Source organism: Aythya fuligula, chromosome 26 (genome assembly GCF_009819795.1).
Source record: "Aythya fuligula isolate bAytFul2 chromosome 26, bAytFul2.pri, whole genome shotgun sequence".
Taxonomy (NCBI): Eukaryota; Metazoa; Chordata; class Aves; order Anseriformes; family Anatidae; genus Aythya; species Aythya fuligula.
This window is the reverse complement of record NC_045584.1, coordinates 2559167-2803049: the sequence shown is the minus strand read 5'-3', so window position 1 is coordinate 2803049 and position 243883 is coordinate 2559167. Positions and strand designations below refer to the sequence as shown.

At 51.7% G+C, this 243883-nt stretch overlaps 2 protein-coding genes across 18 annotated transcripts; both read right to left on the bottom strand.

Moving 5' to 3' along the window:
* Positions 1–3832: 3832 nt before the first annotated feature.
* On the bottom strand, positions 3833–154905 carry PTPRS (protein tyrosine phosphatase receptor type S). Of its 17 annotated transcripts, none has more exons than XM_032203550.1 (38): positions 154814–154905; positions 103021–103188; positions 84619–84764; positions 83526–83667; positions 75468–75656; positions 71966–71974; positions 68267–68284; positions 65538–65648; positions 63144–63155; positions 51991–52260; positions 49271–49852; positions 48214–48347; positions 47892–48036; positions 41513–41818; positions 39877–40070; positions 39405–39431; positions 37473–37590; positions 33337–33927; positions 32550–32647; positions 31825–32078; positions 31345–31438; positions 30901–31116; positions 28931–29088; positions 27923–27934; positions 26033–26145; positions 23569–23616; positions 19329–19426; positions 16494–16617; positions 13553–13728; positions 12858–12977; positions 12577–12731; positions 10311–10596; positions 9684–9862; positions 9031–9157; positions 8826–8951; positions 7596–7750; positions 6748–6883; positions 3833–6191 (listed from the first exon to the last, which is right to left on the bottom strand). In XM_032203550.1, exons 2-38 carry the CDS (start codon positions 103106–103108, stop codon positions 6123–6125), a joined length of 5826 nt encoding a protein of 1941 aa, XP_032059441.1. In that variant the 5' UTR covers positions 103109–103188; positions 154814–154905; the 3' UTR covers positions 3833–6122. The 17 variants fall into 17 exon arrangements, with proteins under 17 accessions (XP_032059441.1, XP_032059442.1, XP_032059448.1 ...); XM_032203551.1 differs by lacking the exon at positions 154814–154905 and adding an exon at positions 134278–134296; XM_032203557.1 differs by lacking the exon at positions 23569–23616.
* Positions 154906–213083: 58178 nt separating this feature from the next.
* ZNRF4 (zinc and ring finger 4) lies at positions 213084–214088 on the bottom strand. Its single transcript, XM_032203931.1, has one exon. The coding sequence runs from the start codon at positions 214086–214088 to the stop codon at positions 213084–213086; it is 1005 nt and encodes a 334-aa protein (XP_032059822.1).
* Positions 214089–243883: the final 29795 nt, after the last annotated feature.

The following is a 243883-nucleotide window of genomic DNA, read 5'->3' as shown; positions in this document are numbered from 1 at the left end:
ATGTAAATTACGGTTACATCTACTTTCAAGTCTTTGTTCTGCTGCAGGGGACTAAAGGGGCTCTTGGTTTAGGCTCGTGCAGAGACGTGGGGGCTTTTGCAAATCAGTCCCGTGGAGATTTGGCATCCAGGCCGATGCAAATTAAGATGGATTCATGTGACGGTTTTGCATGGTGTGGGGCAAATGCTCACTGGGACGAGGCTGCTCCCCACAAACCCCTGCTGCTGAGCTCCAGCCGTGCTGCCCTGAGCTGAGCCCTGGCCCCTGTGAGGGGGTTTGGGGCCCGGCAGCCTTCCAGCAGCTGTGCTCGAGCAGGGGAAGAGTAATTTGGGGAAGAGGGAGGGCTCAAGGAGACGTTTATTAAACCGTGAAAAGAATCGGATCAGGATTTGCATGTAAATGATGTCAGAAGATGCCTTGAGACCCACCTGCTTCTGGAGAGGGCCGTACAGGGCCTGGGGTCAGAGGCTGGGATTGGGGTCAGCTCCAAGTCCTGGGGGGCAGTGGGGAACAAGGCTGCTGCTGGCTGAAGTCTCCGTGGTGCAGAATTGCCCCGCAGGGCAAAAACCCAAATATGTGCTGGGCGCCCTCCCCAAGAGGACAGCGCGTGGTGCAGCCACCCCTGCAGGGCTGGGTTAGGCTCTGCGGTGCCTCTTGGCCTCAATAAAGGGCTGTGCAGTGGGGATTCCCTTGTAAAACCACGATCTGCACTCTAGCCCTGATCCTCTGTGAGGGATTGTGTCCGTGGAGATCTGGAGCCTTGCTGCCAGGCCTTTTCTGGAAAAATCCTGCATGTGATGCTTTACTCCTTCCACCCTGCACGAGCATAGCTAATAAAGTGCTGTCAAAGCTATCAGTCAGCTCACGTTAAAGAAAAAAAGAGGGAGACAGGTTAGAAAGCGATCTTTGAATCAATAAGAAACAAGATCCTTCCCTGCTGCCCTGCTGAAAACGGGCATTAATGGAGCAGCGCTCAGGGTTTAATTAAAAAAAAGCCAGCTAACAGTGGGCTGGGTTTCAGGCTGCTGCTGGCTGGCACAGCAAGCCCAGGAAGATGGAGCCTGGACCAGAAATGGGATTTCATCCGCTCGACACAGCGAGGCTGGGCGCTGCGGTGCAGCCCGTGTGCTGCGCGCATCCTGCAGCCCGGAATCATTTCTGCTTAATCACACCACCAGCACGACGCTCTGTTGCGTTCAGAAACCACAAATTAGGGTGTAATTTCGGAAGCTCACGAGCACCAGTAAAAGGCTGCATCAGTGGGACTACTTAGTGCATGCAGGTTTGTGCTCCTGGGGCCTCGGCTTCCCTGAGGCTCAGATCCTGGCCGAACGCAGAGGCAGAAGCCATAAAAGCTGCTGCTATCCCGTGTGATGGGGTGAATTTGTGCACAGCTTGGTGGCGTATATCAGTACTGAGCATACTGAGCTGAGTCAGAGTAGCAACAGTTCCAGACTGTTTTTTTTTTTTTGTGGAGCCTGGGCTCTGCAGGGCCCCTCTTGTCCAACCGAGCCCGTAGGAGTGTGTACGTGGTGCTGTCTGCTTTGTGCTCACTGGTGGTTTTGGCTTTTATGCTGGGAGCTGTGGGTACCTAAATGCACCAGGGCTGGGGCTGCTTGGCTCTGTTGGTGTTTCTCAAGCAGTGTTTTCATGCAGCTCACCCTGGGTCCTGTTTTGTTTTCCTGCAGGACATCCAAAGCCTTGGCAGGGGGTCCTGGAGGGGCGCCTGGCCATGTTGCAGCTCCTGGTCTGGGCGCTGGCAGTTCCTCTGGGTGTCCAGAGGAAAATCAGAAGGCAGAGGTGTCAACAGGATTTTTTTTCATGGTTATAATGCTCGTCTTTCTTGATATTCCAGAGAAGGAGCTGTTGTCCGATTGCCGCCTGTTGTAGGCCTATTGCTGCTGCGTCAAGGTGGAATCAGTGTCATTAGGCATCTTTGCAGTTGTCAGCCTTACTCTTGCTTTGAGATTCTATTTTGTATTTGCTTCTGTATCTGGCTCCCTACTGTATTGTGTTTTCTTTTCTTTTTTTTTGAAAGACTTACCTTGTCCCTAGCTGCTGTTCCAGTTCTTTGTCACTCATTTCCCCGTGCTCCACGTGGTATTTATTGCTGTTCAGTGAGAGTTTTGCATCTCTACATGGGGGGTGGTCACAGCAGCTCAAAAAAAGGATGGAACCAAACAAAGAGACTGGGGAGAGGCGGTGGAAATGATTAGCAGCACAGAGAGACAAGAATAGTACCGCTGAGATCGCAGGAGACCAGGTAGGCACATGCTAGAGCTACAGAGGCTGATGAAGGAAAATCAGAAAAAAAACTTCCAGCGCTTAGAAGGAAAATTGTTTTTTCCTTTTTATTCTTCAATGATGGAATAAGGGGATATTAAAAATCAACGCATTGACTGAGGCAAGGTTGATGAAAAGTATCTTTGCTGTGTTGTATTGCTAGCTTGTAGGGTTTGGTGCCACGAATTATCGTCGAGTCCAAGAGATGATTAGGAGTAAAAGAAAAAATATTTACTATTCATATAATTGCCTGCATGAGATGTTTACAAACAAGGATACTCGTTTTCTCCTCCTTTTTTCCTGTGCCATCAGGGTTTGATGTGGTTTGACTCCCTGCTTGCTCTGTCACGTGGAGCAACAAAATTTTGGAGGTGATGTAATTCCCTGAGTTCACAGCTCGATGTTTGATCGCAGTTCTATGTTAACTTGCTAAGCCTTCTTTTTTCCTTTAAGTGGGAGCCAAAATGCTGCTGGTGGTGTTCTAGGAGGGCGGGAGGGTTTGTGCTGGCACAGCACAGCTGTAAAGGCAAGGAGGGGGGGAAACTGATATAGGAATACTCTCATCATCCTGCTGCTTCCAAAAACCTGCATCTCCTGTGTTTCCCTGCGTAATGTCTTTCTGACTTGATGGGGAAGAAAAAATGTGAAGCTCAGGCTAGATTGAGTGGCATGGCACCCGCAGTCCTAGTACAAGACTGGTTTAGCTTATATGCCATAAATCTGGCTTGTATGGACAGTTTGTGAGCACCTCATGCTGAAATTGAGACAGGATCTGAGTTCTGGGCTTTCAGTGTTGTCACCCTGTTGTGTTGCAGGGAATGGAAACACGAGGCTCTGCCTTTTCCGGATGGTGGAGCTGTGACCTGTGCGCTCCTCCTGGGCTCTTCCCCCCAGCACAGACTTCGTCAGCAGCGTCCCAAGGGAGTCCTCCATCTGCCCTCGCCACATGCTGCAAATGTGACCATCGGCTTTAACCTCCTCCTGCTCTGAGTAAGTGTTTATTGACTGAAAAATGCTTGCCTGCAGGCTTGGTGCCATGGTCCATAGCCAGGATGGTGCCTGGGCCAGCTGAGGGGTGCTGGTGGCTCCTTCCCCCATAGACTGAGCAGGTGAGGGGACAGGAGCTGCTCCTCTTGATGCTGCTGCCCCATGTAAGGGCTACGTGAGGCAGCAGAAATGGAGGCCACCGAAGGGTTTAACCCTCAAGGCAGGCATAGCCCATGCAGCTGTGGCTTCTCGGGTGAGCAGTGGTCCTGGTACGCTCGTGCCAACGGCCACACTGCTAGACCTAACCCAGGGGGATGCGTGTACCAGTGGCACTGCAGCTACTTGGCTAAAAGCTCTCCAAATGAGGTTGTTTCTTTGCAACTGCATGTTTGGCTTGTACAGGTGGCCTATTTTTAGAAAGAGCATAAGCACAGCAGAGGGAGAGCAACCTGCCACCTGGCTGCGTGTGCCAGGGAAAAGGGTTTTGCAGTCGCTGCGTTACACGGAGCAACTGCTTTGTTCATTGCCCGCTCCCAACAACAAACAGGTTTGCAGTCAGGCCTTTCAGACAATCTTCCTTTAATACAAAGTCAATATATCTACATACACAGTGGTATGAAAACCACTTACTGTTTCAGTTTGAAATAACAGTGTGAAAGCAACAGCACTTTGCTCTCATACAAAGGAAAAAAACCTCCCTCCCTCCCCCCAACTCTTCCAGTAAGGTTTTGCTGCAACATACTTAGAAATTTGGGCAACTTTCACACAGATAAGAAGTTAAATCTCGAAGAAGCCTTTCGTTCTTTTTTTTTTTTCTTTTTCAGTTAAAGACAGGAAATGGATTGTTGTGGGGTTTTCTGGGTAGCACTTGATGGCAATGATAAACCCTTCTAGAAAAATAAAAAAAGTCCCAGGCAAGCAGTGTTCAGGGCAGTGCATCTTTTCCGAGACGTGCTCTCTCCTCTGCCACTTCTGCAAGAAAACTCCTTGTCACGTACACCTGCAAGCACTTCATATCTACCTCCCAGGGCCCAGACAGAGTTGGGCTGTTACCTGCATTACATCACTGATGTTTATAATCTGTGTCCGTGCCGATGTGTGCCACGGCTCTGAAACTGCCCTCTTTTTGTCTTCAGTCGTAAGACACTGGTGTGTTTTATTCTCCCAGTTCAGCCCTGGCCCTGTTAGGACGGAGCATCAGGGCCACAGCTGAAGGGGAGAGGTTGGCACTGCCACCGCATCTCGGCCTGCCTGCTGATCTCCCACCCTTCCAAAGACACGTGATATGCCTGCGATTTTAAAACAAAAGAACCCCAAAAAAATCCAGAAAGGACATTTTGTTTTTACATGAGCAAGTTAAACCTTTTAAATGGTAGAAAAGCAATATGTAGAAGTAGCAATTTGCACTGCATTTTTATATATCACAGCCATTACACGTAACATTTCTACAGTGAAAAAATAGACTGTCTTTGAACATAATATGAACAAATAAGCAAATTTTTCTTTTAAATTCATTGACTGATATTCTTTGTCTTTTTTTTTTTAAAAAAAAAAAAAGGAAAAAATACACTATTTAAAAAAAAGGTAATGTCACTTGTTACAGTTACATCGATACTTTAAAGAAAGCCACTCACAGTATATGCCATTGATCTCACTTGATCTTTCCCAGTTATTTATACAGCTAGGGCATGTTCGTAGCTGTGCCAATGAGCTTGGTCTGATGTGGTACCGGGACAGTCCTGAGGAGTATCGCTGCATCGCACCCGGAGAGCTGCTGTGTCCGGAGGTGAGGGGTTGGCAGCAAGAAGCAGTTGGCTAGTGGAAATAAAATTTCTTAAGGATGCTTCTCAGGCTCCTTCCAGAGAGATGCTCCTGGCCTTCTGTGGCAGGAACTGGTGGGGCGGCACAGCTCCTTGCAGCAGAAGTGGGGTTGTGTGAATGTGCAAAGAGAATGGGAAAGGGGCTGCCTTTCTGTACTGGGGTGTCCCACTGCTGCCCAATTAATGCCTCTGTGTAGCTGGATGTGCTGAAAAGGGGGAGCAGAACCAGCAGCCAGCGAACCCAGCCCAGGGGAGCTGCCACCTCTACCTGTCCCACCTATGTGCAAGGGGAGGGGGCCACACCACACAGCCAGGTCTGGGTTCTCTCTCTCTGTCTCTCTCTAATTTTAAATATCCTAAAAAATAAATTTTGGAATTAGAAGAAATGAGGAATGTTCCAAGTATTCAAAGTGTGAGCTATAAAACCTCTCGCGTGGCAGGGGCATTCAGTGAATGCTGCTTGCAAGGTGCCTGTAAGCCCAGAATCATCCCAATGTTGATACTGAGGTTATTAAGACTCCAGCTAGAAGAACTCCTGACCCTACGTTTGTCTAAATGTTGAGATTTAGTTCCTTTTCTTATCTTTTACAGAACACCTTCAATTCTGCAAGTGACTTCCTTTAAAGACTGCCAACTATATTAGTAAATAAACTGAACTCTAATGATGTAACCAAAGTCGGTTTCCTTCCCTTCTCCAGCGGTAACGTTTCGCAAGGTGTGTTTTAGCTTTTGGATCTGTTTCATGATGTCCATACATCTTCCACAGCGAACACCACTTGAGGTAACAAGAGCAGTTCACCACTTAAAGCAGTCCTTCAGCAATCTCCTGAGCTGCCTCTTCACGGTCCAGGTTACAACATGGAGTTCCTGAAGGGGTGTTCCTTTCAATCCTTCCCCCTGCTCCCCAATGCATTGTCCAGATGAAAAGGTACTTCTTCTGATTCAGTTTTGTAAGTTCAAGCGCTCCTCCTGGGTCAAAAGAGGCCTTCCAGGACTTAAGTGGTTGGTAAAGTCTGCACAACGGATGGCTTTTTATGTTGCATAGTGATCAAAACTTCCCAGATATTCCAAAGCTGCCTGGTAACAGAACTGGTATTCATCCTGCAAACAGGAAAGAAAAACAGTGCTTCAGCTTCAGAGGTTGAAACAGCCGCTCTACAGTTCCCTGCCCCACTTCCAGCTAGTGCACACCTGGGCAGGAACCCTGCACAGACCCTTTTATTCTCAAAGAGCTGTGAGCTACTGGGAAAGGAAATCCCTTTTCCTTATTGTCATGCATCTCATAGATAGCAGGCATCCTGCCAATAGTTTTCCACTCTCTGCAGCAAAAAAAAAAAAAAGTGGGCTGTGTTTAGAAGCAGGTGAGTTCCCCTTATCTCAGAGACAGGATGAGATAAGAATCAAGGCTGGCAGACTGGGATGAAATCTTTAAGAAATTTGAAGGCCCACGTTTGTTGTTATTATTACTTAGTAAAGTGAACCAATAGTGCAGCCTGGGCTTGCTTACCCTTCAGGTAAGGTTTTGCTAATGGTTAGAAGGGCAAAAAGTCTGCTGCACTCAGCCAGGGCATTTGGGGAATTGGTCTGCAAAGGTCTGGGACTTGCTACTCAGGTCCTGTAAACAGTGACAAAGAAAGGGCTTGCTGCTCCACCTTACCTCTGTTTGCACCATAGCAGGTCGTTGCGTTCGCAGCATCTTTACTGTCTGGAAAATATCTACAACACCCTCATAGCGCATTCTTTCCAGGACGATACTCAGTGTGATAAACACTCCAGTCCTGCCCACACCAGCACTGCAGCAATGGGAGATGGAAAAACACCAAAAAATGGTACGTTACAATGGTCCAATGCTTTCTTAAACACTGAGGTTATGGTATGGTTGAACTAACAGCCTTGTCTTATGAACATAAACATGTTAGAGCTGGAAAGTCTCACTGCCAAAGTGTGTGACCCAAACATTTGAGAGACTAACATTAAAAAAAAAAAGTTTTGGGGAGCAGTGAACAGCATTCAGTGTGAGAATTATTACTAATATTCAACACTAGTGTGTTTTTTTTTTTTTTTTTTTTTTTGAAGTAAATAGGTGAAATAGCACTTTCTTCCTCCCACTGGGCAGAAGGTATCTTGCTATCAGCAAACACAGGCTAGCAGTATTAGGGCTGCAGAACTGGGCTGAGACTGGTAATAAAACAGGTAAAATGCTGCAGGTCAAATATTGATTAACACTGTGATTCCTGTGTCCTGCAGGGCATCCATCAGCATTTCATACCTCTCATCTGGATAGAAGGGGGGCAAAAGCCTTGGGGGCACTGCCCAGGTCTGAAGGGAGATGAGTTTGGTTGGCAAAATCAACAGTCTTTAGCCATCCATTCCAGCCCCACCCCATGAAATCTACCTGCAATGATGGGGTGGGAAAGGAGAGACATGCCTGCGGGATTTTAATTCCTTTGGCTCTTTTGCATCCTCAGATAAATTAATTCAGTGTTTCCATTCGTACATGCTTACCTGCAGTGGACAGAGATGGGGCCATCCTGGCCAAACTGCTCCTTGGTCTTATGTACCTGTCCAATGAAATCGATAAAACCTTCTCCTGATTTTGGCACGCCTTGTTCTGGCCAGTCAGTGAACTGGAACTGACGAACAGTTCGTGACTGACCATCCTGGGGAAGAAAATATTAATAGCTAAAACATCCTGTGTTTCTGTTACCAAGTACAAATGGCAAAAAAACAAAAACCAAAAAACAAACAAACAACCAAAAAAACCACCACCACATTTTATTGCTAGTTCGTTAAGGGGCACAAAAAGTCAAACCAACTTTGTGTTGGATTTAATATATATCATGATGAAGCTGCTCATCTTGCACTTGACATTTCTGGAGTTGGTTTGTCAGTGCAGATCTATGCTCCTGGCAGGTGTCCTGAAAGGTCCAACCACTGCAAAGACTGCGCAGATGGAGTCTTCAGCAAAGGAACATCCAAGGGGAGGTTATGGCCTCTCTATCAATCTTGAGGAAGAGTTGCCATAGTGTCAGAATTACAGCTGACAGGAAGATAAATCTTGTTCTACCAGGACTGACGAAGCATCCTCCTCCTCAACCTTGCAAATAGGATTATCAGGTTCTACAATACTGACAACCTCAAAAGCAGGGAAAACTGCTTTGAGAGTGAGAGTTACATTTGCTAACCAAATCTCAGAACAAACTGAAATGTTCCCTGGGAGGAGAGATCTGACATTGAATCTAGGATTGAGTCAGTGCCCCTTTGAATCTTAGTGATAGCGTCTCTCCTTAAAACCAGAAGAGAAGTGTACGTTTTCTGTAGGGCAAAGAGTATCCTTTGCAAGTCTTTGTTTTTATTAGGTGTTTGGGGACATTCTGCTTTCCTTTCAAATAAGCTGTAAGTAAAGCCCAAAGCTTGGTGAACTTCTAACAGTGACTCACTACTGTGATTAGTGAACAGAGCTTAGAAAACTCAGTTTATAAGAAAACATATTTAAGTACAATTTATCTGTGGCTGTGCATTCCATTCCTCATCATAACTAATCTCTCATCCGCTGAGGATAATCCCAGATTTTCTCATAGGAAGAGTTTACACCTCAGTTTTTCTTATAGGAGCCAAACTCCACTGCTTTCTGTAAGCCATGTTCTTGATCGCATGTGTTTGAGCCACTCCAGTCCCCCCACCCCCAAAACTGTTACCCTTGCAAACACAGACTGCACCTCGTACGTTGCTTACCCTGGCATCGGTGACCTTGAATTCTCGCAGGATGTACTGAGGCATGTTGTATTCAGCCATGGGATCTACTACAAAGTACTGGTACCGGGCAGAACGCTCTGCGGGCCAGTACTGATGGCACTTTTCCTGCCAAGGGGAAAGAAATGTCTCTGTTAGCCCTTGGGTTGAAGGCTTCTCCCCCCCCTGCTTCTTAGTGCACACTTACCCGACCCATCTCGCGAAGCTTAGTCAACATCACGACAATGGTGGAGTTGTTTTCCCATAGCATCCGCCAGAAATCTTCTGTGGTCTCTGCCAGGGGCCCTTGTGTAGCGATGTATGCCTTCTGTTGTCTGAAATAGAACACAAACCTGAGGCATGGGTCAAGAGGAGGCTACATCATGGCTTGTACCATGAGAGTACACCATGGCTTGTGCACATGACTGTGGGAAGCACACGCAAAGACTGAAATACAGGAAAACAAATAGGAGTGCTGGGACAGAGCTAGAAGGGTGCAGTGTCTAAAGGGGGTCTGAGGTGGTGTCTTTGGTGCTAGTGGCCAAAAAAAAAAAAAAACAACACCACAAACTAAAACCCAAACCAACCCAAAACAACAAAAGCTTGAGTGGTGAAGCTTTTTCTAATTACTGTTTCCACAGGTGAAGGTGAATCCAGATCACACTGTTATGAGCTGTAAGCAAGAAGGAATTTCCCTCTAAACGTGTACTGTGTGCAGTACAGGTAGGGGATGGGCCAGAACAGACGGTTGTTATCACCTAGTCCTAATCACCTAATCCCTTAGTGCTGCATCCTCAGAAAGCAGTCTGCTGGGTTAAGTTCACCCCCTGATGGTGGTGGGGGCAGCCAGGTGCTGGTTACCTGTAGCCATCAATAAAGCTGGCGTTGATGTAGTCTGACCCTTCCACTCCCCTGATGGGCTGAAGGCAGACCCGCGTCGTCTCGTATGGCATGATGTTGACAAGGCGATTCTTGAATTTGTTGCATGGGAGATTGGCACTGATGAACCTGGAGGTGTGGGCTTTGGAGTTGGCGAGTCGCTGAAGATAAAAGCAGAGTCACAACCACTTGCTCAGCTCCTGGCTGCCCTCATCTGCCTGGCCCCCACGGCAGCCTACATAACTTGCCCTCTGTGCTCCACCATTTTGTTCCACCTCATGTGCTCCCCATTTCTGGAGGACAGAGAGTGTGACACGTCCCCCCAGCAAAACTTTCACAGCAAACATTTAAAAACCCAATCTAAGGAAGGAGCAAATTCAGTGTGGATTTGAAACAACCAGCCAAGCCTCCTGCAGCAACAGCGCAGTTTCCCCTGGGAACTGCAGCAGCAGAAGCCAGAATAATTACTTCTCTAACGTGGCACCAAGAAGTTCCAGCAGCCTTGTAAAGGCTCCCTGTCTGCTATGAGTGCCAGCAGAAGACAGCTCCCACGAGGCACACAGAGCCTTCCCCAGTCACTACTAGCCCAGTTCAAGCGCCTGCCTTTACCTTGAACTCCAGTTCCATGCCTGTCACGTGCTCTCCAACTTCGATCTGTGCCAGTTTCTGGATGTATGTGTAGAGATTCCTAGCTGGGACTTCTGTGTTGCCACAGGCAACAGCCTCAAGCAAGGCATCGTGTATAAAGCTGTACTGGTCTTCTGTCTGCACCATGTAGTTGCGCTGTGACCTCATGAGGGTAACGTGCCCGTAAATGTCCACTGTCTTCTCGTGTTTTATCCTCTCTAGCATGGCGTCGATCACAATGAAGCAGCCGGTCCTTCCAACTCCCGCGCTGAAAAGTAGAGGAAGAAAGCTGAGCGACGGACAACTCACCCACCAAAGAAAGAGGTTCTTTGCCACCCAAGCGAGGAGCTTTCCACTGGTGCAAACAACAGTAATTGTGGGGTAGGAATGGACACAAGGCAGACAGCGAACGACCTGCACTCACTGGATGGGACAGAACTGAAGCCTTGTGAACACAGCTATTGAAGAGCTGAGACCAAGGAATTCTTAGCAAACCAGAACATACCCAAATGGTTTTGGTTCATCTGTTTTATGGATTTTCTTGTATTAAAGGAACTTGCTTAATCAAACTGGTTGTGTTAATTCCCACTCACCTCAATGTGTTGCTCTTAGCAAATTTAAAAAACAAAACAAAAAACAAACTGTTGGAAGATTTGGGACAGTGGAGGACAGCGATGACACCAGAGTTACTGCTGCTCTGAAGTCACTGGTGCTACAGTGGCACCTGTAAAGCCTGTGCTGGCACCTAAAGGGCTGCTTATCTGAGCCCAGCCTGGGCCACAGTGGCACAGGGAGGCTCCTGGAGTTCAGAGCCAGTGGATGGTAAAGTTCCCTCATTGTCTGTGCTACTCTGGGTGCAGATGTGCTCAGCCCTAGTACCAAAGACAGTTTGCAATGTGCAGAGATTCACTTTGAGTCTCTGCTCAGGTTAACAAAAAATTCCAAAACAGAGTTTGGCCTTCTGTCACCTGAGGACCCAAGATGAAAGGTGGCCTCTGGTAGCTTGACTGTTGCCCCTCCACACTGATCTGCCCCGCTTCTCACACCTCTTTGTGTCACATCCCCATGAGGGGAGCTCTCCTGGCAGACACACAATTACAACAATGCTAGGTAGGGAGCTTGTGCAAAAGGTTAGCACGACCTAAGGGCTTAAAAAGCATGTCTAACACTCAGATCTTTCAGCATCTGAGAAACGACTGATGTTGTAATGAGTTACATGCGTCACCCCTTTTCCTGAATGTTTTTGTGCATTGAGGTAACATCAGACTTGCATGTAATGGCATTTGTGAATCAGCAGGGCTCTGTGGGTCTGTGCATTTGCCACTGCTAATAAAGGGTTTCCTTTCACTATTCTGGTGCAGTGCCCTTTTTTCATAAAGCCCCCTTGATCTCTGTTAATTAGATTGCCTAACACCTGAACCAAGCAGGTGACTGGAGCTTTGGCAAGAATTTAGCAGCTGATCTGGGAGCCGGTTCCTGCACATTGTGAGCTGACAGCTCTCTTTATTCATTTTCTGAGAGGTGCACGATAATTGCCATCTGCAAGGTTAGTGATAAGTTGCCCACTTACAAAGCCTGTTTAAATGGCATCCTCCAGGAGAGGCAGGATTAACTTCCCCCAGCAGCCTGTAAAATTCAGATGTCTTTCCTCAGTGCTGAGTAACCTGCAGGCTTCTCCACAACCTCCTGAGGAACACAGGGATTTATCTAAGTTGAGGCTGCAAGTGTTCCTCTTTGGGTTGGAAATTGAATTAGGGAATGCTACCTGCCTGCGGGGGCCTTCAGTTTGTCATATCAGAATGGCTGCAGCACTCAAAAACCCCCTCTTTCAATCAATGTCAGCTATCCCTTTGACAGCTCAAGCATCTCTCCCTCCCAAACACCCAATGCAGCACTGCCAAGCAGCTTCCTAGGTCACACTTGAGCTTCCTCCTTTCCCACTGTGACAAGAAACTACCCCTGCACAGAGAAACAGAGGCCAGAACAGCACAAGGTGCTTCCTGCTGCTAGTAAAGTCAGAGTAATTTGGAGCCAACTAAACCACTCATTGCTGGAAATTCTGCACTGAATGAAAACCCCAAGTATCCTTGTCAGACGTTGGCTGGGAATCCACTTTACAGGATGGCTCTTACTGGCTGGGTACTCGCTAGGAGATTAAATGTCTCTGAGGTACAGATAAATGGCCTACTGACATTTTGCCTCCCTTGCAGAGAGCCCCGTGTAAGAGTGCAGTGTGGGATATCAGTACCTGCAGTGCACCACGATTGGACCAGCATCAGGGGGGTTGCAGGTTTTCACCCGTCTCAGGAAAGCCAGGAACGGGGTGGGGTACTCGGGTACACCGTGGTCAGGCCACGCTGTGAACTGGAACTGGCGGACCTCCCGCTTCTCACTGGAGCCGTTCTGCAAAGAGAGGAACACGCCGAGGGTAACGTGCAGTACCAGCACAGCGCCGTGCCCTGACCGTGCTGGGTGAGGACGAGAGCGTGCCCGTCTCTGGGAAGGAAACGGGGGCAGGAGAAAGCTCACCTTATGAAGGGAGAACGTTCGAACACAGAATGTGGCCAACTCGATGGTGTCGAGTAACGTCACTTGAATCATCCCGTAGGTGTCCGTACCTCGGCCTGGCCAGTACTGGTCACACTTGATCTGGAAGACAGAAGGCAATGCTGAATGCTGGAACAAACCCCGGACTGCTGGAACTCATCCCCAAAGCATCCTGATGTTACAAGTGAAGCTCGCAAGGTTGCAAAGGGGAGGGAAGGTGCAAGGAATGTTTCTTTCCAGAGCACCGCAACAGGGAGACACCTGGCATGGAAAGCTCCTACGAAGGCTTTGGTGCACCACATCAATCACATCAACAGACTGGAGTCATCTTGAAAATGAGAGTGAAAGTACTGGGGCTTGTTAAACGAGAACTGAACATAAAATCTGAGGTCTGCCAAACGATTAACTCCAGGACAGACCTACAGAGCACGTGGTGGCATTGAGTGTCCTCTTCTCTTGGAGCTGCAATGGAGGCTGCAGCTTTCTGGGATGAATTTTTTTTTTTTTTTTTTTTTGAAGGAATGAATCACTGAACTTTCAGGGTGCTGGCAAAACAGGTAGAAATCCCCCACTGACATAAACGTGGGCTGCAGATCAAAGGAATTCACTGTTCCCCAACCCTACCCTCCAGTCCCCCAGGATTATGACTAACTTGTCATCCCTCTCATGCTTCTTACCCGTGATTTCTCCTCCAGCTTAGTCATCATAACAATAGTAGCTGAGCGCTGCTCCCACACCATCCTCCAGAAGTCCCCAAAGGTCTCTGGCAGAGGTCCTTGCGTGGCAATGTAGGCATTCTGCTTCCGGTAGCCATCAATGTAGTTGGCATTAATGTAATCACTGCCCACAATTCCTGCATTAAATCAGCAAAACCAAGTCAGTGGGTTGTGCAGGACAGGACTTGATGCAGCTGGAAGCATAAGATTTGCACAAGAACGTTAGAGAGAATTTCCCTGCAAAACATGAGAGCCTTCATGGCTTGCTGGGTTGGAGTCACTGCAGGAAGACTCTTTGCAAATTCTTCCCAGCTGAAGTTCCCGTCTTGACGGTCTGAGCTACAGGAAGACAAATAATTTCCTGCAGGATATGTTAGAGAGACCAACTATTAAACCTTGAGACCACACTCTTATTGGTGTTACTTATAGGAGCGAAAGTGCAGGCTTAGGGCTCTTGCTTTGCTGCTCTCAAATAGAACAAAAGAAGTCCTTGTCCCAAAATGCCCAGGAGCTGGGTACCAAACGCATCTGGGTGATGCTCAGCGTGGTCCACAGCCTAATTCCAGGCAGCGAGCTACAGCTGGACAAAGCACGGAATAAAACCAGGCTGGATTCAGCCAGTAAAGGCTTTGAAATTACAGGCTTTGACTTGCTTTAAATTACCCGCTGTCATTTTTATTTTTATTTTTTTCTATTTGCATAAGTTACAGGCTATTGAGTTACAGCTGCCTGCTCGTGTCCTTGCCTGACGGGTTTGATACGAGTGGCAGAAGGTACTGCCAGAGCGAAGAGGGTGATTGGGACATGGCAGGAGAAAGCTGCTCTGAAGTTAAAATGGACACTGGCATGCGCTGGTGTTCAGGTTCAGCTTTAGAGAGCCTCCAGGACTGGCACGGACAGTTTGCACTGTTTGGAGAGTTGGCCCCTTCCTAATTACAGCAGAGCGGTTGGCCGGGCTGGCAGGTTTCTGCTAACCTAAGATTAACTCGGTACAGAACGCTTAACTCGTGTCTCGAGGGGCAGCTAAGGGTGGGGAGCTGTACCAATATGAAATTGGGTTGCTGGTCCTCGTCCTGCTGGAGCAAAAGGCATCGCTGCTTCTATTGGCTAGGTATGATCCAGGCTGAATTGCCTGCCAGTCCTCAAGGGTACTCGGTAATTTCAGCTGCTGGTGGAAATGGCTTTTGATTAAATTTCTGGAGGGTTCCCTTCCCCCAGCCCTTCCCAAGCTGAAATTTCAGAAGGGAAGGTGGCTGTGCGGCGGCAGCAGGAACGTGATCAAGGCTGAGCTTCCGGAATTAATCTCCTCTCCGGCCCCCTCGGGTCCGCTCTGTAATTTAAAATGGTGGCCATGAGCTCCGGCAATGTTTTGTGCTGTGACAGGCCCAGTTACAGAGAAGTCACTGAATTAAAGCCACTACTTCTTCCTGACCAAGCAGACGGTGACAATCTGCAGCCTTGACAAGTCCAGATTTAAAACAAAAAGAAAGCAACAACTAATTCCTCCAACGCCTTTCATCTTCCAGCTCTCAGCATAAGCTACAGCCTGGTAGGAAGGAACAGAGCAGCCAAGACAAGTCAGAACCTCTCAGAGGCTTGGAAATTAAACCTCGCTCCCTTGTACTTATGCTGCCGTCAGCAGCTCACGATGCCACCGGGGCAGCGAGTGCTGCCTGCATCCACCCTGCCTCCTGCTTTCCCGAGAGCAGAGACCAGCCTGGTGTCCTTCATTTCTGCACTTGGGCTCTTCTCTTGAATGACAAGGCAACTTTTTAAAGACTTGGCTTTCCTTGGCTCATGCAATATTAATCTCAGAAGAAAAACAAGCTAGAACACAGGCGTCTTCACAATGAGAAATGCTTAAAATCCTCTAATGGCAGACAAGACCAATCCAGATTTGTGCAGCTTTTTGGCAGATCACCATGATCTTTTGTTACCTCAGGAGCAGCTCTTCTGCCTCCTTCGATCCCTCAGAATTACCTTGGCAGAGGGAGATTATTCTAGCAATTCCCTTGTCACGAAGGCTTCTGAATTAACCTTTGAAATCACCAGGGGGCTATTTGCATGTCCCATATCCTCTCTGCTCAGATGATCAGCTCTGGCAATGCAAGACTGGCCACAAACGCTTTATCCATACAGCACAGCCACACAAAATATTCCAGTCTCATCATCTCAGGTTATCTCAGAGGCAGCAACCAAAGCAGATCCCCCGTTAAACTCCATCTCCTCTCCACCAAAAGCCCCTCTTATCGTAGCATGCACCATAGCAACTCTGTCAAGAGCCACGGGTTGTGAAATGTAATGTAAATTTTCTAACTGCACCATCACTCACGTAAGAAGCTCAGAAAACAATTTATGACCTCTCAGGCTAACACTAAACCTTCCTTATTCTTAGCCTTTTAGGGGCCAGCACTGCAGTGGGAGCTGCATGCCGCGCAAGCTTCACGTCTGCACGACTCAGCAGCCTCATCTTTGCTGTGCTGCTGACACTCACATTTGTACAATTAGCCCTGTGCCTGCTTCTTATTCATCTGCTGTACAGATAACGTTCCACATCCACCGCCACCCGCTGCCCTGCTCCGCTCTCTCTGAAGCACTATGTGGTCTGAATTCTTCCTGTTCGTCAGAAACGTATCGCGGGGATCTCTAAGTAAAGCAAAGACAGCTTCTTGATAAAGCAGCCTTTGAAATGAGAGATTGCAGCTCCAGGGAATATGTCAGTCACCAGAATTTAACAAATGTGTGGTTTACACAGGTACCTCTCGCTTGCTACCCCCCAGGGAGATGCTAAGGGAAGAATATAAATAGAAGGGAACAGGGAAGGGAAGAGAGCACGTATAAGATGTTCCTGGGCAGGAACTTCAGCCTAGCTACCAGGGAGGAGCAGACGCTGCTACGGTACCTTCGATGGGCAGCAGGATGACGCGCGAGTGGTCGTAGGCGATCACGTTTGCGTAACGGTTTTTGGGCTTGTTCACTTCCAGGTTGGAGTGCTCCCAGGTGAACTGCTGACCAGGGTCAATGGACTGGAGGAATCGGGAGAGAAAACAGAAGAGTCAGAGGGGGGGAAAAAAAGCAGCAAATGAAGCTCCGAGTACCTTGCTCCAAGTGGGACAGGTCATGGCTCTGAAGGTCTAGCTGAGGATGCAGCATTCACCGTTTTCTTCCCTCAAGAGCAGATCTTTGCTGTGGAAAAGCCTCAGCCCAGTGGCATAGCGTGCTCAGGTCCCATTTCCCTTGGCCCCAAGCACTCAGAGCAGTACCCGAGGCAATTCCCTCTCTGGCATGATGCAGTGGTGGCAAAAGCATCAGTGCAGTTTCAGGCTGCAATACAGAGGCCTCGAATCATACTCGTGCCGTGGCTGTACCGGAGTAGTTGCAGCCCTGAGCTACTGACACTGACAAACGGCAGGCAGTCGGGAGAGAACAACGGGGACAATCACATCAGGAGCTATTTGTGAAATGATGAAGAGGCTAAATCTGTGCATGGTTAAACTCAACAACAATTAAGAGGGCATAAATACACCAGCGAGTACCTGGGAAGGGAGATATTGAAGCGACGATGAGGTTTATAACCACAGACACGAGCAGGATGGGAACTGCCAGGGAAAAAGGCAGCAGGAGAGGTGCAGGCTGCTCCATGAAAAGAGGAGACAGCGCTGCTCGGGACAGCAAGGGCTCGGTGCCCAGGGGCTCCCAGGTGCAAAGGGGGCTGAAAACACCACGGGAGTGTGGCAGGGGCAGGCACCCGCGGGCAGCAGGGAGGGAGATGTGCATCTCCCCGGCCAGACAGGGGGTAAGGAACCTGGCCCTGAGGGCCTGAATCCACACGGCTGTTTCCTAGAAGGGATAAGAGTAAACAATGAAACGTGCTGGAGAGAAAAACCTTCTCTGCCTGTCCTGGTGATTTATGCCAGGTTTGGTGATTTTTTTTTTTTTTTAAGGTCCAGCTGTCCCAGATATGGAAATTAGGTTAATTACGTTTACCTCTAAATCCTCAGCCGGAGAATTAAATAAAACAAGGGCTTAATTCCTTCATCATTTTGCAGAGCCCTAGGGGTTTGCCTCAATTGGAGGCTTGGCAGGAGCGCGTCGAGTTCTGCTTCCCGCTGTTCGCTCTCCCTCTCCCTGCCTGCCCGGTGGGGACAGGGCCCCCCCTGCACCCACCTGGGCCCGTCCCTTTGAGCCTGCAGAGTTTGGCCCTCGCCAGGTGCCTGCTGCCTCTGCACCCCGTTGCTGTGCTGACCCCAGAGCTCCCCAGCAGAGCTCAGCTCCGGTGGTGGGGGCAACGCGGGTACAAAAGCGCCCGACACCAGCGTCCTCCCTTGCACTCCTGCTGCCGAGCATTTCTAACTAATGGGTATTTATACTGTTGTAATGTGTCTGTTTGCTCTCTATCCCTCTAATCTCGCCTCACATTCATTTCATTAGCGATGTTTGTTTAGCTCTGGCTCTCCCACTAGAGGAGGTTGTGCTGGAACGAAGCCAGGGCACTTGGGATATTGCATTATGCAAATCAGGCTTTGAAATCAGGATGGAGCATATTACCAGGCTGCTGCTCCCCTTGCGCCCCAATGTGGGGTGAAAGACCCCAGCAGAGCAAACACGCCTTCTCCACCATGCAGCCCCCCTTTGTGGGGAGCTGGGACCGCAGAGCTGCCTCGCACATGTTGGTGTTTGCAAGCCAGACCGGGGAGAAAGCATCCCAGAACCAGCCTTTTGTTCAGAAAATAGCCCCTCGCTCTCTGCCTGTATGCAGAACTAGGCAGTCTAGACTAGTTATTAGTCTAAAAATATCAGGGCGTTTTGTCTTTGAGCACCACCGCCGAAAAATTCAGTTGTTATGTTCAGTCTGCAGCGAAAGCAACTTGCAGAGACCACCCCAGCAGCACCGGGCAGTTGCACTGGGATTTAAGATTTCAGCAGTGCTGACACAGCCGTGGCCAAGAGCAGGTTTGCACGTGAGCACAGCCCTTCCACTCTGGCGACAAGGAAGCCATGTGAAGTAGCAGCAGTGGTGATGTGGGGCCATGATTCTCTTCTTTCCCCCCTCAGTTTGCCTTGGGATTGGCCCCACCTGTCAGAGCACCTGCAAGGTGGCAGTTTGACCGACTGGAGAACCACTGGAAACGCACATCCAGCAGCCACAGCTCTGCCTGGCTGCTCATCTGCAGAGCTCATTTCAGTACCCAAACATTAGCAGGAAGGAGAAACGAGAGCACAGAAATCCCAGACAAGACAAGGAAGGCACAAATCACCCCGTTTCCTCAGTTTTGGTTCAGTGACTGCTGATTGTGTCAGCTGGGGACGTGACTTACCGGTCATCCCTCCTAACTGAAGCTATCTAGAACCACGGATCTCATTCCCTAGCTTGATCCTCTGCACGTTCAGCAGTGACACAGCCATTCTCAAGGAGAAGTCCCCATCCCAGCTGTCTAAAACGTCACCTTCCAGAAACACATTCCCTCCTTCACGAAGGGAGCTCAGAACCCTGCCCAAGACGCCCCCTCTATGGCCAGGAAAGTCTCACGGCTCAAGTGTCTTCCTCTTTTGCTATCTGGACCTGAACCTAGGAAAACACTGAGCAAGTATTTGATTTTAAATTTGCAAATGACTTTTCTATTTCAACTGACCATACCCTTAAAATGAAACTCTGTTTATCTGGATGAGGGCCTGTCTGAATTTCCTAATTTCCTGGCTCTGCAAACCCATGCACAGCACTCACTCTTGCTCATACCTCATACTCTTGGGATAATTTCAGGTTATCATTAGCTTTGAGATGCTCTGTGTGTTCAGCCAGCTCGGAAACAGGGATTGGTGGGTGGCTGAGCATACCTAAAAGACAAGACAGCAGGAAAAGAATCTCATTTAATAATAACTAAAATTCACAACGGTTGCACATTTTATAAGAAAGAAGAAACAAGAAAAGAAAATAAATTACAATGTAAGATCTGCAATGAAAGTAGGGAGGTTAGAAGAGAAGAATTCAGGGCTCGAAATTGTGTCCTTGGAAGTAAAAAAAAATTAAAAATCAAGGAAATAAAAAAACCAGTAACATGAGTGTTTCCATGATGGCCCCATTTTCAATGTGTAAATCAGAGCAAAACAAAAAGGAAAATCCAAAGAGCAGATGCATGTTAGCAATTCCAATAGTGGACTTAAAATGAGCAAACGCTGCCAGAGGAACCTACGCAGCAAATGTTACAGCACCCGCAATGATCATAAACAAACTCCAACACAAAAGAAGGGAAGGGGCAGGGATCCAGCCACCCATGGCGATGTGGGGCAGGGGGAGGGAATGCAGATGGGAGGAAGCAGGGGAGGCTTTTCAGGAATTGTCCTTTGCACAACGCTGGCTCTGTAAGCTTCTCGGTGAGCTCATGGGCACAGTGGGGTTAGCATTCAGGGCTGCAGGAGCACAGCCAGGTAGGGAAAAGTCAGGTACTGGCTCCTCTTGCTGCTCCTGGGCTGCAGAGGATGCTGTAGAGCACAGCCTGCAGCCCACCGGTGCTGCTCTGTCCTCACCCTCCCTTTTCCAGCTGCAGGTAGGATGTACCGACCTGGCCGGCCACCTCTGCTGGGGATTTGTTCATTACCTTTGTGACAGGGGGACAAAGACCCTCCTGCCCCTTTCTCAGTCTGTGGAATGGGAAACAATTCGCTGGGGAGCCCGATGCCTCATGGCCCCAGTTCCCCTGCAGTTTTAACCAACACTAGTTGTGCTCTTACTGAGGCTGAGCTGCCAAAGAGCAGACTCGGTCGTTTCTGAGAAAATCCTGGCAGCGAGGGCCACGCTACACCAGCCTCAGGGCACATCTCAGCCACAAATGGGACTGAGCACCTATGGCAGAGCTGTCTGTGTGCCTAAAGGCAGAGCTGTCCGTGTGCCTGCAGTACGATTTGCACAACCCGCTCCAAGAGGAGCGGCTGGAGCTCTGCAAAGAGCAGGGATCCTTCCCGTCCTACCCTCTGCACTAGCTACGCTACCAATCAAGGTGGAAAAGCTCTCCATGCTTTGCTCATCTGCATTGGATCGTGTTTTTCCAGAGGCTTCCCATGCTGTCTGCCAGCCGATGCCGCTACGGATGGCAGCGGCCAGGCAAGGAGAGCAGCATGCCGAAAAGCCCTGGGCAGTGCCCCCAATGAGAAGGATTCGGGGTGGAGAAGAGATGGAAGCCAGGGAGAATTTCGAGCCCCGTGGGTGTTGGTGTGTGACAAAGCAGCGGCGGTGGCAGCAGCATGGTCAGATACTCTGAAATATCAGCACAGAGATGGCAAAGCAAGCGTGACGTCCTCAGTTTTACAGTGAGTCCTCGAGAGACGCTGCCTCCCCCAGGCCTGGGGACGGGATGAGTCTGCCAGAGCGGGGACCTGAGGCACCACTCCAACGTTTTGTTCTAAGCTAACTAGGCGTCTATTTTCAGCACAAGGAAGCGTGGCTGAAAATAGAAGGGCTGGGGGGAAATAAACCAAAAAAAGCCCACAAAAAGAACCCTGAGGTGTTCTGGAGGCTGCACTGGCTGCGCTCTGTTCTGCTGGTGATCAGGGCAGAAACTCTCCCAGCTCACGAAGGAGAAGTTCCCACTCTTGCTGTCCTGCAGCCTGTTCCACCTAGAGAAGGATTTCTCCTTGGGTTCCCACTGGAAGGTGGCAGCCATCCACCCTGCACCCGGCACTGGGTGCAGGCTGGGGGCTTGTGGAGGAACTGGTCATCTCTCTGCCCTCACTGGGAAGGGAGGACAGTACTGGGATACCAGAGGTCAAAGCACCTTAATATTAGGAACAGTTTGCCCAGTTCCCATCCTTCTGCCTCTGAACGTAAGGGCAGCAAACGTACCTTGAGCTGTACCACTACAGCAGAGCCCAGCCCTACTCAGAACAACTTCTGGCACCTCAAGAAGTCTCCATCTCTCTGCGGGTCGCCCCCTCACTGACTCCTTCCCAGCTGCCACACCTGACTGCTGCAAAAACCTCCATTATTTTGCTGGTATGTGATTAGAAACACAACGGTGTAGATAAAATCCCAAACAGTGGACATGAATGTTGTAAGAAAAAAAAAAAAAAAAAAGCTAACATCAACCAGGAAACCCCATAAAAACAAGCAAGGAAAAAAAAAAAAAAACATCAGGTGAGATGCTCTTTGGCTCTGAAGTCGCAGAGCAGTGAGTGTCCTTCCCTTCGAGCATGCAGGCTGTACGGGCAAGGCCTGCTGTGCCAGTCTGGAAAGAGAAGTCACGTCCCCTTGGAAGGCATTTCACAACTTGCCTTCATAAAAACTTGATGAAAAATCATCAGTGGGACCAGCTTCTGAAAACCATCTCTGCCTCCGTGCTGGGGAACATCCTGCCCCCGCCTCCCACCTGCTGCGAGCAGACGCTGGCTGAGAACTTGGCTGATGGGAACTTGCCTTGTTTTGCTGCTGCTAAGGACAAAAATCCCCTTGTCGGATTGATTTCTAGGATTCTTTGTAATAGTAATAATAATAAAAAAAAAAACGGAAACTTCTGCAGTGATAAACACTTTCCTGGTCAAAATGCCAAGCGTATCGGGGTTCCCATTAGGTCCACAAGGCTGCTATGTCCGGCTCTGCTTTGCCAGCTGCAGCAGCTTCTCTTTTGTCTGCTTTGATTCCCTAACTCTTTTTAGCCACGAAGGGAAATGGCTCACGGATTCCTCTGCTCAGCTCCTGGCTACCTGTGGGGCTGCCACCCCGCCACCTCCCGCAGCAGCCAGGGTGGCAGAGGGAGCGCTGCCATGGGCGGAAGGATCAGTGTGGCTTAAAAAACACACAGACCCCTCTGTGTTACCATAAAGGGGGTGACGGAGGTGGCAGGTGGACTGGGACAGTACTGGCAGGAGCATTCAGCACCAAAGAGACTAGTGCTGGGATTCAAGTATTCAGAAAACTGCCCCAGCCCTCGCGTCTCTGAACACAAGCAGCACCCGTGGTTCTTCACATTTGTCAGCTGAAATCTCGTATCTGTTTCCCTGCCCAGCATAAAAAAAAAAAAAAAAAAAAACACAAAAAAAATCAAACCAGCACCACCCAGCAAAGCTGGGATCTTGGCTTCTAATGGGGATGAAGTCTTTCAGAGCCGGTCTCATCTACCATTTCAATCACTTGAATCTCTCTAATCTTCTCACAAAAGACTTGATTCTCTGTGCACCAGCCAACTCACCAGAAACGTCACCCTAACAGCTGTTCCACGGGCCGGAGCCCATTTATCCTTGCAAAATAACCGCGGCTGGATGGCACTCCGTGCAAAACCCACGGGTGTGGAGGACCGTGGAGAGGCCTCTGGTCTTTGTGCGCCTGGAACAAGTCGGTGCCAAGGAACAGACACCTGCCACAGATGGGAAATGGCTCTTGTCCTCGGCAGACATGGAAAGGTGCCTGCGTGGCTCTCTCCAGAGAGAGGAGGTCGTCAGCTGCAGCCACGGTTTCCTCCTTCCCCGCGTTACAGAGCGACGAACACAACACCACGGGCACGCACGCACACAACGCTCACACACTGCTGCACAAAAGATTGCTTTCTGCCCGTGGATAAGGACGAGGGACATTTAGGCAAGCTTCTGAAATGAAACATCATCGACAATGGGGAGAAAAAGCAGCCTTGAAACCCCCGTTTTTCTCCTGACAAAGCAAAAGAGCCACAGGAGGAGGGAGTCTCACACCGCTACCGGGGGCTCTGCTCTTGTGCTCCTGCTCCTATCCCCGTCTTGCAAGAGGCCTGTTTGGTACTGTAAAACTGGAAGCACAGTTCAGACAAACAGATGGCACAGAAAAGGGATGAGATGGGCAAACACTGCTGGGATACAGAGAGTTCAGCAAAAAAAAAAAAAAAAAAAAAAGAAAAAGAAAGCAAAAAAACAAAACAGGAACAAAACGGAATCGGAAAGGAAAGCGACAGAAGAGGGAAAAATAATTATGGGGGAAAAAATGAAACCAACAGGAACAAAAACACACAGGAACTAACTTTCAAAGTCAAACTCAGGGTCACTGAGAGGGCTGCTCAGACCAGAATCTGCAGAAAACAGTAAAAAAAAAAATAAATAAAATATACACTTTTTAAAAAATTTCATGCTAATAAAAAAACGAAAAACAAAACAAAAAAATCAACATAAATCTAAAGAGGAAAAGAAAGTTATTCTTTGTGCTGATTAGGCAAGGACAGGATCACTAAGATGTGCTGTTCCCTCGAGATGCTCATGCACTCTCCTGTTCCTGTGTCCCCCCCCCTTTTGTTTTGCTGCTGGGGACGGGACAGAGACCCTCTGCGTGCTGCCCCCGGGACACCTGCCTGGAGAAGAGCCCAGGGGCCATTCCTAAGGCACTGCAGACTCAAGTCAAATATTCTGCATTTCTCTCACCTGCAGACTGCACCACAACCTCCCCATAATCACCGACACACCTCCAGTTCTGCATTCCCATCCGTTTCCTATTTCCATTTCCACCCAGCTGCTATCGAAGCCATGCGGGAGGCGGGCGACCAGCTCTCCCAAATCCCTTCAAACCTCATCCTGCTTTACAAACCCGGGAGCATGGTAAACCAGCCAGCTTTGGCTCAATAACGTTACAAAGAAAAGTTGGCAGCGTCTTTTTAAAGCTACACGGGACAAAAACTGGCAGTCTTTTGAGATCTGCAGACCTTTGCCTAGCGGAGTCTGAACGGCAGGCTTGCAGGTCTTAGCTACCTTCTGCGAGCCTCTTAGGTCAAGAATTTAGAGGTAAAGCGTGACCAGAACAGCACGGGCAACACAAGACAGGCTCAGTCACCTCCTGATCTCATTAACTGAGGCCAGGGAGCGCCTCGTTGTGAGCTGGCTCCGCAATCCTGTGAGGATGGGGAGAAGCACTCAGGGAACACCCAAAGCAGCACTCCCAGCTGCTTCTGAGCATCCGGGCTAACCCAGATGGCCACAATCCTGTATCTCTGCTTTTATCCCAGCATCGGGTTCACATGGCAGAGCGCAGCTCCTTCTCCTGGGTCTCAGACCCAGCGGCCAACCCGAACACTCCCACGGGGAATTCTTCTTTGTACCCAGGACGTATCAGGGAACCCAGCCACCTGCGAACTGCTGCTGAGCTGCAATGGGGATCAAAATAAGTTGCTCACACAAAGGGCAGAACAGCTGGGACAGCAGGATCCTCTCGAGCTTTCCAGGCAGTGCCCTGCTCAGTCCCTTGCATGCTCAGGGAGACAGAAGCCTGCCCTCCTGCTGCAGATCTCAAACACCTTCGGACTCTCCTGCAAGAGCACCTCTGGTTAAGAGCTGATTTTGGGACCCAGCTGCAGTTCAGCTGCTCTGCATTCAGTCCCTGCACGCTGGATTAAACCCGCTTCCATCCCTTAGCTGAGACTTAATCTTCCTAAGCCCGGACTCATACCAATGGGTTGTTCCTAGCTTTCTGATATGAAACGCTCAGTTCAGTGCTGCCCCAAAGATCCCTGTGCTCTGGGCACCTATCAACTCGCCAGTCTCACCCTAAGAAAAGTCAGACAACGCTAAGGACAGGACTGGGATGGGAAGGGGAAACAGGAGCTGCAGAAACATTACTAACAAGCACAAAACAGCAAAAATAAAAAAAAAACAACAAACAAACCGAAAACAACAGCCAGCCCCCAAAAGCACAACAAATTCCCTTCCAAATCCTCCAGCACCAGGAATTGGGAAGCAGAGGTGCGTACCAGTGCGCAGGCACCGCTCAGCATCACCACCTGTGTGTCCGAGGATGTGCCCGGGCTGGGCCGTGTCACTGGTGGCTTGCAGAGGTGCCATGCAGGCAGCTTGGGCATGCAGGTACGTGGGGACACCCGTGTGCAGAAGGGAGGGTGCAGCGGGCCTCTCTAGCCAGGAGTTAGGTGCAGTGCCACGCTAGCTCGGCAGCTACGCTACCCAAGGAGATGCTGCCTCGTCTGCATGAAGCACCCAGCTGCCTTTCTCTGTCCTCACAACCCGCAGGGCAGGCCTGGAGCCTGAGGGGAGCGTTTTGGGGTGTGTGCAGAAAGCACCCGTTACAGGTGTGGGTGAAGCGGTGTGTGCTGGGCAGCCTGCCATGCTTCACCTTCACACCCCAGGGCTCTCCCAGCACGAGGCACGGCGCCGTGATGGTCAGGCAAGCACGGCACGGCCACGGCACTCGCAGCTGTGTACTTAGCCCAGAACGCAGCAATTTAGCTGGATTTGCAGAAAAGCCCTTCTTCCTGCCCCACAATTGCTGGGTGGAGTCTGCAAGGCCCTTGCGGTTTCCCAGCAAAGGTTTCTTGCAGCAGTCGTGCTTGGCACAGACAAGGCTGGAGGTTCCTCGGCTGCATCCCAGGTTAGTTCTGGGTCTCAAAGGCAGCAGCTCGGCAGCAGCCTGGCAGGAAGGGGCTGAGGAAAGGGCAGTTGCTCCACTCCTGCCTTCCCAGGGAGGGAGGCTGGTTTGCAGCTGGTTACCTGGAGTCTGGAAGTTGATGCGCCTCATTTCCACAGGGTCCTTCGGGTGGTGCGGGGTGATCTCAGCGTTGTTCAGGAGGCATTTTGTCCGTGGCTCTGAATCTTTCCGTTTGCTTAAAAAAAAAATAAATAAAAAAACAAAAACAAAGCCTCTTAGCTTACGGACCAATTAGTCTTCTCAGCTACACAGACCACACTGAGGCCCAAGTATAGCTCCCACATAAATCAGGGCCAGGTACAGCCACGTCCTGAACAAGGATGTAAGTTACATAAAACGCATCAGAAAAGGGATGAGGTTTGGAATGTTTTGTTGGTGCAGTATTTGATGGGATTTTACAAGTGCCCAGCAGCTTTCAGCCAAGTCTGGAAGTTTCCCCTTCACACAGCAGGCGTACAGATAAGCAACAAGGAGCAGCTGAGGTACTGTGAACTCACACCTCAGCCTCCCTGAACAGCCTCCCCTGAACTCTGCAGAGCTCTGCAAGTAGAAGTGTTCCAATTCTGGCCAAGCCACTTGCAGCCTGAAAGAACTAGAGCCAACATAATCATTTGGAAAAGTACAGAATCTCCTGGTCGTGACCTTGGACATGAAGTACTGCTATTTCTCTGTTGGCTTGTTGGGAGTTCTCAGTGCCTTGCTGCAGACAGAGAAGTCAGAGCAGTGGTTTTCAATCTTCGCTGATCTACAGAACCCTAAAAATCTGGTTTCAAAACCAGCACAGACACATCTTCTCTGATCACAGCTGTGCCTGCTGTGATCTCTCTCACCTCCTTGCCAGAAGCTGAAGCCTGCTCCAACGTGCCAGCTGAGCTGCACATATGAGTGCTTCATAATATATTTCCCTCAAAATGGGCTAGGTTAGCTGAGGCACTTTAAAAGTCTTTGCTGACCTGGCTCATTCTCTTTGAAAAGAATTTGGAAGCAAAGCCCAGTGCTGATCTGAGGAGGTGATAACCTCTGGCAAGGGAATAGTGACAAGCTGCTGGAAGCAGAACTTCTCCAGTGGGCAGAGAACGGGTACCCACACCCCAAGGCTTGCAAATATTGTCCTGGCCCTTCCAGCAAGATGGCTGTAGTGCTCCTCACCTCTCCTGCTTGGGTTGTGCAGATGCCTCCTGAAATACGCCTGCAGCAATAACGGTAATTGCTTAGGCAGAGAGGAGGTTATTCAGCACATTGTTAGCTGCCTCTTAATGTCATTAATAGCCAGAAGAAGTAGCGTGAGCCCTGCCAGCACTGCATGGGGCAGCGTTTTGGAATTACACCACTCTGCAGTTTGGGAGCAGTTTATTTTTGCCGCAGTTCTGAAACTGCCGTTAATAGTTCATTGGCTCAACCCATCAGTTACTTTCAGTGAAAGCTCTCCCAGCCTTGTAAATGGTTCGAAATAAGTCTCACTCTGCAGTTAGAAGCGAACTCTGTTAGAAGTCCCTGGCTGATGGGGCAGGAATGGCTTTTGCAATGGGGCGAGGACAGCTCAGCTGGTGAGATTCTGTTTCCAGCGTGCCAGCGGCTCAGGGACAGCCTGCATGGAGCAGTCAGACATGGAGAAAACCCGCTTTCACCTCTGACTGCAACACAAATGGGTGTTTCTCTGCTCCATTAACTCAACGTTTTATGAGCCGCTTACTGTCACTGCTGCTCAGCTCGAGAAAGGGCCATTATATTTAGGAACGGACAAGCAGGAGGAAGCTGGGATTTCTTTGCTTTTTCTGTCCCAGTTCAAATATGGCCCTGCGCTACTCTAACACAGGGTGTCCTTTAGGACAGATCTAACAGTAGAAACCGTACAGACACAGCCCCATCACCAGAGATGATAAATACTGTCGAACACACAGCCAGCCCATTAAAGAAAGAACCTTAGTAAATGGCAAATCTGGAGCTCTTACCTGTCTGGCTTGCTGTCCAGGAAAGCAGTAAGTGGAGAGAAGACAAGACAAATGTTCAGATTAGAAAGGAATTGTAGGAGAAGGGAGAAACATTTGCTCAGCTCTAACCCTGGCAATGCAGTTGGAAGGTAGGACTAGTAATGATTCCCCAGTTAGATCAGTGCTAATGAGCACCAACAAGGAACACCTGAGTCCCTGGTCCCCCGAGCACTTGTGTGTGTCCAGCAACTTCAAACATGCTGGGGTGCATAAGCAAACACACCTGTGCAGATGAAAGATGATGTGGGGTTAACTGAATTCCATACTGGGTAGGTGTCCCAGCTAAGGACACCCTTGCACTGGCCAGAGCTGCCATCCTGCCCCTTTTCTTGATCCATTTTACTCAGTATCTGCTTCCCTTCCTGTCCTCTTTTGCTGCACAGTGTGACCTGTGTGTGCCCTGTCCCCAAGCACGCACAACGAGCTGCTCAGAAATCCAAGGAAAAAGGAGACATTTCCAGGGGCTGTTCACTCTTCTCTCCTGCAGACTCACACTACACCCCCAGCTGCTGCTCATCTCTCAGTTCCAGCTGAAAAGCAGCCTGACAACACAGGAGGTCTCTGCCAATCCCCAGCACAAAGGTGCTTCTCTGCATCACCCCCGCTGCACACACAGCACCCAAAGGGGAGCCCAGGGCTGCAACTCTGACCCTGTCTTTTGGGGGTGACAGGCAAGTGACCTGACAAACTCATTGCACGTATGCCACAACACTCAGGCAAGCTCAGCTTTACTGAGAGTGCTGTGGGGTAGACGCTGAAGCAGCAGGTCCTGGCAACCCACTACTCATCTTTCCTGTTTCAGCCAGAACCTTCAATTTCAGCATTTCTGCCTCAGGACTCCTCTCTGGTGCTGGTGGGAGGATTTGACCCCCAGCTGACAACTTCAGGACCGAGGAGAAAACTCCCTTTAGATGTTATTCCTGGAGACATTGAGTATGATCACAGCTCTGGGCAAGAAGCATCTCTTACTTTTTGTAGAGCAGAATGGCAATGACGATACAGATGATGAACACCACGGCCAGGACGGGCCCGATGACCCAGATGAGCCCTTCCTCTCCATCGATGATTGGCTGCGGATCGGGGTTGTCCAGCTGGATGGGGTCGGAGAAAGGACTGGCAGCAAAAGTCTGGAAGACAGGGATGATTGTGGAACAGCTTTCAGAGAGGGAATGGGGGCCGAAAGGAATGGCTAAACATTATGGAAGAGAAATTGCTGTAGAGGGTGTGGGCTCTCTGACGCACAGCCTAAGTGATAACAGAGAAAATAACCTCTTCAACCTGCAGAAAAAACATGTCTGTGAGTGTCCCTGTGACAGGTATTTTCCTCCTCCAACAATTCAGGCAAGACAGACCATTAAAAGACAATATTCACATGAAGTTTTAGGCTGGCTCATGCCTGTGGCTCACCTACTCTTATAGCCAGGAAGGGGATTTTAAAAAAGTTGATTGTGCCTCTGTTCCAGCACATCCCAAAGACCTCTCCATTTCCACAATCCCACAAACACTTCTGTCAAGTTCTCATGTCACCATCTGGATTTTATCAGTCAGATGGGATTACAGGGAAAGAGGGAAGGGATTGAACCAAAAAATAGTGCTTAGAAACAGTCTGGTCTGGTGACTTACAAAATCCCTTACAATTAAACATTAAAAACTAAACTGTAATGTCACCTCTGCTCTCTGCAATGAGCTGTGCTCTTGAGAAAATCACATTCAAACCCACCAGAGTCCTAACTAACAAGCATTGCTCACTCGTTCTCATGAATGCTACAATTTTCTATCATTCCTAGGAATGATGCATCCCCATTTTATAGAGACTGCTGAAAATGAAGTGCACCAAGGAGAACTGTTAAGCCCTGGTACAAGTGTAAAGTCTGGGACAGGAAAAGAACATGAGCTTTAGCTTGGGGTATTTGAAACTCTACCAGCTCTCAGTAAGACTGAAATTCTGCTACACAGGAGGGAGCTGCAGTGATTCCAGACTGTCCTGAGTGAGCGTGCAGTACCTTGTTCTAAAGAAGAAATTACCGCAAGCTGCAGTAATCCGATTGAGAAACCCATTCACAGGCGTGTCAGCCTAATCCTTTAATATCAAATACGCAACTAAATATTTATTTGGAAAAAAAAAAACAACACTGAAAACCCTTAATTTCAAATAGCTCCCTGCTATTGAAATCCCCCTATTCCACAGGGGGATTTAAAAGCAACAAAGAATTAGAATGCTTCCTATTGTTCACGAGGAAGGACAGGTAAGTATTAAAATAGTTGTTTTCATAAAGCCAGGTACAACATCACTGAAATCAGCTGTACTGAAGTGGTAAAATGAGCAGAGAGCACATCTGCTTTTCCATAAAAAAGCACCTCTCCCCTTTCTGCTTGGTGGGGAACTTTTTAATAACCGGTACATGTGACAGGCTGCTCTCAAAGCAGGATGTCTGGGGTCACTGCCCGAAGGAATACAGGGACAGGGACAGCCTTTACAAGAAATTGCTCTCTGTAAAGGGCTTTGACCCAGGGATCTCCACACTTGAGTGTACTCCTGAGCTAACAGATCGGGATCCCCCAGTCTGATCTCAAGGCTGGAGCCATAAATGTAGCAAGTCCTGCCTAAGCAGACAGGCAAAACGCAGAAGCGGTGCACAAGATGCTTGTGTTGTTGTCTGCACAGAAGAGCACATTTGCTGTATGCAGACACAAGCACAAACAGCTCTGATAGCCGCACGCAAAAGCTCTGCAGCTGGACTGGAAGGCCTCTGCAGAGAAAAAAAAACCCTCAAGCCCTGGCATCTGGTGGAAGAGAGTCACGGAGGATGCCAGGAGGGCACAAGACCTGCTGGCAGCTCACAAGAGAGATGCCCCTGCAGCTGCTGTCTCTGGTCGATAAGGGGGACAGCAGGGTCGTGAGCATCTGAGGAGGGTGAGGGAAAGCAGGCGGCACTTACTGCCTCGGGTTCCTGGAGCACTGCCAGGATGAAGATCACGTATTTCTGCCCTGGTTCCAGGGCTCTGTTCTCAAAGTTGTCGTAGTGCTTCATGTCCCCCAGGATGAAGTGGGAAGGGAGGGAGCGAAAACGGGCAGCGATGTAGGGCTTGGGGAAGTCCAGCTGACGAGAGTGACGCAGGCTGCGGCGTCGGAGCCTGGCAATGTCCTGAACGAGCTGGAGGAAGCAAGGGAACGGTGTGAGAGCCCTGATGCCTTCAGCACCTTCAGGGAACACAAAGGAGGGACAGCCAAACTGCACCACTCAAACTAACCTCACGTTAGCTGTTCAGAACGTGGATTGCATGCCCCAAACCCACCCTTCCCAGGATCTCAGGTCACCAACACATCCACTACAGCTGTTTGATCTCTCTCTACACCTGGTTTCAGTCTCACCCACACTCACCTCCTCCAGGTCCATCTCCTCAGGGCTGCCCAAGGGGTTCAGGAACTGCCCTCCACGGGACTTCCTCAGAGGCACCACCACAATGTAGTAAGCCCTAAAAGTTGGGAATAATCAGAAGAAATGGGAGGACTGAATCTCCTTCCATCAGCCACAGAAGGAGAGAGTGCACACACTGATGGTGGGAGGCTAGGTTTGCCCACACAGCCCCACTGACCAAGCCAGCAAGCCCCTTATTTGTAATTTTGCACAGTTGTTGTTGCTGCTTTTGGACTCAGTGACAGCCCCATGTAAAATGCCTCCCTTTGGATTCCTGTGGCAACCCGTTAACCCTGGGAAGTGGCATCAAAAGACAGAATCCAGCAAGGCTGAAAATGCAGGGAACAGACTCTCTGCCACTATCCTTGCTGGTTTGTGCTACGAACTCTGGCACCCTGCACCATGAAGTGAGCAGACCAAGTCTGTACTTTATCAGAAACCTACTGGACAGGCACGGAGCTCTTCACATCTGGGAGAATCACCACCACGTTGCCATCAGCATCAGGCTTGTGGGTCACCTCTGGCTTCCTGGATAACATGTCAGCAGCAGTCCAGGCAGCCACGTTCTGCTGCAGGCCGCCCATGCTATTGCCCCGGTTCATGAGAACGAAATTGTAGAACGTCCGGGGCTTCAGGTTGGTGATGAGTTTCTTGGTGGTGCGGCCATCCACATCGACATTCAGCCCGTTATACTGGATCTGTGGGAGGTGAAGAGGCACCAGAGATGTACCATGAGCAAGACAGATACTGCTTAATCAACCAGGCTCCCTCCTCCTCTTTGCTTTGGTTTGCAGGGAACATAAGGCACTTGGCTGGGCCGTGCTCCACCCAGCTCTGCCAGAGCTGGTGCAAACAGAGGAATAGGAGCTAGGTGAGTTTCTTTCTCACACAGGACAAGGCCTTAGAACTTCTCTGAGAAGATCTGGAGATGGGAAAATGGTGGTAACTTGCCTAAGGAGGTAGTGATTTGGTAACAGAGGCAGGAGTGCAAGCCAAGAGGCCTGATTTCAAGGAGCACACCTCCTTGATCTAATGATTAACCATTATCTGCCCATAGCTAAGACCTAGCTTCAGAATTTCTGGCTCTTATAATCTATCATTCAAACCAACAGACAAGACTCCCAGGAAACCGAGAAGGAACACAGCTCTGACTTCTCCCTTCCACTTGCCTTGTATGGGGTGGGAGAGTTGTAATTCTCAGGAAACTCCCAGCTCAGAAGGACAGATGTCTTTGTCACCATCTTCACCTTGAAGTTCTTGGGCAAAACTGCTGAGAGAAAAGTGAGGAGGAAGGGGAGAGAGGAGAAGAAAAGGCAGCAGAGGGAAGGAATAGTAAGAAAGAGAAGGAAGACAACATCAGACACTGGCAAAAGGGTCTGCCAGTTTGGGTCTGGCTGCTGCTGCAGGAATGGAAGGGCTTGCTCCCTCCTCCACACTTTGCTTGAGTTTTGTCAAAGTCCATCTTGGTGCTCCCTGTCCCCATGTCTAACCCTGGGGAAGGGTGAGGGAGGGTGCTTAGCCTTGCCCTCACCCTGCCCGTGCTCAGTGCACACTACGGGTCTGGGTGGCTGCTGCAGGAACGAGGTGCTGGCTTTCTGAGCATGCTCAGGTGAGGAAACCCATCCCAGGTCACATTTGAGGCTTTCTGATTTTTCTTGTTTTCTTTTGGCTGTTTGCAAAAGCTGAAGAAAATGCTCTTCCCACCTGTACAGCGACTGGCACCCCACTTCAGGTGCCAGTGAAAGAAGGGTGTCCGGACTTAACTTAGAAGAAAGCGGTAAAAGGGACTTACCTGGCACAAGGCAGAGAGGAGCTGAGGGACTGAGTGTGAAACCAGAGTGCTCTGCATTTACTCACGAGCCTGGCTGAGCCTGGCTTGACCTCTCCAGCTCTCTGCCTCCTGGCACCAGCCCCGGTTACAAGGAGAGAGAGGGAGGAGAAACCGGTAAGTCCTACCTTGATCCAGCTGGAACGTCCGATACTGGACAGTCGGGCTGTACGGCCCGGGGCCTTTACTGGTGTGAGCACGGATTTTAACATCATAGGCGGTGTTGGGTTTGAGGCCGTTGAGGGTGTACGAGTTCTCTGGGGAGGGGGGCAGGTCTTTTTCCAGGGGGTTGCCGGGAGAACCGGCTTCCCGGTAGGCCACGGTGTATTTGACGATGGCTCCGTTCCTCTCGGCCAGCACGGGGGGGAGCCAGCCAAACTGGACCGACATGGAAGTGATGTTGCTCGCCTCGAGGATTTGGGGGTAACCCTTGGGGATGTCTTCAGGGGTGGTGAGTTCCTGCACAGCTTCCTCCCCGAAGCCAGCCCGGCTTTTGACGGCCAGCTTGAAAACGTACGTGGCGCCCTTGTGGATGCTGGGAGCAGTGTACTTATCCTCCAGGGCTGTGAACTCCAAGGTAGCCAGGGGGTCGACATCCTTGCGGCCAAACTGGAGCCGGTAGCCCATCACCTGGCCTTCAGCATCCAACGGAGGCTCCCATTTCACCAGCAGAGTGTTCTCCTCTGTCTGGTGCACAGACAGGATGGGTTTCCCTGGGACTGGGAGAGAAAAGAGACACTTTCAGTCAAATGTGGGACAGGGTGGCTGCTGTGGAGATGCAGAGACCCTTGGGCTGCAGCACAGGTTCCTCAAATCAGTGGCAAGGCTTCACCTTGACTCTGCTTCAGTGTCTCACCCTGAAACCAGGCTGCTGCTACCCACCCACTACACATAGATGGTCTCTGTCAAGTTTTGGAGATGAGATGCACTGCCAGGGTGTCAGCTGTGATGTTCTTACTTATTCCTGGATTTATTTTTGCTCCCTTTCCTCAGGAAGGCAAGGTGAGCACTGCTTCTCTCTTATCACTTGACCAAATACTTCACCGCAGCTGGGAAGAACAAACTCAGGGGTCCTGAATCCCAGCCTCCTGTCCTAAACACCCGAGCAGATTGCTTTGCAGGGCAGGGAAGAATTAATGTAGGAGTTCCCCAGACTCCTGTCCTCCCGCTCCCTCTCTCTCTCCCTCACACAGCACAACTCATGCAGAAAGAGACTGGAACAGATTGGCTCAGGCTGGGAAGGCCAGAGCAGCTGCGGGTGAAGTAATGAAGGATGGGAAAGGAAGTCTGGGCAGCCTCGGGTCCTGAGCAGCAGGCACAAGGCCAGATGAAGCAAGTCTGGCAGGCATCTGATCACCCAGTTGGGTACAGAAAGAAGGAAACACACAAAGAGTCGGAACAAGAGCCCAAAATCTGTGCAAGGCAGAGGGCAGGAAGAGTTGCTGCTTGCACTACGCGCTTTCTCTCCTCTGAGGGAAGGGAAAGGACATGCGAGTGTCGGTGTTTTCAGCTAGCTCCCTCCTCATCCTGTCAGTTAGTTGCTCCATGTTTGGGGAATATTGCAGGAACTCAGCAGTGCCTCTGTCTAATGAGCCTTGGTACAGCCTGACTGCAGAGCAAGCCCACAGCCACAGTTAAATGACACGCGTAGGCCCAGAGGTTTCTGAAGCTGGAGAAAGCAGAGCATTAATTCCAGCAGCTCACGCGTCATTTACATTCACTCCACTATTAGGGATCTAATTTCCTTCTCTGAGCCTTGGTGTTTCTTCTGGTTGAACGGGAAAAGGAAAGAGAATGGAGTTTAGGAGCGAGCACGAGTCTGACTGCAGGCTGGGAGGCTGAAAGCTGAGTGCAGCTACCAAAGGGAGCGGGAGGGAGCCGGCAGGGAAGGATGCTGTGTGTGTCAGGGATCCTGGCAAAGGCAGACTGGGGAAAGCACTCCGCCCCGCAGCGACTGACATCTGAACACAGGGACGAGGACTTGTCTCTGAAACAAATGCTTTATTCATTGCAAACTGCCAAAGAATGCCTAGGGAACAGTTCTGGGAGAGCCTCCATCGGAAACGCCGAAGAAACACATTACAGAGAAAAACAATGTCATTACCTTTATGTTTTGGGTTTTATCACAAATGTTACTATAATCAGCTGAGCTTGAAAATATTACATTTGCACAACAAATATTGTTTGGAGAAAGGTGAGAAGAAAGCAGAGGGAAGTGCTTTATTTCGCAATTGGTTTGGACAGTAAAGGAGAAAATTGGATGTATTACTGTATTTAAATTCAGCCCCTAGCCCTGAATGATAAAGAAAGAAATCTCTCTTCTCAGAAGGTATATTGACTCAATGCTGCAAAGAAGATAAGAATGTTACAGAGCCATTTGAAAGTTTTTTTTTTCTTTCTTTCTTTTTTTTTTTTTTTAAATAGCTATTTCAAGTTGGGGGAAATTGGGTTTTGGGTAATAGCTGCTGTGCTGGAGAAAACATCCCTCTATGACTGATCACCTGCACTGCAAATCCTAATGGGGAGAGATGAGGGAGGTTGACAAGAGAGTGACAAGGGAAGGAGGGAGGGCAGAGTGAGAAAGGCTCGAGGAGAGAAAAATGAAGAAGGCAGAGAGCCTCAGGAAAACAAGGAAGCGAGAGGAGAGAACCAGACAGAGTGAGAAGAAACATGGGCAAAGCCAGAGGGGAAGGAGAAGAGAGTGAGTGAAGGAAAAGGCTTCTGACAGCACACTGACACTACAAGGTGTGAAGGCAGGAGTTTGGATGCTGTCACCTAAATGTATCCTGCTGTAACATTCGTGTCCTGGAAAACAACCTTGTTCTCTTATGTGCTGTCTCTTAACTAAGCAAGAAACACAAGAGGGGAGAGGAAGGCTGAATTCTCATTCCCTTCTCTGAAGACAAGAACATATAATGGGATGAAGATGTGAGTTGGGACAGAGAAAAAGACAAGGGCATGGAGGGCAGCTGCTGCTCCAGCGCTCTGTGTTTCGGGCCAGTGCTCCTGAGCCCTCTCTGTCCTGTGCACTGAGCTGAGTGTCTGTGCTACCTCCAGAGCCTGAACAGAGCTTTCCAGGTTAATTGCGTTGCTCTGACTGAAGGCAGAGGCAGAGAACAACCTTCTCTTAGGAAGAAGAGATGATGGCAGTTGTGCAGCTGCTACAGGAAGGGTGAAGATGACTGCCCCAAAACTAAGAAAACGAATAGACAGCCAGGGGTGGGAAGGGACCAGACAACAGAAGGAAATGACAATGGGAGAAAGCCATCATCTGGCAGCAGGACCAACAATGTGATGGGGTGAGAGAAGATAACCACAGGCCAACAACAACTGGGCTGAAGGAGGGTCAAATCTGGGTGTGGGCACAGCAGTCTCACTCTGTGGCACAAAACCTTTCCCCTTCTGCACAGCAAAGGTCCAGCTATGAGAGCACTAACCACAGGAGCGCAGATGCTGAGAGGACAGGTGGAACACAACTTCTGTTTTCTGCCTGCAGCACAACTGTGTGGAGGAACAAGGAATGCCTTGTTGCCCTTTGTCATTTCTTTCTTCAGGCCCAGACATCTTTGCCTGACATCGTGTCCTCTGCACTGAGGCTGACAGACACTTTGCCATGAAGAATAGGGCAAAGGGAGGAACGAGTCTAGATGGCATGTGCAGAGTGAGCCCAGGTTGCAGAAATTCTTGCAAGAAAAGGTCAATACTGTCAGTACTTTTCTTCTCTACTGAGCACTACTCCTAGGCAAAGAGGGGACTGATGTTCAGACATGATACTAAAAGAAAAGCAGACTGGGCAGTATAAGTCTTCACTGCCTCCCTGCTGCTTTTCAGCTCTTTGCAAGTCAACACCATGACAGCAGGCCTCTGGGTCTTCTGTTCCCCAAGGTACCTCTGTGTGCCAGCCATCAAAGCTGGAGTCTCTCCAGTGTCACCATACAGGTCAGACTGGGCAAGGATTCCCTTACTTCTGGTACTTCTGGAATTTGCAGTACATAAGATTACAAGCACTGAATTTGTCCTCTGTTGCATTTCTGTATCTATGGGGCTTTCTGCAGCACTGGAGAGAAAATTACTTCATTTAGGGAGGGCTACCTGCCAGGAATGAAGGGTTTTCTGCCTTCCTAGAAATAATTTTTCTTCAGGGGCTGCGTGTTGTTTGTTGCAAGTCTGTCCTCTTTGTGAGGAGAGTGGGATGAAAGGAGCATCTTGGCTTCAGGGTGTTAGGAAACTGGTGAATCCCAACAGGTCAAGAAAATATTCTTACCTGCACCCTTAGTGGTGACCACTTTGGGTTTGCTGCGAGCACCATCTCCCTTCATGGTGTAGGCGGCTACGGTAATGGAATACGCAGTCTCAGGCTGGAGCCCAGCAATGACCATTTCCTGTTTGCGAGATTCCAAAGGAAAACGGTGTAAATAATTACGTACACACACACACACAGGTAGATCTCTCCTTGCAGAAGTCTCAGGTCTTTTCTAGCATGCAGGAACATTCACTGAATCTGAAACCATGAGACGCTCTGCGGCAACGAGGCAGATGTGGCAACTGGCAGGAGGGTGAGAGCCACATTCCTTTGGCGAGCAGCACGCACGCTCCAGCTGCAAGCAGCCCCTCTGTAAACACAGCGTGTCTCTGCAGGCCCTGGCTCAACGTATTCTCTTCCAGATCTACCTCTCACACATTCCCTATCTCACCACAAACTGCTTCAGCCATCAAAACGCTGCTGCACTCTTCAAAGTGTTCCCCTTCACTGTGCCGTCTCAGTGGAGGTCTCAGCGGTTTCAAGGAGATTACATTTTTTTCTCCCCCACCCCCCTCCCTTCTCTCCTCAGGGATATTTTTTAATGCCTTCAATAATATTAAAGGGATTGCTTTAACGCAAAGTGCAAGACGACATTTTTTGCTTGCACGTTAAAGCTCTCTGCTAAATCCCCAGCACCCTCCTTCCTCTATCAGCTTCACCACACCTGGCTCCCACGAGCTTTTGTTGCAAGACTGGCCTCCAGAATAGCCCTTCCCCATGAAGTACTCGGCCCTTCAAAGGGCTGGGTTGTAACAGGAACACCCGTGCTAAATCAAACAGGATGCGGGCATATGCAGCAGGGTTTTCGCCAAGGCTCTGAAAGGGGGGAGATGTAAATTTTGTGCATGTTTTATGGCCTTCCCCTCCACTATCCCTCAGTGCTTTAAATATTAAATTGCAGGGCAGCACTTGGGAAAAAAAAATTTGCTGGTCCTGAAAATATTTGTATTGCCCCCAGAGCTGAGCAACGGTGGAAGTATTTCAAACCAGCAGGACTTTGATCAATACGTTTGGAAGCCATTAGCTAGAGAGACGGGTCTGCTTTCTGGAAGTCAAAAATCTGTCCTGCTTTCACACATGCCACTGACTTTTATTAAGATTTTAGGCACGCGACTTTGCCTTTCATGTGACTCAGTTTATCTTTCTGTAAAACACAGGCCCCTCACTTTTGTAGGGCACTTGGCAATCTCCAGGAGACGTGCATATATTCATTTTAATGATGTATTACCTTGGGACCCTGCTATTCCAAGAAGGAAATGCTTTCTCCTACTGCTTTGTAGCTGTAAGATCACTGAAAGCATTTAGCATTTTAACAGAAGTATCAAATGCCAAACAGCCAAGCTGATTTTTAAGTCTACTTGAAAGGTAAAAGGGCCATCAGTGATTCAGGGCTTTGAACAGAACAAATATCGAAGAATCTTGGCCCTTTCAGGGCACAAAGCATTTGTTTGTACCCTGATACCTCGGAATTTACGAGGCTTTAAATACCCAACGCTTTAAAACCTAACTGTTTTTCAGACAAAAGGCAAGGTAGTTGCAGACCAGCCCATCTTTAGGCAGGTGTTCAAGGTAGTCCCAATTTCAGTGTCCTGCCTGCTCCCCTGTGGAGGAGCAGCAGACTCGTCTTTCCTTCAGAGCTGAGGGGAAAACCCTGCAGGACTGCCACGTGCTGACAAACTACACAGTCACACCGGGCTGCAGAGCAAAGCAAACAGGGTGGGGACAATGAATGGGAACACCAACATCAGGCTTTAAAACAGGCACACTGGCACTGAAAATAAAACTAAAAAAAAAAAATAAAAAGGAAAAGGAAAATATCACACCACAACAGCAAGTGGGAGAAGGGAAGGGACAGAACCAGGATGGAAGGATTTTTTCTTTTTTTTTACTTACGTATTCAGCAGTGTCATCTGTTTCCCACTGGGCAGAGAACAAGAGAGGTTTTGCACATGAGAATACAAGAGGGGAAAGAAGGGAAAGACAGAGACACAGCATGAGGAAGAAGTCCCTGAGCAAGCAGCCACACAAGGTCAGAAGTTACCAGGCCAGCATGAAGAAAGAAGTAGAGTGGGAGAAATTAGTAGATTCCACTGTGGCCTTTGTCTGTCTTAAAAGATTTCCCAGACAGAGGAGGATGGATGGCATTTAGTTCAGAGCTGGGAGAGCAGTTCATACTCTTCCACAATAGCTATTGTCTGGGACTGCAAATGAACAGCAGGAAGATAACATATATCTTTATCACAAAGATGCTCATCTGCTTTCTCCAGCGATACGTTACTTGGGATGAGACAAAGCAGCTGGAGCACCCACCCCCTCAAAGCTTCCCTGAGAGAGAAACAAACTGCAGCAGGACGTGAATCCTTACCTGGGCGTCAGCCAGCATGATGTCCTTGATCTGGGGGAGCCCCCTGGCCTCTCCGTTCTCCATGCGCACGTAGTGGACCTGGTAGCCGCGGATCTGGCCATGCTGGCGGTTCTGGACTGGAGAGCGCCAGAACACTTGGATTGCAGTTGAGTTCAGGACCTCCACCTCCACTTTCCGAGGTGGTGCGCTGGGCACTGCCAGGAAGGAAATAAAAGGACCAGAGTCACTTGGAGGTTTCTGTCTGGAGCCTGTCGCTTCAGTTCTGGGGCATATGCGCACTGAATCTACAGCTCTGAAAGCAGGGGGAGACTTAACTGGCAAACTGGACACCCCACCATCTGCCATTGGCCTTTATTCAATGAAACAGGGGAACAGTTTAGGGGAGATCTAATCTGCATGGCTCAGAAATCTGGATAAATGTGAACAGGTCCATCTCTCAGTCTAGTTATTCTCTGACAGACTCCTTTTTCTCCAGTTTACTTGGATGGAAGGACCCATATAATTCCAGATCAAATTCTGAGGGCAAAGCCAATTTCTAATGAGTCAGAAAAACTCTGGCCATGCCTGTGGGACGTTAGGGTGGAGAGGATGGGGAAGGGGACTTGCCCTTGGAGCTCCTTGTTCTCTCAGACTGGGCAGGTTGAGGTTAGAGCAGCTGCCTAATCTCAGGACAAAAACCGAAAGGTGTTTTGGATGGAATATGGGGTGAATTTTTGGAAATGATAATAATAGGAAAGGACAGCTTCATCTGCAGGAAAACCTTAATTTCTCTGAGTAAGGTGATTATCTATTTGGATTTGGGCAGATGGTAAGGGAAACAAGACCCACACTGGGGATAAACCTGTTTGATTTATTTTTTTCAGTCTTTTTTCTTTGGGATGGAAGAAGAAAGCTGGAGTTTGGATTTGACTTCTGTTATTTATTTGACATATTATTTGAGGGTCCCACGTCACCCTCACAGTATTCTGTTCTCCTTCCCTGCGTACGTTCAGTTTTCCTGGTTTTATTTTACTGTAGAAATACCAGGAAAGTTCAAGGCCCATCACCATTCGTGTCTGTGCACCAAGCACAAGTCTCCAAGCTGGATCACTGAACTGGGGTGTATGCTGTCATTAAATGGTTTTTGAAATAAATGATCAGATTCTTCCTTTCTACCACTAACTGAAACTTTTAGAGGAGCAAGTAACAAGGAATGTGTGGGAAGAAGTCTTTTAATACTTTAAAATAATTTCTGGCAAGCAATCTCCTCCTCTTCTCTGATTTCAGTTCCTTGCTGCCTCAGCTGTGTCTTTGGTCAGTACGAGAATCTTTTCAGGAAAAGCGTGCAGACAGGGCTCACGGCCTTGAAACGAAATCCCCGAGAAATAAGAAAAACCATCCCTAAAGTGGGGAAGGACAACCCTACAGACCCCAATTCTCAGAGGGGCTTAGAGAGATGGCAGCAAATGGTGCTCCACATCTCGGACCCCTCCTGGTGGGGGGAGGCTGTGCTGAGGCCTCGTTCGGGACTTGCCCTCACACCCTAGATCAGCCATGAGCAGGGACTCAACGCGTCCCCCCCAGCGTGGGAGAAGCCCACCGCAGGGACACGTATTCACCACTGGCCCCAGGACAAAACCAGAAAAAGCGCAATTACCATCTTCATCCGTCCGGACGATAACCGGCGAGCTCTCCGGGCCCGGCCCCACCTCCGTATGAGCCACGACAGTGATGCGATACTCTGTCCACTTCTCCAGGGACTCCAGTAGGATCTGACTGGTGGTTGGGGGGATATCATTCACCTCCTTAAGCTCCGTGTCCTCAGAGTCCAGCGCTCGATAGTAGACGCTGTAGCCAGCCAGGACGCCATTTTGGCTTTCGGCCGGAGGCGGCCGCCAACTTACCAGAATGGCGGTGGATCTGGTGCTGACGCATTTTACGTCTTGAGGGGGGGCAGACGGTTCTACGAGGGGGGAAGATTCAAGGAGGGAAAGGGAAGAAGGTGGGGAAGGGGGGGAGGGGAGGGGAGAAAACAAAAGATGGGAAAGATAAAAGAAAAAACAAAAGAAAATGATAACAAAAAAATCTAAAATAAAACGTACGAAAATTTGGTTCAGGAAGATAAAATTAAAAAAGAGGAGAGCTTTTTGTTGTTGTCTTTTTTTTTTTTTTTAAATGAAAAGAAAAAAAAAAAGCCAACGGAAATGAAGTGGGGCATCAAAACTGAAATGTAATAAAGCAAAGGACTAAAGCAGTAAGCGGGCTAGCCAAGAGGGGTCCTGCTGCTGCTAAGTGTGTGTGCCACAAAGCTTAGCCCCCGATTTCACCCTATAAAACACCCTTCCCTTCAGCTCCCTGTTTTACAGCGGCCTGGCAAATCCTGTCCTGGCTGGTAAAGCACTTGTTTCCAAAGTGCAGTCTCTGGGATCTCAAATTTCCTTGCAGGGTTCTGTGAAAAGTAAGTAAGAAAAGCAAATCTTTTGCCAGGAGGCTTAAAGTTAAGAGTCTGTATACCCAGCTGTAAGTTATTAGTTGTCCACAGACTGAAGGAGGTGAAAAAACATAGTGGTGACGTCCAGGATATCGCCAAGCAAAGAGCCCACAATGCTGGATGAGGGAAAGGATTTAGACAGGAATAGTTTTAGTAAAAAGTCTTGCAAAGGAGTGAGGCAGGAGGTTTGTCAAGGTATTTGGGTACCCCGTGGGATTTTCAGAAGTGGTAGTGTGCCTGACTCCTGTTTCACTCTGTCCAAACAACTTCAGGGTGTTTATGAAAATCCCAGGACACTTTTGGAAATCTGGCCCTACACAGCTGCGTGTTCTCAGGGTAGCAGCAAACAACTGCCTGAGGGCTGGTTTTCAGGAGATGGGGAAGGTGCAAGCCCCCACTTCTGCTCACTTCAGTGTTTACTGGGCTGCACAAGGCAATTTTAGGGAGATCAGCTCAGTAGGAAGCCGGACTGTCACACACCAGGTACTGGCACACACCATGGCTGTGCCCGCAGACACCAGAACTGCAAGGGTCAGGTCCTTGGGAAGGCTGGAGATGCCACGGGTCTGGGACCTCGGTGAAGCCTGGACAGAAAGACTGCCACTTCTGTACCTCAGCTGTAACCTGGTCATTTTGGGAAATCTTATACCTGACTTCTCTCAAAAACTAAGTAATATCAATCAGCCCAGGTAAGCACACAGAGGGATACATTTTCAAGTCAAATCTGCAACCCTAATCGCACCCAATAACAGTAAAACTGCAAAAAAACTGCTTTTAACTCTCTGCAGATGCTGCCAGAGACTGGGGTGTCCTTATAAGCCCCCAAAGCATCATCTGAAAGAAGCAAGGGAGTAGATAAATGCTGCACCACTTCTATTTTTTTCTGGTGCTTTTTAATCAACACAAAGCTCTTTTACTGAGAAATGATTTTTTTTTTTTTTTTCAAATGTCCTACTCCTACCCCTGAGTCACAAACAGATGTTTAGGCCAAACTTGCCTTGAGGACTCAGCTAAATCAAGTCACACTTTTCTCAATTTGCAGTGCAGTGAAAGCTGCATGCTTCGCATATACCTCCACTAAATAGAAACAAGAGGGTTTGCAGAACGAGGAGACAGTTCCTTCCACTGCAGTGCTGAGCACTCTGTCCAGTAGGACAATTTGAGTGTTGTTCTCCTACTTTCATGCTTAATTATTATTATTGGGCTGTATTTCAATTGAGAGAACAAAACCCTTACACGTATCACTACAGAGGGTGACAATCAGCTGCTGATGGCTAGCCCCGCAAAATAATACAAAATATGTCAAACAAACCAAATCAAAAGCAACAAAACTTGAAAAGAAAACATAAATCAAACCAATAATATAAAACAACAACAACAAAATCAGAAAGGAAATCATAATAATAAAATAATACTGATATAAAAAGTGACTCCTTTCAGAACATTCCCAGTCTGTTTACCTACCTTCCACGCTTCAACTGCTAACTTATAAGACTTTCTTACGAGAGAACAAGAGAAACTGAGCTACGAGGCCAGACCAAGCTCCTGGTGGGTTTCTGCACATGGCTGGCTTTTAAGGTGCTGCCCTGCCCTGCTGCTGCCCCCCCGGCTGAGTTACTCTCCCCCTGCCAGCAGAACCCTAGGTATCACAGGAATGGTAATTCAGGTCTCTAATCCATTCTCTTTCGCTCAGCTACCTGTGCAGAGGGCAGAGAGCAGGGTGGCAGATTCCCACTGATGTTTTTTGCCTTACGCCTGCAGCTCTCTCCCTCTGCTGATTGATGCAGTACCGACATCTCCAGAACGGAGGCACACTGCTCCTTCTCACACCCCTGAAGCAACTCAAGTCTCTTTTAGGGCATGGAGGAAAAAGCCTCAACCCTCTTCCAGTGCCTGCCATGACACTCCTTTATTTTTTTCGGAGTATTTTGCAATCAGGTTTGCTCCTTTTTTTTTCTCCCCCGCCAGGGGCTGCTGTATTAAAAGCTACCTTTCCTGCTTAGCAGTCCAGCCAACGCCACATGGCTGAGAAACCCACTGCAGAGAGGGTCTGACCCGACCTACCCTTTCCATCCTGAAACTCATTATGAAAGCCCCAGTAAGCAGAGCCGGAGCTCCAGCTGGCACTTGGGTTCACTGTTTGCACTGGCAGCTGCTGCGCGTGGTCACGCTCGCTTGCTCACTCACCCTCTACGCTCCAGCACAGGGACCTACAGAGAGGCCCTGGAGTGAGGCCTCCATTTGGGGTCGTTTGCACTTTCTCTGGTCAAAAAGGCAGGGTGGGTGGGTGATGGGGGAGAAGGCCCAGATCCCACCTGGGCCCCCTCCCCATCACACTCATCGACTACAGCACCTGGATGAAAACAGCCACCAAGTGCTGGCTGGCCATACTGGAGACGCATCGGGGGAGTTCATGGCACTGTGAGGTTCCTTCACAATCCAGCCCAACCTGCGTCACCCTGGCCACGTGCGTGCGTGCGTGCGTGGGGACGGAATCGAGAAGGTGGGAGCTGAATGCAGGACGGAAAGCGCCGCAGCCCAAAGCGGAGGCTGTGAGTTCACCTCCGCACCAAACTCCTTTGCTGGAAAGGGAGCCACAGCACAGGCGGGAGCCCCCGGAGGCAGCTCGTCATCTTTGTCTGCTGGTTTCTGGTTTTATCATGCAGGCGGCTCTTTGGGAACCCTTCCCCACCCTCCCACGGGCTCCGGGATGTACACGAGTGTGTGCAGATCCACGCCCGTGTGCGTGAGCCTGCAGCGACAGGGTGGACTGTATTTGTGAATCTGCTTGAGACCAGCCAGTACTCACCTGAACTGCATCTTTTACATGCTTTAAAGTTGACTGTCCAAGCCACAAGAATGACCCTTACTGACCTTGTACAATACAATGTTTTTTAACCCTTTAGGTACCATAGACTTTGTATAAGATTTTTTTTTTTTTCACTCCATACACTGTGAGGAAGGGGGAAGGGGAGCAGAGCTAATGGGTAGGGGAAACATCCTTTCTTAGGAAGGAACAGAGGGCTAAGAAATCCTCGTGGTTCCTTTACACCTGCACATGCAGCCTCACAGCACCCACCCTGCCACCCCTGTCCCTTGAGACGTACTTTGCACTCCAAAATTTTTAGTAGGAGAGTCGCCAAGGAGCCCTGGGAAGGTCGTGGCTAGTTAGAAAGGGCAAAACATCTTCCTCCAACCATCTGTTACCTTTACAATCTACGTCTCTGGTACTTGAAGAGTTAAAACCCAGCTACTTCAAGAAGAAAAATATACTTTACCTTTAGTTTAATGGATTTTACTTTGGTTATGATGCTCGGGAGGAGCCACCCTGACAGGGAGGTGGTGGGTGTTGTGCAGAAAGGTGGGCAGTGCAGGGAGGGCTGCGGCATGCAGGCACATGCTTGCCAGCTGAGCGAGGAGGGGAAGAGCACCGAATGCACCAGCAGGCTGCCGGAGGATGAGGGAGGCTTTGCTGTTGCAGAGACAAGATGCCATCGTGGTGTGAAACCGCCCAGCGAGAGACAGACAGACAGAGAGCAGGGAGCGGGTTTCATCGGGCTGTGAGGGCATGCAGGCGGGCAGGCAGACAGAAGAGAGAAGAGAAAGAAGAGCCATGGAGCGGGCCAAGGAAGAGCTGAACGGAAAAGGAGCTGCAGAGGGAAGACACAAAAGCCTGTCTCGAGCCAGAAGGTCTGTGAGCCGAAGGATGTCGCCTGGACCAGGGAGAATTGACTCGTTCCTCCAACAGCCAGCCAGGAAAAAATGTTTCACCATGTTACAGGACACTGACAGCTCCCAGCTGATGTTCTTAAGAGCATTAAATTAATGAAACTATCCCTATGAAAGCTGAGCTACAGAGAAATAAAGCAGGCCTCATTCTGGGCAGGTGCCAAGTTAGAAAAAGACCCAAAGCTTTCCCCTTTCCCGGACCCCCTTCTCTTCATCCTTGAGGGAAAAATATTCGATGTCACTAAGCCCTGCTGTCATCAGCGCCCACAGCCATCCTTCCAGCCTGTTTTTATCAAACCAGAAAGCACAAATCCGAGCCCCTCTGTTCCCCCCTTCCCCACAGATCGCAAGGAGGGAAACCCCTCGCAGAACAGAAGCAGAGTGTGGGTAAGGTTGACAATTGTTGTTCAGGTCCTTTCAGTCCATTTTCCCCCACCCCACAGTGATGGTCCGTGTGACAGCACCAGACTGGGATCAGAACCAGTGGATTTGCAGCAAAGTCAGGAAAGGATTTTCTTTCGATACATATAGAGAGCATGAGAAAAAGGAAAAAAAAAAAAAAAGGAAAAAAAGGGGAAAAACATTTGAAAGAAAGAAGAAAACAAAATATCTTTGAATGGACTGGAGGCCCGAGAAAGCCCCTGTAAGGAATTCTGCCTATGCAGGAGGAGATTCCCCTTTCCTCCCACTCCCAGGGGGGAGGGAGAAAGAGAAGGAGAGAGATGGGGAAAAGAAGAGAGAGAGAGAGAGAGAGAGAGAGACAGCAGAAGTGAGAACTGAACGGCAAGATGGGGCAGGTGCCCAGCTGGGAGCCCGCTGCTCCCCCTTGGTAAGGGCTCTGAGAGCTGGGAGCAGGCACTCTCTCTCCTCACACTGGTGACCAGAGCCATTTCTGAGTTAGTTCTGCTCCCGGCTACTCCAAACTGCAGCGGAGTGATTTAGTAGAGATGAGAGGAGACAGAAAACACAAAGAACAGCTGCCACAGCCACTCATGCAGTGAAAAAACACCTCATTTAAAAGCAAAGATCTGTGAAAAGCCCAGGTTGAAATATTGCCATCCAGGGTTATTGTCCCCAGGGCAACAGCGAAGGGAGACAATCCATTAAACTAAAACCAGCACATTTTGGTTGCATACGCTCCATCCTGGTGTCATTAGTATCCCCCCACAGCCTCCGCATGACTCCTCTCTCCCACTCTGCTGCAGCCCAAGCGGGCCCGTTCCCAGCACTTGCTGGGACAGCAGGCCCTCTTCCCAGTGGCTACCAAGTCACTCATGGAAAACCAGCACGAGGACTGCTTTCCCCAAGGCTGGCGAAAGAACTGAACGTTCGATTCATCCCCTCCCCTTCTCCTCTTCCTCCCAAGTCCCCCACCGTCTCCCTGCTCCATTGCTTGTGCCCCCCTTCCAGGCAGCTGCTGCTCAGGGTCTGCTGGTGGACGGCCACGCTGCCGCACGCCGCTGGGCTGCTGTCCTCCCTGAGCATGCTCAGCACCAAGGGCCAGCTCAGCCCACCCGTAACACCTTTGTTGCCCGCCACCCCACACCAAGTGGTCACTGCTAACCTACGTAACCCCACAAAGCATGCAGCGGCCCCACTCTTCCACCACATCTCAACTATCTGGGTGTAAAGGGGGAAGGCGCCAGGTCCCAGAGACGCCCCGCACTGCCCACCTCCCCGCAGAGCAACCCCAGATGTGTGAACCCCCGTGGCACCGCGACCATCTGCCCCACAGCTCCGTACCCCTGTGCCCACCATCTCTGGCTCCCTGACTGTCTTCCCCTCAGAGAAGGGTGCGAAAAGGAGAGACACCTACTAGACTGCAAGGTGCGCTCTCTGACCTCCGGGGTGAAGGCCCCCAGGCCCAGAGCCGAGCGGGCGGCCAGGCGGAAGACATACTCAGTGTTGGGCTTCAGGCCTTCCACAGTGAAGGAGGTCGTTGGCTCGAAGTTCCTCAGCACCTGAGATGGGCGAGGGGGAAGAAAAAAAATAAAAACAAACAAAAAGGAGCAGAGGCGAGCCCTGCCCTGAGACACCTGCCCTACACTCCCCTCTCTCAGCCAGCTCAAGAAACAGAGGGCTGGGATGGGATGGTCCTCAGGGCCCCAACCCTTTGCGCTGCTCCTCTCCAGACTCACCTCCCTACTGTGGTCTCCTTCCTTATAGAGGAGCTCATACTTCACTATGATCTCCTGGCGGGGAGGGCTCCACGACAACACGATGCTCGTCTCCGTCTTGGCTTCAGCTCGGAAGTTCATCGGCTGCCCAGGAACTGATGCAGAGAAGGAGCCCACAGGGCAGGACAGGGCAGAGGAGGTGAGGCGAGAGACAGGAGGAACCACGTTAACTTGGCTTATTAGAAGAACCCTACCCAGTTTTCCTCAAAGCCTGTGTGTGAAGAGCATGTCATCAGCAAAATGCCACACTGCAGAGTGGGGAAGCCCTTCCTTTAAGGCAGTGCTGGGTTAGATACCACTGCAGGGCTAGGGAAGGTCCAGTGCTGCTGAAGGGAGAAGAATCCTACTAGACCATTTGCCTCTTTCTCGGCAGTGTAGGACATGTCCCTTCCCCAGCGTTAGGGGGATTCAGGAAGCAAAAGGCTCCCGAGGAAGGCAGGGCTTCCTCACCAGCACCCCGCTCCTGTGAGCAGAGCACCCAAAAGCAATGCTGGGAGACAACATGATATAACACCTTTTGTTCTCAGCTAGACATATCAGCTGTGACAACAGTAGCTTTGTTTTATTCTGCTTTTAGAAAAAGACAAAATTAAGCCCATTGCCATTCAGCTCTGAGAAGGCAGCTCCTGGGTGCTTTAAGAGTTCAGCTTCACCATTCCCTGGTCAGTGAGCGTTTTCAGGTCTATTTCAAAGACATTTAGAAACTGGAAACATGAAGATATCTCGCTCTGAAGCATGGAACAGCAAAAAAGGGTTCTCCTTGCACAATTTCTTGCCCTACCCATTTAAGCAACAACCTTTGTGAGCAAAGACAGAATGAAAATCATGTGCCAAGCCTTTGGGCTCCAGCTGCTGGACCAAACTTCCTCCTAGAAAGTTACTTCTATTTTAACCGAATTGAACCAATAAAGAAAAAATTGTTCTGGTGACACAGAGGCCCCAGCTGGATAACGGACTAAGCCACCACCTCTCCCTCCTGCAGCCCAGTGCCTCCAAGGTTAGCGACACAGCTGCTCACCTCCTTGTTGCGTCTTAACCTGGATGGGGTCCGAAAGAGGCCCATCTCCCACCGAGGTGAAGGCCAGGACCCGAACCGTGTAGGTTTCGTCCTCCAGGAGGCTGCCCACCGTGGTCAGGAGGCTGTCATCCACGTTATGCTTCTGCCAGTTGCTGACAGGCTGATCAGGCTCCATGGTGTAATACACACGATAGCCACGGATCTGCCCGTTGGGCTCCACTGGTTCCTCCCACTGGATGATCATGGTGGTGCTGCTCAGCATTCGTCCCTGCACGTTACGGGGGGCACTGGCAGGAGCTTGTTCCCCTGTGCGAGTGACCACGGACTCGCTGGGAGGCCCCTGCCCAATGCTGTTGACTGCAGAGACCCAGATCTCGTACTCAGAGTTGGGGCTGAGCCCCCCAATGCTGTAGCGCGTGGTGGTGATGTCCTCTTTGATCTGATAGGGTCCATCCTGGCTTTTAGACTTGTATTCAATGACATAGTAGGACACGGGGTCTGGATTTCCAGAGTCCCAGGTGATGGTGATACTTGTTGCCGTCGTCTCTGTCACCACTGGTGTCCCAGGAGCCTTGGGGAGTGCTGAGAATTAGGAAGAACAGACGTTAAAAAAGAAAAAAAAAGGAAAAAATAAAAAAAAAAAGGTATGTTGAAGTGGTGCCTAATTGAGCTAGTTAGGGCTGCAGGAGCCAGAGGCACAGTACCAATCACAGAGCGGCAGTTCAGTAAAGTGCCGCTGAAATATTATGAACCTAGTTATACACTCTATTATCCTCCTTAAACTGCTCCATCAAAAGGGAAGTGCTCAGCTAAACATCTGGAATCATTAGCACAGACTTCAGCTGAACATCCGCTGGCTCACAGGGCAGCAAGGAAAGGCGGTTTTGCAAGAGCTCTTTCAGAGCACATCATCAGATCTTCTGAAGCAGCGGCTGCCCGGCTCTGGCACTGCTGAATTTCTCCACGTCTAGCGTGCAGGTAGCAGTACAGCATGGACTGTACTCTCCAGAACTAGAAAGCCATAAATACATGCAGTACTTCACCTCAATCCACAAATGTGTTAACGTCCATCTCCTGTCACTCATCCAAAAGACAAACTTGCTGGAGACTGCATGCTGAATGCTGGAAACCTTTAACCTTTTCCTCACTACGTGTTTTAGACCCTTTCCAATCTCATCTTCTCCAGGCTTGAGCAGCCTTAGAGCTCTAACTTCTCATTTCATCTTCTGACTGGGGAATATTGCAGATGCTTACAGACAGGAACAAAAGGGGAAATAGCAGTGAAATAAAATGACAAAAGGCAGAAGGTACCGGCAGGGCAAGGTTCCACACCTGAGGACAATTGGAAGCAGAAGCAATGTATCTATCAGCCTTTTAAATGAATAGTGTAAGATGGAAAAAAGGGAAGGAAGAAAACAGGAGAATAAACAGCACTTCAGCCCAGCCGTGGGCATCCTTTCACTAGCATGTAAGCCCAATTCCTGTGAAAAGCACAGGCTCGGTGTCACGTCAAGATCCACCAGTGCCTACCTACTCACTTCTACGGTGAAATCTCCCTTAGTCAGATGCACTGACACAGATCGGATGGTTTCTCTTCATCACTCCCCTTCTCCAAGGTGTTTCTCCTCCTCTCCCCCTCCCCTCCGAGTCCTCTCCCACCCCAGCTCCCCCAGATCCCTCGTGGGCAATGCCATCACTCAGAGCAGACACCAGCTCATACACCGAGCTCTACACTCACCCAACCACAGGGGCATCCCGCTTGGGTTTTAATACTCCCCTGCTGAGGACAGAATAGATTGAAGATTGCACCCGTGCTCCTCCTGGAAATTGCTAGCTGGAAGCTGGGGATATTCCCCCTCTTGCTGAGGCAACAACGGCCACTAAGATGCTGGATCTAGGTTCTACTGCAAGGGCACACACGTCAGAGATCCTCAGGGCCTTGGCTGAATCTCTAACCTCGGAACAGGATGGCATGCAGGCTTCAAGCCATCCAAGGCTCCTTGCAAACTGCCCAGCCAGCCCCATATCCCAGGACAGAAACAAGCATGCAGGGCTTTAAACCAGTTTTCTTCATGACAGCCAGCCCAGTTGTCCTGAAGCAAAGGAAAGACCTCAAGCCACCAGCATCCCATTCTCTGGGGATTCCTTTGGGCACAGGATCCCCACAGACGCATGCACAGATCCCAGCACGTGGCACGCACGGTGCACAGGTTTGTCTTCCTGCTCATGCTCACATACGCATATACATACGGGCTTGTACCACCACGGACGTACGTACATGCAGTCAGGCACCCTCATGCCCATACAGCCACGTTGCCGACTCACGTGCACCCACACCCATGCACGACAAGCGTGCTTCATGCCTAACCACGTCCCCACATTCACCACGTGCAGCTCAGTCACGGGCTCGCCCCATGCAGGCACACAAAGCCACGAGCAGGACACAGCTCAGACACACGCAGCCACGCACTCATGCACTGGCGAAGGCTTACAGGCACCACCACGGATCCACAAATGCTCACATGCACGAACACGACACGTGCCCACAGCTCTTTGCACACGTGCTCAGACGCTCCGTGAAGACCATGCGCCCAACACGTGCCTTGCACGTCTGTGCACCCGTGCAGCAGCTCACGCACTTGTGCATGCACGCTCCTACAAGCATGCATCGTCGGGGAACCCACGCACTCGCTCACGCAGCTGTGCTCACACTCCCTTACATTTCACCGTGATCTGAGCAACGGCTTCTATGACTCCCAGACTGGACATGGCCACACACGTGTAGTTGGCTGAGTCCTTGACATCCGTGAGCTCCAAGACATTACGGCCCACGGGCATGTCATCTTCGGGCGTCAGGTCCTCCGCTCCCTGCATCCACTTGACGTATGGCATGGGCGAACCCACGGCCACGCAGGTGATGTTGACGTTGCCGCCGGGCATGATTTCGTGGCTGACGGGCAAGATGGAGAAGCGAGGGGCCACGCGGCGAACTGTGGACGAGACGCACAGAGGTAACAAAAAAACAAAACAGAACAAAAAAACGAAACAAAGAAATAAAACAAAACAAAACAAAAAAAAGAAAGAAAGAAAAGAAAAGAAAAAGAAGAAAAGGGAGAAAAAGAAAAAAGAGTAAAAGATAATTTAAATACAGATGGGGTTTGTCATCATTTATTTTCTTCCTTCATTAAAAACAAAACAAAAAATCAAAGAAACTAAAAAATCAAAAACCAAAAACCAAAAAAATTAAACTTCAAATAAATTTGTACTTCACAAACAATATATAGAATATAGACATAAAAGCGATATTTCATAGCAACAGGGTTCCATTGATCAAGATTAGACCCATCACAGCACAGATAAAGACACAAAAATTTATTAGCAATTTCTCATCTTTACTGGCAAGAGCTGGCCTGGCGAGCGTCGAAAATCTCCTCCACAGCCGCTGGGGCCCCCAGCTCCCCGCTCCGCGCCCCGGGAAGCCCGCTCCTCCCCTTTTCCAGTGGGGTCCAGCTCATCCTCCCCTGTCACCTTCTCCCACAGCCGAATAAATCGGCTCCTCCACCACCACGGCTCGGAGACACCCCAGGGGCTGCCCCTGTCCCCAGAGAGGGGCCGGCTCCGTGCCCGACGGGGGGCGAGGGATGCCGCAGCCGCGGGGTGGTGGTGAGGAGAAGGCGGGCACGGAGGTGGAAACTTCTCAAGATTTTGCCTTGTTAGGAAGGCCCAAATCTTGTTGCGACCCAGAGAATCCAACCAAGAGAGAAGTATCACATCCCCAGATGCCGGAGAGACACCACTTGAAAAGCAGCGAGGCAAAAAATAAAAAAAAAGGGGGGAGAGGGAGTCCCCGGAGCGGGACAGAATTTAGTTGGTGTCTGCGTGTGAGAACCGTCCAGGGGGATGCAGTCCCCCTGGAGCGAGACAGAGTGTGGAAAAGATGAGAAACTCTAATGAAATTTTTGTGGTTTTCGGGTATAGAAACCCTAACGAAGCCTCTTTAAGATCTGACACGGTTCCATTGATAGATGCAGCTCTCAGAGTCACAAACATCATGCAAAATAGGTAAAAAAGAGACAGAGAAAAAGATAGAAAGAGAAAGAGAGAGAGAGGAGAATGCAGAGAAATATAATTTATGGGCGGCTAGCAAATGCCCACATGGAAACTGAATAGAGAGAGAGCAACAGAGAAAGAAAGGAAGACGAGGAGAAGGAGAACAAGGAGGGGAAGGGAGAAAGAAGAGAGAGAAAGAGAGGGAGGGGAGGGGGAAACCCACTTTAATGCTGCATACTTTTTCTAGCTGATGTGACCCAATGTGGTGGCTCACATTGTCACATCTCAGCCCTGGCGGAATAATAAATAGAATAGAATTAATAAGAAAAACAAGGTAATGAAACTTTAACGTTGAGAAAACAGTGACATGTTCTGTGCATCTCCTTAGCAGAGAGGTGGATGCAGCTTCCAGACCTTACACGATAAGAACATGGACGCAAAGGGAAGGGGGTGGTTTCCTTGGCTCCATTTTCTGAACTAACTGGGCTGCTTGGATAGTTGAGGTGGGTGCTCTTCCTCAGGGGTGAAAGTAGGAGAATGGATAAAGGAGAAAAGAAGGTGCCTGGGAGAGGCCCTAGGGAGGGAGCTGAAGGCAAGGTCCCATCCTGTAAGCAAGGACAAAAGGACTCAGACCCCAGCAAGCTGCAGGCACAGCAGCAGCCCCAGGAAAAAGGAGGGTGGGAATCCCCCCAGCTTCTGAGGGCCGTGCAACAAACACCCCTCGGGAAGGGTGAACAAGGGGACGGGAGAGTTTGGGGTGATGGGGGCCTGAGAAATATCCTTCCCTGATGTCCTCTTCCAGGTAACCCTCTGAATGACCTCTCTAAACCAGCAGTGGTCACATCTATGCAATAGCAAAGCAAAGGACACCAGAGCTAAGCCTGCAATCTCTTTTCCCAAGTTCTCGTGCCTTCAGATGTCCCTTGGAATTGATGTCCTCGTTTTTTTTGTTTTTTTTTTTCTTTCTGGTATTTATCTTCCAGCCCATTCCCCTGGCTGCCGCTCAACATTATGGATCTTTTCAGATGGGAAGGGCGCTGCCAGGAGAGATAGTGGCTGTTTTCCATTTTGTGGCGTTTTGTTAAACAAAGAGCCAAATATGGCCTCTGCTTCCTCCCACACACTGACAGGGAGATATCTTCACGGAAAGGTGTCCTATTACCAGCATGCTGCAGGATCCTTCTACGCACTGTTACAGGGAAGGAGGAGAGGATTTGGGGCCGTAGGAGCTCAGAGGGGTCAGAGGAGACATCCCACAGGCACAACTTTGTGAGGAGAACGGACAGCACGTCCTCACCTGTGGTGTACTGGGGAAAGGTCTTGGGGTGTGGAGGGCCTGCATACAAACTCATCCTGCACCAATCACTAAAAAATGACTTTCTGCTTAGAGAAAGGTGTGAGGGGAGCACTGTGGTGTCTGCACAACCTCCGGCACCAGCACCGGCTCACGAGGGCAGGCAACGTGCTCCTTGCTCCCTGCTGTCATCCCCCGATGGAGATCGGTAGCCCTGGGCCCGAGGGCATGGCCCTGTGGCCTGCCCCATTCCTTTCACTGTCTGCTACGGGAGGTTTCAGAAAATGGAGCCAGGCGAAGACCACCCCGGTCACAGTCTGAGACAAGATGGAGAGAACTCGAAAAGAAACGAGTGGGGTCACCATGCAGACAGATCGGGGGGGGATGGCTCCTTCTGAGTGTAACCTTCTGGAGAGGAGAGGCAGGGTGGGAAGAGGTGAGGAGGAATGGGGAGACGTAGGCCGGACAAGGTCCGGTCAGCAAACAGCATCGACAGCAACAAACAACGGCAGGTGGGATGCAAACACCGAGTTGTCATGGAAACAGAACAAGACAATTAATTCAAACCGAGGCTAATCGCAAAGAAATGAAACCGAACTGAAAGAGAACGGGGAAAAGAAAAAAAAAAAAAAAAAAAAGAAGAACAAACCAGAATTTAATAACTGAAAAGCATCATTCGATGGATGGCGGAGTGCTGAGAATCGGAGCCTGAAGGGAACAGCCTGCTGCCGTCTGCGTGGCTGGGGCAGGGATGGGGAAGAGCCACTCACAAAACACAAGCTCAGGACCACGAATTCTGGCCAGGAGCCGGCCTCCTCTGCATGCCCATGTCCAGAGGGAAGCAGGGAAGAAGTTCTCCCCCCCCCGACCTCGCTGCACCCAGGGCTTAGGGTTTTAGGTCAGCTCTGTGGGATTTTAGGGCAGCGTAACCGCTCTGCTGGTTTAATGGTGGTTTTCACACTCAACTAAAAGGAAGCAGCCGGCACATCTGGGTGCCAGCTGAAGACACGGCGTGTTTCTGGGAAAAAGGGGAGGATTTAAGGATTTGGGGCAGGGGTAGTGGCGGGCTGATGCGAGGACAAAAGGGGCAGCAGCTTTTCTGTCGTGCATCCTGGTTCAAAAAAAGCTACACACTGCTGTGTGCACAGATACACAGACATCCACACGCTGGTCTAAGGAGGTGAAAATAACTCCAGCGCTAGCTGGGGTTGGAGATCTCAGCGAGTCCCTCGATACATCCCTGCCAGGGCTCAGGGCTGCGACAACAGCAGTTTCTGTACCAGGAAATAGTTGTAGGGCTCGTCTCTGGATACCAGGAACCATGTCGCTGTTTATTTTAATTGCCATACCACTCTGATTTGACTGTTGACATGAGATTGCTCAAGCTGAGAATCTCTGGGTCAGCATTTAGGTCAGAGCCTAGGAAGAGAGCAGTGGTGGGAAGCAAGCTCGAAGAGCAGCTAGAGATTGAATCAAGAACGATTTCAGCTCTGGCTCCAGCTGTGTTTCGAGCACAGCAGCTGAAAAAGTGATTTTTTCCATCGAAAAATGCAGAGAAGTGAATCCTTTTATTTTGCCATCCAGCAAATTGAAGAGCCTGGGGAGGTACGAGGAAGACCTGCCCTCTCTGGAAAGGAGAAGGTGTGGTGGGGCAGCCAGGGCTCCACTTTACAGACCACTTCTCTGATGCTCTTAGCAATTTCTTACATGTCTGATCTCTTTCCCAGCACTGAGCTCTCTCTCAGGCAGGAATATCCCATTTCCAGAGCAGGGCAGATCTTTCCTCTTCCAGAGATTTGGCCTTTTTTTTTTTTTTTTAACTAATATTCCTTTACCACCCTGCAGGAACTGCAAGGCAGATTCCTCGTGTTTCTCAAGGCAGTCTGCCATGGTGCAGAATTCAGGCTGAAAACACCTCCAGTGACAACACAATGCAAAGGCTGCAAGTCACCGACACCTCCATCTGCTTCTCTCCTGTCCCTTCAGGTGCTGAGGGTGCAGCCAGGAAAGGCCTCCAGCTGCCACTGGTTGCAAGGAGCAGCTTAGCCCTGAGCTTCAGGGATGTTTGGTTTCCATGACAGCTTTGTCCCAACTGTTTTCCAAAGCCAACCTTGCATGCATACAGACGTGCATGCTCCATGTGCATGTGCAACATCTCCTGATATACACACACAAGCAGGCACACACAAAGACACATTTTCACTGGCCAAAAAACTCTCAGGAGCTTTTTTCAAACAAGGATACAGCTCATTACTGACAGAAGCAGGCTTTAGGACTGGAGCAGGACATTTGTGATGCAGGTCAAATTACTGCAGCGCAGAGAAGCCATTTCAAAGGCACGGAAAGATTTCTTAAGCCCAGTTAGTTTCTTGTTTTATACTGTTGGGTAAGGATTATTTATATTTATGTCGTTGGGTAAATATTTCACAGAGGCAAAGCTGCACCCCAAATTCTGCTTAACTTACATGAGAAACTGAACAGATCCAGAACTTTTCACTCGCAAAGCCAATTGGTTTTGTTGCTGCTCATGGCTGCAGAGGGTAACCCAGCTTGTGTTCTGTGAGTGGCATTTTTGGTGCATTATTCTTTCCAACGAAAAGGAACAAATGAACATCACTAAGGTTCCCCCCCCACACCACTCGGTTGTAAAGACAGCTGGGGTCCACAAGGTGAGACACATTTGGCAAGGGACAGATTTACAGACCTGATCGGAAGAGACACTGGGAGATCCAGGGTTGACTTTTGCAACACCAGAATCCATCCTTAAAATGTGTTCCCAGGATGCTGCTAGCGAAAGAAATCTGAGGACCAAGCGACCAGCTTGTGCTGGGGAAACCCACCGGTTCCACTTTTTAAGCCCTTTCCAGATTAGCTCAGGGAGAAAAACGTTGTAGGAGAAGTGGGGAAAGGAGAATGTCCTGGACAAGAACCCATCACTTCAAACCCCGATTCACATCGAAAACCAACCAAAAGAGAAACATACTTCATATCTTAAGGAATAAATCAATTGGAAAAGGAACAAAAAAAAAAAAAAAAAGAAAAAGAAAGTGAAGTGACTGGTTGAAAGCACCAAACAAAACCAAATGGTATTAAACATTTTGACACTCAGCAAGCTGCTGCTCCAAATGAGGTGAGAAGGCGGACATTATTGGCCATTTTGGTGAGACAGGAGTCATTCCGTCTTGCTCCAAAATGAGGAGGGGTAGGGGAAAGGGTGCCAAAATAATGTGCAGCCTCTACGTTATTAGTGAAGCTTAGATTACACCTGTCCTCCCCTCCCAAAAGGTGGTCCGTCCCTGCCCCTGCGCTGTCCGTGCAGCCGCCTCTGCCTTCTCCCTCTCCCATTCCAATTCCAAGTTGATTCCACTGGGGCGAGACGCTGCTCGGCTCTGGATTTCCGACCTCCGTCCCTCCAGAGGACGAGATACTTCCCTCCTCATGCCCATCTCCTTCCTCATTTCCTTCATGGTAAATAAAAATAAGTAAGTAAATAGTTGGATAAATAAAGAATGAGACCAAGGCTTGGTTTTGGTCTAAGGAAATCCATTACCTTCCCAATCATTGTCACTTTTCCTCTTAAAAAAACACATTAGTTGGGTGATAGGCTGGCTGAACATCTCTGGTCTTTTGTAATTCTTTTTTTTGTTTGTTTGTTTGTTTTTTGTTTTCTGTTGCTTTTTACAGGATTGAATATAAAATAATTGGAACCCAATTGTTTCTCAAGAAGATCTGTAAAATTAAACACAGGCTTTGCTCTTTTATTTTTTGTTATTTTAATTTGACAAGGTGTAATCTAATTTTTTCCCCTAAAACAAAGAGAACAGCGATGCAAAAGGTGTAAGAGACACAGGCAGGCAGAGATTTCGAGATCAGTACAGCACAGTGTTCCTGCAAAGTGCCCTCTATAGAGATATACATAGATATACATAGATATAGTTTTGATTTTTTTTTTTTTTGGGGGGTGGCTTTTTGTATCCATTTCCATTTCCTGATACCCTTGAGAAATCCTTCTGCAGAAACACAGCAAATTGCTTTGTTTGCTTTGGTTTTTGAACTAGAATTTCAGAGCTGAGGACACCCCAAACACAGACAGGGCGCTCCCCCACCCATGGAAGTGCTGATGCAACGAGGACTGTCCCAGAGCTCGCCCTCCCCAAACTCCAGCGCCTGGAAGATGGCATCACAGGGGCAGCTGTACGAACTAGCGGCGGCTCTGCCTCCCTCCTCTTCCATTAAAGACTTTATCAACGCAGGTCTAAAAAGGTATTAAAACTCCTACGGTTTAAAATAGCAAGGATTGTTCTGACCTCGTGGCCATTTGTTAAATCTGTAGCGCAATTGGAATTATTTCCTCCTAACCTGTAAAAGGCACTGGAAGTTAAAAGAGCTTATAGCAACCGTTCCCCTCGCCTACAGAGGGACCGGCTGGGGAACCAGCGGCTCTCATTTAATGGTCAAATTACGCAGGAGCCAAACTTAACCCAGCAGCAGGCTAAGGGCTAAATTACTCGTTAAATTAGTCACATTTTAATATATTTTGAAGCTGTATTTCCTGAGGTCCTAGGCATGCTATTTCTGCATTTTCTATGGTTTTTATTTTAATTGATTGGAGCTAGTTTTGCTATTATGTGTTTATCCCTGGCCTGTTTTCATCTTCAGGCTCTCGATGAGTTGAGGTTTTCCAGACAGCCTTGAAAAAATATTTGCAATGTTCTCAGCAGGAAGGGGGCTGCGGAACCTGATTTGGGGTGAATAAGCACTGTACTTGACTCCAGCAGCAGAAGAGGCAAGGCCTAAGCAGGCACAGGGAGTGCACTGTGCTGTTTTAAATGCCTGTCGAACCATTTAAAACCCTCTGTGCTTGAAAAGAGCACGGCAACAAGAATCTTGAGCAGAGGGAAGAAGGATTATCCCTACAGCACCGCAACTGCTGCCTTTTGTAACTCCTGACAGGGCACCGCTGCGTGAAATAGGGTAAAAATTTTAATTCTGGTAAATTCAACCAAGACAATTTGTCCTGTACCAACAGCAGCGGCTCTGCATAGGTTGCTAAAGCACAGCCCACACAGCCCTACAGTGCATTGTTCCTTCTTCCTTTCCATTTGTAATCTGGAAGAGCGTGCGGAGACACTCAGTCTTTGCACAGCGCTCTATCTTGAGCCAAGCAGCTGGCTATTTGGATCGAAATAGAGCAACAGAGGTAAGAGTTTAAGGCTTTCAAAATTAAGAGGAGAGCTACAAATTGCTCCATTTCAAGGGAGCAAAACAGCTGCGGCCACAGATTTTGGCCAGGCAGCCACCCACCCTCTCTGGGGCACAGCCTGGACGCTGCACGTGTTGTCTCACTGATGCCTGTAAAAAAAACAGGCAGGCTATGAATGATCGTACCTGGTTTTATGTGTCAAAGCAGAGGGAGCATCTCAGCCCTTCTGGGCAAGACTCAAAGCCTGTTAAAAGGCCGGGAAGCTTTCCCTTGTGCCCTAGCTGAAGGAAGGCCATGTAGCTCTCTGCATGGATGCTGTACCCAGCCGTTTGCTTTCTGATTAGCCGTGAGAACTGCCAGGCTCTGAAACCAGCCTCCCCTGTATGAAGCTGCTGCCTAGCAGTGTGCACGCAGAGGCATGAAGCTCTCAAACACCATCAGTGAGGAAGATATTGCTTGCTACCCTGGACTTCAAAGCAGCCCTTTCCTGCAATCACTAAAGGGCAAGAACTTTGGCAGTGTTTGTGTCCCTACGGATAGAGAGAAGCATCTATTTTTGCAAGCCAGGTACAGCTCCCACAAAATCAGCATCTCCGTCTTAAGATGTGCTGGTTTGCCCGATTCATCCTTACGCTGACTACAAGTCAAACTCGGACGATTGGCTTAGGTCAGAAACTTTCATACAGCCCGGGCTGGTGGCAGGATTCCTCTCACCTCCTGATCTGTTTTTCGGGTCTCCACGAAGATGCTTTCTGCATTTTGACCTTGGAAATTCCCTGATGGTGGACTCTCTGTTATTTTGGACTGTGGCATGATCTGATCCGTAATAACACGCAATGCAAACCCTGCGCCAATTATTTCAAGGCCATGCCTGTAACTTCCAGCAAACCAGATCACCTCTCCTAGACAGGTTTCAAGTCTGTGTTTCCTTTCCCGGTGCCATTCCAGCCTACGGTGCCTACATCCAATTTAGCTTTAGTTTATTGTTGTTGATATTATTATAGCTTTTATTGGCTCTTAAGGAAGAATTTAATCTTAAGACCTTCTCAGACCACAAGTGATTCTAGCAGCAGCAGCGCAGTTTAGGCATGTTAGAGATATTTTATAAACGATAAAATAAACAAATACAAAAATAAATGGTGTGTAAATCCCTTTTTAATTGCACCTGAATCCTGAAACTCAAACTCCTATTCATGAAGGAAAATCCTGTGATTAGTGGTGATTATCACCTTTTAGTCCTAGGCAGGAGGGAGGTGGGATGGGAACACCTCATTTCAAACACTATTCCTTCTCTCTTGCTCTTTTTAAATAGAACAAGTCTTTATTCTTTTTTCTTTAAATAGCACACTGGGATTGGGGGATGTCTTTTGGCTATTGTTGGCGTTAGTCAAAGTTAGTAGAGCCACAGCTGGCCGCTTTAGAAAGACATTATCAACAGTGCAGCATTTCGGAGTGGTACCCTTGTATCTAAGGGGAGAGGGGGAGAGACTTGAAGGAGGGGGGGGGAATACCAGTACTGAGGGTCCGAGCACTGAAATCTCAGTATTTTAAGAAAAAGAGAAAGACAGACAGAAAGAAAGAGAGAGACAGAGAAAGAGAGAGACAGATACTGTGTCAATACTGCACTGGATTTCTCAAAAATCACACAGCTTTAATACCTGTACACTAGGAAAGCCACTCCTTTGGTAGATTATTGAGTAGTGAGGACTGATGGGCAGGGGGAAATGCATAAACAGGGAAAGGAAGGGCATTCAATTCTGCAAAGGGCAAAAGCACCAAGCACCAATGGTAGAACTAACACACTGCAAAAAACCCACCTGTTTACTATCCCATGTGGCTCGCCCACTCAGGATGCACACATGGGAGGCAACAGAAGCTTAATAGGGATAAACAGGGAGATGAGAAGAGGGAAAAGAGGCATTTTCAGCTAGAATGTAACTTGTCAGATTTCTTATTGCTGTTTACAATAAGGATGCAGCTGCCAGATGTGTCCCAGCAGCCTCTTTCGTGTCTACCACTGCTGCATTTCTTTTTTCAAATTCCTTTCAAAAGGAGGGCTCTACCTTATCTGGAGCTGGTATTTCTGCGATAATCACGCAGGCTGGTTTTCAAGGTGCCTGTAGGCAGGCAATAATGGTGAAATGACAGGGAACAAAGAGGGTAAATGGGGAGAGGCAGAGCCAGGAAATCCAGCTACCCTTCTGCAGGAGGCAGCTGGCCGGCTGCCCTTCGGTTCTGACGCCGCAAGGACGAGGCATCACCTCCTGCAAGGGGCTGTGCCGGGGTCTTGTCGATGAGACAGGGCACAGCCCGACGGCCGGGCTCGTTTCTCTAAAGGAAAGACAACTGCGTGTGCTTCAGGAGCACGGGAGGAAGCTTTCTGTCCTTTCACATCCTGGTCTGAAAGCAGATTAGCTCCCATACACAGTGTCTTGGGGATTAGCGTTGGGAAAGGGGCAGTTACCAGTTCTGGATGGCTTGGGCAGCTCTTCGAAGCAGGGCTCAGGGTTTTTCTCTGTGTGCAGGATGTGGAACAGCAGCCACACCTCCAAGAAATTGGCAAGTAATGAGGTGACCCAGGGTCTGCTCTGATTCTTGAACTGAAACCCTGGCTTCTTACCATCTTTTCCACTTCCCAGATCCCTCCCTCCCCTCAAAACAAAGGCTGGTCCCAAATAGCAGGGCTTCCATGGACAGGCGTTAGAGCTGTGTGACTCCTTTCCTCCTGGAGGGATTGAGGAGTTCAGTTACCACCGGGTGGGCAGGAACACTGGCTTCTCACAATGCGTTTGGAATAAACTACAGCACAGCATAACCAATCGAAACTGAAACAGGAAATCAAGAGAAAGCAAAAAACCCAACGGAACAAAAAAAAATTCAGAAAGTAAGAGTAAATCCACTTCAACTAAACCAGAATTTTCAAAAAAAAAGAAGAAAACCAAACCAAAAAAAACTATACATATTTATATACAGAAAAAATAAGTCGTAATTAATTTAAAAAAGTGGCATGCAAAGAAGATTGTTACATTCTCCTATCATGCATCAGGCCCAATGTCCAAACGGCAAGGTAACCATGACGACAAAAAAGTGCAAGAACTCAGCAACATTACCAAAGGATGCATAGAGAGGCCCACAATGCAACTCAACTCATCTCTGCGAGACCCGGGAACGGGCGGGTCTCGCTCATCTTAAAGATTTCTTGCTTTTTCTCTTTTTTTTTTTTTTTTTTTTTTATTTTTTATTTTTTTATAAATATATATATTTTTTTCTCTTAAGAATGTAAAAATGTGGGTAAAGAAAGTAAAAAAGAAAAAAACCACACCAACCTTCTCGTAGCTCTGAGGGATGTTAAGGGGGTTTGATGCGGAACACAATGACATGAGGAGAAGAGAAAAATAGGGGAAACACAGAGAGAGTAAAAAAAGGCCTTCTCAAGGCTGTCAGCTGCAAATTGATTGTTTTTTTTTTTTTTTTCTCTTAACCAAAATAAAAAGAAAGGAAAAAAAATGAAGATAGTAACGACCCTCCTTCCTGCCTTCCTAGCTTTCCCCCTCCCATCCAGCTAGGTACCTTTTAAGAACAACCAAGCTCTGTAAAGAGGTCAGATCGTGAGCAATCCTAAATCGGAATTAGCACCCGACGGGGATGCCAAGTCCAGCAAGGAGTTCTCACTTCATTACGTGCATCTGCTCTTTAAAGAAGGGGGAGTGGAGGCCATGCCAGGCAGGGACCTGGCACCGAGGTGAGCCCCACGTGGAAATGCGCTCCCCCAGCCCGGCTCCCCCCAGCCCCGCGCCCGGCTCTGCTTGCACTAGCTCCACAACGGGACTGAATAAGGAAAAAGAAATAATTAGAAGAAGAAAAGAAAAAAACAAAAACCAAAAAACAAAACCAAAACATTTCCTTGCAATGTTAAAACTTACAACTCCTATCCCAGGTGCTCTATAGAGACAAGCATGTTATGGGAGAAACAAGTCAATTGGAAACACGGGAGTGTTCACGACTCTTTTAAAACAAAAAACGGGAAGAAAAATGTGCATGAACTTCCCCTCCCACCAAAGCAAATCCATTTCAGACCTTTGTTACCTTTCCACGATATTAACACACAAGAAACAAGGAATTAAACAGCATGAAAAACACCCAAACCACAGGCCGAGCTTGCTTACACGGCGTTTTCTGCACTCTCTGGGCTGGCTACTGCTGGCTTTGCTTGGTAGCCCGGCCTCGGGCACGCAGGGCTAGCTCCGACAGGAGGGCTGGCTATCTATCCACCTGGAGCCGGCCCTTAGCCAGGTGGGGAGACTCGAGGGCTACAACCTTTGTCTCCAGGGTAGTTTCCGAGTGGCCAGAAAGGTAGAGGATTTATAAATCAAAGAATAATGAAAAAATCCCCACGTTTTTTCCTGTTTCTTTTTTTTTTTTTTCTTTTTTTTTTTTTTTTTAAATCTCAAAACGTTCCAGCTAAACTGTCTGCGAAGGATTTAGCCCTGAATTAGCATCAGATCCAGATTTACTTTCCCAGAAGAAGAATTTCAGGGTCCAAGCGACAGGGCAAATTTCAAACGCAATTTTCCAGCTGGCCACAAAAGGCTATTTAAAAATTTAGCTTGGAAACATTAAATTATTAAAAAGCCTTCTCTCCATGTGCATGTGATTTAGTGAGCGTGAGACACGAGAGAGAGAGAAAGAGAGAGAGAGAGGAGTGCACACAGGAGCATGGCTCTGCATCTGACTGCAGAGTTAACGTGAGTGTAGGTGGGAGGCGCTTCCTCTGTCGATGGGATGGAAATGGGAACAGTTCACTGGGATGTGACTTTTCTTTTTTTCCTCCCAATGGTATTTTTCTTTTTTTTTTAACAAAAAAAAAAGCGAGAAGGACCAGCCCTGCTCTCTCATTACCAAAAGGGTTTTGCTGTGGAAAGATATTAAACCAAAGCTACACACAAAATGTTACAGGTCAGAGAGATTAAAATAAGAGAACAAAGAAAGCAGAAAGGCAATTGCCCGCTGGGTGGGAGAACATCAAGGGGGCATTAAGCAGAAGCCAATCCCCCTGTCATCTGTTCCCGGTGCTAAAAGGGCAAAGGAATCTGTCACTGATGGCAGAGATGTCTGCTGGCCATCCCCAGCTTTCTGCGAGTCTCTGCCCATGGCCAGTGTTCATGCCCAAGGAACCAGCGACAAATTACTGCTGGCAAAGGGAAAATCAGCTGGGACACAAGCAAGAAGTGAGAACGCACCCTCCTGTTGTGATCTGGGAAGATCCAGGGGAGAAAGAGTTCCGTGGAGGGGGCTGAGAGGATCCTCCCCTCCTCTCACACCCACACCAGCAGAACTGGGACCTTCCCACTTCCAGAGAGCGGGGATCCTTTGTGAGGAAGGGGACTACGGCCTCTCGGCAGCCAAAGCTGTTCATTCTTCTCTGGGCCCTGCAGACTGATGGTGGCAGATACTCAGGCACACTGTTTTGGGCCACACTTGACTTTCCTGAGGGTGGCACAGCCTCGTGCTGCTGCCCTGCAGCTCTGGCGTGCAATGGTGAGAGGTCAGGGTGCGCCAGGATCCCCCTGCAAGCTCCGTAGTGCACCGTAAGGATCCAACCAAGAACCACCAGTGCTTCCCCTGCGCTCAGGGACGGGCTCGAATCAAACAGCTGGGGACAAAGGAAGGCCACGGGGAGGGAGATATTTGCCAGCGTTGTGAGCCGATGAGCTCCCTACCTCTCACGTAAAGATTAGCGGGTGAGGAGTAGCGCACTCCGGCGCTGTTGCTGGCGACGCATTCGTACTTCCCCTGGTCCGTCTCCTCGCTGCTCTCAATCTGCAGGCCACCTGCGAGGAGAGAAGACCGCAGCAAACACAGTCATCACCACTCTGTTTTGTTTTAGGAGGGAGCAGTAGTGTCAACATCTTGCCTTCTCCTTTCCCTCGGGTGAATACCTACTGGAAGGCTGCCTGGGGGTCTTGTGGATCTGGAATTAAGGAGCCCTCCCAACATCATCTAATGCCTGTGCTCAGTGTTATGGCTGGACACGGAGCCACTAGGAAGAGAAAATCCAGTCCCCGCCTCTATACTAAGTGCCTCTCTCTGTACTGAAATAATCAGCAGAATTAACCAACTTTTGTGACGTCTGCAATGCAGATATCCTGCACCAGAACTCATGAAATCAACTTCAGTAATCCATATCACTGTGATCCCCAGAAATCTATCACAGGGCAGTCAAATTCCCATTACTCCAGCTGAAGCAGTGACCATAAAGGTGAAAGGATTTGTCACCCGCTGCCCAGGAACCCTGAAGAATTCTTATCAGTGCTGGCTTTGTTTTGTACCTAAATACCTGATTCTGAGCAATCCCACAGGAGATAATAGTGTGAAAATCACGTTACTGCTAGTGAATATTTCCAAGAGAAAAAAACTGTAAACACTGCGCTGGATTTCCTGAATTGCATGTGTGGTTTTACACCAACTGGGCCAAAAGGATGAAGTTTTTTCTTAAACCCGTAGGTTACTGGAGTTCACAAGAATGTATTCAGAGCCATACTAAACACCCCTGTACGCAGACATGCAGATATGCTGCATGTAACTACATGGAAGAAAATTGTCTCATTTACCTCAAAAGGCTTCGCTCCTGCAAAACTTCAGTTAAGATACATACTACATAAATAATTCAACAGGCTATCAAATGCTTTATGCATTATGAGTATTATGAGTACATGATTATACTACAGATATGGACAGACCTCACATGTGCTAAGACTTTTAACTGCTATCCGTGGAAAAAAAAAACAACCCTAAATATAAAAACCAAACAATTCCAGCTCAGTGTAATATTATTGATAAAATCTTAAGCGAGAAAAGTGCAAATGATATCATTGTTGGTTACAGATACAGCCTCTTCAGGAAGGAAAACCAACGTGTTCGCATGAGGAGGACAAGGAGCTCGTGTTCCTCTTTGTGTGCATGGGTGAAAAAGGATGTTGCGTGGGAAGACGTGAGGCTGTGAAAGTATTTATGACAGGGATGGGGTGTGAAAGTGCAACTCCCACCAGGATCCACTGTGTCTGGTAGCTCCCAAAGGCAGGACAGATAGAATTAAAACAAAAAACAACCCCCCAAAAAACAAACCACTGAAGCAAACTAAACTATTTTCTAAAGAATCTGCGGGTGTTTCAGTATAACAAAAGGAGTTGGAAACCAAATGGTGTGAGGCTTCACATTGAGACATCAGCTGAGCATATTTCATACTGAATTAAAGCTAAAGTATGCTCTGTCATCTCAAAGCTCCACTTGGGTGGACAGCTGGACAGGGACTTCTATAAATTTCTTTTATTTGGACAAATCTGTGACTTGCTTTGACTGGTTCCAGACAAATCTTCCGCATCACTCATGAGTGTTGCTTGTCTGGGTGTACACAGGGGTAGACTGAGCCACACTCCAGAGCAGGACCAGGACATGAAGTGCAGGCAAGCAGCTACACCAGGGGAATGAGGACTCACCCCTTTCGCCTTGACTACTGCAGCTTTGCTGGTGAATGCAATGGTGGAAATTATACTGTAGAGAGTCCTTAGGGATATGGTTTAGTGGGGACTGCTAGCGTTAGGTCAGAGGTTGGACTCAATGATCTTGAGGTCTCTTCCAACCTAGAAATTCTGTGATTCTGTGATTCTGTGTGAGTTTTCAGCACTTGCCAGGAGCCAATAGAGATGATGAGTGAAAACATAAATACCTCACCTACTGCACCTCCTACTGCTTTTACCAACAGAGAATTAAGGACTTTAAAATTTGACAGTGTAGGTAAAGCCTAAGCAGGGTTCCCCAAGGTGCACGCACCCAATTCTTGCTGAATTTCAATGACACCTTGAGGTCTAACATCTTTTTGGCTCTGTTAAAGAAACAGTGCAGAAGCTACTTACCATGGGTATCCTTCCCAGAAAAACCTACAAGTAAGAGAGCGGAAAGGGGAAGGTGGCTCTGAAGCCAGACACATGAGTACACACAGATAGGGAGTGCTGAAGATCTGCCTGAGCAAAGGACTGGAAAACTTTCACCACAATCAATGGCTCAGGAGCACTTTGCACCAATCAAGAGAAGGCCCTAAGTATTTACCAAGCTTCGATAGCATTTAATGCCCAAGATAAACTTCAGTCCTTTGCAGTCCTGGAGAGATTAGCTCTTAAAACTGCCATAAATCTGAGGCAGCACAGCCTGAGATGTCATTAGAATAACAGTATCAATATTACCAAGTGCACCCAGCAAACAGAAACAGACATTATAACCATATATAAAATAAAGACAGGTATAAAAAAAGAAATAAATATCCAGAGGTGAAGCAGGACAAGAGAACATAACAACAACAAGAATCTGGATTGAGCACAGGTCAATGAAACAGGAACTGAGTGGAGAGAAGTGTTTGGAGAGTGGGTGAGTGAGCGAGCTGGGGGTGTCTTACCTCGGATCGGTGTACCTTCTGCAAAGAAAACAAAGAAAAGAAGTGAAAAGACTGTAAAACCCCAAACACCTGGATTGCCTGTGGGAAAAGGACCTGAGTCAAGGAAGACAGTTCCCAGTAGGAAACTTCCTGTACTGTCTCATCGTGAATTGCAGGGACAGACTGAAGAGGGTTCGGGGTACTTAAGGTGGGGATGCCCTTTAAAAAGCAGTCCAATTCTGCTGGCTCTTTACAGAACCTTCATGGCACTTGGCTTGAAAACTCTTCCGACTGGCTCCATTTTGTTGTTAAGAATGGAAAGAACACCTTCAAGCTCTCAGCTAACATTACTGTTTGCTTTAGGATGAACCTGCACTTGTCTTCATCACCCTGGGGGGCAAGGGTCTGCATTATGATGATGATAGCCAAGACAGGGAAAGGACATCCAGGTACCTTGCATCACATTTAGAGTTGCAGGTCTGATCCCAGCTCTGCCAGTGAATTCCCAGTTCCAAACTTAAGCTTTTGGCACAGATGTGGGAGGAATTCAATGCATGTCCTTAGCAGGACCTTCAGTTATCCTTTAATGGCTCTGCACGGCACAGAGATTGAAGCCAGATGCTCTGCATTAAATAAGGTTGTGGAAGGGGTACCTCGTGCTACTGCTCTAGAAGCCTCCCTAATGCCAGTGCAGGAGAGGGGTGCTTTTTTGAGAGAGAAGAGTCCTGCTATGCTTGCCTGTTGACTGCATCCCTTGGGTTATTTTAATTCAAACCCCCTCCAGTTGTCTTTAGTGCCTGACATGAGTTTTCTGCCCTGGCAGGTCTCACAGATGAGAGGAGGTGACATTGTGGCTGCTGACCCCAGTCAGTGGTAATATCAGTCCCCCCGTTTGACCTCTCGAGGTTGAAACCATCTTCCTTTGAAAACCCGGCAGGTCCTTTTGCTCACAGCGGCATTCACACTTGTCACACAGCTAATTAAAAAAGGGGGGTTGATTGGTTGGTAGATTTTTTTTTTTTTTTTTTTTTTTTTTTTTACCCCAATCCTGAGAACAGGGCAGATTCCGCAATTCCAAACATCGCCTCTGACTAGGGAGAAGTGCAAGGGCTTCTCTGTGACGGCAACAGCGCCGTCATTCTGCAGCACCTCCCAGCCAAGGCTTGTAAGTGCGTTACATGACAAATATCAGCCCACACACTCTCCTCTCCCCTAGTGAGGTACAGCAGTATTATTTCCCTCACTTTGCACATGGGAAAACTGAGGCAGAGGTGAAGCAACTTGCCCACGGTCACAGAGGGAAGCCTGTGGCAGAGGCAGGGACAGGAGCCAAAGCCTCCTGTGTCCACCTTCTGCCTTCACCACAGCCCTTCCCTTCTCCTTCAGCCCTGCTCATCCTTCTTGTGCTGCGGTTCAATCCTCCATTTTCAGGATAGAAGGTAAAAATATATAGGTATTGATTACAGTACACCTCTATTTTTCACAGGAGATGAGGGAAGAGAGGCGTTACAGTGTTAGGATATTAGATTCTAGTTATACTCAGCTTCTAGTTAAGAGGTTAGGTTATTTGATAGAAAAAGTTAGCATCTAGTTAGGGTTAGGAACTAGCTAAGGTTAATAAAGCAGGCTGGTTAGCTATCAGGACAAAGGTTGGAGAGACAGCGTTTGAAAGAGAAAGAGGTGGGGGAGCGTGTACTTGGGCAGATCTCCACACGGGAGACGGCAGGAAGGTTGTGAAAAGCGAGAGAGAGACAAAGCAGCAAAGGGTTATAGATCAACTCAGTGGAAATAAAAACAGCCTCCAATACATCCTTCTGTCTCAAAACTGGAGCGAAAATCTGCCATCTGTGGCACAAATCTCGAACAAAGCTAATGAGGAGAGGGCAGAGGAGGGGAAGGGCCCCAACATCACCCACTGCTAGAAGGCTTCACAGGCCGTGCTAGGCCTGGCAGTTCCTGCAAGGGCTCGCTATAATAGACAGGAGAAACACACCGGAGCTACAGGAGATACAATGGCAGCTGTTGCCTCCTTGTGTTAACGTGATTGTAGGTTACTTAGTCCCTGCTCCCTCTAAGCATCGGCGTTGCCCCTGGAAATTGGCTGTCAGCAGCTCTTGGAGAGCAAGGCAAGCCAAGCAATGCCTCCTCGATGCTTCCAGTACTAACTCTGGCGTACGGGACACAGAGGTGAGGAGCAAAATGTGCTTTACGAGGTGGCCCACACCTGGGACAGAGGGGACAATTTGAACCAAAACGAGATCCAGTGACTCGCAAGGCGAGAACAGCAGTCTGCATGGCGGCAGGGACACAGATGGTAGATTTTCACTGCTGGAGTTTCACATCTAACCAGCTTCATATTCAATTTAGGGGGAGCAGGCTGGTGCTAGAGGAGGATCAGAAACACATTAATATATTCTGAATAATTCTGAGAGCTCCCGGAGGTTTGATTAGGGCTGAGGGAGGCATCTGTGCTCAGGAGCTGGCTTGCCTGCTGTTCTAACGGCTCATGAGCAAATTCAGGAGGCTGACCACTGCTCATGGCACAGAAAACTAAAGGAGGAAGAGTTCATGTGAATGCTGGACCTTCCAAGTGGAAAGCTGGTTTTGCAAACTATTTGTATTGCCTTCCACAACTGCCCACAAACAGGATATCTGCTTGTTTAGGGCAAATGTTCGGGCTGCAGGAGCCCAGATGGCCAGCCCAGTGATAAACAGCAGGGGCAAAAGGCACCCGACCCCATACAGCACTTGCCTCTGGATTATTAAGGGCCAGGATGGTGCCAGGCAGAGTGCCCCATGCAGGTGTCCCCCAGTGCAAGAGAGGACGGGATCTGCTCTTCCACCATCCCTTCCTCTGACTCTTCCCACCCAGCAAGCTGCCTACGGATTCTCCAAGCCTCGAAAACAGGGAGAGGAGGAAAGTCACCATTGCCATGGCAATGACAGAAAACACATCCCCACCTTCTGTCAGGCCACGTGTGCGAACATGTGTGTGCTATGCTCCTCTCCTGAGGGCTGGAGAGAGCTTTCTATTCTAAACAAGCAAGCAATCATCAAGGGTCTTCTGCAATTTTAAAATGCCGGATCCTGGCTGACAGCTGCAATTGCTACAGCTCTAATAACAAAAGGGGACTTGGCACAAGGAGGAAATGTGACGTGAGCTCTGCAGACAGGCTCCTGGCTTCTCGAGGGACAGGGATGATGTGGAGGGGGGGCTTTTCCTTTGCTCAACTCTTTCCAATAGCCAATGACCTGTGATTAACAGCTTCAATTTGACGATGCTGCACCCCCACCTCTCCCTTCTGAAAACGCCAATAACCCCGTTAGATGTGAAACTCCAGGACCTCCTGCAGGTGTGAACACAATTATCACAGTTCCAGGGTACAAGCTATTGTGTATTTGGGGAATTCCAGGACAACTGTTGCTAAGTTACAAAAAAAAATCTATCCAATGTTAGGAGGTTCATATTTAGCTGTTATCTCTTTATACAGATATATTAATTAGGATGATTATTATTCTTTTTGTAGCCTGCAATACCCCTGCAGAAATTCATTAAGAGGGCAGAAGATCCCTACTGAAAGAGTTAGTAGAAGAAATGCACAGCATGCCTCTCAGAAAGCTGTTACAAAGGAATTAGTTTAAAGGTAAGGGTTACAAATCTGGACATTAGCAGGTTTGGGGTTTTTTGTTTAGCTTTTTTTTTTAATTGAACAAACTTACCAAAGGTCTCTGAGTGTAAAAAATAGTGAAAAAAGACAAAAAAGAAAAAATTAAGTTTGTTATAGCCAGTTATTTAGAAAGCAGAAGACAACACACAAGACACAAAAGGTTTTAGTGTTTCTATGATGTAAGAAGTCGGCTTCAGGCTGTCTCCCATTTCCCCCCTAGGTGGCACGGCTGAGCAAAGGACATTGGCTTCTACTCAAAATACCCTGAGATTGCTCGTGTTGGCGTTAAGCAGAAATATCCATTTGTTGTCCACCACCAAGACCACTTCAGCTCTTAGATAACCTGGGTTTCTAAGGTTGAGATGTTCATGTAAGTCTAAGGAAAATGGGAGGCAAGACAGAGGTTTTTTTTTTTTTTTCTCATTCTTCTTTGATTGACAATTAAACTTTTCGTGCAGCCAAAAGCCTCAAATATTAAAAGGCTTCCAGCTGCTTGGAAAGAGTATCTGGAGATAGAGAGAAAAAGGAATGTGGATAGAGAAAAAAGGCGCTATGGTTAATGACATCACCAGTTTCTCAGTTATACTGAAGACCCTTAACACAAATGGGTCCACAGCATGATGTAAATATAATGACCATGCTCTCAGAGGTCCATTTATATTGCCAGCGAAACATTTAGTTGTTTTAATATAAATGAGAACTAAACCTGGACATGGACACCCAATTTTGCAGAGCTCCGTGTATGACATTTCACTTGTACATTTAATGAGCTAATGTGCATGTTTGCCACTAACTCACACATCAATATAAGTTCAGTTATTAACACCCTCCCTGGTTCTTAACAGCTTTTGTAATAAAGCAGCATGGATGCTGTCCTGATGGCTTCCTCTCCAGGGCAGAACCTGGGTGACTCTCCTGTCCTGCTGCTCCGTCGCCTGCCCCTGAAGCGCTCCCCATCTGGGAGCAAGGAGCAGCCAAGCCTTCAGAGCCAACACCGTTGCTGGTTTCTACACTAAATCTGCTAGTGCAAAGTGTCGAGGTTGTGATTTAGTACCAGGGGCACTCCTCCTCCCTGCACTCCTATTCATACAGGGCTCATCAACCACCCGTTAGTTGGCTCTAATTGTTAATCCCCAAGAAGCCGGGCTGGAGTCATCCTGGTGACCTGTGTGTGAAAGACACTGAAGCTCATTAGCAGTGTCCTGAAACATCCAATACCCTAACGTGTGCTAGCGCTACGCTTCTGGAAGCAAAGTTTGCTTTCTGGAAAGGTAAATGCATTCAATTAGGTTCTGACATTAGCAGCATCAGCAGCACTCAAACAGGCACCGCCTTGCACGTCACACCCACGTTACAAACACACACTTCCATCTCCTTTCCCTAAGTCTTAAAAAACTGCTTTCCACTGACAAAAATGCTAATGAAGTATGGATGACCTCAATGTTAATGTTTTCCACTTTCATAGGCCTCTGCATCATAGAACACACAGGTTTTGAAAGGCCATAAAAGTACATGAAATAGGAGGAGAAATCAGAAGTCCTGAATTTCAGCCCTCTGCCGTGATCAGGAGTCTGTGCACTCCCTTTCACAGAAGCCACAGGTATCTGCCCCAAAGGACAACAGGGATGCTTCAGGCTTCCACCAGTTTACTAATTCAGAGATACTGTAAATGAGATTAATTCTCAGCAGGTATATTCAGATTTATCAGAAAGGTCAAGGGTTCACTCTGAGGCTAACCAATTCACTGGAATAAAAATGCAGCACTCAGGTGGCTTTAAGGAAAACATCAGATCAAATCCAGTTAAGGAATATAAAGGCATTCTAGCAAGATGATAAATGTATTAAAAATAATCTGCCTGTGCATTACTCACACTTCAGATCATGGTCATAGAGCATGATATAATTCTAGTTTACCTCTCATTATTTATGCTGAGTGATTTTTTTATTTGCATTTGACTCAGCTGTTACAATAAAACAGGGAGGTCAATCTCATCTGTGTTTGTGGGACTCAACAATCCATTCTAATTCTAACAAAGCAGCTTAAGTATCTGCTTGTAAGTTTGCTTCACTGAATAAAGAAGCAGGTGTATAAAAGCTACACTGAACTGGAAATAAACGGAGCCTTTACCACTGGTGGCCCACAGAACTAAAAATCTTTATATAGATTCTTTGCTAAACAGGTCTAGAGACAGACCGGGTGGTTAAGTCCTCTGATGTTCAGACCCAGCACTACAGTACTCAGAACTCCTGAATTTCTTTGGAGCCAGCAGAGGTCTGGGCAGAACTATTTGGCTACCACTCGACTGGCTGACTTGCAAAATGTCTAACTCGAGCAGAGCAGTACCAGCTGCTTCTCTGAAGCCTCTGTTCTCCCTTTGCCTACAACAGTGACATTCCTTTGCCCCCAAAGAACAACAAAGCAATCAAAAAAACCCTTGCAAGTGCTCTATCTCTCTCGGCCAAAGGAGCGTTCTGAGTAGTTGAAGAGATGCTAGGACTTGCTAGGTCCAACCACACAGGCACGTTTTCTTTAGGCTGGGTTAAAGCAGTCAGTCCAAGAAGTACTTGAAAAGGATTATGTCTTGGGTTCGTTTTTGTCAAAAAGCAAAACTGCCACAGCTTGTTTCATATTTGCATATTTTCAGAGAGATACTCTTTTTTTTTAAGTTGAGAAATGAAAGCGTTTTATCAGTAGCATTCAAAAATAAATACACCTGTGCCCTCCTCGCATGCATACACACATTCACACTGTGAACTAGGATATTTAACAAGTACACAAACAGCTCCTGGAAGATGAATATTAAGAGATGTCACGTTGACACACACAAAAAGCAACAAACATAAAACAAACAAAAGAGACAGATGGACAAGCAGATGGGGAAAGACAGAGAACTGACAAGAGCCACGGAGCTGGGGTACATCTGTTCATGGAGATCCACTCCATGGGCACTGCCACTGAGCACCGAGGGGTCACTCGAGAATGCTCACAACTGCTCTCCAGCAATGGCTGCAGGGACTCGATGCCAGAGAGATCCTGCAAGAGCTGCTCTTCAACACCAGCTTGACAGGCTCAATTTTCACCAACAGGATCCTGCTTCGACAGTAAGAGGCTGCCTTAGCTGTGGACCTTGTACCAGGTACGTGTGGCCTACGGTGCTGTCTGCTGTAGATGTTCTTTTTCTTCCTTACCCAGGTCTTGGGCTGAGGAGGAAACACTCAGCTCCTGCCCAATCCCCAATTCCCCCTGAGCTCGAACAGCATCATTAGGAGGCAAGTGGACTGGTTACAGTGTCTCCTGCCCAGAAACCAGCTTCCCTGCTGTGATTTATGCCAACTACACAGCAGGGAAGGGCAGGAGGATGGGATGGAGGGAAAAAAATGCTCCAACCACTCCCTGGGTAAGAACAGTCCTAAAACTGAAGAAAAACTAATGCCTCAATGCACAGCAGTGGGGCCCACGTCTACAGGTCCCCCCTCTGTTTCAGGACCCTCTGAGCATTCTCTTCACAGCTGTATCTGGGTCTTGATCTTCAAGCCTCGCACGGAGACCTTACCTGATCGCAGCTGTTTTATTCTCCCATTGCTTGCGCTGGGGTCGACGGGCAGGAAATCTTTGAACCAAGTGATCTCGGGGTCTGGGTTCCCGCTGGCCGCACAGAGCATTGTGGCTGTTCGCGTCCGCTCCACCACTTTCAGCTGGGGCCCCATGTCGATGTTGGGGAACCCGGGAGGTAACTGGTCCTCTGGTGGGAGAGAGCAAATGAAGAGTGGTTACACACACAGCAGGGACAAGGCAGCTGAAATTCAATGGAAAACCCTGAGAAAACCACCAGGCAGATGCGCTGCCCAGTACCCTGAGCAACACAACTTAAAAGAAGGCTCCTGCAAATGGTCCATGGACGACTCGTGGAAACACATCATGCAGCAAAACTTCCTCACTTGTCCATTACGTTTGACTATCCGAACGTCCCACAGGAAAATTTTACAGTTAACTATGATGAATTATTCAAAAAAGCTTTGGGGCATGGCTACAGCCACCTCAAAGCTTCTCCAGGTCTCGCACCGAGTCCCTCTGTCAGGCAGGTGAGTGCGTTTATTGGTTTTACAGCAGGAGCTGTGCACACACGTGGCAAAGATCCCCGTACTGCAGGGGACGGCACACGCAGTCACATCAGAAAGGAGCGATTCCTCTTCCCCCTCCAAACCCCATAGTACAAAACAATCTGCACCAGAGGAACAACAAAAGTGACTGCGTGAAAAGGAATGTCAAAGGCGCAGTGGAAACTGGGAGGGAGAGGAGAGGAAAATACCATCCAGCTGCAGGCACCAGGGGGGCACACGACGACAATCAGCCAGGCGCAGGCAGACAGGGTGTGATCTTCAGATTTATTAGCAGCGTGCTGCTGCTCTAGAAGAAGAGGGATGTGGCACCAGCACCTAGAAGACAGGCTCAGGAGAGCTTCCTGCTTCCTCTGCCTTGCCTTTGCCTTCACTAATGAGGGCGAGGAGGGCAACCCGAACTGATGTTGACTAATTTGTGATAACTAATACAAAACCCCAGCGCGTCCCCCATAATCTTTGGCGTGACCTCCTCCATCACGTGGAAGAGCCCTGGCCTACGCTGGCTGCTACGGCTCAGGAACATGACATTTCTTCCTACAGCAAATCTGCCTTTGAGGGAGGATGTGGGCACCAGGCAGAGAGTTTACGGGGATTCTCTGTCATTACAAATGAGGCGCGTTAAGGAATCACAGCCTGGGGATGCCACAGCATCAAATCCAGCCCAAAAGCAGCTGAGACAACAGAAGGGAAATAACACAGAAAGCATTTGGGCTTTAAAAAGGTGGGATTTTATAAAAAGCAGAGGGCACCACCAGCCCCGCACTGAAACCAACAGGAGCTCTCGTGATGGCGGCAGGGATGGGATGGAAACTCCGTCCCGATGCTCAGGCTGGGAATCCTCCCTGCCACCTGCGAACACGAGAGCTCATTTCCTGCTACTGGCACACTGCACATCAGGAGCGATGGAGCCAAACTACCTACGGCTGAGCCCAGAGATGGTGGAACAAAAGAGAAACCCGGTGGCCTCGCTGTGGTGGGTGTCTTTTGCTGTAGCAGCAAAGCAGAATTGCCAGATCCCAGTACTGCTGTACATGAGCTCTGAACACACGTGGTATGGGGTCAGTGTTACACCACTGCTGTGCCTCTCACTCAGCTTCTGGAAAGCTACGAAGAGCATGAAGGCACAGCCAGAGGTTTGTGTGGTGCCCTGATACCCCAGGCCACGAAATTCTTGTCTAATACCATTATTAGCACTGCACAGCTACTGCGGAGGAGAAAAGGCTTCTAAATGCCTCAATTGTGTGTTTAAAATTGGGCATTGTTTCCTTCTTCGGACCATTGTTGGAGAGTTATAAAGCATCTATTATGAGTCACTGGAGAGTGAAATGTACTAACCACACCTCTCCTCATATATCAAAGGAATCTGACCACAAACAGCAACACGTACGGTCTTAGAACTGCTGAAGAAACGCAGATTTCCTAGTATGGCCAAACTTACAGCTGTATAAAGGGGCAGTCATTTCAGTGCATCTGTAAACGCCTCTAAACCCGGGTATTGCATTTGAAATAAAAACACAAACATCTTTAACAAGGGACTGAAGCAAAGCTTTGAGATCTTGGTTCACCAGGCTGTGCTCGGGCATCGCAGGAGTCTCCAGCTCCTGCTCTTGCAGATCCTGCGTGCTGCAAAACCCCAGCCCCCACCAGAGTGAGCTCAGGACAGAAGGGCCCTGGGAATTGCTTTGCCTTTGCACAGCTTTCAGCCAGGCTTTTAACGTCTTCTCTTCCCTTCTCCTATTTAACCAGGCGGTGGTGTGTTGTTAAGGAGCCGGGGAGCTGCTGCCGCATTGGCTGCAGATGACATCATTATTGATTACCGCTTTTATCCTGCTCCCTGGTGATGCTCCTCCACCTGGCTCAGACCCGCGCCCGTTAATTTCACGAGCCAATTAATCCACCGAGAGGACAGCCCTCCCGACTGCCAGGGCGCGTGTGTTCGTGTGTGCGCACGTGTGTGCGTGTATGTGCATGCGTGTTGGGGGGAGGCTCGCTGCAACCGTTATTACCGAGTGTTTCTAATTAAACAAAAATGTTAATCTTGCAGCACATTGTGCAGAATTCCTCTGAGTTTAATTAAAACAACTGCGACTAGAGGCGTGATCAGATTTGAGGATCAGATCAGCAGAGGAAGCATCTCCGAACACCGCATATTGCACTGATTCAAGGGCTCAGATTTCCTTCCTGCCAGGAAAGTGAAGCTGGCTTCATCCCCTAACAATTGGATTCCCTATAATAATGCAATTACAGTCTCAACTCAATCCCCACAAGACATGCACACACATGCCCTGCCACCCTCCCCCTCAATCCCTAAAAGCTAGCCCAAACCTGTTACCAAATAAATAAATAAGGAACGGTTCGGGTTGTGAATTCTCTTTCTGAAAGCAGCCCAGGCAACTGGCTAGAACAAAAGAAGCAAGATGCGAGCTGAAGATGCTTTGAGGGCACATCTGGCCTGCTGCTGCAAATCACGCTGGCTTACGCAGGCAAATGTTTTCACGTGCTGCACTTACCGTATTGCCAGAGCCTCCAAAACACCTCGCTCGTACCTGCTCTTAGCCTGAGAAGCGTGAGGGCCTCCCTTAAGGAAAAGCAGAGAAATTACCTCAAGGCCACTGAACAAAGAGTGAGAAAGAATAGGGGAGGAGAGATGGAGGGAGGCAGGGAGAGAAGAGGAGAGCACTTCAGCTCTCATTTATAATAAATCCTGCTGGAGGACGCATGTGCTGACAAACACACATGTTCGTACGGATAAAGCAAAGGTCGCCAGCTACAGCAGAAGGAGACACCGGTACCTGGCACCTCTTTGTCACTCTGGAAGGTGGCACCTCTGTGTTTAGATAATTAGCTGTGCTGGCAATGAGGATGATGAGGAACGATAAGGCGGGTGTTGCTGCTGCTCTTTTTCCCGCAGGGTGTGCAGAGTTGTTTAATAATTTAGAAGAGAATGAGGGCGTGAGCATGTACAGACGCGCTACGTGCTGAATGCAGAAAGGTACAGTGAGGATGTTGCTGAAGAGAAGAGGAGGAGGAATTTTGTGCTCTTTGGAGATACAAAGTGCAGCTCACGGACACTGGCTGGTCTCTGATCACTCGACTGCTCTCGCTTCAAGCTGGAAGAGCCAAGAACGCAGAGACGAAGCAGCTGGAGCGACATTAATTTTAAGCAGCATTGGGATCAAAATCCAGCACTCCTAAACCTTATTCCTGTTTTCCCCTTAAGTTAATGAGCTCCTTACAGCTACCCCCTCCCCAACAGGTATCCCTGCATTATGCATTTTGTAAAATTATATCAACAAGTTCTAGCCATCAATATGTATGTCCCCGTGTCTTAGATAACTGCTATTATACAGCTAAAGACGAATTTAATACATGCCAGGATATGTAATGCGTGCTTAGTTTGTTGATTCCATGTATTATGATTGAGAGTTCTGCTATGAAAATAGCTAAATAGCCTAACAATGTTATTAAATATTTGCTGGTCTATAGAGACTTCGATATGCATGTTGGCTCCTGTAGCAGTGCAGGTAATTCACTGCCTTCCCTACAGCGTGCCCCCCGTACACTCCTTATAAAGGCATCTGAGTTAAAATTGGTCTGACATTATTCATAAAGTACAGGACTAATCTGCTCGCTACTTGGCCTTATCTTCAGGTCATTACAAGAACAGAAAAACAAGTCAAATTTGAAGCAAGCCTGCCAAGAGCTTTTCAAGTGGCAAGGTAACATTTCAGAGAGGCCAGCTTAGCCTTAAGATGTGCTCCCGTGGGACTCGCTGCTTTCTGCTGAGCCTCTCCAACTGATTTTTGTTTATTTTTGCTGATAAAAAGCCAGCAATTACAAAAAGCAACAAAACAGCAGAGTCTTGCTAGAACGTTACACAAGCCCACACCAGATGTCTTCTCTGAGTAGGAAACGTGTGAGGAACATTTCAGGCCAGGACTGGTAGAGAAATGAACACTTCATAAAAAAGCTACAGGGAATCACTCGAAAAAGTTCTGAATATCCGTCCCCAGCAGCCTGCATCACACACTGGTAATAACCACCACAGCCCTTACATGTCTAATAGCCAGTTTTCCTCAATTTTCCAGAGTGCAGTAATCCTCAGGAACAGATAGGATCGGCCAGTGTGCAGCAAGCTATCAGGGCACAGCGAATTTTCTTTCATTACGTTTATCTGGACCAAGCACTGTTTTTTATGGGATCAGTGTACAATTCATGTCGCATTTACTAACAGCTCACAAAGGGTAACCCCCGTGGAACTCTATCAGCTTCGATAAAGCAAAGAGCCAAGCCCTGCCTGGCCCCTGCTCCAAATCCAGCAGCAGAGGCAGCGCAGGCAGAGGGTTGCAGCAAGGCTCCCCTGTGCTCGCAGCACAGGACAGTCCTCTGCAGCACGAGAATCTCTCTCTCAGGCCACCAGAAAGGAGGGAAACTCTCATGTCTACATAGGAAGCAATAATAATAATAATAAAAAAAGTAAATTACGTAAATCTTTCCTGGGAGTGTGGAGCTTAAGAGAAACAATCCCAAGTGGGAGCTGGGGTGCCTGTGCCAACCAGCTTCCTTTCTGCTAAGTTATTACGAAAAACGACAGCAGCTGGGGTCAACAATAACTGGAAAATGCTTCCCCAAACCACGTTCTTTCCTCTTCTTTGGGCTCTGCAGGAACCAGGTCTGCAGGCGCTGTGTCCAGCTGTGGGAAGCGCAGCAAGGCTCCGCAGCCCTATCAAAACTCAGATCCCTTGAGAACCAGAACAGGATGGACAACGAAGCCAGCAGAGCTGCTGCTAAGAGCCTGCGAGTTGAATGGTGTCCATCACAAGCTCAGCTTCCCAGAAGCTCCCAAAGGTTTTCCTCTCCTGCAGCTTCCTGTTTTTAAGTGAATGCACGTGGACTTCTACCAGGGTCCGATCCAGGAGCAGCCCTGTGGATAACCGGAGAGGGGTTTACTCCCAGTCCCTTCAGCAGCTGCATCTAGGAGGGAAGAATGCATTTTTTTCTCTTCTGTTCATCAGACTGCTTGCACTGGCATTGAGGAAATCCCGTAACTGTTCATACAGGCGTACTACATAAAGGTCCACACACTAACTGAGTACAACAGCACAGCCACAGGCTGTAGAATTAGACCAAACCCCAATCTGCAGAGTTTGTAACAGCTGGAGCCCAGGTTTCCACACTCCAAAACATGTCAAGGTGGCAACTTCTGCAAATGACAGCTCACATTCATCTCCAAGCTGTGCAGCAGCCCCCATCTTTATGCTAAGCATTAGCTCTGAAAGTGAGAGAAGACAGAAAAGAGGAGGAGGCATTGCATGGAAAGATGGAGAAAAGACAAACAGGAGAGTGGGTGAATGCAGGAGCAGGGAGGGAAAAGAGAGGAAGAGATGCCAGCGGACTAAATTGTTATTGTGGGGATTAGTGGACTTGTGCTTGACCCTTTTAACTTTCCCAGCACTTAAAAAGGAGCATAAAGAGGAGAAAATATGTGCTACGTGAAAGCCAAGGAAAGATTAAGGATGGAATAATTCCAGCGGAGGAGGGAAGGGGAGGGGATCCTACAAAATCTGCCTCCTTGATGCTCTCCAACAAACTTGCTGGCCCAGCCTGCGGGTACTTACTGCTCCCCCAGGTATCCTGAGCCGTGTGCCCCAGATGCTCGGGCACGGCCAGCTAACAAAGCTGCCCAACGCGGCCCTGTTAGGCAAACGGAGCAGCAGTGCTCCTGAAAGCACCGCAGCCCAGGAGCAAAGCACGCAGTGATCATGTTCTGGTGGGATCAGCAACGAGAGTAATTAGGCAGGCAGCGGGGAGACGCAGCTCCTGTTCTGTCATCTGTCTCTCTCGCTGACACGTGTGTGATGCTGGTAGCGGAAGGAAGAGCTGCAAAAAGACATGTACAGAGGAGCGCTGTCCCCAAGGACAGCCACTGAGCTCAGCTCGGCATTTCCCAGGCGCTGCATCTTTCTTGTGGCAGAGCATGCCTGAAAAACGACGTGAGAATCCAGAGGGGTTGCGAGAGCAGGAGCTGGAGGAGCACTTTCTCTCTTGCCACTGCTCGCAACGGAATTGTAGGGGTAGGGATTTTGCGTGTGATCACGGGGGCACCTCTCCCAACCCATCGCAGCTCCAGAGAACACAGGGGACTAAGTGTGAAGAACAAGGCTCCCAGCTCGGCACGCTCCTGTCGCAGAGCGCTGCTGCAGCCTCCTGACAGCGACAGCCCACCACAGGCAGCGAACAGAAGGTTAAATGCCACGCCAGGCAGAGGAGCAGCACAACGACTGAAGTGCACCTACACAAATCTGGCAGGCGTGACTGGACCACGGGCCCGCGTGCGCAAAGGCAGGCAGCATCCCGACAGCACGGAGCCTGCAGGTGGGCAGCAGAAGGGATATTCCTGCTCCCAAGGGACATGAAGGGTTTTGCCACGTGCCCTTTACGCCTGATCTTTAGTTATTGCTGTGTGCTGGGGATTTGCACACAAATTGAGCTCTGCACTATTCGGGATGTGCTCGCTCTCTTTTCAAACAAAAGGACTCCAGATGCTCTCGAGAACACTGAAACTGCCGAAGAAAAGGCAATTGGCATTCAGCCCCAGCCACCACTTGGTCTTAGGAGGACCACACAATGCCTGGAGCACCTCAAACTGCTATGAGCAGTGCTCACTGCAGAAATGCCTGTTCTTACCACAAGTGTCCCCATCCAAAAGCCTGCAGCTTTTCTACAGCACCTCCTGCTGATGGCTGCATCCACAGCCAACGCTCCCAAGCTAAGGCCCCGTCAGGAGCTCATGGGCACCCCACTGGCCCCCGCCAGGCTTTTCTGCCAGGATCACTCGCATTGCCCTGTGGTTTGAATGGAGATCACCACCCATCTTTCCTCCTAAAGTGGGTCAGTTTGAGCAAGCAGCCTCGTTTGGTGTTTCACAAGGCAATTTTACAGATCTCCAGGGTAATAACGGAAAACATCCAGAGGCATCCACAGCAACAGCATATTGTTCCCTCCCCCACGTCAAGTTCAGAGAGCATATTTCCAACAGATGACACGAAGGAGGCATCCATGTAAACATCCTCTAGAGTGGGGACAAGTGGAAAAAAAAAAGAACAAAATGGAGAGGGGAACTGTGCTCTCAGAGAGTGCACAGAGCAAAGGATCTCTGGTGCTGCTTGTAAACCCAGGGAGGAAATTTTTATTGGAGGCAAGGGAAAATCATAGCACCATGGGGTAATTCAGGTTGGAAGGAACCTCAGCTCATCTTCCAGTCAAACCTCCCGAGTGGTCTGGTTTTAGCAAGCAGTCCAGCTTTGTTTCTTACATGGCAATTTTATAAAGAGCAAACGGATCTGACAAGTCCGACAAACCAAAAATGAAGGACTTTGTCCTTGGGCCATGTGTTTTGTGACATTTCCCACTCATCTGAAGAAAGGGAGAAGCTCAAGGGGCCCTTTCCCCCACGATGCTGACACATGGCAGACAGGCACGATCCTTACCTCGGAGGACGGTGAGCTTGGCATGGACGGTAACCTCCCCATGAGGGTTCTGAGCAACACACTCGTAAATGTTCTCATCCCGGGGAGTCCGGAGTGGCTGGATCCTCAAAACAGCACCTGCGCTTTCATCAAATTCGATTGTCTGGAGGATAAAGGGAAAGAGAGACAGTAAGCATCCTTGGGTTGGAAGCAGGAGGCTCATTCCCGCTTCTAAAGGATGTACCAGCCCTTGTCCAAACACAGACACTCGAAACCACACTTCAGCTGTCCCGCAATTCCCTGCACATGGCCAGCATAGGCAGTTTCTCTCTCCACTGACCTCAAGTTGGCAGAGAACTGCTCCACACCAAGCCCCATCCCTGACCACTGACCCAAAAAACCTGATATACACACCCCAAATACTCCGAAATAATGAGCCATGGTGAGTGTGTGCTTGGGGTGGGTGTTCAGAGCCCAACTGTGATTAAGCACAGGGAAACTGACCAAGGGAAAACAAAATAAAAACGAATCCCCACCTCCTTCCTCCATCTGCATGGGCAACTGACACCACAGAGCAATTCTCAGCTCACAGCTGCCTGGCAGGACAGAGTCCCACAGCAAATTCCACAGGCTGACCTCCTAGTTCTTGTTCCTCCACTCTCATTTCTATCTAAACAATACCAATTGCTTGGGTCTGGCTGCCAGCAACTGTAATGTTTACTCCAGGCTGTCCCAGGGTTAAAATAATGAGCCGTGGATGGGTACGAAAGGTACATGTACAGAGATGCAGTACCACCAGCTTAGCCGGAGTTTCTTACAGAGGGAAGGAGGCAGCTTTATATTGTATCTGAGGACGGGGAAGGAAAAAAACAACAAACAAAACAACAGAAAAAACTTCAATAACGTAAGTAACCCAAGCTCTCTCTTGCTCTGGAACAATCCCAGCTGTTGACATGGCCAAAAACTTGCATTTCACTCTTTCTGTTGTTAAAACTCCTCCCATTCCAAACCTCCCTCTATTACTGGCTCTTAGAATGGCCACGAGAGCACGAGCTGCTTTGTGCTGGTCTCTCTTTACACATGCACAGACAGTGATTTGATGGACGTCTCTTACCTCAAACCTCTGAGAGTTCACTTTCTTCCCTTTCTTGTTCCAGGTGACCCGTGGCTTTGGGTCTCCAGTTGCTTGGCATACAAAGGAGGCCACCCCTCCTGACACACCAATTTGGTCCACGGGTTTTTTAATGAACACAGGGGGACCTTTAAGGAAAAAACAAAACAAAAAGGAAACATAATCATTGTCACGAGGCCAGACAAACTCAATAAACACTGTTTGCAATTAATAGTAGCATTATCACTGCTGTTCTCTAATGGTCACGGATGAAATTAAACCTCTTCACCTTTTGGGAACAAGTAGTCTTTGCCTCTATTTGACATCACAAAATGATTAAGGGCCTGATCCTAGAGAGAGATTCCAGTGGGATGATTTTGCAAAGCCTCTTATTTCTGAAGAGTGGACTTTTAAACTGTTTTGCACAGGGAAAACTGACGGTGTAAAGGCTAAGATTCATCACCAAAAGCTGGTAGAGCTGAACACAGTACCTAGAAACACTGAACTGCACTCCCCAGCTCCCAGCAGATGAACAAGTCATCACAGAGTGGGGCAGACTTACAGGAACATACGCAAGGCAGGGGTAAAGCGTGAGAAAAGGACCATAAAATAAATGGAACGGGAAATGTGGTGCAACGAGATCTCGAGGATGATGGTGTGAAAGAGTCTGATGGCAGTGGTTCTGGGATGTGAAACACCCTTGGCTTGTAGCACCTCTGTTTTCATCTCTGAATGTTCTCCCTCACCAGTACATTTACACGGTAACAGGCACAGCAGCCTCTCGAACAGGCAAGCTGATAGGATACAGCACAAGAAATGAAAGTTAAAATCACTTCCAAATAATCCAATTGTCAAGACAAGAGCATGGCAGCCAAATCCGCAGTCTGCTCCTGCAGTTCCCCCTTCCCCTCTTCTCCCCTTACTCATCACGAGACATCTGAGAAAAGATGAAGAATTCACAATGCTAAAGGAGGAATCCAAAAGCTCCGCAAAGCCTCTTTACACCCAGCTGCTCCAAGGTGCAGGCCTGAACAAACACACACAGCCTGGGGCTGCATTTCAGCTAGCCTGGACCCAAGGGAACAGCACTTGAGCTTGCAGCACCCCTCCCATTCATTTCCAACAGTCAAGAGCATCTCTGCAGGGAGGGGAAGGATGCTGGGAGAGGCTTTCTGACCAGGAAAGGTGTCACAGGCCTTCTGATGGGACGACAATGGGGCCAGGAGCGTCCATGCAGAGCCCACATTGCCTCCGTCCTTGGAGAACCTTCCTTCCACGCTCCAACCCGTTTCCCTGCACAGTTTCCTCTCGTCTAGTTAGTTTAAAATTTATTGAAATATTTAAATCACAAGGCCACAGCTGTGTTCAAATAAAATCACTCAGATCATAAAGTTGCCGTCTGTTATTCTTGAGAAAAGGAGACCACATGACTGCGAAATCTGTATGTTTATACGTACACACTCCGAGACTATAAAGCAAGATGTAAACAGTCTACCGAAGAGCAGAAGAGGGCAAATGGTAGCTAAAGAGAAGTCTCCAGGGTCTTCTAGGGGTCAAAAAACAAAAGGCAGCATTCCCCCCTTCCCTGCCTGGTGTGGCCAGGAGTATATAAATAAAAGGCACCGAGCACGCTCATGTGATGCAATCAAGCCTTTGTTTCCATGCTGGAGGTAAATACAATTTGCTGGAGCTGTTTATGTCCCACCGAACGCTGTGTGTACAAAGCATCAGATATATAAATATCCAAATCTATATTTAGAGGTCAGAATCTTCTTCGCAATGTTACTGCTAAAGGTTATCAAGCAAGTCCCGCTGGAGGCACTGGCACCTGGGAATTTGTCTTCCAGCCAAGAAAGGCAAACCCAAAACTTTGCTTCGGGCGAAAATATAAATGCTCCTTCTGCCTGCAACCCGACTTCCTTCCTCTGTTCTCCTATATTCAAAATCCGAAGAGTTTGCAGAGGTCAATTCTGAAGGGACAGCCAAAATCAGCCAGGGCTTTTAAGAGCACTTTATTGATGCGAGTTCATTTCCCAAAACGCAAGCCCCTAACAATCCTTAATGTCACATATAGATTTAAACGGGTGCAAGCAGTACAATTAGAGCACAAATAAGGACAAATAAGGTTCTATTTTGGGCTTGCCGAAAAGTGAAGGTGCTCCAAATAGGGAAAGAACCGGAGCCATAGCTCAGCGTTCCTTTTTAGGCACTCTGTGGACTCACTGTGTGCTAACAGGTAAGCCAACCTGCTCTGTGAACACGGCTTTTCCGAGGTCACTGCAATGCTGAGCTGCCTGGGATAAACTAGCTCGTAGAGAACGAGAGACAAAAGGGAAGAAACCAAGCAAAAATCCCAAACAAGTAGTCCCTTAGATTTCGCTACTCACTCGGAAAATCAGTGAAAATCAAAGCTAAATTATTGTTTTTGAAATCCAGGCTTTGATTCTCCCCCTCCCCCTGCCAAAGCACCCATTACGCTCTCCACCTATGCACCCCTCGTCACTCCAGCCCACACCAACTGCAGAGCAGCCCTCTCTCCTCTGGAAAAGAGAAAGCCAGCACTGTCGCAGGCAAGGTGGTGATGATACAAAGCTGAAACAAATTCCTACGTGCTGCGTAGGATTGCTCCAGCTCTGCCGTGCCAAGTCCAGCTTGCAGTGAAACATGCAGTTAGAATTCCTGCTCCAGCTCTGCAAATCACTTCGGAAGGCTCCAAAAGCAGCAACAAGGTGCCGTGTGAAAGTGAAACACTATCAGCACACTCAGAATGGCTGATGTGTCTCACCTCATTTGCCAAGATTGCAGGGCCTCAGTTTTAAATAAATAAATGAAAATCGGAGACGGGCGTTTTCCAGACAACATACTTGCAATCCAGGAGCTTTTTTTATCACTGCCCTTAGGGAGAGCTGAGAAAAGTCAGTCTTGGAAAACCCTGCGTGAATTCTACCTAGGTCTGGGGGTCACAAGACATTTTTATTTTCCCCCTTTCTCAGCTTGCAAAGCACAACTTGGATTTTAGAGTATCAAAACAGGAGTGGAAAAGCCTTGAACTTAAAAGAATTTTCCTACTTATGAGAGGTTTCCTGGGGTCTGGGTCTCAGGAGAGGAGGCTGCAAAGACTAGCTGGCTGCTGTGTACCTGTGATTCTTCTCTACAGCTTAATGGAAAGCCATCAAGTTAAACCGAACCTTTTATTCCTGCTGACTGCCCACGCACTTCCCAAAAGCAACAGCCAGGGCAAGAGACACGCTGGCTAGTTGCCATGGATTGTAAGGAAGAGACATATAGCCACCTTCCATCCCATGCTATGTGACTGCATCCCCGAAGACGATCAGCACCCACATTTACTATCCCTGACCCACCTCTGTCACACCTTGCAGAGAGCTCTGCTCCTGCCCCTCTGTTCCTAAATCCTGCCAAGGCCAACACCACAAGGGCAGACACCGTGAGGGTGAGCTCATGGCCTCATCAGCTGCCATGAGCATCACCCCATGCAGACAACCTCCAGTCGGCTTCACTTGCTGAAGCACAGGCTTAGAGAAACACGGGCGGTCCCGGCATCTGTTCAGAAGGGACATGACGCACATTTACTGCTGGGATTTTGTGAAGCCTTACGCAGTCTTTGAGGAGAAGCTGTGAGGTGCTAAGGGTGGGGTCTCCGACTCATCCCTGCGGCACAAACACTAGGGGAACACGGTAAGGCATCAGCCCACGTACCCTGCACACCAAGGCAGCTTTCCTCACAGAAGAGGAATCTGTTGCTGCTTCGACTCTCCTTCCTTCATACTTTCATGTGACACCACAGCAGAAAAAGTTCTTCAAATGCAGTCATGTAAAAAGAAACCACCTCCTGTTAATAATACACAGACACCAAACCAGTCGGAGGAACTTTCCAGTAAGGAAGTTTGTAAGATGTAGGAGTGGGGAAAATGAGGGGACATCTCACCCTTTAAACCTAAATGTCCCTCAGGAGCTGCTGCCATGGTGAGGAGCGGGCGGTGGGTGAGGAGTGAGGGAGACAGGCCAGCCACCATATGCTTGCTTGAAACATCAGATGCCAAAATCAGAGAAAGGGATGAAAAACCCAGAGGTGGTTTGAGTGCTGGTAGAGAGGCACAAATGGGCCTAACGTAACTGAGCCAACAGCTGAAGGGGAGGAAAAAAAAGGCAGTTGTGAACTTGCACCATTGATCCTTCTTCCTTGCCTCCCATAAGACTGGTCTCCAGACAGACCTGTCTGCCTCTCCTGCAGGTGGGCTCATGTGGGCAAGGTGGACAGAGAAGGGGACAAGGAGCTTGGGAATGTGTTTAGCCCCAAAGACCATGAAATAGGGTAGGAGCAGCTTTCTCTACACTATCCCAGTTTGTGGCTGAAGACACAGTCTGAAGGGGAAAGTCACACCAGCTTGGCTAAAGGAATGAAGCAGTGGTAGCAGAGAGGGCTGTGTAAAAGCAGCATGGCAAGCACTAGCCCGCTTCCCAGCAATCTGGGAAGGTCAACCAGAGTCAGCTCAAATGGGGGGACAGAGAGAGGCAGGTCACACTGGGGAAATATTGACTTCCCTGGGCTTTTCTGAGACAAAAATTGATTCTCAAAGCATTTTTGCCAGCCTTCCAGATCGATGCACCAACATCCTCCCAGCCTCCTGAGCTGAAGTGCTCCTGGTGCTGGCTCAGGAATACACAGCAATTTGGGAAATTATGGGGTGGACCAACAAGACCTGAGTGAAAACAGCCCCCTGCTCCTCCAGCCTGAGCTGTGCAAGCACACACACACATCCCTGCCCTACACCATGAAGATCCTGGGGCAAAATCCTCAGTCCTGTTATGCACAGCACCAGTTGGTGGCATGCAGGCCCCCACCTCTCTGCCTCAGAGGAAGAGGAGACCCCCTACACTTCACTGACAAAATGGATGGGGAACCCAGCTGAGACCTAAATTGTTCCTCTCCTGAGCTACTCCCACCAGCTGTGGGGCAAGCCTGAGGCAGAAAGCTGCTCCCGCAGGGAGAAGGACAACGCGTCTAACATGTCTGCCACCTCCTTCCACCACAGCTCCCGCAGGGGAGGCCTGGAGGCGCCACACCATGGCAGCGGGCCTGCCTCTGTGCCTTGGTGCACGCCTAACTCCCTTCCCTCAGCCCCGTGGCGGATAAGAACAAGGCAAAGAAGGGCCTGAAGATGGTCCCTGACCACTTCATTGTGTCACTGGCCCCAGCGCTGGGAGGGGAACGGGCAGTGTGTGTAAACCTACACCCTGCAGCCCTCCCTGAGGAGGGGGCTGCACACAGGCACCTCCACACCTCAGCTTCCTTCTGACCCCCCGGCTCTCCCCTCTTCTCCAGCCCCCCAGCAGGGGCCTGGGGCTGGTTTGAGATGGCAAAATTCACCTCAGTGATCATCAGGCCTCCTTTCACAACCCCCCCACGCTGCCCCCAGGAAAGCACCTCGACAATGGACCGCAAATAAAGACAAACCACTTATTCTTTCCTCTGGCCCCAGCACAGAGCAGCATGAGTCTGGCTGAAAGGGCCCCTCGCCCACAGCAGCAGCAATCCATGGAAACAAAAGAAAGCCAGTTACAAAACACACACTTTAAAAGGTTTTGCTTCCATTTTTGGTGACCCCGATCCCCGCCACCAGCATTCTGGTAGAGGCCCACGCACCGGTCCCGCTGACCCATGGTGCCAGCAGACGAGGCCCCAGGTTTCAGCTTTTTCTTCTCTGGTGAATAAACAGCCATTATCCCTGCTGCAGGGAACGGAGGGGGCCCTCAGCTATACCTGAGACTGCTAAAGAGACTAAGGCAAAAGGAAGAAGGCCATTTTATTGCAGCCTTTCTGAACCACAGGGCAGTGTCTTTTTGCCCACCCTTCCTGGTCAACCTTCAACAAATAGCCCCACGGTTCTGAGACTGCCTTTTCCCTGTGGAGGTGCTTCCCACTGTGAGAGCTTGCCCACAGGACGGATTCAGGGCATGTTAGGCAGTGTCAGCCTTTACCGTAGCTCAAAAATACAGAACTGATCAAAATGCATCCCTTTTTCGTGCATATACAATATAATCTATACACACAAACATCCGCACCTTTGCCTTTCGAGAACAAAGGCAAAAGAGGAGGCCATTAAGCCATTTACAGTCAATGTCATTTTGCTGTTAGCGTTAACAAACCCCAATCTGCTCTTCAAGGCTCCAGATGATTCCCACAATCGGGATTCAGATCTCTTGCTCTGACGCAAATTCGGCTGACCTTGGGCGCTCACCCTTCCCGGCACCTCAGTCTGCCACCCGTAGTGTGGAGGTGACAATCCTCATTCCTCACACCTGCCTGCCTGCCTGCTTTTGTCTAGACACTACGAGCAATTTGGAGTAAAGGAGGGTCTCAGCACGGATCTGCTCAGCACTCAACACCATAGGTGGTCTTGCACACAACTACAGCCTCTAAACACTGCAACACAAACAAAACAAAAGAACGGGGAAAAATCAGCAGAGACAGAGCTCAGAGACCTTCTCCCACATGCATTTATGGTTGGGAGAAGAAGATAAAATGTAAAAGCCAGACAAAAGCTTTGCAATCTCCAAACAACCGGGTCGTGTTAGCTTGAATGAGGACATCTCTCTTGACAGGCTATTTCTCACCCTTCTAGCTTCACAAGCAGCCAACCCATTCTGTGAGTCTATGCAAGAATCCCATGGTGTTCTCTCTGACACGCAATGGGTTAAGCTCCCTCTCTCCTCCTGCCCCCCTCTTTGGTTTTTGGGCTGAAACTTTCTGCTGATCTAGTGAAACTCCATCTTCATTTTCCACAGCTGCTGACAGGCTCACAATTGGAGAAGGAGGACAAGGTACTCCCCCAACTCCAGCGCTGAGCGGTAGTGCTTTCATCTCCCCTTTTAAAAACCTCTCAGGCAATGTACAACCTGGGTAGGGCTCAGCACTGGATGGCTGTTTGCTGGTTTAGATAAGGGTTTGACACACGTACGCTGCTGCGGTCTGCTTGCAGGCAGCAGATGTGCCCCCTGTGCTTGAGGGATCAAGGTGGGAGTGGTGAGAAGCTGGGGGTGGCCTGGGGGACATGGCTGGAGGGGCAGAAAACAGCTTTGGGACACCACTGAACTGGGGAGCTAAGGAGGGAGAGGAAGGGAGAAATGATGGCGAAGTCACAGATGCATTAGCGGGGGAAAAGAGAGGAGAGATCGACGGGGAGAATGCAAGAGGAATGGAGCAAGATGGAGAGGAGGGAGCTGCTCAGAGCCAGAGCAAGGAAGTGAAGATTAGATAGAGGAGGCAAGCCACAGAGCAGATGAAAACAGGAGAGAGCAGCCAAATTTAAGACAGATGGAGAGTGGGGAGCAAGAATGCGATGTTTGGAACAGGAACGCATTGCAAAGCAGCGGCATTAGAGAGCGGGGGAGCTTGCAAGAGGGGTAAAAGAAGGATGGCTTCATAATTTACATTTTTCTTCATGAGAGGAGTGAGAGCTGCAAACTGGGAGCAGGACTGATGCAGGCAGTGGCGAGGGTCTCTATGGAGACACACAAGGAGATTGAAAACACCCCTTGGAGAGGTCCTGCAGAGACTCTGGTCCCCTTGAAATCCAAGGTTTTACTGACAGATTCTGCATTTTTTTTCTTGGGGCTGTTTCTCAGTGCCTCACAAATAAAATTAAAATGAGGGTTTTCTGACAGAACAAACAAACAGGGAGTGAATTATATTCCATTTCCCCATCAATAACTTCTTCCCAACCCAGTCGTCTTATCATCATAAAAAGTCCATTAAGCAGTAATTGGGGAGGCAGCAGAACGCAGGGCTGGTCCATGAAACAGAAGCACACTCGCTCCCCAACTGGCCTTTTCTGGGAAGGCAGACAGGATAATTATAGGCTTCAGACAGAGACTTCCTCTTACTGTCACAGCTCTTGGCTCCCTTCAGGGAGATGGGACTGGCAAGGTTGGGGAAAGGAGGGTAAAAAAAGACTGAGGATGTTTTTTCAGAAGTGAAATACTTCCACCTTGCTATTCCCCTGGTGCTGATCTATCAAAGCCCTCACCTGACTCGGAACGGCTGGGCTGCACACAAGTGTACACAGGCTTTTCCCCTGTCAGAAATACGGGAATGTCATTTGAAAGATTTCCCCCTCCCCTTTCTTGCAAGCCCACAGAGAAGGAAGGACACGGCGAAGGATGTGACTCGGCATGGGATTTAAGACAAGCTGAAAATGGGTGAGAAAGATCAAGGACTCGTTTCCACACCATGACTCTGCTGCCTGTCCAACAAGCCCAGCGCCTGCTCCTCTGCGAGGCCTGCCCGTGCTGCCAGCTCTCACCTTTCCCCTCAGCCAGGACGAGGCAGCAGCTAGCACCTTCGTAGCTAGCACCACGCCAAGCTGTTCTTGCCTTGAGACTTGCCGTTTTGGGGACCTGGCACATCCGTACAGCCTGCAGGCACCTATCTGCAATGCGTTCAGATACAGACCCTTTGGAAGAGGAGGTACAAGCCTGCAGCAGAGGAGGCAGGATGAGACTGAGGCTACCCAAATCTATTCCTAGTTCTGACACCCAAGGTGAGAAAAAAACACGTTATCCTGCCTGCTGGAGGAAAAGCATAATCCTTCCTTCTGGTCTATTTAAACTGCTGGTTTTAAGGGATGGGACCGTGCCTTATCGCTGGGGAACAGCAGCTAGCATGAAGTCACCCAGTTCCAGCAGGACTTCTTCAGGCTACTCTCACGCATCCGTATGTAGGGAAAAGATCCACCTTCGTCCCGAGCACAAAGGGAATCTGCCGCAGCCACAGATCAGTCCCAGCCCTAGTGACTGGCACCCAGACACAGCCAAGGAAAACAGTCTTCCAACTGTGGTTTATGCAAACGCACAGGGCACAGTGTAATGATACCTAACACATACGCAGGGTGCAAACTGCTCGACAGGACAGCACAGAAGGCTGTCCCTGTTCCACAAGGAGTGGGCTGCTATTCTGGGCCATGCAGCCTCTGCTTTTTCCCTCTGTCCCTAACTCAGAAAAACTGATGCCTCACAACACGTGGTGTGTGCGCACCAGAAACTACCCATCCTGTCAGAGCTGTGACATGGTGGAAGCCACAAATACTACACATGCTTCAGTTTAATGAAGGAGAAATAGGGTGGAGAGTGCTTCAGGTGCAAACTGCTTCTCTGCCTGCTTACTGCCTGCACCCAGCACGGGGTGGTTCCAGGGCAAAGCAGCAGGTAGGTGGCGTTGCGGATGGATCTCTGTAGCATCTCTACCCAGACTCTTATTCACCTTCTGGCACTACGCTGCAATGCCAGGAAGAAAGAAAGAAGCTCCTTGAGACCAGCAAAAGCTGAAGCAGACGAGCAATGCTGTCATGTAAGATGGCAGCCCTGGGATCAGCTGCTGCAGGGCCGGGAAGCACAGGAGCACGTGCAGCCTCAGCAACGCGGCAGGCCAGGACCCTGGGGACATGCGAGTGCTTTCCATCAACTGTAACAACATCACATCCCATATTTGTCCACAAGCCCTATAACAAGGCATAACAACCGCGAGCAGAGCACGAAACCCAAGGAGCTATCCTGGCAACATAATGAGTGCCCCTTGTCCATCAACATCATGACAGCCATCCCAGGCTGTTTGCAATCTGAAGCTTGAGGCAGGGAGCTCTCCCTTCCCCTGCCATGTTGCTAAGACAGCTTCTTCTCCAGCCGTGTCATTGGCATCGGCATCTCGGAGAAGCTCGACTCGTCCCCTTCCTAGAGAAGACGCAGCTAGAAAGGGCCTGGCCTTTACTCAGCTTCTGCTGCTCTGCTTGAGTCACTAACAGAACCAGAGTCTATGGGGGATGCCAGAACATGAAAAACCACCACCTGTGGGACAAGCCTGAACGAAAAGAAAGCCTAACGAGCAAGGATCCCAACTCCCGGGGGGCATGCCATCTTAATATAGCCCAGCAGAGGTCCTGAGCTGCTGGGAAGTGACAGCAGAATTGGCGGCGAGGGGAAAAACAAACTGCTACAAGCTTCAGCCTCTCACGGTCTTTCGGAGAAAGTGCAGTGCAAGAAGCCCCAGGGCTGTGATCAGAGAGGTCAGTTCTGATCCTGGGTTTAGAGATATGACAAAGACTTCTGCAAAATGTAAACACGCGGCTCAGTCCCCAGCCTTGCATCGCCTGCTTAGAAGGGGCTGCAGTGCTGCAGCAGATGAACGATCCCAATCAGGATTTGCTAGCTAATACAATCATTTGGGGATGAAAGGCACACCAGATAAACACCCTATTGTCTGATAAACCTCTTTTGCTCCTGTAAATTAAAGCTATCTTACTTCCATTTCCTTCCCACAAACACTTCTACTGTTCCAAAGTATCAGCCTGATATTTTGATATATTTTCAAGCACACGCTGCCCAAAAAATTAAGAAATATTTCTTTCTTTTATGCAAGAGAAGAAGACTCCTTGCCTACAGGAAAAGGGCAAGATACAATTCCTAGAGCACAAAATTTGGGGTACTTTCAAAAGCTTGTTACATCATTCTTATCCGATCACTGGTAGGAGACTTTAGCCCACAATTTTGTCCATTGAACAAAAGGAAATTCTGGGTATACAAGCTTGAAACATCTTATCCAGAGTCTTAACAGCGTATTTTGAGCTTGTATTGCTCATCAGTATTGAGACTGGGATGTCAAGGGAGCTCACGAACGGGAGATCTTGAAAACAAGAAATAAAAATCTAATAAAGCCTGACTAATGGGTGAACACAACCTTTAACAATCACGAACTTTGACTCCTACCACATGAGTCATTACAATTTCTGCCGCTGAACCACAACATTCATCAGTCAGATTTGTAGTGAGCACATCAACACAAGAGAAGAAAAAAGGGCAAATGCAGCAACAGCACCGAGATCTGACAAATTCAGGTTTGGGACAACTAGAGAGTCACCGAGCCAGAAAAAAATGTCCAACGCATGAGAGAGAGATGGAAACATGGAAAAGCTGCAGCAAGAAATCTCTTAAATCTTCCATCAAAGACAATGAGCAAGAAAGGGGACCTCATTTTGAGTTGGACACTTTTCTCTTCATGCTTGACACTTGCCAAGAGATGCAATGGATGGCTTCCTATGAGAAGACCGTTCGTAATGCAGCCCCTCCAGGCACCATAGCAGAAAATGCCTCTTCCGTTCAGGTGAAGGCAGTCCCTCAAGTGGCAGCTACTGGAATTAACCATGATCAGCAGATATGTAAGGAAAGGGGGGTATCGAAGCCCTCATAAAGAAAAACACACATAGAAAGCCCTGGAAACCAAACGGCTCCTACCCATGCAGAAAGACAACAGAAAAACGAGAGCTGAGGGAATCTTCCTGGCTCGCTGGCTGATGACACGAGACGTGCTCTTTAATAGCTGAACTGAAAAAAAAACACAACGCCTTTTAGCAACTCATTCAAACAAATCAAAGTCAAGGCTGAAGATTAGTAAGTGTTGCTACTCTTAACAGCACGCTCAGACTAATTTATGAATAAATCCACAAATTCTAACGGAGGTGAGGGAGGAAGAGGACACAGCCAAATTAATTTGACTTTATTAATTAAAAAAACCACCAAGTTTCATCACCCCAACACTCTTTAAAGGTTGCGCGAGTGTGGAGGGGAGTTATGCTCATTAATTATGCAGAAAATGCAAAACTATCATCCTCTGAATGAGTTTAAAATAAGGAGAAACCCTTTCAGAATGGGGAGAAATTACTCCCCAAGGCAGCTGAAATTTCTCTTGCAACTTCAAAGGACAATAAATTATTCAAATTGCTCGCGCCACTCCGCACGCTCTCTCACTCTCTCCCCTTCTCAATTTTATGCTCCTGAGTCAATTAAGGGTTTGGAGGACTTGGGAGAAACTTTGTAGAATGCTAAACCAGTCGCAGCTCCCTCTATTTATTTTGTTTCTCTCCTAAAGCTTTACTTTTCCTCTCAGCCTCAAAAGGAAACAGAAATGATTGTGCATTACAGATGAAACGAACGGGGCATTGGTTTTAACCAAGCTCACGTGAAACTGCAATGTTTCATGCCTGCAACAAGCACGAAAACATGCTAAAAACGCCCTGCACGATGATACAAAGAAAACAAGGGGGTCAGTCCGCACTCCTTCGTGTCAACTGCTCGAATCATTCACTGCGATATCCCCTTTCAAAGTCTTAGCAGTCTGCGTTCCAAAATGTATTTATAATGCTCTTTCCTGGCAACCTTCAGGTCTAGGTTAGCTGCGATCGCTTCCACAGTCCTGCTGCTATCTGCTGTGCCCTTGGACGGCACCGGCGGCTCCTCTGCCAAACCGTAACGCGCCTGTTTAGCGTCAGCAGCACGAGAACCCCAAACCAAGACTGAGACGAATGACACCAGACAACAACACGGCACGAGAAGCCCTGCCTTATAAAAGAGAACCTAGACACGCACGAAGAGGGAAGGGGGTGGAGAAGGAGCAGTCACAGACCGAGGATGCTCCTGACTCCTCGTCCAGCACCCTGCTGCAGCCCATGCAATGGTTATCTCCACCATGAGCAGCAGATGGCACAGAACGTGACTGTCCTCATGAACTTTAACAATTCCCCCAAATTGAAGGCAGCTGCACTGCAGGAACGTGATTGATGCCTAAAATGGGCACTGGGACCAATTATGCTGCAAGAGGACACCCTTGGCCGGAGGAGAGGAGAGGCACAGAGTGAATAAAACCGTTCTTGGGAGACTCTGGCTCTCCCAGGCCAATTCGAGCCCAGATTCCATCCCACGCACACCAAATAACGACATTCCTCTGGTTGGGTGTCCTTGAAAAACACTCTGTTTTGCCTTCTAAGAATAATATCGGGCTTGCCAGGCCACAAAAAAAGCTGGGAATACCCTCTCAGGCTCCCTTCAGTGACCCAGGAGATTCATCTCTGGTTGGTTTTGAAACGACGTGACCACGCAGACCTTTCCAGAGAGATGAAAAGCTGCCGCGACCCAGGGTCCTGGTGAGCTAACACAAAGTTCCCATCCTTCCTGGCAGCACGTGCGAGAGCTATCTGGGTGAAAAGCACACCCAAAGGGGGAAAAGTCACAAAGAAATAAATACTAGCTCCCTGGTAAAGGCTGCAATGGATTAAATATCCTACTCTTGGCACACAGGTATGGTGAAGACATACATTTTCTCTTCCACAAGCCCCACATAGATGGCATTTTTACACGAGCTGCTTGTTTACACAACACACAGCTGCTCGTTTCTCCTAACTTAGCCATCTAATGAAGCTGAGCGGCAAGAACCTCTGGGTGGGAAAGGATCCTTTACCAGGAGACACCCATGGCTGGGTCCCAAACACCCGTAGCTGCTGCTGTCCCCAGGTGCACCTCAGCAGAGCTTAATCGAATAAACGCCTGCGGTGTGGGGCACAGCTGAGACCTGCGAGGTGACAGCCCCCTAGCCCCTTAGGAAGCTCATGCAAAGCATGATTTATTTCCTCTCCTGCTCCTCCAGAAACAAAACCTTTCCAATTTATCTAAAAATAAATAATAAAAAGATGACATCACTCAATCCAGGCAGGCAAGGTTTAATTTAATCAGGCACTTAAACAAGGTGACACAGAAGCTTAATTCAGCGTCCTTGAGCGGGACAACAACTAGTCCAGAGCCCTCAGCGACTGCCGGCTGGATCCCAGCTGGCAGACGGAGGAGGCAGCAAAGGAAAGGGCGATTCGGGAGCAAGGCCAGCAAGGGGTCCCCTTGCCTGCAAAGGCAATGGGTGCACGGGGAGCACGAGCAGCAGGTGGGGAGGGAAGCAGGGGGCTCTGCCTTCTGGGAGGACATTTGGCTTCACCACGTTTTGACATCTTCCTTCTCTTTGGACAGCGCTGCTGCTTTGTCATGAACTGGGTTGAAGCGCTTACAGATGGAGCAGATTTCTCACGAAGCAGAGGAAGATTCCCTTCCCTCTGCTGTCATCTTAACGCGTCTATCAAGTCCTAAGATGGAGCCTCCTTGATTTTCACGACCGCCTTATCTGACAACTGCTGTCTTGGCCAGCAACTGATCAAAGCTGGGACCTCCAGAGCTACAAGCTCTACTGTAGAGACGAATCCTGTGGCTAGGAGCATGCGAGGGACCGTGCAGAGGCAAGGGGTCCCATCTACCTGTGAGAATTGGGCTCTCAGCAGGAGGAACCAGCTCCCAGCTCCCCCATTTCACAGCACGGAGCACACACCTCTCCTTGTTGTGCCAGCTCCCAAAATGTGGCGTTGCTTTGTCAGCCCAACCACGGACCTGCACAGGCTCCTCTCCCAACCCTCCGCACGTGGTCGCCATCCTCACTGCAAGCCCCACGTGCGTGGAGCAACCTCGCTGCCATCTGCTGCTGGCCTCCCCCGAGGCATTGCAGCTCGTGGAGCATGAGAGATCCCCCCGCACATGCGCCTGGCACGAACCTGTGTGTTCTCCAAATTAACGATGGAGCAAGGGCAATTAAAAGGGAAGAAAGTCAGGGTAATGCATCATAAAAGGGGCTTTATTCTTTTATTTTGTCAATTGCAATTTGGCTTTAATTATTTATGGTAATACTTTGGAGTGTGCTAGTAAGTGTTCTATGAAGTAATTTATAAAAGGAAGGAAACCTAAGTAATAAGTAATGTTCACTACTGCATCTGCTATTAAATCTTTGCTGGGGCGGAGAGCGCCACACACCAGCCCTGTGTGTATGCAAAGTACCAATTAGCAAAGCACTATTGTAAAACGCAAAGGTTTAATCAATGGGAAAAATCCACTCGAAAACAGCGAGCGTGCTGATTTCAGTTATAAAAATTACCACATTTCTATACAGCAAGTGGCTTTTTATCTGCAACTGAGGAGCACTTGAAGGGAGCACGTCGCTCCTGCAGGTAGCATGGGAGGTCAGGGGACCCGAGCACCGCGCTCCAGCCAAATGCAGCTGAGCCCTGGGCAGAGCGGGCAGGGGAAGGACCCAGCCAGGCACAGCAAAGCGAGGCTGCCTTCACAGGAGGCGTTTTAAGGTGCTCACTGCAGAGATTTTATGACTTGGGCTGGGTGCATAACCACGAGGCAGCAGCTCTTGGTTCTACGCCCCAGCGTGTGACAAATTTGGGAACTGGATCTGTGTCCAGACCTCACCTGTCCGTGCTGCCTGGTTTTCCCTGAGCTCGAAGGCAAGCAAGAGCTGCCTCTGGGGCCGTGCAGCACTTGAGGGAGCAGATCTTGGGAAGGCCTTCCCTTCCGAGCTCACTGCAGGGCTGCCCATTAATGCACAGCCAGCTGAAGCCTTAACAAAATGATAATACCTTCCAGCTAATGAGAGGCCACTGCAAATAACCACGGAGCCAGCAATTTCCAGTTCCATGGCTACCCTCGACTGGATAGAAGAAACAATGGAAGTGACCATATGCAATCGAAGAAAAAGAGGAGAAACGGGTCTGCTTTATACTTTTCAATTATTATCCCCTTCAGCTTCTCAAGGAAGAACAGCAGGCAAAGAGCAGTGTGGTGCTTTGGTTTTTTAATTTAAATAGCAGTTTCCTTTAAATAGAATGTTCCAGCCATAGAAAGATTTAAATCACTGACTGAGATCAATTAGCCTAGGAAACAAGGGAAGTATTTTAATGGGCCTTTGATTGCAGAGGCCGCAGCTCCTCCAGCACTGCGCTGGAAGAGGAGGCGAGCTCAAGCTTCCAGCTTTGCTGCAAGGTGAGCCAGTCCCTGTCACAAACCGGTGTCCTGGGGGTTTCCTTCCCTCCATGGGGGCTTCCCACTGCAATGGGGCCACCACCCCGGCCCCATCTGGCATCGCCCGGGGGGCTGTGTGGCCGTGGCAGCCCCTCTGGATGAATTAGGGCAGGAAATGGGGTCAGCGTTGTGGCGAGCGCCGGCCAAATGGATGCCGGCCAAGGGATTACGCGAGAGGCAGCGTGACAGAGCCCAGGGCCATCTGATGGGAGAGGACATTGTCAGAACAGAGTGACAGCTCCTCACGCAGTCTCTGCAGTTGTGACAGACAAAGCTGTTTGCTGTTTCTATGCCTCAGTGGGGAGCATCGCAGACGAGCTGGGATGCTACTGACGCGCCTGGCATAGGCAGAATTCAGCAGTCCCTCCAAAATCAGGGGGTCTCAGCTCACCATCACCAGGCAGCCACTAACAGCTGCAGCCTCAGAGCGGTTCAAGGAGCTGGCACAGATGGGAGAGCATCCCCAAGGCTACCCAGGTGAAGGAGATGCTGCCCTGTTCTACAGGTTAGGAGAAAAACTCCTGGGCCAACTCCATCTGCAGCTCAAGCAGGTAACAGCAGCTCTGCCGTGGACGCCGAGTCCTGCAGCCTGTAAAGCTCCCCTCCGTGAATCTGTGAGCAGTAGGAGGAAAAAAAAAGCACAAAGCTTCCCTGTTCAGAACCCAAGGACACTGCAGAACTAGAGGAGAGAGAAGGCGAGCTGCTGGCAGCAAGGTGCCTGCCGAGCACTGACAGATTTCAGCAGGGCTGGGGCCATGCAACTGGTGCTGGCTGTGCCCGACCAGCACCAGCCCTTCCCGAGGGCACACTGCCACCGGAGACCCTTCCCAGCGCTCAGGTGTGGGATCTCCAGCTCTGCTGAGCAAATCTCACCCCACAGAAGACAGGGTTGGACGAGACACTCGTTCCTTCCTGGGAAAACTGAGACCACAGAGAAACTGGAGTCACCCAGAAGTTGGGAGAAGCCCTGAGCCTGCAGAGTGCCCGCTCGCTCCCAGCAGCTCGGTGAGCTCGGTGCACGTTTACAAAGGAAAAGGACTCCGGTTTTCACAGGCACTCAGACATCACAACAGATGAATCAGGGCTGTACGCACACAAAGATGCACTTGCAGGCACACAAACTCTCCATCTGTGCCTGCGAAGCTGCACTGCTTGCTTTGAAAACCCAGGACAAAGTGATTGCCCAGCAGTGCCACAGCACAGCAGCAGCACGAATGCGACTCTGCAGCCCTACCATGGGGTTTTCTACTGTCAGTGCCCTCTTCCCTCCTGCACAAAGAGCCAGGGGTGGACATTTCTGCCTTCAGTCTCCTGTTTTGGCAGGAGCCAGTGCAGGTAGAAGCCTGCTTAGCCCCAACACCCACTTTCAGATGCCAACAAGGCCGCTCTGAGCACGGCTGGAGCTCACCAGGCAGTTCAACCATCCACCCGAGGTGCTTGTAAGAACCTACAAGAGCAGTGGCTGCAATATCCAAATAGGACCCTGGATAAATACTTGGGCAAATCGTTCACAATGGATTCTCAAACTGAAGCTTGGGGACAAATTTATGAAAAGTGGCAGCACCATTTGAGTTACAGGCTGGCCCAAAGCTACACACCAGAAAAGCGGCCCTATAACAAACTTACCTGGACCCAGCTCACTTCCCAAGCTTATTAAATGAAGAAAACAAAAGCAAACATTATTGTTCTGCATACGGACATTTCTCCCTGCAAAGAGGGGCTAACTGAACAAAACTGAGGAGCAAGGCAAGGCAAACACATCCCCATTTGCCTACTACAGGGAAGAGAGAAAGCGCTGTGCAAAAAAATTTCTCAGCAACAAAAGGTCGAGCATCCCATTCAATCCCCAATGACTGCGTCATCTTAATAAACCCCGATAACGAAGCGATTATGTTAAAAGCTGTCAAGGGCTACACTGACCAGAGCAGCCCTCTCACCAGCTTCAAGCAGCTTTGCTGGGGAGGAAAAAAAAAATTTATAATTCAATCAGCTTGGAAGAGTCTATTCCCCACTGATCCCAAGCGCTCAGCCTTCATGTCGAAGGAACATTACATTTGAGTCGCCAAAGATTTTCACTTTTTTTTTTTTTCCCTTCCCCTTTTCATTTTTTAAAGCAAGAATTGAAAGGCAGCAAAGATAAAAAGTGTGTTAAACTGGACCCGGTTCATTCAGGGGAAGGAGAAATGTAATACTCTTTCTTTGGATGCTGTTGTGAATCCAGCCCCAGCGAGTAACGTGACAGCGGTCACTGGTGTCTGACAGGCGCCTGGAAGGACGGAGCAGGAGGGGACAATAGGGGCCAGCTGGGTGGAGATGGGGCCAGGAGCAGGGGTGGAGGTCCCAGCAGAGCTGCCAGGCACCTCCCTCCCCTTCTACCCAGCTCTTTGGCAGCCTGAGGGGCAACCCCAAATTCAAAGCAGGCTGGGACCTAGCTGCCCTACAACATCCCTGCAAGGCAGGACTGGGAACAACAGCAAGGCGCTAGCAGAGAGCTAAAGATGCTGAAAAATTAAGAAACATCATCAAGTCCTGAGCACTTCCCTAACGTGAAAAATTTGGGCATCCATTTGCTGGCTCTCTGCACTGAAGCCTGCCCTGCTGTTGTTCTCCAGGGAAACTGAGGCACGGGTGAAAGAAGAGGGCAGGGGCCCGGCCCAGACTTACTTTCAGCTATGCAACCGATCAGCAGCACGGAGAGGAGGTTCACGAGGGAGACCAGCGCAGACATCCCAGGGCTGGGAAGGATCCTCATCCTCTGCAGCGGCCTTCAGCGCCAGCCGGGAAGGCTCCAGCTCAGCAGGCCTCACAGCGCGTCCCCAGCGTCGTCAGCACCTGCAGAGGGAAAGGGGAGAGCACTCAGAGAGGGGAACGAGGGTAATGGATGGTGTCGAGGTACGGGGCGGCCGGACAGAGCCCAAAAAAGCAGCAGGAGCTCAGGAAAGCTGTGGCCACACACGGTCTCTGCGAGGAGAGAGGGCCTTGATGCCACCAAGGGATCAGGGCCATAGCAGCTAACAGTGAATTCCTGCCCAGCACCCACACAGAGGGAGAAAAAGGAAGGGTAATCAGGAGGCAGCCACTGCACAGGGCCCGTGTTTAAAGTTTGGTACCCGTCGGCTTCCCCCAGCCCCACGCCCTGTCCCTAACATGGGAGAGGAGCAGCGCTGGCGAGCAGCGAGGTGTGAAGGGATCCGAGCTGACAGGGCCCGGAGCCCCTCTCAAAGGGGGATTTTTCCACAACACGCTGGGCTGGGAGGGGAAAAAGGGAAACCCCACACGCAAAAAAGACAGAAAGGAAGAAAAATATTGCCCACAAAAGGGAAGCTGAAGCAGGAGATGCCTCCCCTGTGTCCCCTTTTGGTTGCTGAGGCTGATCCCTTCGCAAAGCTGCAGTGGCATTAAGGGAGCTGTGTTCACAGCAAGTCCCCCCACCCCATATGTCAGCGACAGAGTTGTGCCCCCAAAGGGCTGAAAATAGAGGCGAGAGACGGCGAAAACTGCAACAAAACCTCCTGGTAGGGCCACGGCCGCACGGCTCCTCCGTCAGGCAGGCTGAGTGCCGCCGTGACGGGCCGGCGTTGTGGGAAGGATGCTCTCAGATCTGTGCAGATTCCTTCCTGCCATCACTTACCCCAATTAAAAATCAAACCCAGGGTTTGTCACCTCTTGGAGAAGAGCCAGGTAGGAGATGTTGTACAGCGATCAAAGGCTTTAGGACTAAGGGGATAGCGCGGCTGCTGAAGCTTTCTGATACACATCAGGGCATGAAACCATCGGGACAGGCAGTGTGAAGGGGCATTTTCATCTTTTTCGGTCCCATTAACTCTCCAAGGCTGAACCGTACAGAATTAAAAGAAAATCTAGGATAAACAAGAAGTCCCCACATGTACTCGGCCCTGAGGAGCAACTTTTCAGAGAGAAGCTTTGGACTCGCACTTTGAGGATTACAAAGCCTCTGCTGTGCGCTCTGTGCTACTCTAGATCCTGCCTGCTTCAGCGCTGGCTTGTGAAAATGCAGCAGAAATACTGATACTCGTACAAGAGAAAAAAAAATCTGGATTATACCACCGGGAATCTCTTCAAATGTTTGTTCCAGACGCGATTAGAGCAGCACGCAGAGGCTCCAGCCAGACTTAACGGGGGGCTCGCGGGGTTGCAGGGCGCTGGGCTTTCTTTTGGTGTTGTCAGAGGTGAGCAGAGACCAGGACCATTAAGACTAGCTGCGACAGTAACTGTTAATTAAATTGGGGATGTGGCACCGCTGCCAGCACAACAAACAGAACTAGTTGCTGTTTGCTGGCTCTCCCTTCTCCCTGCTTCGGAGTCACCCAGCTCCTAGGTCCCATCAGGGGGGCTGGAGGGGCAGGAATCAGAGTGCAGGCGTCCTCCCAACCCTTTAAGGTCTCTGTATTTCAAAACCTGATAAAACTTTCACAAACTGTTTGTTCTTATCACAGACAAGTCCGTCCCTCCCTGCCCAGTCCCAGTAAATGCCACCCAACATCTCCATGCTCCTCATCCACTCTTGACACGTGCCATCAGAGCAGACAAGGCTGCCCCACACAACCTGACCCCCCAAAAATGGAGCTGAACGCAGGCATGTAGGGGAAACGTTCCCCCTTCTCTCCTGCATCTAGCGTGGCTTTTCATGCCATGTAATGGGCTCCGATGGAGAAGGTCTGGTTAAGGGGACACGGCAACAGCTCCAAGATTAGAGAAGGAGATGCCAGAGGGTGACACTTCTGCTCCACTGCTAATGTGCTTCCCGAGCCCTTGATGGAGACAGAAAGTGCTGGCAGAGATATTAGGACACGTCAACTTCAATCCAGCAGCTCATCCTTCAGAGCAGGTACGGCACCGGCTGTCTCCCCCCAGACACGGGATTTCAGGACACCAAGACGTGCACCCAGCCGGCACCCCGTGGGTGTCAAGGGGGGACTGGGGCAGGAGTCAGCTCTGGGAACAGAGAGACTGGGAACAAACTCTCATTCACTGCACGATTCCTGCCCACAACGCCGAACACGCAACATTTGGAAACCCAGGCACCGTGGAACAAGCCTCTCCCGCCCTCCAGGCGGTGCTGAATTCGAGTGGGAATCGCTTTGGTGAACGCTCAGATCGCAAGGGTTTCATCAGCCATCCTCTCCCTTCCTCTGCGTGTGCGCGGCTTACCTTGTCTGTGTTCTCTGCAGCAGGCTCACATCACTCCCCCCGCCTGGCTCTGCTCCTGCACTGCTCCACGGACCCCCAAACTCTCACTAAATTCCCTGGCACAGAATCTCCTGCAACAGGAGCAAGCCACCCAATAGACCTCAATCCTGGCTAAAGAATGCAATTAAGTGAAGCCGCGGCCCCCCAGTGGGGTCAGATTTGTGCTAGATACGGTCACATTTCAGGAATAAGATTAATTCTTACAGTAAAAGAACTCCTGTAAGACATTTTTTCTTGCACGCTGCCTGATCTCCAGCTTTAAGCATGCAAATGCGCATCTTGTAGGCGCTGTGCACAAGATCTTTCAGAATATTACTAAAACTAATGAAATGGAGAGGTGTTTGCAGGAAGCAGCTTCCAGCTGGGGCTCCTCCAGCCCCTACAGAGCAAGGGGCTTGCGGGGACCCACGGGTGCTGGGAACAAAGGGTGAAACGCCCCAAAGCACCAACATTTCTTAAGAGCTTAAGTTCCATTGAGAGTCAAAGGGACTTAAGCTAAGCCGCTAAGATGCTTTTGAAGATTTTCCTCCCAGCAACTCCCATTTCAGAGGGTGCTGGACACCTAGCTCCTGTAAGCTCCTTTGGGTATCCAAGGGGATAGAGGAGGGCTTTGCCTGCAGACCACTTTGGCCAGCTTGGTTCCTGCTGCTTAAGGAGGGAGCTTGTGGGAAGCAGTGCTTGAAATAAAAGTGTCTGCACAGCTACGGGCATCGGAGGGGGCAGAGCCACGCAGGCATTTTGCCATTTATTAGCTTCGCTTAGCCCGCATCAAACCTGCGGCTGAAATGTTTGCTCTGCAGTTAAAAGAAATCCAGCAGGGAGCACGGCTTCGTTTCGGACTCCCTAGAATGAAACAACTGGAAAACAGCTCCCCAAAACGCGTTCGGGGCTTCTCTTGCTTCTGTTTCACCCGCACGCAAAAGGGAGAAGGGCCATTTTAAATAAATTCCCTGCTGAAACTTCCACACAGATCTAGCAGATGATTAAACATCTTCATTTCCAGTAGCTGCGGCGGGAGAACGACTCCCATTAGACGCAGCAATCGAAGCAAACACCTTAGAGGCACGGGGCTGCGCCGAGGTCTCTCCTCCTTCCAGCAGCACCGGCTTCGTTTGCGCTCTGAATTAACAAAGGTCAGTGGGGCGCTTCATTTCCTCCCAGCAACCTCTTTAAAGGAAGAAAGAAGAGCTTTTAGCCCAGCCAATATCTCATTTGGCACCTCCCTTGGGGAGGGGAGAGCCGAGATTTTAATCTCCCCCCCCAGCAATCCCAACCCTGCTGGGGCTGGGACGGTGACGCCAGTGCTGGTGGCACCGGTGGCAACTGGGACGTGGCCTGGGACCATCGTGGGCCCGGTGCTGGGACAAGGGGATGCCAACGTGCAGCTTCCTCCTGGCAGCCGGGCTGCTCTGCTGGCCACAATTTGCCTGGTTTCCTGGGGAAATAGAGCATGAAGACGTGATTCCAAGTACATGCTGCTGCCGCTCACTTCCCCTCCCCACCCGGTATCGTGCTGACCAGCTAAACCCTATTAAATGGGGGGGGGGAGATGGCAGCCACCCTAATTCCCTCGCTGTCACGTGCAAGGTAGTGCTGGTGGGGAGGGAGGTGGCCGTGGTGCCCCTGCTCCAGAAGCGAGCGCTCAGCCTCGCGAGCTCCCAGGGAGGCTGCCCCAGAGGCTGAGCTGCCCAACAGCCCCCTGCTGCTACTGACACGGAGGAAAAAACACCCCCCAGGCATGAAAGCCAAACGCACGGGTCTTGCTGGGACCTGCACCACGCACCCCCTTCATTTGCATCCTTCCCCTCGCAACAAGGAAGGTCCCGATGCTCTGCAGCCCCCCCGTGCCTGCTCCATCACACTCCTCGGGCCAACCAAGCCCCCCCCAAACCACCTTTCCCTCTGGGTTTTCGGCTCAGCAGCTGCCCCACAGACCCTGGTGCTGCTCAGAGCCTTGGTTTCTGCTGGTGCATATGGGACCGCCGTGCTCCCGTCACCTTCCCCACGGCAGCAAAAAACAAGCCCCGTCCGCCAGCGAAGCTCCCTGCAAGGCCAGCTGGTGGCTGGAGGTGCCCAGCTCCAGGGGCTGAGCTCCACACGCACCTCCCTGCCTGAAAAACGAGGTCTTGGGGCATTTCCAAGTCAGCCCCCAAAATCTCTGGACGCAGCCCCTCCTTGACACTCCCCAGCCCACCTCAAGACGCAGGCCCTGGTCTGGCAGCCGCAGCTCCAGCAGCCAGCAGAGCCCCTCCAGAGCCAAGCACGCCTGTTTATCCATCGCGGAGCGACTCAGATCTTAACGAAAATATTTACAAGAAAGAGGCAGAGTATTATCTTCCATGGGGAAACAAACACAGATGGAGGAAAAAGAGCTTTGATCAGGACTGCCGCGCTCCTATCCGCTGCTTTTCATCCGCAGATCTCCAAGTGCTTTAATATGACAGCGTTATCCCTCTTCACGGAGCGGGAACCCAGACGAAACTGCACACTCAGAGAGCTCTGAGCATGAAGTCGTGCTGCCTCTCGCTGTGTTTGCACACAGCCACACTCCTCCTTGCTTCTCACAGCGTCTCTGGTCCTTTCGTGCACGCCACGTGCCCAGCACCGTCCCCGAGGAGCTCTGGGGGCAGCAATGCGGGTGCTGCTGCCCGTGGGCACGATGGCACGGCGAGGGTTAAGCCGTGGTCAGGGCAGGAGGAGCGAGAGGAGCTCTGAGCTGGGCTCCAGCATCGGGAGAAATTAATTTCGGCCCAGCGTGTCCCCGCAGTGACAGCTCTGACAGGCGGAGATGTGTCTGAGGCGGCCGGGATGCGGCCGGCAGGTGCAGCGCAGCACGAACGGGTCCATGGGGATGATGATGATGAGGAGGAGGAGGAAGCAGAGCACCTCGGCTAAGCCCAAGCCCACCACGCCACGTGCTGCTGCAGCCCTGGGAGGGCTCTGAGGGCCCGGTCGTGTGAAGGCAGAGCAAAAAGCAGCGAGGGAGGTGGTGCTGGGGCGAGCAGTGTGCCTGGGCTGCATCCAGCCAGCCCAGTGCAGAGCCCTGAGGCTGTGCCTTCCCCTTGGGGCTTCGGGAACACACGAAGGGGCAAGGTGGGGAAAAATCAGACCCAGGGCCACGTTCTCCCTGCTCTTCTCCTCCTCCCTTTGCTGGCACGTGCCAGCCTCCAGCCTTCACCGATGAACCCCGCAGATCTCCACTGAGCACCTCCCAGCATCAGTGACCACTGGCAGCCCTGTTCCCTCATGGTTCAGGGTATCAGTTTGCTTTTCTTTCTTTCTGCCAGGCCTCCGAGCTTTCTTCCTCTCTTTAGGAAGCCGCTCATCATGAGCCCCGGCTCAGCTGCCTGACAGGCTGGGAGCTCCTGGGGGCGCAGCCAGCACCGCTGGGTAAATCATCACCTCATGGCCTCACCTCAGCACAGCGCGCCCAACAGACTCCGTGAGGGGAATAAACACCATCCTCTGCGAGAAAACAATGCTACGGAGAAAATCATCATGAGGGAAGTACTGAGCCATGGAACCAGTGCTTTTCTGACATCCAGACAGCATCAGTGTCTCCCAACAGGCGAACCCCTCCAGCCTTGGCTTCCTGCTCCCTCCACGCAGCAGCCTGGCACCGCATCTCACCACCTCGCCGCCCTCCGAGCCGCTCTCCCTGCCTGCCAGCTCAGAGCACCGTAAGATGCCCTTAGGGTGCTCTTTGAGAGCACCCTAAGGTGCTTTCTCAGCAATATTAGCAAAGGGTCTCGTGCAAACCTCCCCGGAGGGCTGTCGGTGGGTTCCTGGCTGCAGCACCTTGGCCAGGCGCGCGGAGTGGTTGCTCCCCGGCAAAGCACCGGTGTTTTGGGGGGACGCACCCTGCCCTCCTCCTGCTGGCACAAGTTTGCACCCAAGCAGTGCGTCTTCTACCAGCCCTCAGCCCAAGCAGGAGACAGAAAAAAGCGATGAAAAAGCAAAAGGGAAGAGAAAAGGAGACTTAATTAGGAACGCGGGGTGCTTTATCAGTTCCAGCTCAGGGCGCTGGACCGGTGCAGGATGTCAGCAGCCCTCTCGCAAGAGCGACCTTCTCATTACAGGCGATTGCTGATCGATTGCCTCCGTTTGTCATCTTCATCTGCTCTCCAGCTCCTCGTGGATCTTCTCTGCTGAAGCAGGTGCCCAGGCAGCTTGCGGGGCCCCGTGGGATGGTGGTGACCAGTCCCTCCCTGTGCTGCTGTGGGGCCTCGTGCCCCGGCGCTGGCACCCCCTGGCTGCAGGCATCACAGTCATCATCTCCAGGAGCGCTGCAGAGCCCAGCCCTTGCTTTGCTCCTTTATTTTTCTGCCTAGACACAGCCCCCGATACCATGAGCTACGACAGAAATAGAGCAAAAAATCCCCAAACTACACCAGGCCAAAACCAAACACCAAAACTCACTGAAAACTCAGCGCCCTGGAGAAGCCCATTGAAACCCCACAGACCCAGGCAGGAGCCCCCCTCCCTCACACCCCACTGACCCCAGAGAGGCTCCTACTGACTACCACGGAGTTGGGCTGGATTTAACCTCATGCTCACCATTTTCTGGGTCTCCCATGGCCAGGAGATGCCGAGGGACTGCCCTCGCTTTTCAAATCAGGAAAAAGCAACTCCTGAGGCTGGAACAGCTCAAGCCCACGTACTGGAAAGCCAAAAGTCTCAGGAAACAAAAAAAAAAAAAGGGGGAAGAAATACATTTCCTTCTATGGCTCGTGCACAACACAGCTGCTCTGGCCTGCAAGCCTCTGGGTAGGCAGCCTGGGAGGAGACCCGGGAGCGCTGTGGTCCCTGCACGAGGCCGGTGCCCCCTGCGCACCCGTGGCAGAGACCAAAGGAGAGGAAATCAAAGTAACGAAGCAAGCAAGCCAAGTTTAGCCTCAGTGCTGTTTGGTGGTACAGGAAAACCACTGTGGCAGCAGAGCAGCTGACGATCTGGTTTGTTTCTTACCCCAAGAAAAAGGTACGGCTGGGACAGGTCAAGGAGCATCGGTGGGAGTGGGGCGCGTGCGGCTGCTTGGCAGCAAATCCCCCAGCACGGCGAGGACGGGGCCTGAGCTGCAGCACGAAGGACGGCGAGCTGATCTGGTCCTTACCATGGGAACAGCTTTGCCACGACAGCTCTCATCTTGCTGATTAGCTATCGGCAAGTAAAGCTCCTCAGGGCTATCAGCAGGGGCTGGCTGTCTCCCCGGGCTCTGCAGCAGCCAGCTCGGGAGCCAGGCACTGGAGCACTTTCACCCACCCGCCAGCACCGGGGCTGCTTCACCCACCCCGGGGACCTGCTGCAGGTCAGCTCCTAGAGCAATGCCACTACCCCTCCACGGCCCCACGGATGCCTCTGGATGGGCCCTTCCCAGCCCAGGAACCAGGGAGCTGCAGGCAAGACCACCACGAGGCTACGCTGCACCCCTGGGCCACCGAGGGCTCGGGATGCCGCTCCCCATCCTCCCCTCTGGTGTTTAAGGCCAGCCCTTTTCCTGCAGAGTCTCTCCCCCACCATCTCCTTGCCAAGCGTCCCAGCCCTGCCAGCATGCACAGGGGGGTTAAAGTCCGTAAAGAGGATTTGCTTTTCAGCTTGCAAGACAGAAGATGAGCAAATCCCTTCCCGTGCGCTAGCAGGAATCCTGTGTCTCAGACCCACCAGCCAGGGGAGATTAAGGGAGAAGGAGAGAAAGAAAAAAATCCCATCCATCACTCACTGCCATGATCTCATCTGAGTTTAGGAGCTGAGCTGGGATGATGCTGGGTCCCAGCCTGGGCTGGTGGAGGACCAGCAGCCACCGAGCACACCGGGCAGAGTCAGCGGCTGCGCTGCTCAAGGTCAGCAGAGCCGGGGAGCCGCTTCCACGCTCCGTGCTCGCTGATTTTATTCTGCCTCGTCTGCCTAGGGAAGCCTCTGGCTCTTGTCACATCCTCGCAGAGGGCCCCGGCTCCAGCGGGTGCCTGCAGGAGTCACCTTAACCCCACAGAGCCCCACAAAGCACCCGCACGGTGCCAGGCAGGAGCAGCGCTGAGCCGAGCGGCTCGGCCAGGCAGGGCTCGCCTGCAATTTCCATCCTCCGCGTGAGATGAGGAATTAAGAGGCTGCTAAACAAGCAGAAATCGGGAGTAACGTCCTCCTCGCCATCCTCCAGCTCTCGCCCTGCTGGGGTCTTTCTATTAAAGCTGATTTTCCCCCCTCTCTGCTCCGAGCGGCTGTAGGAGCGCGGTCCTGCAGGCTAGCGGCTGTCCCACCCGGAGGTGGCTGCGATAACGCAACCCAAACGCAGCCAGCCCACACCGGGGAGGCATCAGAGGCTGCTTAAAACATTAATAAGCACTCAGAGGCTGCTAACAGCCCTCCTGCAGCAGGAAAGGAGCTTGTGAGAGGGCCCTGGCAGATCCTACCCATCACCCCAAATTCCAGCAGACCCCACCTGGCACGTTAAGACCATCAACACGCGATGGAGTGAGCCTGGCGAGGCAGCAGGATGCTTTTTGTCCTCTGTTTGCTGCAGGGCAGGATGAGAGCTGCCCCCAAGAAGCAGCCGAGGGCGGCGCAGGGAGCTCGCCAGCACCCAGACCCCCTCTGCCTGGCCGGGCAGCGCCTCGGCCATCCTCGGCGGCGCCGAGCCAAATGGGAATGGGGCCAGCAGCAAATCTCCCCTTCGGACGCGTGGAAGCCACCATATTGCAGAAAACGCTTGGATTCTCGCCGTGCCATCTGGAGCCGCTGGGAAACGCGGCCCTGCCGTCCCCGCCAGTTACCAAAGGGAGAGAGCTGCGGGCCCCGAAAGGCAGAGCCTCCCTGTGAGGGCTCAGCCCCCTCTGCAACACTCCTGGCTTTTCCTGACCCTCCTGACTCCACAGCTCTCTGCCTTTGGGAGCTGCCCCACAGCCTCCCCCATCCCAGCTCCGGGCGCTGCCACGTCCCAAAGCAGGAGGCGCTGGGGACCCCCCTCCTGTTCCCCTCCCCAGCTCAGGGCCAGAGGCAGGGGACAGCACGGCGGGGCCCAGCAAAGCGTCTCCAGCATCTCCAGTTCCACGGGGCTGAGCGGGCAGCCGGGAGCACGGCCAGGTGCTGCCCATGGCCCCGGAAGGCCAGGAACATCGACACGCCAGGACCAACATCCCTCCTACCAAAACGGCCTTGTTCCAGGACCACCACCACTGCTCCTTCCAGAATATCAGCATGCCAGGACCACCACTGCTCCTTCCAGGACACCATCTCACCAGGACCACCACCATTCCTCCCTCAACACCATCACTCCAGGACCACCACCTTCCTTCCAGACCCCCGTTGTTCCAAATTTCCCAAATGGTTCCTTTATGCTGAGCACATCCCCTGGTGCCACATCCGTCCATCAGACAGCGGTGGCACACAGACGGCCCCAGCACAGGGACAAAACCGAGGGGTGGAGGGGCCCCAAACTCGCTGTAAAAGCCCCAAGAATCGTCTCAAATCTCAGCCTGAGGCCCGCTCCCCGCTGAATTAAAGCCCAGAGCCCGCAGCGAGGCGATCCCAGGGCGGTTCTCGTCTCAGAGGGGTCAGCATGTGCAGCGCCGGGGCCACTAATTAAAGCTTTTAACGAGGCAGCCCCAGCACCTCGCCAAGCCCCCAGCAGCCTTCACCCGACGCTCTCTCCGCTAATAGCTGGGTGCCACGGCTGAGTGCTGGGTCCGGGCTGCCTGAAATATTTATGGCAAGCCAGGACCAGCTCCTTCCCCTCCACGATCCCAGCGCATCCACACATCCCCAAGCAGCAAGGCAGGGTGCCGGGGGGGCTTTATTTTGTTTTTAAAGTTTCCTCCCCACCCCTTTCCCACCACAGCCTCAGTTCAGGCTCTCTCGTTAATCTAATTGTTCTCCTAATGAAGATCTGCAATTCCTCAAACATTAATTACCAACGGCAGCAGCGGCAGCAGCTGTGGAACAAGAGCTCCCTGTTCCTAATAATACGCTTCACACTTTTGCCTGCCACAGCTCAATTTAGCTTTGCGTGATTTGGCTGGGGGGAGATAAATAAAATTCCAGCTCCGGGGCTCTGCAGACAGCCCCGGAGGAGGCGACGCTCTCCCCAAGCCCGTGGGGCTCGGGAACACTTTAGGACCTGCTAAAAAGTCCCTTTTTTTTTTTATGGCACCCCCAGTTCTGGCTCCGTGGACGTCGGGTGCAGCTCTGGGCAGGTGTCAGGAGCTCTGCGAGCAGCTGGAGCCGCGCCAGCTGGAAGCAGCAGCGAGGTGCCGCAGCCGCGCAGAGCCTCGGTCCCTGTCCGCAGGCGAAGAACGATGGTGGCAGGGGGGAAGGAAAGGCAGAAAAGGAGAGGAATGGACGGAAAACGAGAGCCCGGGCAGGGAGGGAGATGAGCAGCGCCCTGACGGGCTCCGGGAAGGAGCCGGTGGGAGCAGGGGAGGGAGGAGCACAGCCGGAGGGAGGGCGATGCTCCAGCTGCTCCTTGTTTTGCTCCTGGTGAAACGGAACGAGGAATAACGGGAAGGTTCAGGGCGATGGGAATAAAAGCTGAGGGCAACAACAGGGCTGGGATCGTGCAGAATGCTGGGGGGCACCATGGGGCTGGAGGGCGGCGCCTGCAGGAGGGGCTGGTGTGGACACACCGGGGTCCTGCAGCCCCCAGGGGGGAACAGGGGTTGTGCACATCCCTCCCCTGCCTACAAACCAGCAATAGGGGCCGAAGGGAACCCAGAGGCTCAGGGGAGAAAGCTGTGGGCAGCCGAAGGGCTGCTGCCAGCCCAGCCCCTCCGTACAAAAGAGGCTCCCAAGCACGGGCTGGAGGAAGCAGCTGGAAGGGCTGGAGCCAGCAGAGCTGGAGCTGCCCCTCTCGCCAGTGCCGCGCAGCCAAAAATACACAAGGGGAACAAAACAAAACAAAAAAAACCGCCACGAGAGTTTTCGGCGACAAAAGCAAACAAATAGATTTGTGAATAAATATTGATTTGACAGGAAGTCAGAGAAAACCTTCCAAAAACACACGCTGGCACCAGGCTTCCTCTCCATACACGACGAGCAGCCGCCGGCATTTCAAGCTCCGGGTGCCTTTGCTCAGCTGAAAATCCGAGCTGCTCCGTGGGGTTTGTGCTGCCGGGGGGCAGCGGGCATCGCACGGCAGCGTCGTCTCACGGGGTTTCAAGAAATAAACTCTAGGGTCAGCCGAGGAGCCTGCGCTGGGCAAAGCAAAACCCCGTTATTTGCCCTGAGCTCCCCCCCAGAGGAGCGGTGCCAGCTGCTGGTGTTGGACCCGGTGCGGTTTGGTCCAAAGGAGTAAAATCTTTCCTCCTGCCAAAGTGTGGGGCTGAGTCACAGACCCGGAGTCCCGGGGGCCGAGGGATGCTGCTTCGTGCTTTTTGCTGACCGCAAGCACAGCTGCACGTTCCCTGCTCCGTCCCGGCCTTTCATCCTGGGAACGCCCCGCAGCACTCGGGCTGTGCAAAAAATTGATTGTTATGCCCCACAGGGGGATTTGGAGACTTGTTTTCCATCTCATGGGGTGAGATGGGCCCTGCTGGGGGGACGGCGGGGCTGGGACTGCTGGCAGAGGGCAGGGCCTGGCACACAGACAGTCCTGTCCCTTCCCTGCCTTCGTGTCGGGGCAGCAAACCGCGGGCTGAGCCCCCAAAACCACAGCAAAAAGCAGCCAGCACCAGCAGCGCTCCTCTTTGGAGGTTCCCCGCTCACATCTCAGCCTTGCCCAGACCCACGAGGGATCCACGCGGCAGATTTCGCCTCCTTCACCCCCAGAACCATCACGCTTGGGGGAAAAACAGACAAATGCTTGAGCTCTTGAGGACTTTAAGGTCATTGTGAACTGGAAGGCTGGAGGTCAGCAGAAATATCCTGGATGAGGTCTTGGTGCTCCATCACCATCACCGCAGCCGGTGCTTGAAGACCCGTGAGTTCAGGGCGAGTGGCTGCACCTCGCTGCGCACCCCACGCTCCTCCAAAAAAAAGGTTTCCTTTGTTCGCCTTCCTCCCTGCACGGCGAAGAAATCCCGGCCCCGTGAGCGCCATGAGGGGCCGGTGACGCCGATCACAGCTTTCCTGCTCATTTCTTTTTCAATGAGTGAATTAGCAGGCAGCCAGCCGACTTGAACATCCCCTTATCTCTGCACCAAGCTCGCTGCCGAGGATTTGCATAATTTTAATCTTTCCCACCAATGAGCATGAAAAAATTAGTTTTCCACTATTTTATCTTCTATTTGTGTTCAATAAACAGAGCTGGCGGCTTTGCTCCATGGATTTATACTGGGAAACGGGAGAGAGGAGGAGGGAAAAAAAATCCCCCACGTCCAGCGTTCGGCCAGAGGAGAGTTAAAGCCGAGGAGGGCGGCAGGGTGAAGGCTCTGCAAAACCCCGTCCGGATGGCAGCTGCGGGCAGGTTTGAGGTTGGAGCCTGGATTTCCTCGTCCAGCCCCAGCTGTTTGCCCTGGAGTCCCTTTCCTATCTCCCAGAGCAATTACCCCGGCTTCCTCCCCGATTAAGACCGGCGCTTTTCATCTCGGGCAGAACATGCTGGGCTCCCCACGTCGGGGCTCCGGGGCCCGAGAACATCCCGAGAACATCCCAACTTCTGGGACAGGCTTGGAGGTGCCTGGAGAGCAAAGTCCCACCTGGAGAAAACTCATCTTGTGCACAGAGCCGAGCATCTGCAGGGACCGGGTCACCCCAGGTCCCTTCTCGTGCTCCTGCACCTACCCAAGGTTTTGGCTCCTCGTCGCTGCAGGTCCTGAGCCCTGCAAGGTCCTGAGCCCTGCACACAGCACCCGCTGGATTCGGAGCGCACGGCGGCAGCCCAAGCGTGGTGCCCTTGCCTTTGTTTGCAGCGTCCTCGAGCCGCTTCGCTTCGTGGAAGGCGGGGAAGGAGAAGGGCAACACGCAGCGAATCGCAGAGCTTGGGGGGGGCTGAATTTAATGCGTTCTTTAGAAGGGGATGCACCAAAAATTACACTTGTCTGGATTAAAAAATCAAAAGAAAAGGTACTTAGAAGAAAAAGCTTCTGCGCTTGCCCCCTCTCCTGCAGAACAGGAACGTCTTTTTGGGCAGCACGCAGCAAAGGATGCCAGCGGCTCAGCCAGGGATGCTCAGGAGCTGCTGCAGCGAGTCCCCCAACCCCACACCCCTGCCAGCTCCGGGTTTCACACCCAAAATCGGGGCAGCTCCGAAGAAAAAGAAATTGTGGAGAACATCTGAGGCTCTCTCCTCCCATGTGCCCCACTCTTGAGCAGGGTGGAAGACACAACCACAAACCCAAGCCCTAGATTTCCTTCCTCCCTGCGGAGCAACCTCAGCTCTCCGTCTGGGGCTGTACGAGGCTGGGGGAGGATTTCCACCATCCCCAGACACCCTGGCTCGTCCTCTGTGCCCTGGTGGTGACCCAGGGGGCAGCTTTGTAAGGAACTGCTCCAAAATACTGGCACCGATGGCAGCGGGATGGTTCAAGGGCCAAGTCTCCATGGGACCACTGTGCCTTTGCTCTGAGGTCCCCGTCCGTGCCCCCAAGGGACGGGATGGGCACAGGGAGGTGCCCCGGCTTCTCCCTCGCCTCCCATCCCGGTCTCTGCACGGCCGTGGCCTCTCCCTGCTCCAGCTGCTCTGCACCCGGAGGTGCAATTACCTTCCATACGTTCTCTATTTACGCTCCGGGAACCGTATCATTTTCTAGACCAAAAACATAATTAAAGAGTCGGAGCTGCCTGGAACGCAGCCCTCTCTCCTGCCGTCCTCTCTTATCTTCTCTAAAAATACCCTGGTGTGGCAGCCCCGTGCCAAGGGGCAGCTTGCGGCGGGGCCGAGCCACACAGAGGAGCAGCCCCAATGGGACGGGTGTCCCGCGAGGGGAACGGACCCAAACTCGCCCGTTTTAGCCCCAAGAAGGGGCTGCCCCGCTGGGAGCCCCGTGCCCTGCATCCAGCCCCGTTCTGCTGCAGCTGGGGCTGCGAGGGGTCATTTATGCGAGGAAAGGTTAATTCCGATTTAACTTTTAATGCAGTTTATCTAAGCAATTCTCAAAGCCTCGGGCAGAGGGACTAATTGCGAATTAAAGGGGCTTTGATGATCTTTGCTCTCCCAGCAGAACCGTGCTGGGGTTGGCTCCACTTTATTCCAGAGCAAAATCCACCCAGCCAGAAGATGCAAAGACGTTATCTGCCCAGAGGAAAACAACACCCCTAAACCTCCAGCTTTGCCCCAGGGAACAAAAAACGTCGTCAGGGTGCAAACCTCAGCTCCTGGGGCAAAAGCAACCAGGGAAGAGAGAGGCGGCTGGGGAGCAGGAGCCACAGCTCCACGCACACACCTCCTACCCCCACGTGCACCTGGCTGGCAACGAAACCCAAACCGCTTTGCTGTTTGGCTGGAGAGGCCTCGGTGAGGCTGGGAATTAAATCAAGTGGGCAAAAGGCAGCGAGCACAGCAGGGCTCTCAGCCACCCGTTTCAGGCCGCTCCCGGGAGCAGAGCTCTCCCCAGCTCTCTGGGATTTTTTTCCGCTCGCAGCCACGGCGCTGCTCCTGCCAGGGCTGGACGCCCTCGGCCATCTCGCGCTCATCCTCACCTCTTTGAACGTGCTGATAATTTCCTGCTCCTTCCGCGAGCATCACGAGCTCAGTCCGCGTTTAGAAAGCCCAGGACAGGCTTCAGAAGCACTGCCAGCCCTGACGTGCTCCTGCTCACACACCCGTTTGGGTTGGAGACATGCTCACGTGTGCTAATGGCAGTCAAACCCAAGAAAATCCCAAAGAAACCCCTTTGGAGAGAGGATGTGCACCCACACGGTGCTTGCATGCCCCTAGGAAGCGCCGTACAGAGGCAGCCCCAGGGCAGGAGCCAAACCCAGGGGGTGGTGGGTGCCGGGGGGCTGCAGGCAGCACAGCGCACACCAGGATCCCCCTGCCCCAGGTTGTGGTCGTGGTTTCAGGTTGTGGTTGCCTTCTCGGCACCCCACAGCCCGGTGAGCACGACCGAGGCCATGCAGGGGGCAGCAGCAGAGCCCTGCACACGCTGCCCGACCTCCTCGGCCCCCTTGGAGCCCGTGGGCAGGAGCAGCAAAGGAGCTGACGGCTCTCACCCATGTCTCTCGCCCACGGGAACACTCGGTGCTTCTTCCCATCCCAGAAAAGCGAGCAGCGGGGCGCCCAGTGTGGATCTGGGGACACGAAAACACCTCCCCAGGCCTCCCCCTGCACCCACGCTGGAGGGGAGAGCCCGAGGCACGCGGGGCCTCGCGGGCCGAAAGACGCCGGGGCAGCAGCACCCGCGTAGGGGTCAGGCATTTTCCAGGAGGTGAGAGGCAGCCCAAAAATAAAACCCTGCCCGGCTCACGAAGCACAGAGCCCACGAGCAAAACACGAGTTTGTGGTGCTCCCCCTCTCCTGCGTGGACCTGTGGGCCCAACGCTGTCCCCATGTCCCCAGCGCGGCCGCTCCCTGCAGCGGGGGGTCCCGCGGCCGCACCGCACGCGCGTGGGGAGCGGAGGAGCGAGAGCAATCAGTGGGGTGGGGGAAGGAGAAAAAAAAAATAAAAAGGAGAGTGAAAACCAGCTATGAAACAGCCCCCGGGGACATCCACTCGCCTGGACTTGCTGTAATTGCGCTGCCTCCCAACACAAAGCTGTTGGCGTGGCCCTCTCGTAAAACTGGGAGAAGGAAGGTTAAAAAAAAAATAAATGATTTTTAAATATCCCGAAGGGTCAAAACAACCTTTTAACTCGTCAGCTTGCAGGTTCGAACAGGACTGCGAGTGCTGCTTTCCATAGCTCCCAGGGCCAGACACAGAGCAGCCATCTGAACTGGGCTCCTGCAGGCGTTGCGGGTTTTCCACAGCCAGAAAAAAAAAAAAAACAAGGTAAAGGGACTGGCACCGCACCCCAAAGCCACTTCCCAGCCCTGGCCCGGACACAGCTCTGCAGAACCCATGGGCTGACCCTGAAATAATCCTCGGCAGACAAGGGATGGATCCACCCTGAGAGCCCCTGAGCTCCGAGCCCAGCTCCATCGCCCCGTGTCCGCGGGGAAATCCCTTCTCCCCGCAGCTGTAACTGGCCGGGGGGAAGGAGCTCTGCTGTCTCCTCTCCCCCTTCACCAGCACCTCTGCAAACGGTTCAGCCAAGTGCAACCCCCCTAAAATCACCGACTCTCAAAGCTGCTCCTCGTGAGCCGGGGGCTGGCACGGTTTTAGCACGAGCTTGTCAGAGCCGTGCCCAGGAGCCGGTGGGGAGTGCAGCCAAGGGACCCCCCAGGTTTTGCCTTCGCTTGTTAATTCACACAGAAGTTTAAGGCTGCTTGGGTGTAACCTCCTCTTAGCCCTTACCCGTCCTCCAGGTAACCAGCAGGCCCCGTGAAGGTGCAAAACGCAGCACCCGCGGAGCCTTTGGTGGTAATTTTTGGTAAAAACACCGTTTTTTCAGTAAATTTCAGCAAATACACCGCTCCCTTGGTTACGCGAGCTGGGTCTGTACATCACTCAGCGCCCTGGCGCTGTTGCTGCTGAAAGCAGCAGCAGGAAAAACTTCTCAAAACTGACTTCCATGGCTTGAGGTGCTGCAGCCCTCTCCCTGCAGGAGAGATCCTCGTTGACGATTTTTTCGGGTGCCCTGATGGAGTCGGACACGGGGAGGGGAGATCCAAAAGCTGCTCCAGCGCAGGAAAGGCTGAAGGGTGCTCCTCCTCCTTCACCCTGGGGATTGTTTCAGATGGCCCCGAATACTCCGAAATAATCCTTCCTACTCAGAGACCGGACGGACCCACCTCGAGAGCCCCTGTGGAGCTGAGCATCCTTGTCCTGGAGGCCCAGACCCTTAGAGGAGCCCCTGATGGGGCCGAATATAGGGCTGCCCACGGGTTTTTACTGCTCTGTCCTTGGTGCAGCTGTGAAGCTGAGCAGCTACCTTGAGGCCACATCCAGCAGCAAGCTGACTCTCAGGTTGTGAAGCGAGCAGAGGAGGGGTCTGCTGAGGACTTTTCCGTGTTTGTATTTTCCAGCTGGGCCTCAAACGGTGTTTACAAGGGAAAAAAGGTGTCTGAAGAAGCAGCTTAAAAAACGCACGCATTTCTGTAAATCCTCCCACTTCCAAGATTGTATCAACAAATGAAAGAGGGAGGAGGACTAAAAAACATAAATAGGAGCCTCACATTGACAAGGTCCCTTTGAACAATTTTCAAAGAGCTCCACTGCCAGCTCTCCTATTTGATTTTGTTTTTTTAGACTGTGTTCCTCCACGTACCCGGTGACTCCACCAGTTCAGGTCCCTTCTCTGACTGTTCCTAGAAGAACACAGCCTTGGGTCGGCAGCTACCGAGCGTTTCAGACATCTGCCCAGGACCTGGGCTGTGCTGGGATCTATTTCAGGGTTTGCTCGAGGGGGATGGCACGGCTGAAGGGCTGCACATCGATGCTGAGGATCCCGGAGCTGCTCCCAGCTCGGGCACAGATGCGCAGCGGCCGTTTCCCCCAGCTGTCTTCCACCAAGGGCATCCATTGGGAAGAAGAGTCAAGCCTTTATTTTAGGTGGGATCATTAGAAGCGAAGGCAAACAGAAATCTTGAGCAAACACCGAATGCTGGCAGCCAGGAGAAATTTCAGACGTGGGAGGCCTTTGCTGGATGCCCTGACCTTGTTTGTAAGCGAGCGCCTTCAGGTAGCGACCTGCTACCCCCGGTGCTAAGCAGAGGTAAAACAAAAGCCCCAGACCCCACGGCCAACAGACTGCCCACAGACCAGGCAGAAAACGCTCCTTCAAATCAGAACCAAACAATTTGTGCGTCCTCGAAGCCAGGAAATTCTTCCTTTATTATCCCAAATCCAACGCCAGGAATTTAGCACCTCATCTGCTCCCTCCCTCCCAGCCTGGCTGCACCAGAAGCTGCAGCCTCTCCTCCATCCCGAAGCAAACTGCAAGCCCCGAGCTCGATGCACTGACTACAGATCCTCTCCATCTTCAGAAAAAAAAAAAGTAAAAATAAAAATAATAAAAAAAAAAGCTGTATGAGGCAGCCCTGGGACCCGCACAGCTGATGCTGCGAGTGGTGACAGCAAAGTCCAAGGGACAATTGAGTTTGAGATTATGAGGGGAAAGAAGAAGCGCTTATACATGCGCATAAACCGTAAATAAATGAAAAATAAATCCCATGGAAATGGTGACAGCAGCCCCCAGACAGATCTTTACAAATTGCCTTTTACAAGTAAATAACATTACGGCAGGGTTTATGGGCTGCCCTGGGAGGGGTACGGGCAGCGCTGCAAACGCTGCGGCGGCCGTCAGGAGAAGCCGGGAGGACGTTGGTGGTGCCCACAGCCCAGATCTGCTCCCCAGCAGCACGATGAGCTGGGGGAGAGGAAAAAAATGCAATCCGGCACCCCCAGGCAGCGGGGACGCTGCTGGACGTGGGGATTTTCTAGCATTCATCACGCCAAAGGTTGGTGGAAACCCCACGGGAAGCACACCCCGCTCACCCTTCCCGCGGTGGCCGCAGTGCCCAAACGGCTCTGCCTCAGTTTCCCCAAGATGAAACGGAAAGAAAATGCTCCAGAGCCGTCTCCCAGCACCCAGGGTCTCTCTCACTGAGGATGTTTAAGTGCTCTGAGGTTTCTGAAGGAGCTGCTATAGGGAAAGTATTCATTTAAATGTCTCGTGGCACCGCACATAATGCCAGGCAGATTTCCTTCCATTCTTCTCTAATAGCTTAATAATCCTCAAAATAGTTTCATTGTTAATGCTCCTGGTGTGTATTTTATTAGGGCTTTTTAGGTTGCAAAGGCAGGTAAACACTCCACAGCCCTCTAGCACCTACCAAAGCGCCTCTCACAAATCATTCCAGCTCCTCAAGCACCCGCTCGGGGCGGGGGGACCCTTCCTATTCACACCCCTCCCTTCAGCCAAAGCCACCCAAGACATTTTGAGGTTAAAAACCTCCAAAAACGCAAACTCCTCCTTCCTCCCCCCCGACTTTCAGGGGCGCACAGCGAGAGGAAGGAGGCAGCACCTTTTCTCTTTTTTTACCTGTGAAAATCCAGTGGCTGTTGCCCAGCCCCCAAGAGGGTTTTTTATGCATCCCCTTTTCTGTCTGCTCCCCACCACTGATCCTCCCGTTGCCTTCCACCGACACGCCCCAGGCACCCGCCTGCTGCTGCATTTTCTGCTTTGGGATCTCTCGGTCCCACCCGTGATCCCCATCCCAAAGAGGCAGAAGGGAGGCACCAGAAGAGGCAGAGGCTTATCCAACCCCAGAGGATGCCCGTGGTGTAAGGGGAGATGGAGGCTCAGGCACAAACCTCACTTTAACAGACTTTATCCCGCCTGGGAGGGGTTTTAGCTGTTTGTACGTGTCATTTAGGAGGCCCCGTGTACCACATGCCACGGCTGAGAAGGTGAGAGCTGCCAGGGCTGAGCTAGGAGAGATAAAGGACACGCTGGGAGGAAGGGAGGAACGCGCACACGCCGGCTGCTAGCACGGCAACACCACTGCTGTAGCTGGAGAGGAGTCGGGGGTTGTATCTGTAGGTAAATCCCAGCCTGAGATAGGAGGAAAAGAAAGAAAAAAAAAAAAAAAGAAAAAAGAAAAAAGAAGCAGTTTTGTTTGGCACTCCTGGGGAAAAAGAAAAAAAAAAAAAGAAAATGGAAGAAAGAAAAGAGCCTCCCCCTCCAGAAAATATACAGAAATAAAAATGCAAAATCAGCCCGAGTTCCTGATGGAGAGGCTCCAGGGTACAGCCAGTTATTGAAGTTTTGCAACATAAAGCTTAAATTATTTATTATTATTTTTATTTTTCGAGAAGAAGAGAGGAACAACACGTCTCCTTCCTCAAAAGTTAACAACTGCGCGACACCAGCCCGGCATTGTCTCCCCGTTTTATCGCCGCGGTGCAGCGCTGAGCAGATTCCACCCCAGGGCAGACACAAAACCACAGGGCCACGGTTTCTAATTATACCCTCTATTCGCAGGGAAATGCTTTATTTATTAGCTCTTTGAGCTTCCCTTTCATTCATTCTCAGTCCCGGTCCCGGCAGCGAGGGGCTCTCGACAACAGGGGATTTATTAGGTTTGCTCTGCTCCCCACCTTCCCTGCCTCTCCCTCCTCTCCCCGCTCGGCATTCCAGGCAGCCTCATCACTTTTAATTCAATAACTTGCGGTATAATTACTCCGTAATAACACCATTATCTTAACGTTTACTCAGCAGCTGTGATCCCCTCGCAGCCAGGCGAGGAGGGAGAAGGGGAAGGGATTTCTCCGGGGAGCAGCCGTGGGGACAGCAGCCTTTGTGCGGGATGAAGGTCCCCAAAGGACCCCCAAAAAAAAGCCCAGCTGGAGGTGGGGATGCTCTGAGGGAGGCGCTGAGCCTGCTGCCCTGCTGGAGCCTTTCCTTTTTATCTGCCTTTCCTCGCAAGCTGGCAGGTTTTGTACGCGGAGGAGGGAGACCAAAGGGACAGCCCCGCGCCTGTGATGCTGCAGAAGCCATTTAAGCACACCCAGCGCCTCGTAACCGCCCCAAAAAAGCCCTGCCACTGAGCAAACAGACTGAAAATGAGGGTAGGCAATAGGAAAAGAGCCACCGAAATGCATGGCTGTGCTCTGGGCTGTAGGAAAGGGGCTCACCTGCTGCAGAAATCGTCTCTTCAGACAGAAACGCTGAGCGGGTGCTGTAAGGCGTTTACACATCACCTCAGCTAGCACCTACTACAAAGACTTGCTTTAATTTTTAATCCAGAAACCCATCGGAAAAAGGCTTTCCCCCTTTCACGACGGCACAGTTGGTCAACAGGGTAAGAAATTCTTCTAAACCCGGGCTAAAACTGAAATCCCCCGTGCAGCGAGCGAGGCGGGGAGCAGTGCAGTACGCAGCAGCCACCAGCACCTCCGAGCTTGCCTCGAAAGGCAGAAGATCACCCTACAAGTCCTACCCAGCCTTTACACACAGCCGGGGAGTTGGCACCTTTGGCCTCCTCGCTGCGGTTTGATTTGCTCTGATATCGAACCAAACAAGCCCACTGCTTATTTAGGCAGAAATGTTCCTACACGCACGACGGAAAGAGCAAGTTTCTGCAGCCCCTGCCTGAGCCAGCCGGGTTTCGAAGCCTCCCAGGGGAGGTCAGGTTCACGCAGGTATCGGGTCCTGAAATCACACCCGAAACCCAGCCCGAGCAGCAGCGTGAGGGACGAATTCACGCCGTGCCGCCTCTGTTTCGCACACACACGCCGCAGCGGAGGGGTAAACACAGTTTATTTTGATTGATTATCCATCGTGTAATGCGGAGCTGTAATTCCATCAAGCCATCAAAGCGGCTCAGCAATTATATAAATCACGGGAGGAACGTGAGGAAGGTTTGTCGTTGGAAGCTCCAAATGGAATTTCCTCGCGTTGCGCTGCTGCACCTTGCTTTGTTTTTTAATAACCCGCAGTCAGATTATTTCACTTCCAGCTCTGTTTACACGCCTCTCTCGTGCACCAATTCACGGGATACTGCCGCTGACAGATCGCAGCGGCGTTAATAAGACATTTTATGCTGCCTTCCACTCCCCGGGAAATTTCCTAAGCAAACTGGGGCTGAAACGCAGGCAGGGCGATGAAAAATCACCTGCACCGGGCAGCCCCTTCCACGCAGCTGCAGCTCAGCGGCCCCAGCCCGGCGTAGCTCAGGCAGAACAGGAATCTTCCTGCTTTCAGCTGGGATATAATGAAGGATGCTACAGGGAGCCCTCGGTGCAGCTCAGGTTCCCTTATTTATAAGGTCATATAAAGCCTTTACTACTGAATAGATCTTGCGTGCGGACGTCATTATACGCACACGGATGTACATTATCATAATTAAACCGACAATAAAGCGAATAGGACACTTCGTGATGCATCACCCAGGCTTCGTCATCGCCTTTTTACACCTCTTTAGTTTAAATTTAGTGGAAGGGACAAAGCCAAGCTCGAAGAGCTGCTTCAGGAGCTGGTAACTCCCTGCACCCCCTCCCTGTGCTCTCCCAGCCGGCCGCGACCCCGAGCCCCGGGGCAGGGCAGCGCAGTGCACGCAGAGCCCCGGAGCTCAGCCTCCTGCTGTCCAGAGGGGGAGCAAACCCCCAAATCCTGGCAAAAGGCCCCAAACCAGCAGCCTCGGTGCTGCTGCCAGCGGGCTCTGGTCTGACCACACCTGCTCATCTCAGCCGAAACCAGCTCGGGTTCACACAGCTCCTGCTTCACGGATTTGTAGGGTTCGTGGCCACCTCTCCTCGCCTTCCACCAGGAGCAGGTTCCCCCTCTCCCAGCACAGCAACACTGAAGTGGCTGCGATTCTTTGTTTTGTATTTTTCTCCTTTAAAGATAAAAATAAATCCAACCACTTTGCTTCAATCGCGCGCCCTAAATCAGCATTTGAAATCTTTTAGAGGAGTTTTTTTTGGAGAAGAAAGGGAAGCAGAAGGCACGCGGAGCCGTGCACTGAAAAGCCACCCAAGAGAAAGCACTAAACACGATGCCATTAAGTGGGAAGAGCCCACAACTTTGATGTGACACTTGGCTGTTTGCTGCCACCATAAACTACAGCACACTAAAAAAGTTTGTTAAATGCTCCATAAACTTTAACGCATTACAGAAACACCGCAAAGCGAGGATTTTATTTGGCTCTCCACGAAACCGCGCTTCGTAACAGGCAAAGAACACCAAATGCGTATTTGTCTCCGGAAAAAAACCTGGAGATGTTTTCATCTCTCTAGTCCAGACCGGTGAGTTTGGTTAAGTTGGGTTTTCAGGTGAGAATTACCCAAAAAGAAAGCCCCCGTGCCATGATCCGCATTAGGAAGACAGCCAAAGAGCCAACGGTGATCAAGTTTTGGGGCTCATCCCTGCCCCGGCACCTTTAGATTTTGAGAAACAGCTGAATCCCGGGCATCTGGCAGCACCAGGAGAGCAGTGAAGGGCTAAAAGAGCTCCTCTGGAAAGCAAATTGCAAGGAAAACAGCAGAGCTGGGTCCATGCTTCATCTTTCCAACATATCCGCCTCAGCTCGCATTTCCAAACCTATTCCATGAGGTCTAAACCAGGGCACCAGCCAAGAAGCAAAACTAATCTTTAGGAAAAAAATCCCCCAAAGATTTTAATATTAATGTTCAATCCTCACCGCAGTGGAAACAGGAACCATCCCGTGAGTTTGCCTTTTTGCCCCCAAAGCAGGAGGGGCACGACCCAGCTCCCCGAGGTGCCACCCCGCTGCTCCCAGCGCTTTCACCTGCCCTCCACCGGCATTTCACGCCGGACCCGTGACACTTTCCATCTTTTTGTCCAACGAAACTTGCTGAGAAACCTAAAAATCCACCAGCTGGCTTAAGCATCATTGGCTTTGCATAAAACCTAAAGCCACTTGCAACACGTCACTCATCTGCCCTACGAAGCCTCATGGGAGCTCCGACAGCTGCAGGGCTCCGTGCTTAGGGGTGGGCACAGATTGGGATGAATTTAGGGGTGGGCGAGATGCCCAGCACACCTGGGGATGTAGGAAGAGGAAAAGGACGAGGGCACAGCCCCACAGCCCCGTGTAACCCACCCAGCACGCTGCTGCCATCAGCTCCTGGTTTATAGCAGTTCCTCCAGTGCTGGCACGAGGGAGAAACAAGGGAGAGAACTTCATTTCGAATCCCATCCGCACCAGGGGCTAAATCATTCGGACGGCACGATTTACACATCCCCACCTCTCCGGGCAGTGCATAAAGCACCTCGTGGGCCCATCGCTCAGCTCGGGGTGCTGTCAGGAGGCTGTTTCACAGCGCACGGGCGAGGTTGGCTGCAAGAAACCAGCAAGGCTCCGGCTCCGGGAAGAGGAATGGACTCCCGGTAATGGACTGCGATCCCTTCCCTTCCAGGAAGGCAGCAGCGCAGCCATCAACCACGTCAGGCTGGAGGCAACGCTGATTCATCTCTGTCGCTGGCAGCACCCAGAAGCAGATGCTCCGGAGGAATTACCTGGCTGGGGGAAGCTTCTTCCTAGCCCCGAGCCCCCGCCGTGTGGCGTGGGGCATGGAGCAGGACTGGGTCTGGCAGGGCAGGGAGCGCTTGTACCCTGCAGCATCCGAGGCACCAAATCCATAAATGCTGGAGAAGCAGCAGCCCACAGCCCAGGTCGCTCCTCGACACCTACACAAGGCTCCTGCTGCAACCAGGGATGGCTCAGGAGTGCTCCAAGGAGGCCAGGACCCGCAGGAGCTGGGCAGTCGGAGCCTTCCCGGCCACCAGAGCCCCCCTGCAGCGGGGGCTGACCCCAAGGCCGCTGCTGCCCCTCTGCTGGCTCCCCTCCAGCCCCCTCGAAAAGCCCAGCCCCGGGTTGCTGAGCTCCCATTGAGCCGAGCAGCTCCCAATTCACACACCATGGCTGTGCAGTGCCCTGCGCGCATTTTTACAGCGAGTTCTTCCCTCCTCTCCCCCAAATTTTGCTTCCCTTTCTTCCTTAAGGTTCACATAAAGGCACTGGCAGGACGGCGGGTGTAATTTGTTCCCTCTTTTTTTCCTTTTTCAGGGCAGTGTTTCGAGGCTTTCAGACACCTTGGGGACATTGCCATGTCCCCACAAGCAACGCTTTGTCACCACAGAGAAGAAATCAGAAGTCAGAAGGCTGCTCAGTCCCCTTGACATCAGCAACCCGATGTTCCAGCACTCCCACGTGTGTGTGTGCAGCCCCAAAACATGAACCAAGGACCCCAATGTGCCTCCTGCGAGCTCGCAGCAGCCCTTCCAGCAGGCCAGGCCAGCAGACATTTAATCACCCGGGCCGTTTTTACACACGGATCCGATCCTCAGCCTGGCCAGGGATTGGGTTTCAGCGTGGCTGTTCCTCGAGGTCCCCATTCTGGCCAGGTCCCGGTGCCCTCCCCGCTAACACCAACCCTTGCAGCAGACAAGGGACGGGGTTTTTCTACCCAGGGCTGGGCACTGGCGGGCACAGAGCGCTGGCAAAAGGCACCCCGGCGACAGCACCACGAGGCTGGGCCCTGCCCCAAGAAAACCACCAATTTTCCCCTTTTGGGGTCGTAGTGTGCTGAAATCACCACCGCCGGGAGAGGCTCTGAGAAATGAGGATTTTCCCTCCTTCCCCTCGAGGACACAGGGGCAGGAGGGGTCCCAAACCCCTCTCCAGCAGCTCCAAAGCTGCCGATTCGCAGCTCAGCCCATCTGGTGGCCACGGGGGAAAGACAGACAGCCGGATCTGTAATGCACAAGGAGAGGCTGCCGCTCGCGCCCTTAAGCAAAGGATCAAGTTTGAATTTAAGCCGATCTCTGGGGAGAGGAGGTCACCGAATGCAGAGGAAGCAGCAGGGAATGAACCGACCCACCCCGAGGCCACGCAACCCGGATTCCCCAGGGCTCCGAGGCCGGGGGACAGCCCGGAGCAATTTGCTGTGGGTTTTTTTTTTTTTCATCTCTTGCTCCGAGCGCGCACGCGTGGCCCCGGTGCTCCCTCGCAGAGCACACGAGTGACATTTCTTCGGGGAAACTGGACAGGCTGTTTTCTTCCCAACCCCTCCCCCTCTGCGAATCCTCCCCTCTCTGCAGCTTCCAGCAAAACGCCCCTAATCCCCAAATTCTCTCCCTACCTGCAGCAAGCGCTGAAACCCTACCCGTCCCTTCCCCCAGCCCTCGGAGCGCGCTAATCCATCAAATTCCCTGGCCTCGCAGCCCACCCCCAGCCCCGACGGCAGCAATCCTGGCACCAGATGTCCGCTCACAAAGGCCGGCCATCAAAAAGCGACCGTCCCACGGCTGCGTCCCGAGCACCCTTCCTTCTTCCACCGCCGTGCCGCACAGGGCTCACCCAAACCTCATCCGAGCCCACCGAGGGGCTACGACCCCCCTCCGGGAGCATTTAATCCGGGGGAGCACTGAAAAATAAAAGGGGTTTTATTGAAATAAATAAATAAAGCAGAGCCCCCCCCCCCCCCCCGCAAGACATCTGTGCTGTGTCCACGCGGTGGCTGGAGCAGCGTTAGCGGCGACTTTGGTGGAGCGTGCCCGTGACAAAGCAGTGCCCGGCCTCCTCCTCGCCGCCTGCCAGCGGGATTTAGGGAGCCCGAGCGGGCTGCAGATTAGCCAGCTGGATTATCTGCGTTTGTTAAACCTGACCGCAGGCCCGGCCTCTAACACAACGCACCCAGCTCCAGGGATTTATAGGAAGGGAAGTGGAGGGGGGGGCAATCCCCACCCCGAATCCTCGGTGGCTTCTCCGGCACGCTGATTTTCGTCCCCCTTCCTCCTTCCCCTTTTTCTTCTGTTTGCGGGTGTTTGGTGCTACTCCTTCCACGTCACAAATCCTCGGTAACTTCTCCAAAATGCTGATTTTCTTCCCCTTTTTTTCCCTTTTTCTTCTATTTGTGGGAGTTTGCTACTATTCCTTCCACACTACTCGCATCAGCCTCCTCCTGCAGGTCCCGCTGGGCACTTCACAGCCTCACCCCTCACCCTAATCTCCCCAAAACGATTTTGAGCTTTCCCATATTTCCTGCGGGGAGCTGCGTGAGGCAACGTGCAGCCGGGACCACGCAGCAGGGATGGGTTGAGCCTGCAGAAGCCCCGCCTGAAACCCATCCCAAAAACCAGCCACGTTGAGAGCCAGCCCGAGGAGCAAAACCCTAGAGGACGAGAACAAAACCCCACAGGATGAGAGCAAAACCCCACAGGACGAGAGCAAAACCCCGTTTCTACACCTAGGGCTTTGCAACCATCTCCACAGGGCTTCACCTGGCGGTGCTGAGGCTTGGGGGGGAAATGTTACCTGTCATTTTCTCTGCTACGCCCCGGTTTAGTGCTGCCGTTACAGCATCTCTTTATTTATGGCGTTACTTCTGTCATTATAACGATCCGACAGGAATTCCGCGTGCCAATTCCGTAACGACGCTTGCTGCTATTACCATAATGATCCCGCCTGAATGGCGCAGGTGCCATTATCAGAAAATCTGTTTGTAATAGAGAATCAGCTGCAAGAAGAGGCATTACGCCCAAATGAACTATTTAAGAATTACCACAAACAGGGGGCTGGCCTCAATTCCCCGAGCTGCACCGGGCTGCTGCCTCCCCAGCGTAAATCCATCAGGTGAAAGCAGAAGGCAGCCTGCGAGGAGTGAGCTCAACGCGTGGCGGCCTCGCGTGAACGAAGTGATCTCTGCACAGCCTTTAGGATGGAGGTTTTGTAGGGCACTTTCTAACCCACAACAAGAGCATTGAGTAGCACACAGGGAAAGAAACACCCGTACAAAACCCTAAAGAACTTTTCTGGAAACAGAGAGGCAGGGCAGCTCCTTTGCAACCCCCAACGTGGCCGAGTGCACAAAAGTTTGGGCAAAATTCAGGCAGCAGCCACTTCAGAAGGGATTTAAGGTGCACGGGAAAAATAAAGGTGTTGCACAGTGCAGCCAAGAGATCTCTGTCCCTGCATCATCCCCTGCACGCTCACAGCTGTAATTCCTGCCCGGTGCCTCCTGATCCAGAGGGCTGCACGTGGCACAGGGTATTTATTGCTCCTGCCACGTAGCTCTGGAAGGGCAGCGACTCCTTCAAAACGAGCTCTGCACTGACGCTGCCCCACTGCCAGCATCTGCACGAGCACCACGTCTCACACCTTCCACAGTCCCTAATTTTACCAGTTCCTTCCTCACACCCGCGAGCGCAGCGTGAGATGAAGTCAAACATAACCAGATGACACTCCCCCAGCGCCACGGGATGCGCTGAGATCTCTGCTGGACCAACCAACAAAGCCTTGCATGGGAATAAAAACCCCTGGGGGTCAAAACCTCTTCCAACACGGTGGAGGTGACTGGGTAAAATTCAGGTGAGCGGCACTACGAGGCGCTTACTACACCAGGGCTGTGCAGAAGCCAGCACGAAATGGGCGAGTGGCTTCCCTCCAGCTCGTTGGGGGCCAGTGGCAGACCCCTTGTGGCTCCTCCACCTGGTTCCACGGGGCAGCCTCCCGAAAGGCACCGAGGACGGACTCACACAACCTCGTTTTCCTCCTCGATGCACAGCCAGGTGAACCCAGAGCTGTTTTTTTTTTCTTTTTTCGCCGCCCGCAGCCACACGCGGCAGATGGGGACGCTCGAGCAGGAGTCAGAGGCACTGGCTCTGCTCCTGGCCTCGCCGCCGACCTGCCATGGGAGCCTGGGCTTCTTCTGCCTCGTCTCCTTTTGGCCGGGAGCTTCAAACCTGTGCCACTTGAGTGCTTTCTGCTGGTAGGCCCCGAAACACTTCACAGGAAGGAGTTCTGCATCGCTATCCCCATTTTACAGACAAGGAAGCTACCAGATTGCCATTTCCCCAAGGCTGTTTTTCTGGCACGCTCCTTAGAGATTAAATCTCGTGCAAATAGCTGCACTGGAGAAGAATCTGTACCTACAGGCCAGATTCAACAGCGAGGGTAAAGAGGGTGGTTGAAAGCTCTGTGATCAAGGCTAAGAAGCACAATAAAACGCCGTACCCTGCTTTTCCAGCTCTGCAGGGTAAGGAGGGATTTCCTCAGATGCCTGCTGCAGCTGTCACCTTCGCAGGAACTCAGCACCTAACGCTCAACTCGCTGTCTTCACGCCGAGCCCTCAGCGTTTATTTTGGTCCCTCCAGCTCCCGAGGAGCGATAGCGTCTCCACCGTAACTTCTCTGGTTTCCACGCCTTCAGAAATCACCAATTTGTGTTTCGGCAAGAGGGGGAAGTCGCAGAGCAGCCAGAGCACGGGGCTGCAGCCCCAGAGCTCCCCCGCTCCCCCTCCCAGTGGCAGGAAGGTTTGGGACAAGCGCCCGCACTTCTCCTTGAGGTGCTGCACCTCTCTGCACAAGGGGGGATCGCTGGCACGCTCCCAGGATGATAAAGACACCTTCCCTCCATCCTGGCAGGTTCTTGGAGCAATAACACGAGGGGATTGTGACCCTTAGGGTTTTCACTCCAGGGATGGAAAGCAGGAGAGGGGAAGGGACGTCCTCTGCACAGACCCCTCCCAGGTGCAGAACCAACCCCGGGAACACCGTCGGAGCGAGCCTTGCTCCCACGTCCAACACATTCCTCCCCAACGAGCCAGAGGGTGGCTGGAAAGGCACAAATCATCTCCAGACGCTCGTTACGGTGGAGAAAACCCAAGTTGTGAAGAAACTGTTCAAAGAGCCGGATCAACGCAAACACAGATTTTTCACCTCCTCCTTTTTGTGGAAGAAAAACCCACAGCAGCCAAACCCAACGGCACAAGCCTGTAAATAAATGTTAGCCTCCCAAAGCACCGGAGCCGCCGAGCACCTTTGCAGCCAACACACAGACCAGCGGCGGATCACGGACCAAACCCTGCTGAATGCTGAACTGGTTACGAGAGAAGAAACATTTCTCAGTGCAGGTGGCTTGCTATTCTCAGAAAGTCTCCTTTCAGCAGATGTTCCTCTGTGTGTGGCGAGCCCAGTGTGCCTGAACTTATGATTTCTCTTCCTCTAAGTGATGCTTTCAGGGAAAGGGTAATGAAAGAACACGGAGATGTAGCTATACAAAGCACAGGCCAGAGAATTCTTTTCTATTCTTTCTTTTCTTTCTTTTTTTTTTTTTTTTAAGAGAGGAACCATAATATTAATGTTTGAAACTGCTTTTCATATATAGCAATGATCAGCTTCATCTCTACATTTTTTGCCTTAACTGCAGGAGATCTTTCCGCCAACGAATGATATGAATTTAAATTTAATTTTGAGCGTCCCTTTAAGCGCCTCGAGTCAAAGCAGCTGCTGCGAGCTCAGAGTTAGAGCCTCGATGTAAAAGTTACCTGCGACATAAAAGGAGTTTTTGCTACAGCAAGGAAGCATAAAGGGATAAAATATGGCCATGGCTTGGGAAAGCTCCAGCTGCACGGCTCCTGGAACAAAATGGAGCAGTTTCCCCCCATCTCACATTTCTAAGATTACACATCCCCGACTAGCCCGCACCTCGAGCTTCACTTCTCCACAGCAGAACGCTGCTGTAGTGGCCAGCGAGCTGTATAAAGCAGGGAAAGCGAGTTATATTTTAATCCCGGGGCCAAAGCACCGTTGTGCAATGTTTGCAGTGAGTGAATTTGGGGGATTGCTCAAAGCCAAACCTGTGGCCTGACCCGAGCTGCAGGAGCATCGCGCACGCAACTGCTGAGGACCTGGGCTGCCTATTAAGCATGAACAACTAATGAGCAGTCCCGGCGTAGGAAAAATACACAAAGGGGGGATGAGAAAGGGGTTATTTGGGCCAGTTGGGGCCCTTTGTAAGGCAGGCGCGTGAGGGGGGAGCAGGACGCGGTTATCTTTTGCCTCCCGCTTTGTGGAGGCGCTGGATGGGGAAGCAAGGGGACAAACCCCCCTGCCCATCGCTCGGCTGTTCATGGCCACAAGAAAGGCCAAGGGCAGCCGCTCAGAATTAGTCTGGTCTTTGGGTTTTGCCCCGTAACCCCAAGGCAGCCCCGTCGCCCTCCGGCCCCCCGCATCCCCGCTCTCCCCTCAGCTCCAGGCCCCAGCCCTTGGGATGCTGCCCGGAGACCCGCGCTAGCGGGGCTGGGAGGGCGGCTTTGCCCTTTTTTTCAGATTATTTTTTTAAAAAACCGAGAAAACAAATAAAGACTTTTGCAAATCAAACCGCCTCTCCTGAGTCTCGCTTCGATGCTGGAGGGGTCCCGGGGCTCTCCGAGGAGGGTTTGGGGCGGAGGGCAGCGGGGATAACGAAGGGGCCGGGGTCCGGGCTCGGTGCTTACCGGCAGGGCCCCGCCGTCCCTCGGCACCACCGGGGCCATGGGCGCCGCGACCCCGCTGAGGAGCCCGGAGCGGCGGAGGGAGGAGGAGGAGGAGGAGGAGGAGAAGGAGGAGGAGGAGGAGGAGGAGGAGCCGGGGAGGGGCCGGGCCGAGCCGGGCGGGAGGCCCGGGGAAGGGGGAGAGCGGCCGGGGCTCGCCCGGATCCCCCCTTCCTCGCCTCAGGGCGCCCGGCTCCAGGCTTTGGGGTCGACCCCCCCCTTAATCCCGGGCCTGGTTCTGGTGGGTCCCTGCCCTCACACAGCGGCTCTGGCATCCCCCCCCCGTCTGGTTGTGTCGGGGACCCCCGGGCAGACCCTGTGAGGGACCCCCAGAGCCTGCCCCTGGGGTCCCTCACCCCACAGCCTGGCCGTGTAGGGTCCCCACACAGCGACCCACACACGCAGCCCCTTCCCCACAGCTAGCACCGTCCTCCCCGAAATAAAAAGCAACGGATCCCCCCCCAACACACACACACACACCATCTCCCACATACCAGGGGTGCCCCAGCTCCCCGAGTACACCCTGGACACGCCACCACCATAAATTTGTCCCCATGGGGCTGCTGCTCACAGGGAGCAATGGGGAAACCGAGGCACCGCGGCTGGGGCTTGTGGCACCCGAGCTCTTCCCGGGGTCAAAATCCCTTCTGAGGTGAAGCCCCCGAGCCCTCAGGGTCCCAACCAACGCACAAAACCCTGCCCCGAGCAGTCCCACTGCCAGCACATCCCCGAGAGCCGAGAGGGAAGGGGTTGCGGCAGGGATAACTCCCCCCCGCCTTGAGATTTTTGGCACCACAAAAGCAAACAGCACTCATCAGTCCTTGCTACCTTGGGTTTATGCTACGATCAGATAAACTCTCACCTCCCAACACTTAAAAAAAAAAATAATAAAATAAAACCCAGCAACAAAAGCCACAACCTTCTTCATTTATTTTTCATAGAGCTCAGCAGACGTGCAAAGCTCTTGCAGCCATCTGTAAAGAGAGAAGGTAATTCCTAGCCTGAGGACTTTATGGTTTAAATAAGACATTAGACAGCAAGAGAGGACAGCAAAGAGAAAGGAGAGGATTGGTGTGCAACAAAAGGGTTTCTTCAGAAAGAGATTAGGGTATCACGACTGCTACATATACGTCTTTGCATTGACTCCATACAGGATTTCAGAGCAGCTCTGTTATCTCTGCGCAGGAACAAAACACTCTGTACTTGCTCTTTTCCAAATCATACCAAGAAGCTGGAACCAAACAAAACCCCCAAACACAAAATCACAACAACAAAATTCCTTCCCTTCCCTCCTCTCCCTCTCAATTTTTTTTTACACAGAGAGATACTTTGCAGTTTTTTGAATGCTTGGAGTTGAAAAACCCTCGGTCATTTGGGAATTCTCCGAGCCAGCGACCGTAGCAGGGCTGAGCACAGAGAGGCTCTTGGCAGGCCCCAGCGCGGAGAGGGCCGCACTGGAGCATGTGCCTGGGAGAAGGGGGGGCAAAGGAGGCCACATACATTTTTAGAAGAAAAAAAAAAAAGGGGAAAAAAAAAAAAGCAAAAAAAAAAAAAAGCGTCACCGAGGCCTGCCTGGCGTGCACGCCAGCACTGGGGGCTGGGAGCGGGGGAGCGCGGGGAGAAGGAACGCTCGGTGGATGGAAGTGAGGATCCAGATTGAAAACAGATGGGATTTTTCTTGCCAACCTGACATCCGAGACTGCGGGAGGCGGGGTAAAACTTCCCGTTCGGAGAGGCTGGCAGCCAAGCGATATGGCGGGGGGGGGGGGGGGGGGGAGGACGGCGAAAAATCCCAGTTTGGTTGAAAATCCCTTCTCGTTCCCTCTCGCTGGGGCTCCCTTGGACGGCAGAGAGGAGCCCGGCGGAGCTGGGTTGTTTTTAACGCTTTGCGAGGTTTGATTTTACCATTAAGTATCTGATTCATCCGTTCCTGCGTGTTGGAGCCAAGCCCAGCCTGGCAGTTAGTACTTGCCCTAGAAGACATTTTAGGGGCATTTCGCACCCACACAGATCCCTCTGCACATGCAGACGAGGGAAACCTGCGTACGTGCACATGCCTGGAATAACCCCATGTGCCTTCGCCCTCCCGTGCGGCACCAACCTGCGGCTCAGCACCAGCACCAGCCTCCGCCCCGGGATGGGACGAGCTGGGATGGGACGAGCCCTCGCTCAAGGGCAGCTGCAGAGGTCCAGGTGTCTGCACCCAGAAGGGAAAAGAGGCAACGAAACCCTCTGCGAAGCCCAGCACCCCTTGGCAAAGCTCGGGCACCTGAGCTGGTTCGCCTCCAGCAGCCCGAGCCGCCCAGCTTTTGAGCTGCAAACAAATGATGCAAGAGCCCCGCGGTGCCTCGGCGATGATAATTCACCCAGGAGCAAATTTGTGCGGGTTTGGGGCAGGGCTCAGGCAGCTGCGGCTCCAACACCCCCGAGCCTCTCCAGGCTGCACCTCCACCTTGGCTCCTCCAGCTTCAGCACAGATCCCACCCGGGCTGCACAAGCCACAGAGGTGCCAGAGGTGTCCCCAGGGACTTGGGGACGTAGGGCCACGAGTGCCCGGGCTGATGAGTGCCACGTTTTGGGGCCAAGATTGCAGCGGGACAGCAAAAGACTCGGCGAAGCTGAGCGCAGGCATCCCCCCCCCAAGCCTGGCAGGGACAGGGGCTGCGCGCCCCCCCTGCGGACTTCACAGCTACTTTACAAACCAGAAACAAAAAGTTAATGGTGCAGCCTTGACCACATATTTTCCAGGGGCTCTGGGAGACCAGCTCTCCGCAAGCCGGCTAACACACACTCTTTTCATTCAGAGCTTTAAATACCCAATTGTGTCTGTTTTCAGCACACTCATTTTTAGCATTTTAATGATACGGTCTCCAGCTCTCGCCCTCTTTGGATTGGCCTCGGTGAGGGGTTTTTTTTTTTTCCTTTTTTTTTTTTCTCCCCTCCTTTTTAACGTCTCGCAGGGCGAGAGGAGAAGGGGAAGGGGGTTAGCAAGAGGTCACACATTTCTCCTAACCCAAGTGTTTTTCCAGCAGGCAGGGGGTCCTGCTGGGGACAAAGCTGAAGCAGCCCCTCCGGCTGCCTGCGAGCACTGCACCTTCCACTGCTGGTCCTCAGCGCAGGCGCGGGCTGGGCTCACTGCCCTCGCCCGAGGCTTTCGGGAAGGTGCAGGGGCCGGGCACGATGCCCACGGGACGCAGCGGGCAGCAGCGCCCGTCCCCATGCCCCATCATAGCCAAAATCCCGCTCACCACCATCGGAGCAGAGGGAGTCGGGGTTTCCCAGTGCCATCGCTTCTCCTTCCCCTGTAATCGGAGCTTTCTGCTCCATGGAGGACACCATCTGCGAGCAGGGTCTGGCACGGAGCAGGGATTAGAGCAGGGCTGCCGGCTCCACGCGTGCCCTTGTCCCAGCCCGGCTCCCTGGGTCGCCTTCGGGCACCCCGCGTGTCTATGCCCCTGCCGGCGTCACCTCCTCCTGTTTGTGCCCTTGGCAGCTCAGCTTTCCCACTGGAAAGCTCCCAAGAGGTTGCGGCCATGTCAGAGCACAGCTCAAGGACTCCTTTGGGAACCACGGGGAGCCCCCAGACACAAAGGTTTGGGACCCCGAACCCTTGTACCCAGATTTTACCCTGGGCACAGATTTCCAATAGCTGCACAAGTGCCTGCGCAGGGGGCTGGCTCGGTGCTGGGTGCATGAGGGAGGGCACGGCTCTGCAGCCACCATTGTGCCAGCACAGCAAAGCTTCCCTTGGACCAGGAACAGCCTCGGCATCACCCAGCCCTGCTCCTGCACCCGCTGGAGCTCCCTGGGCACCCAGTCATGCAAAGGGGGCAGCAGGAGACTCACGGCTGTGCCAGAGAGGAACCGAAGGTGCCCATCCTACAGCGTTACCTCCATCCCTTAACAAACATCCTCATTTCCCCTTTCCCCAAGCACTCCCAGCCCTGCACACGCTGCTGTGACCCCACTCTGATGACCCCCAGGGAGGTCCTTTCCTCCTGTCCCCCTCCCCATGCCAATACTGAACATTTCCCACATACCAGCTCCCCACCCACGACACGTTCCCATTAACCATCCCTCGCGGGGTGCTCCAGCATCAGCTGCTCGGCGGATTTTTTTTTTTTCCCCTTCCACTGAGTAATATCGAAATGATATTTATTAAATTTGCTCTCTAAGTCTCTCAATCTGCTCCATAATGCAGTGAATCTGCGAGGTGGTTTCCACTGATCCCGCCTCAGTGAGACCAGATTAACGCAGATGATCCCAGCTTTGCGGCTCCCTCGTCGCGGGGCGGGTCAGGGGTTGTGCACAAAGGCAAAACCCGCTGGCAGCCGCGGCCTGGCCGAGCTGGAGGAAATCACGTGGCTGCTGCAAATGATTTCCGAGGTTATTTCCAGGTGGGAAGCAGGGAGCACTCAGTGCAACTTTCAAGTCCTCGGAAACCCCGTTTGGCTGTTTTCACTGCAGCTTCTCGTGCTCTTATCTCCCTCCTTAAGCACATTGATTGCACCTGCCCCCACCCCGCTCCCCAGCAAGAAGCCCATTAAATCTAAAGTTAGCTCCATAAAGGTTCATCAGATCCATTATCTCTGCATTCAGCTAAATTATGAAAATCATTAAGATAAGGAGGCATGGAGCCTATTAGCTTCCTGGAGAGGATGCTTTACAATTTTTTTTTTTCTTTCTGCTTCCACATTTAATTACCTTAAGTTCCACAGTATTTAATTCCATTTATTAAACCTTTAATATGTAAAAAAACAAAAAAACAAAAAACAAAAAAACAAAAAACAAACAACAAAACAACAACAGAACTGCTGCCGGTTGCCTTTAGGAAAGGCACGGAGCCGGGGTCCCCAAGCCCTGTGGTTGTGCACGGGAGCTCGTGGCCGTGCTGGAGCTGTGCAGGATGCACCAGGACGCATCCAGCCACGGGGTCAGCACCCTTCTGCAAGCGAAGCATCTTAAAAATCTGGCTTTATGAAACTTGAGGGTGTGGGCTGGGGTTTGTGGACTGCTCTAAAGTGCCTGCAAAGGGAAAGGGAGGAGAGGGGAGTGTCCTGGAGACCCCCGTGGCTCCCTTGAGCCAGGCTGGGCCCTGGGCTGGCTGCTGGGAGCTTTGCTGCAAGCCAGGGGCACAACACGGAGCTCCTGGGGTTTGGGGTCTCTTTTTGCTTTTTTTCTACCATGGGATGATGCTGGTTTATTCCGCAGTGCCTCCCCGCCCAGCAGGGATGGGACTCGCCCAGGTACGTGCAGAGGGCTCCTCGTTCCCAAGGCGGTGCTTTTGGGATGGATGTTATTTTAGGAAACCGATCGCAAGCCGACGGAAACAGCAAAACCCCCACACGCTCCGAGCAAGGTCAATCCGAAGCATTAGCGTCTCTCTGGCTGCATTTCGCCTTCCCAGAGATGCTATTTAGCAATCTTGGTGACTATTAGAGCAGCATCTAAAACCTCCTTATCCTATAATGCCGACCAAGCTGTAATGCTCACGCCAGGCTGTCTGTTGCCATCCACAGAGGACAGAGACCGAAGAGGCGAAACAGGAGCAGAGACACGGAGTGGGAAGGGCTCGGCGTGGGCGCCGCCAGCATGCCGCCCGCGGAGGGGACGGTCCCCAAAACCTCCTGGCTGAGGCTCCGTGTCCCTGTGAGCACCCTGAGCCCTGCGTTATTCCCTTACCCTGCATTTCCAAACGCCTCCTTGGATGTTTTTGCAATCTGCCGACCACCCTGGGCATCTGCAGATGCGTTACGAGTGCTTTGCAGGCACGGTTTGCAAATGCCGCTGCCTTCAAGGCCCCATCACGCATCCAAACAGGGCCCCACGGCTCTGAGCAGTGCAATTTTTTCCCCTTGACATCTTCTACGGGATCAAACCTAAAACTTGGCCCGCGCTTTGCATTTGGTTTTTAAATCAGGATCCGCTCTGGAAAAGTAGCACCGGGAAGAAAAAAAAAAAAATACAACTTGCTAAAGTGTTCCCCAGCAGCATAGCCACATACTGTAATATAAAAAAGCTGCCGCTAATTTAAAAAACAAATGTTTAAGCAATCGAGCATGTTTATTTAATTTGTCCTTTTGGTGCCAGAGAAGGCCTCGTGGTGGCTGCCACACAGTGCCATTGAGCGCGGCCACGGCGAGGTCCCTGCGTGCTGGGGGGGAGCAGCTGGGAGCCCCAACAACCCCCCCAGCAGGGAGGTCGGCTCCCTTCTGGCCCCTGAAGACCATAGAGGGTCTCTTGGGACTGGCCGGCCATAAACCTGGCACCCTGGAGATGAAAACGGACATCTGGAGCCTGAGGACAGGACTCAGGATTGAGCCCAAGCTGCATCCGGCAGGAAGGAGCTCTCTCTGCTCCTCCAAGAGCTTTCAGTTCATCTGTCATCACCACACACTTGTGGTTTTTTTTTTTCCCCCCACTAAAAACACCGTGCATTGCTCTGTTTGCAAAGCGGGTGCACGATGAGTGGAGACGTGGCTACAGGGAACCTGGACCCCAAAAAACCCAGCCGGGAAGGGGCTGCCGCTGCCTCGCCGCGGTGCCACCTTTGGCCGCCCTTCCCATCAGAGGGATCTCAAGAGCTGAACGCCAGTGGCTTAAAAATACAGCTCCCATTATTTAATTCGAGTGCTCTGAACGCAGATCAATTCCTGTTTCAGTGTTTATTGGCACCACAATGGACCTGTGAATCCGCTGGTAGCAGCAGGGAGCTTCTGCCACCGCCGTGGAGTTCGCTCCCCCTTCGGCCCCAAGGCAGCTTGCACCCTGCCGGCCGTGTTCCCCACTTAGCACGGGCTGCAGAGCTTGTGTCTCTTCTGGAAATGGTGAACTAAAAAGGGACTTTCCCCCTGGTTCTCCCAAAGCCTCACCAGAGCGAGCTCAATGCAGATCTGCTCTTCGCAGCCACCCACGAGCCGGGCACGCAGCGGAGGTGCGTTAGCAGGAGGAGCCCCGCTTTGAACATGAAAGCAGCCCCGAGAGAGGTATTTTGGTGGGGAGGAGAATATTCCTCACCAAAAAAAAAACACAAAACAAAACAAAACACAGAGCGGCCAACACCACCTTCAGCCTCCCTGGTGCTGAACAGGCTCCTGCAGATGGGGTGAAGGATGGGGCATCACCCAAACCGGGGGGCTGGGGAGGGGACACACAACACCGGGTGCTCTGCAGCAACAAAACCCAGAGCTGAGGATGCTCCCCAAGCCTTGCAGCCCCAGGAACACCGCGATCAAGAGATGTGGCACGCTCCTGCGCCACGGCATTTTACTCCAAAATTTCTGGGTTGGCTTTTGGAGGGCACACGTGGAGGAGCCGATAGCCCTGAGGCTCCAGGTAGGGCTGGCTGCTTCGCTGAGCGGGGTCAGAGCAGCCGAGCTTTGGTCCCTGCAGGCTGGCTGCAGTCCTGGAAAAACCTCAGGGGCTCAAAACGAGTTTAGTCCCAAGCTCCTCACGAGGAGAGGCTCTGCACATGCCCGTTTTACAGATGAGAAAGTTCAAGAACGTGCTGGAAATCCAGTGCTGACGTGGTCTGCAGGGACAGAGTGTGCTCCCCAGCGTCCTTCCTCCAGCAGCATCACCACACGAGGCAGCTTCAACGTGCCCACACCAGGAACATACCTGCAAGGCCTTGGAAAGCCTCGAAAGTCCCAAACACGACAAAAAATGAGCTCTAACCAAAGGACAGCGACTCCAAAAAATCCAGATTTTTTTTGGTGGATCCCAAACCATTCAAAAGGACGCAATTCCTGGAGCACAAGGGGGATGCAGAGAGGCTGGAGAGCCCCGTGCAGCCTTTCCCAGCGCTGGAGAGGCTCAGACCCAGAGCTCAGACCCAAACCTTGCCCACCAGGGGACTGTCGGGAAGGGCGATGCCTCGGAGAGGGAGCGCAGGAGCGTGAGCAAAGCCATCATAAACCAGCGCTCAGTTCTACCCATCATTATCGTTGGCTTTAACAAACAGCTTCTGAGGATGGCAGGTACTTTATTAATTTTTCCCCTGTGCGGCGTGCAGGATGATTGAGGAAATCACTGGGCTGTTGATTTGTTTGCCTCCCCGGCCCAAAAGAAGCAGCTATTTATTTTGGAGCAGCGAGATGCGTCGGAGCCTTACATCAGGGGGATGGAGCCAGGAGGAGGTGCAGCATGCCCGGGGCCTGGGCACATCAGGCAGGTTTCAGCCCTTTCTCCATGCTGGTGAAGAGCCATCTCCGAGGATCCTGCTCATGTTTCAGACCCAGAAAACCTGAAAAAAGGGTTTTTTCTTCCTTTCATGTTGGATTTCTTCTGGCAGCCGAGCTTTGCCCTGCTTCACGCCCAGGGAGGGATGGGGCATTGGCCCCAAATCCAGCCCTGGCCTCTGACTTTGCAGCATGTCCCCGGTGATCGTGGTGGTGAGGATCTTCTGGGGGATGTTAGGACAGAAAAACTGCGCTGTGCACATCGGGAACCGAGGGGGCTTGGAAGACCTTTCTCCAACAGAGGTCTCCTGAAGAAGCACGGCCATGGGAGACACCGGGCACCTCTCTGAGCCCTCTAAACCCCTGGAGATCAGAGCCAGAGGTTTGTCACGTCCCCAAGCCCTCTGAGATGAGCAGCAAGGAAGATTTGGGACTTTCAGGTTCTGCCCTCCCATGGGGTCACCGCTCCAGGAGTTCAGGCAAAGCCCAGAGCAGCGGCTGGTGCACGAGGAGGCACACGGCCAACAACCAGGGTTCATCAGCCCTCAGGAGAAACGCTGTGGGGCTTTCAGCTGGGTGCCCACGTTGGGACAATGGTGGTGATGTCCCATGGAGCTGGGCGAGGACATCAGGCCTAGGACCTAAGGGACATCTCCGTCACAGCTCGGTTGCCAAAAGCCATGCTGGGGGCTCAGGGGAAGGAGCTTCTCAAGTCAGATGAGCCCAGCAGAAATCACCCAAGGAAGCTTTGGCGTCCCCATCCTGTACGCCCTACAGGTGACTTTTATTTATTTATTTACTTTAGAGACCACCTCCATTTGTTGCGATTGCTTCAAATGTTTCCCACAGGAGCAGCACCGTGGCCATGGGAGCTCCCCGAGCTCGACCTGCACGGCCCTCACGGAGCCCTCAGGAAGCCAGGGACGGGCTCTCCCCACGCACGCTCAGCTGCCTGCTTCCCAGAGAGCCTTTTTTTCCTTGCTTTCTACCTTTTTTTCCTTAATTTAGGGAAAGAAAAGGGGGTGGAAGCAACTTGATAATTCCCCGGAGACCCTTCGTGCCAATGCCCAGACCAGGGTTAAGCAGCATTAAGCCCGAACAGAGCCCTCCAGCAGCACGCCAGCGGAGGAAATCGCCTCCCCCTGCACACACGCTTCCTCCCGCTCCCTGGGGAGGAGAGGAAGGAGCTGGGGGCGTCTCCTACCTGCCATACACACACTATAAAGAACGCTATCCGTGCCCTATAGCAGCAGGCACAGCGGGCAGCAGCACGCGATGCTGCTCGCATCCCCTCCAGCAAACGGGGCCACTGTACCCCGTGCAAATGCTTGGGCAAATCCTCACATCCCAAAAGAATAACCGGTCAACGGGCACGCTGGCAAACCCACCCCAACAGCCAAGAAGGAGCTGTGCCAGCAGCTGCCTCACACCAAGGTGGAAAACGTGCTGCAAATCCTTCACCAGAGAAGGGGAAGCCTGCATCCCAAAGGGTTCGGCTGTGGGACAAAGCTTGCTCAGGGCCTGCCAGCAAGGACCTGAACCCCGAGCCCCCCCCAGGCTCGCTGCAGACACCGCCCCGACAGCGCCAGGAGCTGAATTGCAGGAGGCCGGGGAGGAGACGCGCTGCCGCCGGCCTCCCTGCGTCAGCCCCAGCCTTATCGCAGCTCCGGAGCCTCCCCGAACGTCGCAAGGCTGACGCCGGCCTTAAAAGCATCTCCGCTCACACGCCACCGAGGGGTTTAATGGCTGAGATCGGCTGCAGCACCTCCCAGGATGGGAGGATGCTGATCCAGGATGCTGAGCTCTCGGTCCGTGTCTTTGGTTTAGCAGCAGCCACGGTCGAGCCCTCGCTCCTGTTTTGGCACGGGGCTGCTCGCAGCAAGCAGGGAGCTGCAGGTGCCCCTGAAACCTTCCTACACTGAGATCTGAACAAGGCAGACCCTCCCCATCACCACTGGGGTCACATTATAGGACTCTCATCCCAGTTCCTCTGCCCCCAAGTACCTCTATGCAATGCCCAAAGCACAGCAACGAATGAGCCCATCCTAGGATTTCGAAGTCCTGTCCCAAAATACTCATCCTCCCCTGCCCCAGAGCCTTCCCAAGAGCAGACAGGGACAGACAGACAGACAGGACTCCTGAGAGCAGACAAAGGGACAGACAGACAGACAGACAGACTGGACTCCATCTGATGCCACCACTTCCAGCACTGCCTCTAGGGATGAGCGCTGAGAAGCACAACAGCCATCCTGCAACTTAAAGCCAAAGCCTATCTAAATATAAAGCCAAAAACTATCTAAATATACAGAATTTCAGGATATTATATATATATTTTTTTTCCAAAAGACTAAGAAGTTTTTTTTTTTTTTTCCAAATAAAGCAACTCCCAAGGAAAAGCCCAAGCTGAGAGCATAGCTTTGTTTTTATTCTGAAGACTGAAGAGCACTGCTAAGCATCCTGGGGGCCTGACGTGAAACTCGGGGTCTGGTGTCCCAAACTCGGCTGCTATTTCCTAGAGAAACTCCTAGAGAAACCTGCCACTGCATCACCTCGAGGTGCTCACCACGATAAGGTTTGGAGGGTTCAGAGGAGAGCAGGGCTCTCCAGGACAAGCACCAGGCACCCTCGGGGCTGTTTGGCATGAATCAGGATGGGGGGGATGAGAAACTGAGGATGGGGACGGGAGGCAACGCGCTCAGAGACAACGGAAAAAGTCAAGGGTAAACCAAGAAGAAAGGGTAAGCCAGCCACAAACACACCTCGGGGGCTGAGAAGTGCCTCCTGCCTCACCTTGCTCCTCCTCTCCCCGTCCCAAACCCACCACGGCAGCTGCCTGAGCCCCCACATCCCACAGGGTGGCCAGGAAGAGAAGCCCAAATTGCCAGGGCTGTTTAATATTTCCTGCTCCTTCCTCTCTTACTTCTAAGAAACATTTCAGTTCCTCTCTCCTCCACCTCCCAGCTTTTCCCAGAGGCTCACTCCTGGTTAGGTGAGCACACAGCGAGGTGCCGGAGGGGTGCTGCAGCCTCCAGGAGGTCCCACAGGCACCCACGGCCGGGGCTGCACCCCGATCCCATCCCCGTCCCCATCAGGAGGAGATGCGAAGGGACAGCTGCTCGCCCCACGGAGCTTTGAGCTGCTTTTGCAAAGTGAGGGAGGGAAAAAGGGATGGAGCTGCAGTCTTGCCTGCAGCTCAGGTGCAGATGCTGAGAGCTCCAGCACGCAGGCAGCTCTTGAAACCCAAACAGCATCACCAGGCTCGCCTTTGGGGGCTGGCAGCAAATTCATCAGGGGCTGCCCGACAGCCGGAGCTTCCTCCTCTTCTTCCCCGAGGAAGCAGGATAACATCCCACAGCAAGGGTGGGTTGTCCTCGCACCTTGCTGCCGCTCACCCGATGTGCACAGCTCTGCTCCGTCCTGCCAGGGAGCACGGAGGTGGCTTCATCTTCATCCGCGGCCTCCGAGGACTCCTGGAAAAAATCAATCATCTCATCAGCACCACACGACCAGCGCTCCCAGCACGCCTGGGGAGGGAGGAGGAAGCCAGGAACTGTCCTCAGAGAGGCTTTGGGCACAGGTCTTCGAGCAGGCAGTGTCCAAACGCAGCCCAGAGCTCCAGTGACTCCAAATTCTGGGTGATTTTCCTCCTGCTGACAAGTTTCGTGGTGGGACAGACACATGCTGCACGTCTGAGGACATGGAAGCCAGAGAGGAGCAGAGGTGACAGGAAATCCCGAAGCAGAGCAAAATTCAGCTTGTTCTGGGTCAAACACAGAGGAGGAAGCGGAGGTGCGGGGAGAGGAAAGCCCTGCTTGCAGAAAAGCAGCCCAATGGGTCATGCTTGTACCAAGAGCTGCCGAGGACTTGCAGGGCTCTGAAGGTCAGGAAGGCGGAGACGATCCGGAGCCGACCCCCAGAGCCACCGGGGGGGCTCAGGGGCTGAACAACCAAAAGTCTTCCCTGGAGGAGTGCAGTGGATGTGTCGGTGTGTGCAGGACCGCCAGCTGCCATCTCCCACTGCTGCACAGATGAAAAAATCCATCCCGGGCACCGCGGACGTCCCCTTCCCTTTGCAGCAGCAGCCAAAAGCCAGCAGCCGAGCCGGGGAGCACCTGGATGGAGGTGGCAGAGCCCTCTGTCCCACAGCAGCCCTTCCTCGGCATAAAAGCAGTCGAGAGGAGCAAGACGAGCAGCGTTTTGTAGGATGCACCAGGAGGAGAGCCCCCGGCACGGCCCCAGCTTCTCCCCACGCCAGGCTGCTCCACCAGGCAGCACGTGGAGGTTTGAGCTCGTTGAAACACCGCACGGCGCTGGGGTTGGCTCCTTCAGGCTCCCTCCTTGGCTCTGGCTCCGCAGGGAGAAGGGGCAGTGGCTGCTCTGAGCCCTCCGTGGTGCAGCACGGGGGAGCCACGTCCCTGCTGCTGGCACCGCGGGTGATGCCGCTGCCAAGGGATCCAGGGGAGGCAGCACCAAACCCCTGCAGGAGGAGGCAGCCCCGCTGGGGCAAAACCCTACTCGTGCCGTGCCCTAAACCCTCAGTGAGCACAAAGTAGGAAAGAAAACGGTTGTTTGAGACCCTTCAGAAGCTCCTGGGTGGAAAACGCTGTCAGATACCCACGGGGACACCGGGTTATGTCCCAGCTGCCACCATCTCACAGCCACACACCGATAGCACAAACGGCCCTGGGAAAACCACGTTTGCTTCTTGCCTTACTTATGAGCCAGGCGAATAATTCTCAGCACACAGACAGGGAGGGGAGAGCAGGGAGACAGCCCCGAGACACCCTCTCCCGGCTCCAAAAACCGTATTCATTATCCCCAGGCGGCTTCTGGCAGGGCGGAGAGATCACTCTCCGATTAGAGATGTTTATCAGGGAGCTATAATGAAGGTGGGCCACTGACACCGTGATGAATATTACATTTCAGTAAAATTTAAATGAAATGATCCATCACACCAAGCAGGAGAGCAGCGGTGCCTTCTGCCAGCACCCACACCAGCTCCTCGGCCGAGGCTGTTTCAGAGCCTCGGTTTCTGCTCCGGAGGAGCAGCAGTGGAATTGGATAAAGACACACTTTGCATCTCCAAGCGTGCGTTTCTCACACCGAGACAACCCCCACGGCCGTTTCCTTGAGCACTTTTGGGTGCCGAGAGCCACGCTCGGTGCACCACGAAACCGAAGCGCCCTCGGAAGCCGGACGGCGCAGGCGCGCGCCGCAGGATGCGGAGGGGAAGGGTTACGGGGCGGCTGCTCCCTTCGGGGCAATATTGCTGCTGGCTCAATGGAAGCAGGAGGTTCCTCTCTCCTGGGAGGAAGCTATCAGAAACCACTCTCCCTCCCTGAGAGCCCTGCCCACGTTCTGCAACCTGTTGCGCTCCGCGATCAGGCAAAACACTGGAGGAGCACGAGAAGGCATTGAGAAGCGAGAGAGGATGCAGCGGCGCGCGGGGCACGGATGCCAGAAACGCTACGAGCTGCTGCAATCCAGACACGAAGGCATTACACATTCATCTGAATTTTAAATACAGAGCATTATGACTGGCATCCTCACAACTGCCACAGCAGCCTCAGCACTACAGCTTTTATGGTAATTCGCAGGGAGCTACCCACAAGGCACTGCAGAGATTTTCTTGGCAGCCATCCTAAACTAATTTTTATAGGTTAGTGTATGGTTATACATAAACGTTTAAGAAAAAAATAAAATGGCGACTTGGAGGGAAGGAGCCACCGGGAGGTTTGTGCACACCACGGGATGGGCACGGGGCGGTGGCAGCGCCGGGCTGGGGACCGGGGGACACAAATGGTGTCTGCTTTGTGAGCTGGGCACGGGGCAGACCCCGTGCCATGGCCACCGTGGTGCCCAGCCCATTGTGTCACTCCTGAGGGTCCCCTTTTATCCTGCACGGGGTGCTCGGCTCAGCCATGCTGCTCCTGGGGGGCAGCAGACTCCGGCACCATCCTGCACGCGGGTTTCGGTGCTGGGCTGCGGCGTTCGGTCCCCGTCTTCCCCCTTCTCCCAAGCTGGAGCACCAACGAGCCGCCCGGAGGGGCCAGGAGCCATCCCAGGGGACGAGGGTTTACCGGTGGAAACCACAGCCCACCCAGTTTGCTGCTGGGAACCGCCTCCCACGTGCTTCCACACCAAACCCTCCCCGGCACCACCCCTGGAAAAATCACCCCCCAGGGCCACCCCTCTGACCCGGGTGTCCCCTCCTGCTGGGGACAAAGGCCACCGCGTCCCCCAACCTGCTTACCCACAGCAGGATGCGGCTCTGCCCAGCACCTTTTCTCCCCTTTTCCACATCCTGAGCCATGCAGGTCAGGGGCGAAATGGGAACTCAGCTCCGGGACGCGCGGCTCCGCTTCCCGCTGCCCCACCGAGGGGGAGGCACCGCGGGCAGGGAACAAAGGAGAGCAGCGGGAGGGAAGCCTCGGTGGGAGCGAGCCGGGAGCAGCACCCGTCTACGTTTCACGGGGAAACGCTTGATGTCATCAGGGCTGAAGATTAATCAGGAGAAAAAAAAAAAAAAAAAAGCACAGTTCCTGCGGGTTCTGCACGGATGCGCGCACACACGCGTGCATTTGCAGCGCTGCGAGCAGGTAGCCGCCGCTCTGCCCGTCTCCGCTCTCTTCACAAAGGCAAAATGGAGGGAAGGACGAGCTCCAGGGAATGATAAATCAGGACTTTTGAGAGCGGAACCTTTCCCGTTCAGAGCAGCCGCCGGGTAGCGGCACCCAGCTGGATACGGGGACGCCACGAAGGAGCAACCGATTCGGCGGCGTCTCCAAAGGCAGGGCCGGTCAGACGCGGCTCGAGCACCACAAAGGGTCGACGGGCTGAATTTTAGACGAAGCTGCTCTTTTCCCGAGATGGGATTATCGCGTTTTGAAAAGTTGGGCACGCAGCAGCACGTCATCCCCTCCCTTCTCCTGCCAGCTCTTTGCAGCCCCGGCTCGGTGGCTGCAGCAAGCGCAACCGTGGGAGCCTCCAGCCTTGTGCCTCCTGCACCCGCAGCACGTGGGAGCCCCGCATCGTGTGTTTACTGCCACAGAAAGCAGCAAAAAGGGAAAGAAAGAAACCGGGAAGCAGTGATATGTGAAGTCAGGGCACTCCTGGGTTTGGGATCCAGCACATTTCCACTGTAAAATAAAAAGCAAACGTCACCTGCCAGGGAAAAGGCTTCGTGCCGCCTCCTGGGAGCCTTCGTGTAAAGCTGCCACGGTCCCACTGCAGCCAAACCGGCCTCGATAGGGGTCCTGAGCCCTCCTGCATGGCCCCATTAGGGCCTTTTTGGGATGGAGGTCACCCAGCCCCTGGGTTTCGTCCTCCTCCGACATCCCCGCTCGGATCGGGGCAGCCTGGGAGCCTGCGAGGCCACAGCCCAACTGCACCCCTGGGGTCTGATGCAAACCAGCAGCACACACAGCAATAACCCAAAAACCGAGGCTGTAAACAAGTGATTCAGCTGTTGCTTTGCAAAACAGCCCTAAAGGAGAGGGAGCCGAGCAGAAACTGCCACAGGCTTCTCAACCCAAAGCAGCCCTGCCTGGCCACAGCCCCAACCTCATCTGATTTAGGCGGCTGCTAAACCCATCTCGGTGCTCACGCTGTGCCGGTCGCCTGGCCCAGTTTTCATTTGCTGGGTTTCTAAACCTGTTTAGACAAACCAAGATCTGCTTTCTAACCGAGATCAGCTCTTAATTGTGCAAGTGCCGTCAGGGAAGGGAGCGGGAGCACGGAGGTTGTTCAGGGCCTTATTTGCACGACGACATTCAGGTTGTGACAGCCCAAGCTGTAACGGTGCACGGAAGAGGGCACTGCTCCCATCTCATCTCCTCCTGGGCTGGGGTGATGGAAGCTTGCAAAGCAGCAGGGCTCCAAGGCCCCAGGAGCCACGTGCAGCCCATCTCCCTTAATCCAAGGGGCAGAAACCCACAACAGCCCCAAAGAGCCCAGGACTGGGACACGACAAAGCCTCACTCCTCCAGTGAGTCCCTGATGGGGGCAAGGCTCGGGGCAGGGAGAAACTCCAGCGTGTCCCACAGGCTGCTGTCACCACCCCTCGATCCCCGGAGATGAGAGCATCCCTGTGTGCCTCAGAAGATGCCTCTAAAACACTGGGGGCTGCACAACCCCCATCCCCTCTCCTCGAGCTCACACGTGCGCCCTGCTTGTGTCTGGGCATCCCAGAGGACACCCATCACCATCCTCTTCCTCACCTCTCCGCTTCCTCCCTCTGCTCCTGGGGCCACGCCATGCCCAGCAGCTCCTTGAGAGAGCCAGGAGGCGGCTTTTTGGATAAAGGGAGCTGAAGGAAACTGCTTACCATGGCACATCACGAGGGCAGCGTGACTTTTTCGGGTGCTGGGGCTGCCCTGGGCACAGCCTCTGCAAAAAAACTCTGCAAGGGGTCATTTATACCAGCAGCAACCACCCCGAGGGGCAGCTACAGCAACGTGAAACACCAAGTTCGATAAATTACCGAGCTCGGCCAGCGACAGCCACGCTAGGACACAAAAAGTCCGAGAGAATTAAGCTGGGACAGACCCAGAAATCCAGAGGGCTTAGGAGGTGGAAGGAGGTAGAAGAGAAAAGTTCCAGTTTGCTAGGCTGTGGTGTCAAAAGAAAAAAACAAGCAAAAAAAAAAACAAAAACAAAACAAACAGTTGAGTTGTAAAGCAAACAAGCAGAGGGGACAGGAGCAGAGAGAGCCTATCGAAGACAGCCCTCAAATTGCTCCGGCTTATTGTGTAATAAACGGTGCAGCAAGGAAGCTGCCCGGAGTTTTACTACTTTGGGGCTCACAGTTTTAAATCACCAACGATGCTGAAAAATAATCCTGTTGTAGCCAGGAGCTTCGCTTCCTACCAGCCCTGGAGGCTTTTTTCAGCTGCCACCAGTGGGTGTGAGCGGCCCGGTGCACCCAAACCCCTGGCACTGAGGGGAGAGCCCCTTGGCTGGAGGGAGTGGGCCGGGGAAAGGATTGATCTGAAGCAGAAAGTTGGGCATATTTTTCCCCTCCGTCGAGGCAAGGATATTTGAGTTAAGTCACTTACAGATTTTCCTTTTTTGGGATGGAGGCAGGAATAATACGCGTGTCCTTATCGACTCGCATAAGAAGAATTCAGAGCTCAAAGTTCAGCAGCTGTGGATTAAAGTCCTTCGCAGCACCCCTAACACAACCCAGCCACCCCCCTCCTTACCATAAGCCCGCGCTGCCGGCACCGATTTGGGGCAGATTTGCTTTTATCTCGGTATCCTACACTTGCAATTTTGTAATCTCTGGGATGAGAGAGAAAAAGCAGCTCATTTGGGAACGGCGAGGGTCCCAACGGAACCCAGACGCAGCAGCGTGCCACACATATCTCACAGCCCCCTCGCGACCTCGGGACCACGTGGAAAAGGGGACGGGGGCTCAGCATGAGCCCGCTACCCCCCCGTTTACCCCACAGCAGGGCGGGGAGCTGCAGGGACTTTGGCTGAGGTCCATGCAGTGTTTTAGGGCCGTCGAACCCGGGGTGCAGCGACGCAGATGGTCTCAGCCCGGCTGAGCATCGCCACCGGGTTCAGCAGCCCGCACGGTGCTCGTTAAGGTTTTCTTCGTTGCTGCCTAACTAATTGGGGACACCGGGCTCTTGATTGCCTCTGCCTGGTGCTTCGTGGCTTTTGGCAGCCCCAGAGCTGGGTTTTGGGGCTGTCCTGCCTGGGGCTGCTTTGAGGTCTCCGAATGTGGCTGAAGCAGGACGGGAACGGGGTGTGCAGGAGTCAGCGCCACGCACACCACAAACGCTTCCCCCTGCCTCAGTTTCCCCACAAACCTCCTGCACGCTCCTCGGCTGTCCCTTCACCCTCCTTCCAACCCCGACCCCAAAGCAGTGACAGCGTCAAGGGTCTGCCAGGAGCCCACCCTCGTGGGGAGGGAGCAAAGGGCCACTTCCCTCTTCTCCCCCAGGAACGCCTCGCTCAGGCTGCTCCAGGTGCGACCCCACAAGAGGACGTTCAACCCCATAGGGTGGGCACTGGGGTCTGACACAAGTACAGGGACTGGGGCACAGGGACCGGGTCCTGGCAGCGATACCGATGCCAGAAGATGAGCACAGGAGGACGCGGGGACCTCCTGCCCCCGACGGAGCCCCCTCATCCCCCTGCGCTCCCGCATCGCCCCGCGGCACCGCTTCAGCTGGAAGCTTCTCTCGCATTACTCCGAGTATTTATGGCTTTTCCCCCCCCATTTGAAATATGGGCCCTCACCACGCACAGGAAGGAGGAGAAAGCGCCAGCAAACTCATTAATTTCGAAGTCAATCTGGCAGGGAACAATTAACGGCTTCCAATCATCAGGTTTGCAGGAGGGGGGGGGGGTGATCCTCAGCCAGCGAGCGCAGGACGGTCCCCGCATGGACACACACACACCCCAAAAACCCAAATGGCTCCGTGCTCAGCCCCAAAACACAACTTCTCTCATCGAGAGCTCTCGCTCCAATACCCCAATACCTGGAGCTGGGGGCACCCGAGCACTCCAGGGGTACCCGAGCACCCCGGGGGTGTCTCCCCAGGACCACGTCCAGGTTACGCCTCCGGCTCCCCCATCCCAGAGGCAGCACAGCCCCCGCGAGGCACAAAACACGCTTTATAGGGTGAAAAAAAAATATAAATCAACCTTTAGGATCGTGCTGCCGGGGACGCGTGCGTCCCCCCGCGTGGAGCTGAGCCGCACAGCAGCGCTCGCAGCCCCGCAGATCCCGGGGAAGTTTCAGCGCTGGGAGGGGACACGGGGACGCCGTGCACCCCGTCATCCCCACGGGTTTCTTTACGGGGACGGACTCTGCCTCCCTCTAGCTGGGGATAAAAATAATAAAAAATAATAATAAAAAAGCTTTTTCCCCCTGAATCTCACCGCACGCTTTTGCAAATCGGACTCGGAAAGGGCAAAGCGCTGCAGGGCTGGGGCCCCCCCCCGGCGCTGGAACCCCTCCAGCACCCACCACCACGCCGCCAGCCCTGTCCCTCGGGTGCCACCTCGTAACCACGGCCCCTTTTTTCTCCCCTCATCCCACAGTCACACCGTTTGCTTCCCCCGGCACGCCGCGAGAGGGACCGAGATGGGATCCTCCCCGTGCAGCACGCACCCGGCTCAGCACCGCTCCTATTTTCCTGGGGTCCCCCCCAGCCGTGGGACGGCTTCGGGTTCGGGGACACCCCACCCGTGCCACCGATGGGTGCTGCTCCCGTGGGTGCAGCATCGCCAGGCTGCGGGGTGGCTCTGCCCACCCCAGAGCTCGGGGTTTTTGTGGTTTTTTTGTGCTTTTTTTTTTTTTTTCCAGCAGAAAGCCAAAAAGGGTGGATGAAAAACGACCCCGAAGCGCAGCGTACGAGCTCCCCGCCGCCCGGAGCGATCGCGTTCGGCGGAACAGGCGGATAGGGGAAAAAGGATAAAAAAATAAATTAAAAAAAAAAAAAGAGAAATAAAAATGAAAATAAATAAATCACAGAGCTGCAGGGGAAGGGACCGCTCCGCGAGCCTTTCTCCAGCAAGGGGGCTTGGGCAGATTTGGGGTCGGGTAGCGTGGGGTCTTGGGTGCCTTTGGGGACGGGTAGAATGGGGTCTTGGGGAGGTTTGGGGATGGGTAGAATGGGGTTGGGTTGTATGGGGTCGGCTACTACGGGGTGTCAGGCAGCTTTGGGGTGCTCCCAGCCGCTGTCACCGCCACCGGGCACCTCTAAACCGGGGGCAGCGGGGCCGAGCCCCCTCCTGGGGGGCCACAGCCGTGTCCTCGAGCTGCAGCATCGCCCCCCGCGATGTCACCCCGCTGGGTGCCGGTACCGGGGGCAGCGGGCGAGGAACGGGCACAGCCCCGGGCCCCACCCCACAGCGCTGCAGCCCCCGGGGCCAGCCCGGTTGCCCCCTTTCGGGCTCCGCTGTGCCCCCCCCCTCCCCATTACATCGCGCCCCGCTCCCGGTGCGCACCCCCCCGTGCCCCCACTCCCCCCCTACACCCCTTAAACCCCCTTCCCCCTTTACACACGGACCCCCCCCCATTCACCTCAACACCGGGGGGGGGGTCCCCACCCTCGGAGCGAGCTCCCCACCCCACCCCACAGCGCCCCCACCCCATTACCCTTAACCCCCACCCCATTACACGGCGCCCCCCACCCCGTTACCCACCCCCCCCATTACCCCTCACCCCCCCTACCCCATTACACGGCGCCCCCACCCCATCACCCACCCCCCTACACCCCCCTCACCCCCCACCCTACCCCCACAAGCCCCCACCCCATTACCCCGACCCCCCCCCCATCACCCCTCGCCCCCCGCCCTACCTGGCGGCGCGGCCGCCCGCTCCCATGCCGGCCGGCGGAGGGGCTGGGAAGGGTCCCCCCCCCCTTCCTCCCCTCCTTCTTCTTCCTCTTCTTCCTCCTCCTCCGCCCTCGGCTGGGGCCGGGCCGCGGGGACACTGCGGCGCCTGCTGCCGCCCGCCGCCGGCCGCTCGCCCGGCTGATGACGTCATGCCCCGAGCCGCCGCCGCCTGACGTCACCGCGGGGCGGGAGCGGGGCTAGTGACGTCACCGCCGAGGCGGGGCTCCCCCCCCCCCCATCCGCCTTTAAAGGGCCCGCCCGCGCGCCCCAGCACGTGGCGGAGCGAGGAGGGGGCGGGGCTTCCCCGTGGGGCTCGGCCGCCATTTTGTGGCGCGTGGGGGCGCCCTCAAGGCGAGGGGTCCCCTCTGGGTTGTCTCCCTGTGCAATGCTTTACGTTTAATGTGTTTTTCACGTTCAACACGCTACTAACGTGACCAATACGCTCCACAGTTCCCTCCGTCAAGGAGTTTCTCAGTCAATTCCACCTTTTCCCTGCATTGGATTTATAGTATTCAATTTATTTCCCACGTTTAGTATGTTTGCCATCCTAGATGACCAATATTCAGTCCTACCCATCCTCAATGTTTCATATATTCACTGCATTCTCACATGTAATCCATTCCTGATGCTCAATATTTTAATATATTCACTGCGTTCTCATGTGTAATCCATTCCTGGTACTCAATATTTTAATATATTCACTGCATTCTTACATGTAACCCATTCCTGATTCTTAATATTTTATATATTCAATACATTCTCACATGTAATCCGTTCCTGATACTCAGTATATTCCCACACTCAACATATTTTCATATTTAATACAGTTCCCAAACTCAGTGCATTTCCCCCATTTCCCCATCACTGCTTCCCACCCCTCAGCAGCTCCTGGGGGATGGCACTGACCCCACTACTGTCGGTTTCTATTCCGAAGACCTAGGTCACAGAGGAAAAAGAAAAAAAAAGGAAAAGAGGGGAAACATTTTTAGCATTTTTCATTTCTGAAGCCCAGGACCCAAAGCTGTCTCGCTGGCGAAGCAGCCAGGCACTCTCGCTTGGAGGGCAAATGCCTGCTCCTGCATCTGCTGCTCCATGAACTTTCCCCGATCCCCTCGTGCACCTCCTAATACTGCCCAAATGTCAGCCGGCGGCGCAAATTTCACTGTTCTGGGGAAATCCGGCAGTGAAACGTTTTGCTTTCACATGCTCCACTGCATAGCCTCAGGGTGCAGGGCACCGCTCCTGGATTTTGCCCATTTTTCTCCATATCTGGAAGGTCAAGGACATTGCTCTGAGCTTGGAAACAAATTGCGAGTCCATAGGAGCCCATGGGAGCCCATAGGGCCCCATAGGGATTCATGTGGGTCCATAGGAGCTCATAGTAACCCATAGGAGCCCATAGGGTCCCATAGAGCTCCATAGAGGTCTGTAGAAGCTCTATGGGATCTGTAGGCATCCAGAGGAGACCTCACAGATGTGTAGGGGTCCATAGGAGCTCGTAGTGACCTCTAGGAGCCCATAGGGGTCCATACAGACCTGCAGGAATCCATAGGGGCATGTAGGGGTCATAGTGACCCATAGGGGCCCACAGGAACCCATAGAGACCCATGGGGTCTGTAGTTGCCCACAGGAGCTCACGGTGATGCTTGGGGTCCCTGGGACATGGCACTAGGGGGCATGATTTGGTGAAGGGACGGGGTAGCTTGACTTGATGATCTTGGAGGTCCTTTTTAACCTCGATGATTCCATGATAGGAACCCATGAAGACTCCTGCATGACCACCGGGGACCACAGGAATCGATAGGGGTCCATAGGAGCCCATAGGGCCCCACTGCACTGCTTGGGGGTCCAGCCTCCCTCTCTCACCCCCATAAGAGTCCCAGGCCTAGCCCCATGACCCCAGTCCCATCCTTGTCACAGTGGTGTCCCCTCTGGGACAAGGCCTGGCCACCGAGCTGCTTCCATAGCGCCCTGCGGCACAAACCCCATCGCCCGGCTCCCGCGTGCTATCTGCTGCATCTGTGTTCTTAATGGATGTACCACATTTTACAGTAATTTCCTCATTTGTCATGCAATCAAATCCTTTGATCAGACATGGGAGAAATGTAAATATCAATTATTAACCAGCCCATCCTGGTCTTGCTTGATAGGGGTTTTTTATTTTGCCTTTTTTTTTTGGGGGGGGGAAGGAATGGATTCATTTGCAATTCAACTCTCAAGCATATTTTTAATTAGGATGCTTACATTTCTGGGTAGGATATATTTTTGAAGGGAGAGATATTTGATCACCAGAGCAATCGATGCATCCATGTATATTTTATGGCTGGGAGATAGTTGTGAAGGAAAGTGTAAAACAAGTGGGGGTTTTAAATCCTGTGCGTAGCGGGCTGCAAAACCACAGCTTAAAATCTCAGTGGCCAAATTTGCTGCTGTACAGTCATTTATAGCCATTTGAGTGTGCGAAGCGTTGGCATGAAATGGAGAGGTGGCCAGGAAATTTCTGACAGAATATTTTTCCATCTGCAAATAGTTCTTAGTTCTTTTTTTTTTTTTCTTTTCTTTCCTTTTTTTTCTTTTTAATTTTTTTTTTTTTTGAGTGAAATGCTCTGTATAAACATGTTGCCTTAGGCAAAAAAAAAGGGGGTTGGAAATGAAATAATAACCAAAAAATATTAGAAGAAGGATGAAACTCAGCTGCTTCCTTTTTGGAATTTGGCTTTCCATTTGGAAATGTTTTTCTCTTCAAAGTTTTAGAAGTTTCTGGTGTATATACAGCTTAAAAAGCCAGGCGCAGGCTGCAGCACACATTTTTCTTTGCATTTCAGCGTCCACACTCTCATGACATTTTCACTGGTGCCAGTTTTGCAGGAGGTAATCCCCTTCCTTCCACCCTAGAATCCCAAATTTGGCTTAAAATTCAGGCAAGCGGGTGCATTATCCTCCCCAGCCACTCCGTTTATTTGCTTCCTGGAGTTTTATTGAAGCCCTGAGAGTTGCATTTTGCAAGCTGTCTTCCTCCTGAAAGCGAGCAAGCTGCGCCTCTTCCTTAATCATCTGCTTTTGTTTGTTTGAAGGAAAATACCAAATATCTCATGACTTGCCACAGAGCCGTGAATGACTTCAAGGATGCGCAATCCCTGGGTGTCCTCATGACTAACGGGGGAGTTTTCAGGTGCACACGGAGCCTGCAGAGATCTGCCCCCGGTCCTGCCTGAGGTTTTTTCAGCTGTATTGGCCAATTTAATAAAGCACACATATTTTTACAGCTACCCTGGTACCCCTGCGATGGAAAATGGTTCCAAATTAATGCTGTCCTGTGCCTGTATTGCCCCACAGCTGTGCCATGGAGCCATGCAGACACAGTTTGGGAGTCCCATGAAGGGAAGCGGCGATGTTTTGAAGGTGGGAGCAAACTTGGTGCTGCAAAACCAACACCCACACCCCAAGGCATCACCTAAGGAAATCAGAGGATTGGGCACAACCTCACTTCAGCTCCTGGGGGTTGTGCTGGAGTCAACTTTGCTCCCAGCTCCTTCTCCAAGCTGTTGCTGTTTCCACTGGGTTTAAATTTGTCTGAGAGCCAGGACAGAAAGCACCTCTGCTCCAGCAGCTGTAGATGCCGTGCCCAGATGTTGTCATGTTTATTTATCAAAAAAGGGTATTGATATCCCCCTCGAAGGCATTTGAACTTGGTTCTTAGACATAAGCTGGTAAAACTGCATGTTAAGGAACAGTCACAGCACAACTGACGCCAGCTGGTGGCCACTTGTAGGGCCGGTGCTGATCCACGAACCCCCTCCATAGAGGCAGCTGCTGGGGGGTTGCTGCTGGTCCCAAATGCTGGTGTCTAGGCTGGGGGGAACCGAGTCTGTGATCCTGTTGGATTTTCTGTTCCTTTTCCAGTGGAGGCCACAAAGATGATCCGGGGCCTGGAGCATCTCCCCTGGGAGGAGAGGCTGAGAGAGCTGGGGCTGGGCAGCCTTGGGAAGAGAAGGCTGAGAGGGGATCTGAGCAGTGTCTGGAAAGAGCTGAGGGGTGGCAGACAGAGGGACATGGCCAACCTCTTCTCAGGGCTCTGTGGGGACAGGACAAGGGGCAGTGGCCACCAAATGGAGCCCAGGCAGTTCCACACCAACACGCCAAAGAACTTCTTCCCGGGGAGGGTGCCGGAGCGCTGGGACAGGCTGCCCAGGGAGGCTGGGGGGTCTCCTTCTCTGCAGATATTCAAGGCCCGTCTGGACGCCTCCCTGGGCAGCCTGCTCTGGGGAACTGCTTTGGCGGGGGGTTGGACCCGGTGAGCTCTGGAGGGCCCTGCCAGCCCCTACAATTCGGTGATCTGGGGGAATCTGCAGCGGAGGCAGCAAGGTGCACCCCGTGCCTTTACCAGCCCTGGCCATGGGATGGAGCAGGGCAGGGACATGCTGGTGCCGTCGGAGGCTGGCTTCTGATGGCATCGCTGGTGCCTGGGGACCTGGTTTTGGGTTAGCCGACGGGCACGCATCAAACACGTAAGGCACGCTTTGGCACCGTCTGCTCCTGCGGAACAATAGTTACTCTTCGTGTTAGTTCAGTTACAGATCAAATAATCTGAAAAATTCACAAGTGGCTGCGGATACAAATTAACTTAACAAAACATTTTGAAAACGTCGCAGTACTGGGGAGAATACAAATGCGGCGCGCATTGGCGGGAGAGGAGAGCCGTGTGCCTGTGCCGGCGTCCTCCACATCAACATTTTCCCCGCGTCAGATAACACAGAAAGAGCTAAAGCTGGATGAAATATCATAACGATGCAGTCCAAAATGGAGCAATGCCATATGGAAGCCCAGGGAAGCTTTCACTGCTCTTTGCTCCTCTGATGTTTTTCAGCTGTGTCATTGGTGCTCCGCTTTATCAAGAACATTATGGGCTGAATTCTGTCTTTGCAGTGAAAAATTACGGGCTGCGTTTGGCTTCCTATTGCACCAAAGTCATTGGTGTTGCAGGAAGGTAAAGGACAGAAGGATTTGGCTTGTGGTCACCGTTTCATATCTGCAGAGCAAAAGCTATAAAATGTTGATGAATCTTGTTAGCTTCCAAGCCTAAAAACGGCTCCGTGTGCTCCAGCACAGCTCTGGCGCACGCACGGGTGCTTGGGATCAGGCGGGGACATCCTTTTGCCCGGTGCTGACAGCAACTTGTTAAGTGCAGGAAGCAATCTGTTGGGGAAAAATGCTGTTTTTTTTTTCCCAGTTTTGTCTCCAGGAGGGACGTTCGCATCTGTGCGGGGAGGGATTTTTCACCCAGCTGCTTGGTGGGGCTGGAGTTCACCCTCTGCCCCATGGAGGGATAAATCCAGGCTTTTTTCAGTGGCCCTCGCTGGGATTTGGCTTTCCCTTTCGGTCCGTGTGAAGCCGTGCTGCTGTAGGTACCTTCCCGGGAGATTTCCCAAACAGTGCTTGGCTGCATGGGGGTGATGGGAATAGAGGGGAGAAACCCCGACTGGAATTTCCCCTCCTTGTACTAAAATTTCCCCTTTTTAAATGAAGAAGGCACGTGAGGGGGCACTTTGCAGCCGGGCTGGACCTCCCATGGACCTTTTTATGCCCAGCCATGAGCTATTCCCACTTCTTCTCCCACCTCCAGCTGCCAACCAAGGCTTTGTCCTCACCTGCGTGCTCTCCTTGGCTTTGATCCCCTAACCGATCTACCTCTCCCACCCCAATGCAGAAGGACCCCTGCAACGAGGGCTGATCACATCACACACAACCCTGCCTTTCCCTGCTGTGCCCCAAAGCCCCGCTCAGCACCGACCACCCCTGCCCCACATCCCCTGTGCTCGGGACCACCACCAAACCCCCCCGGGTGGTGCAGCAGGAGCGGGATCCTCCTGCATTGCTGCTGTCGGAATGGCTCCTCCCCGGCCGGAGCAGGCAGCAGAGGCTTTTTTGGGGATGAAATGAGCTCAGAACGGGTGGCAGTAGCACAAATTAGTCATTAGTCATTGCACCTTCTTCTGGAGCCGCTGCTGATGGAGAGGCTGAAGCACTGCTGGCACCTGGGAGCTGACTCACTCCAGCACTGGTGCTCCGAGCCCCTCGTGCCAACGGGGCTGCGTCAATGGGTGCCATCCAGCCCCCCCGTGCTTTTTGTTCTGTCCTTGTAAAACAAACGGGCTCTCAACGCCCAACAAACCATTCCTGAGCAAGATGCAACCCTTGCAAGGGAGCTGGAAGTGATGGCAATGCTGCAGCCTGAAACCCAGGGGGTGTGTGCGTATCTCCTGGAGGACCTAGCAGGGAAACGGCCCCTCCAGCGTGATCCTACGGGTAAAAAGATCTGGATCTGTCCCAGATACCATGTGCCCATTTGAGCGTGCATCCAGGAATCGCTGTGCTTGGGGCAGGGAGAGAAACTTTTGTTTGGACTGCATTAAATTATCCAGACCATAAAATAGGGCACAGTCTGCTAAGGCTGAATGAAATGTGCCGTGTGGGACTCCGGTGAGCTCGGTGCTGAGCAAATGAGGTCTTAATGCTCTGCCCTTCACAGGGGAGGTGATAAATTATGGCCCTTCCTTCCTTCCTTCCTTCCTTCCTTCCTTCCTTCCTTCCTTCCTTCCTTCCTTCCTTCCTTCCTTCCTTCCTTCCTTCCTTCCTTCCTTCCTTCCTTCCTTCATTTCCTTCATTTCCTTCCTTCTTTTCCCATCCTGCAGGGAGCAGGAGCTCAGCTCCCAGGCCCCAGGGATTTGCAGGGAGGACCACGCTCCTTCCAAACATCTCCTTCCTAGCAGGATTTCTCACTCTCCCCAGCCACGTTTCTCCCCAAAGCTCCACCACACACGGGGGAAGCGGGGTTTAAATGGGAATTTCTGTCTTTTATTTGCCTGCCAGAGCAGGTGGGCGGGAGTGCGAGGCGGTTGGGAAGGATGTTTCCCTTTCGCCTTGCAGTCTCATTGGGCAGCTATATTTAGGCCAGCTTCTAATTTTCTGGGCTTAATTAATGAGCTGAAGTTTTCACTCACAGGCTCTCGAACAGCTTGGGAAGTTCAGTGGGGCACTGGGCAGGCAAAAACGCCCGTCTGCCCTGCGGGTGCCGGCAGCAACCCCCAAATATCCCTATGGGAAGCATCTCTGTGGGGTCACCGGGTTGGTGACGGGGACACGGCAGCCCCAGCCCTCAGCACCCTGTGCCCAGGTGCAGGGACACGCTGCCTGTGCTCAGCACCCTTGGGTGACGTTCCCACAACATGCCGGCGTGGGTGCGTATGAGCCTCTCACTGCACATCAGAGCCTAGAGGGTTTAATTAATTAAATTTTTTATCTCTCCCAAACTCCGTCCTGCTGCATGCACCTTGCGCTGGGTACAGGCAGTCCCAGTTCACCCGGACACGCAGCCCATGGTCATTGCTCTAATCACAGAAAAAGGCTTCCAAGGCTATAAATCCTTCAGGTTCCGTGCCCCTTTCCAGCCTCAGGTTGCCACCTGGCTGTTTTCCACACGGCTTGGCTGGTTTTCCTTCGGATGTGCCAGGTGCTCCTGGAGCAGCTCCCAGCGCACCTCAGCCACTTGTCCCTGTCCCCTGGGGGGCTCCTGGCTGTCTGATGGAGGTGCCACGGTGCCATCCCACCCCCCTGCCAAACTCGGGGGCTCAGGGACATGGGTGCGAGTCCTGGCTCATCCCTGGGGTCACTTGGCTGAATTGGGAGTGGGATGGGGACCGGGAGCAGGAGCAGGATGGGGACTGGTAACAGGAGTGGGACGGGGATGAGGAGCAGGAGTGGGATGGGGATGAGGAGCAGGAGCAGGACGGGGACCTGGAGCAGCTGCTGGAGCTGAAGGCAGAGCCCTCCTTGCTGCCTGCCCTGGGCTTCGCTGCTTTTCTTTCCTTTTCTTTCTCCCAGCTGAGCTTTCCCAAGCTGCCTCCGGTACCCGTGGGCTTGGTGCCGCGGAGCCGCCGCCTGCTCCCCGCCGCGGACCTGCCTGATGAGGTCTGGCAGCTGCACGCGCGGCCGTCCCGATGTGTTAGTGCTGAGCGGGCTCACGCCTGCCAGATGTGCCCCCGCGCCCCCCCAGCACCCCGCTCCTCCTGCCCGCAGCACGGCGGAGGGGAGACGCGGCTGCTGCCCCTCGCGCCCCACATCCCTCACCCACCCCCTGGGACCGTCGTTGCCTCCTGCTGCAGATCTCGGCCCCAAAATTCAGGACAGAGGCAGCTGCGATTCCTCCCAGAGCTGTCTCAGGGCGGGTACTGGTGGTCTGGTCTCTCGCACAGCACATGGAGTGCCTCCAGGGGAAAACTGAGCTAAGAAGGAAGGAAAATCTGGCTTTTTTTTTTTCTTGTTTTTTCTCTATATCCACCTTCCCTGTTGTCAACGAACAATAAACGCTGCACTTTGAGCTTGCCCTCCTCCAAGCCCCAATCAGGCCCTCATTCTTCCCCAGCACCTACGCGTGGTCAGCGGCACCAGCAGAAAATAAGCACAGGAGCTGCTGCCGGGGGGCTGAGGATGGAGGCACCGGCACCCGATGCAGAGTGGCACCTTGCCGGCTGGGCTTGGTGGCCACAGGACCTGGGGAGAGCGTTGTGGGTGGGGGCACGTGGGGATGGAGATGGGAGAGGAGCTGTGGGGCTGTGCACAGCAGGGAAAAAAATACGGGAGGGAATAAAACCAGCACAAAATGGTGTTTGTGGCGTGACGGGGCTCGGCGGCGCACATCTCCCCAGGTCCCCGTGTAAACGCGCTACTCCACTTACGGACTGGCACCACCTTAAAATAGATCTGGCTTAAAATAACACCTTGCTCAAAGCCCGGCAGATGTGTAGGTTTTCTTCAGCGATGAGGAGGGTTTTTTTGGTTTCCAGCGAGAACCTATTCAGCTAGGGACAGGGAGAGGGAGGAGATGGCACCGGAGCTACAAAGCCCCCGGTACAAAGATGCTCCCGGCTCCCCCTGCCCCATTTCTACCCCTGTGCTGGGTTTTGGGGGGGTGGCAGAGGGTGATGCTGCACCCCAAATCCTTCAGTTGGGGGGTTTCTGGTGCCTCGCATGCTGGGTGGGCAGGGGCTGTGGCTGCCTGGCTGTTTTGCACAGAAATCACGCGGGTTTGGTGGGCAAAGAGGGCACTTCTGGCACGCCAGGTGCTATAGCAACCGGGCGATGGAGCTGGGAAGAGGGGGGAATAAATAAAATAAAAGCATCAGCGGCAAGCAGAGCGGTGGTAAAAGGAGGAGAAGCTGTGGCAGGGCTGAAGCTTCCAGGAGGCTTTTTGGTCTCGGATTTTAAATGTAACCCCCCCCCAGCCCAGCGCCTGCCCCCGTGGGATCCTCTCCTCCCTCCCCTCCCACAGCCGTGGGTGCCCACCAGCCCCAGCCCTACCTCAGCCCAGCCAGTCTTGCTCAGGACCCCAATTTTGGGGTACCTGGCCTCGCAGCATCCTCAGGAGGGGAAAAATCCTGCCCCTGGGAGCTGCAGCAGGGATCGAGTATCGGAGCCCTGAAACAGAGCCGGGGCCACGGGACGGAGTTTTGCTGCTCACAGGGAAAGCGACTTTTTTATTAGAGCTCCCTGCACATTGCGTTTGATTTTATTTTTCCCTCCCCTCTCCCCGGCCCTTTCCCCACTGCCACGTTTTGGCAGGATTAATTTGAGATAAAGTTAGCCTGAGTGACGGCCTTTGCTTTTGTGTTCTCCTTGTCTATTTTCCGCCTCGCTAAACCTAGAAAAACTCCAGAGAAATTCTCCGGCTCCCAGCCTTGCCAGGGGGCCCGGCTCAGCCGACACTCATCTGCCGTCTCGGCGTTCAACCGCGGGAGGAAAAACCTTCTGACAAGGGTTATTTTTATTTCTAATGAAAAGCGAAGCCTGCTGTGCACAGGTGGAGTGGGACGGATGACAGGCGCTGAGGTGCGCACGTCAAAATGATTGAGGGCTCACATTTCCCAAGGGGAGCCTTCTTTTTTTTGGGAAGGGGGTGGTGAGACCCCCCCCAAGCCCTGGGCAGGAGGTGGGTCTTGTTCGTTGGCTCTGCAGCCAGACCGTCGAGACAGAAAATATTGCATTTTTGGTTAGATTGGGTCAGGGTGGGGGTGGGGGTGTGTATGGGATTGTGCTGGCTGAAAATATTGCATTTTCATTTACATTGGGTCGGGAGGGGATGGGATTGTGCCAGCCGGCATCGCTCCACGGGTGCAAGCTGAGCTTTGGGGATGTGATTTGGGGAGCCCTGCTCTGCCCCAGCTGCTCCACATTGCACGGGGGTAAAGAGGGGGTCGGTGCTGGGGGGTGGCACCGGCTGAACTGTACCCGGTGCCTGCACTCTCGCTGGGCACCCATCACTCGAGTTCAGCCCGCTGTTGAACTCGTTATTACTCTCTGAACACTCGCTTCTGGACTTGCAGTAATTATTTCTCCAGCAGAGCAGAGGTTATTGGGATAACCGCTCCCGTTGTTCGTCCAGATTAGTTTGGGATTGGGAAAGACAGAGACCAGAGGGTGCTGGGGAGGTGGCGAGGTGCTGGAAGGGCAGGCGGCTGGCAGAAATCCCTTCCCAGCTCCTTCCCAGGCCGGGGGGATGCCGGGGGTACTGTGCCCTTGTGCTGGCGTTGCTGCAGTTTTGGAGGCGTTTGGGTTCTTTGTGTTTTATCGGGCATCCCCAGCACTGCCTGGCTGCAGCTGCAGGTGTAGACACAATTCGCACACCCCAGGGTCCGATCCTCTGGGTGCTGAGAGCCGATGGGTTCATGCAATAACCACGGAGAGCAGAGCCCCTGTTTGGACCCAGCCACCCCAGAGCAGCCCCCGTGAGCCCACGGCCCCGTGCAGCCGAGCTCCTGCCTCCTTCCACGCCCCAGGAAAGGTTTTGCAGCTCCAAATTTCCAGCGTTGCCGCGGGGCAGCCCCGGCGTAGGAGCCAGAGCGTGCTTGTTGACACTCTCCCACCTCCGAGCCGCATTATGCAGCTCCAGTAAATGCCCTTTCCATCTTGCTCTGATCATTAGCCGAGAGTATTCCGCTCCAGAGCTTTGCTATAATGAAAGGCACTGAACTTCGGGATCTCAATTAACTATAGCAAACGCTCTAGATCCTAGGAAAATACTTTGCTCAAATTATATTGCAATAATAATATGTACGTCCATTTACTCCTCTGGAGCGGAGCGGGCATGCGCCATGTATCTCAATTTTGTTCCTCTCTCATGTCATTAGCCCGCTACGTACATCTCTTTCCTGCCCAATGCACAGAGTCATTCCTAATTCCTGGGCTCCTCAGCCAGCTCACAGAACAAAATCAAACCCTAATGCCGCGTGGCACTCCGCCTCTGTCTGATAAATAAATTCCAGCTCTTAATGAATGATACCAAGTCATTATAATTAATAAACAGATGCGGGCGCCTGGTCCTTTGGCTGCTAACTCCGTTATTTGCAAAGCCATCGCTCCAGCAGCTGAGGTCTCCGTACCCAGCAGGTCCCGCTCCAGGTTTGGGAGGTAAATCGGGGGGGGGGGGGTAAGCAGCGAGATCTGCAGCCTCGAAAGGAGCAAATACATCTTGTGGCGTGGCAAGGCAACAACGGGGAGGGATCTGAGCACCCATAGGGTCCCCACCACACCGTCAGCCCCCTCTGAGCTAGGGGTGCGTGGCTCACACCCCCCAGAAGCGATGCTGCTTCGCCCATCCCCACGTTGTGCAGCCTCTCGCCTGGCTGCCGAATGCTGCTGCCTTCCCAATCTCGCCCAGCCTGCAGGAGCCTAATAAAACAAGTCCACACGTTACAAAATCAATTTCCTCTCTATTAATTTTGGTCTCTTAAGATTTATCATCGTCTTTCATCACCAGATCAAAAGCAATTGGCAAAGTCTCAAATAACCTTTTAATTCTGAGCCGGGAGCCAAGATCCAGAACCAAGGAGCCTCGTCCTTTGGGGTGGCACTGGCACTGCCCAGCACCTGAGCAGGATGGGGTCTAGCACCTGAGCCCCCCACATCCCTCCCCGTCCTCCCTGCAGTGAGTTGCAGCCCGGCTCGTGGCTGGAGCAGGACGGCGTATCGTGGCGGAATTAATTACGCTTCTTCCTCTGCCTTCAATCGAAGCCCACACTTTGATATTTATGCTCCCAGTTGTGGGCTGCAGCCTTGATTCATTAAGGTTTGCATAGTAATTGTTTTCTTCTAATGATCTCGGAGGACGGCACCGTGGGGAGGTGGTGTCCTGCACCCCTGCACCAGCAGGATGGAGCCCATCACCGAGCGGCATCGCCACCACTGAGCATTGTGTCTCTGGCTGGGAGCAAAATAGGGCTAAAATAGGGCTGAAATGTGCTGAAGCAGGCTGAAATAGGGCTAAAATGAGCTGAAATGTGCTGAAATGAGGTTGAAAAGGGGCTGAAGTGGGCCAAAATGGGCATAAAAAGGGCTGAAACAAGGCTGAAGGCTTCTGTGTTCCCTTCCCCAGCTCTGTGCCCCATCCAGGACGGATGGAGGAGTCCATCCATGTCTGCAGCAAGGGCTCAGAGCCATGACTTCCAGCTATTTTTTCTTTTGTAGCTGTTTTTCATGTTAAAACCGAATTTTTCCACTGGACAAACCTGGTTGCAACATATTTCTTGAGCTGCACATTTTGTTTTGATGGACAAAACTAGCCTGAAATGATCTAAACTTCCTTTGTGGTGCTTAGAAAGTAAAACTCCCTTGTTCCTATGGCTCGAGTGGAGAAAAAAATTAATGTGCAAAGCGGCATCAAAGACAGGAACCATTTCAAAATCGCGGAAATATCTGATATTACTGAAATCCTCCACCAGCACTGCCCTTTCCCCTCTGCTTGGCTGTGCTGTGCCGGCTCACCCTGGCTCGCAACCTTTTACAGTGCCTCCCTTTCCCCTTGCTTCATGTTTAAGGGGTCCTAGGCCAGGGCTGGGAGAATAAAATTCCCTTGTGTGTGTGTGTGGAGGGAAATAATAAAGAAGAAAATCTCCCTTCCTTGCTCATAAGCAGACCTCGAGCCTTGTGGCACGTGGTGAGAGCCCGGGGAGCTGCTGCTGCCTCCCGGGAGGCTCGGAGCAGTGCGGTGCCTGGCTCCCGTCCCAGATTTGATGGCTTCGCTCCCCGCTCCTCCCGCTCCTCATTAGATTTGTATATTTGATGATCATTTAACATTCATGCGGCGGCTGCGGCTCGGCGGAGAGCAGCAACCCGGCAGTGCTGAGCTCTGCTGCACGCCCGCTGAACGGCCGGTTTCTGCCCCAAAACACGGCCAGGACAGGTTTGCTGAGCACCTCGACTCCTCCCAACCACAGCAAAGGCGATTGGGGCCAGCCTGGCACGTCTCTTAAATTGCCCGTGAAGATCTCATTGCTCACAGCCCTCTAGAGCGAGATTAGATACGTGCTGCTTGCCACTATCTGATCTGGGCTATGTTCTTCTTTCCTCCTATTTATTTATTTATTTATTATTATTGTTATTATTACTGTTTTTTTTGTTTTTGTTTTTACAGGAGGGCCAGCTCTCTCTGGGAGCCTGGCAGAGTGACTCTCAGGCTGCAGTTTATCCCTGACTATTGATCCCAGCTCCAGCCCCACCACAGCACTGGAGCCGCATCTGGTTCCAAGTCAGGAAACGCAGGGAGAAACCCAGCAGAGAGCAAAAGCAGAGCACACCGTACACAACCCTCAGGCTGCTGACAGAGGAGGATGTGATGCACATCCCCACCCGTTCGGTGCAAACATGTGGACCTGGGCGCTCAGTAATTTGCAATTTTTCCTTTTTGCCCTGCTCGGCTCTGAGCAAGGTGCGGTGTGGCTGTGGCTGGCAGCACGGGTGCCTCTCGGCCTCATGAAGCCAGGTTTCTCTGCCTGCGCCCCATGTGCAAAGCATTGGAGAAGCAGATTGCCCTTTTGCATTTGGAAAAGGCACTTATTTTGGTGTTGTTATTTATTTTTCACATGCTGGATCCAGGCAGTCTGCAGCGACATGACCACGGGGAGGGAAGCGGAGACCGTGAATGAAGCAGATCTCCTGGGGGCTGCTTGAGGAGGGAGCTGCTGCTGTAAATGTGCCTGGGGCTTGATGGTTTTGCCCATGATGATGGCTTTGCCCATGAGATGAGATGTCTCATGGTGAAGCCAGGATCCTGCTGCTGATGTCCTGCAGCAGGAGCAGGGCTCGGGGCCAACCCCTTGCAGCGTCATGTCAGCCCTTCCCTCACCACTCTTGGAGCTACACGCACCCGAATATTGCCACTTCTTTGCCCCTAAATCTCCAGAAAATAAGGGTTGGCTTTCAGGCCAGGCAGCTCTGCCATGCTACGGCCAGATCAGACAGTTGTTCTTTGATGTATGGGGACAAGCAGCTGATATCTGTGCCCAACAGTGCTCCCCATTGGAGCCTCCTGTGTAATTAAAACACCGGCTGGAGGGGGGGAGATTGGGGCATCTGGGGGGATCACAGCAAACTGAGGATGGGGAAATTTGTTGCTTCCACAGCTTGGCCTGTGCTCTGGGCTAAGTGAGAAGAAATTCAGATAAAATCAAGGGGAAAAGGGGCATGTGGGGTAGCTTGGTTTGGTGCGTGGCTGCGGGGAGCCAGCTGAGCACTGCCTGGGCCTGGGGGATGGAAGGAGGCTGGGAGTAAATGACTGCACAGCTCCGAAGCGACAGGAGCAGAGTGTTTAAATCCAAAGCAAAGGTTAATGATATCCTGACAGTGCCAGAGGATCCGCAGCTTCTCCTTCTCGCCGATCCAGAGTGGGAAATTGCAGCCGAGTGACAGCCCCGAGAGCTGGAGGCGGCGGGGACAGGGCCGGGCTGGGCCACACTAGGCCGGGGACAGCAGCAGCAGCATTTCAGCTGACAAACCGAGAGGTTACGAGCAGATGACAGATGTTTATTTGTCTACTTTTATGATCGAAGGGAAGTAATTGTGTTGGTTTGGCAGGTTGAGTGGCAATTGTTTGTAAGGTAACGCGCTCCTCCTGGCGGGTAGGGTATGGGGACAGGGGCAGGGCAGGGCTCCGCTTGGCATGTGGCTGCGGAAGAAAGGTGGTGTTGATCATGGTGATAACAGTAATAATAAAGGTGGTTTTCCCTCCTCTCTGCACTTCCAACCTGCTTTGCAGATGATTTTCTCTCTCATGGTCAGTGGTGGAGATCTGACTGCAGGGATTTCCTACTGAGGGGAGATCAAATGTAGTGTAGAGCACCCAGCTCCCCATGGCAGCTGCCAGGTGGTGCTGGTCCCTGTCTCTTCCACACCCCTGAGCATCTTCTGTGACTCCAGCAGCCTCCAGAGCACCACCGGGATGCAGGCAGAAGGCTTTGGAGCTGGCAGTTGCCATAGGAAGGCGGCTCGTGCCGCTGTCCCCTTCCTGCTGCCAGGTGAGCTGTTTGTGTGTCCTTCCTTGCCTACCTGCTTGAGAATAGCAGGCACAGAGTGGGTGCTGGGGCACCGAGAGATGGCACAAATAAAGAAATGTGTCCGGGAGAGCGACCCCTGCTTGGGGGCACTGCAGTGGGTCCCCCTCTGGTGCCTGCCCCTGCCTTCCCCTGAGCGCCATCAGGACTGAACGCTGGGGTTGCACCTATGGTGACCGTCAGAGCTGTCCCAGTCGGGAGGGACCCTAAGGTGTTCCCCTTGCATTCTCCACCAGGACCAGACCCTAAATCCCAAATTAAGGGTGACCGAAGTTTGGTTCAGCGTCACAAGGAGCTGCTCTGGCTCCCTTGGCATGAACCCTTTCCAGACCCCGCTGGTTTTCCCCAGGCAGGCTCCTGCTCTGCTTTCCCCCTCATTAGATCCATGCACTGAGCACTTTGCAACTTCTTAAGCAATTCCCAGCGAGCGTCCTGTGGGACTTGAGCAGAAATGCCTCTGCTTTGAAGGACCCACACCAAAGCTTGTATCCGAGCTTTGAACCTACCGTGTGTTGTCACCCGGAATAATTCATGTTAAACACTTGCTTGGAGCTCCCCTTGCTGCGGTGTTGTGCTGGAGCACAGGGAAAAGCAGCTCCAGGGTGGGTTTGGGGTGCCCATAGGTCCTGCAGAGCCCTGGGGGAGCTTGTGGGGTGGTGGCACGGTGTTAGCAGGGGGCTCCTCAGCTGGGTGGGAATATTGTCCTAGGAAAAGGGATGGAGAGGACACATCCTGCACTTGCCTGGGAGCTGCTGCTCTCTCTGCCATCGATGGCACCATGCACTTTGCTTCACGTGTGCGTGGATTTATCATCAAAAAACTGATGCTTAGAGAAGTTGAGTGCAAATTTAGAGGGAAAACAAAACTATGGCTTTGAGCAAACACCTCATCCATGCTTTATGTTCCCGGGGAGCAAAGGAGCACATTATTTCTCCTCCTCTTGCCTCTTTAGAAATAAAAGCAAACAGGCAGCGAAAGTGATGGGAGTTAGTGTATGATTTAGGGACACGTTGGTCCCACCTCGCAGGGAAGGAGGAGGGAGGTGGGGATGGGGACAGAGCTCAGAGAGCAAAGGTGCAAGGCAGGCGTTTGTTAGTGCAGAAATCCCAACCCATGTTGGATTTAGGAGCTGCCTGGATGAGGGCCCCAGAGCGATGTGGGATGGGGAGAGCTGCCCCCAAAATTCATAGCACAGGGTGCTGCTACCCTTATACTGCCTGGGACTTCCTGGAGGTTTCCAGCTGTTGGAAGGGACTTTTCCAGCAGGGCTTTTCTCCCCCAAACTGTTCCCCAACCAGCCCCTTCCCCTCATACCCCTGTGGCAGCCAGCTCTTTTTTGGCCAATGCAGAAAAAACAAAAGAAAACAAAACAAAACCCTGATAACTGATTACAAAAATAATATATATATATATTAAAAAATAAAAAAATAAAATTGAAGAAGCAGCAGAGGAAACACCTTGATTGTTATTTAATTCTCAATTAACCAACCCAGCAGGATTTGTGCCACCCCAAGGGTGCTGTGCAGCCCAGCCTTGTCCTGCTTGCCACGAGGATGCAAAAGGAGCTCGGAAAGTCCAAAGCGAGGGATGAGGCATCCGTCTGCCTGCTGCATTTCTGAGAAAACAATCATTTTGGCAGATAAAAACACAGTCGCAGAGCTGTACCGAGTGCCTACTGCCAGTCGTGGGGCTGGGGGGAAAAAAATAAAAAAGCAGCAGAAGCAGAGGAAGAAGAATTCAATATTTCTATTTGTTCTTATCCAAATAAATTGAGATGTATTTGTGGAAGTGTCAGAGAAGCCCGCAGGAATGAAACTATAAAATAACACAGCTGCTTCATGAGTCTATGACAGACAGCATAGATTAATGTACCGGCGTTTTTATGGTCTGTTAACAACTGATATGGGTTTTAAATATATTATCTCCCATTGTATTGTCTGTCATTTTAAAAACTGCTCATGTCTATTGTGTTTGCTTTTAAGAGGTGCTTATGGAACAATCAGCCAGTCGCTTCCCGATCTCTCCTCTTTTTTCCTTCCTAGATATATCATCGGCTCTTTTTTTTTTTCTCTCTCTTTTTTTCCCTCGATAGGTTTTCCCCAGCACTTTCATGGGCAATTTATTCCAGAATCTATCGAAGCCCCCTCGTGTTCCTTAATTCCAGGTGCTTTAAAAAAAAAAAAAAAAGCTCTTCCACCTTCACACCTGCTTATCTCTGGGACGTGAGGGGACAGGGGCGAGGGGTTGGGATGGAGCAGGGCTGGAAGAAAGCAGCTGGAGGGGCACGGAGGTGGGGGCTGGTGATTCTCTGGCTGTGCTGTGACTGTATCCAGTCCCCTGGGGATCCCCGTGGCAGAGCGTGAGGAAGAGGAGCTGGGGGTGAGGTCTGGGGGAGCGAAGGACCAGGATCTGGTGCTGAGGAAGACTTGCAGGGTTTTGAGGTGCAGTGATCCTCCTTGACAGGCAAGTGGGATTTGGGTTTTCTTGGCTGGGACAGGGACAGGGCCCTGTCGACCTCCCAGCACCTCAGCATGGAGGATTTTGAGCCAAACCAGAGCACGGGGTCCCCTCAAAGCACTCCGGTGGTCGCACACCACACGGCCAAGGGCTGCAGGCGGCTCCGGCACAGATGGAGCAGGGAGAAAACATCTGGGCTGCTCGCTGGCATCTGGCACCGAGCAGCTTTCCCAGCCGAAGGCAGGCAGGTCGGCAGGTGGAAACGCTGCCCACTGCCAGCTCCTGGCTGCCCCCGCTGTCCCCACAGCCCTCGGGGACACCCACGCACCCACAGGATGCCCGAGCCCTGTCCTGGCTCATCCTCGTCCTCTCTCTTCATCCCACACGGCCCTAAGAGCGTCCTCTTCCTCCTCATGCACCTTAACCCCAAAACAGCCTTTGGGCACCCCAAGGAGCATAGCAGGGGGAGGCGAGGGGAGGTAATGGATGTGTGTTTGCGTACATAATTTTCTCAAAAGGCTTGAATTGCTATATTTGAAATTACATTAGATTGCAAGAACAAAGATGCCCTTTTGATGCTCTGTAGCAGCACTGGAGATAATGAAAGGAGAGGAATCTCGATAAGGATGAAAGATAGCTTCCTTCAGCCTCCCCTTGCTGATAAAGTGCTTCCCAGATGAAGAGAATTTAGAATAAAAAGCAGCACAAAAGTAAAACAAAGTAAACACAGCCCGGCGTTGCTCTAACAAGATAAAATTACACCGTGGAGAGGAGACCAACAGGACAATAAAGAGAAGCGTTCAGGGGAACAGGGAGAAGGACAGCACGAATTCGAGATGGGGGAGTGGAGATCCCCGGAGCAACTACAAGGGGAAGAGTGGCTGGGAGATATGTGGAAGGTGTGAAGTTTGGGTACCTACATCCCTCAATGCCCCTTTTGCTGAAAAGGGGAGCTCCAGGAGGCAGCAATGCTGCAATCACCTCCTTCATAGGAAGGGAAAGGTGCTGATTTTCCACGGCTCCTGCCATTAATTGGATTTTAAAGTGATGCAGCTGCTGGCAGGGGCATAAAGGGGGCTGCAGAGGGCTGGAGCAGGCAGCTGGGTCCTGCAGAAGGCTGTGGGCAGGCTCTGAGCCCTGTGCCCATGGGTCAGTCACCCCATGGGGTCTGGGCATGATGCAGGATTTGCCCCTGTGCATCCCCACCTTTCCCCCAAAGCATGGGTTTGATGCAGGGTTTTGGGGTGCACACCCAGCTGGGGCCTCGTGCTGGCTCTTTGCTGTGCTTTGAGGCTCGCCGTTGATTTTTTGGCCCCTTGGTGCCCTTTTTGGGCCCCAGCTGCTCTCAGCCACCGCCGGCTGCGATCGGCGCGGCGCTCAGCTCCCTCGGCTTCGAAGGACGCAGCGTGTGGTCCGCTCCGCCGCTGCCATGGCAACACTGGGATGCAAAACCATGGTTTAAAACCCAAAACAAATAAATCCTCCACACCACAAAGCCCAAAGCATCCTTCTCGCCTCGCTTTCCCCGGCCCATTTTGTTTTCCCCTCGTGGGACCTGATGAGGAGCTGGTGCTGCCAGGCAATGACTGCGGTGTCCTGGGTTCCTCATGTGCCCGTCTCCCGAGGCCGTGTCTCGGGCAGACACTGCTGTGAGTATATTTATCGAAATAGCAATATTTTTGATATTTTTTTTCCCTGTGTTTACAGCTCTAATTTCCTCAGTGCAAAGGTGCTGGCTGTCTTGGCTGCTGAGCCTCTACAGTTTGTGTTGTGCTTCCCTAGCTCGAAGGGGAAAAATAACCCTGAGAAAGGCACAAAATGGCCACGTACACCCAAAATGGACCACTCCTGGCCCTGTCACCACCCTAGCTGTAGTGGCTGGGGGTGATAATTCATCCCTGAGCCCTTCTTGAGGGCTCCAGGCTGCCCTTGACTATGCAAAAGCACGATGCAGATGTGCTTTTTTGCACGACGAGGAGCCCAGGAAGGGGACAAACCTGGGGACAACACACGGCAGTGGCTGTTGGATATTTGCTGTGCTTTGCTGAGGGTCTGGCCCAAATCTGGTGTCAACAGCCAGCCTGACTTCATGGTTGCATGTAAATTAGGACTTATTTCCCACTAAGGGAAATATTTGCTGGCATCAAGACTCCCCCGTTGGGTCAAAGCCCCCAAATCAGCCCAGCCAGGCTGTGTGGTCGCTGTCGTGCCAGGATCCGTCCTCCCAGCAGACCTGGAGCTGGGCTGGTGAGCCCGGGAGCTGGAGCAGGAGATGAAAGGGACGAGCTGCCCTCCTGGGAATCACAGCTGGTCCCTCTGAAGGGGTGATAGAAATCATAAGAGCTGCTCGTAGAACTTAATAGGGTTGAAAAACGATGGGTGTCCACAGAAATGACACAGTAGGGAACCACGGCGCATCTCCTATAGGAAATGTGTCTGCAGAAACGCCGGAGGATCTGTAAGATTTAATTAAGTATATGTGAGTACCTTAAAACCTCATTCAGGGAAGTGAATACAGAGAGCTTGCGTTTAATTGAGTGCATCTTTGGAAATGAAGGCAACACAGCACCAAAGGCAGCGCTGGAGTCAGGGCACCCACCTGCCTGGAGAGGCTGCCTGGTGGGTGAAGGATGAGGATTTGGGGCAGATTTTCCCTGAGCAGGGGTGGGCCATGGCATCGCCTCCTGTGCCCTGGCCGTGAAATGATAAAGGGGATTCTTCTGGTTTTGGTTTGGATGAGGTTGTGCTGGGGTTCGCTCTGTAAATGGTGATGCTGCAGAAGGAAGGAGTAAGAAATAGATCTGAGAAACACCTCCGATGGCAGCTTGATAGGAGAAAAGTTCTGAGGTGTCTGGAGCTTACTTATATGAGCTCACAAGCAAATATTAACACTGGAAAGTTGTTCATTTTATTTTCTCTGAATGCCCACGTTGTTTCCAGCCAGGCAGGATTTAAACCTGTTCCTACCCAGGTCTGAAATCCGCTCTTGGTTGCTTCATGCCCAGAGAGAGCATCCTCTCAGTTCCTTCACACCCAGTTGCAAAGACCTTGGCAAACCCCCCTGCATCCAAAGCAAGGCGCTGAGCGAGAGAGAAATGAATCCCACAGCAAGGGGCTGAAAACTCCTCCAGAGAGAGCCGCCTGCCTCCTCCAGCACCCATCACCCAGCCCTGTCCTCCGGTCGCTATTAAAGCCTTTCAGCCCAGGCATGGAGTGGAATGAAGCTGTCGAAACCTTTCTGCGGTGATGTTCTAGAGCCGGCTTTCCGAAGCCCCTGAGTGCCAAGAAGCATATAGAGATACAGAGGGAATAAACAGCAGAAAGTGCCTAAACAAGCCCAAACAGATTGGGAACTCAAATCTCGCAAACCGTATGCGGCTTCACGCTTCAAATCACCTTAAGTATTTGCAGCGCGCGCTAGGATCGCCTTTCTATCATAATTAAATATGTCTGTCTGCGAGCAAAGGGAGGAGAGCTTAGGGGAGTTGTCACCATCCTTAATCCCAGCTGCCATTCCTCAGCAGCAAAATGGCTTTGGGGAGGAGAAAGAGCCTCCTGGTCTGGACTTTGAGAAATATCCCACGTCTTTGCATGCTGCTTTGGGGTTTTAAAGGCGAGGGGAGTGCAGCCCGGGGAGGAGAGCGGGGATTTGGGGCCAGGAGGGGTGTTTGTGGAGATGGGGCTCAATGGGCTGAGTGTCGGGTTCATGGGGTGGCTTTGGGGGTGAAGGAAGGGGGACGGGTGGTCAGGGGAAGGAGAAGCCCTCATCCACCCGCTGGGGTTGTGGAGAGGGGCTGGGGAAGGGCTCAGAGGGGCTCCCAAATTTTGGGCCTCAACCAAAGGCCCAAAACCCAAGCAGCCGTGACCCCGGAGTCCCAAATCCTCTGTGGAGAGCTCTGGCTTCTCCCCGGGGCAGGGCGACGGCGTTTTCATTGATAAAAACGGGGCTGGTTTTGTGCGGAGCTGCCGGTGTGATCTCACCGAATGGGAAATCAATGGGAGCCCGATATTAATTAACAGCATCTGCAGAGGGGGCAGCCATGAAAATAAAGCTGAATGGAGCTTTGCAGCGGGCACCTGGGTGGAACTGGTTCTCGGCGGCGGATGCCTCCATCCCTGCTTTCTTCTGCCTCCCTCCTCCATCGATTTCTCCCCCTTGCAGCTCCTGTTTCCCCTGGCTTCAGCCCTGCTCCTGCTTGAGGCTTTCGGGGGGGGCCCCGCCACGAGCTGCTGAAGGTCAGAGCGGCTGCTGCCTTCCGCCGGGGCCGCCTCCGGAGAGTAAACAATAATTAACCTTAAATTAAAACTGGTTGTAATCTTTGATTACCCGCCTGGTTGTGCGATGTGCCAAAGCCCATTTTGTTTCTGGTTTCCTTGGAGATACCACCCGGTCTCCCCACCCCCTTCCAGCTCTGGCTTTTTTAAAGCAGGTTTAAAAACAGCTATTAGGAGAGCTTGTTAATCATCATACCAGGCTGCTAATAGCACTCTGGCCACAGTTAATCACGGAGAGCTGCAAAGATGCTGCAAATGCTTTCAGTGGATGTAATTTCCCCCCTACATTCCTCCCTTCCATCGCGTCCCCCTTCCCTTTTTAGCAGAAGCCTCTTCTCCACCCGAGGTGGGAAATTTGGATGCACGGTGCTGCTGGCTTGCTTTTTTTTTTTTTAATTTTCCTCCATTGGTTTGCTGGCGGTGGCACCTCCACTGAAGCAGGGAAGCACCGAGCCCTCTTTGCCATGCAGCTGAGCAGCAGCAGCATTTTCCCGTTGGGTTTTGAGGGATCTGGGGCTGTGCACCAGGAGTTGAGGGGCTCAAGATGGAGCTGAGGGGTCTCTGGGTCCGTTAACAGCAGGTTGTGGCTGCAGCCTCCTTCCTCCAACATCACGAGAACTTCTTTATACCCACCAGTGCCCCACATTTTGGGAGTGCCATCAGTGAGCTTGCAGCATCCCTCTCACCGAGGCAATGAGTGGATGGGGGTGAAGCAGGAGGTAACACACACGCTCCTGGGCTGCCTTCGTTGCCGGAGCATCCTCCTCCTCCTCCTCCTCCTCCCTGGAGCTCCTCCAGCTTCGTGCTGCTGTAGGCGGAGGCAGGTTTGGCCTCCAGGGCCTCGAGTTTGTAAATCAGTTCAGCACGTTGGTTTGTTGGTTTTTGTTCTCCACGTTAAGCTGTTGCTTAAGCGCTTGGCTGTGCGAGGCCAGAACAGCGGCTGGGGCCGTAATCGATAGCTCCATGGAGACGGGAGGAGCAGCATCGCCTTGGCTGGTGTAAATCAGGAGTGGGACCGGGGGGGTCGAGCCTCCAAAACTCGCTGGCCCCGGCACCCCCCGTGCTGCTCCGGCCCCATTTGGAGGCGTTTGAGCGGGGCGACCCTGCCTGAGCGCTAATTGTGGCTCTGGCTGCTCCTGCTGAAATGACAGATAGGGGACGGTCCTGCTAGTTGACAATAATTGTTCTCCTAATTACAGCAGTGACATTTACTGGAAAGCCACTGCAATCCCATTACCTTCTAATGCTAAATTCTGCGACTTTAAAATTGCATTCCCTGCCTCCTTCCCCCCATCTGAAACCCTCTGGGCACGGGCTTGTTTGCTGCATCTGCCACCACGCGATGGGGTTTGGGGTCTTGCTGAGGGGGTACTGGTATTTTGGGGGTTTGTTATCCCTTTGCCTGGCTGGGCGATGCTGGATGATGATTCCCCTGTAGAGGACCCAATGTCCACCCCAAAAGGGGGCAGTGGCACCCAGGGTCCCCACAAGATCAGGGGACACCCGCTGGCACCCCGAGGGATTTCTACAGCATTTCTCTTTCCAAATCGCAGGTAGCCCACTCGAGCCTGTGCGTTCTCGTTCTCCAGCCATAAACAAGCGGAAGGTGCCTGTGAATAATTAATTTTTAAGACCCTTAATATTTTATAAATGGTTGTAATGAGCCGATGTTCTGTTTTGTTTAGCTGTTTATGTGTCGTTAAGTCGTGAGGCTGCGAACAAGATGCTTTAATTTAATATGTTGCCCGCCGAAATATCTTTTAATAAATAAAGCACTCTAGTTCTTCTCTGGAGAGCCAGAGTTTGGTTAAGGCAGATAAATGATGATGGTGATGCCTCACCCCCTCCTCCTGGCATGCTTTGTGCTGAACTGGCTCAAGTTACTTATTTAAAGGGAATGAGAGGAGGAAAAGCCCCAGTTCCCAGGACTGGAGGAGGGAAACGCAGAGTTTCATGCAGCACCGGAGCCATGCCCTGGCAGCTCTGGTATCAGCGGTGGCAGCCTTGTGGAGCTTCACGTGGGCACAGTCAGGGCAGCATCCCTTCCTTCTGTCCTGCTCAGCTCCCTGCCATCCCAAACTTGCTGGGGGTGCACCAACACCACTGCCTAAGTCATTAATAAAGCTATTAAGCAGCACTGGTCCCCGTGTGGTCCCCCAAGACGTCATTTTGCCCTTTGCCTGGGGCTGGGCTCTCCTCCCCTGCTGTTAGCCGCCACCACGGCCACATCCAACACGCGGTAAGGACAGGGCTGAAATCCAGGCTGAAAAGCACTGCAGAGAAGCCCGTCCCTTCCTCTGCGATTTGGAGAAGTCAAAGAGGTTGGCCCACCTCCAAGAGAGAGAGGAGCAGAAGCACCAGCTCCTCTTTGAATTATAGTCCTCCTTTTTTTTTTTTTTAAAAAAAAAAAAAAAAAAAAGTGAGAGAGAGAGAGAAAAGAAGCATCTTTCTCTCTCTGGGATGACTGCTGGGAGGCGATCATTTTTCTTTGAGAAACTGAGGCTCCCTTGCAAAACTTATGGAGAAATAAGGTCATTTGTCAATTCAAGTCATTCTCTTCCATACATAAAAAACATGGCGAGAGCAGCTTTTGTAAAATCTAAATTGAAAGTAAATAGCAAGCGGGCAGTTCTTGGTGATAAAACCTCCCATTCTGTAGATTTCTGGTACAATATTTATTTTATCCTCTTTATAACTACAAGGGCTGTCTCTGTGTGTTATTAAAGTAATGCATTTGCTTAACCTGCACTTAAATTCCCTCCCAACCTTCCCTGATTGTACATCTCACTGCTACATGTTCCCAGCCTGCTGGTCTCAGCTGGACAATTATATTAACTGCTTCTATTTGCAATTACTATGAATCATAAAGCAAGTCTGAATGGATTGTTTTTCTTTATTGAAAATGTTTAAACTTAATGCATTGCAAATGTCACAGCCGTGGGGCTGCTCCTCAGCTCTTTGGGAAGTGCCTGGCTGCGTTCGGCTGCTGCTGGAGCGTCGCAGGCAAAGTTTGTGCCTTCCTCCCCTCTGCCTCTCTCCTCCCCTTCAACGCCCTGCAGGAAAGATCCAGCGCAAGCAAATCCCTGGGGATCTGCACAGCCAGGGGCTGGGAGGTGGAAAAGGTGTCCAGCCCCTTCCTCAAATGCCTGCGAGGAGCTCAGTTGCAGTGCAGAGATTTTCTCCAGGGAGGTTTTGGAGAGCGACTGTGACGAGCAGAAGGTTTCGGGCTGCAGACGCATGGAGCCGTCCTGCTGCTGCCGTCGGTTCTCACATGAGCTCCTGGTTCCAGCAAATGCATTTGGGGTTTCCCCTCACTGTCCCCAACAAGGTGTCCCCCCCCCAAGCCCCCAAACTGTCAGGACAAATTTTTGGAGGTCTCTGAAACTTTTTGGCTATCTTTGGCCTCTCTTGGCGCAGAGGCAGGTGAGTACGGAGGGGATGATGGATTTTGTCCAGCAGGAGTTGGATTATGTCCCACAAAGCACTCTCATTCCCGCAACTCATCTCACAGCCTTCAGCTGTACTTTTCTTTTTCTTCTTCTTTTTTTCTTTTTTTTTTTTCCTTTTTTTTTTTTTTTTTTCAAGTCCAGCCAGGACAAACTCTCCTTGTGCTGTGGGTTTGGTTTGTTTGCTGTCCCTGCATTACGTTGGTCTGGCTGGTGTCAGAACAGGGAGGTCACCCCAAAAATGGTGGAAAACTGGGAGGAAAAAGGGCATTTCTGGTTACAGAAGGGCAGCCTCTGGCTGGATGGTTGTGCTTGGAGCCAGGGAGGTTGTGCCCATCCCCATGACTGACAAGGAGCTAAATTAGAGGAATATATTTTGATGTCTTAATTAATATCTTTTAAATGTCACTGCCTGGTGGTTCATGCCAGTCAGATGAGGGAGCTGACAAAATGAGTGCAGAAGGGTCTGACCCAAATCCTGGCATCCTGCAGCTCTGGCAAGGTTTGGGCCTGGCTTTGGCCAGGTCTAACTCGTTCTGTCACCATTGCCTTTTTGATTTGGGGAGCCCAAAACACGAGGCTGATGATCCAGACATGGGAAAATACTTTGCTGGCTGGGGGAGGCTACTCTTGGGTGTGGGTGTGCATGGGACATGGTCCCCTGCCAGCTGCACATCTCCGCGTGTTCCCATCTCACGGTGCAGCCCTTAGGAAGCCCTGGGTCTGGATGCAGATTTTGCAAATCTTCTGTAGCTTGGGGAAAGCTCTGAGGCTTGCTTTTCTGCATTGAGGATCTGCATTTGTGACACTGCGCAAGGCTCGCGAGCCCGAGGTGGCCCCACGCCAGCTCCGAGCATCGCCAGCGCTCTGGGTAGAGCCGCTCGGGCTGATCTCACTCTTGCTTATGCCACAAACTGGGAGTAACTCCAAGGACGTGGGAGAGGTTGGACAGTGGTTCAGGATGAAGCAGGGCTGGACGAAAGCCAAAGCAAATCCAATTTTCCTTCCACCCCTGAGAGAGATACTGGCGGAGAGAAGTTCAGATTCGGCTCCGTGTCCGGGTTCGGCTCCGGCGGCTCCCTCCCTCCTAGTCTCGGTATCATCAAAGCCTCCTTAATAAGATTTGTATCTCTGACACATTCATTTTCAACATGTTGTTAATGCATCCAAAATGGCAACGTCCTCCATCCCATAATAGTTGTATTTTTGAAGAATTATATGCTTTTTTTTGTTTTTAAATGACTTTTCAGGTTCAGTCAGAGCCAGATAACAGTATAGATGAAATCAATAGCACGCAGAACTGATAGAAAATTACCCAGGCTTAATAAACTTCACGCATGGCTTCCTATTGCAGCTGTATATCAAAAAGAAAACAAATATAGATGCTGTTCTGGAGAGGCAGTGAGAAGAAGTTGGTGCTGTTTGAAATAAGATGGTTATTAAAAGGGTTACAGATGATGCAGCTTTTATCTTTTTCAGGTGGTTTTGTTTCCTTGTACGCCCTTATTACATTCCCAATGGTTGCATCTTGTATCTCCATCTCTTCTTTTCCCCCTGAAATGTCCTGAAAGAAATTGCTACGCTTCTAATAAGTTTCCTCCTGTCGTGGCTGAGCTCTGCTCGAGGCATGGTCTCTGTGCCCAGCCCTGTTCTCAGCCACTAAAGGCAATCGTGGGGAGAGGAATGCCAAAATTCACCCCAAAAATCGAGCAGCTGCCTCCTTTCAGCAGTTGCAGCATCCTCCGCACAGCGACAGCTGCAGGATGAGGTCCCTTGCCCCCTTCCCCAGGGACCTGTGGGAGAGATCAACATACCAAAGCAATTAAAAAATAATAATCACAGACCAGTAGCAAAGGCAAAAAGCATAAAAAAGTGGGACTAATTTTATGACAAGAAATGAGGCTGTAAAACCAGGAGCAATTAGACCACAAAGGCAATTAGAGCGTTTTCAAAAGGCTCAGTGAAATTTATTTACTTCTCCCTTTTTTTATCTGGGAGGCTTTGGGGGAAAAGGGACTTTTTTCCCCGGTGCTGACAGAGGCCTGGCACCAGGCATTTCCTCGTTATCTCTAGACCTTCGCTTTGCTTTTCTAGAGCTTGATTTTCAAAACTTAACCAACAAAAAGGCTGATGCTTCTCACTGCAGCGCAGCTCGTCACAGCACGGACGGCCTTGCCAAGGCTTTGGTTGACCCAGCCAGGCAGAGGTTTTAGGTAGTTCCCCTTCTGGCATGGGTTAGGGCAACGGTGTTGCAGAGAAATGCATCTGGAGGGCAGTGTGAGCAGGGGAAACCTCAAAACCTCCGTGGCTTCCCAGATCAGGGACTTGCATCGTGGCTTTTTGCACCAAGGGGGTTTGTGGCGTGGCTTAGGAGCTTGGGCTGAGGCTTGGGGTGCTGGGCTGCAACCCCAGCATTTCTGTAGGACATCAGAAAGACTTTTCATGCAGCCCAGGAAAGAAAATCATCCCTCTTTGGGGTATGGAGATGGCACTGAAATGCAGGGAAGCCGATGGGCTCTGACCCAGGAGCTGAGCAGTCATTGGAATCACAGCCTGGGCTCTCCAGGCCCTGGGGGCTGCAGATTTTGGATCCTCTCGGAAAACATTCTCAGTATTGACCACCCGTGGATGCTGTGTCCTTGGGGCAGCCTGTGGGGCTGGCCACCCTAATGTAAGTATTGCGTTGCCCAAGTTACAGCAGCCAAAGTGCATCTCTGGATCTCACCCTAAATCCTGGAAAACTCTGTAAGTGCTCATGTGTTACAATGATGAGTTGCGCTCCCATAACTCTCTCTAAATACGTGTCTATATATATCTCCATATTCACTTACAGGATGAAGCCAGCTGACTTGAATATTTATGGCTGTATTATATGTGCCGTGTGTTACCATAGCCCTGAGGTAGAGCAGGACCCTGAGTGCAGCGGTGGGGTTTCATGGTCGTTTGGAGAACACGAAGTCCTCAGTCCTCATCCACAGCCTCTGATGGACTTCTTGGGGCTTCAAATCGCTTAGCCTGGCCCAGATTTCCCTCTTCAGCTGCGTTAAATTGGGCTAGACACATGCATCTTGCACACAAGTGGTTGGAGTGCCCCTGCTCATGGGGGGGAGGCAGAAAGAGAAATTGGGGAAAACCCAATTTTCATGTTTAATACTTGGGTGATTTTTTTTTTTTTTTTTTCCCAGGACAGCGATTTTATTCAACTTTCAAAGGGAGCCTTGTCACCCTGCATGTTGCTTTCTTCCTCTGCATAACAGGCCAGGGTTCCTCTGCCCACGTGGAGTGGGAGCACCCCACTGGTGATGCTCATGGCTCCACAGCTCTGCTCTGTGTCCCTGATAACATCCATGTCCAGCTCGGTCAGAAAATCACAATGACTCTTCATGGCAAAGATGCAAACATCAAATCACCTTGTTTATTATTGTTAAAACCTGCCCTCTGCAGCACAAACCTGATGTAAGGACTTTGGCAGTTGTCTTGCCTGGTGCCTCTGGCTGCTAATAAAGATACCAAGATTGGAAATGAAACTCCAATTAAGCAAGCTGGCAGTGCTATAGGAGATGTCCTCCCGGGGCCGAAACACAAGGGTGGGCTCTCCTATTTCAGATTCTTCATTGGAAAATACTAAAATATTTTGTAAAAAAACAACACCAACAACAATAACAAACACCCTAACATTTACAGCTGAAAAGTCTTGCTCGTGGCCAGTGAAGAATCTGCTCCATTTCCTGATGCCCAAAATAAATTTGAATCTCTCCTGATTTCTCCGGATGATTTCCTGGTTCATAACTAGAAGGAAATTAGGTTTTGAAGAGCTCGTAGCCAGGGATTTATTCTGTTCCTGTTCCCTTTGAATCGGGAACCATCAATAGTCATGGAGTGTCACAGGGTATCTAAATTACAACGCACCATTTCAGCTGCCTAATTGGATGAATGAATTTTAGAGAAAATTAATGAATGGTGAAGAGCTCTTTTTTTTTTTTTTTTTTTTTTTTTCCTTACCCGTGTAAATTTCTGGCGATGTAAATCAATTGTCTGTGCTTGAAATTCATGAGGCATTGAGGGGATCCCCGCAGCTTTCCCAGCTCCCTGGTGCCTGCCTCGGGAGCTGCTGGATAAACACCGCCAGCCAAAACCAGGCACTCGCTGCGATGGTTTTGGAAACGATTCTGCAGGGCCTTTTTCCTTCTCTGTTTGCAGGGGAAGGAGGGTCTGTGACCCCCCCAGCACCCTGAGGATGGGGCTGCTGGTGGGGTGCACCCAGCGCTGGTGCTCAGCTGATGGCTTTGGGCTTTTACTTGGTATAAGGTGATATACCAAGTGTATAAAGTAATATATATAAAGATATGTGTTATAAATATATGAAGTGATATAACAAGTATATAAAGTGATAGATAAATATATGTTATATATAAATATGTAAGTAAAATATACATGAAGTGATATACCAAGTATCCAGAGTAATATCATATAAATTAAGTATTAATATATTTATTTAGAAGGAGAAGTAGTAAAGAAGTGATGGGCTTTTTTTTTTTTTTTTTACTCCATCAGGGCCAAGTTCACATCTCATTGCCTTCAGGCTGCTGCCCTGCCCTGTCCTTGGGGAGCAGGGGGCTCTGGACGAGGTGCAGCTTATCGGGTTTTCTCTGGGGCACGTTTTCTCCTTCAATTATTTTCTCCTCCTGGAAAGAGAAAACGAAATGGGAAAGGGAAAAGAGAGCAGGTGGGGCGGTACGGGCTCTGTCAGGGAGAGGCATGAGGAGCAGGGAGGGATATGACCCATTTCTCTGCTCATCTCCGTGTTTATACACAGGGACAGGTGTGCTGATTTCCTCCTGGATTTAACGAAGGGAAGATGAGCAGGACCCAGATAACTGACCTGGTTTAAAGCACTTGGCGGATTTTAACAACAAAAAAAAAGGAGTCCCTCTGGATCTGAGAAACTTCAGCTGAAGTTTTACCACTTGCAGCAAATTTGAACCTCACCAGGTAACTTCATTTGGTTCCCTTAATGAAGGCTGCACAGCAGGGTTAATTCTGCTTTCTATGTAAAAAGATTAAGTAGTAGTTGGGTAAAACACTTCATCACTGAAGTGATTTTCAGGATGTACTCACTCCGAAGGCACAGATGTAATACCTGCTTTTAAATTCAATTAGCTCTGACTCAGTTGTGTTGCCTGAATACATTACCACAGCTTGAGACAGTCAGTGTTATTCTTTAAAGCTGGAAAAAAAAAAAAAAAAAAAAAAAAGGAAGGAAGAAAAAAAAAAAAAACTATTTGGAGATTTCCCTAAATGTGTTTTAATTCTCTCAATATGTCATGTGCCTTAACAGCTCCTGCCACTCGCAGCTGGGGTTTCCCCTTCCCTGCCACCATGCAGGCGTGGGGGGCTCAGGTAGGCTGATGGGGGCTGGATGCTGCTATGTCCATGCCCCTATTTCACGGCTTTTTTTCTCTTTTTTCGACACCCTCATTACTTGAAATCTTTGGCTTTTGGGGGTTTTCCTTCCAAGGCTGCCTCTGACCTGCCACATGCCCCCAGGCATCCCCCCCACCTCTCCAACTACCTGTTTATTAAATTTTCATACGACATCAGAGGGAGAGGCTATTTGGAAGCTAAATTAATTAATGCTTGTAAAGCACTTTGAGATCCAAGGATGAAAGGCGCAATAGAAATGCAATTTATTTTATAATTATTGAGACAACCCCGCAAAACAACGAGGCTCTGGATGGAATAGGATGGTTTATTTTAATTAAATCTGGGGCTGTGGTGTTATGTTTCCATGCCACGCTGGGCAGGAACCTCCTGGAGATGCCATCCGCAGGGCTCTTCCCAGTATGGGTGGCTGGTGCTGGTGCTTGGGGCTGTTAAACTGGGAGAACTGGGCCATGGCAGCCTGGAGTCCTGCAAATGAAATGGTTTGGTGGGTGGCGAGGGAGGGCTGAGCCCTCTTTACCCTACAAGATGAGGAGGGCATAGCTGGGAAGTCCGCTCTTCTATTTGGGATGGAAATGGGCAGAGCCATCACAAGCCTCCAGTTTGCTGAAAGTGGAGAAAAATTCCAATTCATAGCAATTTATGAATAAAAAAAAAAAAAAAAAAAGAAAGAAGTGTATTTTGAGGTTATTCCGGTAATGCTGAATGCCTGGCTTTTGTTGGCTTTTTTTTTTTGATGCCTGTTTCTCTCGGTGATAGACCATCTGTTTTATTTTTTTTTTATTATTTTTTGAAGCGAACACACTCAGGCTCATGCTCTCGTGTGTTCCAGGTGCCTCCTCCCAAATATTTCTGCAGGGACCTGAATGGCTTTGGGAGCCTGGGCCACGTGCTGCCCAGCTCTGCCTCCTCCTCGGAGCAGGATGGGGAGCGTCAGCTGCTGGGGATAAAAGGGAAGAAATTCTCAGTCCCATGGCTGAATGCAGGTTTGCAGTGGTAACCCTACAAGCCCCTGGAGAATCCACACCCAACACAAGTGAGATTTTAAAAAATATATATAATAATTCAGATCCAGCTCTGATTTACAGCCCGTGCTTTGGGCAGCGATGGGGGGGTGACTTCCCAGAGATGTCACAGGTCTGATCTTTCTCAGAAAGGGCAGAGGTGCAGAACACACCGAGCACACTGGATTTCAGCCAGGAAGCCAGTGCAGACCCTTGCCCTTTAGCAGAAGACCATGAACATCCACGTTCTGGTTCAGGATTCATCCCAAAGTCAATCAGTTGGACGCTGACGTTACCAAAAATATTTTTGCACAGGCACTGTGCAAAGTTGATCCCGTTGCCTCATTGTGTGCGGTGCTGTTGCCACAGGTTGACCAAAAAGGGGTTTTTTTGCAGCACCCACTGCTCTTGGATACTGGTCTCCTGCAGGGGTCCTGGGCCCACTGAGTTCCCCAGGTGCCAAAATGGAACTGAAGTCTCCGGAGCTGAGGATTGCTCTTTCAAAGGCTGCCTCTGGGTCTCATTTCTGAAGGGCTCCTGCCAGCTCCTTGCATGCCAGCCTGCCCCTGCACTGAGGGATTGCTCCTCCTCGTTCTCTCTGATGCTCTCAAAATGCTGCAGCTGCGGCTGCTGTGCCTGCACCCCGAGAAACCTGGACTCCAGAGAAGGAGGCAGGGCAGGAGGGAAGAGAAACGAGAACGCATTTGATTGCTGGGGAACGTGCAGCGTGGAGAAATTACGTGATCACAGAGAAAACCTTCAGCAGAGTCAGGAGCTGCAGCTGGATCCCCGTCTCTTCATCTAAATTTGTTCTTACAGCCAGGCCGATTTGCTCCTCCTGGGTACAAACCCCATGAAAAACTCCAGGTCCATCCTGATGGAGCGAGATATGGCCAGGCTTTTTGAAATCACTTCCTCCCCTCATCGCTTAATTTCTCCGAGCTCCTTTCTGCCAAAGACAGCGGGATCTCTGGCTGCTGTGTCTTGGCTGGAGGAATTCTGATTAAAACTATTTTAATAGCGTGTTATTTTTGAAAGCCTTATGGGCTCCGCACGCTGCATAACAGATCAGAGCAAGGGCAGGGCTTCCTGCAGCGAGAAAGGGGCGCGCGGAGGCTGGAGAGAGACTCTCGGTAAATCCAGCCAGAAGTGACGCTTCCCCTAATGAGTCTCCCCGGGTTTTCTGGCTCTGAGAATCCTCCAGCACTAATGACGGAGCAAGAGACCCCGGTAGCTGTGCTTATCTTAGCAGCAGGCACATTGGCTCATTGATTTAATGCAGCTTTGCCTCATAGATTCTTTATTTGTAGCCGGGGCGGGTCAATCTGGGGAAGCGCGAGGCAGCGAAGACGTCGTCTTTGGGAAAGGGGCCTGGGGACGGGGCCACACGTGGGGACATGGAGTTGTGACAGAGGGGGCTGGTGATAACCAGGAGCCGTGGGAGGAGGGCTGCTGGCACCAGCAGCCCCATGGATGAGGGCAAATCCCATGTCCCTGCCCATGGGGATGGCTTCACCTCTGGGGTTTGTTCTCCACCATTTTCATTTGGGTGCTCGCGGGTGCCCCAACTGTGGCACTCACCCTGCCATCAGCCCCTGGATTCGGGCTGGGCTGGGCCTGCAGAGGACACGAGGCCATGCCCAGGCTGTGGTCACCCAAGGACAGACCTGGCCTCCCCCCAGCACTGGTGTGACTGGGAGGAGCAGGCTGACTCACGGCCTGCTGCTGGGGGCGTTTGCTGGGAAGCAGCAGCTTTCTCCGCTGTGGAGAATCCAATTAAGCAGTTATTAAATTCATTTGTGTTTTTCTTCCCGTCCCTAACTCGCTTTCAGAGCCTTAGGCTGGAATTTTCCTACAGGAGCCTCTAATGGTGGTCGCATCGGTCCCAGCAGGGACACATTGGCTTTGGCAGGGATGGGCGTGCTGGGGCCTGGGCGCAGCCGTGCTGGGGCCTGGGCCACCCTGACCCCAGAGCAGACACAGGTGTTGGCCATCCTGCACCCAGGGGGGTTCCTACACAAAGGGGTGATTCTACAAACAGGGGTGATCCTACACACAGGAATGAGCCTACACACAGGGGCGATCCTCCACCTAGGCGTAATCCTACAAACAGGGGTAGTCCTGCACCTAGGAGTGATCCTATAAACAGGGGTGATCCTACACATGGGTATGATCCTGCACATAGGTGTGATCCTACACCCACGGGTGATCCTGCACATAGGGGCAATCCTACACACAGGGGTGATTCTATACACAGGGGCAATCCTGCACCCAGGGGCGATCCTACACCCAGGGGCGATCCTACAAACAGGGGTAGCACCCACAGGGGGCAGGTGTGAAGCTGGAGAAGGTTCTGGTGTCCACCCCAAGGTGTACAAGGGACAGATATTGTGACAGAAGGAGTTGATTGGGGTAAGTGCATAGGTTCTGCCCCTCGGGTGCCAGGGGGGAAAGTTGGGGGGCTCTGGGCTCCCCCCCCTCTGCAGTCTCCCCATTGCTGTAATGGAGGCCACTTCAAAAGAGGCTCTGGGGACAGCCCTATCCCCAGCTCACCCCACCCCAGGGTCCGCCCTGCGCCCCTGACCCACTCCTGTCCCCCTGCACCCAGGAGGGGGGATTTGGGTCCGAGCCCAGCCGCTGGGGACAGGGTGTCCCCAACCCCATTAACGAAAGCGTTCAAAGCACGGCTGGAGCTTTGCGGGGAGAAATGTTTGATTTATGACATGAGTCAATTACGCTCCTCTGCCAAAATGGATAAAAGGTACAGGCTGACGAGTCCAAGGCAGCTCGCTGTTCCCATAATGGATTTGTTGCCTGGAAGGGGGAGGCAGGGATAGCTCTATTAACCTCCCTGGACCCTGCAAGGGTGCGACGGTGCCCACGGGGAAGGCCTGGGAGAGACATTATATCCAGGTATAGATATATATAATTTATGTATATATATTTAGCTCATCTTTTGAAGTGACAATGCAGAACTACAGCTCTTTTATAGCAGCACAAGCCTTGGATTTTCCCACTCAGAGCTCCCCACGGACATGCGTACCCTGCTGCTGCTGCTCTGACATGCAGCGTGGGAGCAGGGACATGTACTGAGGGGTGTGATTTAATCTCCATTTTAAAAATCTAATGATTTTGCATCAGTCTCATGATTCCTGAGTCCTGCCTAATGATTTTTTTTTTTCAGCTGGGGATCAGCAGCACTGTGCTGGACCTGCCAGCTTTTCTGTTGTATAAAGATTTCTTCTTTAAATGACAGGAAATGTGATTTCCCCAAATATTTATCTTAATTCTATGCCATTATTTCTTTATTCCTAGGTTCCAAAAGCATGAAGATTTGCATTTCACAATCCATGCAGGAAGGCTGAGTTGATATATTGGTTGCAAATGAAGAAAAGCACGTGTGGATCTTCCTCGGTAGGTTTAATTTTATCCATCTGGCACAATCCTGGTAGCCGATTAAGTAAAAATTTTCAGTGGAGTTGCATTGGCCTAATAGGGTTTTTTATTTTTTATTTTTTCCTTAACTATTGAGATACTTCCTGGCCTGGGGAAGCATTTAATCCTTTATTTATTTATTTATTTATTTATTTTTGGCTTTTTATTTTTTATGCCAGACCTGTGGGCCCCATCTGGGCACCCTTGGCAGCTGAATCCATAACCATGCTTCAAACCAAATTCTGCACCAAAGACAGCTTTTTAACCCCAACCTGTCAGATGTGCAAATCTGGGATTCAGTCCAGCATCAGGCTGTGGGAGATGTTCAATTCCTCTCCTTTCACCAGCACTGCTGGTGCAGTGGAGCTGCTCTCACACCACTGCGGATGGTGGGAAACCAGCCCGGAGGGTCAGGATTTGCTGCAGGGCTGCCATGCCCAGCTCTGCGCAACCATTTTGCCCAGATGGGTAAAACACAGAGCTTGGGCTAGCTCTGTAGATTAGATATCAAACGTATTATGCGTATCAGAGTAGAATATTTTACCATCAGAAGCCAAAACAGGAGCCCTTAATGCTGGGGAAGAAAAAGGACTGCACACTATGGAAGTCAAGGCTCTTGCTGACCGTGCCACTGAAATCCAGGGCATGGAAGCCTTTATGGGACCTTGTTTGCCAGTGCCAGGGTGGCACCGGGGGGGTCTCACCCTGCTCTCAGCACGGCTGTGTTCCTCTGGCTCATAACCAGTGCCGGGTGCCCTCCTGGTGCAGCAGCCAGGGTCAAGCACAGCTCTGCAGCAGTTTATTCCCTCACTGGGGGGCTGTAGGAGTTTTTATTTATTTATTTTTTTAAATTCCACCTTCCTTTCCTTTCTTCTTTTTGCTGAAAGCACAAAAACTTGCAATGATTTACCTCCTGGCATGGCGAGCTGATGCCTGCAGGCCACCACAAATCAGCGGTGAGGCCACTTGGAGCACGGCCACAGCCGTGGGATGCTGCTGGCAGGGTGATGCTGCACCCAGGGCTGCGTCCCTGAGGCTGGCAACAGGGTGACAGGGTGCTGTGGGACAGCCAGGGTGCCACAGAGTCCCCAGTGTCCCTTCTGCTATCGTCTGCCTGAGCTGCATCCAGATGGGAGCTGCAACCTGAGGGTGCTGATTAGCATGGGGCTGTGCTAATAACAAAACGTCTCCAGATAGCGCCAGGATGAGCCCATCCAAATGTCTTCTTGTTGTTGCTGGGCCAAATATTCAAGGAGACTTCGGGGATGCCAGGAGGCAGCGTGCCGAGCTCCTGGCTCTCTCCGAGGACACCGCAGCGGGATTGGCCCCACTGCGTCCTGCACCTAAAGCAACCCCGGGCGCTGCAGCATTGAGCTAACCCTGCCTGCAGGACTCTGGGTGATGTCCTCGCCCAGTGGGTAGAGCAGGAGCATAAAAAACGGGTGATGCACACACTTGCTGGGTTTATTCCTTTCTGTCCAAGGAGAGCCGGGTCCCCCGGCAGCCGGGGCAGTGGTTAATTAGTGCTGGGCAGCACCGGCCCCAGGAGGCAGCATGGGGCCCGGGTCCCTGTGCAGGAGGAGATAAATCCAGCCCAAGCATCTTTCTTTTCTTTTTTTTTTTTTTTTTTTTTTTTTTTAACCTTCACTTCAGGGACTAGAAAAGCCCCCAGGTAATATATCAGAAGAGCTGGGAAGGGCTTGCAGGTGAAAGCAATCAGCCCTTGCTGGGAGGCCAGGAGGGAGCTGGCTGCGTTGGGGTCAGCCCTGCTCAAAGGGGGACGGGTAACCTCTAGCTCCTGGGGTGCAGGACAGAGCACAGGTCAGACCCCAAGCCTGCTGTTTGCTCACGTGAGAGTGTGCATGTAGCCTGGCAGAGGTGATTTTTCTCTGCCTTTGCTCTGCCTGCAACAGTTCTCCCAGCAGATCTGGGGATTCCCGTATTTACTGGGGCAGTGTGTGGTTCCTGCCACCCTTGGCCACCCAGAGCCATGAAGCCAGAGATGCTTGTGGGGCTGCATGAGGCTCTGCAAGCCTCATACCTTAGCACCCAAACAGTACAGGCAAGGAGAGTTAAACCTGATTCCAGGTCAGGATCATTCAGCTCCAAGTAGCCCCTTTCATCTGTGGCATCACCCAGTTTTCCGTGCATCTCTCCCCATGTGAAATCATTCCCTCAACCCATTTCCAATGTGGGCAGCCAGGAGGAACAGTGGGAGGCTCTCCCGTGGGCTGGTACACACCAGGAGCTGACATCTTGTGCAGCAACAGGAGCCGCAGGTGGGTCTGGATCCGCAGCCGCCAGCACCTAATTAAATCCTAGCAAGTGATGCTGGCATCATTAGTGCCCGTCCATCCCCCCAGGACCAATGGAAGGGGTGAGTGAGGCCAAGCTGAGTCCACCGTGACCTCCTCCAATCCCCCAGGTCTGTGCGAGGCATTTCTGACCCTGTCCTGGTTTTATTCCCTCCTGTCTGAGGCATTTCCACGTGCACAGCTGGGTTTGATCCTGCTGCAAGGAGCCCAGCCCCTCCATGGGGCTGTGGGGAAGCACGGACCAGGCTTGGCTCCTTTGCATAATTTTAAAATCTTGCAGGATTTTAAGCAATCTGAGGCTCACTGCTGCATTTTTGAGCATCATTTTGGTGTTTGGGTGGAGGAGCAGGGGCACACTCTGCTCCCTGTTACACCTCTGCAGTCCTGGGGCTGCCTCCAGCTGCAGCTCAGCCCCCACCGAGCAAACATCCCAGCCTGAGCACTGGGAAGCAGCCTGAGCCTCCAAGCCTGAGATTTAATGTGCATTACGAAATGTTTGTTATAATTAATTATGATAACTCTGAAAACTCTTCACATAAATAGACAGGCCCTTTTCTTCCTAATCTCATTCAATTTAGCTGTCGTTCCATAAATTTCACAGTCGTTTTTGCAAAATGCTGCAGAATTTCCAGTAGGGTTTTTATTCTTGTTATTTATTTATTTAGTAATCATGGAATTTTTCTTTTTTCTTTTTTTTTCTTCTTTTTAAACTGGTGAACTAAATTGATTCTCAGGACAAAAAAAAAAAAAAAAAAAAAAGAGGAAACCGGCTGATGAAAACAGAGCCAAAACACCAGCCTTGCCAGAAACCAGGTGAAAATGCATAAATAACCCGGCCTGTCTATAGGTTTTGCCTTCTGAAACCACGGAAGGGAGCAGGATCCGGCCTCACTGCTCAAGGCTGAGTCCTCCTGGCGTGCTGCAGACACTGTGCTTTCAGGCTGCCTGCTCTGAAATGGAGACGTTTTTCCTCTTTAAGAACCAAGACATAAAATAAATACAACCCAATGTCCTCTACTTTTTCACCCAATAAGTACTGCTCCCCCCTGCCTTTAAAAGGGCTTATTAAACAGCCCGGAGCTGGGACGGAGCGAAGATGCTCCTCGTTCCTCGCCTGGCTGTCCTCATGCCTCGTTGCTCGTAATAAATCACCAGCAGCCACAGGAAAGTGGGGGTTAACAACGCGTGACTCTGTCCTCCATCTCCCTGTCCCAGGGCCCGAGGAGTGAGGAATGGCCACGGTTTGGCTGGGAAAAGAAGAAAAAAGGAGGGAGGGGAAAGGGAAGCAGGCAGCTGGAGAGCATCAGGATCCCGAAATGGGGCCCCTGGGGCTGCTGGGCACAGCAGCTCGTCGATGCTTTTAGCTCCTAGGTGAGGTGCAAAGCAGGGAAAAGCAGAGACTGAGCAAATCCCCGGGTGAAGGAGCTACCTGGGAAGGAGGCTAAAACAACACGAGATAATTATCGAAGGAAACAGGGACATGGTTTTCCTAATGTAATTTCAGTCACTTAGAAAAGTCCTCCTGGCCCGATAAGCGGATCTTCTTCTTCCTTTTCAAGCTGCCTATAGCCACAGAGATCTGATATATGTTTCTGCTGCTTTTATTATCAAAAGAGGCTGTATTAGTTCAGTTTTTACTTGGAATTCAAGAAGAAAATGTTTCCTTCCCGACAATTTTATATATTTATCCCTTTGGCTAAAGCCTTTGATTCTGAAAAGTGCAATTAGCAAGTGGCGGGTGTGCAGTTTGACTTCTAACCGGAGAAACTCCCAGTGCAAATGAAAAGCGGTGCTTTAATGAAACGCAACATTTCCTTTCGCTGTCTCCCTGTAATTTATTCCGACCGATAGACACCTGAGCCAGCGTGCAGGCACACACACGCATGAGTATATAATAATAATAGTGTCCTTGTCATCCAGAGCCCTCCAAGCACAATATAAAGCAAAAGCAAATAGTGCAGAGCAGAGACTCATGAAATTGCAGCCCTGTTTAAGGAGACGTTTCTTGAGCTCCAGAGCTACAGATGGGCAGGTTGCTACCTGCCTTCAGCCCCAGTTCTGTATTGCTTCATTTACCAGGGTCCTCATCCTGCCCAACGTGCTGTGTTGCTCATCAATAAAGTTAATGCATGAAGAATACAGCTCGGAGAAATTGTTCCTTGTCCCGGATTTCAATGGGCAATCTGAGAAGCTGGGTGGCACCAGCAGCAGGACTGCAGCAGGATGAGTGCCTCCGTGCACATGTTGGGAAATGCGTGTTGGGAAACACACAACAGCATTTTGGGTGAGCAAAACCTGAGCTCAGGACGGCAGCAGGCACCCAGGCCTGTGGCTTTGTAAGGGCTTGTTCTCGTGTTCTTCTGGCTCCCTGGTAGCCCAGCTTTGTGCTTCCACCTTCTTGCCACAGACTCAAAGCAACTCTGTTGGATTTTGCTGAATTTCTGAAGCTTTGACGTGGTGGAGAGGCAACCTGGATGTGCCCAAGACTCCTGGTCATACTGCTGGAGTTGGGAGCATTTCTCAGTTGTCCCCTGTTCTTCACCCAAAGGCTGACTCCATCAATCCCCTCCAGTGATGATGGGGGCTGGATTCTCCTCCTAACCCGGCATCGATTGGGGTGAGCCCATGGAGGTGGACAACAGAGCCCCTGAAACCAAAACCAGACCCGTGTCTGCCCTGGGATTTGTCCCTTGCTCCGGGTCTGTGTGACAGCAAGAGGCAGCAGGGAAGAAACCCGCTGGTGTCACTCAGGTTGCTCTTCCCACCACCTCGCTCCCTATGTGATGCTTTGGGCGATGTGCTCAGAACCTCACCTCCCAGCTGCTTCTTTTGGAGACCCCCCTGTACCTCTGCAGTGTCAGGATTGTTCCCAAAGCTGGGGCTGGCACGCAGTGCGGAGGAAAGCCCTGCCAGTGAGCGATTGAAAACGCTCCCCGCTGAGCGCACAACACGGCACCACCTTCGGGGAGAGCGAAGGTCCTTTGATTTCATGAGAGACGTGTGAGACGACATGAGCTGGCTCAGACAGGGGACGTGATGATTTGGGCAGGCAGGTAGCTCAGGTACCCCAAGTGTGCCTTGGGTACCGCTCTGAAACGGCTCCGATCAAGCACCCATCACTGCCATCCCCTGCGCCAGGGGGAAACGCGACGCACAAGGTCGGCCGGGATGATTGAACGCTCTCTCCTGGCCTTAAATCCAGGAATTTATTGAACAGCTTCAGAGCCTGGAGCTGTGGTGGGGTCTCCCCGCAGGCAGCGTCCTCGAGTTGTTCCCTGTCAGCGCTGTCAGCTTTATTTGTGATGCCTACAAATTGGCTGGGGCCGTATCCCGGCGTCTCATGGTGCTCGGTGACAGCTGACACCTTGTACCTGAGCGCTGTGAGCTGCGCGGGGGTTTCCTTCAGGAATTCCTCCTGGAAAGCTCCCTTTGCCATCAGAAAGACGTGGTGCACAAAGCCCTCTGCCCTCAGGCCCCCAGAAGAGCGATGCAAACGTGATTCAGCACCAGAGGAGGAAATGCACGGAGGAGGAAATCCACGCCTGGCTGCCAGCAGCACCTGCTGTGCCCACAGCCCTTCCTCCCCGCACATCCTCCCTGCCGTTAACCCAGCCCTACCTTTAGCCACTGGGTTTCGGCTCTCCCCAGATGTGTTTGCATTAAAGCGTGGAGCAGAAGCTGCAGAGGAGCATCCTGCAAGCAGGGCGCTGCTGGACAAAATGTTCATACCTTCCCTGCTACCAAAACCACGCTATTTTACCTTAAAACACGCCAGCCGAGGTGGCCAGCAAAGTGACTCCCCAGTACCAGTGCTGCCATGGAGGTGGCGATGCCATTTATCACTGCATCTTCCTTATCCTATCCTATCCTTATCTGTCCTATCCTATCCTTATCCTTCTCTTGTCAGAGATAAAAGAAGGTGGCAGGGAGGAAAATCTGTTGTTCCTTAATTGAATGGGAGGAGGTAGGGGAAGGCAGCTGATGGTGCCTGCAGCTCTCGGTGCAGTAACGCTGGGACTGATCCCTGCCTCTCACTGCTCGTACAGGTGTTTGGGAGATGTTTTGGGTTGACTTTCAGGCAAACATCCTTTGGCAGGGGAAAGGACTAGCAAAATCAGAGCCCCACGTCACATGCACACTGGTCTCCCATGTACCCTGGAGTAAGGATGAGTGGGCAAAGTCCCCATTAAAAGCTGTGGATTGTATTTGGCAGATAAAAGACTTGGGGGGTATCTGCCATTTGGGCTGGGTTCTCTCTCCGTGCCAGGCTGGGCAAGCTCAGAAATCGAGAAAGGAAAAACATTTTGGTTCCCATCAACACTTGTCTTCATCCCTACCGTAGTAAAAGACGGCTCAATCCCTTTTGGTGTGCACTGGGGACTCCAGGTACTGCTGAACTATGGATGTTTTGTGCTGCTTTGGAAAAAAAAATAAAAAAAATGCACTCCTGAAGTGTAAAATAGCAGTGCTGGCTTTGGTGCTTTGTACGAGACCGCTGTAGTTTAGGTGGGAACAAAGGAGCTGGGTTGTTTGCCTCCAGGATGGGAGAGCAGAGCTTGCAGCAGCAGTGACTCAGAAAAGGATTTAGGGGTCACGGGTGTATAACTCCCTCATCATGAGCTCCCAGCGCAGAGCAGCGGGGAAAAGAGAAGTTGATGTGATCCTTGATTGAGCTCAGAAAAAAAAAAAAAAAGAAAAAAAAAAAGGAAAGAAAAGCTGAGAAGTGCTCTCGAGTCTGCTCAGAGCGTGGGGGAACACGGTCACAGTAATCTGCCCGGCTGTGGGGCCAGCGCTGCTCCCACACCGGAGGGGCAAAGGATGCTCTGACGGGGTGGGAGGTGAGCAGTGGGGTGGGAGGTTCGGGCTGCTGAGGAGGAATTCGACTCCTCTGTGTGTACCAGGCTGGAAACAGAGCCTCCAACCCGTCAGGCAAAATGCCGGAGAAGCCCTAATTGCTGGAAGCTGAAGGCAACCTTGGAGGAGGACAGGCTGCAGGGCAGCGAGGGCTGCCGGAGACCAAGGGACCAGGGATTTACTGTTGCTCAGAGCCTCCAAAATGAGATTTGCTATTGCTACAAACCAAGGGCTTTAATTCAGCTGCTGGAGGAGAAAAATAGCTGCAGTGTGTGCGTTTGGGAGGAGCAGGGGAGAGAGACATGGTGGCCCTTGCTGACCTTAATTCATAAATCCCCCCCGTTCTTGCCCTCGGGGAGAAGGCCGTCCTGCTCTGCCCTCAAGATGTTCGTAACACTTGGAGCTCTGCAGCAAGGCTACAACTGTAACTCATCCCCAGCCTCATCCAACCTGCAGGAGTCAAGGAGAAATGGTTTCCTGGGTGCACATCTGGCCAGCTGTGCTCCCGAACGGTGGCAGGGTGGGAGGCGGGATGCTGGGCGGGCAGCAAGCACGGGAATGGGGTGCAGGGACCCCGTCCTGAGACCTGCTCGCCCGCCGAGGCTCCCTCAAGCGCCTGATCTGATTAGCAGATCTGGGATCAGGCAGGAATTTTCCACACGTCAGCCTGGCAGGAACCACGGAGATTTTTGCTTTCCTCTGTATCGCGGAGTGGAAAACATCTGGGCATATCAATTACCCACGGCTGCACGAGCAGCAAGCATCAGTAACGCCTCGGGCTGCCTGAGACAGCTCCTGGGGGAAGATGCACAGCCCCGGGCTGATTTTGGGGTCACCACCCGGTCCAATGTGGGGCTGGGGTGGTGATGCATGAGCTATGGTACACAGAGAGGGATGCAGGTGGCTCACAGAGCCAAAAAGCAGGGAAAGAATCCTAAAGCCTGGAGCTGTTAAATTAACCGGGATTACTGAGCTCTTCTTTAAGACTGGTTTGACTTCGTGGGTCCTGACTGCACTAATTGGCTTTAATTGCACTGATCAGCCTCATGTGTACATCCAGAACTGCTATTTAAAGCCCAGGAGGAGGTTGGGCTCCTCTTTAGCCTTGCCTCCTGCCTGGACCCTTTGTCTCCAGTCTGTCCAGACCCTGGAGCTTCTTCTAGAGACATCATCACTTTGCTCAGGCACCCAACGCCGTGTCCTGTACATTTGTGTGCAAACAGGGCCATGTTTGAAAACCTCCACTGCTTACTATCAATATTATCTGGTGCTAAAACATTTGCTGCCTGTTTCCCCAGTTTGATTCCTAGCCAAAACTTGTGCTGAGTTAGCCTTAAAGCTCCATCCCCCAGCCCCAGGGAGCGCTTGCTTGCTTGCTCGTGGTGCTCTGGGGTTAGTCACAGCAGAGCTCTCTGCTCAGCGAGCACTGGCAAACATGCAAAAAAAGAAATGAGCTAAAATTTCCAAATCATCACCCTGAATAAAATGCAACTGGTTGGAAAATGTCAACATGGCTGTTTTGACAGACTTCTTTTCTTCTAAGCAGAAGACTTGTCAAAACCAGCCGTCTCCTCGCAAACACATCTTGTTTTCCACTTTTCCAAGTGGAAGAAGCGCTTCGTCGCAACAGCTCCTCACCCAACTTTCTCCCCATCCTGCCAAGGTCTTACCGCATCTGCTTGGGCCTCGTGCTCAAACCTTTCTCCTTCCGTGATCCAAAAACTCAGCTTCAAACTACAACTTGGACTCGCTGCAAGGAACCTCCCTTGCACGCTGGAGGGGATCAAAGCCAAGCAAAGCCCCCAGGGTCCCCCAAAGCGAAGGAGCAGAGCTGCTCGTGCAGGGAGGGGATCTCCAGCTGCCTCCCAGCCTGCAGCTTTCATCTCCTGGCTATTCCCTCCCCTGCCGCCCGCCCCCTTCCATGCCAGCCTCCTGCTTTTAATTACGTTGTAGAAAAGTCTCACAACTCAGCGATTCAAGGTGGCATTTGAGAGAAATGATTCCCTTTAGCATAGCTGACAGCTAATTTGTGTAAAGTTTAATTACAGCTAGCATTAATTAACTGGCAGTGTGTTGCGATACTAAAGCACGACCATCTGTTCTTAAAAACGCCTCCCCCAAATTTCAGCCCTAATAATTTTGGTGCCAGGGAGGTTGCTCCCTTGGACCTGGCGTAACTGCAGCCGTTGCAGGAGGCTTCACCCACCGCGTGTGCCAGCACCAAGCACTGCAGGATGGATCATGGCTTCAAGAGCTGCTGCTGTGTAGGGACCAGTTTTGGAGCCTCTGTGCTCCCCTGTAGCATCGTCCTGGTGTTATTCACTGAATAACACTGAGGTCAGCCCTTCAGGCTGGCCCAGCAGTGTGTGCAAGTGCCCTGCACACCATAATGCAGTGTAAGAACACGGTGATTTTATTGTGCAGGGTTGTGGGTGGCCATGTGTGATATCAGGCTTGGGAAAAGGCTCCAAGGTGGCCATTTGCTGCAGCATGGCATGGGTGTGATGGTCCAAAGGTGCACCTACATCCTCGCCTTGCTCCTGTAAAAGTGAACCTGGTGACTTCTCCCTCCTGGAATGAGTACTGGAGTGTCTGCATACAAGTGCCCTGACTGCATCCCACAGGGTGTGTTTGCAGCTGGTGCTGGTTTCAGTCTGTTCTTCCCCTGTGCAGAGATGTGGATGGCCAAAGGGGCAGTCGGCATGTAGCTTGCCAAAAATACCTCTCCGAGAGCACTCCAGACAGCTCTGGGAACTCATTTTGGTGCGTTCTGCCAGAGGCTGCTGGCTGGAGGCAAATCTAGTGCCAGCAGGTGAAGGACACCGAGCCCTGGGTGCACACAAGTTGCAGTGGGCTACAGCAGATCAGCCCAGCTCCTCCTCAAGCAGCATAGGAACCCCTGGGCGAAATGGAGATGGGGTAAAACTGTGCAGGGAAATGTCCCGGGTAAGTCCTGCCCCAGCCCTGTGCAGCTGCTTTGATCTCCTCGTGTAAGTCCAGCTGAAAACAAATTCATACCCAGCGAGAGGCGAGCTTGCCCGCCAGGCTCTCGGCCAAGCTTTCGGCTTCAGGGCTTTGAACAGGGCTCGGCAGCTGCTGGTGGGAGGAATTCCTTTGGTCAAACTGCAGCTCCCAGCTTGTCTCAGCTGCTGGTTTCAGGGCTGGAGGGAGCCTTTCCTCCCAGTCCCCCCAGATCCGGAGGTAACTTAGTCCCTGATCTCAACGCTGTGGCTCGGGTCCAGCTTTTTCTGATACCCTGAGGATTTGAGCTCTGCCTTTGTCCAGGCTCCTGGGTCGAGGGGGACTTGCTCAGGGTGTGGGATGGCCCCTCGCAGGGAGGCTCAGGGCTCTGGTGAGCAGGTTTCAGCAAGGGGCTGATGGGCTGGAGGAGGCCAGCGTGCCGCGGGGAGGGAGGATGGCTTGGGATACATCAGGAGCCTGGGATTTGGGCGAACGGGGCTCTCACCCATGCTCTGACGCACGCTGCCTGTCTGAGCCTGCTCCAGCGAAACCCATCGGGGACACCGGGGCTGAGGCTGTGCTGCCAACCCAAGTGAAATCCTGGCTTCCCAGCTCCTTTGCCTCTGCTGCTTCCACCGAATTCCTTGGGCTCGGTTCGCTGCCGATGACAGGAGACATGCGGTGCGTAACGCGCTGACAGACGTGGACAGACGCAGTTGCCACCCACGTTGCAGCCGAACACGAGGCAGGATGAGCCTGCCCTGGTGATGGTAAAGCCCTGACTTTGCTGCCGTGGGTGGGAATCCTCCGCGGGCTCCCAGGTGGGAGCGAGGGTGAGATCCCAGCTCCCGGAGCTGTCTGCAGCCCTGCTGCCAGCACTCCCTGTTGCAGTAAGAGCTTAAATCCTGGTGGTGTGCAGCCGCGTTGCCCCACGCCAGGAGCTGCAGCACCTGGCTGCCTGCAGCCTCCCTGCCTGCTGTGGATGCGGAGTAAAATATTAGCTTAACCTGCCACAACTCTACTACGCTCATTCATTTCACTGTGCAAGTGCACAGCCGAGTCCTGCAGCTGATGAGGGATAACTCAGAGCTCTGCTTTCAGCTCTGCTTTCCCCAAAAAGTCCTTTTGCCACGTCCTCTGCAATCCAGACCCCACTTGTAAAGCCACCCTGTGTTTTGCGTTGGTGCCTGCTGCCAGTGTCCCTTGGGTGCTTCTTGCTTTCAAGCTGATTGCACTGACTTGTGCTGCTGTGCCTGGGTCCATGGCAGGGCTGGGGGGGACAGGGTGGAGGGTTTGGAGCCCCTCCAGCCTCACTGCTAAGGCCTCCCCTGCTCGGGGTGGGCAGAGCTGGGCTGTGGTTTTGGGGGAAGTGTTTCCCTGCAAAGCAATGGGGGTTGTGGGCAGACCTCTGGCAACCAGGAGTGTTAATTAAACAAATGTTTGCTAGTGTGTAAGGTGTCTTTATGCAAAGCAGCCTCGCAGAAGGTTGTGGTTCTACATGGAGTGCGTCTTGTTATTGCTGTAATGAGCTGCAGGTGGGGAGGCAGAGGCTGGCTGGGTGCGGGGCCAAACTGGGGGACTCGGTAGCTCTGGGTCTGGCACCGAGGGGAAAAATTCAGCACGGCTGGCACCCAAAGCTCCCACCCTGCAGATTCCTCGCTCCTGACCACACCACCAGCTCTGGTGAAGCCTTGGGCTGCCTGCTGGTCCTCCTGGTGAAGTGGGGAGGAGGGGAATGAACCTGGCTCTGGAGGAGTGGGGGAAGCGATTCTCACCTTGGCCGTTTGCAATTAGTTTAATGAAGCCGTTCGTGTGATATTGTTGCCCTCTATTGGACCCAGCCTGAACGGCTCGGTGGGTGCCACCAAGCCCGGCTTGCGTGGGGAAGGACCTGGGGCTTTTCCCCGGCTCTGAGAGAGGAGCGACGTTTCCCTGGGTAATCGCATCGGGATCCTTGGAGAGGGAGTTCTTGCTCGGAGCTATCGTGAGCAAAGAGCCAGAGCTAATGCCAGACGGAGGTAATGAGCCTTGCCGTGGACTTCAGTGGAATTTGGATCAGGCCATTTGCGGTCTCCAGGGATAAGTCGGTTCTGCGGCGTCTTAGCGATGGGCTGGAAACGTGCCCAAATTACTCACTGAGAGGCTCATAACGCCAAGGGCCTCGCCTTCGCTCCCCGCTGCTGCTGTTGCTGCCCTTCTCAGCGCAGGATAGGAGCTCTGGGGTGGCACTGCAGGATGCAAGGTGCTCCTCGGAGCATCCTGCTTCAGCCAGGGGGGGCTGGAGCAAAACTTGGGGTCCCAGCCAGGTTTCCCAGCCCCTGCAGACCCACTGGGCTCACTGTAAGGGCCTGGAGTTGGATGGGAATTGTGCAAACGCCACTTTTCCTTCATGGATCTGCTATGGAAGAGGCTTTTGGTCCCCGCTACGAATGCTGGAAGTGTGTATGGGGGAATGGGGGCCCCAGGGGAGGCTCTGGGTGGATGTCACCTGCAGGCTGTGGCGGTGCTGCAGGGTGCTCCTGGGCACTGCGGTGTCCCAGGGCTGGCTGAGGCTTGGATGTGGGCATCTCCTCAAGCCCGCAGCAGCCTATTTCAGCAAGGTGCCGGTGGGCTGGCCCCGTGGGATTGCCAGCCCAATAGAGCTAAAAGCCTTTTTAGCTGATTGATTCGATATTGGTTTTGAACTCTTTCCCAGTGCACAATGCTTCACTTGTCGATGACAGGAGCACGGGGGGCTCAGCAGCTGCCAGGTGGGACCTATGAGGGGCAGGCAGGGCTGGTCGGGGTGCCCCAAATCATCCCCTTGTTCCCATCTGTCCCTTTGCTGGCCTCTCCTGCTAGCAGGATGCCGAGGGGCTGCAGCACGACTTGGCAGCGCCACTCCACAAGGGAGAAGCCCCGTGGAGCTGTGGAAGCTGTGCTAGCCCGAGAGCAAAGGAACCAAAATAAACAGTGTTTCCCTGAACGCTAAATATACGGGACTAGAAACGGCTTGCATTTCTTTCTTTCTTTTAACTGCGAACAAGTAGGGAGAGTTGGAATAGCTGGGAGTGTTATAAATGATGACATGCCTTTGAACTAGCAGCTGGGTGAATGTCTCATCCCACGCTGTCTATGTTCATGCTCCCCTGTCATCTGCTTGCGAGGGCTAATAGAGATAAAACAATCCGAGGATGGATTTCCAGGCAGAACAGTTCTGCCAGGTGTCTCCTCATGCTGCAGCGAGGGACTTGGAAAAAGAAAAGAGACTGTGCCAAAACCCACCTGGTGAAGTCGAGGGAGTAAATCCGAGGGATTTAGGAAAAGGAGGACATGGTTGGCTTGACCTCTTGCTGCAGAGGAATGTGCCCTCAGCAAAAACTCAGGATCCTGCCCCAAAGAGTCACGGAAAACGTACGGCTTGTGCTGGAGAGTGATCACGGGCTCTGATGGATTGCTGTGTGGGGCTGTGGCCCCATGGGCTGGGAGGACTGGACGTGGCTGTCGAAGTGCTGTTTGCTTTGCCTACCACAAAGGCCTTTTTAAAGACTTGAGTAAATGTTTGCACAGTGATGCTCCTTGGGCACCACGCACCTGTTCTAATTAGATATAATTTGTTTCGTGGAGCTCTCCTTCTTGCAGTGGAAATCCTGACTGGGGGTGCTGACGTTGGACTCTTTCCCCAGACTGTCTGGCCCTGCATCTCTGCTTCAGGGCAGTGCCAGGACAGTGCCCTGAATAATCGTTTGGGCAACACAGGGAAGGACTTAGGGAAGGTTCAGTAAAAACAATTTGGCTGTAAACCTCTGACTAGAAGAGTCGAGGGTCAATGAAGAGCTTGTTCCTGTTATCTTTCCTGGATAAAGAATTACTGGGGCAGTGGAGGGGCGGATCTGCCTCCAGCAGTCTCTGAGTCCTGTCCTGGCATCCTGCTCATCACCAGGCAGTGAATCTGCCAAGGGAAAATTACCGATTTCACGGAGACCTGGGGATGCTCAGCCCCTGGCGGGGCTGCTGGATGGCACCAGCTGCACCCTCACCATGGAGGGAAGGCAGTTAGTTCGAGCCTGGGAAAAGCAATGTGAAGATGCCAGGAGGTAAATGGATGGGAAAACAGTAAAAACTTGCTCCTAAAATCTGAGCAAGATATAGCTCAGAGTTTGACTCTGCACAGGGAAAGCCAAAGCTGAGGCAAGCTGGGAGGTTTTGGGGCTGCAGGAGCACTGCTTAGGGCTTGCTGGAATAGCAGGGGAGTGCCCAACTGTCACAGCAGCACAGGACAGTGCTATTTAGACCTGATTTTTCCTGGAAATGTCAGGTTAAGATGAAGGTTTTAATATATATTTCATTGACCAAAGCAAATGCATCTCATATACTAATTAAATGCGTGTCATCCAGCCAGTGCTATTGCTAGGGTTATTTTTCTTGCTCCAGTGACGAATATGGCCAATTAAATCAACAGTATCTCTTTGCTTGCATTCATTTTCTCTCTCCATCCCCTGCTTGAAGGAGAGGAAAACAAAGCTGGTGGTGGAAAGGGTCTTTAAACATGGTGGGCAAAATACCTGGGGTCCTTCCCTTTGGACCATGAGGCTCTGGTGCAGCTTTTGCTGCAGGAGGCCAACAAGCAGCTGAAGCAGGTGCTGCTCCACAAGTGCTTTCTTCCCCCTTTATCCTTTTGACCAAAATCTCTTGCTGACCTCTGGCTTAGTTCTGTGCCAGCCCTTGATTTGTCTCCTTACAGTGCACACCTCATCCTGCAATGTAGGTGTGCTGAGAGCATGGGCTGTAATCCCGGGTGGTGCTGCTTGTTCTGCTGGAGCCAGACCTTCACACAGCCCCCAAATTTAAGTTTAATAGGGTTGAGCCCTTTGAGGAGTAAGTTTTGCAGTTAGGTCTTTAGAGGGTGGATGGATTTGCTTTAAATGTCTTTAAAATTGTGGTGGGGTGAGAGTCAGAAAGATGCTGAGGTTTCATCAGGGGAAGAGGTGTATTAAAAATTGTTCCTGTGGCTCTGCAAAGCACGGCCATGGTGACTGTTACACCAGCTCTGTGCTGATGGGGAGGGGTCTGGATTGATGCACTGCTTTTCTGCTTATCTGGGTAAATGTTGTGCTGATGAATGAGGCCAGAGCTACTTATCAAAATCAATCAGGGCTCTGGTTAATTAGGGCAGTCAGGGCCAGGTCAGTATTTTCCCTCTTTCCTCCAGCCTTGTGGCAGAGGGACACAAAGGTCAGAAGAAAAAAAATGGCTCAGGTCCCAATTCTTAGATGACTACAGTAGTTTACACTTAGTCAATAACCAGGAGTAATAAGGAGATGCTTTGTGGAATGGGTAAATAAGGAGGCTGGGATGTGTCCTCATCCTCCAGGCACTTCTGTTCCCTGACTAGAGAAAGAGTATTTTTTTTACATGCACTCCATCCACCTTGCTTTTTTTCTCTCAGAAGATTTTTGGCTTTCATTCACAGAAAAATAAGCTGCATCACCCACATCTTTCCAAGTTCCTGGTCCTTTCTTTCCCTCCCTGCCTTGGTAGAAGGACTGGGTGCTTCTTTCAGCAGGGCAGCTATTGTGGGTGCTCTCCTGTGGCCAGGGCTTGGGCAGCAGAAGTGCAGAATAGTCTTCCAAGAGACTTGAAACATTGCTGTTTCAAGGCCTTCTTCAGTCTCCCTGGCTGTTTCTCAGTTCCTCCCTCCAGACTCTCAGCCTTCTTTACAGAGCCTTTCCCACCCCCTGATTTCTGGGAGGTAAAGACATTTGTCTGAGTCAGCAGAAGATGTTTTTTTCCATTAGGATCACTGTCACATGCTGCTCTTGGCACTTCAGGTGGGAGATGCCTCTACAGAGGATGCTTCCCAATGCCTGTGATGCCAGGACAGAAATAAGTGTGTCCTCTCCTTCCCAGTGCTACTGGGGCTAGTGGGATGTAGCGCTGGGGAGACTTCTTAACCTGCTGATAGATCATTTCTCAATTTTCTGGAAGAGCATCTCTGCTGATTTCCAGGGAGGGAAGAGATTTGCGGAGAAAGAATATTTTTGGGTTAGGGAAGGACTTCTTGTACCTGATCACGCCTCATCTCTTTAAGGGAGGTGTGGAATCAATCTTTGTGATTAAGCGAGAGAGCGGGTAGCTTGAAGCCTCTGAGACTTTGCAGTCTGCTCAGGTCTTGGTGCAGATGTAATGGGAAGTGCTGGATCTCTGTTTTCCAAGCATGTTTGAAAGGGAAAAGTACCAAAAAAGAATTTTTCGACTGAAAAAGCAGGCATGGAGCTAAGGTGTGATCTCTGCGGGTAACAAGAAAGGAATGGGAGCAACACAGAGCTGCATCTTGCTCCTTGTTTCCTTAGCATGGGACAGGCACATATTTCCATCGGGATAAGGTGTGGGTGTTCCCTGGTATGGGTTTGACCACTGGCCCAGTACTGCCAGCTGTAAGCATCTGTGCTGCAGCATTAGTGTGTGCAAACAAAGGCTGTGCGTGAGCTCAGAGCCGCTACAGTGGAAGCGGATTTGGTGAGTCAAGCTACTTTTTTTTTTCGAAGCACTGATCCCATTTCCTTGTATTCTTAAGTAGCTTCAATCCATCTTACTGCATTACTGAAACTGTGTTGATTGTTCTACTGTAGTGACTAATAACCAGCCGTACTCTGCAGATTACCCCGGAGAGCTGGATTCCTGGCTTAGCTGTACCAGGCTTCCTGCATGCAAAGACACCTCAGGGTAACCTGATTTTTTTTTTTAAGGCACATATGAAGTTTTCTGCAAGCAGGAGAGAGAAGGGAGCACCACAGGGCGTGGGGAAGAGGCAGAAGGGAATAAGAGCAAGAGCAGAAAGGAGATGGGTTGGTGGAAGGGAGAAGTGCGTTTCAGAGCCTGGGGGTGGGAAAACTTCTGGAAAAGCAAGAGGCAGAGAAATGGAGGTTGGATGAAAGAAGAAAAGCAAAGGACTGGGAATTCTTCATAGCTCTTAGGTCCTAAGGGCTATAAAGGGCCAATTGTATGTCCCCGTATGCTGAAGATGTTTTGGGAAGAACAGGGAGTTGGGTAGAGAAGCTGTTTGTGCCTGAAGCTCCACGAAGCCCACTGCTCCTCACAGAGAAACCTCAGAGCCAGCCCCCATCCCTGCTGCGAGGGAGCCGGCTGTAGTAGGTTTACGTGGCAAGGTTTTGGTAGCAGGGAGCCATAGGGGTGGTTTCTGTGAGAAAGATCTAGAAGCTGCCCCATGTTTGGGAAGGGCCCCATTGTTTTCCAGATCCGAGCCAATAAGCGATGTTGTTTTGCGCCTCTGTGAGAGCATATTTAAGACAGGGAAAAAACGCTGCGCCACAGCAGCCGGGAGAGTCAAGGGAGTGGGAGAACAGCCTTGCACCAAGGTCAGTGTAGAAGGAGGGGGAGAGGTGCTCCAGGCGCCGGAGCAGAAGTCCCCTGCGGCCTGTGGTGAGGACCATGGTGAAGCAGGCTGTCCCCCTGCAGCCCATGGAGTACCACGGTGGAGCAGGGTTCCACGCTGCAGCCCGTGGAGGAGACCACGGTGGAGCAGGTGGCCCTGCACCGACGGAGGCTGCCGCCTGTGGAAGACCCCTGCCGGAGCAGATTCCGGGCCGGACCTGTAGCCCGTGGAGAGGAGCCCACGCAGGAGCAGGTGATCTGGCAGGAGCTGCTGCCCGTAGGGGAGCCAGGTTGGAGCAGTTTTCTCCTGAGGGATGGACCCCGTGGTACGGACCCATATCTGGAGCAGTTCTGGAAGAGCTGCTGCCTGTGGGAAGCCCACGCCGGATCAGTTCATCAAGGACTGCATCCCGTGGGTGGGACCCCACAGCACAGGGGACGAGAGTGACCGAGAAGGAGCGGCAGAGAAGAAGTGCTGTAGACTGACCATAACCCCCATTCCCCGTTCCCCTGCGCCGCTCGGGGGGAGGAGGTGGAAGAAGGTGGATGGGGGGGGGAAGGTGCTTTTGTTTTTTTTTCCCTTTGTTTTCTCACTTCTCTCGCTTGTTAGTTGTAGGCAATAAATCTTACTATCTCCTTATGCCGAGTCTGTTTTGCCCGTTACAATAATTATTGCGTGATTTTCTCGTCCTTATCTCAATCCTTGAGCCCTTTTCACATATTTTCTCCCCATTCCTCTTTGAGGAGGGGGAGTGAGAGAGCGGCTGTGGTGGAGCTCGGCTGCCCACTCGAGCAGAACCACGACACCGGCAGCCCAAATGCCAGGCTGAAGGGCTGGTGAACATCTGTAAGGAAGGTCCTTTTGGTGAAAAGGTGGCTCAGGCTGAGTAATGCTGACCTTGCAAGAAGAAATAGGATGGTGTAGGAGGTGGGCGGTATGGCCTGAGGAAGGAGGGAAAGCTTCCATGCATGTCAGCCTTGGGTAGCAGAAACTCCTGGCCCTGTGGGCAAGCACATTCTGTCCTTCATCTCCTCCCCAGATGGATTTTGGAGATCAAAGGTAAGGCTCTCTGCTGCTGTAACGCTATTGATGTCAATTGGGCTGTGCCGCAGGGAAGTTGGCTCTCTCCTTTTAATTACAGTAGGTATTAAACTTGAGTCTTCAAGGTTGAAACTCCTACCTTTGGCCTGCACAGGATCTATAGATCACTCAAATCTCACTTAAACCCTCAAAGCAGTTCTTTAAATGCTGTTGTCAAGGCTTAGTGCTGGCTCTCAGCATGGGGAAAATGTCTCCACTGGATGGTTGCCCATGGGCTGCACACGGGGTAATCAGCCACCCTAATTGCTCCCGGTGATCTATAGCATTGACGTTCTGGTGGTGAAGTCAATAGTTCCCAGTGCTGGGTCATCAGCTGCTTCCCTCCGGGTCACAGTCTGGTGACTCTCCCAGCAATACACTGAACCATGTTTGTGCACACACAAAAAAAAAGCCAGCAATAAAATGTGCAAGAAACTGCAAAGACCCCCCTGATAAATGAGATCTCGGTCATTTGCTGAGGCTGTGCTGGAACCTGGTTATTGCTTAATAGAGTGAGTGCAGTGGAGCTCGAATTATGGGGGCAGAAGCTTGATAAAAAGGGGGGCTCCTGGCAAATCCTTTAAGCACAATGTTTGGGTGCTAGTTGTACCAGTGCTCCAGCCAGCACTGGTGTTCCGATCAAAACCATCCATGTTGGATCATCCTCAGCATTTCTCGTTTGGGCTTCTGGTGGGTTCATCAGGGCTTTGGCTGCTTCTCTGAGCTGTTCCTGGCTGGATCCATGAGATTGTATTCCTCTTCCCCCCCACCCTCCTTTTTTTCTGCATTGGGTTTGTCCAAGCTTTTTCGAGGTAGCCTTTTCTGGCATGAGTTGGCATCTCTGCTTGTACAATTCCCCCTTTTTTTGAGCTCTGGGACACACAAACTGGGGTCCCTTTTCCCAGCAGCTGTTCTCTTTTCATCCTTTGCCTCAGTGTGATTCAGAGGCAATTTAACCACACTGCCTGTAAGATCTGCCTGTGCCATCTCCCAGCATGGCCTTTTCCAGACCTCACCCCCTGCACTTTTCCTCCTCTCCCGATTCCCAGTCACCAGCAGCACGGTTGTGTGGGGCCAGCCCTGTCCCTGTGCTGCTGTAGGATGCTCCATCAACGTCTGCGTGGTCAAACGCTCTGCCCCAGCACGCCCCAGACCCTTCGTCCTCCTTTTCCCTCTGGTGCACTGTCTGTGGTAGTTTATTTTCCACTCTGGGACAGTGCTACCTCCGGAGAAGTTAATAATCCTCATTCAGGCTCCAAGGGCTGCGAGTCCCACCCTGGCAATAAGCTAACCTCGTTGTGTTAGGAGTGCCATTAACGCTGATGGAGGGCAGTGGATCTGACAGCTGGAGGGCTGGAGGTCAGGTTTGCTATGGCACACACTTCAGATTTTCAGTGTGATAGGCTTTGATAACATTAAATGGACTGAAGAGCTGCTCTCTTACCCAGATCCCGTTCTTTTTTTTTTTTTTTTTTTTTTTTCCTCTCCTTTTTAAATTAAGGCATTGCAGCGTTGCGTTGTAAGAAGGATCTATTTTTCTAATGACCCATTTCAGTAAAATTCACCCCCTTCTAGAGCACGTGCTGCTTTGAAGGTGGAAAGAAACTGATGGATATTAAGGGCACTACGATCAGCTCATCTCCCCTCATGCATATTACAGCCCGGAGAATTCCCCCCAGAGATTTTCCTCCTGAGCCCAGCACCCTGCAGCTGGGTGACACTCGTGGGACTACCTAAAACCATCTCAAGGTCTGGCCCAGGGGTCTTGCTCAATCATTTCTTCACCCACCGCACGTGAGACCATTGCTGGGGGAGACAGCAGCCTGTTTCGGCCCATCGCACCACCAGGAGGTTGAAAATACCTCTTCAGCCTCTCCCTGCCTGTCTGCAGCATCTGGGCTTTTTCAGACCTCAGCTGAGGGAGAATGAGTGCAGTGAGTGTGCTGAGACAGGAGCTGGGAGTGCTGCTGACGTATTTCTGTTTATTCCTTCCCTTTAGGGTCCTGGGGCCAGCTACCTCCACAGGGCCTGCGGATCCAGCGAGCTTTGAGGTCAGCTCCAGGTGCTGAGGAGTGGATGAAGACATTTGTGCAGCCCAGCGAAGCCAGTCCTGGCTCTTTCAGAGCTGCTGACAGGAGAGTTACCTCCAGAAGGCAATTAAAGGCACCTAAATGAACTTCCTGCTGCTAATCACCCTCTGAAGGACCAGTCTCCTTCCCCAGATGGAGGCGACTGCCTTTGCTTCCTCAGGCATCCTGAGGGGGCTTGTTCAGCACTGGAAGTGATTTGTGGCTCCCAGGAGGCTGCACACCTTGCAGAGGAGGGCAGTTTTCTTGTGAAGTGACTCGAAAATCATTTTTCCCCATTTGTTCCACAAATGAAACGAAACAGCTCAGTCAGAAGACTTGCAGAAAGACTTGTTTCTGTCAAGTCCTTGGAAACGCTGTCATGTTTCATTCCAGGAGAAATTGGTTTGGAACTTCTCCACTGCAGAAGAAATTCGGAAACTGCAGTTTCCTCTTTTGATCCCACCTGAAGCCGTCCTGGTTTCCCCAGGGCAGGAGTGATAGATCCAGGTCCAGCTTGTCTCTGAAAGTCCCATGTATTCACATATTTCTCCCAGCCCTTTCTAACACAAATACAATGTGTATGCTTGCAAGGTAAGTAATCTCGGTGCTATTTTCAAGTCTCCAATATTTCTGTATTGCGGAGATCATGCCTCTCAGTTCTGCAGCATGATTTTTTCCTGACAGTCTTTTTCTAAATCCTGGTCTTCTGAGTCTTAACGTAGCCACTCAAAAGGAAAATGCTTCAAGGCTGTAGGATTGTTTGCTGGCCCTAGTTGTGTTGTTGTTGCATGGTCCTAATAGAGAGATCTGATGACAGCACACTTCTGGGTACTGCTGTAACTGTTTTATGTTTAGAGGAGAGCCTTTGATTTGGGAGGTTAGCCTTTGTACAGCTGTGAAGGTTTGATGTCTTGGTCACAGTATGTTAGAGCTGTTCACTTCCTTAATTTTTGGCGTTTAGTAAAGAGGTTTTACGGCTTTCTTTTACACGAGATTAAATGCTAATATTGGTTTTGTGAGTGTTTCCAGCTCTGTATCCCCATATGCAGTTTGTGACTTGGCTGGCTGCCCCATCCACAGTGGGTGTTAGAGCCACCCGTACCAGCCTGGGGAGCCAGTGCTGATTTCTGCTCACGCTTTAAAAGCGGGATTGGGAAAGTATTCAGACTGCCTAAATAATACAACCGTACCTGGTGTATCTGGAGAAGAGACGAAGATCTGTTTGCATCGTGTTGGTACATAAATCCAGCAACCCTTAAGGTGCTTAGGCACATTTGGATAATGACCTGGAACAACCTAGGTAGCAGGAGGTTGCATGTACCTGTCACGTCAGCCTCTGCGAGCGTGCGAGATTGCCAGCCACCAGGCAAACGCAGCCAATTACGCCACGCTCAGAAGCATTTCATTCTTTTTCCATCTACCCAGCTCCACTAAGTGAATCCTGCTGTAAAGACCTCTACCTCCCGCTGGCATCACCTCCCGGCTGAGGAGATGGTGTTTAAAGTGCCCTCAATATTTCTGGAGCGTTTTTTTCTACCTATGTGGTTAAAGGCCAGGCTGCCCTCTGCGGTGTGCTGTGCTGAGACACCCAGCGCATGGGGGTCACAAGGAGGTGCTGGGGGCTTGCACGCCTTGTTTTACCCCTAATGGGAAGGGAAATGCTTTATGCCTTAGTACCCTGCTTTATTTTTTCCTCTCTGTACTGTGGCTTGCCAGGCTAGGAAGCGGTTCCTGCTGGCTGCTATCCATGGGATGGGTCTCACCTGGGATTTTTGGGCAACACAGCAAAGGAAGATTCAGTGTGTGTGTGCTTGTGTATCCGTGCACAGGTATTTTGGGAGGGAATTGAGGAAGCTTCTAGCAGACAAACCAGCTCCTATACCTAATGCTCTTAATTCCCTGTTTTTTCCCTGATTAATGTTCTTAAATCCCTGCTTCTCCTCTGTTGCCCTGGCTTAAGGAATTTTTGGTATTTCCAGCTGGGATTTTATGCCTTGTTGTGGTCGGGGGACCAGGGGAAGGGAGTCAAAACTGCAGTGTTCAGTGCTTGCTTCCCAGTAAAACTAGCCTGGAGCAGGAGTTGAGGGAAAGTACGGGGGAAGTTTTTCTTGGTTTAATGATAACTTATCCAACTCACAGCTCAAATGGCGCTGTTCTCCAGCAAATCAAAGCACTCCCCTTCCACCGAGCTTGAGGTATCTTGCTCGTCATCTTCATACTCTTCTCTGAATGCATCATATTCTTGGCCCTGCTCCTCCTCCTCTTCCTCCTCATTCACATCCTCATGAGCCTGTTCTAGCAGGAGCTCACCCTGCCCGTGGGTGATCACGGGCTGCTTGCAGAAGGGACATGTCTTCTTCCCAGTCTGGGTGTGGAGCCAGGTGTCAATGCAGCTGCAGTGGTAGGCGTGGGAACAGGACAGGATCTTCAGGAGGTCCCCTTCCTTGTACTCCGACATGCAGATCACACAGCTGTCGTGTTTGTCTCCTCGCTTGTACGTATACAGCTTGATCTTACGAGCCTTCTTGCACCACCTTATGCCAACCACAATTGAGATAGTGGCGATAATGATGTAGAATACGTCCCGCATGATGTGAGTGTCCTGCAGCATCTTAGCATTGTCTTGATAAGGAGCGAAATAGTATTTGGGTGGTAGAAGTCTGATGTACGCCCCTTTCTCACATTGCAAGGCCTTTTCCATGTGAAGGGAGACGGATTCTCCGGTGAAGAGTGATGGTATTTCAATCTGCTGCTGGATTTCTTTGTCATCAGACGTCATGGTGATCAGCTGCTCTGAATCCACGTTGTACACAACAGCAGCTTGGTAGCCAGCCTGCTGGGCGTGAAGGACCTTCTCAGCAAAGGAGCAGCCGCACCCCTGGATGAGCGCGATGTATTTCTCCGAGGCCTTCCTCGGTGCTGGGGGATGCTCTATGGCGTGGCAAGCATTTGGTGGTATTGCCCTCATCAGGTACCCTGCCAGCCCTTCTGCCGGGAGCTGTGGCCCGAAGCATGCGGGCAGGGCTTTGTACACAACGCACTTGGAGCTGTCGTTGTAAGCCACGTGGCCAAAGGCTTCTGCAACGGCAACCTTGCGGAAGAAGGTGGCAGCCACAAAGTAAAGGAGCTGGAGCCGAAGACTCATGTTGAATGCAGTTGGGTAGCTCTGAAAACAGATTTCCAGGCTGGTCCCAAAGGAAAATTGAAAGAGACAGTCACAGAAGACTTGTCCCCGTTGGCTGTTACCACTGTGCCATGACTTGGAGCCACAGCAGGGTGAAGATGAAACAGTTCCTGCTCTAGAGGTTTCTGCAGGTTCTCCTTAGATTGGAGGTTCCCAGGATACAACTCTTCTCTATTTCGTTGTCTCCAGCTGCTAAGCAACACCCTTACATCATATCTGCAGGTCTGTGACATCCCTGGTCACTGTGTTCCATAGAGGGGAGATGTGGCATCACTGCCAACGTGCTTAAATCACTCTTCCCCTTCATTTTTGGTCCACTCCATGCATGTGGCTTCTAATTTTGTCTCCCTCTGGGTACCGACAGGATGCTGGTTTCTCTCATCTGGTTGATATGCAGGCAGGATGAATGAGCCTCCCCACCAACACTGTGCCCGTTGCAGACTGGAATGCTTTGTGCTGGTGGCCAAAGCAGTTTCTGGAAAACCCAACAGAGTGGGAGCGAGCTGTTAGTCTTGGCCACCATCTGCTGCTGGAGGTGCATGTGGCAGTTCAAATTGGTCTGCTGAACATGTTCTTTCTCCTGAAAGTCATAATCTTTGAACCAATACCAAACCAAATAAATTGCTTAGGGTAGAAGTTTGTGTGTTGTGTGTGTGGTTTTTATTTCAAATGAAAAAAAAAAAAAAAAGTCAATCAGTAATTGTCAGTCAAAAACTGCTGCTAGCAGAAGTTGAAAGTTTCTGTGTGGCCTCACTCTCTGCCATTAGCCAAACTTTTGTGAGAGCGGATCCACTTTCAAGGGACCTGATGAGCAGCCAGACTTGCAGAAGGGGCTGATGTGCTCACAGGACTCCTGTTGGGGTGGGTGAGCCTGGAGGACTGCTATCTTGTGCTTGAGCTTTTACCTTATTCACTTCAAAATCTCACCTGCAGGAATCAAATGACTGAAGGAAGACTTTAGCTTCTAGCTATAAAAACAGATTTAAAATTCGAGTTATGGTGAAATAGCTGAACAGGGGATTGGAAGGCATGAGGACAAGTGTTGTCCATTCCTCCCAGAGTGACAATGCAGCTCTCATCTTTCAGGCAATTCCCACCTCTGATGGTGAGTGCTCAGTGCCCAGAGGAACACCAGCCTGATGGGGAGGCAATAGTTCTCCTGGTTGTCAGAGCAAACTAGCAGTGAATATGCAGTGAACCCAGGTCAGTTCTGAACCACGAATCCCTGAAAACCTGTACCTTTTAACAAACAACCCTTTTTGTTTAACAGTCCACTTGGGAGTAGCTCTGTGGTTCCCATTGCAGTTGTGTTGGACCCAAAGTTTAAAAAAATCACTTGTGTACCAGGCAACTGATTTGTTACTAGCCCCCTTGGGCTCTGCTTGAGACAGATTTCACTGGGAAAAGAGCTACAGAAAATGTCAGCAGACAGTGTGTGTGTGTGCCAGAGACTCCCAGCAGCTGTGATTTCAAATTGATTTTATTTTCCCCTCATCTAAAGAGTTTTACACTCACAGGGAGACATTTTGTTGCATTTAAAAACAAGGGAAAGGTTTGGGGAGGGGGTTGAAGCCAAAGACTCTGAAGCACAATGAAATGAAGAAAATTGAGATACAGCAGGAGAACTTTTTGAGGGTTCATTTTTGGCTTGGTCTTACGGTCCTTGTGATGGCATCCATCATCCTCGTTTCTTTACCTGCACTCAGCTCTCTATTTTTGCCTCCAGATCAAAGCTTTACATACTGCCGGTCACTGCTGCTTGACTTAGGGGCAGGTGTGTCTGTGGGGCTGGACGAGGAGCCATGCATCTGTACTTGAGCTCTGACAGACGTGGGACTAAGGAAGGATTCCTGTTGTTTTCTGTGCAGATGCTGTGCTGTGCTATCTCCAGCTGTGGCTGTGTACTGTTATCTTCTGGCTGCTGCAGCATCACGTCTTATATCTGAGAATCAGCAAGGCACGAGAAGCCATCCTGGCTCCCTCACCAAGCCCTTGGATAGAAGGAGAAATCAGGTGTTAGTGTCCAGCCTGGATCTCAGTAACTCTTAGCAGTATCCCAAAGTGAGATGTGAGTAAAAGGACAGATCTCTTGAACAGAGGAGGCTGGAAAGCAATAAAGAGAACAGGTTACAGAGAAGGCTCTAGAGAGGAAGGTTTTGGAAAAATTTAGGCCAAGATGGTCTTCAATCCCAGGGCCAGAGTGGTGCCCTGCTCTCTGTAGTTCCCCCCCGTGCTGTCTATTTGCATCTCTGCTGCCTGCCTCCTACATCCCCAGTGCCCTGGAGGCTTTGGCTCCTGCTGGCTGAGGTTGAGCCGCGCTTCCCACACGTGTGTGGGACAGTGCCAGGCTATCCTGAAGGCCTCTCCAGCCCCATGCTGCATTCATTACAGCCAGCACTGAACTCTCCTTCTCATTGTGCCCTACCCCTGTAACATTCATCTGTTAAATACATTGCAGATGCTCCTGGACGTATTCTTGACCCATTTTCTCTGGAGTCCCTGCAATCTACTTTGTCAGAATAATTGCAATTTATTTAAATGTCAACAAGCCACACGTGGGAGACAGCAGTTGTGTGCAAGAGCAGAGCAATTACAGGGAACGGGTCCCATTTTACCACTTGAACAAAGATCCAAGCTAGAAGAAAGGAAAAGACCATTTACCTCTGTTAACTCATCACTTACCCCACCACTCCTGAAGTCCCAATGTTCTTTTATGCCCCTTCTCTGGGGCTATGACTTCATGCAGGATTAGGGATCTAAAACCATCTTTTTTTTTTTTTTTTTTTTTTTTTGCTTGTACTTCACAGAAAAAAGGTCTGCTAAATCCAGAAGAATTCGGTGTTGATTTAGACCCCACACAACTGCTAGCACAATCTAACCCTTGTCCTGCCCAAATAGCTTACACTGTAACAGAGATGCCAAGAAGACTGACCGATGTGGACATCGCTATAATTCCAACAAAAGATTCATTACAGGTGCCTGATCCAGCATTGATTTAACTTGGAGAATAAGTCTAGATTTTTTTTTTTTCTCTGAGTTTTTTTTTGCAGCATGAAAAGAGCAGCCTGGCAGTGCTATGATGTGAGTTTGTACATAATCAGACTTCTTGTCCTTTATCTGCATTAGGTCGGTCTCTCAGGTCCACAGGCAGTGGCACTGCACAGACACACAACAGCAGCCTCTTGCTGCCCTGAACAGCCAAAGGCCAGGAGCACAAAAAGCCATTGTGGGGTTAAATGCAGGGCTCAAGACATCTTGGCAGGTATCCCTGGTTCTAGCTTGGTGCCCTTCTTATCAGGGCATGCCGCTCCTCTGGGGTCGTGCTATAGGATTAGAGAGGACCAGACTCTCAGAGTGAAATGCCAGTGATTTGCTGTGAAGGAAGATCTGGGGCCATCTAGTGACCTTCCAGTGAAAACCTTTCTGCTCCCAGTGCTCCCAGTTCTTTTTTTAAAGAAAGGTATGTGGGACACGCTTCCACCCTCCTGCTGACTGAGCAAGTCCCCAGTTCAGCAGCAAGCTGGCTGGAAGGCAGACCTGCACCCTGTTGTTAATGATTTTTTTTTTTTTCCCTTTTTTGCTAGGAGCTGATTTAGAAACTGGTGCATGTAACCACCTCCTTTCATCTAGGATCAAAGGAAAGGATGACCCATGTCTTTACAGAATAGATAGCTGAAACAGAGTCACCACCCAAAACGTTGTTAGGTAGATGAGAAATGGAGTCGTGTGTGGGGAAAGTTTTTGTGCCTTGCTGTTTGCTGCTTCTGTGTGAAAAGGGAAATGGGAGAAGAACGAAGAGCAGGTTTGTGGGAGCTCTGCAAGCCCTGCTTGTGTGCGCCATTCCCTACACGTGTCTCAGCATTGTGTGCTCCTGTGCTCTGCCAGGTGTCTCTCCTGGATTTCCCAGGGGTCCAGGCAATCTCTCCTCTGTGTTATTACCTAGTACAAGCATGATAATCTGGGCCCTAATGCGCACAGAAGATTATAAGGCAGTGATTTATGGACCTGCTACAAAAGTACCCATAATCGGCTAATGCCCACAATTAAAAAAGGCAGTTGAGCAAATCTGGGCCATTGCAACTTGGTACCCATGTCTGGAAATGGATTCTAGTTCCAGCTGTTTGCCTTGCAACGGAGGGAGACATCATCTTTATTAGATACTGGTGCCGGCAATATCGTCTTGCCTTTTCTACTTTTGGCAAAATGCCCTGAAAATCTTGGACATAAAGCAAAAACGTCCTCTCCATTTAGCAGCCTTTTGTTCTTTTTAAACTATATGCTTGGAAAAAAAAAAAAAAAAAAAAAAAAAAAGGAACGTAGAGTGCTTATTTCATCAACCTAGGCTTTGTGCTAAAAGTTACCTGTTAATTGCAGTAATTGGCCCCTTCGTTGGAATAAACCTGTTTGTGCAGGCTTTTAGGAGTGAGAGCTTCAGAAACAGAGTGGAAGGAGGAACCTCAAGTCAGGCCATCCACAGGCTTGGCAAGAGCTAGTGCATGCTGCTGCTTCTGTTCTGCGGTTGTGGACCTCACAAATCTTCTAGATTGAAGTCCATCCAAACTGGGCAGAGCCAAGGATATGCGCTCAATACTTCATTTGTCCTTTCAGTCTTTATTCCCTACCCGCACATTTCCGAATGTTTTTAATCCAGTGCTGTGTTTATGCTTCCTGAGAGGCATTGGCTGGAGTTTGAGTTGCAAGGAGGGGGTGGAAGACAGTAGGATAGTATACGGGGGGGGGGGGCTTGATTTTCCAGGGAGCAGTTCAGATGAGCTTTCCTGGGTTATTCCTGCTCACTGTTGTGTGCGTGGAGGGGGATCAGTGCTACTGTGGTCACATTGCGCAAGCAGAGGGGACACGTCTTGCTCCCGGGCTGAGCGCAGTGCCACAGGTCGATGCACTTGCCATGGTAGGTGTGGGTGCAGGACAGCAGCTTCAGGGCCTCACGGGGCTTGTATGCCTGCAGGCAGATGGCACATTGAGGGTGGTGGAAAGCCCCCCAGATCTTGCTGGGGGGGATCTCTGGATGTTTTCCTTTGCTCTGGTGCTTGTTCCACCTCCAGCTTCGGTACCTCTTTGTGCATCTTGCAAGAATGTGGATGCCTGTTAATATGGTGACCAGGAAGCTGGTGACCTTGCAGATGGGTAGGATCAGGCTGTAATAAAGAAGGTCTGGATGGCAGGTGAAGCACCTGAAGTCACAACAACCAAAGCTCCCAGCATTGTTCCAGAAGCAGCGCTCATCCTGGAGGACAACAGCCCCTTGCTCAGCCTGGCTCATCTTCCTCCAAAGCTTGGCACCCACCTCCATGACGAAGGCCGCCATGGGCCCTCCCTCGACCTCCTTATCACTTGGTGCCACATCCCTGAAGCCTTGTGCCTTGGTGGCGGCCCTGTGTCCACCTCGCCAAGCATGAGGGGCCTCAGCCCTGTGGCACTGGGGGCTGAGGGCTGAGGAATCTGCCTGGACGTGGTCGGGAGCAGGGCTGGCCACCTTCCCACCCTCAGCGAGGGGCAGCTCTGGGCCCGCAGCGAGAGCCAGGCCTCCTGGGCCGGTGCTGTTGGCATGGCCGCTGTCGGCCAGGTGGAAGCACAAGAGCAGAGTGGTCACACAAAAAGGGGACCAGAGAGGGTACCACATGCTGGGGACAGCAGGGACCTGGGGCTGGGGTGCCCTCGTACCCAGGGGGAGGCCCTTGGTGGGCGCCTGAGGCAGCCTGGGCCTGACGCCACCTTCCAGAATCTTCTCCCCCTTTCTGCCCAGGGCCTCCACCTTCCTCTCACAGCTCTTCCACAGACCTCATCTTGTCCCCTTCACTTTTATTCCTCCTCCATATTTATTTCTTCCTGTGGTGCATCATGGCAATAATGCCTTGCAGTTGCAGCTCAGAGGAAGTTGTTTCATGGGGTAAAATATGTTTTCCTCCCCGTGGGGTGCACAGAGGATTTTGGCTGTGCAAATAAATAAATAAATAAATAAATAAAAGGAGGCAGAAATGGGAAGAAACTGCTTCTGCCCCTGTCTCATGGCTACAAATCCAGTTTGCTGTTCCTCTGTGGTGTTCTAGTGAAGCCAGAGTCACAGCAGCTCTCCATCCCTCTCTCCTTGCAAGGCTATGCTGTAATGATGGGGGTGCATGCTCTTCCAGGTGTTTCTGATCTTCCTTTTCACTTTTGCCCATTTTCATCACTTTCCCTCCCCAAAACATTCTCCACATCCCAGGATGTTCACCTGGGAGCAACCACACCCACAGGACCATGTGCCCTGATTTCCCCCTGACCATCTGCACCATTTTTTAGCTTGTCCGTGACTTCCCAGTACACAAACACTTGCCTACATTTCTCTCTGTGTTCATTCCTGTATCCCCATTCCTCCTCCTCCCTGGGGGTGCTGCAGGCAGTTGTGTGCCCACCCCACGGAGCCGGCGGTACGGCAGAGCTGGGAGCGAGGTTCCCTGGGGTAATCTGCAAAGTACAAGTTGTTATTACCCACTACAGCAGAACAATCAGCACGGGCTCTGTAATGCAGTAAGATGGATTGAAGCTGCTTAAGACCGGAGGAAAATGGAATCGCTGCCTTACAGAAAGAAGTTTAGCTCCCGCAATCCACCGCTGATGAATGATGAGACCTGAGCAGAAGCCCAGATTTGAAAATTGCTGGATTTGGGGAGTGAGATGCGATTGTGCAACAGGAGCCAGAATCAGCCCTGAATCACTGCTTGGTACCGCCACGTGCCAGGTCCATCCTGTAAAGGTAATTCTCTTCAAGTGCAGCTCTTTTCCCAACAGTTGCAATGGGGATCCAGCCATCTTAAATTGCTCAAGTGTGTTTAGAGCCAATGCAGCCCTTCCAAGGCCCCCTTTTTTTATGACAGCTGCCCTGTAAGGCACCGACAGCCTATTACAGTGCTACTGCAAGGCAGGCGTGGGGTTCGTATGCTGCTGACAGAGCTCTGCATCAAGGCTCTCACCAGCCCTAAGCTCTGTGCCAGACCACAGCCAACACATCCCCATGTCAGGATTTAATAGCCGAGTGATACAGAGCCCGTTTTGCAAGCACTGTGCAGGTCTGTGCTCCTCGAGCTGCCTTGCTCATCCTTGATGATGGTTTGTCAGGGAAGAGGAGCTGGAAAACCAGCATTACTTGGAAAAGGAAGGAGTAAGACAGCTCGTTCAGACTCCAAGAGCCAGCAGAAATGCTGTAGGTACCATGGATTTCTTGCAACACAAAATGAGCTGGGATTTCCCCTCCTGCTGAGAGGGAATGGCCTAAAGAGATCTCTTCTTGCAGTGGAGAACTTGTTACTTCAGCAAGGAGCTGGGATTTGAAATGATAAAGTTGGAAAGGAGGAGATGATGGTGGGCTAAAAAGGAAGGGTGCTAAGAGAGGGGAGGAGTGCTGGCTGTGTTCAGCAACGATGCTCGGGGATCTGCACAGATATTGCCACCGAGAAGCAGCTGGTTGAGAAGAGTTAACCCAAATTCCTCTTGTTGCTACCAGCCTTGACACTGCCAGTGGTTGGTGGCAGTGCCCTCCAGTGAGGTGGCAAATTGGGAAGCCATCGGGTGCAACGCAGGTGCTCAGCTGGAGGGGCTCTTCTGTCACTTTGGATTCAATGTTCGCTGGGCCTGATGTGCCGAAGCTGCTCAGAAATGAAGAATTGCAGTTTTCCTGGTTACTGATTAGAGCCATGCTGCCTTTTTTTTCTTTTTTTTTCCCAAATAGAGGTGCTGATCCTTCCTGTAGACTTCAAATTTCAGTCCCGTATCTGGACCCTTACGGGTAGAGGGGGAAATTGGGAAGTGGAAAAAGCAATGAACAAAAAGCAATGAACTTCCACCACTTCTATGGTCATGAAGACACTGATTTTGTCTCGCTTGCTTCTAGGGGATTTCAGTTGTGCAGTAATAAGACCTAGGTTATTACATGTTTCTTATTTCTTCCAACTTTCCTTCTGCCTTGCTGAAGATGAACAGCAGATCCTCCACTGTTACATTAAGGTGGCTTTAAAAATATAATAAATTAGCTATACAAACCTTTGTAGTCTAAGACATAAAGCAACCTCTAACTGCTCAGGATTAAGGAGCCAGTTGTCTTAAATCAGCTGGTTATTTTAAACACTTCTCTGTTAGCTGTCAGGGCTGTATGCCTGGGAACATCTGGCAGGGAGGGAGTGAAGAGCATCTTGGGGCAGTGCTCTCTTCCACGGGCACATCTGTATCTGGAAGGAAACATCTGTTTGACCTGGAGGTGTGATGATAAGCTGTGGTAGTTCTGGATGTGGGCAAACACCTGTCAAAGGAAACTTCTCCCCTATCCATTCAGCTTGTGTTTGTGAGCAGGGGTGCGTGCTGTAATGGAGCAGCTTATACCTTTCAGCCTTTGGCTAGATGTGAGTTGTTTTTCACCCACTTTAAATTTAAACAGCTCCTCATTCAAACTCAGGCTTGCACAGGACTAATGGTGTGTATGACGGGTGGGAGCATGTCCCCCTAGCTGCATTGCTTGGAGGGTGTTTGGGACCTGCACCGGGCTGTGAGCAGGCAAATACAGTGACCCACCACAAGTCAGGCTGGTCTATTTTGGGTTTTCTATCCGTTAGCAGCTGTTCTATTCTCTCAAGGTACAGCAGCTCTGACCCAGTGATAGCATATGTAACCCCAAATAAATTGTGCACAGTTTGCTCGTGCTTTCAGCTGCCCTGACATCACATCGGGGGATTTGTGTTAGACTTCAGCTCCAGACTCTGCTCTCAGTCTGGGCCGGAGGTAAAGAGGAGCTGGGACTCCCAGTTGTCTCTCCAGCAGCTTGCTCTGGCAAGGGGAGATGATTCTGGCTCACAGAGCATGGAGATAGGCTGCGAGAACTGGCCTGAGAGGCTCTGGGGTATCTCAGAGGATTTCTAGGTTTGATAAGAGAACATATGCTAACTGCCTGGCTCTTCGGGGTAAGAGAAAAACAAGGGAGGCTTAGCTGGTCATAAAAATGCAAACTGAAGATGCGCAAGCAGCCAGGTGTGCACATGAGGGTTTGTTTTGTTTTGTTTGTTTGTTTGTTTAATGGATTATTTTTTTTCGATGCTAAAGTATCACACTTTGCAGTAAGATTTGCTGTGGTTTAATTTTACTGGGCATGAGCTCCCGGGAGGACACACAGTAAGCAACTGCAACCCAGATGGGCCCATTGGTTCAAGGCAGAGGTTTTTAACAGGCAGGGATACCCAGCTCAGCAGAGACTTTGCCAGGGTAGAGCTGGAGAGGGACCTGCCTGCAGCCGGGAAGAAATGGGAAAGGTTTCTGCTGTTTTATTTTCCCACGTCGGTTCTCTCTGTTTTAAAGACGCAAGGTGAAGCCAGTGGCAGGCAGGCTTAAACTGACGCCAAAACATCTGTGCAGAGGTGTGCAGAGATTTAACTGTCTCAGTATTCGACTGATTTAGCTGCTGCAACTACAGACCGTTAATGAGCTCCTGGGGAAGGAGCCAGGGGGGCCTGGAGAGGCCACGGTACCAACCCTAATGTGGCCACAACAGCTGAGCTCTCACCCGCTGCAACAGGCAGGGGCAAGGCCGTGCCTGTGCCCTGCTCAGCTCCTCGTTTTCCTTTTTTATGTGTGCTTAGAGTGATTGCTTTGCTCTATGAAGACCAGTGCTTCCTCGGAGCCCTCGTGGCTGCAGGCTCTGCGTGCATTTCGTGTCACCAGCACTGACCCCACCAGCCCCTCCTCGCGTGCTGCGAGCCAGCGTTTGCAATCTGCGAGCATCGCCTTCATTAGCAGAGGTCCATCTCCTCCCCTTTACCGTTTCACCCGCTGCTGTTGATTAAGTTTCTTTTTGCAGCTTTTCCAGGAAGCCAGGGGCCTGTTGTTTTGGAGATAGCCTTAATTTGTTTACTTGTGCATATGTTCTGTCTTGTACAACGATGCTTCGCAGCTGGTCTCGAGCAGCCTACGGCACAGGAGAAGCAGCAGGTTAAGTTGAAACCAAAGGAAGTCACTGAAAGCTGGCCTGACATGCTAATCCAAGTATAGGCACCCTCGGATTGATGTGGTAAAACATGTTGCCATATTGTTTTAGATAGCAGCTCTGCATTTATTGCTGGTTTCCATCACAATATAGGCACAATAATGGTTTGCTTGTGCAGAGCATCAGTTAAGCATAAAGATTTAAAGATGGAAACATTTACGGTTTTACTATGCAAATGCTCTAAAGCAGAGAGTCGGGGGTTAGGCTTGAGAAGTTCCTGCTGCACAGCATTTTAAGTCATGCTTTCAGGAGCCAGACACCTGCAAAAAATGCCTGGTTTCAGAAGCGTTGTCAGTCCGGGGTATTTAGGAGCTTGTGCTCCAATGAAGCCCTGCTGATGTATCGCTGAGGTACCTCTTCCCTGCTTGCACTGCGTGTGAGGCTCCTGCACCATACCCTGTTGGAGGCCTGGCGTGCTCTTGACTCAAGAGGGAGACATCAGTGTTGGTGCAGCAAAGGGATTCAGCCCCTGCAACAGGTCGTGAGAGATGGAGGATGGCAAATCCCTCTGCACTGCTTTCCTGCCCTATATCACGCAGAATCTGGCCCTATTGGAGAAAAGAAAATCATTTGGATATTTTACTGCTACTGTAAAGCTGTTGTTTCTTCCCCCTACCCACCCTTCAGAAAAAAATAAATAAATAAAATAATAAAAATCATGTTTAATTTGCCAGCTTGCAAATGGCTCCTAAATAACACAGTTGTCTTTGGCTCAATTGATCAAAGGGCTCTGCCCATGAGAACAGCAATACTTTGCCGTCTTGGATTAGCTTTGTTTCGGAGGAATTGGATGTGTTTTTGTTGTTTTTAAATGATTCTCTTTTCAGGTTGAGGCTGAGCCAGATAAGTGAATGCATAGAATCGATATTTCGCAGAACTGATAGAAAATTAGCCAGGTTTAATAAACTTCATGCATGGCTTCCTATTGTAGCTGTATATCAAAGGGAAAATAAATATATTGACTGGATCTGCTTACAATAGCAGCTGTAAGTCACTCTGTGAAATAAGCCAATTGCTCAAATGGTTATGTGAGGCCATGCTGATTAGGGTAGAAAGGGATCATGCTAAGGACACCTGGGTCCTGTTCTCGCTAATTTGTTACATGACCTTGAAACTCAGGCCAAAATGCCAGGTATGTCTCTGAAGCTTGTTTTGCCTCATGACTTCTGGAGCTTTCTTTGAGATGCTGAAGGTTTGGTCTTTGGAAGCTCCGTGTTCTGCTTGCTTCTCCCTGTACAAGGTGAAGGTGGTGGGACTTGGTGGCACTGCATTCCTCCAAGGCAGCTCCTGTTGGTATTCCCATTTTCATTGTGCTTTACTTTCTTGGTAGCTCCCTTGCACATTTCCCATTTGGGGGACTGCAGCTGATAAGTGCTCAGGGACCCACTGCAGAAAAGCAGCAGTGAGGTAGGACTAGGTAAGGCTCAAATCTCAGGTGACCTGATTTTTTCATCTCCAGCTAAATACACTGTTTTCTGGGATTCAGGTAGAAACAGTAACCGTTTGCCTCTTGCAGATTTTCTCATGATGTTCCCTGTAATCCAGGCCTCCCTGCAGTAAATGAACTGAAGGCATATGGAGCATCCAAACTCACTTGCATTCATCTTCATTTGCCCTGGCTGTAACGGACAGTGGCCACACAACTGTCCTTTGGAAATCGCTAATGCGAGACCGTAACTGCTGCTCCATTGCTCCTCCATCTCTTTGCAGCGGAGAAACAGTTGCACGTAATTGTACATGGTTTGAACACGCTGCACTTAATCCTGCGTGCAGCTGCCTACAAGGGCATCTGGCACGCTAAGGGCTGACAGCGGGGCATGCCGGGCAGCACTGCTGATGGAGCCAGACAGCATCACAGGGAAGGACGGGGCTCCCAGCCCGCTGCTGCTGCAATCCCCAGGGCGCGTTTGGTACCAGGGGGTGCAGGAGGAGATGTGTTGGGGTTTAGGTGCTGCTGACCAAGGTGACATGAGGCATGAGGTTGTCTTTGTCCCTCAGTGCTAGGGTGAAAGTGTCCATCGCTGGGCATGAAAGGGCATCTGCAGGACTGGAGCTTTCTGTTTATACCTGGGATTGCTGGGGAAAAGGGGTGACTGAGTCAGCTGGGATCTGGCCTCTTGATGTAGGTAAAACTGTGGGGAGAACCAGGACCACAACTTTTATTTTATTTTTTTTTTAATCTGCAGTTTGCAGTGCACATAGCAGCACTGTAAAAAAAAAAAAAAAAAAAAAAAAAAAAAAAAAAAAAAAAAGTGACATTTTTCTCTCTAGCAGCTCTGCCACTATCCCATTTAGTCTTTCCCTCTTGCCTGAATCCTGTACGGATTTTTTTTCTGATGGTTTGCCTGGTATGATGACGAGAGCAGATCCACGGCTGGCATAAATCAGACCAGCTCCCCAAACTTTGGTGGAGCAAACCGAGGTAGTGCTGGTGGAGGATCCTACCCCTATTATTTTGGTTACCGAGCTGTCGCTGTTTCTGCAGCTTGTTGAATGGAAATGGCTCCTCCTTCCCTGTAACGAGGTGCAAGCTGGAACAGTTTTCCAGCCACGCATCTGCAAAGGGAAAATAAATGGGGAGGATGAGCAAGTCATGGGTGGGTGTTCCTGGCGGGGCTGTTAAGCATATAACATAATTTATTGCTTAAGTAACCTTGAAACAGCATCCGTGGCGATGGAGCCCCGCTACATTGGCACTGCGGTGGGCAGGGAAGGAGAAGGGCTCTGTGAGCGGGATGCAGTTAAGCATGCACCTGCCGTCATTCATCATCCAGTTAACCCCGAAGCTAAACTTTGCTTCAAAATCCGTATTTTCCTCTCCTTCCTCTCCCTCTCTGCACCTGCCTGCTGCCACCAGCCGTCAGCCGCCCCGCTTTGGCTGCGGAGCAGCAGAAGGAGCTGGGATTTGCTCATGTGCCCACCGGTGATGTGTGTGCGGAAAGCGTGATCAGACCGGTGAGTGCACAGAGCAGAAAGGTTTCTGTTGACGAACGCGAGGGAAGAGCGCCGTAGCCAGCACCAGAAATGTGTTTGTGAACCACAGATGCGTCCACATGTGCGAGCGATGACAGGGAGAGCGCAGCATGGAGCAGACGGGTGTGTGGGCACGCACATCTGCGTCAGGGGCAGTGCAACGCACAAAATGTGTGTGCAAAGACTCAGGCAGAGCCAGAAGGGCGATAGGAGCAGTGTCTGGATGAGCAGAGCCTGGTAGGGGGTATAAAATTCAAGGAGTGGGAGTGTGGGTGCATGCAGGCGGTGTGGGACAGGGGCCGGGGTGCTCAGCACCCCCAAACCCCGCTGCAGCTGGCGACTGCTGGGCCAAAGGAGGCTCCCATCGCCTTACGGTGAAAATAGCTGCTTGCAGATCTGCATTTGAGGCAAATCTTGTGTTTACACCACAGGAATGAGTGTGGGGTTTGCTTTTTCTTTCTTTTCCCTTTTCTTTTTTTTTTTTTTTTTTTTTTTTTTTTTTTAATCTCCCTGACTCTGCAATTCCCAGCTGCAGGAATGCTGACGGGCAGATGAAAGGCTCACTGCTGGGACTTCTCCAGCTCGGCTTCACAGCCCCAACGCGTGTCTGAGCTGCTGCGCCCTGTCTGCGAAGCCTGTCCTCTGTCTTGTCTTGCTAGATGTTTTCTCTAGTTGCTGCTGTAGTATTCAAGATCATAACAAAGCCTCTGAAACGCTGGAATTTCCCTTCTCTCTTTAATGAAGATCAAGGGGAAAGTTATGTCCCTGCATGTAGGATAATAAGCAGCACAAGTTTACTCTGTCTGCACAGCGTGGGGAAGTTAGCTGTTATCTCTGTTTTTCTAACGGAAACGTGTGAGCCGACAGTGTCGGGAGAAGAGGATTTATCTGGGTGGAAAATGGGGTGATGCAGTCCGTGAGAGCAGCTAGAGCTGGTTTAGCAGTTTCTGGCGTGGGCTTCAACAGAAAATGCTGGATTAGTTTTAACCGACGCTGTTGAGGAGTCAAAGTCTTCCTATTGTTTTCTGCAGTTTTCCCAACCTGAAAACCCTTTAATCCAGGAGAAGAAAAAATAGTTATAAATTCCCACACTGACACGTTTCACGACCTAAAGTGTCCTTTTAGGTCTGGTGTTGTGTTTTATTTGGCTAATTAAATGGTAAACCCTTTTGTTTTACACACTGCAAAACATTAAGGTCTGTTTCAACACCATTGGTGTTTTTATTAGTCTCTGAAATTCTCGTGGAATGGGAAAAACGGTTCCATCCAGCTCTGCTGTGTCAGTAAATGTGTGAGCGCTCACAGTATGACATAGTCACCAAGAAGCATGTACAAATTGAATCTCTACGTGTGGTTGTCAGGAAACAAAACATGCTCAATATCTGTATCAAACACAATTTTGATTTTTTAGCAAAGCTTTGTGGAAAACTTAGCAACAAAGGAATAAAAATGACTCCTGCAATTTGGCAACAGGTAAACAAAATGTATAAAAATCCATGAAAACAGTGTACAGCCGTCTCTGGGGATGATTTCTCACACGCAGGCTCGTCTTTGAGAAAGGGGAGGAATGGGACCGTATCCCACTCACTGAGATTTCAAACCCCGCTGAAGTCATTTGTAACTGGATCAGGCTGGGGGATCACCACGGGCTCCGAATTTGATGTAGGCACCAGCCGAAGCTGCGGGGCTCAGCGGCAGTTCAAGCGAGCATCTTTCATCTCCTGGGTGGTCCTCAAGTCAGGGCCCTCAACTCCTTTTTTTTCGCCCCCTCTCTCAAACTGGGCATTTGCTGATGCCATTGTTTAATCCAGCCAGGGATCTGCTCCATTTTCCATGCTCCGAGGTAATTTTTGGCGAGGCTGCTCCGTTCTCGCATGCCAGTTAAAAACACTCTCTCAGGCAGGTCTTCTTCCACGGGGCATTTGTAATCCTGGGAGGTTTGTGGGTAATAAATCTCCCTGCCTGCCTGGCTTTATTCTGGGGGAGGCTAATGGTGTAAAATCTCAGCCCCTTCCTCCGCGTGGAAGCAGCTGACAAACAGCTCTGCTGCTAATTCCTTCCAGATGGGGCCAAGCTGGCATTTTCCCCGTACAGATTTCCCTGTAAAATGCAATGGGCCCTTCCTTGGCTCTCTGGTCCCAGCAGTGTGCTGGAAGAGGCCCTGTCACCGTGGTATTTTTGGGTACAGTGGAGCTCCTTCACACACCGTCACCGTGAAGGTAAGCCCACACAACCCCTTTTTGGCTTCTCACGCTCTCCATTTCCCTTCCCACTTTGCAGACCCCACAATCGGGGTCTTGCCTCCCCATCCTGTCCCTCGCTGGCTCTCTACGTGTGGCCAGCTTGTGAGAGGTGGTGGCAAATTGTCGTGGGCAGTGCTCATCTCCCCTGGGACGGGACAAGGAGCCCTCTCTGCATGCGGCCAGGCCAGCCCTGCCCTCTCTGCAGCAGCGAAGGCGAGCACTGCACAACCCCGAGGAGCTGACAGCAGGTTGCTATAATGGGAACGTCACACCAGCTTAAGAGAGAATTAATACCCTGCCCTGTGGCTGTACCAGAGCTGGCGTGTAAGGCAGGACATGGCTGTGCTAATATAGAAAAAAAGAGAATTATTTACTGAGGCTGCGGGACACAAACAGATGCTGCTGTGTGATGATGCAGGACAGAAGGGACTGAGTCATCGAACACAGCCCCTGCGGTCATGAGCTTTCGGCCTTATAATCCTCTTTCAAAAACCACACTCCATCCTACAGTACTTAGGCTTTTGGTCCCGTTTTATTGCCATGGGGGGCCTGGTGCAGAGCCCTAGTACTGTGCTGTGAGGCAGGGATGTGTTCCCAGCCTGCGCTGACTCCCATCCTCTTCGCTTCATGCAGGTGACACCTTTTACCCCCCTTGTCTCCTGTAGTGTTCACTGGTGAACGTGGACTGGGGTATCTGCTCTGGTCTCTCCTTCATTTCCCTAGGAAACCACACACTTTTCAGGGTTTCAGAAGTGCTCAGCACACCGAGGCAGCAGCCCTCAGCATCCTGCCTGCTCCGTACCACAGGTGCCTGGAGCAACAAGTGCAACCTGGCCCCGGAGCCGCTCAGGGTGTCTCCGAGCATCTGCTCTCCTTGCTCTCCCTTCTATGCCATGGAAAAACCTCTCCTTCAAAGAGGGCCGAAGAAAGATGCAGCCAGCAGCTGGCAACCCCCCAGAACATGCTGGTACATAAAACCTGCCCGGCTCCACACGTTCCCCAGCTGTTTGCCTGAAGATAGCACGCGGCGAGGTCGAGCTGCCTGCCGTGGGTGGGCTGGGAGGAGGATCCAGCAGGCGAGAAAAACAAAATCAGGATCAGAGCCTGAAGATGTCTTTTTTTTTTTTCTTCCCCCACCTCCTTGGCACGGCAGGCTGTTGCCCCTATCATCTCTCTGCAGCTGGCTTGTGCAGAGCAGCTGTCGCTGTGCACCCGGCGTGCTGGGTTTGTGACTGGCCTGGGTCTTTTCGGGCTGGGACAAAAACAGGTTGAGCACACGAGCATGTGGCTGCCTTTCAGGCAAGCTCTTCTGTGCAGTTCTCCAGCAAAGAGATTTCCCTTTATTAAAGGAAGTTACTAGAGTGTCCAGAGCCGCGAAGCATGGATTTAAAATCATCTATGAGTTTTGAAATTGAGATTAAGTCGTCCTGCTTCAGGGCACAAGATAAACTCTAAAGGAGGGGACAAGATTGATTTTTTTTTTCCTTTGAGCAGATTAGGCTATAACTTCCAGAAGGGGTTTTGATTTGATAGGTGTGCTTTACCATCTTTGCCTGCAGCAGCAGTTACTGTGGACTAAATGAGACGGGCTGACCAAGGGATGTCCCAAATATCCACTCTCTGCTGCATATGCTAAGAGCAGAGGAAAGAGTGCACACATGGTTCATTCATTGCAGTGGTGTGTCAGGATCCAGGTACGGATGCAGCACGTGATGGGGATGGGATCCTTTTGAGGACTGCTTTTATGAGGTATGGACCCACTCTCCCTCTTACAGCATCATCTCTCCTGGTCCCAGGCACCCAGCAGAGCTCCGGGGCAGATCCCAGAGCAGCCTCCTGCCTGCTTCTGCTGCAGAGGCTCAGGGCAAGAGAGAGAAAGCCTTGTGTTGTGGTGAAACAGCACAGACATCCAGCCATCGAGGAGGACTAGACTGTAGTGTTGTGATCGGTGTGGGAAACCTGCCCTGCTCCAAGCCCGGCTGTTCCTGCATTCCCGTTTTATAGCAAGGCCAAAGATGGCCCATTCTCAAGGCACTTTTCAAAGGCGCTTCAGTAATTCTCATTATCCTCAGCGCAAAGACCACGGGCCAGATTTCAGCAGCACTTGGCTCCTTTTCAGGCCAAAAATTCAGTCTTCTGTTGATGCTTTCTTTCAGCTGAAGGAAGAAGGAGGTTGAGTTTTGCTTGGATTGTCCCTGGCAAAAAGAGAAAGCACCCACGCGCTCCATGTGCTTTGCAGGCTGATCCAAGGCCCGGTGGATACATTCCCTTTGACTTCAATGCCGTTTGAATTTCGGCCTGCAGTACAACATGATATCACCCGTGCACTGAATGGCTTGTGCCGCTGCCGGCTCAAAATTGCAATGACCTAATGGTACTGAGAGTTTCTGTGATCTATCTCATTTGCTTCCCTCCCCAGAAGATGGTGTGTTTGATGAGCTGTGCCTGCTGCCTGGACCTGGGAGAAGAGGCAAGCGCAGACAGAACCCCACCAGGGTCCTTCTGGGCTGCTGAAACGCATCCTGCTGTAGGATGGAGAGCAACACAGCATCATCCACACAAACCCTTGCCCTTCACAGCATGTGGTTGTCCTCAGGCAAGTTGGAAAGCAAATTTTTTCCACCAGCTCAACAGTTGGAGATGTTTTCTCCCTCCTTCAAACCTGAGCTGTAGCTCAGTTGCTGCAGTGAACGACAAAATGGAGCAGCTGCTTTGTGGCCGGGGTGCCCGTTTCTTGCAGCGTTGCTCCAAACGAGTCGATGACGTTGGATAACACAGGAAAGATTTTGTCAAGGACGGCGGTAAGGACAGCAGCTGCCTTGGTGTTCTTGGCTTCGCCAGCTCAGCTCACTCCAGGTTTGTTGTTGCAGTTTGTTCCAGCAGTCCCCAGGCACGTTGAATTCCTGCAGGCTGGATCTTTCTGCCTGAAGTGATCTTATTTTGGCAGTGCAGCATCCTCAGGAGCTGGAGTGAGGCTAGCTGGAGCTGGCAGACTGGATCGTGTGTGCCACCCATGCTGCGTTTTCAGTGGTGCAGGAGCTGGCTTTAGATGGGCACGGAGCTGGTTTCCCATTCATGGCAAGCAGGCCTGGGCTGCCAGGCTGATTCTTGCCTCGAGCCAGTCTGTCTCTTTGTTAACTTCCAGCAAAGTTATTCTTGGGCAGCGCTGCTCTGAGGTGATGAAAAATAGACCCTCCTGGGCATGAAAGTGTTTTCAGTTTAGAGCGTGTGGAAATCTTGCCAAGGATGACAAAAGCAAAGACCCCAAGCAAAGAAACGCCTCGCTTGTGCATCTTCCAGGGAGAAGATGAGATTTCCATTTGGGACCCAAACTGGAGCTGGGCACTGCGCTGAAAGGTGTGCGCTGGCACAGAGCACGTGAGGATGCAGCCTGTGGGTACCAGGGTCACCAAATGCAACTACATGGGGCAGGGGCATCCCATCTAACACCCTGCTGAGCCCCAATTTCATTCCTCGGTCACAGGGATTGCAGCTGTTGGAGCAAGCGATGTTCCCTGCGAGGTCTGCAAAGAGCAGCCTTTAACGTGGCTTCCCCAGCCTGTTGTGCTGCCCCGTGAATATCCAAGTGTCTGTAATGCCTCAGCAGCCTCCCCCTGCCTCAGTTTACCCTCCCCTTGGTCTAATTAGCTAAAAAGTACTCAAATAAAGCCCTCCTATTGACTTTGCCGGGGTGTTTTGAGATTTAATTAACAGTCGGTAGAAAGTACTGAGATCATCCAATGAAAGCAGCTATAGATATGCAAAGCAGCGTCATTATGCAAAGATAAAATTTAGAACCTTCACAAAAAAAAAAAAGTGTAAAATTGAATGTATTGTGGCGTGTGACCGGCTCTGCTCAGCTCCCAGGCTCTAGCATTCCATCACCTGATGATCCCTAGGGAACCGGGGGGAAAATGAGATTTATGGGAGAAGAGAGAAAATGCAGAGGCAAGGTCTTAAAATCAGATTAAGAATGAAAATAAAATAGAAGCTCTGAAAGAAAAGAAAGAACTTTTCCCCCTTATCTCTTGGAAGTCTATAAAGGCCTGTGTACACCCTATGAGCTGCAACCCAAGGAAAAGCTAGAATTAGGTTTCAGATTACTCGGTTTATTTATTTGCCTTTTTTTTTTTCTGCCGGGAAAAAAAAAGTTTGTGGAAAAAAATGAATTCCAGGTACACTTTAAACAAGAAAAATGTCTGAGAAGGGACACACTCCATCAACTAATTAAACATGTAACAGAGGTGCAATATTCCCAATTAACTACAAAAGTGTGCTTCCACTTCTAATTGCTGACAGTTTCTTTTGGTGCCTATGTGCAGATTAATTGTCTTCAATGGGTAGCTGGTTAGCTTGATAATGTAATGTCTGAAGTGGAGGTGGTAATTACTTTGATTATGGTTTTTTTTTTTTTTTTTTTTCTAAATGGCAGCTGGAAGTTGGGCTTGGGGTTTACAGAATCAAGGGCAGATGAAAAAAAAAAAATCTAAGAAAAAAGATGGAGGAAAGAAGTGAAGTTTCTTTTTGGATTTTAAACCTGATTTAGCAAAACCCTCCTGTGAGATACCTCGGGGAGCTTTGCTGGGGATTGCAACAGCCCCGAGAGGAGGGAAGCTGTAATTCAGGCCCTGACTGGGGGAGGTGCTCACCAGGAGCTTTGAGCTGGGCTCCCCGTGCAGCTCCTGCAGCATTAAATACCACCAGACACGCTGGGGAGCGAGACCCACGTGTTGGCACCGAATTGCAGGGGCTGTCAGGGCCTTCCAGAGCTCACCGGGTCCAACCCCCCTGCCAAAGCAGTTCCCCAGAGCAGGCTGCCCAGGGAGGCGTCCAGACGGGCCTTGAAGATCTGCAGAGAAGGAGCCCCCCCAGCCTCCCTGGGCAGCCTGTTCCAGCGCTCCGGCACCCTCCCCGGGAAGAAGTTCTTTGGCATGTTGGTGCGGAACTGCCTGGGCTCCGTTTGGTGGCCACTGCCCCTTGTCCTGTCCCCACAGAGCCCTGAGAAGAGGTTGGCCATGTCCCTCTGTCTGCCACCCCTCAGCTCTTTCCAGACACTGCTCAGATCCCCTCTCAGCCTTCTCTTCCCAAGGCTGCCCAGCCCCAGCTCTCTCAGCCTCTCCTCCCAGGGGAGATGCTCCAGGCCCCGGATCATTTTTGTGGCTCTTTTGTGGGCTCTTTCCAGGAACTCCCCGTCCTTTTTGTGCCAGGGAGCCCAGAACTGGACCCAGCCCTCCAGCTGAGGCTCCCACACTGTGCTGTGACCACTTTCCATAGCACCAAGGACCAAGGGGCTACCGGGATGGCTTTGCAGGCCCAACCCCACAAGCAGCAGGGGATACCCTGGGGATCGAAGCAAGGCCTGTGCCCTGCAGAGGCTGGCTGGGTGCCAGGCGGAGGCGAGGGAGGCTCTCAGAGCCGGGCCCCATCTCCAGCAGCAGCCGTGCATATGATGGATGGAGCAGCTCGGCAGCCGCAGATGTTCCCTCCGTCCTCCTCCCCGGTGCCCCGCAGCCTCCTGGCAGCCGGCAAGGAGAGGGAGGCAGCGGGGTGAGAGGGGCTGCTGGCAGCCAGCTCCCTTCCCAGGCATCGTCCCTGTTGGTTGTGCCGCTCTTTGGTGGTTTGTTGTTTTTTTTTTTTGGCTGGCGTGGGAAAGACCCAGGGCAGGAGGCTGAGCCTGCAATTCAAGCCCCAGCTTCCCGTCTCCTTCTCCGCTCTTGGCAGCTGAGACCTCTGCTCGCTGGAGCCGAGGGATTCCCAGGCTTTTATCCTCTGCTAGCTGTCAGCTCTTCGGTATGAGATGAAGTCACCTCCTTCCTCCTCCTGCCCAGTCCTGCCACTCATGGCAGCCCATCGCGGCCACCCTCTGCTGGGCTCCATCCTGCCAGAGAGCATCCTCTAACCTTCCCTCCCCGGTGCTCTCTGCCCCTTCCTCTTCTCTTTCTCTCCTCCTTTCTCTTGGGGGCTGTTAGGTGAGGAGCTGAGCTGGGTCCAGGAGGAGCATGTGTAGGAATTGGATAAGGAACAGGATCCACTGGCCTGCAAGAAAACTTGGCCGATGCCTGTGCCAAGGCTGGCTTGGTTGGAGCAATACTCCGGCATGTGCCAGGAGGAGGGGGGCAGCGGGACAGCACCTGGGCTCATCCTCAGGGGCTGGCCATGGAGTTGCCAACCCTCAGCTCTGTCCCCATGTGTTCCCTCGCTCCTCTCCTGCCTCCACTCCCTGCTTGCCCTCGGCTGGACCCACAGACACACTAAGGCATCACCTCCTCCAGTCAGAATATTTTGGGGCCACAAGGGTCTCCCAGCACTGGGATGGATGGAGGCAGGGGTGGGGAGGTTCATTTGCTACAGAAAAACGTGGCTTCATGGCCTCACTGGTGAGGAGGGAGCTTTATCGCAAGGTTTTGAAGCCCGGGAGCAATGGGGAGCTGTGCCAGCAGCCAGCAAGCCCAGATGCTGCCTGTTTTTCTTCCACAGCTGCCGTCAGCCAGCAGCAGCCGAGTCACTCGTCACCTCTACTCTGAGCCCCTCTGGAAGGGGCTTGCAATGCCTTGTACCTCCCAGCAAGAGAGTTGCTCTTGCTGCTTTTTAGCTAACTCAAGTGGGGAAACTGAGACCCAGGCTCTACTCGATTCAGCGCTTGCTCTGGCACATGTTTTCCTCCAGATTTTCCTTCTTTCCTTCTTACTCTGTGTCTTGGGCAGGAGGAGACCATGTCAGGGAGCTGTGGGGCCCCCTCTCCACAGCATTTTTGATGCTTCCTCACCTTCCTCCGGGTCAGTCGCACCGTGCCAGACTCAAAACCCTCGCAGGTGGGGGCTGTAACTGGTGCAGCGCTTCGCACCGAGGTGCCCCAATTTGAGCACACCCTAATACGAGGGAAAGTGCTTTCTGAAGCGAACACTAATGAAATCCTCTATTTCAGCTATGCATCATCACACGGCTCTTTTAATGTCACAGTTAGGGGAGATGATTAGATTCTGTGTTTGTTGGTGGTGCTCCTGTATTTTTCGACTCCCTCTGCCTGTGAAGCTGAGTTACCGTGGTTACCGTGTCCGGGGCTCTGAGCGGCAGAAAAATTAGAATCATTAAAAAAGAAAAAAAAAAAAAAAAAAAAGAGAAAGCCTATTCAAAATGATCTGAAATAGCTCATTTCACAAATCAGCCGCTCACAACTTTTAAGGTCTAGGTCTTTAGAAAACCTCTTGTCAAGATGTTATCCCAGCTCACCTCGAGGTGACTGGGGATTGCATCCAACGCTGAAGCCACAGTGATGTTGTCAGCGTGGGGTGAGTATTTGCCACGCAGGCTTTCTGATCAAGGATGCTTTTCAATCTCTTTTCATTTTTCTTTTTTCCCTTTTAATCGATCTGCTTCTTAAGGGAAGATGATTTTGTAGCGAGTTTTGCAAAACCGAAACAAAAGGAAGGCAAACGTGTTTGGAGCCTTTCCAGCCTGCCCAGCCGAGCGGTGAGGAGCACAGCTTGCGGCACGGCTCCCGAAATGCTCCCTGCCATCCTGGGCACATCCAGCCCCTTGGTCCCAGCTGCCTCCATCTCTGAGCAGGAGCACTGCTGCCTCTCGCAAGCCGTGGCTTTAACCCTTCAAAACTCAGCTGCCCTTGTGCTGAGCAGTTTTATCCGCTTTGCGAAATCCCCCAGGGTTTCCAGGGGAGGATTTTGGGGTGACACAAGCAGTGTGGGCCAGGTTTTGGCCCCGCAGCATTGCTAAAGCCCAGTCACTTGGATGAGAAGCTGGCTGGGAGCGGGGAAAAGCTGCCAGCCCGTTTGCTTCCAGATATCGGCCCCTCTCCAGCCAGCCCTTGAAGGAGCTGCTTCTGCCAGGAGCAACCTGAGGGCAGAGAGACCCTCTGGGGCCTGGGTATCTTGCTCAGGCCGAGATAAGAGGTGTATGGGAGCAGGCAGGATGCAATTCCAGCCTGGAAGCTCAGGATGGAGCCAGGCCAGCCCACGGGGCTACCGCCTTGTCCCCACCACCGCCGTGGTTTCCCGGAGCATCGTCACACCAGTACAAAACATCACCGCTCCAAGAGCTGGAGGAACGGGAGCTTCTCACTTGAGGAGTCCTGTGGGGATTTTTCTCCTGCTCTGTTAGGTAGCAAGAAAAAAAAAAAAAAAAAAGGCTTTTTTTTTTATTATTTTCTGCGACATCTGCAGTCATGAATTGGGCCTATAAAACACTGTGTAGGAGACTGTTCCTCCTTCACTTGATCTCCTTTCATTCCCAAGAACATTTTTCTCATCAAAGCTTGCAGATTTCAGACACGCCATAAGATATTTTTAATCATCTTCTGTCACGAAGTTTCCAAGTTAAAGGAGCCTGTGCCATGCGGAGAAAAGTCTATTTATTCTCCCTTGTTTAAAATACCCTGGCAGTCATTTTAATTACAATACCTTTTCCCTACCCCTCTTGGGATGTGCAAATGTATTTACACAATTTACAGTAGAAGTGGTTTCCTTCCCCCGTCCCCTCACGCCTTTCCCGTCACTTCCCTCTCTCCCCAATATGTGTAGCGTGCACAATTTCAAATATCACAACTTGGCAAATAAATATTACAAGATTCAATAAGGCAGAGCTGCATTTGCAAGTCTGAGGCTAATTTAATAAATGATGGCAGGAGCTTTAAAACATGTCTCCTATTTAAAGAGCACAACACCGATCTCTGGAAGGAACTGCGAAGTGGGCTAAATCTTTTAAAGGCTTTAAATGAATCCTTTTCGTCTAAAGCTTTGAAAATTAAAATCCTCCAGAGCTCGTTTTTGTTCAGCTTCGTCAGAGCAGACGTAAGCCAAGCCTGTGAATTACCCTGGGTGCACCGCCAGCTCTGGGCTCGGCGTGGGCCCTGAGGTGATGTTTCCAGGTCTGTCCTTTGGAGGAGACAAGAAGGGGGAAAAGGAAGGAAAACATGGGTCAAAGAAAATGTAAAGCACGTTTCTATTCAGTGCAGGATGTGCGTTGGCATGAGGGGCCAGTTTGGAGAGGCTGCCATACGACTGCGCTCCAGCCACCATGGCCTTCAGTCCCAGTTTGTGCTGCGAACTGGGACCAGTTGTTGGGACAAGTGCATCGATGTGCGGTGGGACCCTATGCATGAGTCAGGGCTTCACAACACCTCCCCAACAACACTTCCAAATCCCACAGACCTCCGTCCACACTGCCTTTATCTTTCAACTCCGGGAACTCTCACGCAGCTCTCGCAGCCCCGAGGATCACAGTCCCCTGCCCTCCCTCCCTCCACCCCGCCGTGCAGAAACGCGGCTTGAGAAGATTACGCCGGGCCTTTCTGCCTTTAAACTCCATTAAATCTACGCGTCTGGGAGATGGCTTTGGCAGATTGGATTGGATTGGATTACGTCTCTTTGGATCCTTTGCTGGCGGGGTATTTCAAAGATCACCTTTAACCACAGCTTGCTTCTCTGCAAGTCTGAATTGCTCCGGTTAAAGTCGCTGCGTGGCTGAAGCAGAAGCAACTGGATGTCAGCAGCAGCGAAAGAAATACAAATATTTAACAGACGCTGTATTTTTCCATCTCTATTTGCTTTACAGTAACGAGTTGTATTGCAAATAGGGAAACAGAGGCACAGAGTGGTGTGATGCCTTTCAAGGAGACCCCTGGGGTTAACAGGGGAGCAAAGGAGGTCCCTGCTGCCTGCTCACAGCCTGGCCAGGGCTTGGTTTGGGTGCTCGTGCTTGGGATGCAGCCCATGAAGATCGGTGTCTCCAGATCACGCAGCGCTGGGCCCAGGAGGATTAACCTCTCCCTGTTGACATCCCTGCTGGGGAGCCTCCTGCTCTGGTCTGGAGATAATTTGTCAGATTATTGCCCACTGCTGTGCAGGCAGGATCTTCCCAGGCAGCCTTACACCAAACACGGTCACCTCGTTGAGTAAATTCACAAGGAGAAGGGGCAGCACCACCATGTGTGCACAGGAAGCCACCTGCATTTTGAGGCTGGAAGCTCAGCTTTGCCAAACACCCATTATTAGGGTGATTCTCCAAAAAACCTCATGGGCCTCGATGGCTCTCCACCACCACAAGCCTGACGGAGCACCGACAGCCACAGCTTCACCCTCTCTTCCCCCAGTGAAGTCGGGTTATCCCCCCTTCCTCCCTCGCTGCTGGCAGAGACCCAAAACACATCCCTCCGTGCCTGATTCCTAAACCAGACTCTTAGCCCGGCGGTGTGTAATTAAGTTGAAGCTCTGGCTTGAACAGTTGGAGCTTGGAGGAGGTAGCGGGGTGAAGGAGGACAGAAAATACACATAAATCCTTCCTCTGTGTGCTTTTATCCACAGTGACAGCTACAAAAAAGCCCTTTATGGCTTCAGTCACATCACATCTCAGCACGAAGCGTGCCACCACGGGGAGACCCACCAGGCGATCATCTGGAAATGGCAGCTTCTGTGAAATTTTCAGGGTGATGAGCAAAAAGGAAGGGTGGAAAAGACCCAAAAGGCTGCGTGTGTGGCTGGCTTTATTTCTCTTGAAGTGAGAGGGGATCAGAGAGATTGTCCTGGATGGTGATGGGGACACTGCAGAGCTCGGGAACAGGCACACAGCCCCATGCCGTCACCACAACCCAAACTACAGATCCAGAGGGAAACCCCCACCAAACATCCCCCAATTTCCTCTACACCAGGTGACGGGGAGGGAGGCCTCCAATGGAGCAGAGCTACTTTGTTTTAGTGCACCTGACCAATTAATGCTGATGAACAACATCTGCTCCACAGGCCATGGGGCTGGGGTGAAGTTTACAGGCACAAACTGAGGGCATATTTGCTGAGAAGCTGAAGGAACCCTCCCAGGACAGCTTCTGACCAGAGGTGAGGAATGAGCCATTTGTTTGCTTGATTTTGGAAGTTAGAGTGACACTGCTGGGGATAAATAATAGTTGAGAGGGCTCCCAAGGAAAAGCAAATCAAAGCACGCTAAGTATCTGTCAGTAAAGAAGCCTTTGCATATCATTTTTTGAAATACAGCTCTTATTTTGAATTCCACGTAGTATTTTTCAGCATATAAAATAAGAAATAGGAGCACAGCAACGTGTGGTCTGGCTAGATGTCCAAGATGTTAACTGAATATTTTCCTGCCTTAAGGGTCAGGCAGGAACCAAAGCTTCAGCAGTTCCATCTGCATTTCTTAGGTATTTGAATAAAATTAATGTTACTCAGAAGGATTTTAACAGCTTGTACAAAACCCAGGTTCCCTCGCAGGGCTGTACTGATTTTGGTGGCGTTATCAGTGTGAGTGACCTGTAGTGCTGGTGAGGAGGGTGCAATCTGCTCGTTAATCAGGGGTGGTTGCAGCCTGCTTTGGTTAAGGGCTGCTCCTCCAGGGAATTTATGGAGGCAAATTGAGATCTTTGTGGTGAGAGAAAGCGGTGTTCACCTGATCACTAATGTGATCCCGTCCAGGGCAAGGCCTGTGTCATTAACCCCCATCTCCAGGAAACCTGCTGCCTAAGAAGTAAGTTATTTCCCCTCCAAGTCAAAGAGATGAGGCTGGAAGGACTTCCAGTTGCTCACAGCTTGTGCCCCATCAGTCCTGGGGCATGGGTGGGAGCCAGCACCAGAGCAGGGAAGGCTGCTGGATGACTGAGCCCCCACCTTGGTGGATCCCAAGGGAAGGGATTCGCCCACAGCACTGGGGATCTGCTCCCCAGCCCTGGCCCTGCTCTGCAGGATGTGGCAGGAAGGAATCCCTTTGGTAAGCACCCATCCGTGGCTGGGGGAGGATGCTTTACAAAGCAATTTGGAGAAAAGCTCCTCAAAATGTCCGAGCCCCCGCTGTTATCGCCTTCTTGCTCCAGTCTGGTGGCCTCCTCCGCTCGCTGTACCTGCCGCTGCGGCTTTCTTGCCTCTCTAATCTGATTTAGATAACAACCCCACTCGGGGAAATCGGCGCAGGCAAGCGGCTGTGCCGCGTGCGTTGACTCGCCTCCTCCTGATCCGCTCGCCGATAGCAGGCGGGATGCGGAGCTCGGCTGCTGGTGGAGAGGGCCGGATCCTCCTCTCCCACGTGTAACGAGGCAGCTCCGAGCTCTTCAAGGTGTCTTTATAACACCCTGCACAGCAAAAGGGTGATCAGAGGCACCCCCTGCTCGCTGTGGCCCTAAGGGATGGTGGCACCAGCTTGGTCCCCGAATAGGTTGCCACGTCCTCACCCCATCTGGAAGCTTTGTCAGGGCAGATTTGGGGCCCTCGCCTGGCTGTGGAGTCTGTCCTCGGATGTAAGACTCACTGTGCAACCACAGAAGGACTGTGGACTGTCTGCCTCCCCGGCTGCACATGTTGCATTCGGCACTGCGTGCTTTCCTGTCAGGAAAGTCCTGGCCAGAAATAGCACAGCCTTTCCCCGAGCTTCCCTGCTTATGGGGCTGCCTCATCAACACAGCATCAATCCCTGCGCGTCCAGAAGATCCCTGCAGAAATTCAGGCTTTTTTTATTTTTTTTTTTGTCTTTTCTCCGCTCTGTCCTTTCACTCCTTTTCATAAAACCTGTCAGCACCGGCTTTGTGGGATGCCTGCATGCGACGGGAGCAAAGCCAAGACCACCAAACTCCCTGCGTGTGGGCAGATCAGCCTGGCTCTGCTGTGGGGATGCAGCCGTGGTTCTCCTGCTGCGAGGGGCAGCGCTCGGCCCCCAGCCCAGCCCTGGGGAAGGGGCAGCCCCTGGAGCACACGGCCCCTGCCAGCACTAAAGCAAAGAGCCTGTTCGGCCCTGGGGACCTCGAGCGGAGAGATTAAAAGCCCGATCAGCCTCTTTTCATCTACTCCTCAATGAGTGCCGCGATGCTGTGCCCCATCTGGACAGCGCCGTGTCTCCTCCCAGCCCTCTCCCCTCCACCTCTTCCCCGTGCCCTGCGTGGGCTGTTGATATATTTTTATTGATCTCGCTTATGTAAAGCTCATCCCTGCCATTCACTCCTGAGTAATAACCAGGGCTCTTTGTTCCCCTGCACAATAGACCGTGCTTCGACCGCCCCAGGGAGCTCGGGAGGTGCTTTAAAAGGTTAATGTCTCTGTTAGATTACAAATCGCTCCAAAGCGGGCTGCTGTCACTCGCAGGAGGTCTGAAATAATCACCTGGATCCTTTAACTATTCACTGATCCTGAACCAGACGCGCTCGCAGCCATGGGAGATGCTGTGACTGTGCTGCTACCTCTGGCCATGCAGGGAACCAGCGTCCTAATCGCTTGAGCATCTCGGGGACAGAGGCCAGGCTGTGCTGGTTTCCCAGTGCTGGTTTCCTGGTGCTCTTCCCTTTGTCCCCAGATGCCTTGAGGCCGAGGGGACTCGAGGGCTTTGGGTGCTGGGTGATCCCGAGGGCTCTGCCCATGTGCTGGAGCATCCTGCTGTCACACAGGGATGAGGAGATGTCACACCGTGGATGCAGCACGGCTGATGTGTTGTGTGTCCATCTCTGTGCTTTGTGTCTTCTGTCCCCATATGTGACATTGCCACCCATCGTGGCCATGCCCGGGTGTCTTGGATCCAGTTGTGACCTTCCGTGCAGTAAAGGAGCTTCCTTCTCCCACTGGCCAGGTCAGGGAGGGAGATGTGGGTCATGGAATCAACACCAAGGGTTGAGGAGGTGATGGAGATCCCAGCTGTGAATCCGAAAAATTATCACTGGAAGAATTAAAATGAAAGAGAAATCCAACTCATGACACAGCTCAGGATTTTTGCTCGTTTGGGGGAAGAGTGGACCCATGCTCTAACTACACGCAGAGGCAGACTCACTCGCTGCTTTGCCTCCCTCCACTTTTCTCCCCAAGCCCCTGCTCTGCCAGCCCATCTTGGTGGGAGCGGGCTCGTTGGCGTTTCGTGCGGCCACGTTTTGTGCGTTGTGCTCTTGGTAGAGTCGAATCCTAATTCGGCTGTCTTTGGGGGATGGCAGACAGCTGCTTTAATGAGTTAACGGTAGGGTTTAAAATAACCAGCATCTGTTCTTTGTGCGAGCAGGGGCTCTCCCACCACAGCTCTGCCTTCCAAAAACAACCCTGCAGGGGAGGCGTGAGCTTGGGGCCGCTCCGGCGCTGCCTCCGCACCGAGCGATGCCTCAGCCCTCGTGGGTTTGCTGCCTGGACGGGATGAGTTTCTCTTGGCAGCTCCTTCTGCCAGCATTGCCTGGAGAAATCCTTAGCTGGAGTGAAGGTATTGCTGCAGCGAGGCCTTTCACAGGGGGTAGGGATCATCCTAGACCTCAGTGGTGCAGCTGCGATCTCCTTGGGGACACCTTTCTGGCAATGCGTACCCGTGGCTTGCTTTCCACCAGCATTGTTGACTCCTTGGTCCGTAAGAGGCTTCCTGTGGATCTCTGGGGACTTTTTACCTCCCCAGCTCTGATCTGCAGGTTGTTTTATTTTGGGGGCGTAAGACGGAGTTGCAGCAATGCCCACCTGCCCACCCAGCAATTGCACAATCGTTAAAGAAGATTTCCTGCTGCAGCACAAACGTCTCTGGTGTTCCTGGATCCCAAAGCACTCCCAGGT

What these genes read in the sequence shown, in the direction of transcription:
- PTPRS (XM_032203550.1), bottom strand. Translation starts at nt 103,108, where the DNA reads ATGAGGATCCTTCCCAGCCCTGGGATGTCTGCGCTGGTCTCCCTCGTG. An exon ending in CAAGCTCACCGTCCTCCGAG is followed by an intron (nt 75,657 to 83,525) that starts GTAAGGATCGTG and finishes CTCTCCCACCAG; the next exon opens with AGGACCAGTTACCTCCCGGG. An exon ending in CAGATGACACTGCTGAATAC is followed by an intron (nt 37,591 to 39,404) that starts GTAAGTAAAAAA and finishes TCTCGCAAACAG; the next exon opens with GAAATGGTCATTGCTGGGCT.
- ZNRF4 (XM_032203931.1), bottom strand. Translation starts at nt 214,088, where the DNA reads ATGAGTCTTCGGCTCCAGCTCCTTTACTTTGTGGCTGCCACCTTCTTC.